The following is a 243793-nucleotide window of genomic DNA, read 5'->3' on the forward strand; positions in this document are numbered from 1 at the left end:
ACCCCACCCATGCATGAATTTCGTGCACCGGGCCTCTAGTATATGTAATAGAAAAATTGACTGTTTCAACCATTTTAAAATACACCATTCAGAGGCATAAATGCACTCACATTATTGTGCTACCATCATAACCATTAGAACTTTTTCATCTTCCCCAACTATACACATCAAATAGCTCTCAATGTCCCCCTTTACCTATCCCCTGGAAACCACAATTCTACTTTGTCTCTATGAATTTGACTACTCTAGTACCTCATATAAGCAGAATCATGCACTAGTTGTACTTTTGTAACTGACTTATTTCACTTGCCATAATGTCTTTATAATGCATAAGCATGATCTATATTCCAGTGGATAAGCATAATGGATAAGGTTTACCCATGTTTTAGTATGTATTAGAATATTATACATACTAAATAATATTTCTTCGTGTAATAAACAAAATATTATATTTTGTTTATCCACTCATCTGTTGATAAATACTTGGGTTTTCCACTTTTTTACTATTGTAAATAATGCCACAGTGAACATTGATGTACAAATACATATCTGTTTGAGCCCCTGCTTTCAGTTCTTCTGGGTATATACCCAGAAATGGAGTTGTTGCATCATATAGTAATTCTACCTTTAATTTTTGTTATTGATTTTTAGAGAGAGAAGAAGGAAGAGGGATAGAGAGATAGAAATACCAGTGAGAGAGAAACATCATTGATCAGCTGGCTGCCTCTTGCACAGCCCCTACTGAGGATCAAGCTCACAACCTGGGCATGTGCCCTGTCTGGGACTTGAACCTGTGACCTCTTTGTTCCTGGGTCAATGCTCAACCGTTTAGCCACACCAACCGGGCTATCTTTAATTTTTTGAAGATCCACCATACTAGTTTCCACAGTCCCACCAGCAATACACAAGGGATACCATGTTTTCACATCCTCACAAACCCTTGTTATTTTCTGTTTTGTTTTGTTTGATAATAGCACCCAGTGTGAATGGGTTTTATGGTTTTATTTGTGTTTCCCCAATTATTAGTGCTGTTGAGAATCTTTCCATCTGCTTGTTAGCCAACTATATATGTCCTTTCCCCATTGAATGATTTTGGCACCCTTTGATCATGTAAGTGTTCACTTCTGGACTCTCTATTTCATTCCACTGGTCTATATGACTGTCTTTATGCCAGTACCACATTGTTTTAATTACTGTAACTTTATAGTAAGTTTTGAAATCAGAAAGTATGAGAATCTAACTTTGCTCTTCTTTTTCAAGATTGTTTTGGCTATTTGGGATCCCTTGAGATTCCATATTAATTTTAGAATGGATTCTTCTATTTCTGGGGGGAAAAAAAAAAGGTTGTTTTTTTATAGGGATTTCCTTGAATGTGTAGATCACTTTGGGTATCACTGACATCTTTACAATATTAACTCTTCCAATCCAGGAAAACAGGATGTCTTACCTATTTGTGTTTCTTTTAATTTCTTTCAACAATGTTTTATAGTTTTCAGTGTACAGGACTTTCACCTGCTTAGTGAAGTTTATTCCTACATATTTTCTTTTTGATGCTGTTGGAAATAAAACTGTCTTCTAAATTGCCTTTTCAGAGTGCTCATTATTAGTGTATAGAAACACAACTGAATTTAAAATTTTTAATTTAATTTATTGGGGTGACATTGGTTAATAACATTATATAATTTTCAGGTATACAAATATTTAATACATCTATATTTGCATTGTAAACACAACTGATTTGGGGGGATGATTTTATATCCTGCAACTTTGCTGAATTCATTTATTACTTCTAACAGTTTTGTGTTGTTTTTTTTTGGCAGGGGGAGGGGGAAATCTGGGTTTATATTTATCTTTGATTCTTCTTCTTCTCTCTTGCTCTCTCATTCTTCTACATACAAATAGCCACCAACTCATTTCAGTTTGTTTTGATTTCACAATGTTTTTTATCTTTGACACTTCCAACGTGATTGAATGAAAATTTGTATCTGCAATGTCTATGGCAATGTATGATGAATTTGTTTTCTAAAATAGTTCTTTTATCTTGTTCTTTCATTCAACCTCTAGGACAGTGATGGGCAACGTTTTGAGCTTGGTGTGTCAAACTTCGCCAAAAAACTCAGCATAACTCGGGTAGTGTGTCACTTTGAGGAAAAAACTAACTCCAAGACTCTAGTCGCAAATGTTTCATCCTCAGGAGCAGCAAATGTTTTATCCTTGGCATGCGGCCGCGTGTCATCAGAAATGGCTACGCGTGTCAGTGCTGACACGCGTGTCATAGGTTCGCCATCACTGCTCTAAGAGCTTCATATAACATTACAGGTCCCAGCCGCCTCTCCCATCATCTCAGAGGCAGCACTAACAGTTAAAAGCTTATTTTGGGGTGTCAAGAGGACCTGAGGTGGAAGCAGATAGGCTGCTTACTAACTGTGTCACTAGGCATGTAATGTTGATCCTCTCAGTTTCATTTTTTTTTCCCAGCTGCAAACTGGTGAAAAATAATATCTACCTCATGGGGTTGTTGGGAGGTATCTTAACCCATCTGGGCTGCTGTGGCACAATACTGCAGACTGGATGCTCGAGAACAGAAATGTATTGCTCACACCTCTGGAGGCTGGGAAGCCCAAGATCAAGGCACCAGCATGATCTCATTCTGGTTAGTTCCCTCTTCCTGTTTCATAGCAGACACCTTCTCCTTGTGTCTTTACGTGGTAGAAGGGGCTTGGGGTCTCTTTTAGAAGAGCATTAACCCACTCATGAGGACTCTACACTCATGACTTAGTCACATCCCAAAGACCCCACCTTCTAACACTATCACATCGAACATTCAGACTATAGCAGGAGGCTTAAACAGCAGGATGAATATAAAGCACTTATTCATCCTCTCTTTCTCCAAACACAGATGGAACTGATCTCCTGACTCCTCTTATCTATATTACTCTTTCGGCACTTAACATCTATTGCCTTGTACTGTTTGTTTTCTTTTTATGTGTATTCATGTTATCTTTCCTACCAAATTATAAATTCTCCAACAGCTGAGAGCTTCCTTTTTCTTTTTTCCTTCTCTTGTGCTTGTGGTGTATTGTAATGCAATGCCTTATACAATGTTTAGTCAAAATAGCTTTTTGTTTTACACATGAACTCTTTCATTGCCTGATTTCCACTTATCTTATGTGTGTTTTTTTCAGTTGTTTCTCCCACTGATTTTAAAACAGTTGACATTGTAAAATAGCTAACAAAAAAGCAATGACAACATCAGTACTTCCTAGAAGACCATCTGAGTGTATTTCAACCTATGTCTCCATCAAAGTGGAAAAAACAAAGACAGGCCAGGCTGTCAGACAACATACTCAGTTTAATTTGAATGTCAGATAAACAGCAAACAATTTTTTAGCATAAGTATGCCCATGCGATATTTGTTGTTTATCTGATATTCAAATTTAATTACATGTCTTGTATTTTTATTTGCTAAATCTGACAACCCTACCATCAAAGCTTTAAGTCTGGAAAAAAAAATTTGTGAACAAGCATTATTCTATGTGGAAATCAGAATATTCCCATGTGCTTAAAACTAAGTGTCTTTATGCCAAAATAATACAGTTTGAGACATCATTATGAGACAAGCCTTCGCCACAACTGACCTCACCTGGAAAAGACATGTGATAAAAAAGCTAATGAAGGGTAACATTAAGTGAAATATCAACACACTTTGCTTCTGAATATAAATGAAAACAGTGATGTTTCTGTGAAATGCAATCAATCCTGTACTAAATGAAAGAATTGGTTGGCTTCAAAATCTTTTATAGTGGATGCATAAAATTATCATATTTGCATATCTAAGTCTTCCTGGAAGCACCATTGCTCTATATGTTGAAGACATGGCTTAGTACTTACAGGACAATGCTTGAGAAAAATGGAATTATCTGTGGTATGTCCTATTGTAACTGAGGAGAACATAAATAAGTTGTACCTCTCAGCTGCATTTATTCAAGATGTTAATTAGCATTTTTATGTGACTGAAGAACTTTTGAACATAGTCTTCATTTTGGCATCACATTAGAGTCTGACTTGTTTTTAAAGGTCATGAATAGTTTAATATATACAGACCAAAATGAGTAAGAGGAACACAGACTGTCGCTGGGGAGTCAACTCAGATTTATTACACAACCAAATAGTGCAGCCAATGATTTGTATCAATACAACATGTAGGCCAATTAATCATGTCCTCTACCATGAACCACTCAGTTTTACAACATGGAACTTGTCATGTAAATAGCAACTTATGCCCTAGCTGGTTTGGCTCAGTGGATAAAGTGTCAGCCTGCAGACTGAAAGGTCCCAGGTTTGATTCCGGTCAAGGGCACATGCCCAGGTTGTGAACTCAGTCCTCCGGAGGGGGCGTGCAGGAGGCAGCCGATCAATGATTCTCTCATCATTGATGTTTCTATCTCTCTCTCCCTCTCCTTTCCTCTCTGAAATCAATAAAAATACATATTTTTTAAAAATAGTAACTTACTTTGAGAGCTGGATACTCTCCTATGGCTTGAACTGGGGCAATTCTCCAGTTTACTTGATTGTTTTGTCATATGAATTTGATCTACAACACAGTATGTTACTTACTACCTTCAAAGAGGGAAGGTTTTTTCTTCATAAATTCATTTATGGAAAGACTAATATGGGCTAGGCACTCTTTGGAGGGATCAGAGTCCTGCTCTCCTGGAGCTTGCATTCTAGTGAACAAAGCCGTATAGTAACAAATAATGAATAAACAAGGAAAATAACTGAGAGTGGTAAGTTTTAGGCAGAGAATTGAATAGGGTGGTGATGTGAAAGAGAGCAACCGAGTTTCCTTTTAAGTTAGGGGATTAGGATAAGCCTACAGGGGTGGCAGGCCAACGGAGGGAAGAAAGCAGCCAGGCAAGGATCTGGAAGAGCACTGGAGCAAAGCTGACCGAAGGCCCTGAGACGGGGTGAGCTTGGTGTGCTCTGAGGGAAGACCAGTGTGGTGAGAGGGAGGGTGGTATGAGATGCAGCTGCAATTGAGCAGAGGCCAGATTGTGGCAGATTTTAAAGAATTGGAATTAATTCTAAGTGTGATGGGAAGCCATGGGACTTTTCCATCAAAAATTAAGTAAGTAGGAGAACCAAGATGGCGGCATAGGTAAACACTGGTACTCGCAGCCTAACACAACCACATCAAAATTACAACTAAAATACAGAACAGCCATCATTCAGAAATACCTGAAATCTTACTGAATGGAAGTCCTACAACCAGAGAAGTAAAGAAGAAAGCACATTGAGACTGGTAGGAGGGGTGGAGGCATGGAGCAGGCTGGTTCAACATCCACATGTGGCATTTTCTTAATCAGGAGGGATATTTCCATGGCCTCCCATGATAAGCAAGGGGTCTCATCCCCACAACAGGCCCTAGCCCAGGGTTCCAGAGCTGGAACGATTAAGTCCCCGTAACTTCGGACTGTAAAAACCAGCAAGGATTGTGGCTGAGTGACATGGAGGCTTGCTGGAGTCCCAGGTGTTCCTCTTAAATGGCCTGTGCACGAACTTACAAGGTCCTGCTTCCTCTGAGCTCCAGTGCCAGGTGGCAGCTTTGGGGGATTCAGAGACACACAGGGAGGAACTGGACTGTTTGGCATCAGGGCAGGAACCTAGGGGCAGCTTTCTGCCAGATGGGGGTGCTCACAGGGGTCATTGTTCCTGTGCTGGAACCTTTCCTGGCACAGAGCTGACTCACAGCCATATCTGAGTTTCCATCAGCCTGGCTCACACTACTCGCTCCACTCAGGTGATTCTGTGGGACCCACCCCATCCATTTTGCAGCCCTACCCAAGCTGTTTGCAGCAGCTTTTCCATATGAAAGGCCTCTCCTGGCTCAGGCTTCAGACTTTGCTGAAATCTCTTAAACAAGAAGCAGCTGGAGTCAGTGTGCCCCAAACCTATCAATAAAAGGCCCAAGACCCAGCATTAGCACCAGCCTGCCTTGCTTCACAGCTGGGCTTCAACTGGGCACTTCCTAGCCCAATACAAGTCGCAGCCATCTGCAGATATCTCTGTAGCTCCTACAGGGTGGCCCTAGGCAGTGGCTGACTTTGCACCTCCCACACGGCCCCAGAGCAAGTGCACCCAGAGGACAGCTTCAGACCATACCAGATTACAACTCTACACATCCGTAAGTGATGCACTCAAGGGGCAGACTCAGTGAGCACCAAAGCCCCACTGAAGCAAGTCCTGCTCCATATGGGTGTTTCCTACACAGCAGCTCTTCCACTGTAGTTGTAGTTGGTCCTCACAGCCAATTGGCTTGGAGCTCAATTCCTCCCAGTGATGCCAACAGCAATCAAGGCTCAACTACAAGACTATGCACTCAGCCCACACAAAGTGCCCAGCTTAGGTGACTAGGAAAGCTGAACCACTGGGTCCTACAGGACACATACTATGCAAGGCCAATCTACCAATTCCAGGAGGGATAACAGCTCTACCTAATACATGGATACAAACGCAGGGAAACAGGCAAAATGCAGAGACAAAGAAACATGTTACAAATGAAAGAAATGGAAGCAAGCAAACTACTGGATACAGAGTTCAAAACAAATGTTATAAGGTTACTCAAGAGTCTTAATGAGAGCTTCAATGGACTTAATGAAAGCTTCAAGGGACTTTTAAAGATCTTAGTTAGCATGTCAAACATATGAAAAAGGACCAGTCAGAAATTAAGCATACACTAACTGAAATAAAGAATAATTTACAGGGATTCAACAGTAGAGTAGAGGATTCTGAGAATCAAATCAACAATTTGGAATATAAGGAAGCACAAAACACTCAATCAGAAGAACAAAAAGAAAAAGGAATCCAAAAATATGAAGATAGTGTAAGGAGCCTCTGGGACAACTTTAAGCACACCAACATTCGCATCATGGGGATGCCAGAAGGAGAAGAGAGAGACCAAGATATTGAAAACCTATTTGAAGAAATAATGACAGAAAACTTCCCCTACCTGGTGAAAGAAATAGCCTTACAAGTCCAGGAAGCACAGAGAATCCCAAAGAGGACCACATCAATACATATCATAATTAAAATGCCAAGGGTTAAAGATGAAAGAGAGAATCTTAAAAGCAGCAAGAGAAAAGCAGTTAGTTACCTACAAGGGAGCACCCATATGACTGTCAGCTGATTTCTCAACAGAAACTATGCAGGCCAGACGGAGTGTCAAGAAATATCCAAAGTGGTAAGTAGCAAGGACCTACAACCAAGATTACTCTACCCAGCAAAGCTATCATTTAGAATTGAAGGTCAGATAAAGAGCTTCACAGATAAGAAAAAGCTAAAGGAATTCATCACCACCAAACCAGTGTTATATGAAATGTTGAATGGTATTCTTTAAGAAGAGGAGGAGGAAGGAAAAAGAAGAACGAGAAGGAGGAGAAGGATTTCAAAATATGAACTATAAAATGGCAATCCTATAAAGAGGCAATATGAAAATTGACCCTCATGTTCTCACAAGATGGCTGCCTACAACCAGGCCAGCAGGGGGGTTAGTGAGGGACAACCAAATGACTGAACAGCAGGCTGCGTGGGGCGACCCAGCCAGCGGGGCGGGGGATGGTTGTGGGTGACTAGGCCAGTAGGGAGGGCAGTTGGGGGTGACCAGGCTGGCGGGGGGGGGGGGGTGCAGTTGGGGGCGACCAGGCTGACAGGGGGGCAGTGAGGGGTGACTAGGCCAGCGGGGGGGAGGAGTTAGGGGTGAACAAGCTGGCAGGGGGGTGCAGTTGGAGGCGACCAGGCTGACAGGGGGGCAGTGAGGGGTGACTAGGCCAGCCAGGGGGGCAGTTGGGGGCGACCAGGCCAGCAGGGTGTGGCAGTTAGGGGCGATCAGGTGGGCAGGCAGTTGAGTGATTAGAAGCCCAGGATTGTGAGAGGGATGTCTGACTGCTGGTTTAGGCCTGATCCCCGGGATTGGGCCTAAACCGGCAGTTGGACATCCCCCAAGGGGTCCAGATTGGAGAGGGTGCAGGCTGGGCTGAGGGGACCCCCCCCCCCCCACCATGCATAAATTTCGTGCACTGGGCCTCTACATATTGTCAACAATTGAATCTAAAAATCAAAATAAATTAACAAGGAATTTGATGAGCAAAACTGATGAATAAAATAGAACCAGAGGCATGGAAACATGGAACAGACTGACACATCTCAGAGGGAAGTGGGGTGAGTGGTGCAGAAAGAGATTAACAAACAATCTTATATGCATATATGAATTACCTATGGACACAGACAATAAGGTAGAGAAGGCCTGGGGTGGGGCAGGAACTGGGTAGAGGAGGGCAATGGGGGGAAAAAGGGAGACATCTGTAATACTCTCAACATTAAAGATTAAAAAACAAAACAAAACATGGTTAATAGAAATCCTGGGTCAATGCAAAATGTTTTGTATAAATTTTCAATTAATAGATACAATGGAGATTTGAATAAAAACTCTAGGAACAAGTTTTTACTTTCAAAAAAATTAAATGAACATGCTTAATATATTTTTCAAAGTAAATATAGTGGGGTTTTGTGTGTTTTTTAAAATTGATTTTAGAAAGAGAGGAAGGAAGAGGGAGAGAGAGAAACTCAATGTGAGAGAGAAACATTGGTTGGTTGGAATTGAACCTTTTGGTGTCCAGGATGATGCTCCAATCAACTTAGGCACACTGCCCAGGGCATAATATTAGTGCTTTAACAAAGAGGGAAAAAAGTAAATATTTTGAAATAAGGTTAAAGAATGGATAAAATATTTTAATAAATTAACCTTAAAACTGACCTCTAATTATTGTATAATGAAGTATTTATTAAAACAAGATTTCCAAAAAAAAAAAAAAAAACCTGAAGAATATTATCACTATTTTTATTGAGAGAAATGTGATTAAAATGATGTGTTAATTTAGAAATCTGGTTAAATATTTTGTGGTAAAGTGATAATCTGATTCTAATTTCAATGTATATAGATGTTTAGTTTTAATGAATGTCATAGGAGAGAAAGATTCCTCACAAAGAGACATAAATCCCCATAGAAGTGTATGGTTGACTCTGCCACTATGTCATAGACTTGTTTTTCAGTCCCATTCAGCCATTGCCCAAAGGTTTTTGCTAAAATTTAGCTTAGTAATTTTCCATGCTCCCTGATGTCAAATAATTATTCTTTCCAACAAACTGAAAAGTTAATGTTTTATATTTTTAACAAGTAGATTTTAAATCCACTGAAAATCTTTATTTGGAAGATGTAAAACAAGTTTTTAAGAGTCCAGGCATGAAATGTCTATGCATAAACTAATGCCTTAGCTCTGCTATTTACAGAGGTAAATAACAATTTGCTCTGTTTCTTTGTGTTCCTATTTGGCATCACAAACAATATTAGGGGTCCATGGCCGAATGCCAAAACCAGCCTGTTGAGACTGAAAGAATAGATGATATAGAGGTCTGTTAAAATTATCCTTTGCAAACTAATTGGAGCCTTTGTATATGAGGAAAATACAATGCTTGCTGTGCTCAAGCTGAATTGAGAAGTTAGTATAAAATACTATCTTCCTTGGTTGATAAAAGGAGAAAAACTAATTTTCAAATTTTAAAAAGTGATTCAAGTGAGTTTATTGAAATATTAATAATCTTGGAATTGTGGCAGCTATTGGAAAAGAGAAATGTTTTTTTTTAATGTATTTTATTGATTTTTTACAGAGAGGAAGGGAGAGAGATAGAGAGTTAGAAACATCAATGAGAGAGAAACATCGATCAGCTGCCTCCTGCACACCCCCTACTGGGGATGTGCCCGCAACCAAGGTACATGCCCTTGACCGGAATCGAACCCAGAACCCTTCAGTCCACAGGCCGACGCTCTATCCACTGAGCCAAACCAGTTTCGGCAGAGAAATGTTTTTTGTTGCTAATCCTCACCTGAGGATATTTTTTCCATTGATTTTTATTTATTTTATTTTTTTATTATTTTTTTTTTTAGAGAGTGGCAGGGGATTTCTTAAAAGGAGGCAGCATTTTTAAGTAATACTGAGTGGGAGAGACAGAGAGAGAAGCTTGAGTGAGAGCAGCACATCGATTGGTTGCCTCCTGCAAATGCTCCTGCCAGGGTCAGCTATCAAACCTGTAACCCAGGATCAACTTGCAATCCAGGTTTGAGCTCTTGAACGGGAATTGAACATGCAACCTTTCTGCGGGCCAATTCTCTAACCACTAAGCAAGACTGGTCAGGGCTAGAAAAAAAGAAATTGTAACATGGATTCTATTTGGCAAATTAAAGACTGTGTATAGCGGAAAACATCTGTCTCTAAAAATACATTGTTATTTCAGAGTAAGACAATAACCAATGAGTCTTTAATGACTAAGTAATTGAATGTGAATATTTGCTCTTCCTTTTGTTCAGTTGGGTAACTCACTTTTAATTAGTTATTGTATAACTTTATGCCAAATTTAACAGAAAAATCATGAATAATATGTTTTGTGGAGTTGGAACAAAAACCGACTTTTAGAACCAGCCATTCTTTTGCAAAGACAATCATAGCTCCCACCATCTTGAACAAGCAAGTGACTGGATAAAGTGGGCAATTACAGCTGAAATTTAATAACATGTGACTTAGATACATGGTATTGTTTGTGACACAAAAATTTCAAATCTCTATGTAGCCCAGTTTATCTATTTTTTTTCTTTGTCACATGCATATCGTATTGTAGTTTAGGAACCATTGACTAATCCCAGGTAACTAAGATTTACTATTTTTCTCATAAGAGGTTTATAGTTTTAGAGCTTACATTTAAGTACATGATCTATTTTGAGTTAATTTTTTTTCAACTGTGGTTTTATGTCTTTCATTAGTTTTGTAAAATTATTGTCCATTATATCTTCAAATATCGTTTCTGCCTCATATTCTCTTTTTCTAGAACTCTAGTTACAAGTAAGCTATATTTATTCACTGTGTCCCACATGCCTTTTAAGCTCTGTTCTGTTTCTCCATTTTTACTCTCTTTGCTTCAATTTGTGTATTTTTCTTGCCCTATCCTCAAATTCACTAATCTTCTGTTCTGCTGTGTCCAATCTACTATTAAACCATAAGTTCCTGATTTCAGATATTATGTTTTTTCAATTTTAGATTTTTTATTTATTCTTTTTTATGTATTCAACCTGAGGCCTGGCGCACGAAACTTGTTCACAGGTACAGTCCCTAGGCCTGGCCTGTGATCAGGGCCATATTCCCCAGCTGCTGGCAGCCGGCCCAGCCCCCCACCGCCACCCTCCCCCAGTTCCCCGTTGGCCATTGGAGGATCAGAGTCTGCCGACCCTGGGGGAGGGGCCAGGAGGTGGTCAGTGCGCCTCATAGCGACCGGTCAAACGGTCATTCTGGTTGTTCGGCCATTCAGTCAATTTGCATATTACTCTTTTATATATAGAGATGTTCTCCAATCCTTCCACTTCCAGGGAAAGGGGCAAAGGAGGGTTGCTGAAAGTGATAAGGGAGGCAGCAGGGTGAACTTTTTTTGTGGGGGAGAGTTTCCTCCTGATGAGGGGCTTCAAAGGACAGCAACCTACTTCTGCTACCCTCTGTCTCCAGAGACACAATTTCTGATTGGCATCTGGCAGGACAGAACAGGTGCAGGTACAGGACTGGGAGCGCCTTTCTGCATGCAGCTCCCTGGAGAGTCTCTTCCGGCCAAGGAAAGCTTTGTTCCAACCATTTCTCCAAGAGCCAGGGCTGCTGGGTGGTCTGGGGCAGGAGGGCAGAATGGAGGTGGGGCAGGGCAGGAAGAAGTATGGGGCAGAAGACTGGGGGGTGAGGGAAAGAGAGGATGAAATCTGGGGGGGGGGGGGGGGGCGTTGGTGCAGAAGGAGAGTTGGGGTCAGCATAGGAAGGTTTGGAGGTACGGGGGGAGTATGAAGGACCAGCAGATGCCAGAACAGGGGAAAGGGTCTACAGAATCAGGTGGGGGTCCCCGAGGGTGAGTATAGACTAAGTCCCCTCCCCAGACCCTGCCATCCCAGGTGGCTAGTGGGAGGGGCCCGTAGCGAGGCGCGGAGCCCCCTACACTTTGTGTCTGAGGCTCCAGAACATGTGGCCAGCACGCCTGCCCCTGCCACCCTGCCGAAGTGCTGCCATTTGGAACGCATTCGCAGACACGTGGATTGTTTTTAAGTTAATGCTTTTCAATTCACTCTGTTTCCCACTTGTCCTTTTTCTTTGAAAAGGCGATTCTGCTGGTGTGTGTTCCTTTGCGGGGGCGGCAGGGGTGTTCTCCACGGGCAGAGATCGGATGAGAGACAGAGACAGAGGCCCAGAGAGACACGGGGAATGAGTAAATAGGATCAGAGAGCAAGGCACAGGGAGAGAGGCACAGGGCGAGACAGACACGTGACACAGGGCGCTGTGGACGGGGACAGAGCTTCCCGGCCGGTGAGCGGCTCATTCGGCGGAGCAGCGGCTCCGTGGGGGCGTTCACCGCAGGCGCAGCTCCAGGCCGGAGTCCTCCGCGAACGGAAAGCCCTGGATCATTAGAGCTAATTCCATGTGTGCAAACAGCCGTGGTGGAGGCTGCGGGCCGGCCACCCCTCCCGGGCCTGCCCCCTGCGATCCCGCCCCAGCAGAGGGGCTTTGCTGGACAGCTGGGGCTGAGCGGGGCCTGGCGGCATGGGCCCCAGCATTTGGGTCCTTAGGTTTCTGTTATCTCGGCCTCCTGAGCATTCCTGTCCCTGTGAAGACTGAGAAGGGGCTCTCCTTGTATCCTGCCTCGGGAGTGCCTGTCTGGAGCTGAGGCTGTGGGATGAGGAAGGGACAGAGTCTGGTGCTTGGCTTTTGGTGATGCGCCACAGGACCCAAAAGAGTGACTTTTCTGAGCTTCATTTGCACGTCCATTCTGTGCATGCCTCTTCTGAGTCGCAGAGTCCAAGGGGAAGGAGAAAGGTGCGAATTCCTCACGTGTGAATGAGGCTTTACACTTTGAACTGCTAGCCTGAATCAGTGATCTAATTTTGTGGTTTCAGGAGCCTTTGGTGGGTTGGGTTGAAGTGGTGGTGGGGTAGGGTTTCATATTTGTACAGAGGCCCGGTGCATGGGTGGGGACTGGCCTACCTGCCCTGATGGGGGCCCCGGATCAGGGTGGGGCTCCCCGTTGGGGGTTGGGGCTGGCTGGGGTGAGGGTCCGTGGTTGTCCTGGTCTCTGGTCGTTCTGCTGTTTGGGTCGCTGGGCTTTTATTATATAGGATTCTTTGTAAAACGTCTGCATCTTTTAATCTATTTGTCCACTTTTTCTTCTGTTTAGTTATCTGTCACTCTATTTTACAGTAGTCATCTTAAAGTTTTTATCTGGATTCAATATCTGGCTTATCTGTGGGTCTTCTATTACCTATTTTTTCTTGACTATTGATCAATTTTTCCTGTTCATCCGCCTCATAATTTTTTATCAGATGCCAGACTTTTATGTTAAAAACTCACAGAGGATATAGCTGCTGTTATTTTCCTCTAGAGATAAAAATAGAAAGCAGGGTGAGGGTCAGGGACTGAGCTGGGCTGGGATCGGGTTCTAGTTTCAGTTCATTTCTTATTTCTCTTTGGTCCTTGGTTGTGATTCCTCTGGTTTTTTTATTGAGAGCCAGGATGGTTTCTAACTCCTCAGCCCTGGAGTTCTGCCTTTGAGAGGTTTAAAGTCAGATCTTTAGCCTCTTAATCACACAACTTCAAAAATATTGCAAATGTATTGAGCGGATTGACTGCAAGAAGGATGACTCCTTCTAGGTAGAGATTGTTTTGTATGCACTGGCAGAATGTGGGGAGATTTTACTCTCCCTATCAGTCCCAGTCCTTCAGCCTCCTCTACCACTCCAGAATTCAGCAAAGGTCTGGTGGGAAAGCTGGCTGTATGTTTGGGGCTCCTCTACATTGCCAATCCATTACACAACTCACATGACTATTAAACATTTCACTGGTTTCTCTTTTCCTGTGTAAAGTCTCTCTGCCCAGACCAAGCTTGAACAGTCCATGCCCAGAATCAGTAAATGTCACCAGAGAAGAAAACAGCTGGTGAATGTCAGCTCTCTTAGTCCAGGCCTCAGCAAAAGAAGATTTATTCAATTGCATTGTCCTTTGCGGGACAATGACTGAATAAGTGAAGATGCCAAACTAAAATTCTACACACAAATATCACTGAGGTCTTTGCAGAGGCCTGGACCAGAACAAGCAAGAACATCATTTCAGAGTAGACAAGTGTCACTAGAACTGAGCAAGAGGAAGCTTCACGAGCAATACCTTATGTCAGTGAAAAGCAATAGCAGTACTATACTGAATAAGAATCCAGTTCTGTTTTAGCCTGGCCTTGAAAAGAGAACTGATTCACTTAATGGAGTAAGTGCCTGGGGTTCTTGAACAACATAAATGTACAGCTCAAGAGGAAAATAATAGACTGTCTGCTAAAAGATCAGGCAAGAATCCCAGATTTTTGGAAATATGCCACCAGTTTCAAATTTATATTACATTTAATTCAATGATATTAGGAGAAAAGATGAATGTTGGGATATTATGTAAAAACTAGAGGTCCCTCAACCCCGCCTGCACCCTCTCCAATCTGGGACCCCGCAGGGGCTGTCTGGCTGCCAGTTTAGGCCTGATCCTGGGAATTGGGCCTAAACTGGCAGTCGGACATCCCTCTCACAATCCGGGACTTCTGGCTCCTAACCACTCACCTGCCTGCCTGCCTGATTGCCCCTAACCACTCTGCATGCCAACATGATTGCCCCTTAACTGATTGACGCCTAACTGCTCCCCTGCCAGCCCAATCGCCCCCCAACTGCCCTCCCTGCCAGCCCGATCGCCTCCAACTGCCCTCGCCTGGAGGCCCGATCGCCCCCAACTGCCCTCCCCTGCAGGCCTGGTCGCCCCCAACTGCACTCCCCTGCCAGCCCGATCACCCCCAACTGCCCTCCCCTGCTGGCCATTTTGTGGCAGCCATCTTGTGATGACGTGGGGGCAGCCACCTTGTGACAACATGGGGGCGGCCATCTTGTGACAATGTGGGGACAGCCATATTGTGGCAGCCATCTTGTGATGACATGGGGGTGGTCATCTTGTGATGATGCGAGGACGTGAGGGCCACCTAGGCTTTTATTAGTATAGATAATGCTTATTACATTCATCTTTTTTTAAAAATATATTTTATTGATTTTTTTACAGAGAGGAAGGGAGAGAGATAGAGAGTTAGAAACATCAGTGAGAGAGAAACATTGATCAGCTGCCTCCTGCACACCCCCCACTGGGGATGTGCCCGCAACCAAGGTACATGCCCTTGACCAGAATCGAACCTGGGACCTTTCAGTCCGCAGGCCGATGCTCTATCCACTGAGCCAAACTGGTTTGGGCAACATTCATCTTATTTTGATGTTTTACTCATAAAGAGTAAGCTAATTTAGAGACTTGATAAAGATGCCTTTCACCTTAAGAAAACTGATATATCAGAAAGCAAGCTAAAAAAAAATAAATTGGAGTGGGAGATATGCACATTTAACTAATTGAAAGCTAGTGTGTGCTAAGCATTGTACTTGGCACTGGCTGTACACGGAAAAGGTGCTAATCCCTTGCTTTGGATTGAATGTTTGCATCTCTCCCCCAAATTCATATGTTGAAGCCCTAACCCCCAACGTGATGGTATTTGGAGGTGGGGCCTTTGTTGTTCCACTTATTTATTCATTCATTGGTTGACTCTTGTATGTGCCCTGACTGGGAATTGAAATTGAAATCTTGGTGCATGGGGATGATGCTCTAACCAACTGAGCTATCATGCCAGGGCTGGAGATGGGGCCTTTGAAAGATAATCAGGTTTAGATGAGGTCATGCCAGTGGAGCCCCCACTGTGGGATTAGTACCTTGATGAGAGAGAACACAAGATCTCGCTCCCTCTCACCCATACTCTCACATGTGAGGGTATAGCAAGAAGGCCATCTGCAACCTGGAAGATACTCTCACCAGAGCTTGACCATGCTGGTACCCTGATCTCAGACTTCCCAGCCTCCAGACTGGGAGAAATAAATATCTGTTGTTTAAGCCACCCAGCTTACAGTCTTTTTTTTTATAGCAACTCTAGCAAACAAAGACATCCTGCTCTTGTACCTTTGAAAAGTAAGCCTCGCCGAAACCGGTTTGGCTCAGTGGATAGAGCGTCAGCCTGCGAACTCAGGGGTCCCAGGTTTGATTCCGGTCAAGGGCATGTACCTTGGTTGCGGGCACATCCACGGTGGGGGGTGTGCAGGAGGCAGCTGGTCGATGTTTCTCTCTCATCGATGTTTCTGACTCTATCCCTCTCTCTTCCTCTCTGTAAAAAATCAATAAAATATATTTTTTAAAAAAAGAAAAAGAAAAGAAAAGTAAGCCTCATGATGAACTTAAAATGTGATTAAGTCAAGAATATATATATTTTAAGCATCATTTATGACTATTTAAAATATATTTTAAAACTCTGCAATAATAGGATTCCTCCAGTAAGATTTACTTCCTAGATACTGTTTTGCTAACCTTTATCAAAATAATATATCCTTACCATGAGAGCAAAAGTAGTTTTACCATTCCCCTACTGAGTTTAATTTAACTGTCCAGATCCAAATGGGAAAAACATACTATCAAATTTTCAAAACCGGGAAAGTACCATGAGTTCTACAAGCATTTGTTTTCCCTTCTACTCCTTCAACAAGAGTAGGGTGTCAGGGAGGAGAAATGCGAGAAGGCTAAGAAGAAAACAAAGTTCACCCAAGAGAAGCAATAGTGGTGGAGGAAAGAAATTTAAAAGGGACTGAACAGAAGCTATGTAAGACTAGGAAGTAAGACATGAGTGGGAAAGGAAAGAGGTTTTTAGTTTCTATTTCTTTTTTTAAAATATATTTTTATTTATTTCAGAGATGAAGGGAAAGAGATAGAAACATTAATGATGAGAGAGAATCACCAATTGGCTGCCTCCAGCATGCCCCCTACTGGGGGTGGAGCCCGCAACCCGAGCATGCGCCCTTGATGGGAATCGAACCCGAGACCCTTCAATCCACAGACCTGACACTCTATCCACTGAGCCAAACCGGCTAGGGCTTAGCTTCTATTTCTTTAAAAACAGGCCTCAATAGAGAAAGGAAGTGGGCTAAGGTGGATAAACCACACTTCCTCTAAGATCATGATTGAGTCGCCAATATTAATTCTGCCAGGCTGCCTACTTGATGGTATTATACCTATAAATCTTAATTCATAATTAGAAGTATATTTTTTTGCATTTCATTTGTTTCACCCTTTCATAAAACATACTTCAGACTGCTTCCTAGATTTGCCCCTTTAAGGCCATGGGTTCAATTTCTCCTATCGCTTTGCTGATGGAATAATGAAATGTATGGAACAGAGCCATAATTAATAAATCAGTTTTTATATATGCTTTTAGTTTTCTGTATCCGGGGAAGGGTAAGAGGGTAGCTGTTTCAGGGGAGATTTACACTTGCGATGTTCCAGGTCCATGCGCGAGGTCCGTCTCTTAATCTGTGAAAACACAAGTCACCTCCTCAGGGAGCATCAGCTGCAGAGAAGCTTCTTTCGGAGGCCCAGATCTGGGGCAACCAGCTTCCCTACTTCCGGCCCCGCCCCCTCCCCGGCGGTTGCTAGGAGACGTGATGTCACAGGAAGCGAGGCCTGGAATAGGTTAAAAAGAGGGGAAGCCCCTCCCCCTCAGCAACCTTAGCTCCCGGTGCTGGTGCTCCAGCTGTTCGTAGGCCTGGGGTGGAGGGTCTGGCCCGCGAGAGCCCCCCGCGACCCGGCCGCCGCCGCGTCCGCGGGCTCCCGCCCCCCCGCCCCGCCGCCGGGCCGCCGCCGGGCGGGAGACTCCAGGACGGCTGCCCGTGCTCCGGGCCGCGGCCACCGTTCCCACACCCCGCGCTGCCCGCCACGTCCCCGGTCTCGGCCAGCGGCGCAGCGTGACGGGTGACCTTTCCGAGCCCAGCGCGATGACGGTTCCCGGCTCCAGGCCGGCCCGGCCTCCTGGGCGCCACGAGCTGCGGCCCGTGCGGGTCTCGGCGCCGCTGCTGCTGCTGCTGCTGCTGCTGCTGCTGGCGGCCGCGGGGCCGGCGCGCGGCTGGGAGAGCGGGGACCTGGAGTTGTTTGACTTGGTGGAGGAGGTGCAGCTCAACTTCTACGAGTTCCTCGGGGTGCAGCAGGTAAGCGGGGCTCCTGCCCGCCCGGCGGCGGCGGCGGCTCCCGGGCAGAAAAACGTGCGGGTCACGGCGGAGAGGAGGGGCTGGGGCGGCTCTGACCCGGCTCCTCCGTGGGAGCCGGCGCTGCGGCCCAGGCTCGGCCGTCCCGGGCTCCACCGCCTCCTTCCCCGGCCCACCGGGGTGTCTCTGCCTCAGGAGGAATTGTTCTCAGGTCCTCGCCGCCCGGCTCCCCTTCTCAAGTTGCCGTCTCAGTTTAAGGCTGGACGGCGCCGCCAGCCGGGTGGTAATACCCTCCCTCTCCTCTGCCATCTGGGGGGGGGACCCTGTCACCCCGCAGTACAGGAAGAAGGAAGAGGGGTGTGTGGGAAGGAGCAGTCCTGTCTCACTGTGAAATTTCACCTTCCCCGTTGCACTTACTCTTGGGCTTATTTTAGCTGCCTCCGTTCCTCCGCCTTTCCGCGGGGGTAGGGATGCGTTTGGGTCGGCGCCTGCGTTGCAGAAGTTTTCCTTGCACTGCATGCACTTGGGACTCTGTTTAGCCTGGCGGATAGGGCTTGGAGCCCCAGGTTAGAAGTCTGGAGGAAGTTGAAGCTACCTTGGTCCTAGAACCCATACAAGGAAATATTAAGTTTTGGGGGGCAGGAGAGGCCCTTGAGCTGCTAAAGGAAGAGAGATGCCCAACCAGCAGCGCAGGATGATGTCTTTTTGTTTCCTTTTTTTATCTTGGGACTTTCACCTGTAAAGTCCATTTGTGGCCCTGTACTTCTTTCTACCTGTGAGTGGTCAGTGAGGGAAGACAGCTAGTCTTTATCTGAATCGTACTGCCAAGAAGGTGACATATGGGGTGAAAGACAGGATTTCACACGATCTGACTGAAACCGGTATAAGGTGCTTTGAATAATTATGGGGTAAAAAAAACATTAAGTTTTACCAGCAATTGTCATTCAAGGTACACTTCACGTGACTAGATATGCCCTATATATGTGAGCTATGGAGCTTAACACTAAATGGAAAATTACTTTTCACTTAAATATAATTTAACTGTTGCACTATGATTTCAACGAATTTTATTTTTTGTAAGAGTTACTAAAGTACAAGCATTCACACTCCAAATTCATAGGAGCAATCAATTATGTACTGTCTGTATTCATTATCTTCCCGCTCATAGACAAATATATCTCATTACAGAGTAAATGATGCAACATGTGCAAAAATCAGTGAAAATAACCAAAGGCTTTTAAGAATGCTTTTAATATTGATAATATTTGTTAGAATTTATCATGATTGATTAAATTCTGTAGCTCGAGTCTTATACATAACCTATCCAAAGATCTTGAAGATGCTTTCCAGTTATTCATGGAAAATTAAGCCCCTTTAAGAGAATACAAAAATATAGTAGCAGTAGTTTAAATTTTAGAGTATGTAATTTAGCTTGCATGTGAACTCTCATAGAATTTTTGTTTATAATTTCACGCAATTTAATTTGCGGAGTTAGGCAGTGTGGACCAACCAGAGCACTTAACTGTATGGGCAAAGATGGAAAATAAAGAAGCATAGATAATCAAGAACATTCTCTGTTTAAGTAGAATTTGAAAAGGATCCAGAAAATTGTTTTAATTTGTGTTTCTCTACCCAGCCATGCCAGAAGAAATTTTATTCTACCTAAGCAGAGAAACTGATGGGAACTAGTTCTCTACGTTACACTGAATCTTAACTTTCTTGGAAGACTTTCAGAGGACCAGAAATCTGTTAAAAGACAAATGCAGCCTGTCATTGGTCTCTTAAAGTGTCCTTTTCAGGCCAGAGCCAGCCAGTCTTTTGGTGACCTGCCAGATATGAGGGACCAAGACCAAGGAGGTTGGTCACTCAGCGTGGTGACCTGGCTCTATACACTCATCAGCTTTGTTGTCCGTTCAACAGAGATTTATTTGACACCTACTACATACATTTTAAGCAATGGGAGTTGGTTGGTGTATAAAATAAAACCTGTAGCCTTATGAAACTCACAATTTAGTAAGGGGAAACACATCCTATATAATAAAAGGTTAATAGGCAAATCGACCAAACAGTGGAACTACTGGTCGCTATGATGCGCACTGACCACCAGGGGCAGACGCTCAACGTAGGAGCTGCCCCCTGGTGGTCAGCGCGCTCCCCCTGGTGGTCTGCACTTCCCCCTGCTCAGTCAGAAGCCAGGCTCACAGCTGGCATGTGTAGCGGCAGTGGTGGGAGCTTCTCCCGCCTCCGCAGCAGTGCTAAGGATGGCCAACTGACATCCCTGGTGGCGGGCCTAAGCCGTCAGTCGGACATCCCCCAAGGGCTCCCGGACTGTGAGAGGGTGCAGGCCAGGCTGAGGGAACCCCCCCCACCCCATCTTGAGTTGCATGAGTTTCGTGCATTGGGCCTCTAGTAGTAACATAACCAAACAAGTAATTGTACATGTCAGATGGTCAGAGGAGGCCTCTAAAGGAAATAAGGGAGTGAGCCAGGTGGGTTAGTGGAAGAGCATTCAAGGAAGGCAGACAGTTGAGTGCCAAGACCTTGAGGCAAGAGCTTGGATAGAGTCTGAGGAACAGCAAGGCAGCCAGTGTGTCTGGAGCAGGGTGAAGGAGAACAGTAATAGGAGATGAGATCAGAGTCATGGGGTTAGGGGAAGATCTTACAGGGCTTTGTGAGACATTATAAGGACTTTGGCTATTAATTATAAGTAAGTTGGGATCTCATGGGGGGTGGGCGTCAAACAGAAGGAGGTACATGGTTTGACTTAAATTTAAAATAACACTTGTGTTGAGGGTCCTCTGTATGTATGTCATTAGTTATTTAGAAGATTAATTATGGTGTAGAATATAGATTTTACCTGGGTGGTGTAAAATAGTCATATTTTGAATTTAATTGGAAAATACAGCTGGCAGGATTTTATTGATTGAATGTGAGAAGTGAGAGAAAAAAGAATTGAGGATAATTCTAAAGCTTTTGATGTCAGTAATTGAATAAGTACTTGTGTAATTGCAGTTGCCACTTACTAAGATGGAAAAGCCTGGGATAGAAACAGATTTGGTTGGGGGTAAATCAGGAATTTGGTTTGGGGTCATGCTAAATTTGAGGCATCTATTCAACATTCAGATGGCTATTTAAGTCTGCAGTTATAAGGAGAAAGGTTTGGACTGTAGATAAAAATTTGGAATCCCTGGCATTAGACAGTAATTTTAAGTCAAACAACTGGGCAAGTTCACCAGGGGCGTGAGTGTAAAGAGAGAAAAGTGAGGTCTGGGAGCTAAGTATTGGAGATTCCAAACTGTTACAGTCAGGGGCATGGAGAGGAACCAGCAAAAGAGATGGAAAAGGAGCAGCCTGTGAAGTAGGAGGCAAATCAAGAAAATACTGCCACTTTCAAATCAAATAAAGAAGTATTTTATTTTATTTTTTATTTTTTTAAATATATTTTATTGATTTTTTACAGAGAGGAAGAGAGAGGGATAGAGAGTTAGAAACATCGATGAGAGAGTAACATTGATCAGCTGCCTCTTGCACACCCCCTACTGGGGATGTGCCCGCAACCAAGTTACATGCCCTTGACCGGAATCGAACCCGGGACCCTTGAGTCCGCAGGCCGACGCTCTATCCACTGAGCCAAATCGGCTTCGGCATAAAGAAGTATTTTAAAGAGGAGAAAGTGATCAGCTGGGTTAAATACTGATGATAATTCAAATAAGATTAATCCTGAGAATTGGCTGTTCAATCTAATAGTGTGGAGGTCATTGGCTACTTCAGCAAAAGCTGTTTCAGTGGAGTGGTGAGATCAGTGTCTGGGTTCAGGAGAGAAGGAAGGGGAAGAATTGGAGACAATTAATATAAAAATTTTTTTTGAGATGATTATACCCCAAACTAGAAGCCAGGGATAGTGAGTGAATGTGGCATTCATTATATCCCCTTTCTCCCAAGTTTAAGATAGTTAGCTTATTTATTCCATAAACTCTATAATTAGAATAATCAATTACTTTAAGAGCTTGGACCAGACCACTTTCTGATTCACAACCTTGGGCAAGTTAGTGGCCTCATTTTTAGAACATGTGGTACCTTCTTTAGGTAATGTTTTTTTACATGGCTTTTATAGCCCTCATACAGTGAAGGAATCTCTTTCCATGTGTTCCTAGATTTCAAATTCACAGGAAATTCCAATTTGGGTATTGCATCTTTTTTCTTTTTTTTAAATTCTCATCCGTATCCATTGATTTTTAGAGAGAGTCGAAGAAAGGGAAGGGCAGAGAGAAATATCGATGTGCGAGAAACACATGGATTGGTTGCCTCCTGCACGCTCCCAACCAGGGCCGGGGAGGAGCCTGCAACCTAGATGCGTGCCCTTGACGGGAATCGAACCCGAGACCCTTCACTCCACAGGCTGATGACGCTCTATCCACTAAGCCAAACCTGCTAGAGTGGATGTTGCATCTTTTCAGATGAGATAGGGTGAAAGATTAGGGGCATGTAGGAAAACGGATGTGTTACTGAAATATCTTTCATTTGTAACTTACATTCTAGGTCCCCACATAGTAGTTGTATTTCCTCTAACAGTTGTTCCTTGGACACCTGTATTTCTTGTGGGGTCAATGGCAATTCTGTGTTTTTTTCATTGTCTATTTGGGCCATGACTTTCTTTATACTTTGTGCAGTATTCTAGCCAATAGTATATCAGATTGATTTTTAAAAATTTTTGACTTGAAATTGTGACAAGCTAAGTTATTTGAAATGTTTCAGTGTTTACTTTCTGATGAAATCAGAGTATTCTTTGTGGTGCCAGTCAGCAATTACTGATTCCTACTAACAGAGCTAGAAAATGTGCTCCTTTCTCATAAAAATTTTTTAAGAATATATTTTATTGATTTTTTACAGAGAGGAAGGGAGAGGGAGAGAGAGTTAGAAACATCGAGAGAGAAACATCCATCAGCTGCCTCCTGCACACCCCCTGGTACATGCCGCTGACCAGAATCGAACCTGGGGCCCTTGAGTCCGCAGGCCAATGCTCTATCCACTGAGCCAAACTGGTTAGGGCTCTCATAAAAATTTTTATAACTGCATCCTTACATTTAAATGAATGCTGGAACTTAGTTTTAAAAGAAGAAAAGTTATTGCCATGTGCTTATAAAAATATTGGATTTTAATTTTTAATCAGAATGAATAAAGCTTTTATACTCTTTCAATCTGTATTTCAAATGTACAGACAAGCAGCCTGTTTAAAGGAGGGACAATTACTGCCCAGCCATCCCATAATCAGGTGGTGAGGGACTTCCCCGAAGAAACTGCTATCTCCTGACACATCTCTTCCATCTCTCCAAGGAGGAATGAGTGACTTTGTTGGAGGGTGATTGCCTTTGCTCTGTTTTTCTTGATTGGAGAGAGCTAATCAGTCAAAAACAGTCAAAAAGCTCTAAACCGTGGTAATCAGTCTCTTCTCTGCCCTAAGCCAGTACGGCAATTATCCTAGACAGACTTTCTCTCCAGTGTTTCAGATTGTTCATAGGAAATGCGTGCTGTCTCAAAGTCTGGCCTGGAGAGGCAAGGGCAGACATTGCTAGCGAGCCCATTCGGCCCCCATACCTCATCTAAATTCTTCTGATCGATGTAGCTTTTTAGCCATAAATGTGATATTTGATTTCTGTCTGCCTGATTTCTGATTTCTGTCTCAGTTTTTTTGGATGGGAAAAAAGCATGAAGTCATTAATGGGGCTTCTCAATCCCAGTCATAGTCCTTTTTAAACATAAAGATGAAGATCTCTTTCATAATTGGTGAACCTGTCCTGTGATTATCAGTTATCTACAATGATTCTTATTGTGGATTCCACTGAGCATGTGGTATTAGTTGAATACAGTCCAGTCTTCCTTCAGTGAGTCTGTTCCCTTATAAATCCATGTCGTGTAATAACAGCTTCCCCATTTTCATTGTGGAGTCCAAAATTATTTGTTAATTTCGAGTGAGGGAGAGATATAAAATCTGGAATGGTAGATAACTTTCCAGTCATTTATATTGCTGATGTTAGGCATATCATGTGTAGAGTTAGAGCTGAGTAAATACTTATTTAATTGTATATACCTTTTCATCAAATTGGGTAATCATAAAATTGATTTACTTTTCTGATGTCCACACTATTTAGTGGAGGCTGTCTGGGCATATTTTATGGAGCAAAGCAAAACTATTGTGAAAATTTTATGGGTAGAGCTGATGGAACAGAAGTCCTCTTCTGGTCCTGGGGATCTGTTTGTAAGTCAGGCATTATTGGGTCTATTTGGGCAGTAATGCCATTAGTTAATTTCACCCAGAATTGAAAACATTTCCAAAGCCTTTCTTGTATCTAGATGTGCAGTGAGAAGAGAAACCTCTGATTGGGTGAAGCAGGAAGCTATAGTCAAATATTTTCAAAAGTCTTTATTTCATCAAAACACTTAATTTTGGAAGCCTAATCCTATACTAATGAATATAAAAATATGATTGCTGTGTTTTAAGTTACATCTTAGTGTTTCATTTTAAGAGCTAAATATTTGGTTTTTATATTTACTGAAATTTGTGTGTAAGAGTGTCATTAGGATTTCATTAGAAATTTAATTGAGAATTTGTCTCATTCCCACCCTTCTTAATACTAAATTAAAGTTAGGAATAATTCACTTATTCAAGTGTTTCTGATTGCCATCATCCAGCAACTGGAATCTCATGTGTAATCACACATGTTGCCTGATTCCCTCATGTTAGAGTATGTGTGTAAAACAATATGCTTCATTAATAGACGGTTGCACATTATAGTACCAGTGAGTTGTAAGCATAAAACTCTGTGCAGCTGCACAGTTAGTTAATATAATTTGAATTCAATATTAAAGGTAAAAGTCTAAAATCACAAATTAAATAAAGGGCATGTCATAGTATAAGCAGCATTATTAAAATGCCACTAAGAACAAACACTAGGATTAAAAAAGGGAGTAATTTCCTCAGTTAAATTCTGTAATACAGGGTTGGGCAAAGGTGGGTTTACAGCTGTAATACAAATAATACAATACTTAATATATAATACAAGAATAAACTATTTTGCATACTTACAACTGTAAGCCTACTTTTGCCCACACCTGTAATACAACTTCTGATTATATAAAGTGTAAGAATTTTTGAAAAGCTACATGAGACCCTACGGCATGTGTTGTGAGCTGTAGTCAAAATGATTTAACACCAGATAGGTCATTTTTATCATTTACTGGAAATATGTGAACAGACCATAGAGAAATCCCAGGGTCCACTTACATGCCTGCTAAGGAAGGTAGAGACATCTCATTTCTAGCCAATACTTAAGGACTTTATACTATTAAAATGGATTAGGTTAAGGAAGCTATCCCAGAACAAATTGAATTTATACATAACCAAGAAGCCTCTGACATTTTGGATTTTTTATTTTATTTTATTATTATTATTATTTTAAATATATTTTATTGATTTTTTACAGAGAGGAAGGAGAGAGATAGAGAGTTAGAAACATCGATGAGAGAGAAACATCGATCAGCTGCCTCCTGCACACCCCCCACTGGGGATGTGCCCACAACCAAGGTACATGCCCTTGCCCGGAATCGAACCTGGGACCTTTCAGTCCGCAGGCCGACGCTCTATCCACTGAGCCAAACCGGTTTCGGTGACATTTTGGATTTTTAAATTGCGCATCTTATTAACAGTTATTTTCAATGACCGTACTTTTAGTTAACAGATAAAAGATTAGTAACTAGGTTCTTCTTTACTTTTAAGTTAGTGTTTTGGGGTTAATAGTTGGCGATTAAACTTGATTTAAGGAAGCTAATATGTATGTATAATGTAGGATCATTGGAAATTGTGATTTTACTTGGAGTTAAGTATATCATATCAGATATTGTTTTTATATGGATCTTTTTACCTGTGATAGGAAATAGACTTCCTGTGTTTAAATAAAGTGTTTTAGTTGAGACATTTTATAAAGTTCAAATAATTGCCATCCTATGTTGTCCTATAGTAAGTAGTTATACAGAATTAATGTGTGACATTTTGTATCACACCTTTGAAAGTATAATAAGGCTTAACTTAGAGTAAATTAGATTGATCTTGAAATTAATTATTGTGGAAAGCTTTATAGGTTTTCAACAATGCTGCCATCTCTCAAAACATCATTGAAACTTATTTTAAATTGCCTTCAAAGCATATTACCCTCAATAGTAAATCTTTTAAGATGGATTTGATATTTGTCTACAGCTAATAGTCATTTGGAACTAAATTTGGTGACTAAATGGGGTTAGCAAGCTTGGGTAACTACAATTTGAATTGATAAAGAGATCTAAATATAAATTTCACATAAGGCTCAGGAACTGGTTTGAGGACTACTCAAAGAAGAGGTCCAGAGAAGTTTAGAGGGATATCAACGTGAAGTAAATTTATAGCCTTACAAAGTAACTGAATATATTTCAGTAAATAACATTTGGAGTACTTATTACTTTGTGGGTAGCAACTTTTTATTACCTATAAGAGAAAAATATACAAATAATTATCTTAATTTTAGAGAAGTGAGAAAATATTGAGCTTGTATAGTGATTTTCAACCTTTTTCATCGCAGAGCACACATAAACTAATTACTAAAATTCTGTGGCACACCAAAAAAATACTGTATTTTTGCTGATCTGACAAAAATTGGTATAATTGTGATTCCTTCACACCAGATGGCTATTGTTGTGTTTGCTGTTACCACCTTTTTATTTGACAATCTAAGGGAAAAGAGGTCAGTTCCCTGACTAAATAGTCAGGTATTGTATGTTTTAAAAATTTTTGTGGCACACCAATGTGCCTGCTGTGGCACGCTGGTTGAAAATCGCGGAGCTAGAAGAAAATATTGTAATTATTTGCCTGCTTTTATTAAAAAACACATTTTTAAAAATATGTTTCTATGAGAGAGAGAGAGAGAGAGAGAGAGAGAGAGAGAGAGAGAGAGAGAGATATGCCTCCCCTACTAACCTCAACCAGGGACCGAGCTCGCAACCTGGGCATGTGCCCCAACCTGGAAACAAACCGTTGACCTTTCAGTGCATAGGATGATGCTCAACCAACCGAGCCACACCAGCCAGGGCTATCTGCCTGCTTTTAATATTAAAAACAGGTATCACAAAAGTATTCATTATATAATATTTCCACAATAAAGTTATTTAGAGCAGAGTGGCAGAGGAACCAGAATAAATGTTAGGGATAGAGTTGGTAGCTGAATATACAACTGAGGGAGAAAATAGGCAATTCACAGGGAGAGGGAAGTGTACATTAAAAAGGAAAAAAAAAAGCATAAATACAAATATAAATAGTAATGGAGTAATATCTCCATCTTGTGGCGTGCGTTGGATATTGTCATTAAAAACAGAGGGGTTGTATTTTTGCAACTGTAGGCATAAATAAGAATAAAATAATGAGTCAGATTTTTTGCAGTGTTTTGAAGGGACCTTTAAGACCAAGTTTCCCACCTGGTGTACTGCAAGCAACTGTGCTGATGTAGTGATGCCCTCCCTTGATGGCCTTAGCAGTTTACTCCAGTGTGTCTCACAATGATTTTTTTCCCCCAGGAAAAATTTTAAATACTAGTATATGTAAAATACTAGAGACCCGGTGCATGAAATTCATGCACTGGGTATGTGGGGGTGGGGGGCCCTCAACCTGGCCTGCGCCCTCTCATAGTCCGGGACCCCTTGAGGGATGTCCACCTGCCAGCTTAGGCCCGATTCCCTGGTCGCAGTCTGGGACCCCTCGCTCCTTACTGTCCACCTGCAGCGGAGGTGGGAGAGGCTCCCGCCACCGCTGCTGTGCTCGCCACCTGTGAGCCTGGCTTCTTGCTGAGTGGTGCGCCCCCTGTGGGAGCGCACTGACTACCAGGGGGCAGCTCCTGCGTTGAGCGTCTGCTCCCTGGTGGTCAGTGCACGTCATAGCGACTGGTTGTTCCACCGGTCATGCTGCTGCTTGGTCGATTTGCATATTAGGGTTTTATTATATAGGATGATTAGTCTTATGAAAATTTTTGCTATATTAAAGATCCTTATTAGCCCTCATAGAAGCAAAATAATCTGGATATAAAAGGAATGAAGATGTGGTTGATGAATTAGCATCCCTAAGTTACTTGATTACATACTCTGGATGGTGAATGACCATTAAACATTACCATAGTTTGCATAAAGGAATACTTAAATGATGTTTAACAATCCTCTGTGTAAAGATAATACAAATGACTTTGGAATACATATATATACAAATTCGGAGTCCCTAAAGTAATGTTTTTTTACATTAAGAGATAAGGTATTATGTAATTTCTAAATCATGACTGACATATTTCAGATTTTTAAAAATATATTTTTATTGATTTCAGGGAGGAAGGGAGAGGGAGAGAGAGAGAAACATCAGTGATGAGAATCATTGATCAGCTGCCTCCTGCACTCCCCCACTCCTGGGAATTGAGCCCACAACCCGGGCATGTGCCTTTGACCAGAATCGAACCTGGGACCCTTCAGTACGTAGGCTGATGCTCTATCCACTGAGCCAAACCGGGTAGGGCTATTTCAGATTTTTGACAGATGACAGATTTTTCAAGGCATTGGTCTCCCTAGAGCAGCATTGTGCAATAGATATGTAATACAAGCAACATACATAATTTTAAATTTTCTAAAAGCTGCATTTAAAAATGTAAAAAAAAAGAAACAGGTGAAGTTAATTTTAATATTTTATTGTATCAAAATATTATTTCAAGATGCAGTCACATTTTTATATATTATTGAGATATTTCACATTCTAGCTTTTTTACTAAGCCTTCAAAATTTGATATGTAGTTTGCATTTATACTTTTAGTACACTTTAATTTAGAGACCAAGTTTTGATTGGAAATACTTGATCTGTATTGATATTTTTATAGAATGTGTAGCTAATAAGTAGATTAATATATCCAAATTCTTCCAAGCTGAAGAATCAAACTCCATACTTTCCAGTAACTGAATCAAGTATTATTTTAAAATTTGAATATCAACTAATTAAATAAAATTAAACATTTGGTTTCTGCCTTGCCTTGCACATTTAGAGTACTCAAATATGGCTGTTGGCTACCACACTGAATAGCAGAGCCTTAGAGAATTAACATTCCTCTTTTGTATAGATATATAGATACTAGAGGCCCGGTGCATGAAATTTGTGCACAGGTAGGGTCCCTAGGTCTGGCCGGCGATCAGGGCCGATCGGGGCCTTCCTTCCCCCGGCTGCTGACTGCTGGCCGGGGTCTTCCTTTGTTCCGCGCTGCCCCCTGGTGGTCAGCGCACATCATAGTGAGTGGTCAAACTCCCAGTCAGTCGAACTCCCAGTCAGTCGAACTCCTGGGGGACAATTTGCGTATTAGCCTTTTATTATATAGAGAAGATATATCTAAATGTGTATATATATATATATATAAAGAGCCAAGGTCTGTAATGTCCAAAAAGACAGAAGGGACGACCAAACGCCAGGCTGTGCGCAGCAGGCTCAGGTGGGTGGGGACTGGCGAGTGGGCTGAACTACTTACCTCTCGGAGAGAGAGAGAGCGAGAGGCATGGCTGCTGGCAAAGCCTGGAGAGAGAGAGAGAGGCAAGAGCTGATCAGCAGCTGCCACGGAGGCTGTGGATCAGACCCCGCTTCTCTCTCCGGGCCTCTCCCGCAGCCACGCCTCTCTCTCTCTCTCTCTCTCTCTCTCTCTCTCTCTCTCTCTCTCTCGGCCTGCCAGCATCCTGGGGCAGCTGCTGATCAGCCCTGCCTCTCTGATCAGGTCCAGAGATAGGCCCGGAGATGCTGACTGGCATAGAAACTAACCAATCAGAACCAAATCTGGGTGAGCTGAGAGGAGCCAATGGCTGCCTAGGAGGCAGAGCTTTTGACTCTGACTGGCATAGAAACCGACCAATCAGAACCAAATCTGGATGAACTACGAGGAGTCAATGGCTGCTTAGGAGGCAGAGCTTTTGACGCTGACTGGCATAGAAACTGATTAGTCAGAACCAAATCTGGGTGAACTGCCAGGAGCCAATGGCTGCCTAGGAGGCAGAGCTTTTGACACTGGCATTGAAACTGACCAATCAGAACCTAATCTGGGTGAACTGCGAAGGCAGAACCTAAGGTGGGGGCTGAGGAGGGGTTTTAAGGGCAACAGCTATTTGGTGTAAGGTGTAAGGAAGCAGTTCAATTTCTTAACCTTTTGCACTTGGATGTCGAGTGTAACTTGACATGGTTAGCATTAGAATAAAGGAATCGAGAAAAAAGCAAGCAAGTGCAAAGGGTTAATGACCGGTTTGGCAGTATAGTGCATATAGCTGGCTCTCAGTCCAGATATAGGGATTATGTATTTTTGTCTGCCAAGAGCATCTCCTGCTGAAAAAGTCTCCCCCCCGCCCCCCATTTAAGCAATCCTATCCTATATAATCTATACTAATAAAAGGGTAATTTGCTAATTAGGCTGGGTCGACTAGCCATCTTCTGGATGTCCGACTTCCTTCCAGACAAAGCCATTGTGGTGGGGGCTGAGGCAGAGGCAGTTAGGGGCAATCAGACCAGCAAGGGAGGGCAGTTGGCGAGATCAGGCCAGCAGGGGAGGGCAGTTAGGGGCGATCAGGCAGGCAGGCAGAGGTAGTTAGGGGCGATCAAGCAGGCAGGCAGGCAGGCAGAGGCAGTTAAGGGCAATCAGGCAGGCAGGCAGGTGAGTGGTTAGGAGCCAGCCCAGATTGCGAGAGGGATGTCTGATTGGAGAGGGTGCAGGCTGGGCTGAGGGGACCCTTCCCCCCCCCCCCGCCCCCCCCCCCCCGCACGAATTTTGTGCACCTGGCCACTAGATTTTAAATAAAATCACTGATTATTGTTTCTATTTTGTTAGATATACTAGTAGTTTGTAGTCTTCTCCTCCTCCTCCTCCCCCTCCTCTTCCCCCTCCTCCTCTTCCATTTTAACCCAGTGTACTTTTTGTTGTTTTGTTTTAGATTGTTTTGATTGTGCTAGATACCATCTTTCTAGTTGGTTATCTGTACATTTTGTCCTTTTTTTTTTTTTTTTTTTAACCTGTAAAGGCTATTGGTATAGGTCATGCTGCTCTTCTAAGGACAATAGGTTCTGAATGTGTATAGAAGCCTGTCTGCAAAGGTTGTTTTCAGGCAAACAATTTAATTCAAATTGGTCATTTACTTTTGGTGATTTGCCTGTTGTATTTTATAACTCTTAAAATGTTATTAACTTAACATATTAGGTCTTCAAGGGTGCTTTGACCAAGAATTCACCAGAGTTCCTATTTTGTAATTTTAACTTTGAGGTTGCATGTTCTCCCTATTTAGTCTGAAACTCATCCATCAAATATATTGCTAGCTATAAATATTCACTGTATTCTCCACAGCCATCTACTTTTATTATTATAAATAATACCTTTAATTAAGTGATTTTAAAAAGAGATTCCCAAATGCAGTTCCATTTGTGTGCCATTCTTTGAACTCTTTATAATATCAATCAGGGATTCCAGCCATCCTTTTTTAATAACCACCTCTGCCACTTCTACATGCACTGCTTCCTAGTAAGTACTGCTTCCCTTTGGACTGAATAATTAATTGCCAAATTTTTTGCCTTTGCCTTTTGTAATTCATAAGCAACTGAGGGAAAAAAAGTAGATCTTAACAGTCATGGTTCTTATACCTAGCTACTGTTTTTTTAAATAGTCCTGGTATAAGAAAGAAATTGCACTGGGGTCAGAGGTGTTAAAAATTCAACCTGAGGGGGGAAACAACAAAAACAAAAGTTGAAGAACCTGAATAATAGAATCCTGAAGTTGGAGAGATTACCAGTATCTAACCTATTTACTCTTAATAGGAATGTCTTCTGTAATCCTCCCAGCTGATGGTCATTTTATTTATGTCTAATAATGGGGATTGGGAACTAACCTGTTAAGTATTTAGATAATAATACTCAGTAGAAATTTTGTTCTTATGTAAAGCCAAAATCATAATTCTCATCTACTTGCAACTTCATTTGCAGTCCTACTTGCAGTCCTCTTTTGAAAAACACCTGAATATATATTCCCTCTAAATTATTTTTCTGAAATGCCGTAAAATAAAATGCACAAGGGAAATAATTACTTGTTGATTCTCTGCACAACAGTGGAGTTATTTAAAAGTAATCATGGTTCCTTGTATAATGATTATACCTCAATAAAGTTTAAAAAAATACAAGCAACTGCCCATTATACAGTAGTCCTTTAATATTTGTTGAAAGAATGATAATATGTCTGTTGCATGGTTATTTTCTCCCCCACATCTTTGTGAATTTTATAAACAAGAGATTGATATGAAAAATAAAAAAATACAGGCAAGCTGAGGGGCCTTCTTGGTTTCATGGTCTTTAGATAAGTCCACCCTAGAATGACCCAGGCCACTCTGGTTATAGTTGTCTTGGAACTACACTAAACATGTTTCTAGGTTACTATAAATAATGTCCTGAGCTCATCAAAGGCAACCTCAGGAAATTTCTGGAAGTTGAAAACTTAAGATGACTTGGGGTATGCCAGCTTTTATAATATGGACCAAAGGATTAATTTAATTTAAATGTACCCAGAAATTATTATGGACTCTTAAGGCAGGACCTAAGTGTACAGTTTGCAGGGTGTGTCTGCTTCAAATCTATCATTGTGATATAAAAATGTTTTAGACTTTTAGATTATTATTGAAGAAACTATATATAGGTGGTTAAACTTGAAGGAAAGTATTTTTCTTTCATAATTAAGGCCTTATATTTCTTTAGGTAGAATTTTAGTTTTCAGGTTCATCTTTAGTGGAAATTTCTCTTTTCTTTTTATTCACCCCTCCCTAGGGGCTTTATTATGGCTTTTACTCCGTTCCCTGACAGACTAGACAAGAACTAGGTCTTCTATAGGCAGCTTAGGGCTCCCTCCTGAGGTTATATTGAGGCCATTGCAGATCCAGATACCAAGCCTGCAGATCCTCTGGCCTGTTCTCAGCTGTGAGACTTAAACCTTGGCCTCTTAACATCTCAGATCCATAATATTTTTGTAAGTTGTAGCCTCAGGCAGTGGCCTTCTCACTTTTTACACTTTTTTTTCCACAGGTGGTAGAGTCCCACTGCAACCATTGATTACAAGCCTAGAGCCTGGCTCTGAGCCCAGGCCTTTTGTAGGCTTCGTTTAGTCCTCATTACTTTGTGAGTCAAACTTCTCATTTCTTCTGCTGCCTGTAGGTCGGGGGCTCCATAGGCTTATAGCTTAAGCTCTATTTGTTTCCATTTGTTTTTGTCTACAGAGGTATTAACTACCTTTTCTATCATGGCTATATGTTTATAATTTTCTCTCTTTGACTTTTATCGTTAGTACGTGTTAGTACGTATTTGGAGTGGGGGTTTGGAGCAAGTCCCCCAAGTACTTGCAGTGCTGTTTACCCTGGAATAGTTATTAAAGCTGCATTTCTTTTGTAATAACTATTATTTTCTAATTCCTATTTTCCTATTATCTAAGAACCTTTTATCCAGAAGTATAGTCAGGCCTATTATTCACAGCTATAAGAGGCTGTTACTTAAGCATTGAAAGGGACAGTAAACCATTTAATTCAGTCCATGTCCATATTTGTCCACTATTCTGAGACTTATCCCAGTTTGGGTGCTAAAACAGGAGAGTAACATTTCTAAAATAATCAGATCTCACCAGGTTTTGATAATGGTAATAAGTAGATCCATGATCACAGAATGACATCTATGGCCCTGCTAGTGGAGATGCCCAGAGGAGTCCTGAACTCTGTCTTGAGCCTAGTTAGAAAAATATGCCAGGTGGGGAGATAGATAGTGAAACTCAGGTACATGTTAGAAAAACCATTCCTGGAGGAAATGAATGGTTCTAAAGTTAAATTATAGCAGGCAATTTCATGTTGACTCTGGAAGTAAACACCATTCAGAAACCTCTTAGAAAGACTTTCGCTTTCTGGGCTTAAATTATGTTCTCTTATATTCAGTCTTTAAAGATTCACAAAACAAGACATAGGACAGTGAGGGTTAACTGCCCTAAAAACCATTTCAATAGGCAATGTGATGGGCAATACTAGTATCATATAATTTTAGTGGATATTAGCTTCAATGAATTGAGTGAAAAAAGCTTCAAGCAGTTTATAGAGTCATATTTGGAATGTACTTTAAGTTATTTATTTTAAGGAAAAGTATCCAGTTCATATTTACTAGAAAAGATAAAGGGTCCTTACATTTTGAATTCACAGGTTTTAAATATAACCAGTTTACATTATATAGGAGGAACATATTTATTTTGTAATTATATATTTTTTTAATATTGCATTATTAATCTAAGGAAAGTCTTTAACGATACTAACCTGTACCATTGCAACAAAAAATTAAGATACTTAGGAATAAACTTAACCAAAGAGGTAAAAGACCTGTACTTGGAATACTACAGGACGCTGAAAAAAGAGATAGAAGAAAATATAAACAAGTGGAAGAATATACCGTGTTCATGGATTGGTAGGATTAGCATCATTAAAATGTCCATGCTACCCAAAGCAATCTATAGATTCAGTGCCATCCCTATTAAAATACCAATGACATATTTCACAGATCTAGAACAAATACTCCAAAAATTTATATGGAACCAAAAAAGACCCCGAATAGCCACAGCAATTTTGAGAAAGAACAAAGTTAGAGGGATCACAATACTGGATATCAAGGTATACTCCAAAGCCACCGTAATCAAAACAGCCTGGTACTGGCACAAGAACAGGTATATAGATCAGTGGAACAGAACAGAAACCCCAGAAATCGACCCAAGCCATTACACTCAGTATTTGACAAAGGAGGCAAGAGCATACAATGGAGTCAAGACAGTCTCTTCAGTAAATGGTGTTGGGAAAGTTGGACAGATACATGCAAAAAAAAAAGAAACTAGACCACCAACTTACACCATACACAAGAATAAACTCAAAATGGATAAAAGACTTAAATGTAAGTCATAAAACCGTAAAAATCCTAGAAGAAACCATAGGCAGCAAAATCTCAGACATCTCTCGTAGCAATATGTTTATAGATACATCTCCTAGGGCAAAGGAAATTAAGGAGAAAATAAACAAATGAGACTACATCAAAATAAACTTCTGCACAGCAAAAGAAACCATCAACAAAATGATAAGAGAGCCCACTGCATGGGAGAACATATTTGGCAAGATACATCTGATGGGTTAATTTCCAAAATATATAAGGAACTTACACAGCTTAATGAAAGGAAGACAAGCAATCCAATTAAAAAATGGACAAAGGACCTAAATAGACACTTCTCCAAAGTGGACATATAGATGGCCAAGAGACATATGAGAAAATGCTCAAAGTCACTAATCATCCAAGAGATGCAAATTATATCACTTCACACCTGTCAGTATGGCTACCATCAACAAATCAACAGATGACAAGTGCTGGCGAGGATGTGGAGAAAAGGGAACCCTCATACACTGCTGATGGGAATGCAGACTGTTGCAGCCACTATAGAAAATAGTATGGAGTTTCCTTTAAAAATTAAATATGGAACTGCTATTGGACCCAGTAATCCCACTTCTAGGAATAATATACTAAGAAATCTGATACACCAATCAGAAAGAATGTATGCACCCCTATGGTCATAGCAGTGTAATTTACAAAACCTAAGATCTGGAAACAGCCCAAGTGCCCATCAGTAGATGAGTGGATAAAATGCTGTGGTACATTTACACCATGGAACACTCTGCAGCAGTAAAAAAGAAGGATCTCTTACCCTTTGAGACAGCATGGAGGGACCTGGAGAGTATTATGCTAAGCGAAATAAGCTGGTCAGAGAACGATAAGTATCGCATGACCTCACTCATATGTGGAATCTAATGAACAAAATAAACTGTTGAACAAAATAGATCCAGAGACAAAGAAGCATGGAACAGACTGACAAATTTCAGAGGGAAGGCAGGGGTGGGGGGAGTGGTTAGAGATTAACCAAATAACTTATATGCATATATGCATAATCCATGGACACAGACAATAGTGTGGTGAAGGTCTTGGGAGGTGGGCAGGTGAGGGGTGGTGGAGGTCAATGAGGAAAAAAAGGGGGACATGTCTAATACTTTCAACAATAAAGATAAATAAATAAAAAATAAAGGTACTTACCTAGAAGATAACAGTGGTATAATGATCTTTGAAAAGATATTTCACTTACAATCATTGTTGCTTTTCTAACATGGATAACTCTATATCTGCAGCAGTTCTTGGCTGTAATGTTTCTAATCTTTGTTTTTGTGACAGAATAGAATATGCTCAGCTATCTAGATTATGCTATGAAGTTATGATAACTGTTTTTCATTATTTGTTAATCCATTAGTTCTTTTTACAACATTGCTAATAATAGTAAAAAAAAATGGAAGCAATTAAATTATAATAAACCTAGAGGCCCGGTGCACAAAATTTGTGCACGGGGGTGGGGAGTCCCCTCAGCCCAGCCTGCACCCTCTCCAATCCAGGACCCCTCGGGGAATGTCCAACTGCATCTGGACAGTTGGACATCCCTCTCACAATCCGGGACCACTGGCTCCTAACTGCTCACTTGCCTGCCTGCCTGATCGCCTCTAACTGCCCCACTTGCAGGCCTGGTCACCCCCAACTACCCCCCCTGCCGGCCTAGTTGCCCCCAACCCCCCCCCACCAGCCTGGTCGCCCCTAACTGCCCCCCCCCCCCCGCCAGCCTGGTCGCCCTAACTGCCCCCCTGCCGGCCTAGTTGCCCCCAACCCCCCCCCCCCACCAGCCTGGTCGCCCCTAACTGCCCCCCCCGCCGGCCTGGTCGCCCTAACTGCCCCCCTGCCAGCCTGGTTGCCCCTTATTGCCCCCACTACGGGCCTGGTTGCCCCCAACTGCCCCACCCCACTGGCCTGGTTGCCCCTCACTGCCCCCCCTGCTGGCCTGGTCGCCCCATGCAGCTTGCTGCTCAGTTGTTTGGTCACCCCTCACTAAGCCCCCTGCTGGCCTGGTCGCCCCATGCAGCCTGCTGCTCGGTCCTTTGGTCACCCCTCACTAACCACCCTGCCAGCCTGGTCGCCCCACACAGCCTGTTTGGTTGTCTGTTCGGTTGCGATGGTCGCTTAGGCATATATATATATGTATGTATGTATATATGTATGTATATATGTATATATGTGTATGTATATATATGTATATATATATGATATTTGAGTAAATTATAACATATTCTTGGTGTGTTATGTAATCATTAACAGTATTTGTGAAATGTACAAAGCTACACGGAAAAATACTTATAAGGAAAAACCAAATGTGAAATTTTAACTTAAATTACTTGTGATGTAAGTGAAAAGCCACATTGATTATAATTTTGTAGGAATAATAGTTTGAATTGTGGGATTGGTGTAATTTTATTTAGGGGTGACTGTTTCATTTAGAGTTCTGTTAACATTACTGATATATATCCATGTAAATTCTATTACTTTGAAAAGAAGAATGTTAATATAATAAAATCACAATTGGATAAATAAATTAACACATCTTTATATTTTTTAGATAAACTGTATGGATTTTTGTTGTTAATCCTCAGCCACGGATATTTTTCCATTGATTTTTTTGAGAGAGTGAAAGGGAGGGGAAGAAACATCAATTTGGTTGCCTCATGCACACTCCCTGACTGGAGACCTAGGGATCAAAACTGCAACTGAGGTATGTGCCCTTGACTGGAATCAAACCCGTGACCTTCAGTCTGTGAGCTGATGCTCTATCCACTGAGCCAAACCGGCCTGGGCTGTATGGATATTTTAAATTGCTTTTAACTCATAACCTATTTAAAATTCTTAGTGGGGAATTAAATAAGACAAAAACTTTAGATTAAAAACACCCATGTGTTTATTTTGTCATTTAAAAAATATTACTAAATAATTTCACATAATTATTTCAATGAATTTTAATAACTTGAAAAATAAATAGCCTGGGTCAAATGAAGTACCAGCTTTATGGTCTATGTTGAATAAAAGTGGTTGTGCTCTGGTCGGTGTGGCTCAGCTGGTTGGAGCGTTGTCCTGTGCACTGAAGGGTCATGAATTCAATTCCTAGTTGGGGCACATGCTCAGGTTGCAGGTTCAGGCCCTGGTTGGGTGCATCCGGGAGGCAACTGGTCGATGTTGCCTCTAGTATCTATATATCTATACAACATAGACCATAAAGCTGGTACTTAATTTGACCCAGTACTGTATCGAACAGGAGTGGTGAAAGTGGGCATCCCTTTCTTGTTCCCGTTCTTAGGGGAAATGAGTAATGTTTCTCTATTTTTCTAGAATAAGGTTAGTATTAAGCTGTAGTAGATATTGGTAAGTTAAGATACATATTGTAATTCTTAGAACAACCACTAAGAAAATAACTCAAAATTTTATATAGTAAAAATTCTAACGAAGTAAAATGGAACATTATGATATATCTATTTAACTAAAAGGGAGGCAGTAAAGGAGGAACAGAGCTGAAAAAGACATGAGATATATAGAAAACAAACAGCAATGGCAGATGTAAATCTGGTCATATCAGTAACTAAATTAAATATGACTGGATTAAACATTCCAATAAAAGGGCAGAGAATGTCAGGCTGGATTAAAAAACAAATAAGATACAACTATATGATTTCTATAAGAGACATACTTTAGATTTCAAGACACAAATAGATTGAATATAAAATTATGGAAAAGTATATAATACTATGCAGGCAGTACTCCCAAGAAAGCTGGAATGCCTGTACTCATATTAGGCAAAATAGACTTTAAGATTAAAAGTATTATAGACAATGAGGGACATTTTATTGTAATTAAAAAGGCTAATTCATCAAGTATATATAACAATTATAAGCATACACATCTAACAACAGGACTTTAAGATACATGAAGCAATATGGTTTCTCTTTAGATCGTTTAAATATTTTGCCTTTTGCTAAAGATTTCTGTGGAGAGGAACAACTCAGTGGTTACAAAATAGTCATGGGGATATAAAGTACAGCATAGGAAATACAGTCAATAATATTGTAATAATTGTATCTGGTGTCAGTTGGGTACTTGAAATATCAGGGGAACACTTTGTAGAGTATGTCTAACCACTGTGCGTAAACCTGAAACAAATCCTATATAATAAAACCCTAATATGCAAATTGACTGAACAGCGAAACACCTGGTCGCTATGATGTGCACTGACCTCCAGGGGGCAGACGCTCAATGCAGGAGCTGCCCCCTGGTGGTCAGTGCACTCCCACAGTGGGAGCGCCACTCAGCCAGAAGCCTGGCTCACAGCTTGGTGGCAGGAGCCTCTCCCACCTCCGCAGCAGCGCTAAGGACCCCTCGGGGGATGTCCGCCTGCTGGCTTAGGAAGATATGCTAAGGACCCCTCAGGGAGTGGGTCTAAGCCGGCAGGGGGACAGCCCCCAAGGGGTCCCAGACTGCGAGAGGGCACAGGCCGGGCTGAGGGTATCCCCCCCCACCCCCCAGTGCGTGAATGTCATGCACCAGGCCTCTAGTACAAAATAATATTGAATGTAAACTATATTTGAAAAATAAAATAAAGATACTTGAAGCACAAACTTACAGAATTGAAAGGAAAAATACTCAACAATAATAATTTAATACCCTACTGTCAATAATTGATAGAATACCTATACTGAAAATCAACAAGAATATAGAAGACCAGAACAAACTATCAATCTACTTGACTGGATTGACATCTATAGCACACACCACCAAACAACAAAAGAAGGCTTTTTTTTTTTTTAAAGGTCACACAGCACATTCTCAGGATAATTTATATGCTAGGCCATAAACCAAGCCTCTAAATTTAAAAGAATTAAAATCATACCAAGTATGTTTATGTTCTCTAACCACATGTAATTAGGAATCAACAACAAAAACAAATTTGGGAAAGTGCCAAATATTTGGTACTTAACACATTTCTGAAAAACCTTTGGGTCCAAAAAAAAAAAAAGATTACAAAATTAAGAAATATTTTGAACTCAATGAAAATGAAAACAGAACATATCACCATTATGAGGTACAATTAAAGCAGCACTTAGGTGGAATTTATACCTTAGAAACCTATATTTGCAAAGAAGAAAGATTTCAAATAAATAACCTTAAGCTTTGCCTTAAGACAGTAAGCGGGGGGGGGGGGGGGGGGGGGGGGCGGCGCTTGGGGAGGAGGGGGCAAAAGGAAAGAAATAAAGATTAGAGCAGAAATTAATGAAATGTAAAACAGAAAAACAATAGAAAAAGCAATGAAACCAAAAGTTTGCCCTTTGAAAAGATCAACAAATTTGATAAACTGTTATTTTGGCTGACCAAGAAAAAAAGAAGGAAGACATAAATTACCAACCTCAGGAATGAAAGAGGAAGTGTCCCTACCAACCCTACAGAAATTAAAAAGATTATGAAAGAATATTTTGATGAACTCCATGCCTGCATATGCAAATTAACCTGCCATCTTTGTTGGGTTAATTTGCATACTCACTCTGATTGGCTGTGAGCATAGCGGCGGTACGGTCAATTTACATGTTTTTCTATTATTAGATTATATATATATATATATATATATATATATATATATATATATATATATGTTCGTTCTTTGGTACTTCTTTAATATTTATTACCTATTAAAAAGAGTTAAGAAAAAGCCCACTCGTCATATATATTTGATGGAAGAAAAAAGAAAAAGATGGAACGATTTTTGAAGAATAGAAGAGCTTTTAAAAGAAAAATATTGAAGCTTATCTAAGTTACAAAATAAGCCAGGTGTTCCTAAATAGAAAGTAGACATCCTTATTTAAATTAAACAAAAACTTTTGCAGTTAAATATCATCTAAATGTTGATTTGATGTATAGAATATAGAAAAATAACTTGGGCATAGATTTTTTTCTCTTCTCACTTTGAAAAAATTTTTCTTCATTCATTTATTATTTTTCTGTAGAATTGTCAAAGAACTTTTATATTAAACAATATTATCAGCCTCCCAAAGATATAAGAGGCAAAATATCAACCCTAATTATCCAAATGGAGAAGAGGAGGTCCAGAGTGATGTAAAGATCACATGTAGGGTTCTTGGCGGTGAGAATGGCACCAGGTGTTACAATCCTTGGTTCAGCAACCTCGGTACTTGAGTTCTAGGTAAGAAAGAATTCAGAGCCAGCCGAATTAGTTAGAGCATCATGCCATACACCAAGGTTCCAGGTTCGATCCCAATCAGGACACATACAAGAGTCAACCCAGTAATACTTCAAAAAAAAAAAAAAAAAGAATCAAACCATTTTTTAATTGGATTGTTTGTTTTGTTTCAGATGTTGAGTTTTGTAAGTTCTTTATAAATTTTGGAGATTAACCCCTTATCAAATGTAAACAAACAATCCAATTTAAAAAATGGGTAAAGGACCCAAATAGACACTTCTCCAAAGAGGACATACAGATAGCCAATAGACATATGAAAAATGCTCAATGTCATTAGTCATCAGAGAAATGCAAATTAAAACCATAATGAGCTATCATCTCACACCTGTCAGAATGGCTATTATCAGTAATCAACAAACAACTCACTCATTTGTGGAATATAATCAACAACATAAACTGATGAACAAAAACAGATCCAGAGACAGAGAAGCATTGATCAGACCATCAAACCTCAGAGGGAAAGTAGGGGAGGGTGGGGGTAAAGGGGAAAGATCAACCAAAGGACTTGTATGCATGCATATAAGCATAACCAATGGACACAGACATCAGGGGGGTGAGGGCATGAGCAGGAGGGGGTGGGGGAGCAATGGGGGGATAAGGACACATATGTAATACCTTAATAAAGAAAAAATAAAATAAAATAACAAGTGTTAGCAAGGATGTGGAGAAAAGGGAACCAACCCTTGTGCACTTTGGTGGAATGCAGATTGATGCAGCCACTGTGGAAAGAAGTGTGGAGTTAAGTCAAAAAATTAAAAATGGGAACACCTTATGACCCAGGGATTCCACTTCTGGGAATTTATCCCAAGAAACCTGAAACACTAATTAAAAAGAATATGTGCACCCTTATATTCATTGCAGCATTATTTACAACTAGAGGCCCGGTGCATGAAATTTGTGCACGGGTGCGGTCCCTAGGCCTGGCCGACAATCGCGCAAGCGTCTGGCGTGGAAGGGCAGATCCCAACTGACCTCTGGGCCTTTAGGCAGCACCTGGGCCCCCGGGTCCCTGCGCGCCCCCTCTGCCTGAGTCACGGCACCCAAGTCCCCACGCAGAGATGCGGTGAGTGCAGCCAGACGCCACGGGCCAGGGCACAGCCTGGGCCTCTGGGCCGCCCAGCAGCGCTGCATGGAAGCTGGACAGACAGTGCGCTCTCTCCCGGCTGGCCTCGCAGACTGGCTCCTGCGCAAACCCATGGGTAGCCCGACTGTCCCCTGGGTCCTGGCGGCTGCGGCCCAGCTCATCCGGAAGAGGCTGCGAGGGTGCGGGATGGGCTCCTTGCGGGTGCCCGGCACCTGATGCAGGGGCTTCCCCGGCGTGCAAGCCCTGGCGTCCCGGGGGAGGGTAGCAGGCAGAGTGAGAGCGAGCTCAGCAGATACCCCGCATTCTCACCGCACCTCCGTCCCTGTCACTCCTGTCCCCAGGTAGCCGGCGAGAGGCTGCGGCCCCTCACCCAGGCGCCATGGGAGGTTGGTCGCCGTCCCCTGGTGTCACCACACGTCATAGCGAGAGGTTGAACTCCCGGTCTCCCGGTCCAATGACTTCCTGAGGGGACAATTTGCATATTAGGCTTTTATTATAGAGGATAGCCAAAATTTGGAAGCAGCTCAAGTATCCGTGAGTAGATGAATTAGATGAGTGGGTAAAACAGTTGTGGTACATTTGCACAATGGAATACTATTCGGCCCTAAAAAGGAAGAAATGTTATCCTTTGAGAGTGCATGGATGGACCTGGAGAGTATTTTGCAAAGTGATATAAGCCAGACGGAGAAAGACAGATACCATATGTTTTCACTCATATGTGGAATCTAATGAGCAAACTGAACTAACAAGCAAAATAGAGGCAGACTCATAGATAGAGAGCAGGCAGATAGATCTGGGAGGAGGAGAGTTGGGGTGGTGGTGAAAGGATTGAGCTAAAAAAGAGAGAGCTCATGGACATGGACAACAGTATGGTGACTGCAGGGGAAGGATGGGGAGATAGGGAGGGTAGGGGGTGGATGTGGAAGAGGGTATATGGGGGATAAATAGTGATGGAAAAATAATGATAAAATAAAGGGGGAAAATATATATGTAGAAATGTATTTTTTAAAATCATACTAAATTACATGTTTAAATGTGTAATACATAAAAATTAGCATCAGAGACATTAAAATAATTTATGCTACCGCTTATTTTTGTGCAGAACTTAGAGTAAAGCTACTTTTGCCTTCTTGTGCAGATAAGGTATCTTGCAAGATGAACTGTTAAAACTGCTAACATGCCAAAACCGGTTTGGCTCAGTGGATAGAGCGTCGGCCTGCGGACTGAAAGGTCCCAGGTTTGATTCCGGTCAAGGGCATGTACCTTGGTTGCGGGCACATCCCCGGTAGGGGGTGTGCAGGAGGCAGCTGGTCGATGTTTCTCTCTCATTGATGTTTCTGACTATCTCTCTCCCTTCCTCTCTGTAAAAAATCAATAAAATATATTTTTTTAAAAAAACTGCTAACATTTGCAACTATTTATCTGTGTAAGAACTTTTTTCAATACTGTACAGCCAAAATAAATAGTAAATAAATTGAATGTTAATGTAAGAATGTAGTTCCCTTAACCTTGATTTCAGATTTTTGTGTTTAACAGAAGAACCTTATTTTTCCTCATTAATTGATATGATATATAAATATAAGTATTTTACACTTACAAAATAAATTTATAGTATTAAAAGAAAAGAACCAACCAATGAATGTGTAAGTATTTCTGTCTCCCTCCCTTTCTCACTTTCTTTAAAATTAATTTTTAAAATGCAGATTCAGTGATAACATGGCCAGAAGATTTGACATGGAATTCAGCTTATAGGGGGGTAATATTGGTACCTTAAGAGCTGTGGGTAAGAGGGAAAACAGAATGTTAGGATAAAGGAATAAACATTTATGTGGCTTACTTTAATTTACTGTTGAACAATTGCATACTTTTATTATTAACCCTCCTACTTCATAGAAGCAAGACTTTCACATATACCAGCATTTCACAACATCGGTCATTTCCAAATATTTGAATGCCTAGAGTGTTACTTTCTAGGTTTTATAGAATGTATGGAAGATATATGATCCTTGCTTTCAAATATAGATAATGGAATCAGGAAGGTGAATAAAATGTCCAGCAATAAGCCTACTACTGTCTTTTCTAGAAATCTTATTAAATAGCCCTTCAAGATACAAACTTTCTCTTATAAGTAGTAAATTATCATTATAACTATAACTCCTTATTCAGCAGTTATATTTATCTTCATTGTATATTAGGATTTTTCTATTACAATTTTGCCCATTTAAATATGTTATTTTTCCCAATTTTTTCCTAATTTAGTATAAATTGAGGTGAATCTATATTTTGAAAAAAATTATTTAGGCCAAAAAATTTGAGTAGTAATCACTTCATAGTTTAATAAAAGACATGTGTAGTTTGAGTTTCTGGATAACCTCTCTCCCTTTGAAAGTGTTCCTTAATTAAAACCAGATGAGAGTAGAGAAGAAGGTATTCAGAACACTAAATAAAATGGATATGCTTCATGGAATTTGCAGAATTCATCAGTACATGTAACTGTGATTTATAATTGCACTTGGTCCTAACACATATCAGTGTAGATCTCACAGAGGTGCGGTAAGTAAGATAACTAGTATAAAACACTAAGGTGAAAGGGTTAATTGGTCTTGCATAGTTCAATTTGCCACTCTAGTGGCACTTTCTGTTCTCTGTGTAAACAGAGTTGCTAAGTACTTTCCCACTAAACTGCCACCCTTTTATTTATATAGTTTAACCACCAATGAGAAATGGATCAGTGCACCCACCACCACCACCACCCCGCACCTCCAGCTGTTGCTACATACATCCCTACTCCCTAATCTTTCCTTGGTCCTTAAAATTTTGGTCTTTCTTTTTTCTTCTTTTTTCCCCCCTCTTACTCACTGATTCAAGTGTATGGATATATACTCTTGGTTCTACTTATCTATACCTTATTCTTTCTCATCTCTATTCCCATTCATTCGTTCTGTTCTAATTCCTATCTCAAAACTTGCTGCAACTGTTCCAAATATTTGTCATGTAGCATTTAAATAGTCTTTAAAAATTAAAACACATGTAGCTAAAGCCCTCTCTAACCAGCCTTTGCCATTTGAATAACCCCTGGGCCCCACTGTGAGTATGTATGTGTGTGTATATATGTAATTACTTCTAGGTCACTTTTCATAATTTTACATATGTATACATATAATAATCAAATATGATATTGCTGGAAATCTGTATAAATGATATAATTCTGGAAATACTGTCCTACTTGCTTTTTTTCACTCTATATTTTTAAGATATATACATATCACAGATTTAACTTAAACCATTAACTGCTTCATATTACATTGTATTTTACATTTTAATTATCTCCCTATTGATGGACATATATTCAGTGTTTTCTCTATTTTAAACACTACCACAGTGAACAACTTGATAGGTGTTGCCTTGTACATATTGCTGTAGTTTTTTAGGGCAGAGTCTTTCAAACAACTGGTAATGAAATCAATTTAGTATTTTGGAATCTGCATTTTGAAAAAGAATAGAATGTAGTAGAGAGTGTCAGAATAAAGGGCACTTATTTTTTATGAAATATGAGTAACAACTCAAAACAATTATATAAAATATAAAATGTATTTCCTATTGCTGGTCTCAATAAAAAAGTTTATGGTATGATACAGAATATATTTTGTACTATGTTTCTAGTCCGTTTTGGGTTATGTTCCCCAGAGTGGATTAATTCAATCATAGGCTACAAAATATTTTGAATTTTGTTAGACATAGACAAATTACTTTCCATAGTGGCTACACTAGTTTACACTCCCTATATTCTAGTCAGTATTTGATATTTTAATCAGACTTTAAAATTTTCTATGTTATGAAGGCTGAAAAAAATCCATCTTATTTAAATTTTTATTTTAACTACTGAGGTTGAGCATAAATTGCCTACTTACTAAACAGAAAAATGTTAAGACCCATCTGGTTGGTAGATTGCTAATTTTATTTCTTTTTAAAAAAATATATTTTATTGATTTTTTACAGAGAGGAAGGGAGAGAGATAGAGAGTCAGAAACATCAATGAGAGAGAAACATCGATCAGCTGCCTCCTGCACACCCCCCACTGGGGATGTGCCCGCAACCAAGGCACATGCCCTTGACCAGAATCGAACCTGGGACCCTTCAGTCCGCAGGCCGACGCTCTATCCACTGAGCCAAACCGGTTTCGGTGCTAATTTTATTTCAAACTAAAGGAACTTTTATCTCTATAATCCATGCTAATACTTTCCTTTTTTTTTTTTAAAGTAGTGAATATAAAACTGCATGGCCTTAATAATTATTAAAAATAATTTTGTTAAGTAAACATGCCACATTATGTTATATTCAGACTTGTCTAAAATTTTAGAACATAATTTTCTTGCCCAATATGAGTAACCTTGGCTAAAACAGCATATTTGAGGACTACTGATACCCCCAGTGTCTGGATTTTGATTAATTTCAGCGAAATTCCATCTTTCATGCCTCTATTTTCTGTTGTAGAAGAGATGAGTTCTAGCCAAGTTCTAGGAAATATTTCATCCCTTTGTTAGGACCACTGTGGACTAATAGAATCTTAGTATTAAAGATTTGAACATTTGAAAATACTTTTGTTTAATTGTTGTGGCTGTCTACCTTCTGTTTTATTTTCTCTGGTAAGAGAGATATACTCACTTTATTCCTAGATAGTATTTTTCATTGTTAGTGTTGATTATTAAAATTTAACCCGATACCTGTTGTTTTTATTTACTGGTGCTAGATTTGTCTTCAGTAGTCACATATGAAAGGCTATACTTCTTTAATTATTACAGTTCAAGAATCAGAAGCAACAAGATTTGTGTTATGGGAATTTTGATTTTTAGAAAATGGACAAATTAGAGCACACATCCAATAACAGGTAGCCTTGTTCTTGAGAGAGAGGGAGAGAGAAGCTCAGTGCCCCACTATCATTTCTGGATTTATTAATAGTAAGGCTTATTGCATAAATTGCCAGCCTTTAATATTACTTTCTTGAGTTAAGTATGTCGTTTATAAAGCTGTAAAAATATAGGAAGCTCATTTGAAAGACGGTGTCATTTTGAAGAGCCTTTCAGGTTTCTATTTTTTTAAGCAAAGACTTTTTACTAGTTATTTATGCACTCTGATTCTGTTTCATGTTTTCAACCTGCAATTGCCTTATTTCTGTTTTCTCAATGTAGAACGTGAAGTATACCAGTAACTATTCTTATGTACTAAAGATAGGGTTATGTAGCAGAAGTAATTCTGGATTAAAACCAGTGGATGATCATCAGTCCATTTATGCTGTCCATGTCTGTAGCCTCTTTCCCACTCTTTGAAAGCAAGTAGTGTTTTTACTGGAGGAGTAGGAATTATTTATAGGACTACTTTGACAACCAATGTTATTCTTGAGGAAAAACAGACAGATCAGATTAAATTTGTAGTTTCTTTTATTTTCAAGACCCGCTTTTTTTTCTTTTAAACTAATTGCATGCTCAAATATCATTCAAATGTTGTACTTGCCTTCAACTTCAACTGTGATAATGCTGCTTTTTAATTTTAAGAAGAAAATCATATTCAGTGCATTTATTTTAGATTACAATATATACTCTTAAACAGCAAATTTATGGAATATTTAACACTTGAATAAAGTTTTAACTACTAATTTCTATTTAATATTGGTGTTACATTCTTTCTTGGTCTCTGATGTTTCTCTCTCTCTCCCTCTCCTCCCTCCCTCTCTGAAATCAATAAAAATATATATTTTTAAATACAGAAATTGAGAGTAAGCATTTAGAAAAATTTGTGGCAGTTTGACAGATATTATGCCTATTTAATAATAGCAAAATTTCAGGTTATGTTTTATATCCTGTTTTTTTAATTTATTTTTCAGTAATTCATTGATATTGTATTTTACAAAAGTTTCCTTGAAAATAAAACAAAGACTAACTATATCATACTTTGTATCGGTTAACAACTACAGCAGAGTACTTAATTTTATGTAGATGTGTGTAGAATAAATGAGATAAAGGAGAAAGAGGAGTTGATGGGCTTACATTGATGTGTATCATTTGCTCTTTAGTTTTAATGATTATTTACAACAGAAGTAATTTGAATTATGACTTCAAACTCCAAGATATTTTCCAAATAAGTTTTAGAAGAGTTACTGACATGGACAGAAATCAGTTATGACAAGTTATCAAAAATTTTTTCTTTATACCATATCATGTTTTATAAAGGAAGGAGCTTTTTAAAAATGTCTGTGTTGTTTTTCTTATATAAATTTTTTTAGGATAATGTGTCTTATTCAGAAGTTCAAATTCTTTTCCAAATGTCCTTTTTTTTTTATTTCTCATAGGCCTTCAATATGTCTCAAATAAATTGGTCATCATAAAAATATAGGAAAGAGAAGGACAAGATTTAACTCTTCGAAATGATTTTGACTTCTAAAGGTGAAATATATTGTCAAGATAAATCATTGTTTGACATAAAGAAAAAATATACAATAAATTAGTTCTTTCACTCCTAGTTATAACATTTATATTTTAATACCTATTGAGAAATGTGGATTTTTTTTGTTGGTTTTTTTCTACTGACCTTTAAATATTTTAGTATAAGAGGAGACTAATTAGATAATTTAGTTTCAGAGTAATAAAATTTGGAGGGCCACAAAAAAAGCGAATTTACCTAATTTGTAGTTTTTGTTGCATTTTTATTTGATAGTAAAAAATTAAATTAATATAACTTTGAATTATATATATATTTTTTACTTTGTGTTTGTAATAAATCTGCCCAATCAGGAAAACTTAGAAATACCAAAATGCTGAGTAGCAAGAAATGCTAGTAGAAATCAATGAAATTATTTAAAATATTCATGGTAACAGTGATAATTTAAGGAAGTAACTTAATTGCCTAAAATATTTTTAGTTCTTACTCCAAGTCTTGAAAATTATATATAGGTTAAGACATAAAGAAAATCAGGAACTGAGTAAATTGGAAACTCAGCAGAAAAAAAATTACATTTTATTATGAATGTGCAAAAATTGGGAAAGTGCCAATGCTATGATAGGGGTTAATTATGAGATTTTTGTCCAACATAATACAAAGATGGAGTTAAGGAAATGGAGTATGATTTCTTTGATGTCATATCTGCAGCCCAATATTACAGTGTCCTATAGTAAATTATATAACAAACACTGTTTTTGCTATCATAGCATTTTGCACCATTATTTTATATACTGCTTAAAAGAAAAACATACTGCCAAAGCTTTTTACTATTTACAATGTTTATATTTATCAAAATAACTATCAGAATTCCTAAGGCATAGGTTTTATTATTTATAACTTTTGCACATACCTGAAAAAGAAAATATATGTGAAATAAATTGGTTAAGGGATTGCTGAAGTTCTTTATATTCAGAATCCAGCTCTTTTGAATCATTTTTGACTCAGTTATGATGTTCAGTTTTTCCACATGGAGTTCTTCTCTGTGCAGCATTTCTATAAAGAATCAAGAATTTGCAATTATGTGGCACTAACCTATTTTTGATACCCACTTTGGATATGTTGCTAACTATGTCTGATTTCCCTCACCCTCACCTCTCTCACAAATTTTGATTTGTACAAGTTAAAAGAATGCTCCAGTATCACCTAGATTTTCTCCCAACTCAAATTCTGCAAGTTTTGGTGCTGGTGCTTTGGTTTGTGCTTGCACAGGAAGTGAGAGCTACCTCGTTACTGCCCTTAGTATTACTACAACTGTGATTGTAATATCCCAACAATTTAGGGTGCATCCTGAATTTAAAGAGCTTTGAGTGTGGGGAAGATGTTTATTTTATAGCATAGCCGCCAAGAGCTCAAAGCTGGGTTGCTCAAACACAGTTGCATGATTTTAGGTAAGTAGCATAAGCTCTCTAACCCTTAGTTTTCTTATCTGTGAGAGAAGCAGCCCCTTATAAGGAAGGTGGTCATGAGGTTTTATAAGAATGTACTTTTGCCTGGCTGGTTTGGCTCAGTGGTTGAGCATCGACCTAGGAACCAGAAGGTCACAGTTCGATTCCCGGTCAGGCTTGGTCCACAGTGGGTATAGGAGACAGCCGATTGATGATTCTCTCTCATCATTAATGTTTCTATTTCTCCCTTCCTCTCTGAAATCAATAAAAAAAATTTTTTTAAGAATGTACTTTTAATGCGTTCCTGGTATATTTCTTTTACAAGAAGTAGTAACTTGTAGAAAGGAAAAGACAATAATAAATTTAGCAAATGGCTGAGTGAAAATTCTGGAAAAACTTTCTGATTGAACTTTAGTTATTGGTACAATATAAAACTATTCCAATATTATGTATTTATAATTAAAGGATGATGTTGTATGTCATGGGTCATTTTGGAAACTTGAGGCTAAGTTATTTTTAACCTTTCAATTGTTTAGAACCTAATGATTTTAAATTGTAGATTTTGAAGTGATACATTTTGCAACCATTAGAATAAAACTTTAAAACTATTGTGTATTTAGTAACATTTTTGATCATTCAATAAGTTATCACCACTTTACACAGATATGGTTTATAGTGGGATAGAATGATCCGGAGTAATACCCTTGATTGAAACACTAAAATACTGAAGAAAATATGAAGAAAAAATTAAATGCATGGCTCAGCTGCCATAAAAATTAGCATTCCTCAGAGTGTCAATATATTCCAGCCTGGTGCTCCATAGAGACAAAAACATCTCCCCTGAGATTTTGTAACCATAAGTGAATCTTCATGAAAGTTTGTGGTCCTAAGTTATGTTACCCATATAGGACAAAACCTCAAGTGGGGAATTTAATTTGAACTGGTCTGTAATTGGCATAAGAGTCTCTTGTGCTAGTGATCTACCAAGATGTCCTAGGTTATAGAGGGATACAATGGTGTGTGGCTGCCAACCATACTTCTCCTAACTTCCCTTGAAGCCTGTGTTGCCTGTACTAATGTTGCGGCAGTGGATTATTAAGAGAAGTCATGTGTGGCACTTCTGTGGCTTGCCTTAAGAAGGAATGCCTATGTAGTTCCCCCTGACTGTGTCTTTCTTGTGTACTGTTAGTTGATGAAATAAACTGCACAAAGTCTAATTTAGACACAGATTGAAATATATGTTGAGTTGCCCCTCCAGCTATGCACTGCTTAATTCTAGACTATTGCATGAGAAGGAAACAATCTTGTCGTATTTAAGCCACTGCATTTAGGATCTCTTTGTTACAGGAGCTTAGCCTGTTTCCTAACTAATACCCTTTAAAGAATAACCAGACAGATGTGTACATCTATAAATGAAAAGGAAAATTGAAATAAAAACTCAAATGAGTAAATTAAAACTCCAGGGTTACCTGGAGAAATGGTTGAGTCCAGGGCTGGGGACACTGGCGCCAGAAAGTAATGAAATGCTTAAAATATGGTAAGGTCAGACAATTTTTTTAAAAAAGAGTGACTGATACATGGAACAACATGGATAAACCTCAAAATATTGTACTAAGTGAATGAAGCCAGACACATACAACTACATATTGAATGATTCTATTTATATGAAATTTCTAGAAAAGATCAAACTAAAGAGACACAAAGTAAATTGGTGCTTGCCTTGAGTTGGGGGTCAGAGTAGGGATTTACTGCAAATGAATGAAGGAACTTTTTTGGATGATAATCTTAAAACTGGATTGTGGTGATGGTTGCACAACTGGGTAAATTGATTGAATTTTACATTTAAAATAAGTGATATGTAAATTATACTTAAGAAAAGCTGTTAAAAATATCTGAGAGATACTGTAAAAAAATACTATGACAAAAGCTAAATTAAAAATAGCAAAAAATTTTTTAAAGTAATAAAGTAACAGGCTTTAATTGCACCCTAGATGGATGGAATAGACTTAAGAGTAAAATTAGAATCCTCTTCAATTGTGAGGAAGGTTTAAGAAGTGGCAAGTCTTGGTAACTGATCAATAGTCTTTTTTTTCTTTATTGATTAAGGTATTACATATGCGTCCTTTTTTGGTTATTTCATAGTGGTTATGTAGGTTGTTATAAGTTAAACTTGGTTACTAGCTTAAGATGTTCATTGTAATTCCTAAATTAACCAGTAAGGACTTTTGACCTGAGTGAAATGGAAAGCTGTTGGAGGCTTTTTACTGGATCTGTTTTTTGTTTAAGTCTGGCTGCTGTGCTGAAAACAGATTGTTGAGGGAAGTGGCCAGACAAGGGCTGAAGTGAGATGTGTTAGGAGATTTTGTAATAATCCAAGGAAAAAAGGATGATGGCTTTCACCATTGTGGTAATGGTGGAGGTGTTAGTGTTCAGATTCTGAGTATACTTTTGATAATGGAACCACAATCTATTTGCTAATGAATTGGATGTGGTCTGTGAGTGAAAGAGGAGTCAAGGGTGACACTACAAGTTTTTGGAAGATTGAATTATATTAGGAGATAGAATTCCAAATTTTAGAAGACCTGTATTAAATAAATTCCTCATCATTTTTTTAAAATGTATTTCACATTTAGGAAAAACTAAAACATCTCAAGGATGATATGTTCATATGTTGGATTTCTGTTTTGTTTTTCATTAAACTATCAGGTTTTGTAATGTAGAAAGTCAATTGTTATACCTTCCATGCATACTATATTGAAAAACTGGTCTGTTGAGAGTGATGATCAATATAAGAGTGAAAACTTGCAAAAGAAAAAAAAAAGAAGGAAGGAAAGAAAGGAGGAAAAGAAGAAAAATAGTTAAGATATATTCATACTATCATTACCAAATGAACAAAATATGTTAATATCTTTTAGAAAGAACTTCAACAGCAAAATCTTTATGCAAAAAAAAAAAATTGCTGCTAATTCTAACACTTAAGTTTATCAGAAAAACCTTATTTTTCCATTTATATGAAGTGTCCAGAAAAGGAAAATCTATAGAGATGGGTATGAGAGATTTTTCTGGGGTATTGAAAATATTTAAAAATTGAATTATGTAATGTTGCACAACTATAAATTTACTAAAAAGCCACTTACACTTAAAACAGGTGACTTTTGTAGTTTGTAAATTATATTTCATTAAAGCTATTATAAAATAAGTGTGCACCAGAGAGAAAATAAACCCTTATTTTTTTTAATCATTCTGATTAATGTTTTAATATTATGTGGATAATATTTTGGTTATACTTTTTAATACTATCGTTTCAGGTCCCTATTTTTTATCATTTATGCATTAAAATAGTGTTTTACAAATGGTATTTGCACTTGTTTCCCATACTAAGCCAAATTCTAGGGAAAATTAGTGTTAACTAGCATATCTTGCATGAAAATATTATAACAAAGCCCAGCAAAGAAATATGTGGATGTACAGAAGCAGGCATTTATTCAGAAGTCTTTATTTAATTCAAGGGATGTGTTTTGCTTAATGATGCTATAACACAGAGTGGAACATTTTTATATGTACACATATATGAATGTTAATGCATTTAAAAAACAATAATAAAATAAAAAAGGTCTAGAAGTATATGCACCACACCAAAAACAATACTTATTTCTGTTGGGGGAATAGGGCTTGGGGGGGAGGGTAGTTAAGGAGAATGTTTTATTTAACCTGTGTTATTTAACTTTTTATAAGATTTGTTTATGTGTTACTTATTTAGTTCATAGAAAGGAAAAATACAGAGACTAAACAATCGAAAAGAAAAAGAAAGATCAGACCCTAAATTAAGGCAGTGTAGATAGAGAAAGTAAAAAATGTAAACAATATTTAATTGCCAGCCCAGCTGGTGTGGTTCAGTGGTTGAGCATCAACCTTGGAACCTGGTGATCTCAGTTCGATTACCAGTCAGGGCACATGCCCCTGGTTGTGGACTCAATCCCCAGAAGGGGGTGTGCAAGAGGCAGCCGATTGATGATGTTTCTCTCTCATTGATGTTTCTTTCTATCCCTCTTTTTTCTCTCTCTAAAAATCAATAAAAAACATTTAAAAAATATATTTAATTACCAAGTTGATGCAGTACAAAATCATTACAAGAACCAACCGAGAATAAGTAGAACATTGAACATAAATATGCACAATACTTTATTAAATTTATGAAACAAAATGGGAAATTGTTACATATACTGACTAAAAGAAGCAGATACAATGTAATGTGTATAATTTAATTTGTAATAGTAAAAACAAGTAGGAAAATGGAGGAAAAGAAAGATGACAATGAGAGTATTTAAAGTTAAGTAAATAGAGTAGCCCTTATCACTCTGTGTTTTCTTTAAAGGATTCCTGAATAATCAGAAGTAACTGGAAAGAAACCTTGCTATAATTGGGGATTGGCAAAATGATGTTATTGCAAAAAATTCACAAAATAAGTAAGAATTGCTTGAAAAGAAAAATTTACACCCACTTTTATACACATCTTTAAGCAACACTCTTAAAAACATATATACCTCTAGTGTCTGCTTAATTATTATTCAGTTTACTAGCTTTCAAACCCATGGTTAACTATCTAATATTTTTGACTAATTGGGCACTTTTTTTTTTTTTTTTTTTCAGAGAGGAAGGGCGAGGAAGAGAGAGATTGAAACATCAGTGATGAGAGGAAATCATTGATTGGCTGCCTCCTGCACGTTGGACCGAGCCTGCAACCCAGGCATGTGCCCTTCCTTGACTGGAATCAAACCTGGGACCCTCCAGTCCGCAGGCCAACACCCAATTCATTGAGCCAAACCGGCTAGGGCACAATTATTTTTATGAATTTCATTATGAATTTGGTATATTTCCTACATTAGCATATATTATGGAAAATGTGGGGAAACCAGTGAAAACAGCTTACTTAATAAGTGAAACTGAAATGCTAATGTCACAAAGCAAAAGTTTTCTCTAAAATTTGGATTCTAAAAATCCAATATGTTGTTTGAAAAAATGAATACAATACATCCTTCCTATATAATAAAAGCCTAATATGCAAATTGTCCCCTCGGGTGGTCATTCAACTGGGAGTTCCACCAGGAGACCGGGAGTTCTACCGCTCACTATGACATGAACTGACCACCAGGGGGCTGTGGAACATGGTGGGCGTCGGCAACGCTGTGACTTCTCACTGGCTACTGGGGGGGCAGGGGTGACGGGGACGGAGGTGCATTGAGAATGTGGGGTGTCCGCCAAGCTCGCTCTCACTCCCCCTGCTACCCACCCCCAGGACACCAGGGCTCACTCGCCAGGGAAGCCCCCGTGCTCAAGTGCCGGATGCCCGCGAGGAGCCTGCCCCGCACTCACGTGGCCTCTGCTGGGTAAGCCAGGCCGCAGCCGCCAGGACCCCAGAGGCCAGTCGGGCTTCCCCGTGGGTTCGCGCAGGAGCTGGTCTGCGAGGCCTGCCGGGAGAGAGCGCGCTGCCCACCCAGCTACCGTGCGGCGTTGCTGGGGGGCCTAGGGACCCACCCTGCACCCCAGACCATGGCGTCTGGCCACACTCACCGCATCTCTGCATGGGGACTCAGGCACCATGACTCAGGCACAGGGGGGTGCACAGGGGCCTGGGGGCCCAGGTGCTGCCCAGGGCCCTGCGGTCAGCTGTGACCTGCCCGTCCACGCCAGTCACTCATGCTTTGATCGCCAGCCAGGCCTAGGGACTGCACCCATGCATGTATTTTGTGCACCGAGCCCCTAGTAAATACATAAAGTAAAAGGTGATATTCCCATTCTTTGTTTCTTAGTCCCATTTGCCAAAAGTAACTTGTATAAATTTGGATTAAATTTACATATCTCCTTTATCCTATATAATAGAGGTAATATGCAAATGGTCGATGCAAATGGTCATTACGCCATGACGCGTTAACGACTGATCAGCAGGAGGGCAGGTCAGCGAGCTATGAGTGGCCGTGGACGGGGCAGGCAGTTGAGGCAAGCGGCAGCGAGCTACTTGCACAGGGCCACTAGTATTTTCATATTTGCCTACACAAATCTTGCATTATGAAGTTTGCTCCTCATATTATGGTGTTAAATTATATAACATGTCATCCCCCTAAGTAGTAAGACTTAGAGTATTACAATCCTAAATCATTTGTAGAATTTTAAATTTCTGAATTGTGGTAAATAATTTAAAATTGAGGAAAACTAATTTCATATAAATTGGTCATCATTTGTTTCTCCAGTGTTGTAACAGATAAAATGGTTATCTTATATCAGTGATTCTCAACTGGGAGCAGTCCCCCTAACTCTCCCTCCCCCAGAAATTTGGCAACGTTTGGAAACATTTTTGGTTATAATGTGGGGTAGGTGTAGTGATGCTAATGGCATCTGATAATAAGAGTTAAGGGGTGCTGCTAAACATCCTATAATGCACCGAACAGCCCCACCCCATCTCCAATAAAGAATTATCAGGTCCAAATGTCATTAGTGCCAATGTTGAGAAAGCCTGTCTTATTTGAGAGTAGTTAAGAGGGAGGACTACCCAGGCAACTACTTAGGTTCATATGTCAGCCCTGCCACTTAATGTGTGACTGTGGGTGGTTATTTAACCTCTCTGTGCCGCAGTTTCCTTATCTATGTAATATTAATGTACCTGCCTTATAGGATTGTTGAGAGACTATGTAAACATTCTAAACAAATAGTGCCTGGCACCTAGGTAGGAACTTGGTAAGTGTTGGCAGTTATGGTTTTGTTGTTAATTTTTTTTTCTGCAAAAAGCTTTATTGTTTCATTTGGTCCAGTGCATGGGAGAGGGCTCCAGGGTGGTTAAAAGAATGGCTAGTAGTTTCAGGAAGAGGCTCAGGTAAAAGCCAGAGACACCAGGGGGATGCGGAGGGGCCTCAGAAAGCCCTCTGGGCTCCAAAGGCTCCTAGTCATGCTCGAGGGTGAGCCTTTTGAAGAGATACTCGCCCAGCCCAGCCTGAGGGCCAGCCAGCCTGCGGATGGTTAGTCAGGTGGTCACCCATCTTCTTGGTCAGTTTCACTTCCCCATCCAGGAAGTGGTTCTCCAGGAAGTCACAGAGATGAGGGTCTGCACGGGCCGAACCCAGGGCCTGCAGCTCCAAAAGGGCTGGTTCAGGTTCCTCTCCAAGGCCAGGGCGGCTTCCATGGCGTCCTGAGTTTTGCCCCACTCATCTTGGAAAGTTTCTGCACATCCTGTGGCCGCCACGCTTGTTTTGTAACTTTAAGAGATGCTCAGCGCTTCTTCTCCGCCCACACCCTCAAGAGCCACATCGTCACAGTCAAAATAGTAGCCCAGAGAGAGGTAGGTGTAGGAGGCCCGCAGGTGTGGGTTGGCCAGGCAATATACTGCAGTCTTCACCTGGGTGGGATAATTCTGACGAATTTGGGAGCTCTTGGTTGTTCAACAATAGGAGTTAAGGTAGGAAAAAACCCGTGTGTTGGTTGTCCCGGAGGTGGTTCTGAAGGTGGTGACGGGATGAGACGCAGGAGAGTGGTCGGAGGCTGGAAGAAGGGGCGTCCCTGGGTCTGTTGCGTCCAAACACTGTTGAAGCAAGAGACAGATCCGGGACCACCAGGGCACTTGTTAATTTAACATGGAATTCATACCTACAATTAAACTTACAGATTTTTCAATTTCTCTGATTTGTAAACAAGTAAATCAGTAAAAATTAAAAACTAATAAAAAAAATAAAATCAGAGCATTCTAAAATTCTTATTAGTCCCATAATTTGAGTTTCCCCCACATTATGTGATTTACTAAGTTAGCAAGATTATGAGACTTACTCTGTTAACTACACTCCGGTATACTATTTCACACATAAATTACTCTTTTAGAACACATTGTGAGGGATGATGCGTCTCGCAGAGCAGCATCCCTTGAACCTGAGACATTATTTCATTGGTCCTTTCCCCTAGGTTCTGTAGGTGCAGTTTTTCTTCTCTTGAAAGTCCTAGCTCCTATAACATAATTCAGGAAGTACGTGTTCATAAGAGAAAGAAAAGATATTAAATAATTTTTATTTGAATTGAATTCCAGACTTGTTTCTTCATGGTTAAACCTTTAGTTTTCCTCAACGTTAAAAATCCATTTCTGATCCTTCTCCATTCACAGGCTGATGAAGACATTTTGGGGAAGCATTGTAATGTGTTCAGTTTATTAAAACTGAGGTGATTTTCAGAGGTAATAGGAAATACTTCAGTCACATCTTGGTTTTGTTTCTTTTAATAACGTGCAATGTCCTACGAAATTCATTAATCTTAAGTAATTTTTTTGTTTCTCTCTGCTCTCCCTGGCAGTGAAGTAATTAATAAACTGTCCTTATATTAAAGTATTATTAAACTAAATAAAAACTTAATTCAAAGTATTTTTATATACCTTACAAATATAAAAATATCTAGGAAAAAATCAGATTTACAATGGATAGTGCTACTGTTTTTTAGAAACAGTTGGAAAATTTATTTTCTCTATAATATTAGTAACATAATAAATGGCACAGAAAAAAAAACTTTCTTGTACTAAGAAAGACTGTGTGTGAGTGGTATAGAGAACATCAATTTCTTTTTCTGTCTTTCATTGCTTGCTTTCTTCCTTTTTTTTTTTTTTTTTTTAAGTTCAGTTTTAGTTTTTTACCACTTGATGGCAGTGATGGAGCTGGAGCTATCCAAGAAGGTTAGGGGAAGGACTCGTTATGAATAACAAAAGGGTAGATACAAAAGAAATCTCTGACATTTTAATATTATTCACATTTCTAGGTGCTATTACTTTATTGCAAGTGACAGTAATAGGGGGAAAGCCTCTAGATGGAGCTTCAGTACTTTCTAAGGGAGAATATTTGCTATATCTTTCCAAATATGTGCTTTATATTGTTTTACATAGTATATTGATTTTTAAAAAATATTTAAGGATGAATTTATATCAGTTGTAATTAAGGAGATGAATTCACCAACTCCATCAGTAATTTGAGAAATGGTTATTAGTATCTTAAATTTCTATTTCATTGTCATCATTTATTGAAAGTATGTTAAAAGTGTTAGCCAAATGGTCCTAACTACAATTAGAATGAGCTTGCATATCTAACAGGTTAGTAAAAAAACATTTTATTAATAGGAAATCAGGTGCTTAAAAATCAATATTGTACCATAATTAAATGTGACTATCTATCTTGTTAATTGTTATGCCTATTATCATTTATGTTCTTCAGAGAACATAAATATTTTTCTAATTCTCCAATTTAAAAAAAATTAAAATTAATCAACATTTATGAAATTTTATGCCAAATATTCTCTTAAAGAACATACATGTTCTTTAGTAAATATTCTTACTCTCATCAGAAATGTTTTCCTTTTATAGTCAAATAGAGTCTATTATTACACTGTATCAAAGTGAGGTGGTTATTTTCATTAGAAAAAAGTGGATGTTAATGTTTTCAATATACAGTTGATCTTAATTTCTACTTCTTTTAGAATAACAAGAAAACTCAAAACAAGAAGTTTTCTTACCTTCCTACTAGTATACCATTACCTGAACTGTGATGTCTTATAAATTATTTCAGTAAGTGTGTGCTATTGTTTATAATTGGTATTTTTGGCACTCAAAATGTTAGAGGGAAACCATCAGTAGTATTTGGTTTGATATTGACATAAATGTTTTATGTTGAAGGAGAATGTCTAACTGGAGAATCATATAATCATATAAGAAGCATGAAAAATGATTTGTGGTGGTTTTACTTTTTTTTTAGTTTTAGTTTCTTGAATAAAATTCTTTTTCTCTATTGAGACATAAAGCTTCCTGAAACAGAGTAGTTGCCAGTAACTCTTTACAATTACATGTAATTATAGTGTTAGTTAACGGTTTATTTTATTTTTGGCTAAGCAAATTCATTTCAGGTTGTATAAGAATTGAGCTAAATTTGCAACATAATTTGATTGTTAATAACCTCAGTAGTAACAATCTCCCAGAAAGCCATGTCTTGCTTTATTTGTTTTTTACTTTACTAAGTTTTAGGACTCTGGTTTAAAGGGAACACATTTCAGCAACATTTCATAATTTTTCAAGTGTCTCCTTTTATTACTAAAACCTAAACCAAATAATTGCATTAAATTCACTTTCAATTTCGTAATGAAATGGATTTGAAAAGATAAGGTCTGTTTCTCCGGGATAAGCAATTTGCAAATCAAAACTTTATGCTTTTACGAATGTCTGTAAATGATAACCTTGTAATAGTAGTTACTATTTAAATAAATTCCTTTAAAATAATTATGGTTAAGTTTCAGCTCCAACTGTAACTTAAGGAAACTTCTCTTGACAAAGGAAAACGAAACCGTTCTCCATTTCTCAGAAGCATTTGTCCTGTGAAGAAATAGGTTATATATAAGTTAATTTTACATGTTAAAACTTTTTTTTAAGGATAAAGAATAAAGTATGCAGTTGTTATTAACTACATACAAACAAATCTAAAACTGGCATACATAACTTTGGTGGAGGAAAATTTCCTCTATTTTACCTTGAGGTTGCTGAGTTGCATTTTCTGCTTTTTATTCAGTTGGTGATAGGTAGTATCATCTTGAGTATTTAAAATTCATTTAGATTGCTTTTGCAGGTATTAGCACCAAAATCTGCAATAACGCATTTCTATTGACTTAACACTTACAGTTTTATTTAGAGTATCATACTCACTTGCAGCATTATACTATAAACTTCATTAACAGTAAAAGTCATTATCAATAAGACAAAAATAATTTAATCAAGTAGAAAAAAACAATAAAGTTCTTTCTTTTTGGAAGCTAGTTTTTAAAAATAAATTTTCCTGAAATGTAATCTACTTAACAGATTTTTATTAAACCATATGTTGAAAATAAAATAAGCCTAAGGAAATATGTAGGATTTATTATAGTGCTTAATAAAAACCTTTTAATTTGTCAAAATATTTTATGAATAGACAAGAAAAAGTACTGGCATTGCTGCTGCTATTAACACAGACTGAACAATACAGATTACGTCTGTCAATTATGTCTGTCAATCCCATTATGTGTGTTTGACTGTTGTATTTCCACTTGTGTTAAGTGTTTTTGTTTGTTTTTTAATATATTTTTATTGATTTTAGAGAGGAAAGAAGAGGGAGAGAGAGACAGAAACATCAGTGTTGAGAGAGAATCATTGATCTGCTGCACGCCCTACACTGGGGATCTAGGCCTCAATCTGGGCATGTGCCCTGATTGGGAATTGGACTGTCACCTCCTGGTTCATAGGTTGATGCTCAACCACTGAGCCACGCTGGCCAGGCTTGTGTTCAAGTTTTGATTTTACATTAATATTGGGTAGCTTTCATTACTATCTAAAATATGATTATATAGTAGCTAGAAAAACAAATTGGTTCTCTAGTTGTTACTTAAACCTTTCATTTATTACAGCATTAAAGAATTCATATTTTATTTTACTTTTAAAAAGAAATTATATATAGTAAAATAATTTGTGTTTCATTTTATATTATGTCATCAGGCTACCCAAGCTATTGAAATACTTTCCCCAGACACACAATTTTTTCAAAAAAGTCTTTTAATGAAGTTGTACTACGTAGTTGATTTCTTGGTGTTGTTCCCGATCCTGGATCCATTCCCTTTCCCCAAAAGTTTCATTATTAAGCAAGAAAAAAATATGATTACTTCTCTGATAACACCATGACTTTTTAAGCTAAAAGGCAAAAAATATCAATGAACAAACCCTCTGAAATAGTCTCCTGTATCCTTTAAATTTTTATGAAGATAAATCACACTAAGTGAAAGGCCATATTAGTGTAATTTTTATGGTAAAAGTATTTTAATTTTAAATATGAAATTTGTTAAGGCTTTTAAGTGACATAGCTCTGATTTATGAAGCAAATTTATTTGCATTCAAATATAAGTGTGATGGTCTACAAAAATTATAGTTGATTGAAAATACATATATACTTAAAAATTAGCTGATACCTAAAAAAGAAACATCTATGTGAATTAGTAGCTTATTAATCAAGGTTAACTAAATAATAAAGTCATGTAGTAAGGCAAAGTGTATATAAAGTCTGTAGAGTGAATTATATATTATGTGGATATCATCCTACATAATAAAATGGTAATATGTAAATTACCATCACTCCGCTACGCCCACGATTGGGCCAGCAGGAGGTGCAGGGGGCGGGACTCAGGGTGGCCGGGGTAGCTGATTGGGCCAGCAGGACACTGAGCCATGGCTGCGCCGGAGGCTTTCGAAAGGCCTGGTGCACCAGCGGATAGACAGCCAGCTCCCCCGCGATCAAAAGCCAAAGCGGGGGAGCTGGCTGGCTGTCTGCTCCGGCACAAGGCCTTTCGAAAGCCTCCGCCGCGCCGGAGGCTTTCGGAAGGCCTGGTGCACCAGCGGACAGCCAGCCAGCTGGTGCACCAGGTGCATGATTAAATCATGCACTGGGCCTCTAGTTATAATATACTAGAGGCCCAGTGCATGAAAATTTGTGCACTCGGCGGGGTCCCTAAGCCCAGCCTGTGCCCTCTCGCAGCCCGGGAGCCCTCGGGGGATGTCCGACTGATGGCCTGGAATGGGCCAAAGCCTCTAGTCGGACATCCTTGGTGCTGCCAAGGAGGTGGGAGAGGCTCCCACCACCACCGCTGTGCTCACAGCCGTTAACCTGGCTTGTGGCTGAGCGGAGCTGCCCCTGTGGGAGCGCACTGACCACCAGGGGGCAGCTCCTGCATTGAGCATCTGCCCCCTGTTGGTCAGTGTGTGTCATAGTGACTGGTCATTCTCAGTCGTTCCGCCGTTAGGGTCAATTTGCATATTACCCTTTTATATAGGATTATATAGGATGTCTGTAATATATATTTTATGACACATTGAAGAAGAAATAATTATTGAGTTATTAGTAAGAAGTAATGGCATTGTAAACATTAGGAAATATATAGAAAATTTTCAACAGTTCTATTCATCTATGCTATAAATATCAGTTAGATATTTTATTTTTTTAAAATATTTTAATATTTTAAAGAAAACTCTTGACTTAGCCTTCTTGCTAACACATTAATTAAATGTAGCATAAAAGTATAATTGATAGTTAAGTAAATTCATGTAGCTGAGTATGACCTGTGAACAGAAAACTTTAATAGGTACAATGACATATTTATATAATATGTATATATTATGAAAATACATGTATATGAATTAAACCCATGATTTCAGGTTATTTTAACCTATATTTTATGATTTATGTTCTCATCCCAGACCTGATACATAAGTTAGTTTAGTAAAACATTAAAGTTGAAATTTTTAAGTATTTAATTATTCATCTTAGATTTTGTTAGGTATGTAGACCCCTCAGGGGATGTCAGAGGTCCAGTGCATGGATTTGGCCTGATCCCCACAGGCCAGGCCAAGGGACTCCACCGGTGCATGAATCCCCTTCCCCCTACCTCCTTCCCTCTGAGAGTCATCAGTCTATTCCATGTTTCCATGCCTGTATGTTGAGTGCCTGCCCCCTGGTGGTCGGTGCGCATCATAGCTACTGGTCAAACAGTCGAACGGTCGGTCACTTAGGCTTGCATATATATATATATATGTATATGTATATATGTATATGTGTGTGTGTGTATGTGTGTATGTATGTGTGTATATATATATATATATATATATGTATATGTGTATATATATCCTATATAATAAAAGCCTGATATGCTAAGTGTCCCATCACCCGTTCAACCAATCAAAGCGTAATATGCTAAGGCCGCTCAACCACTCGCTATGATGTGCACTGACCACCAGGGGGCAGACGCTCCGACCGGTAGGTTAGCTTGCTGCTGGGGTCCAGCTGATCGGGACTGAGCGAGCAAGACGGGCCGGACATGCCCTGGAGCCCTCTCGCGGTCCTTCTCCAGCTGGCCAACCTTCTGCATCCCTCCCCGGCCCCTATTGTGCACTGGTGGGTCCCTTGGTCTGGCCTGTGCCCTCTTGCAATCTGGGACCCCTCGGGGAATGTCGGAGAGCTAGTTTAGGCCCGATGGCGGAACGACTGATCGCTATGACGCGCACTGACCACCAGGGGGCAGACGCTCAATGCAGGAGCTGCCCCCTGGTGGTCAATGCGCTCCCATAGCGGGAGTGCCGCTCAGCCAGAAGCCAGGCTCATGGCTGGCGAGCGCAGCGGCGGTGGCGGGAGCCTCTCCCGCCTCCATGGCAGTGCTAAGGACCCCTCAGGGGATGTCCAACGGCTTAGGCCTGCTCCCCAGCAGTCGGACATCCCCAGAGGGCTCCCAGACTGCGAGAGGATGCATGCCGGACTGAGGGGACCCCCCCACCCCCGCCAAGGTCACGAATTGCTCCAGGCCTTTAGTATATTATGTATATATACATATATATGTTATATATATGGTTTTTTTTTTTATTGATTTTTAGAGAGTTAGGGAGAGAGAGATAGAAACATCAGTGTGAAAGAGAAAATTGATGGGTTGCCTCCAGTACACCCACCACCACCACCACCACCCCATCCGGGATGGAACCTGCAGCCTAAGTTTGTGCCCTGACCAGGAATTAGCCACAACCTTTTGGTGTGTGGGACCACACTTCAACCAATTGAGCCACCCAGCAACGGTCATACACTGACTCTTAAATTGTTCATTTCAGTACCCTTTTTTTTACCTTGTCCGCCCCTCATAGGAACCATCATTACTAAAGTCTTCAATCTTATAGACACTCCTAGCATCCAGTTGATTTTACCTTGCTTCCCAGGTCACACCAGATTCCCAATTAAAGTCTTCTCTGTCTACCACTGAGGCACTTCCTCCTTGTCTTTCACAATCATTTTCTACTTTAACTATTGCCATAATTTCTCCAACCCATTCTGGCTATGTACTAATTCTTTGAAACATAGATGACATAGAATTTAATAACCTATATTTTCCTTGTTCCTTTTGTGATCTTTGCAAAGATGGACTTATAAATTGTTATATAATTTGATGAAAATTTGGTCAAATGTGACAAATATGATAAAGCAAAATTTTTCAGATATAAGAACTATCAAACACTTCCTAGAGCAATAATGATCATGAAATACTCTATAAGCAGCTATTACATAGTAAAATCCTTCTGAGGAAATGAGTATTCTAAAATTCTTGGCTTCAGGAGATGCTAAAATGCATTGAAAAGATATGCAGTGTCAAAGTATATACTCGGATATTGATTTTTCTTTTATTAATTGCTGATTTGCTTCTTAAAATCACAGAAATTAGAGATACTCTGCTACAGGAAAGTGAAATTATTGCAAATCTTCTCTCTGGTTATAGTCCTAAAACTAATCACATAGCAAATAAGAATAATAAAACATACAGTTTTATCTTTTGGATTGGTGGCTTGGACTAGGATATTAGGAATGTATGAGCTGTTGGCAAATTATGTAAGAAGGTTGAAGGGAAAATATATATATAATCGAGACTTACTGTTAGAGTTTTAGCTTAGATTACTGAGTAGATAGTGGTGCCATTTACCTAGAAGGAAAGACTAAGAAGGATCAAATTTGGGAAAGAATTGAGTGGGAACATACATTGAAAGAATTGGTTTCTGTTTACATTCCATCCTATGAATAATTTAGAAACTCACCCTGACAATCCTGGAAAATACAGGAAAACTGTAGTTGAATATTACGTATCTATTTATATGGAGATAAAGATTTCACCCTTAAAACGTGAGTTAATTTCAGAGAGGTAAAGAAAAGCATCCAATATCATTCCATTGAACTTCCTGATTTGCACTTTTATTTTGCAAATTGTCATTTTTTAAAATGCTATACGAATTTTTTGGTTAAAATTGGAGGATAATATGAGAAAACAAACCTTCTAGTTGGTAAATACAATAGGTTGGTTTTAATTCTTATTCCTTCCTTCTGGTGTGCTTTACTGCATGCACATAGTGTGGAAAAGCTAATAATTATGTTTAGTGGACTCACTTGCACTACAGAAAGTATTCTGGATATAATATATCTGGATATAATATATCTTTGGCCACTTTTTATAATATATTCTGGATATAACATATCTTTGGCCACTTTTTGAAGATGGAAATTAGATGGAGGCTGCTTTTTCTCTTTTTAGCTATGGGTACCTATCCACCCATTTATTTAGTTATATTATTATTATTTTTTAAATCATTCATTCATCTGTTCATTAATTAACCTAGGCATCTTCTTTGGTATTTTTTCAATTTATTTCAGAGAGAGGAAGGGAGAGGGAGAGAGAGGTAGAAACATAAATGATGAGAGAGAGTCATTGATCCGCTGCCTCCTGCATGCCCCCTACTGGGGATTGAGACTGCAACCCGGACATATGCCCTGACCAGGAATTGAACTGTGACCTCCTGGTTCATGGACTGATGCTCAACCACTGAACCACACTGGCCGGGCTCTCTATCCATTTTTTGTTTTTGTTTAGTGTAGCATGGATTTGAAACCAGCACTTTCATTGATTGTAGCCACCTTTCACAAGTTCCTTACTATGCAGGGTAGAAACATACCAGTGGGAAATTGGACTGAGCCATTTAACAATAACAGTCAGTTAACTGTCATCAAAGAGGTAGAGCTGTGGGCCTTTGGGACTATCCTCTGAGCTGACATTCAAGGCACCATTCCTGTCTTTATAAAACTGCCCAGGACAGGGCAGGAACGACAGTAGAAAACGCCCTGTAAGGGGAACTAGCTCTGGAATTCAGGACCAATATGTCTATGAAAGGGAATAAATGCAAAATTGCATTACAGTAAAATCTCAGTATAACAGGCTAATTCAGGGAAAGGGGTGTCCGTTAAAGCCAGAAGTCGTTGTATAATAAAGTAGGTTTTCTGAATGCGTATGTTAAAAAATTGACAGTTTAGTTCGTTTACCTCTTTTTACTCATGTAGACACATTGGTGTAATTAAAATTAAGTATGTATGAAGTTTAGTTTCACAAGAAAGTTTTCTACATGTATTTCAGTAATTTTAAATTTATACTGAATAGGTTTAGTAAATGTGTGCATTCACCCGTCACCAGGAGTAAACAAATACACACAGCTGGTGCGTGGCTTAGCACATGTTGTTGGAACCTTGGGCCAGCTGGAGTTAAAACTGCTGCAGAAAGTCAGGCCACTGGACAGCAGACCCATTACCATGTGTGATGCAGTGTGATCACTTGCTAATCATTCGCCAAACATTGTTTACAAGTGGTGACTCTGGGATTTAAATATGTACACTAGAGTTGTAGCTATGTAATATTTATTTACGTTGGAGAAATTACTACAGTTTTTTTCCTAACATATGTCCTATTCACTAAAATTTGTTAAAAATAACAGTGAATTAATAACAAAAATAACTTGTTAATTTAATTATAAGCAAATCTTAAGAGCATTTTAAAATTAACAGGGTGTTGATTTTCACATATGACATTCAATCTGGAAATTTTGTCTGTTAAATCTGAAATCCATTAAATCGAGGTCTGCAAAACCAAGAATTTACTGTAGGTGAACGACAGATTTTAAATGTTTCCTGTGTCATATATAGAACCTGTCTGAGCTCAGCTTTCAGATGAGATCATTTGGCTCTGCTATTGAAAAATGCAGTAGACAGAGGCAGAGGAAGGTAAAGTTGTTATGTGACCACATATACAAGAGTGGTCCCATCTATACATATAAAACCCTAATATGCAAATAGACTGAACGGTGGAACAACCGGTTGCTATGACATGTGCTAACCACCAGGGGGTGCGCGCGGAACATGGCGGGCATCAGCCGCAGTGGGATGGTGGAGCAGGTGAGCGGGGGCGCCAAACCAAGGCAGGGCACCGGTTGCTGTCATCAGGGCAAGCCTCTGGTGGTTACTGAAAATTCTTCCTCCTGCGCGTCGTGGTCCCACCTGGTGCTCGCACCTGCTGCCGGTGCTGGAGCTGCCGTTCGCACCCACTGCTGGCACCTGGCACCAGTCCCGATCGCTCAGCACCATCAGCAGATGTGAGCGGAGGCTGCTGGCTCCAGTTCACCCTGAGGGCTTCTCCACCTCCCCCTGCTCCTGAGGGGAGATCAGGGCAGCAGCTGCTGCTCGTACCTGCTGCTGGCGCTGGCCACAATCGCTCCACGCCGTCAGCATGTGGGAGCGGCAGCGGGAGTGGGGCTGCAGCAGGAGGGGCCGGGTGGGGGCATGGAGGATGGGCCGAGACCTGCTGCTGTGCCACTGCAGCCTCGCAGCCCACAGTTCCTTTCAAGGTGCACAAATTCTTGCACTGGGCCCCTAGTCTATAATAATCTATACTAATAAAAGCCTAGCGCACGGTGAGTGAGGCCTGGAGGTCCTGCGGCTCCGCTTGGCGAGGAGAAGGCTGGTCCCAGCGTCTCCACCGCCTTGCGCGGAGGAGGTGGGTCCTGGCAGAGGAAGCAGGTTGCAGCAGGGGAGGGCAATTGTGGGCAATCAGGCTGGCAGGAGGAGGGCAGTTGTGGGCGATCGGGTCCACAGGGAAGGTCAGTTGTGGGCAATCAGGTCGGCAGAGGAAGGCAGTTGGGGACGACCAGGCCGGCAGGGGAGCAGTTAGGCATCAATTAGGCCAGCAGGGGAGTGGTTGGGGGCAATCAGGCTGGCAGGCAGAAGTGGTTAGGGGCAGTTAGGCAGGCAGGCAAGCGGTTAGGAGCCAGCGGTCCCGGATTGTGAGAGGGATGTCCGACTGCCAGTTTCGGGATCGGGCCGAAACTGGCAGTCGGACATCCCCAGAGGGGTCCCAGATTGGAGAGGGTGCAGGCCAGGCTGAGGGACACCCCTCCTGTGCATGAATTTTGTGCTCCAGGCCTCTAGTAAAAGCATAATATGCTAATTAGACCAGATGTCCTTCCTTCTGGACAAAGTCGCAGCGGGCGGGGGCCACGGCAGAGGCCCCCGGCCCCAGCAGTGGCGGGCGGGGGCTGGGGCCAAGGCCCTTGCACAAATTTTGTGCATAAGGCCTTTAGTAAGGTATAATGGAGCTGGAAAATTCCTTTCACCTAGGGATGATATAGCTGTCATAATGTCATAGTGCAATCCATTACTCACATGTTTGTGGTGATGTTGATATAAACCTATTGGGCTACCAGTTGTATAAAAGCATAGAACATATAATTATTTGCAGTACATCATACTTGATAATGATTATAAATAACTATGTTACAGGTTTATGTATTTACTATACTTCTTGTTATTTTAGAGTGTACTCTTTCTATTTAATTTAAAAAAAGTTTGCTGTAAAACAGTGTATCATGTTATGCCAGCATAACAATCTCATCTCAATTGTATTATTTGCTCTTGTGCTTGATTTAATCTCATGTTTTTTGTACAGTAACATGCTGTACAGGCTTGTAGAGCAGCAACAGGTTATAACTTATAGCAGGCGTCCTCAAACTACGGCCCGCGGGCCACATGCGGGTGTTTTTGCCGTTTTGTTTTTTTACTTCAAAATAAGATATGTGCAGTGTGCATAGGAATTTGTTCATAGTTTTTTTTAAAACTATAGTCCGGCCCTCCAACGGTCTGAGGGACAGTGAACTGGCCCCCTGTTTAAAAAGTTTGAGGACCCCTGACTTATAACCTGGGTTTGTAGTAGGCTACATCATCTAGGTTTCTGTAAGTATATCCTATGATGTTTGCACAACAAAATTGCATAACAACAAAGTTCTCAGAATGTATTCCTGTCATTAAGTGGCATGTGATTGTATTAACTCTAATATCTAATACTTGTTCTGTGATGCTTTTTAATTTTCTATGTATAGGATCATGTCGTCTATGAATAGAATTAGTAGTAATTCTTCCATTCCAATTTGGTTTCCTTTTATTACTTTTTCTTGACTAATTGCTTAGGTTAGAACTTCCATTACAAGGTGTCATAAGCAGATATTCTTCTTATTACTTACCTTAAGGGAAAGCTTTTAGACTTTTACCATTTAATATGAGGTTAGCTATGGGTATTTCATAGATATACTTTATCAACTTAAGAAAGTTCCCTTCTAGTCTTTGTTTAGTGTTTTGTTATCAAACAGTGTTGGATTTTATCATTTTTTCCTGCATTAATTGAGATGGTTATGTGTATCTTTATTTAATCAATATGGTGTGTTATTATTTTCATTGATTTTCATACACTGTAACACCCTTGTATTCATGGGATAAATCTATTTCACTTGGTCATGGTCTATAATCCTTTTTTTATGCTGCTGTATTTGGTTTACTAGAAGTTTATAGAGGAATTTTGCATCTATATTCATAAGAGATATTCGTCTATAGCCGTGGTCGGCAAACTGCGGCTCGCGAGCCACATGCGGCTCTTTGGCCCCTTGAGTGTGGCTCTTCCACAAAATACCACGGCCTGGGTGAATCTATTTTGAAGAAGTGGCGTTAGAAGAAGTTTAAGTTTAAAAAATCTGGCTCTCAAAAGAAATTTCAATCGTTGCGCTGTTGATATTTGGCTCTGTTGACTAATGAGTTTGCTGACCACTGGTCTATAGTTTTCTTTTTTTGTGATGTTTGTCTGTCTGATATCAAAGTCCCATAGAATAAGTTAGAAAGCATTTCTTCCTCCTGTATTTTTTGGAAGATTTTGAAGAGGACTGTGATTTCTTTAAATGTTTCATAGAATTCACTAGGAAATCATCTGGTTTTAATGGTTGGGCTTTTCTTTGTTAGGCATTGGTGGGTGGGTGCTTTTTCCCTGTAGTTTTTTTGTGTGTGTTTTTAATTGATTAGTCACTTTACTTGTTATAGTTCTATTCAGTTTTTCTATTTCTTCATGAGTCAGTTTTTGTGTTTCCAGGAATTTGTCTATTTTATCTGGGTTTTCTAATTGTTTAGCATACAGTTAATTGTTTTTATTTTTGTAAGAGTGTTAATAATGTCCCCACTCGTACTCCTGAGTTTATTAATTTGACTCCTTTCTCTCACTGTAATGTAGTTTTGTCAATTTTGTTGACATTTTCAGAGAACCAATTTTTAGCTTTGTGGTTTCTCAGTTGTTTTTCTGTTCTCTATTTAATTTATCTCTGCTCCAGTCTTTTTTATTTCCTTTCTCCTACTTGCTGTGGGTTTAGTTTGCTATTATTTTTCTAGTCCACTAAGGCAGAAGATTAAGTTGAGATTTGTGTGTGTGTGTGTGTCATCATTTTATCTCTAAAATTCCTTTTGAGCACTGCTTTTTAAAAAATAAAGTTTTTTTATTTATTTCAGAGAGGAAGGGAGAGTGAGAGAGAATGAGATAGAAACATCAATGATGAGAGAGAATCATTGATCAGCTTCATCCTGCATGCCCCCTACTGGGGATTGAGCCCATAACCCAGGCATGTGCCCTGACTGGGAATGGAACCATGACCTATTGGTTCACAGGTCAGTGCTCAACCATTGAGCCATACCGGCTGGGCTATTATATCTTCTAGATGGATTGACCTTGTTGTCATTATATAATGTCTTTGTTTGTCTCTTAACAATTGTTTTAAAGCATATTATGCCTTTATATTATGTTAATATAGACATCCCACTCTTTTGGCTACTGTTTGCATTTAATATTTTTTCCATCCATTCATTTTCTATCTCTGGTTCTAAAATTTGTCTCTTGTAGATACCATGTTGTTGAATCATGTTTGTTTATAATCCATTCTAGTAATCTCTGCCTTTTAATTGCAGAGTTTAATCCATTTATATTTAAGTAATCACTAATAATATATATTTACTTTTGCCACTTTACTCTTTCTATATGTTTTATATCTTCTTTGTTTCTCAATTCCTTCTTTATTGCTTTCTTTTGTTTCAGATCTTATTTCCTAGTGTATCATTTGATTCACCTTTTATTTCTTTTACTATAGACTTTTTTTTTAGTGCTTGCCATGGGGATTATGATTAATATCTTAATTTACAGCAGTCTAATTTAAATTGATACCAATTGAGTTTCGATCATAAAAATTCCATATTCTATATAGCCCTATTCCCCTTCCTTCTATAGTTAATGCCACCCATTACATCTTTATACATAGACTTATATAATTATTTTACTTAGGACATGGATTCATAATTGCTGTTCTAATAATTACTGTCTTTTAAATCGTATGGAATAAAAATGGAGTTACTAAACAAAAGTACTTGAATATTAACTTTTATATTTATCTATGTAGTTATTTTTACCTGTGTCCTTTATTTTTTCATATGGATTTCAGTTACTTTCTAGTTTTTCCTTTCAGCCTGGAGGACTTCCTAGAGCAGTGGTTCTCAACCTTTCTAATGCCGCGACTCTTTAATACAGTTCCTCATGTTGTGGTGACCCCCAACCATAAAATTATTTTCGTTGCTACTTCATAACTGTAATTTTGCTACTGTTAATGAATCGTAATGTAAATATCTGTGTTTTCCGATGGTCTTAGGTGACCCTGCTAGCGGTTCTCAACCTGTGGGTCACGAGAACCACAGGTTGAGAACCGCTGCTGTAGAGCCTAAGGATTTTCTCTGTCTTTATCTTTTAACCATTTAGTTATCATATTCCTAGGTGTGGATCTCTTTGAGTTTATTTTACTTAGGATTTATTGAGACCCTGGATGTGTACTGTATATTCATGTCTTTCACCAAAGTTTGGAAATTTTTAGCCATTTTTTATTCAAAAAATTTTTTCTGTCCTCATCTTCTCACTCTTGGACACTCCTTATGTTCGTACTCTTGGTGGTAGCCTGCCAAGGCTCTTTTCATTTATTTATATTCTTTTTCGTGCTCCTCATATTGGTTAATCTCAATTTATCTATCTTCAATTTTATAGATTCTTTCTTCTGCCTGCTTAAATCTTTTTTTGAGCCTTCTATAGAAAAATTTTTATCTCAGTTATTGTATTTTTCAAGCCAGAATTTCTCTTTGGTTCCTTTTTAAAATTTCTGTCTCTTTATTGCTATTATAAATTTGGTGAAACATTATTCTCATACTTTCTTTAGTTCTTTGTACTTGCTCTTGAGCATATTAAAATAGTTTATTTATAACCTTTGTCTAGTAAGTCCAATGTTTGAACTTCCTTGGGGGCAATTTCTATTAATTTATTTTTCCCCATGTGTGAACCAGATTTTCTTGTTTCTTTGCATGCTTTATAATTTTTAATAAATACTGGACATTTTGAATATATAATGTGGTAATTAGACTCTTCCACCACACCAGGTTTTTTTTGTTTCTTTCTTTGGTTGACAGTGTTTGTTTAGTGACTTTTCTAAACTAAATTTGTCAAGTAGATATTTTTTGCCATGTGTGGCCAGTGATGTCTCCATTTCATTAGCTTAGTGGCCAGCTAATGATTCAGCAGAGATTTCCTTAAAGTTTTAGAAAAACCCATCCACAATCTTTGCTGGTGGGTTCCTATATGTTGTGGCATGCATTTAACCCTTAGCCAGGCAGTTTACAACTCTCAGTTTGCCTTCATTTTCTGCTTGAGTACAGCCTAACCATCAGACAGTAGTGGGAATTGAGGTTTTTTTCAGAAGACCTTAAATACCCTTTCTGAGTATGTACCCCACCTTGGGTATGCACATGGTCGTATGGTGTCTGAGGAATATGAGGGAGCTTTTCAAAAGCCTATATTTCCAAAGCATCTTACTCCCTAATCTTTTTTCTCAAGCTTTTTGATGTTTCTATGGTATATCCCAATTGCTATCCCTTGCCCTGATTGGCACCAGCTAACAAATTTGCCCTTAAATATTTTTGACAAATGTCCTGGATGGTTGCCTCTTTGCCCTGGAAGAGTTCTATATTTGATAAAATAAGGGTAGCCTTTTACACAATTTTTCAGGGAGCCAGTGACAGGCCAAACAAACAAACACAAATTTTGAGAACAAAGTCTGCTTTGATTCCTCCAGCACGGGGAACCCACACCAAGAATCCAGATTGGCATCTTCAAGACCCTAACTGATAATCAGCTGCCTTTTTCTTGATCAAGTGCTTGCTTGATTGCTGTAAGCCTTTGACTGATTTTCAGAGTGCAGATAAGAGTAATTTGGACAGTTTTTGCCAGATTATTTGTTGTTTCTGTGCAGGGACAGGCCCTTGGAGTTTCCTACCCTGCCATTTTAGCTGTTGTCCCATTGCATTGTTACAATTTTGACAAACATATTCCTTTCACAGTTGTTGTTTTTTTAAAGAATGACTATTTGTCTCTTCTTTACAGAGGTCATCTAAATATTAACATAATTCATGTCCAGCTTGCCAAAGAACCTTATCCAATTTTAGAAGGAAAAGAATTCTGGCAGTTGAACCCAGTAGATCTCCTGATGTCTACTGTGTCAAAGATGGTTAACCCACCCATAATCCTTTCAAAATTATTTCTCTGCAAGCCAGAGAGGTAAAAGATCTGTATAGGAGATGTATGTTCTAACATTCAGTTCTCTAGTAGAAATATGATGTAAAATGTGTTAGAAAACCTAGCATATCAGAGTCTTTACCCTTAAAAATGAAATTGACTGTATTCACATTGTAGTTATGTGGATGTTTTCCATATATTTTATCAGATTAATAAGAATGTTGTTCTCTTACCTTTTTTTTTATTTTAAAAAATTCCCCACAGTATTTGTTTCTAAATATTTGTGAACTCCAGAATTACTTGTTGGCTACTACTTAAAAATAGATGAAATAGCCATGGCCAGTTTGGCTCAGTGGATAGAGCGTCGGCCTGTGGACTGAGGGGTCCCCGGTTCGATTCTGGTCAGGGGCATGTACCTTGGTTGCAGGTACATCCCCAGTGGGGGGTGTGCAGGAGGCGGCTGATCAGTGTTTATCTCTTTTCGATGTTTCTGGCTCTCTATCCCTCTCCCTTCCTCTCTGTAAAAAATCAATAAAATATATTATTAAAAAATAGATGAATTAATGGGAAACACATTTTCAGAAAAACTCATGAACTTGATATGTCAAGTATACTGTGTATATAGTTATGCACCACATAATGACATTTTGGTCCATGATGAACTGCATATACAACAGCAATCGCATAAGATTATAATGGAGCTGAAAAATTCCCATTGTCTAGTGTTGTCATAGTTGTCCTAACATCATAGCACAATGCATTACTCACATTTTTGTGGTGATGCTGGTATAAACAAACCTACTGCTCTGCTGGTGGTATAAAAGTAGAGCACATATAATTGTGTACCATAAGTAATACTTGATAATGATAATAAACAACTATGTTACTGGTTTATGTATTTACTATATTTTTTTAAAAAAGAATGTTGTTCTCATTGCCTTCCCAAAGTTGTCACCCCTTGTGAAGTGACACAGCTCAGATCTACTAACTGAACCCAAAGAGCCAACAGAGCTCTGAATATGATGCAACATTTTCTGGGGTTTAATTCTGTTTTCCTCTATTTACTAGCAGGATGAACTTAAGCAAATTACTTTAACCTCTCTCTGCCTCACTTACCTCACCAGTAAAATGGGCCTGGTAACAACTATCCTAATGTCATAGCTTTGTTAAAAAGATAAAATAAGTTAATATTCACTAAGTAATTAACTAAAGTTAAATGCATAAGCTAGTTTGAGGTACTACTACTTGTTTAGAGCGTGTCTTTGTAAGAAAAACTCTGAGGTTTTTAGTTCTATCTACTTAGAAGTGGAGCTTATTGGTGAAATAACCCTACTAGGCAAATTTTTAAGAGGAAAATAGGCAGGCAATATTGGTGTGTAGCTGAGAGGCTCATTCCTTAGGAGAAAACTGTATCTACAGCTGGGTGCAAAACCAAAGGTCATTACACATTAGAAGAATGGTCTCCTAATGTAATGATCTGGGCGACTAGGAGGATGGGCCGGGGTAGTGGGAGATGAAGCTAAATTATTGGAAAAGACCATGATGAAGGCACTTGGGAGTTACTGAAAGGTTTAAAATAGAGCCGTCTGGTCACATTTACATTAAGATACATATTGTGGAAAACAAAGATTGGAGGATTGGGTTCAGCATGGCAAGACTGGGAGAAGGGAAATGCCTTAGTGACAGCCATTTTCATTTTTAAGTAAGTCATAGATGCTCCATAATAAGCATGTACTAATTTTGTAGCACAAGAAAATATCTAAACTCTTACTTTATAAGAAATCTACACTTTAGGAATTTCTCAGTGTGATATAGTCACAATTTAATACAATCTAAAATTAAAGTCCCAAATTATTATTCATTTGACACAACCTCTTTGCTCAACAAAATTTCTATCACAGATTTTCAGTAAATAATCATCCTTTTCTACAGTATGTCACCTATTATTTAGGTATAGGGAATACATCAATTTCATTTAACAAATTAGAGTGAAAATTATAACCAGACTATCCACAAAACTTACTTGATGCTAATTTTATAGCTCCTCAGCCCTCTAAAAGTTACAGAAATATTCACACCTCAGTTGAAACTTTTAAGTTGATTGATAGCCTGTAGCAATAAATTCCAGAATATTGGTAATGGTTTATAAAGAAAAGCTTAACAGACTAATTGTCTTACTTTGCCTCTTTTCAACTCTCTTTTAACAGCTGTTTAGTCCTAGATATACAGATTCTTGTTTTGGTTTGGTTTTTCCATCATTTGAACTTTTTTAGTAGTTTTAGGAATTAATTGGACAAATATTCAGCTATAAAATGAGGTAAAATTTAATAAGCAGTTTTATTATTTGTCCCACTCTGAACATGTTAGTCATTGGAATAACTTTTAAACTTCATGGAAATAAAATTTTAACCCCAACTTGACAGTGTTCTTTGTTATTTTATTTTATTATTATTTGTTATTGTATTTTGTAATTGCCATGTAAAGTGTTTACTTGTGAACGCAGGATTACATAAAATATAATTTTAACATCCACTTAATTCAAAGTACTCTTATTGAACTATCATGACCTTTCAAATATATTTAAACTATATTAGTAATACATAAATAGTGGGCAAATTTATTTCTGCAAACCAGATTCTAGAAACTTGACACCATTAAAAACACCCTCTAAAGTACTAAAAACAAAAGTGTTAAGTACAATATACATAACACTTTTAATTATAATTATTTTGGATAAATGCATATTTAACTGCCTTCAAATAGGCATACTTCTGACATGAATTGAGATTCCATATGTTGTTTTTTGATGGTAAATTCAATATAAATAACAATGAAGAAACCACATATAGTAGACCTTCAATTCAGAAACTGGCTTTAAGATTCTCAAATAAAGACCTTTGAAGGCATACAGATGTATTAATTTTTAATTTGTTTCTTCTTTATCTCTTAATTACTGAAAAAGATTTATTGGTTAATTTTAGGAAGGCAAGTGTTTGAAAAGTTTTGCCAAATACCGTCTTCTTTAAGTGACTGTATAGTAATGAAAAGTTAAGATGAGAGCCAAATTAGATTGAATAATTGTTCAGTCATGTGGGACAGGCCAGTTGCATAGCCTGACTGATTGCTCAGATTACATTGCCTGGGGTCCTGCTCTTGGTTGGCTGTCTTCTCAGATCTTAACAAGGTTCTGGGAATTTCTTTTTCTGACAAAGTTTGCTTTGTGTGTTTTTCACCTCCCCCACCACCTCCAGGATGCTTCATCTGCAGACATTAGAAAAGCATATCGTAAGCTTTCATTAACTTTGCATCCAGACAAGAATAAAGATGAAAATGCAGAAACTCAGTTTAGACAAGTAAGTGAAATATACTATTATGTTTTGTGACAAATTTATAAAGGTTTATGGTAGAAATAGTAACTTATATGTAGAATAATAATTCCATTTGAAAATGAGGATGTTGTTTAGAAATATAATGTATGTACATTTATTCAATTTTTATAAAATATGTTTTTACCAGTATTTTTTATTTTAGAATCTCTGAATTCTTGGAGTGTCATAATTTTCTTGTTTGCATTACAGTTTTTGCTTTTAAAAAGCACGTGTTAAGATAATTATTACTTTTGCATCTTTCACAAATATTTATTTTGGTATCAAGAATTGGTACTAGTAACCTTTTAAGGTTCTACTAAAAACAAAAAATGTTACTTATAATTAAGGTCTTACCTATTCATTTTACTTATGAGCACATAGGGTTTTCTGCATGTGCATTATGGCATGTTCACCTCCTTAAGTGATTTCTTATAGTTGAGAGTATTTTTATTTTAAAGTAATGCTTCTATTTTAGTTGGTGGCCATTTATGAAGTTTTAAAGGATGATGAACGAAGGCAGAGGTAAGTATTCGTTTCTGTTTTTGAATTAAGATTGTTGATGTCTCAGTTTATACAGGGAAAAATTGTCTCCTTAAGCAGTTTATTTATTATAAGTTAGTATTTTATTTTTGTTTTTTCCAAGGTATGCAATATTTTTTAAATGTATATTTAGAGTTACTTAATATGGAAATTTTTCACCAGGTTGATTCAATACTTATAGTCTTCAGGATCATGAGTAAGAATATTAGCAAGTTGTGGCTTCATTAGGTAAGATGTTTAACAAGTGTCTAGGCCCTGGGAAATACAAATACCACTTGACTTCAAACAAATGTCCATTCAGTTTTTATATGTCAGTAATAGCTCTTATCTGTGCCTGGTGGTCCTTTTTGTTCTTTTCTATTCCTTAAATGTTTTGGAATTGGACTGTTAAGTGATATATTCAAGTTATTACCATCTCGATGTTTCCTCACTCACAAAATAATAAACCCAATTTTGGGGTGAGAGAACAAACTTATATGAGTATGTACCTAGAAGATAGGAATGAAAGAAAAATATTTGCTTCTTTCTCCTTTTTGTCCCCTTCCCTTCCCTTCCCTTCCTCTGCTCCAGTGATTCTGCATTTAGGGTTAGTTCGTGGAGGCAGCCCCTCACTGGAGACTTCTCCGTGCCGCCTCCAGAGGAGTAGTAATATGTCCATACAGTGGTTCATGGTGCTAATGATTTAGGAGGAGTCTGCAGAGAGGCCCCTCTTCTCTGCTTCAGAATGTGTGGAATGTAGACAGTATTGCAATGGGCTTCAGCGTGTTTTCAGTCAAACCCACAGTAAGAAATACATTTTGCATCATGCCTCAGGTCAGACAGACAGACATAAGTGAAACACAAATTTCACAAAACACTTTTTTGTATGTGTGTGAAACAGACTGATGTTTTCTATTCTAGGTTAGGCTATTCTAGTCATTTTTCTTTTTAAAACAATGCTGGTTGTCACCCACTAAATTGATTTCATGAGTCACTAGTGGGCCACAATCTGCAGTTTGAAAATGCTGCTCTACACTAAAAGAGTATCTTTAAAGAAAAAAGTAGGTATTTGAGATTTTAGGCTAAGGCCAGCGAATATGGGTATTAATATATCTTAAAGATAACCTCCCAGAATGATGCTTTGTGGCATTCTGAATCTTTCTTCAAATATCTTATCTGGAATTATTCTATATCCTAAAATGTTAGCTACCACTCTTGGTCCTCATCCTAACTCTTTAATTTGGATACCTTAGTTTGTCAGATTGCAAAGCAAGGATTCAAGATATTCTCATGAAGTGCTCTTTGCTTTGTAACAAGGGCTGGCATTGGGCCAGACACCATAGCCAACATTCCGCTGGTTTGAGATAATCCATAGTGTTGAAAGAGTCCTAGAAGTATGTTGAAAGAAGTGTTGGTCATTCTGTGCATATTTCCTAGTTGGTTTCTCTCACTGAGCCCCAAGTTTTGTTTTACACATCAAGAATGTGTCTGTAAAGATAGCTTTATTTAGTCTCCCTACATCTTTGGCATCAGATTTTGGCTTTTTGTTTGTTGTTTTCTTAAAAGTTAGTAAACTTTGTAACAATTTCTTTTAATTGCTGAAATTATTTCTCTCTTTTCAGAACAAATCACTTCTTATTTATAAACTCATCTAACATTTTCTTTTTAGGATTAGTTTCCTTTGCATTTCTTTTAGAGTGTTAATGGAAACAATGGATCTGACAGTTATACCAACAACTGTAGTATTTATACCCCTTTAGGGACAAGTAGCTCTTGGGTAACTGTTTTTCCCTGAGGCAAAAGTCTTAACTAATCAAGCTAAAAATCACTCCTCTAAAGCTTGCGCCTCAGGCCAGGTGACCTATGAGTATTTAAACATATAGAAGAAATCACCTCTACAATTACCTAATGTTTATAATTCCTTTAGGGGGAAGAAAAAAGGAATAGTTTTATTTTCTAAAAGAAGATTGTCCTATACTGCTAAAAAAAAATGGTTTTTGGTATCCCAATTATTTATTATAAAAATATTCGTTAAATAAATGCTTTTAAATATGTAACTTCCAGGAATTTGCTATTTGGAAAATTGTCATATATATGTTTTCTTATTTATTTTCCTAATATAATTGTGTTTCACTGAAATCAGGCACATTATTTAAATTTTGGTAGAAAAGGGGATAGCAGTGAAATAAATAAAATAGCAAACTGGATAACCTTTTTACTTTTTTAAGGAAAATGCAAACTTTATTTTATTTTTTAAACAGCCTTTATTTAGATATAACTTGTGTACCATAAAAGTCACTTATATGAAGTATACAATTCAGTGATTTTTGTGAGTTTACACAGTTGTGCAAACCACCACAATCCAGTTTTAGAACATTTCTATTACTTCAAAACACTTCCTCTAGTTCATTTGCAAGCAATCCCCACTCTGACCCCTGCCCTAGGCAATCACTGATCTTTTTGTATCTATAAAGTTATCTTTTCTGGACATTTCATATTAATGAAATCGTGTACTATGTAGTCTTTTACACCTAGCTTCTTTCTGTTAGCATAATGTTCTTGAGATACATCCATATTGTAGCATATACCAGTAGTTCATTTCTTTTTTACTGCTGAATAGTATTCCCTCTACAACTTTTCTTTATCCATTCACCAACTGGTAGACATTTAGTTTGTTTCCACTTTTTGGCTATGATGCACAATGCTGCCATGAATATTCACATATAAGTCTTGCTGCGAACAGATTCCTAGAAATGCAATTGTGAATAAACTTATAAGCCTTTTTTTCTCTCAAAGGCATCAGCTATAGTGTGAAAATGACATGTTTTCCTGGTTAGTGTAAGGAAGCCTAACATAGTAGCCTTTTTTAAACTCCTTAGGTAATTTGCTTATTTGGGGAAATAACAGCTCAGCTTTGTTTGTTCATAAATTTCTATACAAGCCCTGAGTATTAGCTGAAATAAAGTACTGAGTAGATACCAATCATTTATTAAACATAAACACTAGAATGTGCTGTGGTAATATTAGCATATTTACTTTTGTTTAAAGTCTATTATAAATTTTTAACCAATATTCTTTTGCTAACCCAGTTGTACAACTTTAATATTTTTGTCTATTTTAAGGTACTATATTTGTAAAAGTTGAATGTTGTTTTTTAGTTTACTAAATAAAATCATATTTTATTTACAAATCCAATGATGAAAACTATAGTTATCTTAACCTTAATCTGCTAAACTTCTATAAATCCATTACCTAGTTATTGTAAATTTGGTTACAGGTGTGTTTGAATAAAAATAAACATTAACCTGCCGGTCGGCGTGGCTTAGTGGTTGAGCTTCGACCAATGAACCAGGAGGTCACGGTTTTATTCCCAGTCTGGACACATACCCAGGTTGTGGGCTCCATTCCCCGTGTAGGGTGTGCAGGAGGCAGCTGAATAATGATTCTCTCTCATCATTGATGTTCCTATCTCTTTCCCTCTTCCTTCCTCTCTGAAATCAATAAAAATATATTTTTAAAATTATAATAATAAAAAAATAAACATTAACATGAGATTAAGAAATTTTAATACTTTCCTCAGTTAGAAGACATAAGACATTTATTATAAACAATATATATATAAAGTGCTGTGTACCATGGTTTTGGGCATATATATATATATGTGTGTGTGTGTTTGTATATTTTTTTAATAAAGGAGAGTAAGGTGAATTAAATTAGATATGTTTCCTGTTTATGTTATGATCTTTGTACAATTGATTTTTACTCTAAGGTTCAAAATGTGATGTTGCTATATTGTTTGAAGCTAAAAATTTAGTATGATAGAAAATTCATACTTTAGGCAAATGATAGAATTATTTACATATTTGTTTTCATAATACACACATTTTCTATTTTAGTTTCATAGTTACTGTTTTATATTTCAAAATAAGCGGTTGTAAATTACATTAATTTTTTTATCTACTGATAATTTAAATATTTTTAGATTTACTTGCTTTCCAATGTTTATATTAGGCTAAATATATGAAGAATTGCAGAATGTAGAATGGAACTCACTAATGATTATGTAACCATTATTTTATGTCCATCATGTACATTTTAAGAACATCAAATAAGGTAAATGTATATTAGACCATATGTTGGATGTATGGAATTGATCAATTAATGTTTTAATTTCCAAGATAATGCCTTTATAGTTCCATATGGTTTTTTACATTAATTATATTTTCATCATAGAGATTTATTTTTCTGGGTTTTTTTAGAACACATCAATGCATGTATACATTCTTAATCTGCTTTTAACAAATGTTAATAGTAGTTTGTATGAGCTGGGTTATAGAACATTTTAACAGTGTTATGTGTTAAATAGAGAAAAGCATACCATAGTGATATTTTAAATGTTACGTGTCAACACATTTTTTCTTAAATAACATATGAATATAGTGTTTGTATATTTTTTAAAATGTATTTGTTTTCAGTATTTCAGAAAAGCAGTGATTTATCTTTTAACAGCATATATTCTAAAAAACAGACTATAATAGAAACTGTCTTCCCTTAAAATGGCCAGGCATGTGGGCCATAATGTTCATTGATAGTAAAATCAATAGAGCATTGATTCTAAGCTTAATACTTGGAGACTGTTGTTTAGAGGGGCAGAGAAGCCTAGTAAATATCCAGTTCTGTTAAATGTGTTCTGTGCATGAGGTTTTGCTGTCTTAAATTGAGCGGTACACTGAGTACAGTTTATCTGTGGGCTAGAAAATAGTCGCTGCTAAGAGAGACATAGTATTTCATCATTGGTGGTGATAAAATATTTGATATAAAATTCATAACTGTGAGTCCTGCTGTGTTTTCTTTCAGTACAGATCAAATTTAATACTTAGTAATGCTCTTAGGTAATGGTTGCTACTTTCTTAGGTGTTCTTTATTAATAACCACACTTTTTACATGAAGTTATTTCATAGGAGAGGTTAGTTGAAAATAATGATTTTTATAGTCACCTTTTGTTCCCCTCAACAAATCTGAAGTGCATTATAGATTTAGAATAATTCAAGACTTAACATTCATTGGATTTCATTCAATTGTTGTCATCTTGCATTATAGCACTTGAAATCTTTTTACCAATCCATTTGTAATTTAAAATGAGTCCATTTTTACAAAGATAGATTTAAATATAAATTTTTGAGGAAAGGAATGATAGCTTTTGATGAACTCATATTATTATGTTTTTCTATTCGTGTTCAAGAATTGCTATAATATTGAAAAAAGAATATTTAAATATCGAAATTTTTCTGGTCCAGCCACTACACAACATTTTAATTTGTAGACTCTTGTACACAATTTGTCTTTTAAGAGTTCAGTACTAATTAATGTCCTTTGCTCTAAACATTAGTTATTATGATGTCTATTGTTATAAATAATTTAAGTTGATCTAAGTCAAGTTTTCTAGATTTGCTAATAAAATATATTTTGAATTTATAATCACTTTTTCTGCTGAAAAAAAGAAGTTGCCTGTAATAACTCCTCTGCTTTATTTTTTTAAGCATATTTCCAAGGTATCAATTTAATAACTATAAAAGTAGCTACTGCAGTTGTTGCATTTAAATTGATTTACATGAAAAGACTGGCAGTTTAGCAGCTGCGCTATTATTCTTAGATCGGTCAATTTACTTGAGAAAAACCTACTACTGAGTGCTACTGACCTGCCTGACAATATAGGCCCTATTTCTATTCCTGTAATTAGGCCTGGGACTAACTCAGAATATTTTTAATTAAAATATTTTGGTCAATGTGTTGCACCAAATTAGGCCTTTCAGTGAAGATTTAATTCTGGAAATAGTGTGATTAGAATATTTAATGAGTTGTGTTCCACTAAGATTAACAGGTTGTGTGAACATACAGTGTTTGTGTCCATTTTGAGATTTACAATCATAAATGCTACTCCTGATTTTTAACCTTAAAAAACATTTGCCACAATAACTGGCTGACAGGTATATTTAAATTTAATTGAAGTTTTATTCTAAAGAAAGCTGATTTAAATGCGTTTTTAGGCAAGCTTTTATTTATGGTCTCCCCTTCCAGCAAAGCCAAAAGTGAGAAAATTGCCACTTAAATGTTTGCAAATAAACAGTTTTATTTAGAAATCTGACATAAGCATAGGTTTACACATCTCTAATTTGGCATTTTTTAAATTCTCTTACATAATGTGAGCAATACAAAATTAAAAGAGGCTCATTTTATAGGCTTTTACATTATTAAGTTTTGATAAAATAATATATATATTTCAACCTTGAACTATGGTACAGAGGTGGGGGGGGGAAAGCATTGACTAGAAAATTTACCCTGAATTTGATTCAATTAATGTATAATTCATGGTAACAAATAGAGCTCTTATCTTGATTGTTTTTTCCCCCATCGAGATCCTTCCTTTTGTTGCTGACTTCATGGTTGGGCCTTTATAGCAGACTGTGATAGAGATAGACTCTATGGCACCTTTAGTTTAGATGGCATTCCCGAAGTCGCATCATTGGGGTCTCCTGAAAACACAAGATCTGGTATCCACAGTATATTACTATGTACCCTTTTGAAGGTTGTCTGTGACTAGACCTACATACAGTGTTTTCAATTTATAGGCCATCGTAATGCTGATAATTTACATAAATGTTACCTATTTTGGAGGAATTTTTTTCTCTTTTTAAATATGGATATAAATAAAGTTTTTCATTTTTATTTCAAACTTTCCTTGAAAAACTTGTATTTGCTACTGTAGGTATGATGATATTCTGATCAATGGACTTCCAGATTGGCGACAGCCTGTATTCTACTACAGGCGGGTGAGAAAAATGAGCAATGCTGAGCTGGCATTACTTTTGTTCATTATCCTCACAGTGGGTCATTATGCTGTGGTGTGGTCAATCTACCTGGAAAAACAACTGGTAAGTATTGGTAATAAATCAAATGATCCTAGCCTCCTTAATTTTATATGGAATTTCAAACATTTATTTTTCAACTGATGAAAAGTTCAATGTTTTTATAAATACTTCTCATTTTAATAGTTTTGTGCTCAGTAGTTAGTGTTTGATATGTTTCTAAGTCAAGAAGAGCCCAGGTTATAAGAAGAAAATATCCTTCTTCTTAAAAATAACTTTGAGTTTGTTTTAAAATTTTGTGAATATTCCACTATCTAACTGAAAATTAGAAGGTAGAAACTAGAGCTATGTTTTCTTAATTATCAGCTTCCAAATAGAAATATTTTTCATGTAAAAATGATTTTAGAAATTTTTGTGTCACAGGCTCTTATATAAACAATGTTTACTTTAAAAGTTTTTAACTAAGACTTGAAATTAGTATAATTTTATGATTTCATAGATCAGTTGGTTAAAAGGTTATTACATTTTACTTAGTCTAATAAACTCTACTACATAGTTTATTCTGCTGTGGATATCTATATGCTAAAAATAAACATCAGAATTAGCATCTATTTACTCATTCTTTTTGAAGTAACATCACTAAAGTTGGGTGAACGAGAAAAAGTTGAATGCTTTCTCTGCTTAGAAAACTTTGATTGCTATGGAGATAGACATGACTGACAGTGCTAAACTTCATGTGTGTTTAAGGACTGGATACTATGACAACAGTTATTGTTAAAGATTGATGATTTTACTTAATCATGTTGGACCCTACATACATTTGCATAAATGTTCCTTTATAATGTTTACCCTTCACAGTAGACTCTTGATAACATTTGAAGAGTACATGTTAATGATAACCTGTAACTATAATTCTTTCCACATTAAGGATGAACTGCTTAGTAGAAAAAAAAGAGAAAAGAAAAAAAAGGCAGGTGGCAAGAGTGTGGATTTATCAAAACTTGGTGCTTCAGAAAAAAATGAAAGGTAGGACCATATAAAAATATTTTATAATTTGAAACTGTTTTAAAATATTTCCTTAATGTAATCCAGTTTCATATGTATATATCCATTTCAGACATTCTAACATTTACATCTGTAGTAAGTTTTTTTATAAGACTAATAATGCACCATATTAGTTTATGAGACAAATTCTGATCTTAAGCAGAAGTGCTACAAGTTTTTTCCCTTATGCTGTGTTAATATATATTTAAGTAATTAAACCCCCAAATTTTTGTAGTTTAAAATTTGTAGACTGAACTTTAGAAACAGTATTACTAGATGAATCTATCATTTAGTGTTTAGTTCAGGAGTGACAATATGTATAGAGGCAGTGATATGCAGTACACTCTGAAAGATACTACCATTTCTTCTATCGAAAGAAAGAAAGGGTTTAAATAGTTCACACAGCAGGACAGAACTGGATCAATGTGAGATGGAGATCAGAGACTATTCTGCATGTCTTCTGTTCTGATGACATCAGTGAGTAATGCTTCAGTGAACTGCAAATGACATTAATTTTTATGTATTAGTTTGTTTATGCTACAGTCTTCATATCTGCTTGTCAGCACTGAGGAACACTCTGATGATGTTTAGTCTTTTATAGCTGAAGTAATCATAAGGTTTGAGAATTCATTTTGCAGAACTGATGAAAGTCTAGGTTGGAAAGGGATCTTTTGTTTCTTTATCTTTATAACTTGATTAGGATTCTCCTTTTCCAAAATCTTAGCTTTCTCTTACTTGCTATACATACTGCATTTATTGTAACTACTGTATTTCATGATAGAATAAGTCAGAATAAATGATAACCAACATAAATATTTCATTGAAAATTTCTTTTTTGTTGAAAGTCATTCAAAACAAATTATGATCTTTATAAAAATATTTTGTCTCCCAACTTTCTGTCAATATTTTTGCTTCTTTGCTTTTTTTCCCCCCTTTAGATTACTGATGAAACCACAATGGCATGATTTGCTTCCATGCAAGCTGGGGATTTGGTTTTGCCTTACACTAAAAGCATTGCCTCATCTAATCCAGGTAAAATGTACTTCTTTCATATAATATTAGATGCTTTCATTTTAATTATTCATGAAATAATTTATGCTCGTGTTTGCTCGCTGAATGCTGATGTGCAGTGGATGCTTCTAATGTTGATTGAATTGAATAGTATTTTTGTAAACCTAATTTAGAATGGTTCTAAAATAATTTAGTTATCTACTCTTATAACTCTTACATTGCTTTTAGGACACCTTAGAATTCCAAGACACTGGAAAAATAGGGGGGAAATGCTATCTATAGAACAGACACAAAAGCAATAAAAATTTAATCTGCTGTTATCATTTAAGGCATATTCAGTAAAAAAGAACAGGGCTCAAATAGCTTGTCACACGTTACTTTAATAGCACTTAAATATATAGTATAAGAAAAAAGTTTACATGAGCATCTAATTATGCAAAAATGTAGTTTTCCATTTTATTTGCAACTTTAAGTGGAGTGAAGATTTTCTATCTTTAGTGAAGATAATCAAAGTTTCTGTGCTGGTCTTGATCAATCATTGAATGTGGGTACATGTTATATTTATATGCCAATTTTTTATTTTTTATTTTTTGTTAGCATACCAAAGCATATTTTGTTAAATTATTGCTTTGCTAAGTACAGTTATTGCATCTGGTTAGAAGATTCTCAAAACATAAATATAATATTTGAAAGTATGTATAATAATTTTGGTGTACAAAGTTTGAGGGTGTAATTTTTAAAAGGAAATTTTTCATTTCAGAAAATAAATATTTAGATAAACCTAGAGGGCCAGATTTACCCACATTATTTTTCATATATCAGAACTGCTTTTCCTAATTGTTTAAGGCAATGAATGACTCCACCTCCTGCATTTTATTCTCCTTTATCCTCTCATAACAAAAATTTTGTATTTGAAGGGAAATGAACTAAAGATCACTAATATGTTTGTTCCTAGCCTTTAAGAAATTATTTACCAGTTTTCTATCAAAATAGTTTACCTTAATACTTATTGCTATTGAAGCATATATTTTGGTTACAGTTAATAGAGGAAATTGAAGTATTTTGGTAAATGTAAAAGCTTTTATTTTTAAGTTGTTTAGCATATTATGTTGTTTATTTTAATAAAATTCACAATCCTTGTATGGCATATATATATAAGACTTAATAAGAGGGAAGGTATATTTGTCATACTGGGTTGTTTTTTTTATGAGAAGATGTGACAGAAAAATATTTTAAGACATATTTTCTTATGTTGGAGGTTTTTTTGAGTGATTATTTTTTGCCAGCTTTAGAATCTGTGCAATAGGCAAACCAAAGTGTTGATGAATTTAAAAGTATAGTCAAGTGACATTATAAATAGAATATCACATAAAATGTCGATCTGAAACACTTCTTTATAATTCTCATTTAAGTCATTTGAAACAAAGTTTATTTTGTAAAATTAACGTATTTCTTGGTTAACACTTAGGGCAGTGATGGTGAACCTATGACACGCGTGTCAGCACTGACACGTGTAGCCATTTCTGATGACACGCGGCCGCTGAGGCGGCCGCATGCCGAGGATGAAACATTTGCTGCTCCTGAGGATGAAACATTTGCTAAATAATGTTTTTTCCTCAAAGTGACACACTACCCGAGTTATGCTCAGTTTTTTGGCGAAGTTTGACACACCAAACTCAAAAGGTTGCCCATCACTGACTTACGGTCATTTGCAAAAATAGAACCAATATGTTAAGATGACTTAGATTTACAAATTGTTATTTTAAATTACCTGTCTGTGGTATCTAGATCTGACAGATTAAGTATTTTGCCCCATCATAAATTTGTAGGAAACTTACAAGAAATAAGGAATTTTACAAAAATGCTTTCGTTTCTTTAGAAACTCTATTTTCTTAAACTGTTAGATTTGACTTTTACAGTTTTCACTTGGTAATACCTGTTGGCTTTCAGTTTTGAGATGCAAAGCAATTGGTTTTCAAAACCTTTGTACCTAATTTTTATAATTTTGGTCTAATTATTTCTTCCTTGTAAATGCATTCCAAGAAGAAAAGATGAGACAATTTTTCTTTGTGTAAGCAAATACTAGATATTTTATTTCTGCTTTGAGAGCATAAGATTAGTTTTTCTCATGTTCACTAGCAATGTAATATAGTAGACTCTGATATAAATTGTAATCGTGAAAATATTTTAGATACAGAAACATAGCTTATGTTTTCATAAGCATTAGCAAAGCAATACTGAATAGTTGCTGTTAGGATTAGATTTTTTGTCTGATTTTTTTCCCCGGTCTGCTGTGACCTTTGTATTAATTTCTCATGCATAAAATTGTGCAATGTGAATACATGTGCCTTATCTACAACATTGAAGTTTTTATGTGACACTTCTATGAGATCTTCTTAAATAAGTTATATGAAATTTAAAAGAAACCCTCTTTACCCGAAGCAGTTTGGGTTGCTAAATGGTACATTGTCAAAAGAGAGCCCTGCTAGAGCCCTAGGTATAAAAAATGATACACACAACTTTAAACATTGTAAGCTTGTACTTTAAATTTATTAATCACTCCTGTGATATAGGGCCATTATTTTATCTATATAATAAAAACCCAGTGATTGTAACGCTGTAACAACCAAAGACTGGTCACCAGGAGGTGACTTGACGCTGCATCTTACGCCATCAGCGGACTTGACTCTGGGTCCTGCGCGATTTCGCGCGCTGGGCTCCTAGTTTTTAAATAAGAGTCCTCTTTCTTGCATAAGTCATACCTATAATCTTGGCTTCTTTAAGGACAAATTTTCACTTGATACCTTTAAAAAAGAATTAAAGTAGACACTTGTGAGCAATGTACCATAGTTGTATAATCCTTAGGGATTTTTATGACTTCCCCCAGTTTTTCCTAATTGATTTACATATAGTTAACAGCATTTTTAGCAACTCTTTTTTTTTTTTAATGTTTTTATTGATTTTTAGGGAGAGATAGAAACATCAATGAGAAACATAGATTAGCTGCCTCCTGCATGCCCCTCACTGGGGATTGAGCCTGCAACCCTGGCATGTGCCCTGATGGGGATTCAAACCAGCGACCTCTTGGTTCATGGGTTGATACTCAACCACTGAACCACACTGGCCTGGTTTTAGAAAACTTTTCTGTGAAATTAAACTTTTCATACACACTTAATTTTAATTACACAAAATCCTATATAATAAAAGGCTAAAATGCAAATAGACCGAACGGTGGAACGACTGGTCGCTATGATGCGCACTGACCACCAGGGGGCAGATGCTCAATGCAGGAGCTGCTCCCTGGTGGTCAGTGCACTCCCACAGGGGAAGCACTACTCAGCCAGAAGCCAGGCTCACAGCTGGCAAGCGCAGTGGTGGTGGCGGCAGTGCTAAGGACCCCTTGGGGGATGTCCACCTGCCGGCTTAGGCCCACTCCCCCAGGCCTAAGCCAGCAGGTGGACATCCTCCAAGAGGTCCCCGACTGCAAGAGGGCACAGGCCAGGCTGAGGGGCCCCCCAGTGCATGAATGTCATGCACCAGGCCTCTAGTGTCTACATAAGTAAAAACAGGTAAACTAATTTGTCAGTTTTTTAACATATGCATTCGGAAAACCTACTTTATTGTATAACGGACTTTCAGCTTTAATGGACACCCCCTTGCTCGAATTAGTCCATTATATCAAGGATTTACTGTGTTACTGCGGAAAGAGACCTAAGGAAGATATTATACAGTTCCTTTAAAGAAAAGAAGAAGGTATCACACAGCCAGTTACTGTCATCTAAGACTACATCTTAGGTCTTCAGCCATTTAGGAATTTATGCTCTGATAGCTAAATGTGATATGACAAATCTGTAAAGGACAGTTAGACATAATGAAGTTTATTGGTAAGACAGCAAATTTTTTCCATCATACACATCTGTCAAAGACATGTATATATTGTTGGGAGTAGAAGAGTTAGAGTACATAGTGGGTATACTTTTATTCAAAGGGGTTCTGTGATCACTCTGGGTAGAGGTAAAAGTATACCTTTGATAGTCCCTGCTTTTTGAGAAAGTTATTACCTCCAGCACTGGGTTTTGTTCCTTTCCTTTGCTCTGAAAAAGATATTGGAAAAATAATAAGAATCAGTAGATTAGAAGAATGAGGCCAAAGAAATAAAAACTATTATATATGATACATGTAAAATATTTGATAATGTTAAATTAATATCAAACATTTCCCAGATTGGAACACATCCAAGGAAAAGATGTATGAATGATATTATATAGCAAAATATGTGCCCCATATCATTCATGTACCCACATATGTAGAAAAGTCAAATGAGAAACCAAAGAAAAAGAATGGGGAAAGTGTTTATAAATTAATGAATAGATGGAAAGTTAGTGTGTGCACATGGGGATGAGAGGGCATTACAGAGGAGTAAACAGCATGAATTCATGCAGAGTAGTGGGGAAACTTCAAGAACTGTGTTTAGATAGCTAAGAAAGCCAGTGGAATGATCAACAGAAAACAAGAAATACAAATTAGAATATAACAAGGAACTTGGACTATGTAAAGAGAGGCCTTGTATGCTTTGGGGCTATGATTTAATTTCAACATTAAAAGGATAGCCCTGTGCCCAGACTGGTTTGGCTTAGTGGATAGAGCGTCGGCCTGCGGACTGAAGGGTCCCGGGTTCGATTCCGGTCAGGAGCACATGCCTGGATTGTAGGCTCGATCCCCAGTGGGAGGCAGCCAATCGGTGACTCTCTCTCTCATCATTAATGTTTCTATCTCTCCCTCTCCTTTCCTCTCTGAAATCAATAAAAATATATTAATAATTTTAAAAAAAGGATGGCTCTAATGGCATTTCCATATTTTACCAATCTGTTTCTGTTTTCATTTGAAGGGAGTACACGTTCTCTTGGAATCTGACTAAACCAGTCTTTGTATTGGCTGTATTCAACCTATAACCAAAGAAATTTTTCTAACTTCTAAACTGTCTTTCTTGGGCATTTCAAAATTGACTATATATGTTCTGAAACATTCATAGCCATGAAAGTAGCAAACAGTGATGAAATATAACCAATGCTATGTGCCTATATTCAATTTAACTCAAAACTTACTTTTTGTTTTTTTTAATTCCCTATTTGAGTTGGAGCCTCATGTATTTGGGCCCATAATAATTTAGATTGTTAATACCATCAATTTCTCTTACAAGTACCAAATATCCCAAGTAATTACCAATCTAAATCATAGTTTATTCATAGTTCTCTCCATTTTCTGAGATGAAACATGTCTTAAATAGTCAGAATTTATTTGCATGGTAGTTTGTTTCTCTGGGAATTCACCATTCAAGTTTCTCTCTGTCTGCTGTTAACATTTCTCAGATTATAAAATATAAAATTTATAAAATATAAAACTCTTTTAGGTGTGTATTACCTAAACTTGTAAATTTTTCCATTGTTAAGTCCCAGTCCCATCTTTTTTCACTACCAAGCTAATCTTACGTGAACATATTAACTAAAAATTATTGCAGGAAATTTCCAGCATGCGAGCCCCACCCCCAGCAGGATGTGTAGGTTACCTAGGAGCTGTGTCTGAGAAAATAGAGGAATCTTCTCTGTAGTGCCATGGCTTTTACATTAAAAAATAAAGGTTGCCTAAGAGTAAAGGGAATAAATACTGTATTTAAGAAGCATCCTCCCTCCCCTGACGCTTCTGCCATGGAAACATGTGGAGAAGCCTGGAGGTCACCCTGTGTACAGTGAGGGCCTTTCCTTTCTAGTCCCTTTGCTGCTGCTTGCTGGGACTCAGTAGGAAACCAAATAAACAAAACATTCACAGCTAATTAGCAGGGGAAAGGGCTTCTAAGAGGCCTGGAGGCATTGGTAGCAAGCTGAGTTGCCTGTGCTTCCACGCAGAATTAAACACATATTTTCCAAGGGATGAGGACGCTTACCTTTAGTACTCTAAGAACTTTTTAAAAACTCTGCAGAGAAGTTTCCTCAATTTCTCAGACATTTGTTTGTTTTCTCTGTCGCAGAAGATGTATCTGTAAACATTGCTACGGGAGATGTCTGAGATTTTGCAGCCTATGGTTTCTTCTAGGATTTTTATGGTTTCACAACTTACACTTAAGTCTTTTATCCATTCTGAGTTTATTCTTGTGTATGGTGTAAGTTGGTGGTCTATTTTCATTTGTTTGCATGTATCTGTCCAATTTTCCCAGCACCATTTATTGAAGAGACTGTCTTGACTCTCAGGTATATTCTTGACTCCTTGTCAAATATTAATTGAGCATAATGGTTTGGAACAATTTCTGGGTTTCTGTTCTGTTCCATTGATCTATATGCCTGTTCTTGTGCAAGTACTAGGCTGTTTTGATTACAGTGGCTTTGTAGTATAACTTGATACCTGGTATTGTGATCCCTCCAACTTTGTTCTTCTTTCTCAAGATTGCTGCCCCTCTTTGGGGTCTTTTTTGGTTCCATATAATATTTTGGAGTATTTTTTCTATATCTGTGAAATATGTTGTTAGTATTTTAATAGGGATTTCATTGAATCTGTAGATTAACATTTTAATGATGTTAATTCTATCAATCCATGAACATGGTATATTCTTCCACTTGTTTATATCTTCCTCTATCTCTTTTTTCAATGTTCTGCAGTTTTCTCAGTGCAAGTCTTTTACCTCCTTGGTTAAGTTTATTCCTAAGTATCCTAATTTTTTTTGTTGTCATGGTAAATGGGATTGTTTGTTTAGTTTCTCTTTCTGAGAACTCATTATCTATCTAATAATAGAGTAATATGCAAATTAGCCATCACTCCGCGACAAAAATGGCGGCGCCCATGGCCACAAGATGGCGGCGCCCAGTCCTCTTAGCTCCGAGCCCCAGCACGCGATCCCAGGCAAAGTGGCCGCGGGCTTGGGGGCCTCAGACCCGCCAACAGCGCCCCGCCCCCGAGGCCCGGCGCAAAGTGCGCGATCCGGGGCAAAACGGCCACGGGCTGGGGGGCCGGGGTCTCAGGCCAGCCAACAGCGCCCCGCCCCCGAGGCCCGGTGCACGATGCGGGGCAAAACGGCCGTGGGCTCGGGGCTGGGGGTCTCAGGCCAGCCGACAGCGCCCCGCCCCCCAGCCCCGGCGCAAAGTGTGCGATCTGAGGCAACGTGGCCGTGGGCTCGGGGCTAGAGGTCTCAGGCCGGCCGACAGCGCCCCGCCCCGAGGCCCGGTGCGCAATCGGGGCAAAGTGGCCTAGGGCTTGGGGGCCAGGGGTCTCAGGCCAGCAGGGCAGTGCAACCCCAATGCGTGATCTTCAGGCCAGGGAAGGCAACCTGGGCTGGAGCTGCGCACCCCCACTGGGCTACCCCCACTGGGCTATCCCCAGCCAGACTGAGATGGAAGCCTGGGCAGGGGTCTCAGCCTGGCTGGGCTGAGATGGCATTCTGGGCTGGCGTCTCAGCCTGGCCAGGACCCGAACCCCTTCCAGCGGTGGCAGCCTGGGGTCTCAACCATTGAGTCACACCAGCCAGGCAGATATGAAGGAATCTTAAATGTTTCTTTTTTTATAATATATATTTTATTGATTTTTTACAGAGAGGAAGGGAAAGGGATAGAGAGCTAGAAACATCTATGAGAGAGAAACATCGATCAGCTGCCTCCTGCACACTCCCCACTGGGTATGTGCCCCCAACCAAGGTACATGCCCTTGACCAGAATCGACCCTGGGACCCTTGATTCTGCAGGCCAATGCTCCATCCACTGAGCCAAACCAGTTAGGATTGTCCAATATGCTAAAGGAAAAAACCCTATCTAATAAAGAGGGGATATGCAAGGGAGGGCATTTGGGGGTGACCAGGGTGTCAGGGGAGGGCAGTTAGGCGTCAATCAGGCTGGCAGGGGAGTGGTTAGGGGGTGATCAGGCTGGCAGGCAGAGCAGTTAGGGGCAATCAGGAAGGCAGGCAGGCGAGTAGTTGGGAACCAGCAGTCCTAGATTGTGAAAGGGATGTCCGACTGCCTGTTTAGGCCCGATCCATTGGATAGGGCCTAAACAGGCAGTCAGACATCCCCCAAGGGGTCCCAGATTGGAGAGGGTGCAGGTTGGGCTGAGAGACACCCCTCTCCCCATGCACGAATTTCGTGCACCGGGCCTCTAGTCAGTATATAAAAATGCCATCCATTTCTGGGTGTTAATTTTGTATCCTGCTACATTGCTAAAATCATTCATTAAATCTAATTGTTGGTGAAGTCTTAAGGGTTTTCTATGTACAATATCATGTCTTCTGTGAATAATGATAGTTCTATTATTTCCAATTTGGATGCCTTTTATGTTTTCTTCTTGTCTGATCAGTGTGGCTAGGACTTCCAGTACTATCTATACATATAAAGAGGTAATATGCTAATTGTCCGTTATGGTGTCCCAGTAATGACCAATTTGCATATTGACAGACCAGCAGGAGGCTGTGCGCGCAGCAGGGGGTGGGCGGCTGGAGCCAAGTTTCCGGGGGTCTGAGGAGAGCGCCTGACAGGAGCCCAAACTGCAAAGAAGGAAGAGGAAGCGGGCATGGGGAGCTCTTCCAATCCCCCTGCACCGACACCCTACCCCAGCCCCCGCACCCCCGGGGGGACAGGGAGGCTGACTGGACGGGGAGAAGACCCAGCCTCAAGAGTAGCTGCAGCCTGCACCTCCAACTCCTGATCTCTTCCAAGGCACCCAGGGCCCGGGGCCCGCTGCTGCCGGGCCCCCTTCCTGGGGCCGGGGACGCCTCTCCTCCCTACAACTCCAGACCGGGGTGGAGGCAGGCCTGAGCGGCCCCCCAGGGTCAGACCCTTCCCCCCGACAGCAGCAGCGCCGTCTCTGCAGCGGAAGTGCACTGAACCTCGCTGGGGCAATGCTAAACCCGCCCTCCTAGCCCACCGGACTCCACCCTGGCCCGGCCCCCACCCCGCTCCAGGAGATTGGAGCCCCGCCCTGAGCAGGTAGAGCTGTGAAACAGCCACGTACAATTTAAAGAATGGCGCCAAGCGGGAAGGTTTGACAGTTACTCCCCCTTCGGCCTCGCCGCACCCCTAGTACCCCCCTAATGCCCTGACCCTACCAGCGCCTCCAGGAACGACCACCATGATAGGGCTGCTGGCCAGAGCCTGCCCCTCCGAGGCCTGCAGAACCCTCTGCAAAGCTTCCATAGCTACAGTCCCAGGAAACAATCATGCCCTCCTCCCCTAATCAGCACCTGCTACCTGTGAGGGTGGGTACCTGTGGACTTAAAAATAACAATCCCTTCCCATTTAGACATCACTTACTTAATCACACATTTCTAGGTTTATTAGCTCAGAACTTCCTCATGACAACCTAGTGAGGTAGGCAGAGAAGAGATTACAATTCCCATGGTATATGCGTATGTATTCAGAAATGAAGCTCAGAGAGGAAAAGTGTGAAGCCCAGTGGTTCCCAAGGTGCAGCACATGCCCCAGAGGGGGGCAATTTGATTTTAAGTGGGGGCAATTCGAGAATGAGTGAACAGTGAATATTTTGCATTTCTTATGGTTCTAGGGGGCCTCATCTACAGCGTATCCTACATAATAAAGGCTAATATGCATATGACCTAATGGTGGAATGACTGGTCACTATGATGCGTTCTGACCACCAGGGGGGCAGACACTCAACTCAAGAGCTGCCCCCTGGTGGTCAGTGTGCTCCCACAGGAGGAGCGTCGCTCAGCCAGAAGCCAGGCTCACAGCTGGCGAGCACAGCAGCAGTGGTGGGAGCCTCTTCCGCTTCCATGGCAATGCTAAGAATGTCTGACTGACGGCTTAGACCCACTAAGCCGTCAGTCGGACATCCCCCCAGGGCTCCCGGACTGCAAGAGGGCTCAGGCCAGGCTGAGGAACCCCCCCAAGTGCATGAATTTCGTGCACCTGGCCTCTAGTGTTAAATAAGAGTGGTAAAAGTGGACATCCCTGTCTTGTTCCTGTTCTTAGGGGAAATGGTTTTAGTTTTTGCCCGTTGAGTAGGATGTTGGCTGTAGGTTTGTCATATATGGCCTTTATTATGTTGAGATATGATCCCTCCATTCCCACTTTGCTGAGAATTTTCATCAAAAATGGGTGTTGGATTTTGTCAGATGTTTTTTGTGCATCTATCGATTTGATCATATGATTTTTGTCTTTCGTTTATATGATGTATCATGTTTATTGATTTGAGAAAATTGTACCAGCCTTGTATACCTGGAATAAATGTCACTGATAATGGTGTATGATATTTTTTTTAATATGTTGCTGGATTTGATTTGCTAATCTTTTGTTGAGGATTTTAGCATCTATGTTCATCAAGAATATTGGCCTGTGATTTTCATATATATATATATATATATATATTTTATTGATTTCAGAGAGGAAAGGAGAGAGAGAGAGAGAAACATCAATGATGAGAGAGAATCACTGATCGGCTGCCTCCTGCAGGCCTCCTACTGGGGATGGAGCCTGCAACCCAGGCATGTGCCCTTGACCGGAATCGAACCTGGGACCCTTCAGTCCGCAGGCCAATGCTCTATCCACTGAGCCAAACCAGCTAGGGGTGGCCTGTGATTTTCTTTGCAGTGTCTGTATATCTGGTTTTGGAATTAGCATAATGCTGGCCTCATAAAAAGAGCTTTTGAAGTGTTCCTTCTTCTTAGATTTTTGGGAATAGTTTGAGAAAGATAGGTGTTAGTTGTTCTTTGAAAGTTTGGTAAAACTCCTCTGTGATGCCATCCAGACCAGGGCTTTTGTTTGGTGGGAGTTTATTGATTACTGCTTCTATTTCATAATTTGTTATTGGCCTCTTTAGGTTTTCTGATTCATCCTGGATCAGTTTTGGAAGATTGTATTTTTTTAGGAATTTGTCTGTTTCATTCACCCAGACAGTATGTTGGCATATAGTTGTTCATAGTATTCTCTTACAATCCTTTGTATTTCTGTGGTGACAGTTTTTACTTCACCACTTTCATTCATGATTTTATTTGGGATCTCTCTCTTTGTTTCTTAATGAGTCTGGCTAACGGTTCATCAATCTTACTTATTTTCAAAGAACCAGCTCTTGGTTTCATTGAGTTTTATATACATACATACATACATGTATGTATATATATATGTATGTATATGTATGTATGTATGTGTGTGTGTGTATGTGTATGTATGTATGTGTGTGTGTATGTGTATGTGTGTGTATATATATATATATATATATATATATATATATATATATATATATTGGCTTCTATGTAATTTATTTCTGCCCTAATCTTTACTACTTGCTTTCTTCTACTTACTTGGCACTTGTTGTTCTCTTTCTAATTCTTTAAGTTGTAATGTTAGGTAACTTATTACCAGTTTTTCTTGTTTGTTTGTTTTTTAGGTAGGCCTGTAGTGCTATGAACTTCCCTCTCAGGACTGCTTTCACCGTGTCCCAGAGATTTTGGGTTGTGTGTTCATTGCATTTGTTTCCAGAAAGTTTTTTATTTCTGGATCTCATTGGTAACCCATTAATTGTTTAATATCATGCTATTTAGCCTCCCAGAGTTTAAATGTTTTTAAGTGTTTTTACTGTAGTTGATTTCTGATTTCATTCCACTGTGACCTGAGAAGATACTTGATATAATTTGTCTTCTTTAAGTTGTAGAGACATGTTTTTCATTCTTACATGTGTCTATCTTTGAGAATGGCCCATGTCCGTGGTTGGCAAACTCATTAGTCAACAGAGCCAAATATCAACAGTACAACGATTGAAATTTCTTTTGAGAGCCAATTTTTTTAAACTTAAATTTCTTCTAACGCCACTTCTTCAAAATAGACTCGCCCAGGCCGTGGTATTTTGTGGAAGAGCCACACTCAAGGGGCCAAAGAGCCGCATGTGACTCGCGAGCCACAGTTTGCCGACCACGGGTCCATGTGCACTGAGAAGAATGTATATTCTGCAGCTTTGGGGTGAAATGTGCTATAAATGTCAATTAAATCCATCTGATCAGTGTGTCATTTAGAGTCTCTGTTTCCTTATTAATTTTTTGTCTAGAAGATGTATCCAGTGATGTCAGTGGGATGTTAAAGTCCCCTACTATGACTGTATTGCTGATGATGTCTCCCTTAAAGACCTCTAAAAGTTTTTTTTTATATATTTAATTGTTTCTATATTGGGTGCATATATATTTACCAGGGTTATATCCTATTGTTGGATCGATCCCTTAGGCATTATACAGTGACTTTTATTGTCTCTTGTTATATCCTTCATTTTGAAGTCTATTTTGTCAGATGAGTATTGCTACTCTAGCTTTTTTTTTTCCATTTGCATGAAAACTTTTTTCCATCCCTTCACTCTCATCCTGTGTGAGTCTTTTGTTCTAAGGTGGGTCTCTTGTAGACAGCATATAATTGGGTCATGTTTTCATATCCGTTCAGCTACCCTATGTCTTTTGACTGGACCATTTAATCCATTTACATTTAAAGTTATTATTGTTAAGTACTTATTTATTGCCATTTTCATTCTTTATGCATATGTTTCTCTCTCTCTCTCTCTCTCTCTCTCTCTCTCTATATATATATATATATATATATATATATATATATATATATATACTGGAGGCACGGTGCACGAAATTCATGCACAAGTGGGGTCCCTAGGCCTGGCTGGCAATCAAGGCCGATCAGGTTCCCTGCCTCCTCCTTCCCTCGCTGCCCGCGCACTGCCACTGCACAGTTCCCCGTCTCCCCACCTCCCCCCTCCTTCCCTCTCCACCTGCCCACCGCCACCACACGGTTCCCCGCCTCCCTGCTTCCCCCTTCCCTCACTGCCCGCATCCGCCACCACCCACCCCCAGTTCCCCATCCCAGCTCGGGGCCCGGCTCCCAATCGGGCAATTGGGACCTGCCGGCCAGTGGGAGGTACCGGGAGGTTGGCTGGCAGGGGGGAGGGGACAACTGCCACCGCGGTGGGTGGGAAGCGGGCCAATCGAGGCCTACCTGACAGGGGGAGGGATGGAGGGAGGGACCCGGGAGGTTGGCCACCGGCTCCAAGGAGGGAGCCGACCCTCGGCGCCCCTGGAAAAGGGGCCACATCTGCCACCACCCAACCCCGGTTCCCTATTTCAGCCCGGGGACCTACCTGATGGGGGGAGGGACAGGGAGGTTGGCCAGCAGGCCCCTTCAGTGATTGGGGCCTGCAGGCTGGGAGCAGCTCCTGCATTGAGCATTTGCCCCCTGGTGGTCAGTGTGCATCATAACAACCAGTCGTTTCATTGTAACAGTTTCTTAGGCTTTTCTATATATAGATTTCTTCTTCTCATTACAGCAGTCCCTTTAGCATTTCTTGTAGTGCTGGTTTGGTGGTGATAAACTCCTTAGGCCTCCTTTTGTCTGGGAAGCTCTTTATTTCACCATCTATTTTGAATGATATCCTTCCTGGATATAGTAATCTTGGTTCAGATCCTAGCTTTTCAATATGTCATGCTAGTCCCTTCTGGCTTGTCCCTTTTGAATACGTCATGCTAGTCCCTTCTGGCTTGTCGAGTTTCTGATGAGAAATCAGCTGACAGCATTATGAGAGCTCCTTTGTAGGTAATAAGTTGCTTTTCTTTTGCTGTCTTTAAGATTCTCTCTTTGTGTTTAATTTTTGGCATTTTGATTATGATGTGTCTGGGCATGGGCCTGTTTGTGGTCTTCTTATTTGGGACTGTCTGTGCCTCCTGAACTTGTGCGACTTTGGTTAGGGAAATGTTCTATCGTTATTCAAACACGTTCTCTAGCCCTTGCTCATTTTCTTCCCCTTCTGGTACTCCTATTATGTGTATACTAGAGGCCCAGTGCATGATTGAATCATGCACGTGTAGGGTCCCCTACACGCTTTCGCTTTCGATCACGGGGGAGCTGGGTGCCTGTCTGCTGGTGCACCAGGCCTTTCGGAAGCCTCAGGCGCGGCGGAGGCTTCTGAAAGGCCTGGTGCCGGAGGGGACAGGCACCCAGCTCCCACGCTTTCGCTTTCAATCGCAGGGGAGCTGGGTGCCTGTCCGCTGGTGCGGGAGCAGACAGGCACCCAGCTCCCACGCTTTTGATGGTCCGCGGCGGGACGTGAGCTCACTGCCCCAGAGGCCCCTTCTGTTCCGCAGCACAGCCATGGTGCAGACGCTGAGCTTGCGCCGCCACTGGCCCAATCGGCTACCCGGCCACCCCGAGTCCCGCCCCCTGCGCCTCCCTCTGGCCCAATCGTGGGCGTAGCAGAGTGATGGTAATTTACATATTACCATTTTATTAGGTAGGATTGTTATGTTTCATGGTGTCCCATAGCTCCCATAAGCTGTCCTCTTGTTTTAATTGGTTTTTTTCTTTTGGCTTATCTGATTGAGTATGTTTTTTTCCCCTGCACTGTCTTCGAATTCACTGATCCAATCCTCAGCTTCCCCTAATGAGTTGTATAAGTTCTTTGCAAATTTTGGATATTAACCCCTTATCAGATATATCATTGGCAAATATATTCTTCTATTGAGTGGGCTGTCTTTTCATTTTGTTGATGTTTTCTTTTGCTGTGCAAAAACTTTAGTTTGATATATTCCCACTTGTTTTTCTTTTGTTTCTCTTGTACAGGTTGATATATCAGAAAAAATACTGCTATGAGAAATGTATGAGATTTTACTGTCTATGTTTTCCTCTATGATTTTTATGCTTTCGAGTCTGACATTTAAGTCTTTAATCCATTTTTTGCATCTTAATAAAACACACATTTATTATGGCACATTTTTCTTTAATCCATTTTTATTTTATTCTTGTGTGTGGTGTAAGAAAGGGTCTAGTTTCATTTTTCTTTTGCATGTATCTGTCCAATTTTCTCAACACCATTTGTTGAATAGGCCAGCGATTCCAATCTTTCAAACCTCATGGAACACCAGTGGTCCGCGGACCACCAATTGGCGACTGCTGCTCCAAAGGTTTCCTTAAACCAGCGGTTGCCAACCTTTCAGACCTCACAACCACCTGTGGTCTGCAGACCACCAGTTGGTGACTGCTGGGATAGACTATCTTTACCTGATTGTATGTTTTTGCCTCCTCTGTAGAATATGAATTGCCCACAACGTTGTGGGCTTATTTTGGGGCTCTCTATTCTGTTCCTTGATCTACATCTGTTTTTATCCCAGTACCATGCTGTTTTAATTACTATAGCCTTGTAGTATAGTTTGATATCAAGTTGTATGATTCCTCCAACTTTGTTCTTTGTTCTCAAGATTGCTGTGGCTATTTGGGGTGTTCTGTGGTACCATACAAAATTTTGGAATATTTGTGTTAGTTCTTTGTAATACGCCATTGCTTTCTTAATAGGATTTGCTAAATCTATTGATTGCTTTGGGTAGTATGGATTTTTTTTTCTTTTTATAATGTGTTTTTATTGATTTCAGAGAGGAAAGGAGAGGGAGAGAGATATATAATCATCAATGATGAGAGAGTATCGAGCCTGCAACCCAGGCATGTTCCCTATCCCTGACTGGGAATTGAACTGTGACTTCATCATTCCTGTGTCGATGCTCAACCACTAAGCCACACTGGCCAGGCTAGTATGGACATTTTAATTATGTTAATTTTTCCTATCCATGAACACAGAATATGGTTCCACTTATTTGTATATTCTCTTTAATTTCTTTCTTCAGCACCTCATAAATATCTGAGTACAGGTCTTTTACCTATTTGGTTAAATTTATTCCTAGTAAGTTTTTAAATTTTATTTTGAGAGTGTGTCTATTAAAGCTGGGCAGAGGGAAACAAGGAAGGGCTTAGGATAGAAGAAGCAGCAGGAGAGTGGTGCTGCTTTGGCTCTGTAGAAACTTTATGGAAAAGAAATGAGCCTAGGCGGGCTGCTGTCAGCCCACTGGAGAGTCAGAGAGAAGGAGGCCTAGAGGACAGGTTCAAGGTGTTAGACATGAACTGTTGCTGCCCATTGCTCCCCCGTTTGCAAGTCTTGTGGGGTCTCTTAGATTTTAGGAGCTGCACGCCTGTGGGGGAAGAAGAGGAGGAAAGGCAGGGCATAGGCATGCTCCTGGAAGGGGGAGTGTACCTATATATATTTTTATGCAATTGTAAATGGGATTCTTTTCTTAGCTTCTCTTTCTCATAGTTAATTATTGGTGTATAAAAATGCTACTGATTTCTGAATATTTATTTTGTATCCTGCTACTTTACTGAATTCATTTATCAGTTCTAGTAGTTTTTTGGTGGAATTTTTAGGGTTCTCTATATACAGTACCATGTCATCTGCAAATAATGGAAATTTTACTAGTACTTCCTCTATTCTAATGTGGATGCCTTTTATTTCTTCTTGTCTGGTTGCTGTGGCTAGGACTTTCAGTAAGTACTATGTTGAATAAGAGTGGTGAAAACAGACATCCCTATCTTGTTCTCCATCTTAAAGGAAATACTTGTAATTTTTGCCCATTGAGTATGATGTTGGCTGTGGGTTTGTGATATATGGCTCTTATTACATTGAAGTATGTTCCCTCTATTCCCACTTTGCTGAGAGTTTTTATCATAAACGGGTACCAGATTTTATCCGATATTTTTTCTACATCTAATGATATGATTATGTGGTTTCTATTCATATTTTTATGTGATATGTGATGTTGATTAAATTGCAGATATTATACCAACTTCATATCCCCATAATAAATCCCACTTGATCATGGTGTATGACCTTTTTAATGTATTGTTAAATCTGGTTTGCTAATATATTGTTAAGGATATTAGCATCTATGTTCATCAGAGATATTGGCCTATACTTTTCTTTCTTTGTAGTGTCTTTATCTGGTTTGAAATTAGGATAATGCTAGCCTTGTAAAATGAGCTTGGGAGTCCTTCTTCTCTTGAATTTTTTTTGGAATAGTTTGAGAAGGATAGATGTTAGTTCCTTTTTGCATATTTGGTAAAATTCACCTGTGAAGCCATCTAGTCTAGGACTTTTGTTTGTTGGGAGGTGTTTTCTTTTGTTTTTGTTTTTTTTTTCTCCTTCAATTTCACTAATTTTAGTTTATCTGTCCAGATTCTGATTCTTCCTGATTCAGTTTTGGAAGATTGTATATTTCTTCCAGATTGATCAATTTCTTGGCATATAATTGTTCGGAATATTTTCTTACAATCCTTTGTATTTCTTTGGTGTCAGTTGTTACTTCTCTTCTTTAATTTTTCATTTTGTTTATTAGGGATCTTTTGTGAGAATGAGGCACCAGTCATGTTTACAAGAAAATGGGACAAATGACTCCCAGCCCAATGCCCCACAACTTGATCACTGACATTTCCTGAGTCTGCCCATACCACTACACCGTGGCCCAGGCAGCTGATTCCTCCAGTGTGTGCAAGTTCCACCAGGTGGTGCCAGAGGTAGTCCAGAGGGTGGGACTATTCCATATCCCCAGGCTGATGCAGTATGGAGAGGAATGCTCCACTCAAGACTGATTGTGTTTCAGATGTGGGAAATTAACTCAGCACAGTGATCTTCATGGCCCTCCCTTCAGCTCTGCCTAGAGCTACAAACCCAAGTCTCTCCTCACATAACTCTAATCCGCCTCCCTCCCTCCATGGGAGCCAAGGATGAGTGGCTACAAACGAGATTTTGTGTTTGGCCCTTTAAGAGAGTGTTTGTGTCTCTAGTGGATTCCTATCTCTCCCTGGGGAAAAGAATCTCCTCAGATTTTCACAGCCAGGTGCTATATGGACACCTCTTCCTGGCTCTGGTGCTCTGGGCGGGGGACACTGCTTGGGCTGAGACCCTATACTTCTCAGTGGGAACCTTTGCTGCAGATACATCCTTCTGGAATCTCAGCCACCACCCCTTGGACCAGGCCAGCCCTTTTCACATCTCTGCCCTTCTGCCAGTCTCGATGTGGCTTCTTCTGTAAATCCTTGGTTATAAAACTCCTGTTCAGCTAGTCTTCGGTTGGTTATTTAGGATGATTGATCTATAAGTTAGTTGTAATTCCAGTTTGGTTCCAGAAGGAGATAAGTGTAGCTTCCACCTACTCCACTGCCGTTTGGGATCATCTAAAACAGATCTTAATCCTAATAATCTGGCTTCAAAATCTGTCCTCTTAATCACTATAGTGTCTTTCACATTTCATAAATAACTTATCTGTGCCTTCTTTTCTTGTGTGGTGTTACATTTTCTCTTACCCTAAAGGAGCCAATATCTTCCTGACCTTTTCTTTCCTTACTATTAAACCTACTCTCAGCCCTAGCCAGTTTTGCTCAGTGGATAGAGCATCGGCCTGTGGACTGAAGGGTCCAGGGTTCGATTTTGGCCAAGGGCACATGCCCAGATTGTAGGCTCGATTGCCAGGAGGCATGCAGGAGGTAGCCGATCAATGATTCTCTCTTATCATTGATGTTTCTATATCTCTCTCTCCCTCTCCCTTCCTCTCTGAAATCAATAAAAATATATTTAAAAACAAAACCTACTCTCAGGAAATACATATACATATGCTCATTCATTCATTTACATCATGGAATAAATGACTGATATGGTTTAATATAAAATAATTCTACTTCAGGGTTGAGTTTTCTTAGGGACACGGGGAATGTTAAGGGGCCATAAAACCTAACCAAAAACCTTGTTGAAATTTAAAGTATATATGGACACGGGAGAACAAGTTAATTGGATGCATGGCATTCTGTGCCCTCAAATTATACCATTATTTAGTTGGCCCAAGCCTTGTGGGAATTCTCCTAGTAGAAATGAGGAACATAAATGTGGAATGGAAAGAATAAGAGATACATCTTTATTATATTGATTAAATTATTTTAGAAATATCCTATTATTCCCCTAATTCAATATCAAGTAGAGAGTTCTGATATAACCCCAAGAGACATAGACCCCAGGGGAAAGCTTTAACTTGGACAGTCACAGATAAAGAGAGATAATCCCATCCTAGGGTCTAAGTGTTTATGCATTTACACATGAATCAAGGTAGAGCCAAGGATTGATCTTTGTTCCTAAGAAATAAAACCCTCTCATGTGGGTGTATGATTATTTGCTCTAGGCATCTTAAACCTAGGACTGTTACCCTAGTGCAGTGATTTTCAACCTTTTCATCTCATGGCCACAAACTACTAAACATCTGCAGCACATCAAAAAATACATTTTTTGCCTATCTGACCAAAAAAATGTGATTTTTATTCATTCACACCAGACAGCTATTGTGGTGGTGGCTGTTGTCATTTTTTTATTTGACAATCTAAGGCAGTGGTTCGACCCTGCTAGTGGTTCTCAACCTCTGGGTCGCGACCCACAGGTTGAGAACCGCTGCTGTAGAGCCTAAGACCATCGGAAAACACAGATATTTACATTACGATTCATTAACAGTAGCAAAATTACAGTTATGAAGTAGCAACAAAAATAATTTTATGGTTGGGGGTCACCACAACATGAGGAACTGTATTAAAGGGTCGCGGCATTAAAAAGGTTGAGAACCACTGATCTAAGGGAAAAGAGGTCAATGCCCCTGACTAAATAGTCAGATATTGCATGTTTTGAAAAATTCTTGTGGCACACCAGTTGGAAGAATCACTGCGCTAGAGTTATTTTTTATACCTCTCCTTATTATTCCACATCAGTCAGTCATCATTTCTTACTATCTAGTTTCTCATGTATTTCTATCTAGTTTAGTTCAGTGAACACTATTGAATGCCTGCTTTATGCCAGACACTGTGCTCTGGGCATGTAAGTACTCCTATCTTAAATTTCTAATTTTCTAGGAGAGACTATAGCATGATTCAAGCAATCATAGAAGTGTGTTTCAATACAGTAGCAGTATACAAGAGGAATTACTTTGTTAGGGAAGGCACCTTGAAAGACTTGCAAAGGATATGATGCTTGAATAGGGTTTTTAAGAATAGATAGGAGTTCTTCAGAATAATGGTAGAGTAGCAACACATTCTAGTTAGAGGGCAAAGCATACACAAAGACATGGAAGCATAGCACAGTGTGACCTGGCAGCTGCAGGTAACAGCACTATAGAATAGATGAAGTTTGAGTCAAAGGGTGGTGAAAATAATGATTTTGGTTTTTTTTATTGTCAAGAGCTTTATATGCCTCTAGTATCAACTTGTTTTTCTCCATGTCTGTGATTATTGAAGGCTTAGTCTTTTTTCAGTACTCTGCTAAGTCATGCATATGTACCGGTCCTTTACACTTTAGCCACTGTTATCTTGACACCTAAGCATTTGGCAGGGGTCCTCAAACTTTTTAAACAGGGGCTAGTTCACTGTCCCTCAGACCGTTGGAGGGCCGGACTATAGTTTAAAAAAACTATGAACAAATTCCTATGCACACTGCACATATCTTATTTTGAAGTAAAAAAACAAAACGGCAAAAACACCTGCATGTGGCCCGCGGGCTGTAGTTTGAGGACGCCTGGTCTACAGCATGTGTTCTCAATCTTCAACCCTCCACAATAGGAACTGATATCTTAGTATAGTAGAAGGAGTAATGACAACTTTCACTTGTATCTACATGGTCATATAAGTTTCATAATCAGATTTGCATATAATAACTTGGAAAAAATTTTAGAGTTAAAGGACTAATATGAAAATAATGTTAGTACAATAATACAATTTAGCCCTCACCGGTTTGGCTCAGTGGATAGAGCGTCAGCCTGCGGACTTAAGGGTCCCAGGTTCGATTCCGGTCAAGGGCATGTACCTTGGTTGCGGGCACATACCCAGTAGGGGATGTGCAAGAGGCAGCTGATTGATGTTTCTCTCTCATCGATGTTTCTGACTCTCTCTCCCTCTCCCTTCCTCTCTGTAAAAAATCAATAAAAAATATATTTTAAAAAATAATACAATTTACTATACAAAATAATTTAATTCCATTAAACAAGTGTCTTTTTTCTGCTCTCTAGTCATGTGATAGCACTATATTGAAAAAAATGCACAATGGAAGAAAACAGGAAGAGGATACTTCCCTTCCATATCTGAGAGAAAATACTTAAATGTATACTCATGCAATGTCTGGCTTTAATCACCTCTCTAAGACAGTAAAATTATAGAAAAGTGTTCATTTCGTTTCTTCTGTTCACCATAAAATTTGAAAGCATAAACACAAAGGAAGACTAGTTGTTAAAGAATATACTGTTTTAGCCCCAGCCAGTATGACTCAGTGGTTAAAACATCGGCCTGCACACTGAAGGGCCATGGGTTTGATTCCCAGTCAAGGGCATGTACCTGGGTTGCAGGTTCGATCCCAGGCCCCACTTGGGGCTTGTGGAGGCAATCAATTGATATGTCTCTCTCACGTCGATATCTCTCTCTTTTTCTCTCTCTTCCACTCTCTCAAAAAAAAAAAAATCAATGGAAAAAATATCCTTTGGTGAGAACTAACAAAACAAAAAAGAATATACTGCTTTAAAATAAAGTTATGTGGAAAATAATATCAAAGCAAACTGATTCTTATGTTAATTTGTAACTTTTTTAAGGATGCTGGACAGTTTTATGCTAAATATAAAGAAACAAGATTGAAGGAAAAGGAAGATGCATTGACTAGAGCTGAACTTGAAACACTTCAAAGTGAGTTTTAAACATTGTCTTACTGTGTTAACAAAATCATATAAAACTGATTATTTAAGTTTGAATTTTCCCTTAAATTCAGTAGTAATTAAATTTTCTATGTCTTCTGTGCCACCCTATATATAAAGTTAGTTGTTCTTAATCTATCATATGTGGAAAATACTGTATTAGAAATTACTGAGGCATCCACAGTTTAATATCAGAAAGAGAGAGAAAATTAACATGGATCATATAGTTCCTCAAGTCTAGGAGGCATCCAGAATCTGGAAATCCTAAAATACTCCAGTGCTGTAATTATCATTGATATAATATTATGTGTCAAGTCTATCCAGTTATCACCTAACTTGCTGTATTATAGTAGTAAGTGGGAAACCTGGAAAATCAATGGCTTTTGTTTTGAAAGTTTTGCTTCATTTGTATTAGTGTTATATAATATGAAAAACCTTGACTACATTATCAGTATGTTGAAGTCTTTTATTGAACACTAAAGACAGTTATTGCTGATTTTAGGAGAAGTGGAACATAAAAGGCATTTTCCCCATTTTCTTTTTTGTCTGATTGTTGAAATAGTTTCAATTAAATTGAATAAAACTAAATGTAATTTTTATTAAGTAAAGTGTACTAATAAAAGGGTAATATGCTAATTAGACCGGGTTAGGGGCGATCGGGCCAGCAGGAAAGCAAGCAGTTAGCAGCAATCAGGCCTGTGGGGGAGCAAGCAATTAGGGGCGAGATCAGGCCGGCGCAGGGGAGCAAGCAGTTAGGGGTGAGATCAGGCCGGCAGGGAAGGGCAGTTAGGGGGTGATCAGGCCTGCAGGAGAGGGCAGTTGGGGGCAACCAGGCTGGCAGGAGAGGGCAGTTGGGGGCGACCAGGCTGGCAGGGGAGGGCAGTTGGAGGCAATCAGGCCAACAGGGGAGGGCACTTGGGGGTGATCAGGCTGGCAGGCAGAGGCGGTTAGGGGCGATCAGGCAGCCAGGCAGAGGCAGTTAGGGGCAATCAGGCCAGCAGGCAGAGGCGGTTAGGGGTGATCAGGCAGGCAGGCAGAAGTGGTTAGGGGCGATCAGGCAGGCAGGCAGGCAAGCGGTTAAGAGCCAGCAGTCCCGGATTGTGAGAGGGATGTCTGACTGCCAGTTTAGGGATCGGGCCTAAACCGGCAGTTGGACATCCCCTGAGGGGTCCCAGATTGGAGAGGGTGCAGGCCAGGCTGAGGGACCCCTCCTCCCCCCGCCCCCCAATGCACGAATTTCATGCACCGGGCCTCTAGTGTTTACATAAAAGTTTTCTAAATCTTTTAAGACTAGTCAAAATGTGCCTTTACATTTCTTTATTTTTGTTAAGAGCATTTAACAATATTTAGCATTACTTTATTTATTACTGTTGTTTATCATCTGATTCCCCCAATAAAATATAAGTTTCAGGTCTATTGTTTCTATCAAAGTACCTTAAAGAGTCCCTGGGACACAGTAGGTGCTCGATAAGTACTTGACTGAATTCATGGAGGTGAAATTTCTTATTTTAAAAATTCCAATGTATTTTTGATTCAGACTTCATTTCCTTCATGGATCTGGATTCCTAGAAAAGTGCATGGTGTACCCAGTACCAATCTGGGCACAGAAGACAATGCAAAGATCACTTTGCACCTATAAATGAATGTATATGATAGCATGCATAGTTTTGTAAAATAATTTGTGTACTTTTGAGGATATGCAGTAAAAGTTTTTCTGCAGCATATAGTAGTAATTTAGCCAAATCAACCTAGAGATGAGCAACTGTGGTATTAGTACGTAATATCACACATTTAATATACAGAAAAGTGGTGTTACCTATTTCCCTTCATATACTGAAGGTCCTAGCTTTCTGCCTTCACCCCGACATCAAACCATGGTTTAAGAACAGATAAGAATTATGTTCTCTTCACACCCAGAAGTGCCTTGCCACTACCTAAATGTGTGCCTTTGAGGATTTTAGTTTTCTGATCTGTCAAAAAACAAAACAAAAAACATGTTGGACTAGATTACCCCAGTGTTAGTTTTCTATTGCTACTCTAACAAATGTCCACAAATTAAATGGCTTAAACACAAATTTATTATCTTAGAGTTGTGTGGGTCAGAAGTCTGACATGGATCTCACTTGCCTAAAATCAAGGTTTATCAAGCAGCGGTGCATTCCTTTTCCAGCTTCTAGAGACCTCCCACATTCCTTGGATCCTGGCCCCCTTCCTCCATCTTCAAAGGCAGCAATGGTTCATCTCTTACTGTTCTTCTAGTGTCACATCTCTGTCTGAATATAACTGGGAAATGTTCTCTGCTTTTAAGGACCCAGGTGATTAGATTAGGTCACTTTGGAGAATTCAGGATAATCTCCCTTCTCAAGGTGTTCAGTCATAATCACATCCGCAAAGTCCCGTTTCCCTTGTGAAGTAAAATATTCCCAGCTTCCGGGGATTAGAATATGGTCATATTTAGGGGACTATTTATTTATTTATTTATTTTTTGCCTATCAGAATTCTTCAAATGTCTGGGAAGCTTTAGCACAGGGGCTAGTTTTTTGCTTTGGGGGTTTTTTTGTCTGCAGAATTGAGTACAGTGTCCTGGCACATAGTGAATGTTTAGCAAATGGATGAGTAAATGAATATATGAATTAATGTAATGCCATGAATATCAATGAGTGTCATGTGAGCCCCTATTCTATACAGAACTCAGATTCAGGAGCATGTAATTTAATTCAAAAGTTTCAACAAGTACAAACTAATATTCAAATCAACTATATAAGTATATAAGTCAGATTTCCATTAAGAGGAAAATTTTCAGGATGAGAGAGGATTACATATTAAGATTGACTGATGTGTGTGTTGGGGGAGTAAGGGTGGACAAATGATTATTAGTGCCATATTAAACCTAAGATTGGAATAGAAGCTGATGTTATAGCAGTTGTTGAAATAGTTTCAGTTAAATTGAATAAATCAATGAATAAATGAAACCAAATGTAATTTTTAAATAATTGTTATTAAATAAAACTAGAAGCCCAGTGCATGATTTAATCATGCACGTGTAAGCTGTCTGTCCGCTGGTCGGCAGCTCCGAAGTCCCTGGGCCCCTAGGGCGAGGCGGGGCGGGGGCGTGGTCCTCCTGCGGCCGGAGCCCAGGCCAGGGTCTTGCCTTTGCCTCCCACCCAGGAAGGCTGGGGCCGCAGCCACGTGCTCCTGCGGCCCAACTGCCGCCAGACTCCTCCCTGGGGAGCCGCTCCACCCGCCCACCGCCCGCCGCCTCCAAATCTCCAAAACGCCGGCTCGGCTCGCTGCCCCAGAGGCCCGTCTGTGCCGCAGCACAGCCATGGCGCAGACGCTGAGCTCGCGTCACCGCTGGCAACGCGAGCTCAGCGTCCTGCCGGCCCAATCACCACCCCAGCCACCCCGAGTCCCGCCCCCTGTGTCACCCGCTGGCCCAATCATGGGTGTAGCGGAGTGATGGTAATTTAAATATTACCTTTTTATTATGTAAGATTGTTACATAAAATTTTCTAAGCCTTTTAAAACTAGTCAAAAGGAGGGGGGAAATCACATTTTCTATAAGAAAAGAGAAAAATATTAAACTAACTCTTTGATATGTAAATGGCATATAACATTAGTTTTCTGTGTACCATATAATGATTCAATATACTGTATGTATATATTGCAAAGTGATCACAACAGTAAGTCTAATTAATAACCATCATATTGTAATTTGTAATTACAAATGTTTTTTGTTGTGATGAGAACTTTTAAGATTTATTCTCTTAGCAACTTTTAAGTATATAATACAGTATTATTAACGATAGTCATCATGCTGTCCATTCTATCCCCAGAACTTATTTATTTTATAACACAGATTATTTTTATGTAGTTTTTGTAACAAGCCACATGTTTTGGCTGTATATGAATTCTCTCATAATAATGGATTAAATATGTACACTAAAATTCTTTGAAAATAGGGTTTAAACATAAAGTATTTATCATAATACAGAAACTTCCTTTTGAAGTTTATGACCATTTTTCCAAATTTATTCAAATATTTTTGTTCTATTTGGTAGCAATTCTCAGATTTAATAATTATCTCTTATTTTTTTATTATTTAATAAAAAAGATTATGTACAGAAACACAAATTTTAAAATCTGAATATACACTGTGTACCAGTAAAAATGTGTAATAGTTTACTAAAAAGTTTGAAAATTCACTAGCTTATTTCTTGAAACTAAAAATGGAAAAACTAAATACTAAAAAGCATTTTGAAGACAAAACTCATGCTAGGCCCTGAGTAATAAGACTTCTGTCACACACATGTTTTGATATCAGTATATTTAGAAAAGGTGATGGTATCAACATTAAGAATGTTAAAGTACAGTCACATTATTAATGTCAGAAACTGTCATGCATTTTTAATATAGTCTCTAATGGTTACATGCAAAGGATCTTTTAATTAATTTTGTTAACTTCATTACAGTGTTCTGCATTGTATCCTTTAGAATTATTACATAAAGGCCCCAAGTCCCCCAATGTGCATTTCATTTGCCCCTATCCTTCTTCATTTTAAAGAGCATCATTGGAATACAGAGTTCATAACAACATTTCTATCTGCTTAATTGAGTAAATGCATCTCATGCAGATTAGGAATAGCTATTTTATGCTGCCTGTTTTTCATGACCTAATTGCTAATTTGCCCTCAAGTCTATCTGCTTTACTGCTAAGATTGTGCAGTATCCTCTGAGGGCTATCCTAGAACTGCATTGAGGAGGAGGGTGTGGTGCTCTTAAGAAAATGATATTTTAGAGGGGGATATATAGAAAAGGGTAATTTCTTTAAAAATAAATATTCTTTTAGGAAGTTTCCATGCAAAAAGTGTGATATCTATTTGGAAAATTTTTGGCATTTAGTTCTTTACTAGAGGCCCAGTGCATGGAAATTCATGCACTGGAGTGGGGGGTGGTCGCTCAGCCCGGCCTGCCCCTTCTCACAATCTAGGAGCCCTCAAGGGCGGGAGGCAACCCGGCCATCAGGGGAAGGTGATACCCCATCACACCTCTGCTGCTGCCACTGCCGGCAGCGCAAGCCTCGGCCGGTCCTGGTTACCTGAGACTCAGGCGACCCTGGGCGGCTGGGCAGCCACCATCTGAGCCTTGCCTGCGCCTCGGGCCAGCCCTGGGCAGCTGGGGGCTGAGGGGACTGGGGAACTCAGGAGGCAGGTGCGCGGCAAGGCCGGCCGCCCCGGCGGGGCTGAGGGGACTGGGCACCACATCTTGTGGCTGTGGGCGCCACCATCTTTGAGGGCAGGGCAGTCAGTTAGCATATTCCCTCCTTATTGGCTGTGGGCGCCACCATCTTTTCGATGGCATGAGGGCCAATTAGCATATTCCCTCTTTATTAGATAGGATTATAAACTTTTAATCAATTTTATGTTTTAGGTTTAAACAAGTTGGACATTTATAAATATAAGACTTTTTCAGTGTTAATAATACTTTTATATATTTTCTATTTATATGAGTTTATTCTAAACCAAAAATTGTGAAATCAAAGTCCTGTCATGAAACACTCCATATCATGAATAGGAAATAATGCATTTGAGTTATTTTATAAAGAAACTAGAGGCCCAGTGAACGAGGGTCCCCCTGCCTGGCTAGTGATAGAGGCCAATTGGGGCTGCGGGAGGTTGGCCAGGGGGAGGGGCCGTAGGAGGTTGGCCAGCAGGGGGAGGGGCCACAGGCGGGAGGTTGGACGCTGACCCTGCTCCCAATCGGGCCGATTCGCTGGCCACACTGGGCGTCATAGTGACTGGTCGTTACGGCATTTTGGTTGCTGGCTTTCGCTGGCTTTTTATATATATACTAGAGGCCCGGTGCATAATATTCGTGCACAGGGGGCGGGGTCCCCTCAGCCCAGCCTCCACCCTCTCCAATCCGTGACCCCTTGGGGGATGTCCGACTGCTGGACATCCCTCTCACAATCTGAGACCACTGGCTCCTAACTGCTCACCTGCCTGCCTGCCTGATCGCCCCTAACTGGCCCCCCTGCCGGCCTGATTACCTCTAACTGCCTCTGCCTGCCGGCCTGATTGCCCCTCACTGCCCCCCCTGCCGGCCTGGTTGCCCCACAGAGCCTGCTGTTCAGTTGCTTGGTTTCCCCTCACTGCCCCCCCCCCCCCCGTGGTCCCACGCAGCCTGCTGTTCAGTCGTTTGGTCGTCCCTCACTAACCCCCCTGCTGGCCTGGTCACCCCACGCAGCCTGCTTGTTCAGCTGTTTGGTCGTCCCTCACTAACCCCCCTGCCGGACTGGTTGCCCCATGTAGCCTGCTGTTTGGTTGTTACTGTGAGGGCTTTGTGACCAATTTGCATATTACCCTTTTATTAGTATAGATAGATGATTTACAGAAGAAGCCAATTGAGCCTGGTAGGATGGGTGGACACAATAAGGGCTAACTTTGTTCGCACAGGCTACGGCTGAGGTTCCAGAGGGGTATCTCAGCTGCAGGGGTTTCCTCTGAGATGTGCGGGGCCTAAATCCCAAGCTGGGCTCCCCAGCCCTGAGCACCAGAACCAGGAAGAGGAGCCCACATAACATCTGACTGTGAAAGCAGCATAGTTTCTGTCTGCCAGGAAAACATGGGAATCTGCTTGAGAAACAGGCACTCTCTGCACAGAACTTCATTTGCAGCCACTCACCCTAGCCTCTGGCGGAGGGAGGATGGGGTGGACTAAAATCCTGTGAGGAGAGTAGGGGTCAAGCCACCAGGATCTCTGTGCTAAGTTACTCTACCACACTGCAGACATCATCTTTCTTGGGTGGAGCCCTCCCCTCTGTGTGGCATCAGCCTGGGAGAAATCAGTTGCCCCACCCTCTAAACTTCTTGCCCCAAACTGAGGAGTCAGCTGCCTTGGCCAGGGTGTAGAGGTCTGGACACACTCAAGGGGTGTCAGTGGCTGAGTGTGGGGCTTTGGGGTGGGAGCCAATCCAAACAATTTTCTGTGAATCTGATTGGCACTTCCTCCTCACAAGGTATCTGACAGAACCACCCTCTTGGCTTCCCATAGACCCACTCTCTGGTCTTTGAAGGCCCCACCCACTTGACTCCTAGTGGTTCTGCCCTGCTGAGCTCTGGGCAAAATCTAAGACAGACTGAGTCATGTGGCTCTTAGGCAGGGGCCACACCCACTACCTTCCCTGAAGCCTAACCAGCACCTCCCCCTTGTGGGAGATGCACTAGCCCCATTCTCCCAACTCTGACAGAAGCTCTTTCAGTGACTGAGCCTAACAAGCAGTCTGTAGGCGGAGGTAGCTAGAGGTGGAAATGGGGGTGCCTTGGGAATTTGCTGACTTGCCTCTGGGTCTGATTCTGGTCAAAGCCAGTCTTGGTGTGCCTCTTGGCCCTTTCAACGTGCACTCAAGCCCAGCAGAGAGAGCAACAAACTGTGGATCACTTGTAGCTCCAAACAGGTTGCCAAGGGCAAGGCACAGACAGTGTCTGAGATAAGCCTGCACCAGAATCCCTGCCAACAGTCCCAGAACCAACACACCCAGTAGCCAGGCTCAAATAATGCCAGAGCAGAATCCAATAACTTCACAGTCGGCACATCCAAAGGCAGATCTCAGCAGGAACCAAATTCTGCTGGGGCAAATATCTCTTTGTATAGTCAGTACCTGCACAGGAGCTTGCACACTATGGTTGGGGTTGAGTTTCACAGCCAGCCTGAGGGTTGATCCCATCCATGCATGAACAGGCTAATAGTAAACAAAACTGGATTACAACAGGAGGGCTCATATAACACACGAGGACATTCCTTGAGCACCCAGCTCAGGTGATGAAGGAGACTGCGCCATTGAGTTCCACAGGACACCTACTTAATAAGGTCACCCCACAAAGACTGGGAGTCATAGCAGGTCTATTTAATACACAGAAACAAGAGAAATACAGTTATGTACAAAGGAGCTCCTAGAAGACTGTCAGTTCATTTCTCAACAAAAACATCAAGCCATTAGAGATTGGCATGAAATATTCAAAAGAGGCTTCCAAATGGGATGACAAAGAAACAGGCCCCAAATGAAAGAACTCTCCAGAAAAAGGAACTAAATTAATGCAAGCAAGCATTTTATCAGATATAGAGTTCAATGTACTGGTTAAAAGGATGCTCAAGGAACTTAGTGAAAACTAAAACAGCATGAAAAAAAAAATAGAAAACATAAAAAAACGACCACTCAGGAATGAAGGATACTCTTAAGAGAAATAAACAGTAGGTTGGATGAAGTAGAGGTTTGAATCAACGATTTGGAAAAGAAGGTAGCAGAAAACACCCAAACAGGATTGGCATAAAATATTTAAAGTAATGAAAAATAAGGGCCTACAATCAAGATTACTCTACCCAGCAAGGCTAGCATTTAAAATTGAAGAAGAAATAAAGAGCTTCCCAGACTACAAAAAGCAAAAGGAGTTCGTTGTCACTAAGCCAGTAGTTCAGGAAATGTTAAACCAGTAATTCCTCTTCTTTAAGAAGAAAAAGAAGAGGAGAAACAAAACAAGAGAAACAGAGGAACATAGTTTTAAAAGAATAAAATGCCAGTAAGTATGTACCTATCAATAATCACCTTACATGTAAATGGCTTAAATACTCCACTAAAAAAAATTATAGGGTAGCTGAATGGATAAGAAAACAAGACCTGTTGGCTGTCTACAAGAGACCCACCTCACATTGAAAGATACACAGACTAAAGGTAAGGGGATGGGAAAAGCTATTTTATGGAAATAGAAAAAAAAATGACATAGCAATACTTATATCTGACAAAATAGACTTTAGAAAGGGCTATAGTAAGAGACAAAGAAGGACACTACATAATGAAAAAGGGAGCAATCTAATAAGCGGATATAACCCTTGTAAATATTTATGCTTCCAACATAGGGGCACCTAAATAATAAAGCAAATCATGATGGACATAAGGGAGAGATCAATAGTAGTACAGTCTTAGTAGAGGATTATAACATGGCATTGATATCTATGGATAGACCTTCCAGACAGAAAATCAAGAAGGAATCAGCTAACTTAAATGACACACTAGATCAGATGGATTTAATTGGTATCTTCAGAGCATTTTACCCCAAGCAGCAGAATATACATTCTTTTCAAGTGCATATAAAACCTTTTCTAGGATAGACCACATGTTAGGACACAAAACAAGTTAAAAAGACTGAAATTATATCAAGCATGTTCTCAGACCATAATGGTATGAAACTAGAAATCAAACACAAGAAAAAAACACAAACATAGGGAGGCTAAAGAACATGTTACTCAACAATGAATAGCGGTTAACAAGGAGATCTAAGAAGAAATAAAAAGATACCTTGAAACAAATGAAAATGAGAACACTACAACCCAAACTCTAGGGTACACAGTGAAAGTAAACCTAAGCGAGAGATTTAATGTATTATAGGCTTACCTAAGAAACAAGAAAAATCTCAAATAAACAATTTAACTTTATAATCGAAGGAACTAGAAAAAGAGCAAACAAAGCCCAAAGTGAGTAGAATAAAGGAAATAAATAAATAAATAACAGTACAAAAGATTAGTGAGACCAAGAGCTGGTTCTTTGAAAAGATAAAGAAGATTAACAAACCTTTAACCAGACTCATCAAGAAAAAAAGAAAGAGTACCCAAATAAGTAAAATCAGAAATGAAAGAGAAGTAACACCAAAGAAATATAAAAGATTGTTAGAAAATATTACAAATAATTATATACCAAGAAATTGGACAATCTGGAAGAAATGAATAAATTCTTAGAAACATGCAATCTCCCAAAACTGAATCAGGAAGAATCAGAGAATGTGAATAGACAGATTACAACTAGTGAAATTGAAGCAGTAATTAAAACACTTCCAACAAACAAAAGTCTTGGAGCAGATGGCTTTACAGGTGAATTTTACCAAACATTCAAAGAAGAACTAACACCTATTCTTCTCAGACTATTCCAAAATATTCAAGAGGAGAAAGGACTTCTAGCTCACTTAGGAGACCAGCATTGTCCTAATTCCAAAACAAGATAAAGACACTACAAAGAAAGAAAATTGGCCAATATCTCTAATGAACATAGATGCTAATATCCTCAACAAAACCGATCCAGCAATACATTAAAAAGATCTTATACCATGGGATAAAATGGGATTTATTTTGTGGATGCAAGATTGGTACAATATCTATATCAATAGACGTAGTACACCACATAAACATGAATGAATGGTAAAAAACACATAACCATATCAATAGATGCAGAAAAAGCATTTGATGAAATTCAGAACCCATTTATGATAAAAACTCCCAGCCAAGTTGCAACAGAGGAAACATACCTCAATGTAATAAAGGTCATATTTGACAACCCACAGCCAACATCATACTTAATGGGCAAAAAGTACAAGCATTTCTCTTAAGATTGAGAACAAGACAGGGATGCCCATTTTTACCACTCTTATTCAACACTAGGGGCCCAGTGCACAAATTCGTGCACCTTGAAAGGAACTGTGGACCACAAGGCTACTTTGGGCACTGGGGCGGGTCTTGGCTCATCCTCCACACCCCCGCCCTGCCTCTCCTGCTGCGGTCCCCGGTCCCAAGTCTGCTGGCAGCCTCGCTCCCGCTGCTGCCGCTCCTACGCGCTGCCAGCCCTGCTCGCACCCGCTGACAACTTGGAGTGATTGGGGCCGGCACCAGCAGCAGATGTGAGTGGGGCCAGCATCATTAGTGGGTGAGAGTGGCAGCTGCTGCCCCAATCGCTCCTCAGGAGCAGGGGTAGGTGGAGAAGCCCTTGGGTGATCAGGGCCGACAGTTGCCACTTGCACCTGCTGAAGGTGCCAAACTGAGCCGTGCCAGCACAGCCAAGGGTTCGGCGAGCCTGAGGGAGGGCTGGTGAAGGATGAAGAAAAAGACAGACAAGAGAATAAGCTGAGTCTAGGTGGATCTTCTGTGCCTGGCTGAGGCCACAGAATAGATCCAGACTGCAAAGCTGATGCTTTATTTATAGCCAGGGGCAAACAAGGTAATTTACAATGTTCTAGTAAGTTTCACTTGTTTTGGCAGCACTTGATGCCCCTCCCACAGCCCATTAGCTACCCAGGAAAGATCTAGGGAGCAGTGACAAGATCAAGCCTAATTATGCTTAGAGGGCTGTGCCCACCAAGCTGGGACTTGTTTGCGACTTTGCCAGCAGGTCAGTCCGAGGCTTAACCTTTTGCACTCGGATGTCGAGTGTGACTCGACACGGTTAGCATTGGTAGCAGCTCTTTTTATACTCTTTGAATGTATCAATAATTTGAAATATAAAAAAATCCAAATAAATAAGTTTGTATGAAAAGAAACTCCAGTTTTTTATTCTACTGCCACACTTTGTAAAATCTGGGGTATTTAAAAAATTAAATCCCGAATAGAATTAAGGAATCGAGAAAAAAGCAAGCGAGTGCAAAGGGTTAACCCTATAACTGCTCCCTAGACCGAGCGATCAGGACTGGCACCAGGCGCTGGCAGTGGCTGTGAGCGTTGGCTCCACCGCCAGCCGCAGGTGCAAGCGGGGCCGGTGCCAGCAGCAGGTGTGAGTGCTGGGCAGGACTGCAGAGTGCGGGAGCAAAAAATTTTCAGTAACCACCATAGGCTCGTCCCGATGACAGCAACCGGTGCCTTGCCTTGGTCTGGTGCCCCCACTCACCTACTCCACTATTCCGCCACAGCCGATGCCCACCATGTTACGCGCTCTGCCCCCTGTTGCTGACACCTGCCATGTTCCACGCGTGCCCCCTGGTGGTCAGCACACATCATAGCGACCGGTTTTTCAGTTGTTTCACTGTTCGGTCTACTTGCATATTAGGGTTTTATATATATAGTAATGGAAGTTCTAGCCACAGCAATCAGAAAAGAAGAAGAAATAAAGGCACTCAAATTAGAAACAGAGAAGTAAACCTGTCATTATTTGCTGATGACATGATACTATATGTTATAGAACCCTAAATATTTTACCAAAAAACTACTGGAATTGACAAATAAATTAAGTAAAGTAGCAAGATACAAAATAAGTATCTGTATATCAGTTGCATTTTTATACATTTTAATGAACTATGAGAAAGGGAAACTAAGGAAACAATTCCATTCACAATTGCTTCCAAAAGAATAAAATACCTAGGAATAAACTAAACCAAAGATATAAAAGACATGTACTGAGAATATCCTAATATATAAAAACCCTGAGTCTGTCACAACCAGAGGCTCGACCAACTGGAAGTCAGTCCTGCAGTCAGTGCTGGGTTGCCATGGCAACCCAGCACTGACTGCTGCGGCTGCAGGCGTGGTGACCCAGCACTGACTGCTGAGGGGGCTGCGAATCAGTCCCAGAGAGAGGCCTGAAGAGAGAAGCAGGGTCTTATCCGTAGCCTGTGTAGCAGTTGTTGATCAGCACTTGCCTCTCTCTTTCTTTCCGGGCTGGGCCAACAGCTGCACCTCCATTTCTTCTCCAGGCCTCCACTGGGTCTGCTGATCAGCCCCACCTTTCTGATCAGGCCCCATTGATAGGCCCAGAGACACTGACTGGCATAGAAACCAACCAATCAGAACCAAATCTGGGTGAAGTGTGAGGAGCCAATGGCTGCCTAGGAGGTGGAGCTTTTGACGCTGACCAGCATAGAAACTGACCAATCAGAACCAAATCTGGGTCAACTGTGAGGAGCCAGTGGCTGCCTAGGAGGCGGAACTTTTGACGCTGACTGGCATAGAAACTGACCAATCAGAACCAAGTCTGGGTCAACTGTGAGGAGCCAATGACTGCCTAGGAGGTGGAGCTTTTGACACTGACTGGCATAGGAACTGACCAATCAGAACCAAATTGGCCTGCAGGGGAGGGCAATTGGGGGTGAGATCAGGCCAGCAGGGGAGGGCAGTTTGGGGCAATCAGGCAGGCAGGCAGGTGAGCGGTTAGGAGCCAGCGGTCCCAGATTGTGAGAGGGATGTCCAACTGCTGGTTTAGGCCCGATCCCTGAGGCCGGCAATCGGACATCCCCCAAGGGGTCCCCAATTGGAGAGGGTGCAGTCTGGGCTGAGGGAACTCCCCCTCCATGCACGAATTTCATGCACCAGGGCACTAGTTATAAGATACTAAAGAAAGAAATTGAAGAAGATTCAAATAAGTGGAAGAATATATCATGTTAATGGATAGTAAGAATTAACATCAATAAAATGACCTTACTAACCAAAGCATTCTATACATTCAATACAATTTCTATCAAGATACCAATGGTGCATTTCACAGAACTAGAACAAATATTCAAAAATTTATAAGGAGCCACAAAAGACTTTGAATAGCCACAGCAATTATAAGAAAGAAGACCAAAGTTGGAGGAATCCAACTACGTTATATCAAACTATACTACAAGACCATATTGATAAAACCAGCATGGTACTGGCATAAAAACAGACATATAGATCAATGGAACAGAAATAAGCCCAGAAGTAAGGCCACACCTTTATAGTCAATATTTGACAAAAGAAAAAATGTACTGTGGAGTATGGATAGCTATTCAGTAAATGATATTGGGAAAATTGGACAGATAAATATATGCAAAAAAAAAATGAAACTAGACCACCTTCTTATACTACACACAAAAAAACTCAAAATGGATTAAAGACTTAAATGTTTCTCTTGAAACCATAAAAATCCTAGAATAACATAGGGTATAAAATCTCACACATTTCTCATAACATTATTTTTTTCTGATATATCACCTTGTGCAAGGGAAACAAAAGAAAAACAAATGTGACTACATCAAACTAAAACATTTTTGCACTAAATAAAAAGCTGTACAGCAAAAGAAACCATCAACAAAACAACAAGAAAGCCCACTGCATGGGAGAACATAATTGCCAATGTTATCACCAATAAGGGTGTAATCTCCAACATTTACAGGGAACTCACACAACTTAACAAAAGGAAGATAAACAAAAAGTGGGCAAAGGACCTAAATAGATAATTTTCTAAAGAGGACATAAGGAAGGCCAAGAGACGAATGAAAACATGCTCAAAGTCACTAATCATCTGAGAGATGCAAATCAAAACGACAGTGAGATACCATCTCACACCTGTCAGAATGGCTATCATCAACAAATCAACAAATGACAAGTGTTGGCGAGGATGCGGAGAAAAAGGAACCCTAGTACACTGCTGGTGGGAATGCAGACTGGTGCAGCCACTGTGGAGAACAGTATGGAGTTTCCTCAAAAAACTGAAAATGGAACTCCCATTTGACCCAGTAATCCCACTCCTGGGAATATATCCAAAGAAACTAGAAACACCAATCAGAAAGGATATATGCACCCCTATGTTCATAGCAGCACAATTTACAATAGCTAAGATTTGGAAACAGCCTAAGTGCCCATCAGCAGATGAGTGAATTAAAAAACTGTGGTACATCTACACAATGGAATACTACAGTGCGTAAAAAAAAGAAGGAATTCTTACCATTTGCAACAGCATGGATGGAACTGGAGAGCATTATGCTAAGCAAAATAAGCCAGTCAGAGAAAGATAAATATCACATGATCTCACTCATTTATGGAATATAATAACAACATAAACTGATTAACAAAAACAGATCTAGAGACAGAGAGGCATCGATCAGACCATCAAACCTCAGAGGGAAGGTAGGAGAGAGGGGAGGTAAGGGGGAGAGATCAACCAAAGGACTTGTATGCACGCATATAAGCCTAACCAATGGACACAGACAGTAGGGGGGTGAGGGCATGAGTGGGGGATAGGGGGGCAATGGGGAGATAAAGACACATATGTAATACCTTAATCATTAAATTAAAAAAAATGAAAAATAAAATAATAAAGTAAACATTTTTGCACAGCAAAGGAAACCAACAAAATGACAAGACAACCACTCAATGGGAGAACGTATTCATCAATAATACATCTCATAAGGGGTTAATTTCTAAAATTTATAAAGAACATATACATTTCAACTCAAAAAAAAAAAACACCAAAAAAAAACCCAGCAGCAATCCAAATAAAAAATGGGCAAAGGTCCTGAATAGAGGACATAATAGATGGCCAATGGACATATGAAAAAGATACTCAATGTCACTAATTATCAGACAGATGCAAATTACAACCACAGTGAGATGTCACCTCACACCTGTCAGGATGGCTATCATCAACAAACAATTGTTGGCAAGACTGTGGAGAGATAGGAACCCTTATGCACTGTTGGTGGGAATACAGATAGGTGCAGGCACTGTGGAAAGCAGTATGGAGTTACCTCAAAAAATTAAAAATGGAACTGCCTTATGACCCAGCAATTCCACTTCTGGGAATATATCCAAAGAAGCATAAAATACTAATTCTGAAGCATATATGAACCCCTATTTCATTGCAGCATTATTTACAATAACCAAGATTTGGAAACAGCCCAAGTGTCCATCAGTAGCTGTGGTACATTTACACAATGGAATACAACTCGGCCATAAAAAATAAAGAAATCTTACTTTTTGCAAAAGCATGCATGGACCTGGAGAATATTATGTTAAGTGAAATAAGTCAGACAAAGACAAATCACATATGTGGGATCTCATGAACAAAATAAACTAACAAACAAAATAGAAAAGACACTTAGAGAACAGACTGACAGCTGTAGAGGGAAAAAGGTTGGAGTCTAGGTGGAAAAGGTGAAGGGTATCCTGGCCGTGTGGCTCAGTTGGTTGGAGCTTCATCCCATACACCAAAAGGTTGCGTGCTCATTTTCCAGTCAGGACACATACCTATGTTGTGGGTTGGATCCTGTCGGGCGCATTTGGGAGGCAACAGATTGATAATTTTCTCTCCTATCAATGTTTCTCATTCTCTCTCCCTTTTATATCCATAAAACATATCCTTGGATGAGGATTTAAAAAAAGGAAGAAAGAAAAAGGTGAAGGGATTAAGCAATGGGAAAAAAACCTCAGATACAGACAACAGTGTGGTGATTACAAGAGGGAAAGTAGGTAGGGGGAGTTAGAAGCAAGTAAAGGAGGAATAAATGGTGATGGAAGAAGAGTTGACTTGGTTTGGTGAACGTACAATACAATATACAGATATAGAATATATAGGATTTTATATCTGAAACCTATATAATTTTATTAACCAGGGTCACCCCAATAAACTCAATAAAAATAAATTTAAATAAATGAATTGATTGTAAAGGTTAAAATTTTAATAGACAAAAGGGGGTAGGAAGGATAGAAGTAAAACTTGGTATTTCCTTTACCTTTTTCTTTGTGCTATATATGATTTCAGAACAAAATCAAATAATCAAAACCTACTGCCAAATACTTCTTTTATATCTGCAGAGATTATAATTTAAAACATGAATTAAGTTTTCTTTTTGTTCTGTGGTCCCATTGCATGCCTAATGATGGATCTAAGTAGGGGTGCCAAGGGACCCCAGCAGTCTTCCTGTCAGCCACCATCCCTGCTGGTTTTTATAGCCCAAAGTTATGGGGACTTCTTCCTGACACTGGAACCTTGGGCTGGGGCCTGGTGTGGAGCTGGGACCCCTTGCTCCTCACAGGAGGCCTCCTCAGCCAAGATATCCTCCCGACCCTGATTAAAAACATACCACACATGAGTGTCTAACCAGCCAGTTCCATGCCACCGCCCCTCCTACCAGTCTTAATGTGCTTTCTTCTTTACTTCTATAGTTGTAGGACTTCCGTTCAGCCAGATTTCAGGAGGTTCTGAATGATGGTGGTTCTGAATTTTAGTTGTAATTTTGATGTGGTTGTGGGAGGGTGCAAGTACTGGTGTTTACCTTTGCCACCATCTTGGTTCCTCTATCTCAATCTTTAATATTGAACCAGACTTGCATCCCTGTAGTAAATACCACGTGGTCATTGTGTATGGGTGGTTTTTTGTGTGTTTTTTTTAATATATATTGCTCAATTCCACTTGCTAATATTTTGGAGATTTTTGCTTCTATATTCATGGGAGATATTGATCTATAGTTTCCTCTTTTTGTATGGTCTTTGTATTATTTTAGTATCAAGGTAATACTAGCATCATATAATGAATTGGGAAATATCCCCTCTTTTCTGAGAGAAACTGTAGAATTACTGTTAATTCTTTAAACATTTCACTAGCAAACTAAGCCTGGATATTCATTTTCTTAGTTTGTAAATTACACATTGAATTACCTTTATAGGGCTTTTTAAATATCTACTTCATGTATTTGTTTCATGGATGAGTTGGGGTAGTTACTATATTTCAAGCAATTGGTTGATTTCTTCTAAATTGTCAAATTTATGTATAGGGTTTTTCCTAATGTTCAGTTATTGTCCTTTTGATATCTGCCTGTCTTATAGCAATTTTTCCTATTTCACTGCTGATATTGGTAACTTTTGTTTTCTCCCCTTTTCCTTTGTCAGTTTTGCAAAATGTTTATCAGTTTTATTGAGCTTTTCAAAGAAACATTTCCTTGTATCATTTATTTTTCTCTATTGCTTTTGTTTTCCATTGCATTAATTTTTGTTCTTATTTTCATTATTTTGTTCCTTCTGCTTGTTTTGATCTTTTGATTTTTTTCTTTTTTAAAAAAATATTTTTATTAATTTCAGAGAGGAAGGGAAGAGAGAGATATAGAAACAGCAATGATGAGAGAGAATCATTGATTGGCTGCCTCCTGCATACCCCCTACTGGGGATCTCCTGGGGTTCTTTTCCCAGCCTTACAAAGGGTTCAGCAATCTGGAGAAAGGGGCTGATGCATAGATTCTAGAAGGAGTCCATAGACGAAAGATAATTTTGAAAGGCATTGGGGGTCAGAGGACCTTCAGCTAAAGGAGCTAGAAGACTTACCCTTGTCTAAGGACCCCATGGTATTTATTAACACAATTTGTCCTAAGGCAAGGTGGAGATAATACACTTCAAAGGGTAGGGTATCAAAGGGTATTGTCAGTTTGGGGAATAGCCTACAGCTGTTCAGGTGTTTGGCCAACAGGAGGCAATAATATGCAGATTTAAGATGCTCTGAGCTGTCTGGCAGCAAGCGATTATCCTATTCAGGTTTGGGAGAGATGCTGTTTAGCTGTTCCAACAGGTAATTACAGTTGTGGCTCACCCTTGTTGAGCCGCCCAAGCTTCACCAACCTTTTGGTGAAACTCTTGTAATTATGACATGTTGGAATTGGTTCCCGGCAGGGATCAAGCTTACAGCCCAGGCATCCAACTTTGATCTCCTGGTTCATAGGCTGATGCTCAACCACTGAGCAACACCAGCCGGGCTGTTTGTTTCTTGATGTGGAAGCTTAGATTATTGACTTGAGGTTTTTCATCTTTTTTTAATGTAAGCTTTTAGCACTATAAATTTCACTTGTAGCACTATTTCGGTATGTCTCACATGTTTTTATAAATTATATTATCATTTAATTCAGTTTGTCTTTTTTTATCTTGAAACTTCCTCTTTGATACATGAATTATTTAGAAATATGTAGTTTAATTTCCAAGTCTTTGAGGATTTTCCAGTTATTTTTCTGTTATTGATTTCTAGCTTGGTTCTGTTTTCATCAGAAAGCCCACCCTGTATGATTTCAGTTCATTTAAATTTGTTGAGGTGTGTTTTAGTATATATTTCATAAGCATTTGAAATGTGTATTCTGCTGTTGTTGAATAGAGTATTATATAAATACAAATTATATCTAGTTGGATGATGGTATAGTTGACTTATTCTAAATACTTGTGGATTTCTGTTTAGATATCCTATCAATTGTTGAGAGAGGGATGTTGAAGTCTTTGAAAGTAATTGTGATTTTTTTTCTATTTTTTCATTTCCATCATTTTCGCATCATGTATTTGGCAGCTCTGTTGTTTGTTGCATACATACACTTAGGATTGCTATGTCTTCTTGATGGCTTGACATTTTTTAAAATCATTATATAATGTTTTTACCTTTGGTTCGTAGTCTGCTTACCTGATATTAATACAGCTACTACTACTGCTTTCTTTTAGTTAGTATTTGTATAGTGTGTCTTTCTCAATCTTTTTACTTTCAAACACCCATATTGTTATATGTGAAGTAAGTTTCTTGTAGATAGTATATACATAGGTCACAATATTTTATCCACTGTATCAATCTCTGTTTTAATTGGACTATGTAGACCATTTGCATGTAATGTAATTATTGATATGTTAAGGCTTAAGTCTGCCATTTTAATTTTTGTTTTCTCTTTGTTCTCTCTCTTTTTTCATTTCCCTGTTTTCTTTTTCCTGATTCTTTGTGGGTTACTTGAATATTTTTTTAGAATTCTATTTGGATTTATTTATAGTTTGTGTAGTGTATTACTTTGTATAACTTTTTTAGTGGGTGCTCTAGGTATATGTTAAATATACATAACTTATACATCTACTGTTGTCCACAGTTTACCATTTCAAGTGATATGTAGAAACATTTCCTCCCTTTACCTTTCCCACTTATAATTGTCTTATGTATTTTCTTTACATATATTGAATGTTATTGTAATTCAGCTGTCAAGCATAACTTAGAAAACTGAAGAAGAGGAGGAAAACTCTATTGTGTTAACCCATATTTTTATATTTCTCTTATTTTTTCTTTCTTCCTATTTTTAAAAATTTTTTTTATTACTTCCTTTCTTTTTGGAGAATTTCCTTTAGCCATTATCAGACAGGTCTCCTGGTAACAAATTTTCTTAGTTTTCCTTCATCTACAGTTATCTTGGTTTTCCCTTTGTTCCTGAAGGATATTTTCACTAGACACAGAATTTTTTTTTTAACTAAAACCTCTTTATTTAATGTATTTTTAAATTGCTTTTTAGAGACAGAAAGGGAGAGAGAAACATCAATAATGAGAGAGAAACATCAACCAGCTGCCTTCTACACTCCCCCTACAGGGGATTGAGCGTGCAACCTGGGCTTATGCCCGGACCCGAAATCAAACCAGTGACCTCTTGGTTCCTGAGTCTATACTCAACCACTGAACCACACTGACTGGGCTCACTAGATACAGAATTTTTTTAAAATATATTTGTATTGATTTCAGAGAAGAAGGGAGAGGGAGAGAGAAATAGAAACATCAATGATGAGAGAGAATCATTGATCGGCTGCCTCCTGCATGTCCCCTACTGAGGATTGAGCCTGCAACCCGGGCATGTGCCCTTGACCAGAATCAAACACGGGACTCTACAGTCTGCAGGCTGATGCTCTATCCAGTGAGCCAAACCAGCTAGGCTAGATACAAAAGTTTAAGTTAACAGTTCTTTACTTTCAGCACTTGAAAATGTTGTGCCACTTCACTCTGGCTACCTGTGTTTGGATACAAATTCTATTGTCATTTGAATTGCTTTTCCTCCACAGGTTAAGATTTCATTTCTCTCTTACTACTTTTAAGATATTTTTCTTTTCGGTTTTTTGTTTTTGTTTTTTGTTTTTTGCTGTTGACTTTTTATTTATTTATTTTAAGAGTGTTTCTTATTGCTTGTCAAAACATTTTTATATGGCTGCTTTAAAATCCTAGTCAGATCATTTGTGTATCTTTTCATCTTGTTGGCATCTGTTGATTTTCTTTTCATTCAAATTGAGATATTCTTGATTCTTGATATGATGAGTATTTTTTATTAAAACTTGTACATTTGGGGCATTATAAGACTCTGGATCTTATTTAAACATTTTCTTTTTCCTGATGTTCTCTGACAAAGCTCTAGTGGAAGAAGGACAAGGTTGCTGCCCTGTTATGGTCAGGTAGGGGTGGGAGTCCAGGTTCCCTTCATGGCCTGTATTACAGCTGAGGGAGAGTACTTGTGAATCCTCTCAGGGTGGGAGGGTATGGGCGTTCCTGCTTGTCAGTAGGCCTCCACTGATAACACCCTGGCTGGGATAGGCAAGAATGTCTACTTACTGCTCCCCACCTGGCTTCTGAAATGGGGTGGGGGAAAGAATGGGGGTTGCCTCATTGCTGCCGGGCAGCTGTGAAAGCCCTGCGTGTCCTCTCTGCTTCCTCTGCGACCATCCTGGAAGGGCAGGGTAGGGCACCTCATTATCCTTGGATGGACATGGAAATCCAGGCTACCCACTCGTTCTCTACTGACTCTGCAGGGAAAGGTGGTCCTCATTACCTCTCAGCAGGGATGAATGTCTGGCTTCCTACGACTTCTCCTACCTCACCCTGGTGTGGAGACTGTGGTTCCTTGTTACCACCTCACAGTGGCAGGAGTCTGGGCTTCCCATTAGCCTTGCTGGCATGGGAAGGGTTTTGTCAGTTCTTCTTACCTGAAGTAGATTGGCTGTTATCTAAAAGTTCTGTTTTGGTTGTTTTTTTCTTGTCTTAATTTCCCTTTTTTTATTTTTATTTTTTGGTCTGGGATGTATGAGGCAAAAAACAAACAACTCACCACCTTGGTGTTCATTGAGTCCTGCCATACCTAGCTGGTCTATCTTCTCTCCAATATTCAGAATCATGTTGTGTTTGTTTCATACAAAAAATTTAGGACTAAAAAAAAATTAAGACTTTTAGCTTTTCTTAGTGGGATGACTGTGGAAAAGTATTTCTCCATTTTTCCAGAACTAGAAGTTTTGTACTACTTTTTTAAAGTGATTTTTAAATGCTTATTTAAAAAGACATCGAACACTTGTAATGGTGATGAAACACCTCAGAAATAAATACAAACAACCAGATTTATTTACTTTTTTTTTATAAGTGGTTCTCTATAAACAGACAAAATTAGTTCTCATGAGATGGTTTCTTGTTTATGTGGGCTGTCCCTTAGCAGTACTTTGTTCAAAATAAAACAAAAAATTGAGAGAAGCTGAGTAATGTGACAGGCTTCTTCATGTGGAGTCAATTTTATGGCTTCTTCTTTTCTAAAAACGTTTTCAAAAACAAAAACCTAGCCCTGGCCAGTTTGGCTCAATGAATAGAGCATCGGCCTGTGGACTGAAGGGTCCCAGGTTCGATTCCAGTCAAGGGCACATACCTGGCTTGTGGGCTCAATCCCCAGTAGGGGCCATGCAGGAGGCAGCCGATCACTGATTCTCTCTCATCATCATTGATGTTTCCCTCTCTCTCCCTCTCCCTTCCTCTTTGAAATAATAAAAATATATATTTTTTTAAAAAACTGCCTTCTATTTGGGCTTGTATGGTACTCTGGTGATACTGTATGTGATTGTTGATACGTTTGTACCAAATTCACATGTCATTCAAGTTACTAATTTCCTGTTACGGTGTCAGGGTTTGTTGTGGGGGTTTTTTAAGCCATCAACTCAAAAGCCTGCAAATATTAAGGTATTGAAGCAATATAAAATAAAATGTAATAGTAGATTCCACATAATTTCTAATTAAGGTAATATTCTTTCTAAACAGAACTGTTTCCCACGGCACTATATTCTTAACTAGTGGCCTGGTGCACGAAATTCATGCATGGAGGGGGGTTCCCTCAGCCCAGCCTTCACCCTTTCCAATTGGGGACCCCTAGGGAGATGTCCGACTGCCAGTTTAGGCCCAATCCCACAGGGTTCAGGCCTAAACCAGCAGTCGGACACTCTCTCGCAATCCGGGACCGCTGGCTCCTAGCTGATCACCCCTAACTGCCCTCCCCTGCCAGCCTGATCTCGCTCCCAACTGCCCTCTCCTGTAGGCCTGATCTCACCCACAACTGCCCTCCCCTGCTGGCCAATTTGGTTCTGATTGGTCAGTTTCTATGCCAGTCAGCGTCAAAAGCTCCGCCTTTTAGGCAGCCATTGGCTCCTCACAGTTGACCCAGATTTGGTTCTGATTGGTCAGTTTCTATGCCAGTCAACGTCTTCGGGCCTATCTCCAGGCCTGATCAGAGAGGCGGGGCTGATCAGCAGCCCCTGTGGAGGCCCGGAGAGAAACAGAGGCGTGGCTGCTGGTGAAGCCCGAAGAGAGAGAGGCAACGGCTGATCAACAGCTGCCACGGAGTCTGCAGATCAGACCCTGCCTCTCTCTCCAGGCCTCTTTCTGGGCATGATCCACAGCCCCCTCGGCAGTCAGTGCTGGGTCGCTGCGCCCGCACTGGCAGCAGTCAGTGCTGGGTTGCTGTGCAGGACTGACTTCTGGTGTTCGGTCGAGCTTTCAGTTGGTCGTTACGGACCCTGGGTTTTTATATATTGGGATGTACATTATTTTTGGCCTTTTTTTTCGTTGGGCTGTTTATCCCCTTGTTACTTTATAGTCTATTTGTCAATCTTTTGTTTGTACTTTGACATGTAGAAGTTCTTTACAAATCTCTTATTTCTCTCTTGATTTGTTATTCTATCTTTTATCTTTTTTATCGCAATTGGGTTTCTAGTTAAAATTTTCTTTCTTTAAATAGTACAGGTAGTTTTTTAGATTTCTCATTGCAAGATTTTTATTGTTTTGGTATTAAATCGCCTATCCACCTGGGATTTATTTTTGTATGTGTCTCAGTTGTTATTTTTTCAAATTGATATTCAGTTGTGCCAGCATCATTTATTAAATCCTTTTCCCACTGTATTGAAATATTTATAGGTTCTCTATTCTCATCCAGGATTTTGTCTATTCCTATGCCCATAAATTTTATTAAGTTATAGTACATGCAAACACACTCACACACACAGGATGGTAAAGATATGGTTATAAGGCTGTGTGGTTTTGACAATAGTAATTAAGAATGGAGTTGCTTCTCAATGTTAACTCTCTAATCAAAATGGGATTTAATGAAGAAGCCAGTTGATAACTAGCTATTGATAACTACCCCTGATGCTGCCAGATTAATTTTGCCTTTGTAAATATTGAAAAGATAAATGTATACCATTTTGTGCCAGGTACTTTGATAGGGGGTATATAATTTTTTTTCACATTAGATTTAGCTTTCTTTTACAGATCAGAAAATGACACTTGATCAAATAGTTAAGTTACTTGCCCAATATTTAACTATTAGGTGGTAAAGATAGGATTAAAACACTAATGACCAGGCTTTTTCAATTGTGTCAGAAATGAGATGTTTCATGTAAAGTACTTTTTTCACAGTTTTTAAAATTTTTATTTTTAAGTTACATTCAATGTTATTTTGTATTAGTTTCTGGTGTACATCATAGCAGTTATATAATAATATACTTCACAAAATGTTCCCCCAATATTTCAAGTACCCACCTGGCATGCATAGTTATTACAGCATTGTTGACTATATTCCCTATGCTTTACTTTATGTCCCTAGCATAACTACCAATTAGTACTTCTTAATCCCTTCACCTTTTTCACCCAGCCCTCTAATGGCCCTCCCTTCTGGCATTCATCAGTCTGTTCTCTGTATCTATAAGTCTGTTTCTATTTTGTTTGTTCATTTATTTTATTCTTCAGATTCCACATATAACTGAAATCATATTGAAAGTACTTTAAAAACTAAAGATGTATACAAATTGCTATGATGATTATGTCATCATCATCATCTCATCATTAGCATCTCTGAGTATTTTTTGTTTTGATTTTTATTTATTGATTTGAGAGAGAGAAACATCAATTTGTTGTTTCACTTATTTATGCATTCATTGGTTGCTTTTTGTTTGTGCCTGACTGGGAATCGAACCCACAACCTCGGTGTATCAGGATGATGCTCTAACCAACTTAGCTACCTAACCAGGGCCTCTAAGTTTATTTTAAAACAATGCATGCAGTGGGAAATGCACACTAAAACCTATAGCTAAATAGTTTGATGGAAAATAGGTGTTCTTACAAGATACGGTCTATGAATAAAATATTAAAAATTATTTTTGTTCTTTTAAACATTTTTTAGAGCCGAAGAAAGTTAAAGTAAAAAAACCAAAACCAGAATTTCCTGTATATACACCTTTGGAAAGTGCATATATTCAATCATATGATCATGGAACTTCTATAGAAGAAATTGAGGAACAAATGGATGATTGGCTGGAAAACAGGAACAGAACACAGAAAAAACAGGTAAATAAGCTTTTCAAAATTTATTTTGTGTCAAATACATGCAGACAAGTACATTAAATATAGATATACAGCTACATATCTCAGTGAGCTCAGTGATCTATCACTAGAGAACCAAGTTAACCATTGCCAAGATCAAGAAATAGAACATTGCTATTATTCACAGTGGTCAAGACATAGAAACAAACAAAGTGTCTTTTGATTGATGATTGAATAAAGAAGATGTGGTACATATATGCAATAGAATACTACTCAGCCATAAGAAAAAAATGAAATACTGCCATTTGCCACAACGTGGATGGATCTTGAGAATATTATGCTAAGCATGCTAAGCAAAATAAGTCAGACAGAACGACTCAAGAATCATGATTTCACTCATAAAACTGAAGGGAACAAATGAACAAACAAGACATATAAAACCTCATAGATACAGACATCAGTAAAGTAGTTACCAAAGGGAGGGGGGCTGGTGGGGAGGGGTGTTGTAAATTGTAAGTAGGGTCAAATATATGGTGATGGAAGGAGATTTGAATTTCAGTGGTAAACACACAATGCCATATACAGATGATGTGTCATAGAATTCTACACTGCAAACCTATATAATTTTATTAACCAACTAGAGGCCCAGTGCACGAATTTGTGCAACAGTTGGGTCCCTCGTCCTGGCCTGCGGGATCGGGACCAAACCAGCTCTCCAATATCCCCCAAGGGATCCCAGATTGTGAGAGGGTGCAGGCCAGGCCGAGGGACCCCACCGGTGCACGATCAGGGCCGGGGAGGGACGCGGGAGGTTGGCCAACCAGTGAGGGACCATGGGAAGGCTCCAGGGCATGTCCGGTCCATCTCACTCAGTCCCGATCGGCTGGACCCCAGCAAATCTGGTCGGAGCATCTACCCCCTGGTGGTCAGTGAACATCATAGTGACTGGTCTACCAGTTGACTGTCTGCCCCCTGGTGGTCAGTGCATGTCATAGTGAGCAGTTGAGTGGCCTTAGCATATCGTTAGCATATTACGCTTTGATTGGTTGAACGGACAACTGGACAACCGAACACTTAGGATATTAGACTTTTATTATATAGGATGTCACCCCAATTAAAAAAGAAAGAGAGAGAGAGAGGGATGGAGGGAGGGAACATTTCCAGTACACAGAAGCCTTACTCATGCTTCCTCCTTTGGCCCATGAGCCAGGAGGTCACAGTTTGATGCACTACTTTCCTTTTCTCCCAGCTAGATATCTATTATCCTGACTTCTAACATCATAGATTAATCTTTCCTGTTGCTTGAAGTTTATAAATGAAAACATTCTTCGTCAATTCAGGCTGCTATAACAAAAATATAATAGATTGGGTAGCTTAAAGAACAAACATTTATTTCTCATAGTTCTGAATATTGAAAAGTCCAAGATCAAGGCATCAGCAGATTTGGTGTCTGGAGAAGGTGCTCTTCCTAATTAATAGACAGTAATCTTCTTGCTCTGTCCTTATATGGCAGAGGAGGTGAGAGAACTCTCTGAGGTCTCTTTTGTAAGGTCATTTACTTCACTTATGAGGGCATATCACAATGGGAGTTATGATTTGAGGGGAACACAAACATTCCATTCAGAACACATGCCATATGTAATCTTCCATCTACTCTCCTCTATTCAATATAATATTTGTGAGACTCATTCATTATTGTGTATAGCAGTGGGTTATTCATTTATATTGCTATATAGCAGACCATTTAGAAATATATACAGCACAAATTATTTTTTTGTTGGAGATTTGCATTGTTTCTAGTTTTGTGCCACAAAATAATTTCCTGTGAATATTATTATACTTTTAATACATTTTATAAAAAATGTAAATTTTTATTTTTGGAGTTATGTTGCAGGGTCAACTTCAGTAAATACTTCTAAACAAGTTTTTTTTAAATGCTTGTATCAATTTCTACTTAAGCAGCATGATATGAAATTTCTAGTTACTCTGCATCCTTGCCAATAATTGGTCAAGTCTTTTATATTTTAGCCATTATGGTAAGTTATGTAGAGATATCTAATTATGTTTCAATTGGCATATCCTTTGATTAATAAGATTGAGTTTATTAAACACTGATATCCTCCTATACACAGAGCCTTTTCAAGTCTTTTTGTACTGGGTTGCCTGCGTTTTTTCATACTGATTTGTAAAGAGTTCTTTTTATATTTCAGAAATGAATCTTGCATATATTTCCTCCTTCTGGCTTGCTTTTTTACTCTCTTAATGGTATCTTTTGATGATCAGAATTACTAATTTTAATAATCAATCTTTTCCTTTTCTTTATTTGGTGTTTTTTGTGTTGTGTTTAAGAAATATTTTCCTATCTCAAAATAAAGATATTTTCATCCTAGCTTGTTTGGCTCAGTGGATAGAGCGTCAGTCTGTGGATTGAAGGGTCTGGGTTTGATTCCAGTCAAGGGCACATGCCCAGGTGGCAGGCTCCCTCCCCAGTAAGAGGCATGTAGGAGGAAGCCAGTCAATGATTCTATCTCATCATTGATGTTTCTATCGCTCTCCCCTCTCCCTTCCTCTCTGAAATCAATAAAAATATATTTAAAGATAAATAAATAAAGATACTTTCAGATCCTTCTAGAAGCTTTAATATTCTACTTTTTACATTTAAGATCAGTTATCCCTGGAGTTGATTTTTGTGTTGGGGGTAAAGTAATGATCAAGTTTAATTTTTCCCCAAAAGTCTTTTATACCAATTTACCCAATACCAATTAATAAAAAGACTGCATCCTACAGCTCTACAAATATGTCCGTTTTTTCATAAAAGTGTCCATTACCATATGTTTCTATTTCCAGACTTTTCATTTTATTCCACTAATCTACTTGTCCATTCTTGTGCTGTTACCATACAGTTTTCACTACTGTGCCTTCATAATAAATATCTGGTACAGTAATTTTCCAGCTTTGTTTTCCTTCTATAAGATTGCCACTTTATATTTTTGTATAAATTTTTAAAGTAACATCATTTTCCACAAATTATTCAGGTGCCATGTTCACTTTGAATTACATTGAGCATATAGATCAATTTTGAAAGAATTGGCATTCATACAGCATTGACTCTACAACCCATGAGTAAATCCATTTATTTAAATCTTTTTAAAAAATTAACACGTTGCAGCTTATTATCCATATATATTTAATAAATAAATATATATGGATAATAAGGGGCCATCACGAACAAAACAAACAGACGGACGACCGAACAGGCTGCATGGGGCGACCAGGCCGGCAGGGGGGGTTAGTGAGGGACTACCAAATGACTGAACAACAGGCTACATGGGGCAACCAGGCCGGCAGGGGGGTTAGTGAGGGATGACCAAACAACTGAACAGCAGGCTGCATGGGGTGACCAAGCCAGCAGTGGGGGGCAGTTAGGGTGAACCAAGCCAGCAGCGGGGGCAGTAAGGGGCGACCAGGCTGGCGGGAGGAGCAGTTCGGGCGATCAGGCCGGTTAGATATCAGGGCAGAGGCGGTTAGGGGTGATCAGGTTGGTAGTGGGGGCAGTTAGGGATGATCAGGCAGGCAGGCAGGCAGGTGAGCGGTTAGGAGCCAGCAGTCCTGGATTGTGAGGAGGATGTCCGACTGCCGGTTTAGGCCCGATCCCCAGGATCAGGCCTAAACCAGCAGTCGGACATCCCCCAAGGGGTCCTGGATTGGAGAGGGTGCAGGCTGGGCTGAGGGGACCCTCCCTCCACCCCCATGCACGAATTTCATACACCAGGCCTCTAGTGTGTACATATTACACATTTTTTTCTTGGATTTATTTCTGGGTATTTAGTGTTTTTAGATGGCTTTGTGTATGATATTCTTACTTAAATTTCACTTTTTTTTTTTATTGATTTTTTACAGAGAGGAAGAGAGAGGGATAGAGAGCCAGAAACATCGATCAGCTGCCTCCTGCACACCCCCCACTGGGGATGTGCCCGCAACCAAGGCACATGCCCTTGACCGGAATCGAACCTGGGACCCTTGAGTCCGCAGGCCGACGCTCTATCCACTGAGCCAAACCGGTTTCGGCTTAAATTTCTCTTTCTACTATGCTTGGTATATAGAAATACAGTTGATTTTTGTATCTAACAATCTTGCTAAATTTTTAAAATTCTAATAGTTTGTCTGAATATTATGTGTTTTTTTCTCTTTTGTGCTAAGAATCTCCAATACATGTAGACTAGGAGTGATGATAGGCATCCTTGTTTCTTTATCCATCTCAAAAAAAAGCTTCATCTATAAATTTTTTATAATATTTTAAAATACATTTTTATTCATTTTAGAGAGAATAAGGGAGAGGGCTAGATAGATAGAAAGATCAATGAGAGAAATATCAATTGACTGCCTCCTGCATGCCCCCTACTGGAGATCGAGCCTGCAACCGAGGCATGTGCCCTGACGGAGAATTAAACTGTGACCTCCTGGTTCATGGGCCAGTGCTCAAGTACTGAGCCACACCGGCCAAGCCATCTATAAATTTTTTCTGGTTAATCATTAAAATTACTTATTGAACTTTTTTCACCACAATAAGTCTAGCTGACATACATAGTCACCATACATAGTTACAAAAAATGTGTGTGTAATAAGAACCTTTAAGATTTACTTTGCTAGCAACTTTTAACTATGCCATACAGTATTAGTAACTTGTTACCATGCTGTACATTACATTGCCATGACTTGTGTATTTTATAACTGTTAAGTTTTTTCCTTTTGATCCCCTTCAGTCAGTTCACCCTCCCCCAGACCCCATCTCTGATTAGCAGCAATATGTTTGCTTTATCTGTGAGCTTAGACTTTTTTTTTTTTAGATTCCACTAAAAATGTGAGGTCATTTGGGAGATCATATAATATTTGTCTTTCTCTAGTTTATTCTACTTAGCATAATACCCGTTAGGACCATCCATGTTGTGGCAGATGATAAATTTCATTCTTTCAAAAAAGGCCAAGTAATATTCCACTGTGTGTGTGTATGTATGTATGTATGTATGTATGTGTGTATATATGTGTGTGTGTGTATATATATACCACAATTTCTTTGTCCATTCATCCATTGATGTACATTTAGGTTGTTTCCTAAACTTAAGTGCTGTAGATAATGCTGCAGTGAACATGGGGGTGCATGTATCTTTTCCAGTTGTATTTTTGTTTTCTTCAAATAAATGCCCAGTAGTGGGATTGCTGGGTCATATGATAGTTCTATTTTTAATTTCAGCCAGTTTTCCATAATGGCTGCACAATTTGCAATCCCACCAAAGTACCAGAGGATTCCCTTTCTCCACATCGTTGTCAACATTTGTTTGTTGATTTATTGATGATAGCCATTCTTGTAGGTGTGAGGTAATATCTCATTATAGTTTTATATTATATTTCCCTTATGATTAGTGATACTGAGCATTTTCTTTTATGTCTGTTGGACTCTACAGAAATATCTGTTTGGGTCCTCTGCCCATTTTTTAATCAGATTGTGTTTTTGGTGTTAAGTTTTATGAGTTCTTTTTATATTTTTAATATCCCTTAATGGGTATCATTGGTGAATATCTTCTTCCATTCAGTAGGTTGTCTTTTTGTTTTGTTGATGGTTTCATTTTCTGCGCAAAAACTTTTAAATTCAATTTAGTCCCATTTGTTTATTTTTTCTTTGTTTCTCTTGTTCAGGGAGACATATCCAAAAACATATTGCTAAATACTATGTCACAGAGTTTTAAAGAGATAGTCTTTACCTCATTGTATATTCTTGCATCCTTTTTCATAGATTAGATTAGGTGTGGGTTTATTTCTGGGCTGTCTGTTCTCTTTCATTGGTCTCTGTGTCTGTTTTGATGCCAGTACCATGCTGTTTTGATTACTATAGCCTTGTAGTTTGATATTAGGTAGTGTGATACCTCAAACTTTGTTCTTTTTTGTCAAGATTACTTTGGCTATTAGCAGTCTTTTGTAGGGTTTGTTTGTTTGTTTGATTTTTAGAAATTTTATAATTATTTGTTCATTGTTATTTTAATAGGAATTGCTCTGAATCTGTAGATTGTTTTGGGTAGTGTGAACATTTAACAATGTTAATTCTTCGTATCTGAATAAAGCATATTATTTATTTGTAACGTCACAGGTCTTTTACCTCCTTGGTTAAATTTTTTCCTAGGTATTTTTTAAAATATATTTTTATTGATTTCAGAGAGAGGAAGGGAGAGATAGAAACATCAATGATGAGAGAGAATCATTCATTGGCTGCCTCCTGTATACTCCCTACTGGGGATCAAGCCCACAACCCAGGCTTGTGTTCTGACCAGAAATCGAACCATGAGCTCCTGATTCATAGGTTGGTGCTCAACCATTGAGCCACACCATCCAGGCTAGGTATTTTTTTATGCAGTTGTAAATGGGATTGTTTTTAATTTCTCTTTTAGTAGTTTGTTATCCTATATAATAAAAGGCTAATATGCAAATTGTCCCCCCTGGAGTTCGACCAACTGGGAGTTCAACCACTCGCTCTGACATGTGCTGACCACCAGGGAGTGGCGCGGAATGAAGGAAGGCCCCAGCCAGCAGCCAGATGGCCCCAATCAGCCCTGATCACTGGCCAGGCCTAGGGACTCTACCCATGCACAAGTTTTGTGCACCGGGCCTCTAGTTGATGTGTAAAGATGCAACCAATTTCTGAATATTCATTTTGTATTCTTCTACTTTACTGAATTTGTTTATTAGTTCTAATATTTTTTTATGGAACCTTTAGGGTTTTCTATATTATGTCATCTGCAAAAAAATACAGTTTTACTTCTTCCTTCCCAATTAGGATGCCTTTTTCTAGTTTTCTTGTTTGATTGCTCTGGCTAGGATTTCCAATATTATGTTGATTGGAAGTGGTGAAAGTGGACATCTTGTCTTACTCCTGATTTTAAAGAAAAGCTTTCAGCTTTTCACTGTTGAGCATATTGTTAGTCATATAGGGCCTTTATGTTGTTGAGGTATGTTCCCTCTATCCCTACTTTGTTGAGAGTTTTTAGAAACAATGGATGATGGATTTTGTCAAAAGCTGCTTCTGCATTTTTTGATATGATCATGTGACTTTTAGCCTTTATTTTATGTGGTGTGTCACGTTAATTGACTTACAGATATTGAATCAATGTTACCTCAGAAATAAATCTCATTTATCATGGTGTATGATCTTTTTAATGTGTTGCTGAATTCATATTGCTAATATTTTGTTGAGTATTTTTACATCTGTATTCATCAGAGATAATGGCCTATAATTTTCTTTTGTGTAGTGTCTTTGTCTGGTTTTGGTATCAGGGTAATGCTGGCTTTGTAAAATGAGTTTGGGAGCCTTCCCTCTTCAATTTTGAGAATAGTTTAAGAAGCATAGGTATTAATTCTTCTTTTAATGTTTGTTAAAATTTACCTAGGAAGCCATCTGGTCCAAGACTTTTATATGTTGAGAGTTATTTTTTATTATTGACTAGCATCTGTCTGCACCTGTAGTCTAGATGGAATAAAAGTTCAGCAATGGAATGCCTGCCAGCACTTCCATTTCCGGAAATAGTTGCCTCAACCCTTGCCCCTCCAGGCCTTGCCCAGAGGTTAGTCAGTTTACTAGTAGTCCCATCCCATATGCCCCTAGTGCTTTTTATGTTGCCCATGTGCTGGAGCTTTGAGCAAGTGAGTTTGAGAGTGAATGAGTCTGTGTGCGGTCTCTTTAAGTCCTGCAGTACCTTGGTCTCCCATAGCCCTTATTTCTCTGGGACACAATCCTTACCAGTTTTCACAGCCTGATGTTATGTGGAATCCTCTTCCCAGAACCGATGCCCCACTTTGGGGAGCCTCGTGTGGGGCTGCGACCCCTCTCTCCTTAAGAGGGAACTCCACCACACTGAGTGGGGGACTCTTCTGTATTGGATATCCACCCCTCCTACCAGTCTCATTGTGGCTTCTTCTTTATATCCTCAGTTATAGGAATCCTCTTCAGCCAGTCTTTGGGTGGTTCTCCATGATGGTTGTTCTATAATTTAGTTTTAATTTTGATGTGGCCATGGGAAGAGGGGAGCCACATCAAAACTCTCCCAGTCAAGATGGGAGAGTTTATCTACTCTCCCATCTTGACTGGAAGCCATCTATTCCCTGTTTGTGTTATTGAGTTTAAAGTTCTTTATGTATTTTAGATGCAAGTTCTTTGTCACCTATGTTTTGTAAATATGTTCTCCCAGTTATGACTTGCTTTTTATTAAGTGATAGTGTTCATTGAAGTGCAAAGGTTTCAAATTTCAATTTTCATTTTATGAAGGTTTTTCTTTTTAAAAAATATATTTTATTGATTTTTTACAGAGAGGAAGGGAGAGGGAGAGAGAGTTAGAAACATTGATGAGAGAGAAACATCAATCAGCTGCCTCCTGCACACCCCCACTGGGGATGTGCCCGCAACCAAGGTACCTGCCCTTGACCAGAATCGAACCTGGGACCCTTGAGTCCACAGGCTGACGCTCTATCCACTGAGCCAAACCGGATAGTGCTGAAGTTTTTTCTTTTATGCTAAGTTCTTTTTATGGCCTAATTAAGAATCTTAGCCAAATCCAAAGTCCCTAAGAGTTTCTCCAAAGTTTTTACCTAGAAGTTTTTATAGTTTTTGCTCATATATTTAGATCTGTGATTGAGTTCAAGCTAATTTTGTATATAGTGTGAAGTAAGGTTTATATATATATATTAACATCCAATGTTCCATCACTATTTTTTTAAAGGTTATCCTTTACCCATTGCATGGCCTGGTTCCTTGATTGAAAATTAATTGACCGTATATGTATTGGTTTATTACTGGGTTCTCTATTCTGTTCTATTAATCAATATGTCTCTATTTACACTAATATAAATTGTCTTGCTAATAAGCTATAAATAAGCCTTGAAATCAGATCATGTAAATCCTCCAACTTTGTTCTTCTTTTCAAAATTTTATTGACTACTCTACTTTCTTTATATTTATATATAAAATTTACAATCAACTCAATCTTTACAAAATATTCTGCTGGAATTTTTATGGGAATTGAATTGAATCTGTAAATAAATTTTAGGAGAATTGACATTTTTTAAATTTTGAGTCTTTTTATCCATGAATATAGTATAGCTTTCATTTTATTTAAGTACTCACTAATTTTTCTTAATAACATCTTTTGTCAAATTTATACATAAGTAGTTAGTATTTTTGCTAATATTCTGAATTATATTTTTAATTTCAGTTTCCTATGGTTCTTTATGAGTATGTGGCAATACAATTGATTTTTGTATTGATTTTATTTTACCCTGCAACTTTACTAAACTCACTTATTAGCCCTAGTAGCTTTTTAAATTTTATTTATTTTATTGTTGTATAGACGCCTTCGGATTTTATACAGGGATGACTATATTGCCTGCAAATAAAGACAGTTTTATTTCTTTCTGTCCAATTTGGAAACCTGATATGTCTTTTTGTTGCCTTTTGATTGGACACAACCTCAAATCCAGTGTTTATTTTAATGATTAGAGAAGACTTCTTTATCCCCTTCTTGATCTTGGAAAGTATTCAATCTTTACCACTAAAAATGATGTTAGCCCAACCCTTTTAGTAGGTGCTCTTCATCAAGATAAGAAAAGTCCCTTCTGTATCTAGTTTTAGGAGAATATTTTTATGAATGGATGTTGAATTTAGTCTATTTTTTCCTGCCTCTAAAAGGGTGATAATATGGTCTTTTTTCTTTTATCTGTTAATATAGTGAATTTAATGGATTGATTTTAAAATGCTAAACTGGCCTTGCATTCCAGAGATAAACCCCAGTTAGTCATTAGGTATTATCATTTTTATATGTTGTGAATTTGGTGTACATATTTTCTTTAAAATTATCTCTATGCTTATGAAGGATAGGTGTATAATTTGGTGTTTTTTAAATATTTTTTCTGTTTTTTTCCATCAGATGATGGTGACCTCACAAAATGCATTGGAAAGTGTTTCCTACTCTTTTTTTTTCTTTTTTTTTTTTCCTACAAGCATTTGTGTAGAATTTCACCTATGTTTTCTTAAGGTAGCATTGGTCATTTATATCTTTGAAGAGGTTTGAGTATATTTCACCTAAGTTGTTGAATGGCTTAAGTTGTTTATAATATTCCTTTCATTTTTAATATTGGCAATTTGTGTCTCCTGTTTTATTTCTGGTCAGTATCAATAGAAGTACTCCATTTAACTCATTTAAGTATCAGCTTTTGGTTTTATTGACTTACTGTATTGTTTTTCAATTTTATATCTTACTGATTTATTAATTTTTTCTTGTCATCTGCTTATTAAGGATTTAATTTGCTCTTCATTTTCTAGTTTTATAAGGTGGAAGTTTAGGACATTGATTTAAAAGCTTCCTTCTTTTCTAAGTGATAATGCTGTAAATTTTCTCTGAATCTAGAGTTTTATATGCTTATGTTTATATTATATTTTAGATGTTTCCACAATATTTTCTTTCAGTTCAGAACAGTCTAATTTCCCTTGTGAGTTTTTTTCTTTGACTCATCTTCAGTTTCCTAATAGAAAGGTATTTTCAAGATATCTTTCTGTTATTGCCTTCTGTTTGTATATAGTAGATTTTATTCTTTTGGGGGGGTATTTTTTTTTTTTTAATTTTCTTTTATTGTTTGAAGTATTACAAATAGTAGTACATATGTCTCCTTTTTTTCCCCATTGACTTTCCCCCGGCCTCCCCTACCACCCTGGGACATGCCCTCACTGCCCCCCCGCAACCCCCCGCCCAGTGTCTTGTATCCATTGGTTATGCTTATATGCATGCGTACAAGTCCTACAGTTGATCTCTTACTGCCCCTCCCCAACCTCCCCAGATTTCCCAATGTAGTTTGACAGTCTGTTCGATGCTTCTTTGCCTCTGTATCTATTTTTGTTCATCAGTTTATAATGTTCTTTATATTCTATAAATGAGTGAGATCATATGATATTTTTCTTTCACTGACTGGCTTATTTCACTTAGCATAATGATCTCCAGTTCCATCCATGCTGCTGCAAATGGCAAGAATTTCTTCTTTTTTACCGCAACATAGTATTCCATTGTGTAGATGTACCACATTTTTCTAATCCACTCATCTGCTGATGGGCATTTAGGCTCTTTCCAAATCTTTGCTATTGTAAATTGTGCTGCTATGAACATAGGGGTGCATATATCCTTTCTGATTGGTGTTTCTAGTTTCTTGGGATATATTCCTAGAAGTTGGATTACTGGGTCAAATAGCAGTTCCATTTTTAGTTTTTTGAGGAAACGCCATACTGTTTTCCACAATGGCTGCATCAATCTGCATTCCCACCAGCAGTGAAGGAGGGTTCTTTTTTTCTGCATCCTCTCCAGCACTTGTCATTTATTGATTTGTTGATGATACCCATTCTGACAGGTGTTAGATGGTACCTCATTGTTGTTTTGATTTGCATCTCTCAGATGATTAGTGTCTTTGAACATGTTTTCATATGTGTCTTGGCTTTCTGTATGTCCTCTTTCAAAAAGTGTCTATTTAGGTCTTTGCCCATTTTTTGATTGGATTGTTTATCTTCCTTTTGGTAAGTTGTATGAGTTCCCTGTAAATGTTGGAGATTAAACCCTTATCGGAAATAACATTGGCAAATATGTTCTCCCATACAGTGGACTTTCTTGTTGTTTTGCTGATGGTTTCTTTTGCTGTGCAGAAGCTTTTTATTTTGATGAAGTCCCATTTGTTTATTTTCTCCTTAGTTTCCATTGCCCTAGGAGCAGTACCGGTAAAGATATTGCTACGACAAATGTCTGCTATTTTGGTGCCTATGGCTTCTTCTAAGATGTTTATGGTTTCCCATCTTACGTTTAAGTCCTTTATCCATTTTGAGTTTATTTTTGTGTAGGGTGTAAGTTGGTGGTCTAGTTGCATGTATCTGTCCAATTTTCCCAAAACCATTTATTGAAGAGACTGTCTTGACTCCATTGTATGCTCTTGCCTCCTTTGTCAAATATTAATTGAGCATAATGGTTTGGGTTGATTTCTGGGTTCTCTGTTCTGTTCCACTGGTCTGTATGTCTGTTCTTATGCCAGTACCAGGCAATTTTTGAGAACAGTGGCTTTGTAGTATAGCTTAATATCTGGTATTATGACCCCTCCAACATTTTTCTTCTTTCTCAAGATTACTGCAGCTATTCGGGGTCTTTTTTTATTCCAGATGAATTTTTGTAGAGTTTGTTCTAGGTCAGTGATGGGCAACCTTTTGAGCTTGGTGTGTCAAACTTCGCCAAAAAACTGAGCATAACTCGGGTAGTGTGTCACTTTGAGGAAAAAACATTATTTCGCAAATGTTTCATCCTCAGGAGCAGCAAATGTTTCATCAGAAATGGCTACGCGTGTCAGTGCTGACACGCATGTCATAGGTTCGCCATCACTGTTCTAGGTCTTTGAAGTATGCCGTTGGTATTTTAATGGGGATTGCATTGAATTTATAGATTGCTTTGGGTAGTATGGACATTTTAATGATAATTATTCTACCAATCCATGAACATGGTACATTCTTCCATTTGTTCATGTCTTCTTCTATCTTTTTTTTCAGCGCCCTGAAATTTTCTGAGTACAGTCCTTTATCTCCTTGGTTAAATTTATTCCTTGGTATCTGAATGTTTTTGTTGCAATAGTAAATGGGCTTTGCTTTTTAGTTTCTCTTTCTGTGAGTTTATTATTGGTGTATAGAAAAGCCATAGACTTCTGGTTGTTAATTTTGTATCAAGCTACATTGCCGAATTCATTTATTAAGTCTAGTAGTTTTTTGATGGAATCTTTGAGGTTTTCTATGTACAACATCATGTCATCTGCTAATAAGGCCTGTTTTACTTCTTTTCCAATTTGGATGCCTTTTATTTCTTCTTCTTGTCTGATCACCATAGCTAGTACTTTTAGTACTATGTCGACCAGGAATGTGAGAGTGGGCATACTTGTCTTGTTCCTGTTCTTAGGGGAAATGGTTTTGGTTTTTGCCCATTGAGTATGATGTTGGCTGTGGGTTTGTCAAATATGGCTTTTATTATGTTGAGGTATGATACTTCTATTCCCACCTTGCTGAGAGTTTTTATCAAGAAAGCGTGTTGGATTTTGTCAAATGCTTTTTCTGCATCAAGGATATGATTATATGGTTTTTATCTCTCAATTTGTTTATGTGATGTATCACATTTATCGATTTGCAGATATTGTACCATCCTTACATCTCCAGAATAAATCCCACTTAGTCATGGAGTATGATCTTTCCAATGTATTGCTGGATTCGGTTTGCTAGAATTTTGTTGAAAATTTTGGCATCTATGTTCATGAGGGATATTGGCCTGTAATTCTCTTTCTTTTAATTGTCTTTATCTGGTTTTGGTATTAGGGTGATGCTGGCTTCATAGAAAGAGCTTGGAAGTGCTCCTTCCTCTTGAATTTTTTGGAATAGTCTGAGGAGGATAGGTTTTATTTCTTCTTTGAATGTTTGATCAACTCCCCTGTAAAGCCATCTGGTCCAGGGCTTTTGTTTGTTGGAAGTTTTTTTATTACTGCTTCAATTTCTTCCTTAAATATTAGCCTATTCAAATTTTTTGATTCCTCCTGGTTGAGTTTTGGAAGGTTGTATTTTTCTAGGAATATGTCCATTTCTTCTAGGTTGACCTATTTGTTGGAATAGAGTTGCTCATAGTATTTTTTTACAATTCTTTGTATTTCTGTGGGGTCTGTTGTTATTTCACCTCTTTCGTTTCTGATTTTGTTTATTTGGGTCCTCTCTCTTTGCTTCTTGGTGAGCCTGGCTAGAGGTTCATCAGTCTTTATCCTTTCAAAGAACCAGCTCTTGGTTTCATTGATCTTTTGTATTGTGTTTTGTTTTTGTTTTCGTCTCTATGCCATTTATTTCCACTCTGATCTTTATTATTTCCTTTCTTCTGCTCACTCTGGGCTTTCCTTGTTGCTCTCTCTCTAATTCTTCAAGTTGCAGCTTTAGTTGGTTTATTACCAGTTTTTGTTGTTTTTTGAGGTAGGCCTGTAATACTATGAACTTCCCTCTCAGGACTGCTTTCACTGTGTTCCAAAGATTTTGGATTGTTGTGTTTTCATTGTCGTTTGTTTCCAGGATGGTTTTTATTTCTTCTTTGATCTCTTTGGTAACCCACTCATCCTATATAATAAAGAGGCAATATGCAAATTGACCGTCACACCCTCACACAAGATGGCCAGCATAGGAGGGCAGTTGGGGGCGACCAAGCCGGCAGGGGAGGGCAGTTAGGGGAGACCAGGCCATCAGGGGAGGGCATTTGGGGGTGACTGATCCTGTACGGGAGGGAGGGCAGTTGGGGGGGACCAGGCCTGCAGGGGAGGGCAGTTAGGGGCAACCAGGCTGGTAGGGGAGGGAAGTTAGGGGTGACCAGGCCAGCAGGGGAGGGCAGTTGGGGGGACCAGGCTGACAGGGGAAGGCAGTTGGGGGCGATCGGGCCGGCAGGGGAGGGCAGTTTGGGGGACCAGGCTGACAGGGGAAGGCAGTTGGGGGCGATCGGGCCGGCAGGGGAGCAGTTAGGCGCCGATCAGGTTGTCAGGGGAGTGGTTAGGGGGTGATCAGGCTAGCAGGCAGAAGCGGTTAGGGGCAATCAGGCAGGCAGGCAGGCGAGCGGTTGGGAGCCAGTAGTCCTGAATTGTGAGAGGGATATCCAACTGCCGGTTTGGGCCCAATCCCTGTGGGCAGTCGGACATCCCCCAAGGGGTCCCAGATTGGAGAGGGTGCAGGCTGGGCTGAGGGACACCCCCCCCTCCCCCAGTGCATGAATTTCATGCACCGAGCCTGTAGTCCTATTTATAAAAGGGTAATATGCAAATAGACCGAAGGGCAGAACAACTGAACAACCAAAGTGTAATATGCTAATGATATGCTAAGGCTGCTCAACTGCTCGCTATGACGTGCACTGACCACCAGGGTGCAAATGCTACAACCATAGGTTAGCTTGCTCCTGGGGTCTGGCTGATCAGGACTGAGCGAGATGGGCCAGACATGCCCTGGAGCCCTCCCGAGGTCCCACCCCGGCCCAATCGTGCACTGGTGGGGTCCATCAGCCTGGCCTGCACCCTCTTGCTATCTGGGACCCCTTGGGGGATGTCGGAGATTCAGTTTCAGCCCGATCCTGCAGGCCACTCCCCTTGGGAGGGCACCAGACATAGAGCTCTTGGCTGGCGAGCGCTGATGAGGCAGCGCGAGCCTCTTCTGACTAGGACTGATTGGGTGCAAGCCCGTGGCAGGCACAGTGGGGTGGGGATGAGTGGGAGTGGCAGGTAGGAGCTGCAGGGGGCATTGGACTGCGGGTTTCAGCCCAATCCCTGTGGGCCACCCAGAGGGACCCCACCCATGCACAAATTCGTGTACTGGGTCTCTAGTCTCTAATAATAAAAGTGTAATATGCGAATTAGACCGGACATCCTTCCAGATGACCTTCCGGACAAAGCTAGGGCTGCAAGGGAACCCTGGGTCCCAGGTGCCTGTCAGTGGCCAAAGAGAAGCCTGGGTCCCGGGTGTCAGAGGGAAGCCGGTGCCGGCAGCTGGGGGAAGGAAGGCCTACTCTTGCACAAATTTCGTGCATCAGGCCTCTAGTAACAAACTCTTTTAAAATAAAATAGTTTCTCCTCCCCTCCCCTCCCCCCCCCCCACTCCCTGAGGCTGCAATGAATAAAATAAGAAATAAAATCACTATCCTGCATCCTTAGTGCCATGGGCTGTACCCTTGTATGATTTCATAAGCTAAGCTAGATGGGCCTGGGTAGTACTGGGATGGAAGACCTCAAAAAAAACAAGGTCTGTGTAACACACATCTTCTATGCAGCCAGTGTTTCATCTTCTCTGAACCCTTCTCTTAGAGTCATTTTTGCACTTTCCTCTTTATTATTTGATTGATTTACTTGCTCTAGGGGGGAAAAAACAGTCCTTAAAAGTAAATGCATTTCTAGTCATTTAAGTCAGTGCATTTATTTTACCTTTTCAAATTGGAAAAACTAGTCTGAAAGTTGCTTGGCTATATTCTTGAAGAGACTATTCCAACTAGCAATGTCTTTTATTGTCTAAAAATTTACTTTCTCATGGACTTCTCATTATATTTATCTCTATAGAGTGTTTTCTGTTTCAGTTTGTTTTGAGAGATAGTGTTCTTGTTTTACAAAAGATATACAACACATGAAATTATTTTTAAAACACATAAAATATAATCGTGGGAAGATTCAAAACTTAGAATTCTTTTCTTGTTCCTTTTAAAACCTAGATTCTCTACATACTTTAATTTTAATTTAAAAGTCTCAAATACCAATAATTTTAATTATATATATATATATATATATATATATATATATATATATATATATATAACACGATGTAAGTAATTCAGTTACAAATGCACTAATGTTTTAACCATGAATAGACACAATCTACTTACAACTGTTCTTCCCTAAACTCACACAAACACACCTTTCATAATTACAGATGGCACATATGCATGCTTGCACACATACATCACTATGTTCTTTAATAGACTAGTTTGTTCTCTTTCTCTCCTGCTCCTTCTCTTTCCCTCCCTATAAAAGAATGCTTTTTTTTTTTCTTAATGAAATTTGACATAGAACCTCAATATATGCAAGACAGGTTTTATTTTGTTTTGTTTTTCTTAAAGCTGAGCTTCACTGATTAAGGTCAAAATGAGGGAGACTAGAGTCCTATCTATTTGGTCTCTTCCTCCATGAGGCAAAACACCTTGGAAAAATCCTAAAGTTCTAAAAAACATGTCTATCCCTCCTCAGTTTCACATACATCCATATACAAAAAATTCTGAAAGAGTAATGGTTAGTAAAGAAAAGTGAATTTTTAAAAAATACATTAAGAGCATAAACAAAATTGGTTATTGTGAGAAAACAGGTATTGAATAGAAATAAGTGTGTAACTCTAAAAGAATGAACATTATTTAAATTAAAAAGAAGTGCATATATCTTATCAGGAAAGCAATGTTCATAATGCTGTTCTGTTTTAAAATGGTGATGATAACACTTTGAACTATGAGCATGGACCTGAAAAGTGTTCGGTAATGACTCTCGGTGGTTTCTTATTCTACTCCTACTCCAAATCCCCTTCATTTCTGATTACCCCCAAACCAAAATTAAACCCCAGAGTCATAGCAGCCAGTTAAAGATGGATGGTATGTCCTTCTTTATGAAATAAAAATGGTCATTTATTTATATTGTGGAGTATCCCAGACCTGATCTTATTTATAACTTAGTTCCATTTAAGGTAATATTCCCTATATGACATCAATGTTTCTTTCAGGGACTAATTCTTCAAGTTACTCATTTTAAACTCATCATAAAGCCCTCTTTATCAAAATTTTAGAATACACAATGGGAGTGGTGTGTTGGTAAATTTTTAAAAATTGATTCTTTGGTGGAGGGAAAAGGCCTCAATTTGTTGTATTTGCCAATTTCAGTGGCAGTTACACCCATCATGGCTGCTGATTTGAAATTATGAACATGAATTCATTGAAAGTGGAGTTGGGAAAAGTTGTTTAGTAGTAAAATACCATTATATTTGTGCACCATGTAGATACAATAAATGTGAATATACCCAAAGGCATACATAATAAAATGTAGTAAAATAATTAGGAAGTGATGAGCTTTGAGTATTACCTTTTTGTCATAATTATAAGTTTATAAAACTTAATTTTTAATGATGGGTATGTTTAACCACGGACTCACAACATTTCTGAAAGTTTAGCTATTGGCTCTCATGAGCAGGTATTAATGGACTCCAGCACACCACTGTTTTGAGGACAATTCAGTTCCTTTACCTTTTACCAAAACTGTGATTCAACTAGCCTTCCTCTGTCTCCACGGTTCACTGTAGTATACAGATTATTTTGCTCTTGGTATTTAGGGAATTAGCGGATATAAGTACCAGCCTGCTTCCTGCTTCTTTTTATCAGTTTGTCTATGTTATTAAGTCATCTATTATGTTATTTCATAGTCATTTAATATCTTACCTTCTTGTGACATGTTTAGCAAGATGACTTTAAATCAATCAAATTATTCCTTTCCATGTTTAACAACAGAACCAAAAGAGATGAGCCATGGGTGCATTGGAGTACCGGTAAGACATTTTTGTTGGCAGATCTTTAATTCCCTACAGCTGCCTAGATTGATCTGTTTTATTGTTAAGAACAAGGTTTCCTTTTACAAAGCTTTTTAATGTAGTTAGTTGATAACAGCTGAAGTCTCCAGTGAGAGGTCACGATCTGTTACCCAGCAATTAACTATTCAGCTTGCCACTGAATATTTTATCATTCTTTAGCTTACCCTTAAGTCAAATTGTTTTACATATTCTTTCTGAAACATTTTTATATTTCCATAAATAATTTTACTATGATAATATTAGATTTCGAATATCTGCTGTTTTCAGAAGGTAAATTAAAACTTTGCCTATTAGAAAATCATGTATTTTGCTGAGTTAACCTTTTGTATTAAATATTTTTATCACATAAGTGAAGCTTCAGGGATAAAAGGAAAACTTTCTAAACATTGCTTCTGAATGGATAGCAGAGAAGTCACCCTGGTTAATGAATTTTTATCTGATGCTATTTGGTCATCATGACAAAAAGGACCAGTGATTTAAGAGCTCAAAAATTTAAGATATTTGTTCACTATTAGTTTGGTATTCTTGCTTTATTAAAGTCCTATTTTAAGTCTATTAAAATCAATTTTTACAAATGTTAAGCTATATTTTTGTGAGATTCTTTTAGAGATAAGGTATAACCTGTATGATATCATTCATGTACAAAAAATAGCAAATCTCTTAATTTTTTCAAACAAATTTCTGACATTAAGCCCTTCTCTGCAGGGTCTGTGAGAAGTCTATTGTTAGTCATTCTTTGGGGCATGGTCCTTTCCCAATGATCTCTTCAAAAGGACACTGTCTGGAGTTGCTGCTTTGCTGATTTTCTGAGTGCCCTCTAATTCCTGTGGAAGCGAGTCTCACTTGCTTGTCTTCCTGCTCTCAGGCCAGTGTGGTGTCTGCAGACTGACATAGCAAGACACGCACTGGCAACTGCCTTCCTCTTGCTGCCACTCTCAAGCTTGCCTCCAAGAACAAATATGGAATCATTTCTTTCCAAAGCCCTTATACCTCCATTTGTGCTGCACCAAGCACAGAACATCCACAAACCTATCTACTCTTCCCAATTTAAGGAACTCTCTCCCCTCAAAACTATTTTGGTTTTTAGTTCATCTCTTCCCTTTACACTTAGATTTTCTTTTTCCACCCTTTTCTCTTCACACTCAAAAGGTATTTACTGGCTTCAATAAGCACTGGATTGTTTTGAATTAGGACACATTTCTTTTAAGCTGTAAAATGTAAACAATATAGGCAGTTTTCGTATCCTGCTGTATTAAATTCTTAGTAACCTCCAGTGTTATAGAAGTTTCTCTGAGTGGGAAAAGAAAATAATCACAGTCTCGACTCAGATTTACAAACTAAGAGAAAGAGAAAGAACAAAATCAGAAGCTGTACCTTTGTGTGGACTAAAATATGTACATGAGATTATATATGTTTGCATATATTCAAGAATATATATATAAATAGACAAAGAATACCATGAGAATTAAATAAAATAAAGCGAGAGACACATCATAGCCCTTCAATAAATATTAGTTTAATTTTAATTAGATAATTTTCTGAAAGAATTTTTTAATGGTTAATTGGCAAGTTTTATTTTATTGACTAATATTTTCTAACTCCATCTTTCGTTTCATAATGTCTTTCAATGAATATTTTATAGATAGCTTGAGAAAATATTTTTACAACCATTTATCTTGTAATGGCTATTTAACTTTTTAGTTTTAAATTTGTTTTCTTTATAGAAACTTCCTACAAAGAAAACAGTTCACAATTAATTGAAAGAATGCCAAGATAATATTAATGATTAAGTCTCTAAAGTGGGTTTTTTGTTAAGCCTGGGCATCAATTAATTAAAACTGCTACCACACCACCTGCTCTCTTTTGCCTTGAATCTTATCACATCAATGTTGTTTTGAAATCTGAGAATGCTTTCCACTTCCTGACAACTAATATGTTACTTGTTCTAGTCAGACATCATATTGCTGATTAGCTGAATACTATTTCCTGTTTCTTTTTCCTGTATCTCTCAATGAACCACTTCTGTCTTAGTAGGATTATGATGTTATATAAAACAGATAATTAAATAAATTAGATTTTATTTTGCAAAGAGAAGGTCATCATGGAAAAGATGAATCATAGTGTACTAAATGCTTTCCCAAAGTAAAATTTTGATATTTTAAATCTAACTAGGTATACCTATGGAGAGAGTATTTTTTTAAATCTACATTTGTTTCTGATCTTCCTTTTATAGTGTAAGAGTTTTTCTGTATTCTGTAGTGTAGGATTTTTGTGTTTTGTATTATTTTCCTTGTATTTGGTCTTTTTAATAATATTAAAAATATTTTTAGAAAAAAAACTGAAATAGCCCTAGCTGGTTTGGCTTAGTGAATAGAGCATTGGCCTGCGGACTGAAGGGTCCTGGGTTTGATTTCAGTCAAGGGCACATACCTCGGTTGCAGGCTCCACCCTGGCCCAAGCCCTGGCCGGGGCTCGTGCAGGAGGCAACCAATCGATGTGTTTCTCTCACATGGATATTTCTCTCTGTCTTTCCTTCTCTCTAAAAGATCAATGGAGCCCTAGCCGTTTGGCTCAGTGGATAGAGTGTCGGCCTGCGTTCTGAGGGGGCCCGGGTTCTTCCAGTCAAGGGCACATGCCCGGGTTGCGGGCTCAATCCCCAGTAGGGGGCGTGCAGGAGGCAGCTGATCAGTGATTCTCTCTCATCATTGATATTTCTATCTCTTTCTCCCTCTCCCTTCCTCTCTGAAATCACCCGAGGATTTTTTAAAAAAGGAAAAAAACTGAAATATATATAATTCTCATATTGTAATTACTGGTCACTTATACGTATGGCTCCTGTACTCCATTATAAACCACCTGATGGTTGAGTTCACATCTCTTTTATCTTTATATCCACTGCAGTGTCTATCTATAGGGTAAATGTTAATTGAACTCGGTTGTTGAATTAAACTGATCCCACTAATTTACTTCTCTCCATCACTCAATGCCCATTACATGTTCTTATCCTTTATGTGTTTATTTTTCAAAGGACAATCTTATTTTCATCATATTAAAGTTTCTGGAGAATTTCACCATATTCTCAACTAGAAATCACAGGGGCAAGGCTAATTTATTTTAATAATGGATTAGATTCAAGTTACTGGACCAGAAAAGTCTGGTCCAGTAACTTGTTTTCTAATGATTTCTTATGATTTCTTATGTTTTCTAAAGTTTTCTAATGATTTCTTAAAGTCTTTTAAAAAAAGATGTTCTGATACAACAATACAGTTATTATTGAGAAAATAACTTCCTCTACCTAAATAAAATGCCCATGAGGCCAAAGTGTGTTCCTGATTGCCAATTTATTACTTTGTCATGTAGATCAGACTATTCTCATAAATGTGATCAGTTTATTCTGTCCCCTGCTTAATCTATATATTAAGTTAAATTACATGTAGAAGACCCTTTATCAATATACCATGAAAAATGACTTTCTCATGACCTAAACATATTCAGAGTGAATTCTTGAAAGAAAGACATGTTGAGCAAAGACACAAAATAAGACATTTCAAAAGCATGTTCAAGATATTATGGTAGGCCACTGTGTCTAGAACATGGTGATAGTATAACATGAAAGACAGGTAAATAAAATGTAGAAACTTTTTAATGTCAGGCTAAGAAATTTAGATTTTATATTACATGTCATGGGGAATCTTTGGAGTGATGGTGCTCTGTTTTATGAAGGTGACTTTAGCATCAATACACTGCAACTGTAGAGTGAGAGTAGAAAAGAAAGAAATTGTAGAACTGATACTTGCCTTAATTATAGTTAACTAGTAAATTGTGGAGCCAGGACTCAAATGGTCTATCTGACTCTAAAACCAATACACTATCCACCCCTACAATATAAATATATTAAAAGTTATATGTCTATTTACTAAAAGAGAGAACCATGTCTTTTCATTTTTACATCCCAATGTGTTAGCACACTGTCTACAAAAATAGTGGGTACTTCATTAGTTCAATCAATAAACATTTATTGAGCACATACTAGGCATTGTGCTAGCATATGCATATGGTTCAGTTGGAATAGATATTATCAGTTTTCCCAAGTAATTATAGTCAATTTACACATCCATCACCAGTTTGCAAGTTCCTGTTGCTCCATATCCTTATGCACACTTGGTATTATCTTTTTTCATTTTATCTTTTCTAGTGTTATCCCAATTATTTTTAAAGTAATTTTTTAAAATTGAGGTGAAATTCATGTAACATAAAATTAACCTTTAAAAGTGAACAATTCAGCCTGGCTGGTGGTAGCTCAGTAGTTAAGCATTGACCCATGAATCAGGAGGTCAGGGTTCAATTCCGGGTGAGGGCACACGCCCAGGTTTCGGGCTCTATCCACAGTAGGGTGCGTGCAGGAGGCAGCCAATCGATGACTCTCGCTGTTGATGTTTCTATCTCTCCCTTCCTCACTCTGAAATCAATAAAAACATTTTTTAAGTGAACAATTTAGTACATTCATGGGTAGTGTTATACAACCATCACCTCTGTGTAGCTCCGAAAAATTTCATCACCCAAAAGGAAACTCTGTACCTTTCAAGTAGTTGCTCCCCATTCCCCGTCCCTGTCCCCATCAGCCCGTAGCATCCATCCATCTTCATTTTGTCTTTGTGGATTTACCTATTTTGGTTATTTCTTTTAAATGAAATTATACAATATACTAGAAGCCCAGTGCACGAAATTCGTGCACGGGGGGGGGGGTTGTCCCTCAGCCCAACCTGTACCCTCTCCAATCTGGGACTCCTGGAAGGATGTCCGACTGCCCGTTTAGGCCCGATCCTGGTGGGATCGGGCCTAAACGGGCAGTCGGACATCCCTCTCACAATCCAGGACTGCTGGCTCCCAACTGCTTGCCTGCCTGCCTTCCTGATTGCCCCTAACCGCTTCTGCCTGCCAGCCTGATCACCCCCTAACCACTCCGCTGCCAGCCTGGTTGATGCTTAACTGCTCCCCTGCCAGCCTGTTTGCCCCCAACTTCCCTCCTCTGCCAGCCTGGTCACCCGTAACTGCCCTCTCCTGCAGGGTTGATCACCTCCAACTGCCCTCCCTTGCAAGCCTGGTCCCTCTCAACTGCCCTCCCTTGTAGGCCGGGTGCCTCCCAACTGCCCTCTCCTGCTGGCCATCTTGTAGTGGCCATCTTGTGCCCACATGGGGACAGGATCTTTGACCACATGGGGGCAGCTATATTGTGTGTTGCAGTGATGATCAATCTGTATATTACTCTCTTACTAGATAGGATAGAGGCCTGGTACACAGGTGGAGGCCAGCTGGTTTGCCCTGAAGGGTGTCACAGATAAGGGTGGGGGTTCCCTTGGAGTGTGGGGCGGCCTGAGCAAGGGACCTGTGGTGGTTTGCAGGCCGGCCACGCCCCCTGGCAACCCAAGGGGAGGCCCTGGTATCTGGAATTTATTTTCCTTCTACAATTGAAACTTTGTAGCCTGGGGCGGCAGCCATTTCTGTGGCAGTTAATTCACCTTCTACAATTGAAACTTTGTAGCCTTAAGTGGGTGAGCCCGGCCAGGGTGTGCGGAAAGCTTTGCTTCCCCTGTTGCCGCCGGCAACCCTGGCCTGCTCTCTCAAGCTCCATTCTGCCGCCATTTGTTTGAATTTGTTTACCTTGTATAATTGAAACTTTGTAGCTTGAGTGGAAGCTTAGGCCTGCAACGGCTATGGAAAGCCTGGCTTCCTCTGTTACCTGGGAAACCTTGCTCTCTGGCTGTAGCCATCTTGGATTGGGGTTAATTTGCATACTCGCCCTGATTGGCTGGTGGGCATGGCTTGGCTGGTGGGCGTGGCTTATGTAGCGAAGTGATGGTTAATTTGCTTATTACCATTTTATTAGAGAGGATGACCTCTTGTTTCTGACTTTTCACTTAGCATGTTTTAATGTTTATCCACATTGAAACATTATATTTATGCCACATTATAGCATGTATCAGTCTTTTTTATGGCTGAAAAATGTAACATTCTATGTATATACAAAAATTTGTTTATCCATTCTTCAGTTGATAGATATTTGTGCTGTTTCTTCCTTTTGGATACGGTGAATAGTGCTATAATGAACATGTATGTACATGTATTTGTAGAGAACCTGTTTTAAGTTCCTTTGAGTATTTACCCAAGTAGAATTGCTAGGACATATGGTAATTCTATGTTTAGTTTTTTGACAAACTCCCAATCTGTTACCATAGCAGCTGAACCATTGTAATATATCCTCACCAACACTTGTTATTTCTGTTGTTGTTATTGTTGTTGCCATCCTAGGTTGTGCAGTGGTATCTCATTGTGGTTTTGATTTGCATTCCCATCATGACTGATAATGTGCATCTTTTCATGTTTGCCATTTGTGTACCTTCGGAGAAATGCCCTTTTTGTTTGCTTGTTGTTTTTATTTTAATCGTTATTTTTGAAAGTATTGCATGGATCCTCCTTTTTCATGCAATTACCTCTTCCAGTCCTCTCCCGTCCTCCCACCTCCAGGCCTTCCCCACCCCATTGTCTGTGTCCACAGGTTATACATATATGCATACAAGTTCATTGGTTGATCTCTTGCCACCCACCCTCTCCTGCTTCCCTCTGAGGTTCAACAGTCTGTTCATGCTTCTGTGACTCTGGGTCTATTTTTGATCATCAGTTTATTTGGTTCATTAGATTCCACATGAGTAAGGTCATGTGACACTTACCTTTCTCTGACTGGAAATGCCCTTTTTGAATTGGGTTGTCATTTTGTTATTAAGTTCATTATATATTCTGGATACTAGACCTTTATCATATAACTGATTCACAAATATTTTCTCCCATTCTGTGGGATTTCTTTTCACTTTCTTAAAATGTTCTCTTTTTTTTTCATGCTTTTATTGATTTTTAAAGAGAGGAAAGGAGAGGGCTAGAGTAACAGAAAAATTGATGAAAGAGATGCACACTGGCTGAGCTAAAAATTTAGTTCTTTTATACACATTATTTTTTAATTTTGATGAAGTCCCAATTTTTATACTTTTGCATTTGTGGCTCTTGGTACCATTTCTATGAATCCATTGTCCAATCCAAGGTCTATATATACATATGTCTTTATGCCAGTACCATACTGTTTTGATTACTGTAGCTTTGTAGTAAATTTTGAAATCAGGAAGTATGACTTCTCTAGCTTCTTCTTTTTCAAGATTGTTTATGCTGTTTGGATTCCCTTAAATTTCCAAATGAATTATAGGATGATTTTTCTATTTGCACAAAATATCATTGGGATTTTGTAGAACAACCAATCTGGTGGCATTGGTAAACACCTGTACTTGCTGCCTCTCACAACCACATCAAAACTCCAACTAAAAGACAAAACAAATATCATCCAGAACCATGGGAAAGCTGTTTGAGTGGAAGTTCTACAACTAGAAGGAAAGAAAAAAGTGCATTGAGACTGGTAGGAGGTGCGGAGGTATGGAGGTGTGCGCGAAACGGGCTGGCAACTGGGTGTGCTGTTGTTGTTTTTCAGTCGGGAGGGAGATACAAGCTCCCTATTGCTCTGAACTCCAGTTCCGGGCAAGACTCTGGGGACCCAGACTCATATGGGGAGAAACTGGACTGTCTGGCAACTCCACCCAAGCTGTGCACAGTGGCTTTTGCATATGAATGGCCTGTCCTCTTGCAACCTAAAACCTAACAAACTGCAGCTGGGTCAGAGAGCTCCAAAGCTTCCAAAAGAAGGCCTAAGGCCCTGCAGCAGCAGCCGGCATTGCTTCACAGCTGGGCTTCATCTGGGTACTTCCAAACTCCATACAAAGAGGAGGAATCTGCAGATCTCTCTGTAGCTTCTGCTGGGTGGCCTCAGGCAGTGGCTGACTTTGCACCTCCTTGGAGATCCAAGAGCCAGTGTACCCAGTGGTCAGTGTGAGACCATACCAGATTACAACTCTTCACATCCATAAGAGACATACTCAGGGGGCAGACTCAGTGAGTGCCAAAGCCCCAATGAAGCAAGTCCTTCCCCATAAGGGTGTCTCCAGCACAGCAGTTCTCCCATTGTAGTCACAACTGGTCCTCACAGCCAATTGGCCTGAAGGTCAATTCCTCCCGGTGATACCAACAGCAATCAAGGCTTAACTACAACAAGACTGTGCACACAGCCCACAAAGGGGTGCACCAAGAGTGTCCACCTCAGGTAATTGGGGAGGCTGAGCCACTGGGCTGTATAGGACACCTAGCACACAAGGCCATTCTATCAACAAAGGGAAGAAGCCAAAATGCGGAGACAAAGAAACAGGTCACAAATGAAAGAAATGGAGGAAAGCAAACTACTGGATATAGAGTTCAAAACCACGGTTATAGGGTTACTCAAGAATCTTCTAGAAACCTCCGAGAAATTTAGTGAGACCCTCAAGGATATGAAAAAGGACCAATCAGAAATTAAGCATACACTGACTGAAATAAAGAATAATATACAGAGATCCAATAGCAGACTAGAGGATCCCAAGAATCAAGTCAAAGATTTGAAATACGAAGAAGCAAAAACCCAACCGGAAAAGAAAAAAGAATCCAAAAATATGAAGATAGTGTAAGGAGCCTCTGGGACAACATCAAGCATACCAACATCCGAATTATGGGGGTGCCAGAAGAAGAGAGAGAGAAAGATATTGTAAACCTATTTGAAGAAATAATGACAGAAAACTTCCCCTATAGAAAGAAATAGACTTACAAGTTCAGGAAGCGCAGAGAACCCCAAACAAGAGGAATCCAAAGAGGACCACACCAAGACACATCATAATTAAAATGCCAAAGGCAAAAGACAAAGAGAGAATCTTAAAAGCAGCCAGAGAAAAACAGTTAGTTACCTACAAGGGAGCACCCATACAACTGTCAGCGGATTTCTCAACAGAAATGATGCAGGCCAGAAGGGAGTGGCAAGAAATATTCAAAGTGATGAATAGCAAGAACCTACAACCAAGATTACTCTACCCAGCAAAGCTATCATTTAGAATTAAAGGTCACGCCGAAACCAGTTTGGCTCAGTGGATAGAGCGTCGGCCTGCGGACTGAAGGGTCCCAGGTTCGATTCCGGTCAAGGGCATGTACCTTGGTTGCGGGCACATCCCCGGTGGGGGGTGTGCAGGAGGCAGCTGGTCGATGTTTCTCTCTCATCGATGTTTCTAACTCTCTATCCCTCTCCCTTCCTCTCTGTAAAAAATCAATAAAATATATATATAAAAAATAATAATAAAAAATAAATAAATAAAGGTCAGATAAAGAGCTTCACAGATAAGAAAAAGCTAAAGGAGTTCATCACCACCAAACCAGTATTATATGAAATGCTGACAGGTATTCTTTAAGAAGAGGAAGAAGAAAAAGGTAAAGATAAAAATTATGAACAACAAAGTGACAACAAATACATGTCTATCAACAAGTGAATCTAAAAATCAAGTGAATAAAAAAATCTGATGAACACAATAAACTGGTGAATATAATAGAATCAGGGGCATAGAAAGGAAGTGGACGGACAATTCTCAGGAGGAAGGGGGTCTGGGGAGTGCGGGAAGAGATTGGACAAAAATCTTACACCTATGGACAAGGACGGGGGGCGGGGGGAGGGTAAGGACATGGGGTGGAGTGGGAACCCAGTGGAGAGGAGCTATGGGAGGAAAAAAGAGGAACAACTGTAATAATCTGAACAATAAAGATTTATTTAAAAAATATATTTGGGATTTTGATGAAGATTGCATTAAATCTATAGATCACTTAAGAATATTAAGTCTTCTAATCCACAAACATGGGGTATCTTTCCATTTATTTATGTCTTCTCTAATTTCTTTCAATAATGTTTTATAGTTTTCATTGTACAGATATTTCCACCTCTTTGGTTATGTTAATTCCTAAGAATTTTTTCTTTTTTATGTTATTATAGAAAAAATTATTTTCATAGATTCCTTTTCATATTATCAATTATTAGTGTATACAAATGCAACAGTGTGTGTGTTGATTTTATATACTTCAACAATGCTGAATTCATTTTTAGTTCTAACAGAAGCTAATTCTAGTATTAGGCAAGAATTTCTAGTACTAGGTTGAATAGAAGTGCCTAAAGTGGGCATCCTTGTCGTCTTTTTTATCTCAGAGGGAAAGCTTTTGGACTTTTACATAGAGTGTGATGCCAGCTGTGATGTTTTCCTTGTCTAACATTTATTATGTTCCTTCTATGTGCCTAGTTTAAATGGTTTTAACATGAAAAATTGTTGAATTCGTGGAATGCTTTTTCTGCATCAATTAAAATGATCATGTGGTTTCTTTCCCCCTTAATTCTATTAGTGATTCTATCATTGAGTGATTTTCTTGTATAGAACAATCCTTGCATTCTTGGCATAGATCCCACTTCATCATGATACATATTTGTTTTAATGTACTTTTGGAATTGATTTGCTAGGATTTCATTGAAGATTTCGCCATCAGTATTCAAAACGTGTATTGGTCTGTAGTTTTCTTATGGTGTGTTTGTCTGGCTTTGGAATCAGGGTAATATGGACCTCATAGAATGTGTTAGTGCAACCGAAAAATGCAGGTTTTGCTACCTGCCACAGGAAAGTAAAACCTATGAGACAGGTGCTGGTGCAAAAGGAAAGACCTGGGACAACAGTGAATTCCCATCTCAAAGACCCATCCCCCTTTCCTGCTCATTATTCTAATTACCCATACATTTCCCTCTGAGTACTATTTTGGCTATACCAATATATTTTTATAGTGTTCTATTAATCTTTTTCTCTAAATAGCCATAATTCTACATTTTTATTTTTTGAGTTACTTTGGAGAGTTTTATAAAATTTCAAAATGGTTCATTCTATTCTTTTTGGCTCTTCTTTTGTTGTGAATACCCTTTTCACTGCTGTGATAGCAATATAAAACAGTGTGCCATAAGACTTTTCAAAACATGCTATACCTGACTATTTTTTTAACTGTTTGCCTAATAAGTTTATTGTCTCTGGAAAATCTTCATAGAAAATTGTGATTTGGTTTATTAGCTCTCAGCAGCCCATTCCTGAGCTCTGAGGAAGCTTGCTTTCTTCTGAGCTACCTGATCTTTCTTCTGGGCAAGAGACATTTTGGACGGTTCCACCTCTTCTTTTTAACTTCTTTCTTAGGCTTCTTCTCATAGACTGGATTCTCTCGTATAGCAGCATGAGCTTTCTTATACATCTCCTCCATCATATCTGGAGTTACGTTGTTCTTTATATATTGAGAGAACTGTTTCTTGTAAGCATCTTCATCTTCTTCCATTAGATAACGCATATAATCTGCAACATTCTGACCCATGATGTGCTTCCTATGTACTTCTGCATTGAATTCCTTGCTTTCTGAATCATAACCAGGGAATCGTTTGGTACTGTGAGGAATAGATAGGCCTCCATCCACAGCTCCCTTCAGGGCCCCAAAAACTTTATTTCCAGTAGTAGTTCTGGCAAGCCCTGCATCCAAATAGCAGGTGAAGGCACCAGGTTGACCATCAATGCTTTCTATGTTGTATTCATCTCCAGTCACCTCCTGGCCTTCATAGATCTTGTCCATGCCAAACCTACTGAGAAGCCTGCGGGCCAGCAACAGGCCAGTACAATATGCTGCAGCATAATTTGTCAGGCCAACCTTCACACCATACTTTGGGAGTTCATGAGCATAAGCTGCACAAACTATCATATCTCCTTCTATACGGGCATAAGCAATCTGACAGATGATACTCTGTTCGTTACGCGAACTATCATCCTGTATTTAGGTGTGTTGTACTTGTTTTTATCCTGAATTACCAAGCGTTTCCGGGCATAGTAATCACTTTTACCCTCTCGCTGTCTTCTGAATTTCACTTGGTATCACTTGAAGTAGGCCTTATTCTTGACAACTTTCACAAACCCCATCTGGCAGAAGTGAGACCCACGACCGCGGCTTGCCACAGACCTGCTGCTATACCAGACTATTTGGTCACGGCTATTGACCCCTTTTCCAGACTGTTGAATAAAAACATGACAACAGCCAACACAACAAGAGCCATCCACTGTGAATAAATCAAAAGTATACCTTTTTGAGGGGTCGGTATATTTTTTGGTGGACCACAGAATTTTAATAATTAGTTTATGTGTGTCATGAGATGTAAAAAATTGAAAAGCACTGCTATATAATCATAAATGGTCTTCGAATATTTCTGTGTCTTAGAATATTATCAAGATTTCCTCTTTGTGACCTTATACATAATCAATTTTGATAAATATTTCATATTTAATTTAAGTACTTTTATTATAGCCAAGTACATAGCACCATTGTATCTTTTAAAAATCACAATTAATTGTTCTTCCTTATCACCTTACCTCTAAGGGTTGAAGTGCCCAGAGCATTCTGCACTCACTTCCAGAGTGATCTCATCTAATCTCATGGATTGAAATCCCACCTTTATACTGATGACTTCCAAATTTATATCTCTACATGGGACTTCTTCCTGAACTTCAAACCTATTTATTCAACTGCTGCTTATTTCCACTTTTGTATCTAATAGGCATCTCCAATTTAATTTGCTTCTTTTTCTCTACTTTTTTTCTTGCTTTTTGACTGTTTTCTTATTCCAGTTTCCCCTTTTAATAGTTTTTAGGTTACATATTCTATTTCTGCTCTTTTAGTGGTTACTATAGAGATTGCAATATTTATTATTAGCTTTTACTCTTTTTCTGGAAAATATGAAGACCTTAAAATACTATAACACTTTTTATTCCTCCTTTTTGATTGTTATATTATTAATGTATTTTAAAAAATTGTTTAAACTGATTATTAGAGAGGAAGGGAGAGAGAAACATCAATGTCAGAGTGAAACATCCATTGGCTGCTCCCCACCCCCCACTGGGGATTAATCCTGCAACTCAGGCATGTGCCCCAACCAGGAATCAAACCAGCAACCCTTCAGTGCAAAGAACAGTGCCCAACCAACTGAACTAAAGTACCTTTTTAACACTTTAAGGCATCGTTATTATGTACAGGGTGTCCCCAAAAAAATGTATACATAGAATATCTGTAGATTCTATTACATTTTGAAAATAAAATGCAATTTACTAAACACTGCCTTTATAATTTTTCAAAGTGTGTATACATTTTCAGGGGACACCCTGTATATTTAATTTATTTTTTCTTTTCCTTTTTAAAATATGTTTTTACTGATTTCAGAGCAAGGAAGGGGAGAGGGATAGAAACTTCAATGATGAGTGAGGATCATTCATTGATTGGCTGCCTCCTGCACGCCCCCTACAGGAAATCGAGCCCACAATCTCTTCATGTGCCATGACCTTGAATTGAACTGTAACTTCCTGGTTCATGGGTTGACACTCAACCACTGAGCCACATCAGCTGGGCTATGCTTTTTTTGTCTTTTTATTTCTCATACTTCCTTTTGGGAATCATTTTATTTTTTCCTGAAGTTCATCCTATAGACTTCACTTTAGTTAGGGAATATCTGTGGGAAAACTCTTAGTTTTTGTTTCTTAAAACATATTTTTGCTGAGTAACTCTGAGTTTACAATTTTCTTCTAGCATGTTGATTTCAGTGTTTTTTTAACTTCTACTCTTACTGTCAACTGTTGGTCTAAGTTTTGCTTCTTTGAAAATAATGTCTTCTTTTGCCTCCTACTTATTTTTAAAAGAACTTTGTCTTCAGTGTTCTCCATTTTCACCATTACATTCTAGGTGCGAATGTCTTCAGTCACCCTGCTTGGAATTTGTTCGGATTTTTGAATAGGGGATTGATGCCTTTTTCAGTTGTAGAAAAACCTTAGTTATCATCTCTTTATATAATTTCCATGTCCTATTTCTGCCTAATCCCAAGGCACTAATTACATATTCGTTAGACTTTCTCACTCTTTCCAAATTTCATAACCTCTATCATATTTTTTATACCTTTGTCTCCTTGGGCCTCATTCTAGATTACTTTTTATTTTATTTCCTACTTCTCTATTACAAATTCTCTTTACAGCTGTATCTAATCTGCTATTTGACCTATCCAGAGTTTTATATTTCTTTTTTTTTTTAATTTTATTGTTTAAAGTATTACAAACAGTAGTACATATGTCTCCTTTTTTTTTCCTATTGACCTTCCCCTATCCTCCCCTAAACCCCAGCACATGCCTTCACCCAACCCCCTCAGTGTCTTGCGTTCATTGGTTATGCTTATATGCATGCATACAAGTCCTACAGTTGATCTCTTAACTCCTCCCCTCCCAACCCTCCCCAGCCTTCCCACTGTAATTTGACAGTCTGTTTGATGCTTCTCTGCCTCTGTATCTATCTTTTTGTTCATCAGGTTATAATGTTCTTTATTATCCATAAATGTGTGAGATCATGTAGTAGTTTTCTTTCACTGACTGGCTTATTCCACTTAGCATAATGCTCTCCAGTTCCATGCATGCTGCTGCAAATGGCAAGAATTCCTTCTTTTTTACCGCAGCATAGTATTCCATTGTGTAGATATACCACAGTTTTCTAATCCACTCATCTGCTGATGGGCATTTAGGCTCTTTCCAAATCTTAGCTATGGTGAATTGTGCTGCTATGAACATAGGGGTGCATATATCCTTTCTGATTGGTGTTTCTAGTTTCTTGGGATATATTCCTAGAAGTGGTATTACTAGGTCAAATGGCAGTTCCATTTTTAAATTTTTGAAGAAATGCCATACTGTTTTCCACAGTGGCTGCACCAGTCTGCATTCCCACCAGCAGTGAAGAAGGGTTCCTTTTTTTCCACTTCCTCTCCAGCACTTGTCATTTGTTGATTTGTTAATGATAGCCATTCTGACAGGTGTGAGGTGATACCTCATGGTCATTTTGATTTGCATCTCTCAGATGATTATTGACTTTGAGCATGTTTTCATATGTCTCTTGGCTTTCTGAATGTCCTCTTTCAAAAAGTGTCTATTTAGGTCCTTTGCCCATTTTTTTTATTGGATTGTTTATCTTCCTTTTGTTAAGTTGTATGAGTTCCCTGTAAATGTTGGAGATTGAACCCTTATCGGAGATAACATTGGCAAATATGTTCTCCCATGCAGTGGGCTTTCTTGTTCTTTTGTTGATGGTTTCTTTTGCTGTGCAGAAGCTTTTTATTTTGATGTAGTCTCATTTGTTTATTTTCTCCTTAGTCTCTCTTGCCCTAGGATCTGTGTCTGCAAAGATATGCTACAACATATGTCTGCAATTTTGCTGCCTATGGACTCTTGTAGGATTTTTATGGTTTCCCGTCTTACATTCAAGTCCTTTATCCATTTTGAGTTTATTTTTGTGTATGGTGTAAGTTGGTGATCTAGTTTCATTTTTTTGCTTGTATCTGACCAAATTTCCCAGCACCATTTATTAAAGAGACTGTTCGATTCCACTGTATGTTCTTGCCTCCTTTGTCAAATATTAATTTAGTATAATGGCTTGGGTCAATTTCTGGATTCTCTATTCTATTCCATTGGTCTGCATTTCTGTTCTTGTGCCGGTACCAGGCAGTTTTGAGAACCGTGGTTTGATAATATATTATGATCCCTCCAACTTCGTTCTTCTTTCTCAGAATAGCTTTTTTTTATTCCAGATGAATTTTTGGAGATTTTGTTCTAGATCTGAAATATGCCATTGGTATTTTAACAGGTATTGCATTGAATCTATAGATTGGTTTAGGTAGTATGGACATTTTAATGATGTTGATTCTACCAATCCAGGAACATGGTATGTTCTTCGATTTGTTTATGTCTTCCTCTATCTCTTTTTTCAATGGCCTGTAGTTTCCCGAGTACAGGTATTTTACGTCCTTAGTTAAGTTTATTCCTAGATATCTTAATTTTTTGGTACAATGGTACATGGGATTGCTTTTTCTTTTCTCTTTCTGTGAGTTCATTATTGGTGTATAAGAAGGCCATAGATTTCTGGGTGTTAATTTTGTATCCTGCTACATTGCCACATTCATTTATTAGATCTAATAGTTTTTTTATGGAGTCTTTGGGGTTTTCTATGTATAGTATCATGTCATCTGTGAATAAGGACCGTTACTTCTTTTCCAATTTGGATGCCTTTTATTTCTTCTTCTTGTCTGATCACTATGGCTGGTACTTCTAGTACTATGTTGAACAGGAGTGGGGAAAGTGGGCATCCCTGTCTTGTTCCTGTTCTTTGGTGAAATGGTTTTAGTTTTTGCCCATTGAGTATGATGTTGGCTGTAGGTTTGTCATATAGGGCTTTTATTATGTTGAGGTATGATCCCTCTATTTCCACTTTGCTGAGAATTTTTATCAAAAAAGGGTGTTGGATTTGTCAAATGCTTATTCTGCATCAATTGATATGATTATGTGATTTTTGTCTCTCAGTTTGTTTATGCAATGTATCACATTTATTGATTTGCAGATATTGTACCATCCTTGCATCCCCAGAATAAATCCCACTTGGTCATGGTGTATAATCTTTCTAATGTATTGCTGAATCCTATTAGCTGGAATTTTGTTGAGGATTTTAGCATCTATGTTTCTCAAGTATATTGGCCTTTAGTTCTCTTTTTTTGTGGTGTCTTTATCTGGTTTTGGGATTAGGGTAACCCTGGCTTCATAGAAAGAGCTTGGAAGTGTGCCTTCCTCTTGAATTTTTTGGAATAGTCTGAGGAGGATAGGTTTTAGTTCTTCTTTGAATGCTTGGTAGAACTCCCCTGTAAAGCCATCCGGACCAGGGCTTTTGTTTGCTGGAAGATTTTTGATTGCTGTTTCAATTTCTTTGGTAGTATCGGCCTATTCAGGTTTTTTTATTCTTGGTTGAGTTTTGAGAGCTTGTATTTTTCTAAGAATATATCCATTTCATCTACCGAATTTTCCGGCGTATAAGACAACTTTTTAACCCAGGAAAATCTAAAAAGTCGGGGGTCTTATACGCCGGAAAATATGGTATTTGGGTTTTAAGCAATCTGATATACATTGTCAGAGATTTTTCTAACCTACCGTATTTTCTGGCGTATAAGACCCCGACTTTTGAGAAGATTTTCCTGGGTTAAAAAGTCGTCTTATACGCCAGAAAGTACGGTAGGTTGTCCATTTTGTTGGAATAGAGTTGTTCATAGTATTTTTTCATAATCGTTTCTATTTTTGTAGGATCGGTTGTTACTTCACCTCTTTCATTTCTGATTTTGTTTATTTGGGTCCTCTATCTTTGTTTCTTGGTGAGCCTGGCTAGAGGTTCATCAATCTTTATCCTTTCAAAGAACCAGTTTTTGGTTTTCTTGATCTTTTGTATTGTGGTTTTTTGGGGGTTTTTTTGGTTTGGTTTTTTGTTTTGTTTTGTTTTTTGTTTGTTTGTTTTTTGTCTCTATGTCATTTATCTCCTTCCTTCTGCTTATGCTGGGCTATCCTTGTTGCTCTCTTTCTAACTCTTTGAATTGTAGGGTTAGATAATTTATCATTGTTTCTTGTTTTTTGAGGTAGGCCTGTAGAACTATGAACTTCCCTCTCAAGACTTTCACTGTGTCCCATAGATTTTGGATTGTTGTGTTTTCATTGTTGTTTATTTCCATGATGCTTTTTATTTCTTCTTTGATCTCTTTGGTAACCCAGTCACTGTTTAATAGCATGCTATTTAGCCTCCAGGTGTTTGCTTTTTTTTAATTGTTTTTATTGTAGTTGATTTCTAGTTTTATGACATTGTGATCTGAGAAGATGCTTGATATTATTTCTATCTTCTTGAATTTGAAGAGACTTTGCCTGTGTCCCAATATATGGTCTATCTTTGAAAATGACCCATGTGCAGTTGAGAAGAATGTATATTTTGTGGCTTAGGGGTGAAATGTTCCGAAGATGTCATTTAATTCCATCTGATCTAATGAGTCATTTAGAATTGATGTTTCTTTTCTGATTTTTTGTTTAGACGATTTGTCCATTGGTGTTAGTGGGGTATTAAAGTCCCCTACTATGACTGTATTGCTGTCAATCTCTCCCTTGATAACCTCCAGAAGTTTTTTTTAATGTATTTGGGTGCTCCTGTATTGGGTGCATATATGTTTACCAGAGTTATATCTTCTTGTTGAATTGAATTGCTCCCTTTAGTATTATGAAGTGGCCTTCCTTATCTCTTGTTATGGCCTTCACTTTGAGGTCTAATTTGTCAGATATAAGTATTGCTACCCCAGCTTTTTTTTTTTTTTTTTTTTTTCCAATCGCCTGAAACCCTTTTTCCATCCCTTCAGCTTCCCTATGTCTTTTGATTGGGGCATTTAATCCATTTACATTTAAAGTTATTATTGATAGGTACTTTTTTGTCACCATTTTTATTCTTTATGCCTGTGTTCCTTCTTCACTTCCTATTTCTTCTTTTTGTAGCAGACCCTTTAGCATTTCTTGCATTGCTGGTTTGGTGGTAATAAACTCCCTTAGTTCTTTCTTGTCTGTGAAGCTCCTGATTTTCCCCCTCAACTTTGATTGATAGCCTTACTGGGTACAGTATTCTTTGATTCAGACCCTTCATTTGTATATTTCATTCCATTCCCTTCTGGCCAGATGTGTTTCTGTTGAGAAATCAGTCGCTAGTCTGATGGGGGATCCTTTGTAGGTAACTTTCTGTCTCTTTCTGGCCGCTTTTAAGATTCTTACTTCGGCGTTGGTGTTTGCCAATTTAATTATTATGTGCCTTGGCATCGGTCTTTTGGGGTTCATTTTGTTTGGAACTCTGTGAGCTTCTTGGACTTGTGTGAGTTTTTTCTTTCCTATATCAGGGAAGTTTTCTGTCATTATTTCTTCGAACAGGTTTTCTATTCCTTGCTCAGTTTCCTCTCTTCTGGAACCCCTATTATGCGGATGTTGTTTTGTTTCCTGTTGTCCCAAAGTTCCCTTAGGCCAGTGATGGCGAACCTATGACATGTGTGTCAGCACTGACACATGTAGCCATTTCTGATGACATGCGGCCCCTGAGGCAGCCGCATGCCGAAGATGAAACATTTGCTGCTCCTGAGGATGAAACATTTGCGACTAGATTCTAACTCCAAGACTCTAGTCGCAAATGTTTCATCCTCCCCTATTAGACACCCTATGCCGGAGGTCTGTAGGCCAAAACAACAGAAGTCCGGCACAGAGCGTCTAGTTCTGGGACTTCCGGTTAAGCCGGGATCTTTGCCCTCACTTCCGCCGGCAGAGCAGGGAGCAGCGGAACGCAGCGGGGGACGCATCTCTGGGGGCCCTGCCATTACCAGTAACCAAATAACAGTTAACTACAGCAACCATTATCTACTGTTCTGGGATGTCATGGATTTCTAATCCATCATTACTGAGATAAGTGAGGGGGAGGCTGGGAGAGGCGAGGGTTTGTGGCGTGCTATGGGTGCCGTTTCCCACCATTAGAAATAGCGGCAGCCATTTTAATTCACATAAGGAACACCATCTTGCTCCATAGTGCAGACTCCATTTCACCACTATTACTGTTGTGCATCCTTATTAACCCCTATTTCTGCTTATTAACCCTGCCCTTTCCTAAAAGACAGTTATATGCACTATTTTGTGGTTAGTTAGGCTAGTTAACCCCTAATTGCCTGCAGGCCTAACAAGCTATTTATAATTCTATCTTCTGTCACTGCCCTCCTGATGGAGAACCCAAAAAATAAAAAAACTAAAGTTAAGTAAAGGAAGTGGTAGTAGCAGTGGCCGACCCTTTCAAGAGACATGGTCCAAGATGTATGGCTTTATAGAAAAAAATGGCAGGTCATTTTGCGTTCTATGTGCTGAAACAGTAGTAAGCAGAATGTCGAATATAAATAGACATTTTGAAACTAATCATTCCCAGCTCTTGGAAAAAAGTGAGGATGAAAGGAAGGAATACATTTCCAGGCAGCTACACCTTTATAAGAGCCAATCTAATTCCATCCTTAAATTTATGAAAGGCTCTACAAATTTAACATCTGCAAGTTTGAGCATTGTTCACTCTATAGCTCAGCATGGAAAAGCGCTCAGTGAGGGAGAATTTATTAAAGAAACTCTCCTAAGATGTGCACCAGTTCTATTTCACGATATGCAGAATAAAGATGCAATTATTAAGAGAATATCTGAGTTACCACTCAGTAGAAATATCATAAAAGACTGAATAATGAGACAACACAAACGTACAACATCAATTAAAGAGAGACATAAGGAAGTGTAAATATTTTTCGATCTCTCGATGAAACTACTGATGTCACATCACATGCTCAGTTGGCCATTATTGGTCAATATTCTGATGGTCTCACAATGAGAGAAGAGTTGATAAAGTTAGTATCAGTGTCAACAAGTAAATCAGGAAGCGAAATATGTAAGGTTGTTATACAAACATTTCGTGACCTAAGCATTGATATCTCTAAAGTTGTGTCAGTGACGACAGATGGGGCACCAAATATGGTGGGGAAAAAAGTTGGATTTGTCAAATTGTTTACAGAAGGTATTGGACATCCGATTCTGCCTTTTTATTGTATTATCCATCAGGAGGCTTTATGTGCCAAGGCAGGATTCACCGACTTAAACGACTTATGTCAGTTGTTAGAAAAATAGTTAATTTAATAGCTGCTCACCCCCTTCACAAGCAAGAATTTTCGGCACTTTTACTGGAGGTTGATTCCACCTACAGTGGACTGCTGATGTACAATAATGTAAGATGGCTGAGCCGAGGCAAAGTTCTTGAGCGCTTTATGGAGTGCTTTGAAGAAATTAAGGTATTTCTTGACGATAAGGATCTGGGAAACTTTCCTCAGCTTAATGATGATAAGTGGGTCAACACCCTGATGTTTTTTACAGATCTCTCTGTTCATATTAATGAACTGAACTTAAAGTTACAAGGTTTTGGCAAAAGTATTGACGTTATGTTTGGATACATAAAAGCTTTTGAAAGTAAAGTTAAAATTTTCAAGCGAGATGTAGAAACTAAAACTTATAAGTATTTTCCTCGAGTAACAAAGTATTTTGAGAAGGCCAGTGCAGCTGTACAAAATGAAATGGAACTCTTGCATATGAAGTACCAGCATGTTTTAGACTCGTTACTTGACCAGTTTAGTGATAGATTTAGTCAATTTAGAAGTCTAGAACAGACCATGAAAATAATTAAGTATCCTGATGTAGTAGTCTGCAGTAGTTTGGAATTAAATGGTTTCCAATGGATGCAAATTGATAATTTGGAGATGCAACTTGCAGAATTTCAAGACAGTATCTGGGCTCAGGTGTTTGTCGACTTGAGGTCAAAGCTTGAGAATCTGGAAAGGTGCCGCTTGGAGAATCAAGAGGAGTGCCACTACGAACAGGAAATTTGGAGTGCCTGGAACCGACTACCAGACACTTTTAGCACCCTGAAAAATATAGCAATGGCTTTACTCACAATTTTTCCCTCTACATACTTTTGTGAGGCCTTATTCTCAGCATTAAATAATATCAAAACCAACAAAAGAAACAGATTGACAGATGAAGTTAGTAGCGCTTGCTTGGGCCTGAAGTGTACAAAATACCAACCTTCAATTGAAGATTTAGCCAATGAAATTCAACAACAAAAAAGTCACTAATAGGCAGGTTAGTTAAAGAATTCCCCCTCCCTCTCACTTATCTTAGTTCACGGCACCCCACACAAGCTAAATAATATCAAGACCAAAAGAAACCGACTGACGGATGAACAAAGAAGTCACTAAGCAGGTAAGTTAAATATTTAGTTTTGGGCTTATTAAATACAATTATATATAACAATTATACATTTATGTTATTTAAACTATAAATATCGCGAAATAATGTTTTTTCCTCAAAGTGACACACTACCCGAGTTATGCTCAGTTTTTTGGCGAAGTTTGACACACCAAGCTCAAAAGGTTGCCCATCACTGCTCTAGGTAATATCTGACCTTTCCGAGAGAAGGTGCAGGGATCATCCGCATTCGCGTATTCACGCTGCTTGAGACCCAGAGTTTTATATTTCAATTCAAAAATTTTTAAGTACTAGAAATTTTACTTGGTACTTTTTCAAATCTTTGTGATAAATATTTATAGTTTGATAATTCCTGTATTTTCACCCTGGTTTTTTGCTGCTTTAAACATTCTAAAAATAGTTTTATAGTCTTTGTATTACAATTCTAATATTTAATTTTTTGTGGGTCTCTTTCTCCTATTTGTTTTTTCTGCGAATTCTCATTCATGTGCCTAGTAATTTATTTTTCATTATTGTTATTATGGGAGCTGATCTTTCTTTAGAAAATTATTCAACTATTTTATGCCTTTGATTAATGTACTTTTTTCAAGGCACCTGGTGACCATGACATTACTAGTGTAGTACTACTTTAGACAGAATCCAGGGCTTGGAGCTTTCTTTGATTACCCATGTAATATAAATTTGGGCTATAAATCCCATTGAGAGCCAGCTCATGGTTACAAATTCTCAGGAAATTTTATCCCTCTGAGGGTTTCAGCCCCTAGAGAATACCATTCTCTTTAGTCCCATGTAGACGGGAGGTATGTGGTAGATGTTCTTCTCAGTGCCTTAAATTGAGAATCTAGTCCTTAATAGAAATCCCAGAGTTATTTTTGGGGGGAATTGGGAGAGATTCTATTAGATGTTTCACCTTATATAAACTCTGGAGTTTATTTCTGTTTCCTGAAATTCCAGGCTCTGTGAGGCTAGGTTTTAAATTAGAAGGGCCTTAATATTTTGTGAGTTCTTCAGCGATTATATATATATATATATATATATATATATATATATATATATATGTATATGTATATGTATATTTATATGTATATACATACACACACATACACATACATATATAGTTGTTAGTTATCAGCCACAAGATTATCCAGATACCTCGTCAGCCATATTAAGGAAATTTTAAATCTTTAAGTTCATTTTTCATACTCAGTTATTATTTTTCAGAACCTACAATTATATTCCTTTTAAAATTAAATTTATTGGGGCAACATTAGTTAATACCAGTATATGTTTCAGGTGGTGTATAATTCTATAATACATCATCTCTATATTATATTATATGCTTACCATTCAAAGTCTAGTCCCCTTTCATCACTTATATTTGACCTTCCTTACCTTCTTCATCCTTCCTCCAACCCACCTTCCCCTCTGGTACCCATCATACTATTGCTATGTCTATGAGTTTGTTTGTTTTGTTTGTTCACTTGTTGCTTTCTGTTTTATAACCCACACTAGAGGCCTGGTGCATGAAATTCGTGCACAGGGGGGTGGAGAGTCCTCTCAGCCCAGCCTGCACCCACTCCAATCTGGGACCCCTCAGGGGTCGGACATCCCTCTCACAATCCTGGCCTGCTGGCTCCTAACAGCTCACCTGCCTGCCAGCCTGATCACCCCTAACTGCCCCCCCCCACCAGCCTGATTACCCCTAACTGCCTCTGCCTGCCAGCCTGATTGCCCCCAACTGCCCCCCCCCCTGCTGTCCTGGTTGCCCCCAACTGCCCCCTCTGCCAACCTGGTCACCCCATGCAGCCTGCTACCCGGTTGTTTGGTCACCCCTTACTAACCCCCTGCCAGCCTGATCGCCCCACACAGCCTGTTCGGTAGTCCGTTCGGTTGCAATGGTTGCTTAGGCTTTTATATAGATAGATATAGTGAAATCATATTGTTCTTGTTCTTTTCCATCTGACTTATTTCACTTAGCATGATATTCTCAAAAACCATCCAGGTTGTCTCAAATGGCAATATTTCATAATTTTTTATGACTGAGTAGTATTCCACTGTATATATGGACCACATCTATATCTAATTAGCCATTGGAGGATACTTAGGTTGTTTACAGGTCTTGGTTATTATTAATAATGCTGCAATGAACATAGGGTTACACATATCTTTATGAATAAACTAGCAGCCCAGTGCACAAAATTTGTGTCCCTCAGCCCGGCCTGCACCCTCTCCAATCTGGGATCCCTCTCGCAATCCAGGACCGCTGGCTCCTAACCACTCACCTGCCTGCCTGCCTGATCGCCCCTAACTGCCCCCCCTGCTGGCCTGATCACCCCCAACTGCGCCCCCCCACTGGCCTGCTCGCCCCCAACTGGCCCCCCTGCTGGCTTGCTCTCCCCCAACTGCTCCCCTGCCAACCTGATCACCTCCAACTGCCCTCCCCTCCTGGCCTGATCGCCCTTAACCATCTCTGCCTCGGTCCCACCATCATGGCTTTGTCCAGAAGTATGTCTGGAAAGTCTCCCGGTCTAATTAGCATATTACCCTTTTATTAGTGTAAATGGTACTGGAAGTTTTAGAGCATTCAGGTAAGAGAAATAAATTAAAGGCATCAAAATTGGGAATGAAGGCCTTGGCCAGGTAGCTCAGTTGGTTAGAGTATTGTCCTGCTATGCCAAGGTTGCAGATTTGATCCCCGGCACATATAAGAATCAACCAGTGAATGCATAAATAAGTGGCACAACAAAACTGATGTTTCTCTCTCTTTCAAGATCAATCAATTAAAAAAACAAACAAATTGGAAATGAAGAAGTAAAACTGTCACTAATTGCAAAAAAACATGATTCTGTATATAGAAAACCCTAAAGACTTCACCACCAAAAAACTATTAGAAACCATAAACAAATACAGTTTATGCAGGATATAGCATCAATGTACAAAATCTGTTTTGTTCCTATATATCAATGAAACATCAGAAAAGAAAATGAAGAAAACGATCACAGGGGGTGAGCAGGTATCAATAGATGCAGAAATTCTTTTTCTGCATCTATTGATACCATATGATTTTTATCTTTTATTTTGTTAATTGGTGTATCACATTGAATAATTTGCATAACTTGAACCATCCTAGCGTTACTGGAATGAACCCCAGTTGACTGTGATGTGTATCGTTGTATTTGACTCTGTAGTATTTTGTTTAGGATGTTTGCATCTATGTTCATCAGAAATACTGGCCTGTAGTTTTCATTCTTTTGTGTTTTCCTTGTCAGGTTTTGGTATCAGAGTAATGTTGGCCTCAGAAAATGAGTTAGGAAGTATTCCCTTTTCTTCACTTTTTTGGAAGAGTTTAAAAGGATGGCTATTAAATCTTTTTTGAATGTTTGATGGAATTCACTAGTGAAGCCATCTGCTCCTGGACTTTGGTTTTTTGGGGAAGATTTTTTATTACTGTTTCAATATTATTTCTGTTGATTGGTCTATTTTCGTTTTCCAATTCTTGGTTCAGTCTAGCAAAGATATATTTCTAAGATTTTGTCCATTTCTTCTGGGTTATCAAATTTGGTGGCATATAGACTTTCATAGTATTCTTAATAATCCCTTGTATTTCTGGGGTGTCTGTTGTAACTTCTCCTCATTTCTGATTTTCTTTATTTGAATCTTTTCTTTCCTTAGTGAGGTTTGTCAACTTTATCTTTTCAAAGAAGCATTTATGTTGCATTTATTTATATGTTGTCTTTTTGCTATTTTGTTTAATTTTGCTCTAAAACGTTATTACTTCCTTCTGCTGGCTTTGGGCTTTGTTTGTTCTTTTCCTAGTTTTTTAAAGTGAAATATTAGGGTTTTTGTGACTTTTCTTGTTTCTTGAGGTAAGCCTGTAATGCTTTCTTTGCTGCATCTCAAAAGTTTTGGTATGTTGTATTATCGTTGTCATTTGTCTCTATGTATTTTTTATCTCTTTTCTTTGAACCAGTAGTTGTTTAGTACCATGTTATTTCATCTCCACATATTTGTGGGTTTTCCAGCTTTTTGTTGTTGTTGTTGTTGTTTTTCTTCTTGCATTTAATTTCCAGTTTCAAACCTTTGTGTTTCGAGATTATGATTTCAGTTTTCTTATATTTGTTGAGACAATTTTAATGCCCAACATATGGTCTATCTTTGGCACTGTTCCACATGCACTAGAGAAGAATATATATTCTGATATTCTGGGATGAAAGTTTTGTAAATATTGATTATGTCTATTTGATATAATGTGCCATTTAAGGCTGATATTTCCTTACTGATTTTCTGAGTAATCTATCCATTGCTGTCAGTGGAGTATTTAGATTTCCTACCATAATTCTATTTTTATCAGTTTCTCCTTTTAGTTCTCCCAGGTTGGGTGCATATATTTTGATAAATGTTATACCTTCTTTTTTTTTTTTAAATATATTTTATTGATTTTTTACAGAGAGGAAGGGAGAGGGATAGAGAGCTAGAAACATTGATGAGAGAGAAACATCGACCAGCTGCCTCTTGCACACCCCCTACTGGGGATGTGCCCGCAACCAAGGTACATGCCCTTGACCGGAATCGAACCTGGGACCCCTCAGTCCGCAGACCAACGCTCTATCCACTGAGCCAAACCAGTTTCGGCATGTTATACCTTCTTAATATATTGTCCACTTTATCATTATATGTCCATCCTTATCTCTTTTTACCTTTTTTTTTTCTTCAATCCTCACCTTAGAATATGTATATTGATTTGAGAGAGAGAGAAAGGGAGAGAGAGAAACGTTGATGTGAGAGAAAAGCATCCACTGGTTACTTCCCATACATGCCCTGACCAGGGATCAAACCCACAGCCTAGGTTTGTGCCCTGAGTGGGAATTGAACCCGCAACCTTTTTGGTGTGCAGGATAATGCTTCAACCAACTGAGCCACTGGCTGTGGCATCTCTTATTACCATTTTTTATCTTGAAGTCTGTTTAGTTTGATGTAAGTACAGCTATACCGGCTTTTCTCTGGATGCCAGTAGCTTGGATTATCATCTTCCACCCCTTCACTTTGAGTCTTTGTAGCTGAGAAGTGTTTTCAGAAGGCAGTATAAGGTTGGATCTTGTTTTTTAATATATCCTCCTACTCTGTGCCTTTTAATTGGTAAGTTCAGTCCATTTACATTTCGGGAGATTATTGATATATGAGGATTTCCTGTAGCCATTTTAACTTTTATTTTCTGGTAGCTCTGTGTCTCTACTGTTTCTTTTTCCCTTGTGTTCCTGTTGGATATTTTAGTTTGGTGGTATTCTCTGATTTTTTTTTTCCCCATCCATTTCTTCCCTTTTTATGTAATGTGTCTCAATTCTAGAGTTTTGTTTTGTGATTTACCACTAGGTATTTGCAAAACAAAAAAGTTTCATATGTACAATATGATTTTTTTTCTGAATGTATCCTATCTCCATTCACCTGTGCAAATTCTGTCCTTTCCCCCTCCCCCTTGATGCTTTTGTTGTCACAAATTATCCCTTTTTATGATGTACATTGATTCCCAAATTGCTGTAGCCATTGTCTTTTTTTTTAATGCTCTTACCCCCTTTGCCTTTATATTATAATAGAGGCCCGGCACACGAAATTTGTACATGGGTAGGGTCCCTAGGCCTGCAAGCAGGGCCAATCTTCCCCGGCTGCTGGCACCCACCTGCGTCCACTGCCACCCACCTCTGGTTTTGGAGCCTGCCGGCCAGGGGGAGGGACCAAGAGGTTGGCCCAATCGGGGCCTGTGACCTGGGGGCAGATCCTGCGTTGAGTGTCTGCCCCCTGGTGGTCAGTGCACATCATAGTGAACGGTCGTTTCACCGTCAGGTCGATTTGCATATTACACTTTTAGATAGATAGATAGATAGATAGATAGATAGATAGATAGATAGATAGATGTTTAATATCCTATTCTGAACAAGGTTGCATTTCCTATTTATGACTGCATGTCATCTTACTTAGTTCCATGTGCTTTTGTCTTTTTATTTTAGGGAGAAGAGCTCCTTTTAGTGTTTCTAGTAATGCAGGTCTTACGGTGATAAATTCCCTCAGTTGCTCTTTGTCTGGAAAAGCCTTTACTTTTTACTTCATATCTAAAGGATAATTTTGCAGGATATTTTATTCTTGGCTTTTGCTTTCTCTCTTCAGTATTTTTAATATTTGATTCCGCTCTGTCTTAGCTTAAAGGGCTTCTGCTGAAAAATATGATAATCTAATGGGATTTCCTTTATGCATTACCATCTTATTTTCCCAGGCTGCCTTGATAATTCTTTCTTTGTCATTAAGTTTTGAGAGTTTTAATATCATGTGCCTTGGAGAAGCTTTTTTTGCATTGATAAAATTAGGTGTTCTGCTAGCTTCTTGGAGTCAAGGGTCCAGCTTTTTCCATAGTTTTGTAAAGTTCTCATCAATTATTTCTTTGAATAGGCTCTCGGTTCCTTACTCCCTCTCTTCTCCTTCTGGTATATCTATTACTCTTCTATACTTGTTCAAATGGAGTCAGTATTCTTCCCTTAAGTTCATTGAGCATCCTTATAACCAGTGTTTTGAACTCTGCATCTGGTACATTGCTTGTCTCCTTTCGTTTAATTCTTGTTTTTTCATTTGGGACATGTTCCTTTGTCTCTTCATTTTGGCTGACACCCTTTGTTAGTTTCTGTGTATTAGATAGAGCTGCTACATCGCTCAGTCTTGACAGAGTAACATTATGTAGTAGGTGTCCTGTGAAGCCTATTGGCACAGTCTCCCTGGTCACCTGAGCCACGTACTTATGAGGGTTGTGTGTACCCTCCTTTTGTAATTGAGCCTTTATTGTTATTGTCACATCAGTGGGTGGGGTTAACTTTTACAGTGTTTACCTACTCCACCATCTTGACTGGAAGTCCAGATTAGATCTTTTAAAATACCATTACATTGGGAGTCACTCTTTGCTAAAGTATTGTCAAGATCTTTCCTTTATCTGATTTTATAGCACTACTTCATTTATTCTTATACTTGGGTACATAATGTCTTACTTGTATTATCTAGTCTTCTGTTGGTTGTAAGACTTTTTTCAATTAAAAAAAAAACTTGCCAATTGCCTGCTATATGGAAAATAGTGTTACTGGGTGATACAATTGTAAATAAGACATACCCAATTTTGTCCTTAATATTTGCTGACATTTATTAAGTGGCTATTATGTGTCTGGTACTGTTCTGTGCACTTTGTATATAACTCATTTAATCCTCACAGCAGCCTTGTGTTATACAGTATTATTTTCCTCATTTTACACAGGAGAAAACTGAAGTACAGAGAGGTAAAATAACTTTTTCCAAATTAGTTAGCTAATAAATGACATAGCCATGATTCATATCTACTTCACTAGCTTCAGAATCCATGCTCTTAGCCACTACCACTATATCATCTAGCTGAAAGGTAAGACAGAGACCTACATAAGCATATTTTGAAATATACTGTAAGAGCTTTGTGAGAGGTTTAAAGTACTTTTGCAATTCAGCAGATGGCAAGATTACTTCCACCTAGGAAACACAACAAAAGCTTTATGAAGTATTTGGAAGTGGGGTGGGGAGAAACATTCCAGAAAGAGGAACTTGCATTGTATAAAGTACTCTTGAGACAAGACTATTCAGAGCATATTACTAAAACAGTGAGTAGTGTCGTTAGCTGGGACAAATGATACTTGAAATGGTAAAGCAAAATAAGTAAAAGTAGATTGCAGAAAAATCATAGATTTAGAATATGACATTAAGGTATTTAAATCATATTTTATAGGTAGTACAGTGATATTATTAAGTCTGCATTTTAGAAATGTTTAGCTGCCTTGATGTATAAGGTCAAAAGGTTGAGAAGGTCCAATTAGAAAGAGTTTGCAATAGTTTGAGTGAGAGATATGGAATCCCTGAGTTAGGAAAGTAGAAACCAGAGGAGAGACTGTATGAATCTTCAAGATTTGTCAACTGATTGGCTATACAACAAGAGTGCAAGTGGGGGACTAGAAATGGCTACCAGATGATTGGAAGAGGCTAGTACCATTAATAAAGGGAGCACGGTGAGGAAGTGATAGTTTGGGAGAAAGGAATATATAATCTGTTTGAGACATGCCAAGTTTATGATGCCAGTGGAAGGAAATATTCAGCAGATAATTAGTAATGTAGAATTTAAAAAATCAGAATTAGAAACTTTGGTGTGGCCCTAACCGGTTTGGATCAGTGGATAGAGCGTCGGCCTTCGGACTCAAGGGTCCCAGGTTCAATTCCCGTCAGGGGCATGTACCTTGGTTGTGGGTGCATCCCCGGGGGGGGGGGGGGGTGTGCAGGAGGCAGCTGATTGACATTTCTCTCATCGATGTTTCTGGCTCTCTATCCTTCTCCCTTCCTCTCTGTAAAAAATCAATAATTTTTTTTTTTTTTTAAAGAAACTTTGGTGTGCTTGGTGTGCATTTGGAAGCATGTAGAGGAAAAACATTTAGGGGACAGATGGAGGAATCAGAACCACCAAAGGAATATTCCCAAAGTAAGGAGAACCTGAAGGATTAAAATAGGAAGAGAGAGACTAGAATATTGCAGAGAGATAAAACAAATGTGGCAAATTTAACAGCCACATTTATGAAATCTAGGTTGTGAGAACATGAGTATTTATGCTTATACTATTAGATATATGTCTTATATATGCCATATTATTCCTTCCCTTAGATTATTTTTCTTTGCTTCCTGTCATTGACTGTTCTACTTCAAATTATTTTGTATTCCTTATATCATAAATCAAATCTAGATTTTTTTCATAGCACCTGGAAATAACAGATTAACTAGGGTATGTTATGTAGATAAGGATAAAGTAAATATTACATGGTACACATAAGAGTGAACATGGATTAGTCCTTGAGAAGTCTCCATTATGAGATTTATAGCACATAAAAACAAGGCTAATATGAATGAGGCCTGCCCTTCCAATGTAAGATTAAGTTTTAAGAAAAACTTAAAACTTGTATCCATATGTTATTGATTTTTAGAGAGAGAGGAAGGAAGAGTGATAGATAGAAACATTGATAAGAGAGAAGCATCATCGGTTGGCTGCCTCCTGCATGTCCACTGCTTGGGGATCAATCCCACAACCCAGGCACATGTGCCCTGACTGGGAATCAAACCAGTGACCTCTTGGTTCATGGGTCGATGTTCAACCATTGAGCCATACTGGTCAGGCTGTATTCATAGTCTTGATTAAAAAGGGAAATTTAGTTTTGTTTTAGTGCCTATAATGACTGCTCAAAGCCATAGTCAGAAGCAGGAACTGACCCTGCAAAATGTGGAAGCCTTGGTGCTGGGAGTTTTACTGCCTACTTGAGGCAAAAATTGTGCCTTTGGGTCCAGAGGAAACTGGAATTGAATCTCTTGCAAAAAGCTTAGTTTCAAAGGGCTACTGCTCTATGAAAGGAGAATGAGAAAAATTCAGTAGTCCAGGATCATTAAAACCACCAGGGCCCTGAGAGGAGCCAATGCAAAACCCGTTCTCTGCCACAAAACTTAGGGCTTTTGGAACTCCTGTTGAAAAAAAAAAAAAAAAAAAGTGAAGATGTACTCACAATAAAAATAAGCACCGCAAAGAAGAAAATTGTCATTCTAAGAAAAGGAGGTAAGAAAACAACCCTGACAGAGACCATAAAATTAATTATCCTATATAATAAAAGCTTAATATGCTAAGTGTCCTGTCGTCCATTCAACCACTCAAAGCGGAATATGCTAATGATGCTAAGGTCTCTCAACCGCTCGCTATGACATGCACTGACCACCAGGGGGCAGACAGTCGACCACTTGCTATGACGTGCACTGACCACCAGGGGGGCAGACGCTCCGACCAGTAGGTTAGCTTGCTGTTGGGGTCTGGCCGATGGGGACTGAGCAAGACAGGCCGGACACACCCTGGAGCCCTCCCGTGGTCCTCCCCAGCTGGCCAACCTCCCACATCCCTTCCCGGCCCCGATCGTGCACTGGTGGGGTCCCTCGGCCTGGCCTGCGCCCTCTTGCAATCCAGGACCCCTCAGGTGATGTCGGAGAGCCAGTTTCGGCCCCATCCCGCAGGCCAGGCTGAGGGACCCCACTGGTGCATGAATTCATACACCGGGCCTCTAGTCCACTAATAAAAAATGAGGATATAACTTTCAAACCAACAGATGGTGGAAAAAAGAGTAAGAAAACTTGATCAATGGAATGTAGGAAAAGAGAAAGAATAAAAGAAAACACATGGTAAATAAAAAGCATAAATTAAGATAAAGAACAAATCCAAATATTTCAGTAATTATAATAAATGAAAATAGACCTTTCAAAATAAAAAGCTAATATAAAATGTAGCCAACTGTTATAAGTGAGATATCTAAAACACAAAGTCACTGTAAGATTGAAAGTAAAGGCATAGAAAAAATAAGAATCCTGACCCTAATATTTATGCATCTAACAATATAACCAAATTTTACAAATGGCAAAAAATATATGTATTACAATAATCACACCTTCAAGGACCAGACAACCTCTATCTTCCATATATTATTCTAATATATTTAGAGAGGAAAACTCAAATTTTATGATGCTAATATAAATCTTAATTTTAAAATTAAATGTGTATTATGGAAAATGAAAAGTACAGGTCAGTGATGCATATGAACATAGATATAACAATCTTGTCAAAAACATTAGATACTGAATTATCAAAAGTTGTTTTCTAAAATCTTAGATATAGATTCAAATAATATATGAGAGGGGAAGTGGATGGTAAATCCATGAAACAAGGTTGATCATGTATTCTTGAAGCTGAGTGATGGGTACATGAGGATTTATTATATTAGTTCCACCTCTATTGATATGTTTCAATTTCTTAATCTTAGCTCTTTTTTAATTACATCATAATCAATATCTATTATACCCAACTGCTGATATGCCAAACCCCTGTATACTTATTAGTAAAATACTTGAAGCATTCCTTTAAAAATCATGAACGTGAAAATAATCCTCACTTCCCTTCATTCAACATTATCTGGAGACCTTGTTCATAAATACTCATTTGCTCTGAGAACTTAAGAAAGTTAGTACTTTCTTTTTTTGGCCTTAATTTTCTGGTCTGAGTAAATGAGTATGATTATGATACCTACCTAGGAACACAGAATATAGGCAATTCAGCTGAACTACCCCAGCCAAGCTCAGCATAAATCAGCCATCTCTGAGTGTCACACAGACTCATGCCATAAATAAATGCCTGTTGTTTTGTATATGCTTATATTTGCAGTTGTTTGTTTGGCAATAATAATAAACTAATACATCTAACAAAGCTAAACTTTAGATATTGACAACTATGTAGAGGAAAAATAGGAACTCCCCATTGCAGTTGATGGGAAAGTAATTTAATGCAATTACTTTGGAGAACAATTTGGTGATATTCAATTGTAAAGTTGAAGATACCCATATCTTCTTATCAGGAATTCCACTTCTACATATATACACTATAGAAAGACGTACACATATAGGTAAAGAGTCATTTAAAAGATGTTCATTAGAGCATTGTAATAGTGCAGTGGTTCTCAACCTTTCTAATGCCGCGACCCTTTAATACAGTTCCTCATGTTGTGGTGACCCCCAACCATAAAATTATTTTCATTGCTACTTCATAACTGTAATGTTGCTACTGTTAATGAATCGTAACGTAAATATCTGTGTTTTCCGATGGTCTTAGGCGACCCTGCTAGCGGTTCTCAACCTGTGGGTCGCGACCCACAGGTTGAGAACCGCTGCTGTAGAACCTAAGACCATCGGAAAACACAGATATTTACATTACGATTCATTAACAGTAGCAACATTACAGTTATGAAGTAGCAATGAAAATAATTTTATGGTTGTGGGTCACCACAACATGAGGAACTGTATTAAAGGGTCGCGGCATTAGAAAGGTTGAGAACCACTGGCTTAATGCAAAGGAAGTATATAGCATGCTAAAGTTTAACCCCAGGGGAGACAAGAGGATAGGGAAGAGACTGTGACCTCCAGTAAGCAAGTGGTACTAAGTAGACAAAGTGACTTTGAGCTTCATTATAAAAATGAATGAGGTACACTAAGAACTATAAATCATTGCTGAAATAAATTAAAGAAGACATAAATATATGGAAAAGCATCTCATATTCATGGGTTGGACGATTTTATAGTGTTAGATGTGAATACTACCCAAGTCTACAAATTCAGGGCATCAAAAACCCTCCGGTCTTAAGTTGGGTCTGACACTTACTGCCCAGTGAACCTGAAGAAGCTTTTTCTTTTTCTGTAGGGTTCAGTTTCTTCTATCATAAAAGAAGAGTGTTGGAGTAAATTATCTCTGTGATCCCTTGTAATTCTAAAATCTTATTTAATATCATTGCTTAAAAGTAAACTATTGAAATGAGGTTGTTCCAAGAGAATATAATTACTAAATATGTTGCCTTTCATACTTGATGAAAGCTAATTAGATTCCAGTGTACATATATGATACTAGTTACTAAACTAAGAATTAAGTGTCATCTGTTGAATAATATGACCTTTGGCTAATACTGGGGGCATGGTTGAATAGAATGGAAATAATAATTGCAAATTTCTAATTTGGCCCATATGATTTTTTTTTTTAATTCCTTCAATTTCTTAAGGTTTCAGTCATTTTTCCTCAAGTATGATAATACAGTAAATTTTCTCCCTGAAGATAGAATATTTGTTTCCTTGAGGTCACATATAACTTTAAGAGCTATCTATAATAATAAAAGCATAATATGCAAATCAACTGAACAGCTGAATGACCGAACAGCGGAACAACCATCCAGACAACCATGCTATGACACCCATTGGTCGGGGTCCCGGCCATTGCCCCATGATCGCCCTGCAGAGGGAGGCCCAGGCCACTGACTGGCAGGCTACAGCAGGTGGGCAGGGCCTCCTTCTGCTGGCGGGGGGGGGGGGGGGGGGGGGTGTTGATCCATCGCAGAGCAGGTGGGCAAGGGCCTACCTTTTTGGGGCGATTGATCGCAGGGCTCATGGACTGTGAGAAGGGCGCAGGCCGGGCTGAGGGACCCTGCCCCCCAGTGCACGAATTATGTGTACCAGGCCTCTAGTAAGTCTATAAATAAAAATGTACATTGAGACGTGAAAATGTCTCTTTGGTAGACATCTAACTTTACTCAGTAAGGGATCTACATTTTGAGCATCACCAACCCTGGGAGATCTCTCTGAAAGAATGAAAGCAGCTAAGACCCACTTCCAAAACCTCAGAAACCTTTTATTGTCATTTCCAAATAGACTTGAGGTTGGCAAGATAGACTACAGAAAAGGCTGAGTGGTGTAGTCCTGCTATTTAGTCTGCAACCTCCTCTAGAGTTCATCCTCATTAATAGGCAATAAAAGGAAGGGCCATTTACTACCTAATTGATTATATAATTTGGCCAATATGTTCACCACAGGTTCACGTGGACTTCCCTCTAATCCCTGTAAGCCCTCGTCCTTCCTCTTTCAGAAAGTCATATTCCTGTCAGAATTCCATTCTTGTCAAAAGCTATAAAGAGTTGGAGATTTTACTTGAAAGCAAATAAGTTAGCCTGCCACATTTTATGGATGCTGTTAGAAGACACAAGACTCCAAGATCAGAGACAAAGGACATTTTATTACTCTAGCAATTGCAGTAGCATTTTTATTTTGGGTCCCTTGTCCAATTCCCACAGAACAATACAAAGAGGGTCAGTTGACCTATATAATCAATGAGTTATGTCCCAGAAGGAGGAATGCTGAGCTTAGCACATTCAAGTCTTTTATAACAGGCTAGTAAGCATGGCTGCCCTTTCCGCCAGAGGGAGGCATTATCTTCACTTACTAGACAGTAAGAATGACCCTTAACTTGAGGGAGACACTATCCTTACTATCACTGCTTATCTGCTGGGATCCTTGAATGCCCTCACAACTTGACAGTTGGCTTTCTCCAGAGGAACGTAAACCAAAAGAGAGCAAGGCAAACTGATCCTTGGATGTCACACTGTTGTTCCACAATATCCTGTAGATTAAACAGGTCAACTCTAGCCACTGTGGGAGGGGACTGCACAAGGGTGTTAATACTAGGAAATGGGAATCATGGGGGACCATCTTGGAGGCTTGAGCATATGGTCATTAAGATATATCATAAAGGCCGCAACGTAAGTCTTAATAAATTTAAAAAGATTCAAATAATATCAACCACCTTTTCATACCACAATAATATGAAACTAAAAGCCATTTACAATAAGAAAACTGGAAAATTGATTGCAAATCATATATCTGATAAGGGGATAATATCTAAAAGAACTCATAAAACTCAACAGGAAAAAAAAATCTCATTTAAAAATGGACAGAAGGCCCTGGCTGAGTAGCTCAGTGTCATCCCAATACACCAAGATTGCCAAGGTTGCAGGTTTGATCACAGGTCAGGGCACATACAAGAATCAACCAATGAATACATAAGTAGAACAACAAATGCTTCTCTCTCTCCCACCCCCCTTCCTTCCTCTCTCTAAAATTTTTTTTTTTTTTAATTTTAATGGCCAGAAGGACAGGCAACCATATTTCCCTCACACGCCTGACTGGTGCAGAGCCCTCCCTTCATGCAGCCAAATCTTGGTTCCCTTTAGCCTGATAACCTATTCTTGCTTCCCCCTGACAACTCCTGAGACCCCACCCAAACACAAAGGTCTGTGGGCAATCAGTGGGGGCAGCTGGAGTTGGTGTACCTGGGCCATTGGCTGAGTGGCCTCAGACCCAGCACTGGCATTAGGTTTGAACCTGTATCAATCCGGCAAGCACCGCTCACCCCTACCTGGTGACTCACTGCAAACCTGCCTCCTACAAATCAGGTACTGCCAAAGGCTCTTTCCGTGACTGAGCCTGACAGGCGGCCAGCAGGCAGAGGCAGATCTCAGGGTGCCTTGGGACTTTGCTAACCTGCCCCTAGGCCTGGTGCTGGTAAAAGCTGGCCTTGGTGCGTAGCTTGGTCCTTCTCGTGCACACCCAGGTGCAGCAGAGGCAGCCACAAGCTGTGGGTCACTTTACAACTCCAGACAGGTTGCCAGTGCCATTCACAGCAGGATCTGACATTGGCCTGCACCAGAGTCCCTGCCAAGAGGCTCCAGAACCAATACACATAGTGGTCAGCTTCAGGCATCAGAGCAGGATCTAGTAGCTTCACAAGTGTCATATCCAAAGGGAGATCTTGGCAGAAACCAGATCCTGCTGAGGCGAATTCTGCTTCATGTGGTCAGCAACTGCACAGCAGCTCATACATTGTGGTCGAGGTCAGCCAGCCTGAGGGTCGACCCAACACACAAATGGGCCAATGGCAATCAAGAGTCAATTACAACAGGAGAGTCCACATAACCTACGCAAGGGACACCCCTGGAACACCACTATCAGGTGATCAAGGAGATTGTGCACTGGCTCTCACAGGACACCTACTATGTAAGGCCACCCTGCCAAGACTGGGAGTCATAGCAAATGTGCGTAACACCTGGAAACATAAAGAAGCCACCAAAATTGGGAGACAAACATGACCCAAATAGAAAAAAAAAAAACACAGAGAACTCCAGCAATTCCACCAGGAGATATTTATCCAAAAGAAATTAAAACATGATCACTAAGACAGTTATAAACAGATGCCTGTAGCAGCTGTATTTATATACATTAGAACCGAGAGCTGGCAGCTACCCACATGCCCATCAATAGGAGAATGGATAAACAGATTGTGATACGAATCACTTTTCTGATGTGCATTGTGAGTATGTGCTCCCAGTGTGTGGCTTTCCCTTTCATTTTTAAAAGTTTCCTTAAAATTTAATTTTAGCGAAGAGCAAATACATATTTGTAGTTTTACTATTTTAAAATCATTATTTATACACAACTGGTATTTTGACACTGAGAGAAAGTTGTCATGACCATTACAGTGAAGGAGTCTTTGGCAGGGGGCGGGGGGGGGGGTTGTTTTCTGTTTTGGTTTGGGGTTGTTTTTTTGTTGTTTTTGTTTTGTTTGTTTGTTTTGTTTTGCAATGTGGACGGATTCTAGAGGCTTTTGTTAGAAGGGGCCCATTCCAGGAGAAGTAGTTTGCAAGTAAGAGCATAAAATATAGATTTAAGTACAATTTATAAATGAAAAATATGTTCCTTCTAGAACCCAAAAATAACCTAAAAGAAGTTGTAGGTGTTGAGAGACATAGTAGCTGTTTCTTGACAGTGTCATAGGTAGAACGGCCTTCAGTTTACCACCTAATTTTCAGGACTTCAACCAAGGTGATAGGTAGCGCCTTACACTATGTTGAAGCAGTGGTGCGTGCTCTTTTCATGAGCTCCGTTGTATTTGTATAGCCTGAACAAGTATCAAATGAATCTCCTCAGGGGAAGGTGTCATTATGTCATATCATACCAATGTTCCTGAAGAAAGCAGGATGTAGTTAAGATCTTGTTCTTGCCCTGGCCCAGTAGCTCAGTTGGTTATACTATTGTCCTGATGTGCCAAGGTTGCAGGTGTGATCCCCAGTCAGGGAACATATAAGAACCAATCAATGAATGTATAAAATAAGTGGAACAACAAATCAATGTTTCTCTTTTCTCTGTCTCTTAAGTCAATAAATGAAATTTTTTTAAAAACGTAAATACAGCAAATCATAGCCCAGCTAGTGGAATTCAGTGGTTGAGCATCCACCTATGAACCAGGAGGTCATGGTTTGATTCCTGGTCAGGGACATGCCCCAGTTGTGGGCTTGACCCCCAGTGGGGGTGTGTAGGAAGGCAGCTGATCAATGATTCTCTCTCATCATTGATGTTTCTATCTCTTTCTCCCTCTCTTTTCCTCTCTGAAATCAACAAAAATATTTGTTAAAAAGCGAGATAAAAAGGTTAAAAAAAGCAAATCATATTTTAAAAAAATAATAAAAGATCTTACACTAAAAAATTGTATGTGATGACAGGTTGTTGAGGTACCCCAGGGTAGCTGGGTAAAAGTTTATCGTGTCTCTTTGGAGGAGAGGGCAGATTGCAGTCAAGAGGTTGTTGAAATGGGCACTGAACAAAAGATATTTACCAAATATATAATTGCAAAATATTCTCCAGTTGGTGATTGGATGAAGTCAGTAATTGTAACAATATTGGCCAGGGAGCCCTTAATGAGGCCCACAGTGTGAAGGTTGAGATAATCTACTATGAGACACTATTCATTCTTCCCAAGTTTAAGAGTAGGCCAAATTGTTAAATGGCAAACCAGTGGGGATAAACGCCCCTTCTCTAAATATGATTTGTATAATGGATTTCAATCATTAAAGATTCTGCTTAATTTATATTGAGCCATATTAACTATTTTAAAAGGGAGGAGGAAGTCCCGGAGGTTTCATTTTACCACAGTTCGATTCCTGGTCAGGGCACATGCCTGGGTTGTGGGCTCGATCCCCAGCAGCTGATCAGTGATTCTCTTTCATCCTTGATGTTTCCATCTCTCTCTCCCTAAAATCAATTAAAATTTTTAAAGAGAGAGAGAGAGACCTGTACATGCGCTGCAACAAGAGATGCATTTCACATTGAAAAACAAACACAGTCTGAAAGTAAAAGGATGGGAAAAGATGTTACATGTGATTGGAGACAAAAAGAAGTTAGGTTAGCAATACTTATATCAGCCAAAATAGATTCTTGTTACTTTTGTAGCAAGAGACAAAGAAGGGCATCGTAATTATAAAGGGACCAATCCAACAAGAGGACATAAAGCTCATAAACATCTACACACCCAAACATAGGAACACCTACGTATATGAAGCAAATATTGATGGACATAATGCAGTCATAGTAGGGTACTTTAACACCCTATTGACATCAGTGGATAGATTATCCAGACAGAAAATCGGTAAGGAGACAGTAGCCTTAAATGACACATTTGACCAGATGGATTTGATTTCTTTTAAATATATTTTATTGACTTTTTACAGAGAGGAAGGGAGCGGGATAGAGTTATAAACATCGATAAGAGAGAAATATCGATTCAGCTGCCTCCTGCACACTCCCCACTGGGGATGTGCCCGCAACCAAGGTACATGCCCTTGACCGGAATCGAACCTGGGACCCTTTAGTCCACAGGCCGACGCTCTCTCCACTAAGCCAAACCAGTTAGGGCTGGATTTAATATTTTTTTAGGACATTTTACCCAAAAGCATACATTTTTCTCAAGTATATATGGAACATGATCCAGAATAGACCACAAAGCAAGTCTCAGTAAGTTTAAGAAGGATGAAATCATATTTAGCCTCTCCTTCAGTCAAAATGATATGAAAGTAGAAATCAATTACAAGAAGAAAACTGAAAACCACACAAATACATGGAGGCTAAATAACATGCTACTAAACATCAAAAAAGAAATCAAAAGATGCCATGAGACAACTGGTAATGAAAACACAATAGCCCAAAAATCTATGGTACACAGCCAGAGCAGTTTTAAAAGGAAAATTTATAGCAATACAGGACTACTTCAAGAAACAAGAAAAATCTCAAGTAAACAATCTAAACTTTCATCTAAAGGAACTAGAAAAAGGACAAACAAGTAGAAAGAGGAAATAAAGATTACAGCAGAAAGAAACAAAATAGTCTACTAAAATAGAAAAGATGAATGAAATTAAGAGCTGGTACTTTGAAAAGATAAACAAAATTGATAAACCTTTAGCCAGACTCATCAAGAAAAAAAGAGAGGGTGCCCAAATATAATAAATAAGAAATGAAAGAGAAGTGACATTTGATATCACAGAATTACAAAGAAATATAAGAAAATACTACGAATAATTATACGCCAGCAAATTGGACATCCTAGAAGAAAAGGCTGAATTCCTAGAAATATACAATGTTCCAAGACTGAATCAGGAAGGAATAGAAAATCTGAATAGATCAAAAACTGCTAACTAAATCAAATCAGTGATGAAAAAACTTCCACAAACAAAAGTCCTAAACCAGATAGCTTCACAGGTAAATTTACCAAACATTAGAGAGAGTTAATATCTATTCTTCACAAACTATTCTAAAATATTGAACAGGGAGTAAGGCTCCCAAATTCATTTTATGAGGCCAGCATTACCTTGATACCAAAACCAGACAGACAAACAAAAAAACTAAAGGCCAATATCCCTAGTGAGCACAGATGCAAAATTTTTCAATAAAATATTAGCAACTGAATTCAGCAATACATTAAAAAGATCATACACCATGGTCAAGTGGGATTTATCCCCGCTGCAAAGGTGATTCAATATCCACAAATCAATTAATGTGATATATAACATAAACAAAATGAAGGATCAAATCATATGATCATATAAATAGATACAGAACAGCATTTAACAAAAAACATCCATTTATGATGTAAAAAGAAAATTTCTTGGCAAATTAGGAATACAGAGAACATACTCAACATAATAAAGGCCATATATGACAAACCCACAGCTGACACCATAATGGTGAAAAGTTGAAAGCTTTTTTTCTTTAAGATCAGGAACAACACAAGATGTCCATACCACTTTCATTCAACATAGTATTGGAAACCCTAACCACAACCATCAGACAAGAAAAAGAAATAAAAGCCATCCAAATTGGGAAGAAAAAAATAAAACTCATTATTTTTAGATGACATGATACAATATAGAGAGAATCCTAAAGAATCCACAAAGAAACTATTAGAACTAATAAGTGAATTCAGTAAAGTAGCAGGATACAAAATTAATATTTAGAATTCAGTTGCATTTTTAAACACCAACACTGAACTATCAGAAAGGGAAACTAGGAAAACGATCCCATTTACAATTGTATCAAAAATAAAATAACTAGGAATAAATTTAACCAAGGAGGTAAAAGACCTGTACTCAGAAAATTATAAGACACTGGAGAAAGAAATAGAAGAAGATACAAATAAATAGAAGCAAATACCATACTCATGGATAAGAAAAATTAACATCATTAAAACCCCATACTACCCATCGTGATCTATAGATTCAGTGCAATTCCTATCAAAATACCAATCACAATGTTCACAGGACTAGAACAAATAATTCAAAATTTTATATGAAACCACAAAAGACCCCAAATACCCATAGCTATCTTGACAAAAAAGTAGAAAGAGATACTACATTACCTGATATCAAACTATACTACAAAGCTATAGCAATCAGACCAGCATGGTACTAACATAAAAACAGACATAGACCAATGGAAGAGAATAGAGAGCCCAGAAATAAATCCACACTTACATGGTAAATTAATATAAGACAAGTACATACATTGGAGTAAATAGTCTATTCAATAAATGGTGGGGAAATTGGACAATGAGTGCAAAAAAATGAAACCTAGACCACGTTCTTACACCATATACAAGAATTAGCTCAAAATGGATCTAAAACTTCTAGAAGATAACATAGGCAGTAAAATCTCTTAACATTTCTCTTAGCAATATTTTTCTGACATGTCTCCTTGAGCAAGGCAAACAAAAGAAAAAATAAGCCAATGAGACTACCTCAAACAAAAAAGTTTTGCAGGGCAAAGGAAACAATCAACTAAATGAAAAGCCAACCTACTGAATGGGAAAAGATATTCAGCAATGATACATCTAATAAGGGCTTAATATCTAAAATTTATAAAGAATTCATACAACTCAACACCAACAAAACAAACAATCCAATTAAAAATGGGCAAAGGACCCGAATAGCTACTTCTCCAAAGAGGACGTACATTACAGATGTCCAAAAGACATAGGAAAAGATGTTCAGTGTCACTATTCATCAGAGAAATACAAATTAAAGCTACAATTGGTTCCACTGGTTGGAACATCATTCCCAAAAGGGTGCAGTTCAATTCTGGTCAGGACACACACCTTGGTTGTGGGTTCGATCTCCAGTTGACAGTACAGGAGGCAACCAATCATGTTTTTCTCTCTCTCAAATCAATAAACAAATCCGCGGTTGAGCTATCAACTCACACCTGTCAGAATGGCTATCATCAATCAACAAACAAGTGTTGACGAGGATGTGGAGAAAAGGGAACCTTCATGAACTATTGGTGAGAATGAAGATTGGTGCAGCTACTATGGAAAAACAGTATGGAGGTTCCTCAAAAAATTCAAAATGGAACTACCTTATGACCCAGCAATTCCACTTCTGGGTATATATCTGAAGAAACCCAAAACACCAATTCAAAAGAATATATGTTCATTGCAGTGTTATTTACAATAGTCAATATATGAAAGCAACCCAAGTGCCTATCAGTAGATAAGTGAATAAAGAAGTGGTACATAATATACAATGGAATATTACTTGTCCATAATAAAGAATGAAACCTTACCTTTTGCACCAGCATGGATGGACTTACAGGTCAAACTCAGTGAAATAAGTCAGACAGAAAGATAAATACCATATGATTTCACTTATATGTGAAATCTAAAGAAAAAAAATCAATGAAACAAAATAGAAACAGACTCAGAGATTAGACTGATGTTTGCCAGAGGGGAAGGGGTTTGGGGGATGGGTGAAAAGGTGGAGGAATTAAGAAGTACAAATTGGTAGTTACAAAACAGAGGGATGTAGTCAATAATATTCTAATAACTATGTGTGGTGTCTGATGGGTATTAGACTTTGTAAGTTATACACATGTCTAATCACTATACTGACACTTGAAACTAATATATATTGTGTCAACTTATTGAAAAAAAAATGTTAAGCCTTAGCCAGTTTTGCTCAGTGGATAGAGTGTCAGCCTGTAGACTAAAAGGCCCGGGGTTCGATTCCAGTCAAGGGCACCCACCTCAGTTGCAGGCGCTCCTCCCCAGCCCCGGCCCTGGTCGGGGCACATGCAGGAGGCAACCAATCAATGTGTTTCTCTCACATCGATATTTCTGTCTTTCCCTTTCTCTTCCACTCTTTCTAAAAATCAATGGAAAAATATCCTCGGGTGAGGATTAAAAAAAATTTTTTTTAAGAAAATGGTGCATACACATACACACAGAGGAATATTATTGTATTATTCAGGCATTAGAAAAAGAAATTCTGCCACTTGTAACAACATTCATGGACCTTGAGGGCAGGATGCTTTGTGAAATAAGTCAGAAAAGGAGAAATACCATGTGTTCTCACTTATCTGTGGAACCTTTACAAAAGCAAGTCCATAGATACAGAGCACAGATTGATGGTTGCTAGAGGTTGCAGGAGTGGTGTGCAGGGGGTGAGGTGGGTGTCAAATGGATGAAGGGTGTCGACAGGTACAAACTTCCAGTTATAAAATAAGTCATGGAAATGTAATGTACAGTACGGTGACTGTAGTTAATAATACTTATAATTCATATTTGAAAGTTGGCAAGAGTAAATCTTTAAAGTTCTCTTAACAAGAAAAAAATATTCTGTAACTAAGTATGATGACAGATGTTAACTAGACTTATTGTTATAAGACAAGATTGATGTTCACTTATTGTGATGATCATTTCACAATATATACAAATATCAAATCATTATGATGTACAACTTCAACTAATATGTTGTCTGTCAATGATAACTTAATGAAAAATAAAATCAATTCTATAGCTTTGTATGTCATGCAGAGTCAATGAGCCTTAGGGTGGCCTTTACGCCCTTTGATTTTTACTTCCTCACCTCTCTGTCCTCATCTTCGCCCCCCCGCCCCCCACCCCTGCCCCCCCTTCCCTATTTGCCTGCTGCGCCAGCCTCGCAGGTCATCTTGCTGTTCCTTAGACATCCCAGACATGCGCCCCCCTCCAGGCCTCTGCAACCTGCTGTTCCCTGTGCCTGCACTGATCTTCCTGTATCAGTTACCTCTTACAGGGTGGCAAAGCACTATGACCCTTAGTAAATAGTTTTTTGTTCACTTCTCAAGGAGGGTATTTATTCTTGCTCCCAAAAAAGGAGTTATAAAGGAATTCTATCTGTTTGCATTGTCTTGAACCAGTGTTTCTCAAACTCTGTAGTAAAAGACCAGGCTTTAAAATTTTTTTATTTTCATTTGGTTTCTGACCAATCTGAAGACCTGATGTGCCTAATAAAAATGCAGCTCGCTCTTCATGTCGTTCCCCTATTCTAGTTTAACAACATTCCAACTGACTTATATTCTGTTTAAAAGAAGAATTGAACCCAGCTGGTGTGGCTCAGTTGGTTGGGCATCATCCCATGCACCAAAAGTTTGCTGGTTCTGTTAGGTTTGATGGAACAATTGAATCAATACCGCTTCCCCTGGGTACTGACCCCACTACCACTTCACAATGGACATTCCACTTGCCTAGACCACAATCCACTTGCTAAGACCATTCTCTCTCCCCTCCGGACTTCCAGAATCTGGACCTGCCCAGAGAATTCTCCGCCTGGAAAAAGCCCGCCAAAAGTCCTTTAAAAACTGCTGACTCCCATCACTGGGGTGTTGGAGCCATTTGGGGCTCAGCCACCTGGTGTGCGGATGATCGAATAAATTTGTAATCCCTCACCATTCTGGCCTCGTGTGTTCCTCCTTCGGTGACCTAACAGTTCAATTCCTGGTTAGGGCACATGGCGAGGCTGATCCCTGGTAGGGGGCATGCAAGAGGCAGCTGATTGATGTTCAGCTCTCACATGGATGTTTCTCTCAAGATCTCTCTCTTTCTCTTCCTCTCTCTCTCTCTCTCTCTCTCTCTCTCTCTCTCTCTCTCAAAAATCAATTAAAGTATTTTTAAATAAATAACAGAAGAGTTGACTGATCACATACTTGGTTATTGTGGCAGTATAAAATCCCTATTTCTAACCTTTATTGTATGTTTCTAAACTTGGTTACAGATGGGTAATAATTTTCAGGGTGGTGCTGTTATCAGTGGGGTGTACTCGTATGATGGTGGAAGTGGAGATCTTGGGGGGCCGCAGGAAGGAGAATTTCCCAAGGGATGATGAGGCATTGTGGAAAGCTTTATTGATGAAGTAACATTAAGGGAGTTCCCCCTCCAAGATGCCATCTCACTCAGTCCTGCCATGGAAAATGTCCCATTTTGTCTTTAGCAGGGCTAGGATTAAAACCACTGCCCAGAGTCTTTGCTCCATATTAAAGTTCAGTCCAGTCCAGCATCAGGCTAGCTTAGCTTGTGTTTCCAGCTGCAGTCCATTGCTTCCAGGATCACAAGCAAGCTGGCCTGAGTCACAGAACGAGTAAGTGCCAGGAAGCAGGAGTGAAGCAAAAGGAACAAAAGAGCAAAAGTTTCTTTGGGGATTTTAACTAGAAGCTTAACCAATGAATCTTTCAGTATTTCACACGCTTGCAGTGGCTCCATCCCTCTAACCAGTCCATGGTTCCCCAGGCTAGACTGACAGGCAAGCATCTTCCCCATGTCACCCTGACTTCACTGCACATGTGCCATCTTCCCCTTCGTTGGGATCCTTTCCCCAGTGACCTGCAAGGAGTGGACCAGGGGTTTTCTGGGAAGCATGAAGTTCCTGCTTCCTGCTGAAGTTGCCCAGATGATCATGCCCTTTGCTTTCTTCCTGTCTATATATATAAAAGCCTAAGCGACCATCGCAACCTGACGGACAACTGAACAGGTTGTGTGGGGCGACTAGGCCGGCAGGGGGGTTAGTGAGGGGCGACCAAACGACCGAGCAGCAGGCTGTGTGGAGCGACCAGGCCGGCAGAGGGGGACAGTGAGAAGTGACCTGGCTGGTGGGGGGGGGGGGGGGGAGTTGGGGGTGACCAGGCCAGCAGGGGGGGCAGTTAGGGGCAATCAGGCAGGCAGGCAGGTGAGCTGTTAGGAGCCAGTGGTCCCGGATTGTGAGAGGGATGTCCCAGATTGGAGAGGGTGCAGGCTGGACTAAGGGGACCCCCCCACCCCGCCGGTGCACAAATTTCATGCACCGAGCCTCTAGTTATTAACTAGCTAGTTAAGATGGTAGCAGTGCCACCCCAAAGAACACACTTTACAATCACTGGTCCAGGTGGGATCTCTTTTATGGCAAGGCAGCTAATCGTAGATGACGAGACCTTGTGGACACACATGAAATACTGAGTGTGCTAAAAGATCACAACAGTAGAAGGATAGTTTGGGATGAGTTGCAAACTTTCTTCAAAGAGTTTCTCTTCCTAAGAGTGAAAAGATATTTAAAGTGATTTGTTTTTAATTCTGTTGTTTGCTTTTTTTTTACATACCATTTCTCTACATATATAGTGAAATTGGAAAGGAAAATGTGTAGCCAATAGCCAAATTGACATTTTAAAACACAAAGTCAGTGTAGGACATAGAATTAGAGGGTAGCATATTGTTCAATTATTAGATATATCAACCACATCATTAGATATACATCTGATATTTTAACTGGATGATGTTATATAAGGATATTATTTCTTAGGTAACATATCTGGGAAGTGTCAACGTAAGAAATGTCCAAACCTGTACATTATGAGTTTATTTACACCAAACTGATGACAATTGCCAGAAAGCAAAATCTCAGCAGATTGAGAAAATACACCTTATTTTATACATTGAAAGCAACGTGGGGAGGGGGGAAGTATCTCTGGGATTGGATAAAAGGTAAAACATTTGTGAGTATAGGATAGTTAACAGTCAATAATTAGCATGATAATAATAACAATGAGGGCATTTATGGTCTCTGCTCTGGCTTGGTGGTTGTGCTTTGAGGGGTCCAGAAAAAAGGAAATTGCTTTGATATTCCAAACAGGGTCAGTTAAAGTAAAGATTGACCTTTGTTAGGGAAAAATACCCACCTAGGACATGACTACCAGCTATGAACTGGTTTTAGTTAGAAAGTTTCACTTTCAGACCATTCTGTGTCCTTACTTTAGGTCTGGAGTTTGTAAGACCATCATTAAGGCCTCCCTTGAGTTTGTCAGGTTTATTATGTGGCCCCTTTTTCATCCACAGAAGTTATGAGTTGAACTGAATCCATTAAAAATTACTGGGTCCAAAATTGCAACTTCTTTAATTATATAAATAATTATTATTAACAGGTCATTACAATAGAAACATTGTTCATTAGGGAGTTTCAGTATCTACTTATTAGATAGAAATGAACCTTTTGTCATTCAAGTATGAAAGTAAATAATAATTACATTTAAATTTTTATTTTAATTTGGCCATAAATTTTCAGTGTCAAATAAATTGCATGATCCTTTTTTTAATTAACATTTTATGTTCTAAAGCTGTGAGGGGGAAAGTGTGTTTAGATTACTTTAAACATATAACGTGTGTTTTGCTACAGCCTCTTAACTCCTATACCCCAAGCATAGTAAGGATTTTCAAGGGCACCAAATCTTTGACATAGCTGGATTTCTGACAAAAATCTATTCCAAAGGGACTTTATTTGGGAATACAATTTAAAATTTCATATCAGCTCTTACTTTTGGGTCATTACATAAAAATATTGAATAATTTGAAAACTTACTTTTTATGTTGTATTCAGTATGGAGATTTATCCCCAGAGTGGGGCTTTTCTGATGCAAAATTGGAATGCTCGTGTAGTCACAACAGCTGTCCCCACACCATGTGGTATCTTCCATTACTTTACTAAAGAGATGAATTTTTGGCCCAGTGTCTTGGTAATAATGGACACACATGGTTTTACGTGGCAAAGCCGTATGCTTATGCATTCATTTGACTTTCACAGCTCCAGTTGGCTCCAGATTAGAACAAGGAGAATACATTCACACCCTGGCCACCCTCATAGCGGCCTCAGTGGCTGGGGCACAGGAGGCTCTGTTGCTCCTAAAGACACAGTAACTATTGCTGAGGAATGGCATGGGCGCCAGAGTGCCTTACAGCTGAAGGAGGGAGCATAATGACCTGCTGAAGGTATTCTCTCAAAGGTTTCAGATTGTGGTCCTGGTTACTATTGATCTCTCTCAAAATTAGTAAAAATCATGGCCATGGAATAACTCCGAAACTAAAAAGAAAGATTGTTCTCGCAGTTGATAATTTTTCAGGATATCAGTCCAAATATCTGGTTTAATTCTTTGCCTTCCCAGAAAAAGTGGAACTATACTTTTAGACTCATCTTATTAACAGGGAATTTAATAAAATTTTTAAAGCCCATTGCTCATATATGCAGCATATTTGGAAAACCATTCTCATAAAAATAGAAATTATTTGAACAAATTAGTTTACTATGTGAAACAATACCTATATATTATTGACATTTTAGACAATTTTGTTTGCTCCAAAAATATTTGTTATAATTAGTCAGAAGTAAACATAAGATGATTTTATTTAATGTGAAATTGCATTGATATACTATATAGTTTGAATACTATATCTCTGCAGTGTCAACCTAATGCTCTTTTTGGTATGACTTTATACTATCAGTTATATTTAAATTCTTAACTCCTTAGCATTTCTGAAATCAACTGGTACAGTTATTTAAAAGTTTCAATTTTATAGCAATAAAAATATACTTTTCCCCCCTAAACAAAGTAAAAGCAAGCAGAAAGAAAGAAAGAAAACCTTCGGTGTAAAATTTTAATTGCCTGATATGGAAAATTAGATTTCTGATATCATTAAATATCAGAGAAATTTCAACCATATCCAATGTAGGCTACTTTTTTATGTGAATTTATGCATGGATCTTAAGGGTTGTACTGATGAATATGTTCAAGGCTTTCAGCTTTTAGTGGATACAAAATAGAATGATTGATAAAATCCTCCCTACTATTGGCTATTATTTACTGACTCTTAAGTGGCAGGTTGTATTTATGCCAATTTATCTGCTTCAGGGAACATTCTTGATAGCAGAACAAAGTGAATAAAAGTAGTTTGCTTTGCAAATGAATGCAAATGGGAGAGCCTTTGGGAAAGCCCTTTAACAGGGCAGTGCACTTTGATTATGAGTGAAGCTGCCATTTGGACTTGGTGAAAAGAGCACGCTGGAACCATTGATTGGGGGAGACAGTAAAAAGTCAGGAAGGCCCGTTAAGCTTGCAGGGAGGCAGGCGGATGTCAGTGTGGTAGGAACACAGTGGGAGAATGACAGGGAGGATTAGTGTCAGGGAGAAGCTTTGCTGTAGCTGTGGAGATAGTCCCTGGGGTCACTCACCTCTGACTGTGGTTCTGTGCTGATGGTTCTGTAATGCAAACGCCCTGATGTATGCCTGTTCATTATCGGAAATGGTGATTAGAAAAGGTATTTGTCTCAAAGGTTTCCTTCTTTCGTTACTTCTTCCTTTTTAATTAAAGAAAAATAAAGCGGGCTTCCTCCATCTCTCTGCTGACTCCTAGAGAATTGTTTAATACCAGAGCGGTTACTGCCCCTGGTAGGGAATAGTTTAATGCTAAAATGTAACGTAAAATAATTGTAACATGTTTGTTTAGTATATGATAATAGTTTGGGTTTTTTCTGCTTTGCTCAGCTTTGGGTTTGACCAAGTGGTCGTGCTGAATAAAATGCAGAGAATGTGCCTTGAATGTTTGCTTTTGCAAAAAAAAAAAAAAAAAAAAAAAAAATTCTGTAATATTTCAAGGTATTTTATTATTCAAATAATAATTTGATTGACTTTTAGGAGCTGATTACCTTCTCAAAAATGAAATGTTGCTTTGCACAGACTTGATGGTTTAACTGTTGGTCCCATGAGTTTCTAATTTTATTTCTGTTCCCAAATTTTATAAAATGGTAACATTTGATAAGTTAAACTGTTTGAAAATACATGATTTTTAGAATGTTGTTACTTAGAATGAACAAAGTAGATCTTTGTCTCAATTGTGATTCTTGATCTCTACATTTACTTGTTGACATTTTCATTTATGCTTATATTTTAAAGAAAGCAATAAAAACCTTATTTTTTAAAAAACTTTTAAGTGTAGTGACTGTATGAGGCATTTGTAAGCAGCGGTGACACAATGCATTTCGTAGGCTTTGGGAATGGTTTCTCACTAATGCAGAACTAACCTGTCTTTTTTTCAAAATTCTTCAAAAGCCTGACTTCACAATATTTCTGCTTTTATATTTGGTATACATAGGAAAATGTAAAAGGCTACTGGAGCTTTGCATTCTAATGTTAAACATGCAACCCAAACCTCTATCTGAACTATTAGATACATTGTAATATTATTGTTTTTGCAGAAAGCATATTGCCAATAGTTTGTTTCACAGGTTTATTAAATGTATTAGCAAACATTCTTTAAATTGTCTTTTTTTTTATTCCTTAATGTTTTGCAGGCACCTGAATGGACAGAAGAGGACCTCAGCCAGCTGACAAGAAGTATGGTTAAGTTCCCAGGAGGGACCCCAGGTCGATGGGAAAAGATTGCTCACGAATTGGGTCGATCGGTGACAGATGTGAGTTCACTCAGATTTGCATTGTATGGAGAGTGAAAATCCAGAAAAGCCAGCTATGTAGAAGGTAGACATAAATGCCTCCACCATTATCTTTGGAGAAAGGCTACAACCCTTTTAGGACCTGGAAGTGAACCATTAACGAAATAAGCAAGAAGCAGATTTCAGCCAGTCCCATGATCCACACTTAACAGCTGTTTAAGGAATTCTAGTGTTTAGAAACTTAAGCTAGTTTTGTATTTAGAGTGACTCCTTCAGCTTTGGTGGAAAAGGTAGTTCTCAGACTGATTAGAATTAGGAAAGTTATATTTCATAAAAAGGGGGGAAAATAAAAAGAAGTTATATTTCATCTGGATCTTGTTAACGTTGGAATTATACAGATTCCTTGGTGTAGGTATTTAGATAGGTGGTTTGCATTAATTAAATCAACAGTATCCCTATAATGTTTGTTTTTATCTTAAGGATGATGCCTACCATCTATTTTGACAAGTTGTTTAAAATCCTTAAAACGCCCCCCCCCCAAAAAAAAAAATACACACACATACACACACAAATGTAATATGACAAGCCATACCTGGCATTTTAAAAAACAAAGTGTTTACCTGGACAGTGTTAGATTTATCACTTTGGGTACTTTTATTGAGGAAATTTAAGTCAGAGAATCTTATTAAAATATCTACCACAGCGCCTGACAAGTACTACTACTCAGTAAATATTTACTTGATATTAAGAAATTTTTATTTTCATCAATATGATCTTTGTTTTTACAAATAATAGTAGTCTTTACTAAACAAGCTCTTTACTGAATTTATTTAAATTATTTATTTTAAATAAATCCTGTAGATCTAAAATATTTATAGGGTTACTGAAAGCAAAGATTCAAATGTCCTCCTCAATTCCATTAGTAAATGTTGGACCTTTTCTGATAATGAACAGTTTAAAACCCTGAAAAATGATTAATAAGCACAACCACCAAACAGAAAAGCTTGTTACATAAAATGCTGTTACCTTTTTGTAGTAAATTACAATCTTTTACTTTAAAAACAAACTTATAGAACATATTACTGTCAATTTTTTAAATAGTTCTTTAAGAGTTTTAATTTATATATAGGAATGTTTTTTAATTATATATAGGAATGCCATATAGATCTTTTTAAAATCACTCTTAAAATACTACTATTTGGATTTTATGAAATGTTTTTTATTATTTTGGTTTCAGAGTTAAAGTCTGATCATGTGGGAAAATAGCGCTTATATCTTGTAACTTTCTTCTTTTTGCTATGTTTCATGAGGAGACCAGTTATCTTAGGTGACTGGGAAAAGAACCATAAGGATACATTTTAAGTACTATGACCCTCTAATTATACAACTATGTACTGTTAATATAATGATTAACAAAAATTACTAAAACAATTTTCAAAAGGTTATCAAACCATTATTGGCTTAATAGGGCTCAAATTTTTAGTTAATTGACTAATGAGAAATAATAGTTCACTAATTCATTGTCTCTTTTGAAGACAGCTTTTAACTTTTTAAATAATATTTCTTTTAGGGCTTACTGTTAATAATGCCAAAGGCAGATAGGATAATGAATAGAGAAGTTTTTTACATTAATTTGTCATTATCATCTGCTTAAATTTTTAATCTATATTTTTAAGAGGAGAGAAATGAAAGTTTACTGGTAAATGCTAAGAATATACATGATGTAACCAACAGAGCCTTGATATGGCTTGTCAGTATCATAGATCTAGAAAATCTAAACATAATTTAAAATGTTGTTTTAGTGCAACAGTCCCCGGATAAGCAAAGACACCTTTTCAAACTTTTGCAAATTCATTCCATGTGTTTCAAATTTTTTTCTTCCTAGAAAACTGCCATAGTTTTCTCTTTGCCAAAACTGAAGGGAGACTAATCCCTTGTCTGTAATAGATATTCCTGCTCTTATTGTAGAAGTAGCAAATGTGACTTTTTGAGATTTTTTTCCTCCAAGTATTAGTTCTATTTTCATAATACTAACAGTACCTTATAGATCAGTATATAGTATATCAATATTTAGTATACCAAAATGCCATTGTAACTTTTCTTCTATGTCAGCTATATAGAGATTCACTGTATTTTCATTCTATGAGCATCATCTCCATAGTTGGCATGTACATTTCATTTCACTAACTACACACACACCTGTAAATTACTCTTTAAAAGAGAACAGGTGTCTGAAGACTCATTCATTTTAGTGAACACGCAGTAAATTCCATTGAAACAGCTGAAATGGGTTTGGGTAATACGGGTTCCTTTCCTAGAATGTTAACTAAAAGTTAACCACACATTACAAGATCACTTTTTGGCCTACGATGTTAATTAGATTTGTTTTCATTAAGTGTTTGATTATGAAAAAGAAGGCAAGTTCAGTTTGCTGTCCTTGAAACCTCTGCATACTGACCTGATCACCTGGGCCAGTTCTCCCCTGCTCTGCACATCTGGTTTTTGACCTGTTTTCCTTGCTAAATTTGTAGCTTCAGGGTTTGTTCTCTTTCCTTTCAGAAACAATTGACCTTTTTCAGCGAGGGGTGAGAGTGTAGCCCTGGTGGGATCTTTATAGTCTTGATTTAGGTTGACAGATTACAATGAAAAACGCATTTAATTCCTCAATTAAGAAAGGAGTTTTCAGTGTATTAATTGTCATAATTAATGACAATTGCTAAATTCTGCTCCAGATAAATACAAGCAATGTTATTAGCTTTGTAAAACATGAATGCAAAGTATATTTTAACTCAGATATACCTAAACTGTAAGACCTATTTTATTATATATCAAATTTTTTAAATGTTAATATATGCCTTTCAGCAAATAACTCTGATAACCACAAAGGACACTCCAATTGTAAAAACAACAGGAAACAAAAGCTGTCTGGCATGTAAAGCCAACTTTAATGTGATTATTAACTGCAGGTTTTCTAAGTTAAGGTCAGGGAGCCTCAGATTTCTTGCCTGTGAGGTGGTATCATTCTCTAGCCTGAAAGGATGTAAACTGATTCTGCTTCTCTCCGTGGTCACTAATCTCTTACATTCTGGTTGTGATAACAGACTGATTGGAGATTTTCTGCCTGCTTGGAAAAGACCCAGTTAGGCAGCAAAACAAAAGACAGGTGGGTAGATTTAAACAGACTTTTATAATTACCTTAGTACCACAGTGAGAGGTAAGAGGTGTGTAGTATGGGACACTTATCTGTGTCCCATATGAGAGGGAAGAAGATAAAATTGAGAATTTTATTATTTATCACTATAACAGAGAGGTAAAGGAGATACCTATTGGGGGGAATTTATGTGCCATGGCAGTTGTTTCAAAAATATATCTGGATTATTCAATAGAAAATAAACTGTATGGTTTATCAGTGAACTAAATATGTAGTAATTATTTTGGCAAATATATTGCTACAACTTCTTAGAGTCAGACTAGTCCTACACAAGGTGTAAAGATGACAAGGATGGTCTTTTTAATTGTCTGTCTTCATTCACCCTTGCTGTCTTCTTAACCAGGCTTCTTGCTCTAGTAGATCTCCGGATCTCAGCCTGCTCACACATTCCTCTCCTTCCCTTCTTCCCTCACACTCTCAACCCCAGGACCTTAAAGATATTTAAATTTTAGAAAGGAATGGGTTCTTTATTCCATCTTTGCTAGATAAGTCACTAATGGATCTAATAACCAATTTTCAATATGATATTAATAGAAAATAATTTACTGTATTACCAAATACACACACATACACATGGATTTTAATAGAAGCCTTTTTTTTTAAGTTAGATTACAAGTGATACTTTTGTGTGTGTGTGTGTGTGTGTGTGTGTGTGTGTGTGTGTGTGTGTGTGTTGAATTTAGAGGGAGAGAAAGGGGGAGGGAGAGAGAGAAAGAAAGAGAAACATTGATTGGTTGCCTCCTGTATGCACCCTGACCTCACTCGGACACAGGGACTGAACCCACAATCTGGGTATGTGCCCTGACCAGGAATCAAACCAGCAAACCTTTCCATGCACAGGATGACACTCAACCAACTGAGCAACACCGGCCAGGGCAAGCCTTCAGTTTCTTATCCCAAGTATATGAATGATGGGTGTGAGAATTTCAGGCAATTTGACTGCCTGTTTGAAGAAAAGAGAAGGCAGAGCATTATTTTGAGGAAAATAGGACCTTTTTGGTGTCCATGGGGAAAACTACATAATTAATTGCTTAATTTGTTCATTGGCCTCATTAGAATTTTGCTATTATATGATTTCTGGGCCAGAGGTTTATAGATTTGCATTCCATGTCACCATTTCTGACTCAGCATTGAGCAAAATCATAGGACAAGGATTATAAAAGGTATTCACTACGTGAGCATAACACTGCAAGAGTCAGTTAAAAGGTCAAACCAACATTTTCCTTTTTTAACTTTTTTTTTATTTTTAGAAAGAGGGGGAGGGAGATGTGAGATGGCCTGCCTCCTTCATGCCCCTAGAGCCCCAACCCTGGCGTGGCCCTGACCTGTCCAACGACGCTTCGGTGCACTGGACAACACCCAGCCAACGGGGCCGCTCGGCAGGGCAGAAGAACATTTTTATATTTAACTACTCTTAAGTGATAATATTGATTATTGCATCTTCTATTTTCATAGTATTTTACATTTTTCAAGACATTTTACTTGATCTTCACAACAGCATTGTGAGGTAGATTAGGCAACCATTTTACAGTTGAGTAAACTGCTCCTAAGATATTTGTTCAAGGTGACACAACAATCAGTGTTGGGACACCAGATATTTTGATTCCTCCTCTAATATGTTCTTAGCACTACTTAATGCTGTTTTATTGCTGTGGATATGAAAAACACTTTAAATGTGTCTAGAGACTTTTTTTAGAATTTTTTTTTTTGTAAAACTGTGTTTATAGAAAAAAAAGGAACTTTAAAAAGTACACTGAAGTAAAAAAAAAAGTTATAATCAATCACAATAAAAAATGACTCCTGTAAACATTTTATTATATACCATTTTAGACTCGAGTTCTCCTATGGGCATATGACTAGACAATTTCCACCGTGTCAGTCTGTATCCTGCCCTTTGCATGTTGCTGTGAAACTGGAGCTCCTTCCTGTGAAAGAGCCTCAGCATTTTTCTGAACCCTTACATAATGCGCCATGTTGTCTGGATGTAAGTAAGGAGCATCCTACTGATTGTCATTTAAATTGCTTCCTTTTTTTGCTGTTTTCCTGAGAGGTCTGTTTTGTGGGGTATTTTTTTCATTCATCTTTCCACTTCTACCCATTTTCTTACCTTGTATCCTAGAATTGGAGCTGCTTGGTTCAAGAATATGGACGTTTTCAGAACCTTTGATGTCTCTAAAACTGGCCCCCAGGGAGGTAGTAATAATATACTGTGGTGCCACTTTAGCACATGAGAGGCCCCTTCCTCAGTGTCCCATCAACACTGAACATCCTTTTTTGTTTTTCATCATTGCTTGTCAAATAAGTGAAAAGTGCTATGGACTGATTTTGTAACTTGCCTCCTTACTTACTGGTCTTATTTCAAAAACAGTTTGTGTTAATTCATTAGAATTTTAGGATAGTTCTATTGTCTACAAATAATTTGCCATTTTCTTTATATTTTATTTGACTGCATTAGCTAGCAATTCCAGAGAAATGTTGTATTACAGTAATAGTAGTTAGTGTAGACATTTTTGCTCAACATCTTAAGAAAACCTAATGTTTGGCCAGTAAATTTAATATTATTCATTGATATCAGTGTTATATTATTATACCAGGGATATTTCCCCTTTAATTTTTCCAATTCTAATTTATTATAGTTGTATTCAGAAATAGAGGTGAAATTTAATAAAGTTTTTTTTTTTTTTTTTACATATATTTTTATTGATTTTAGGAAGGGAGAGGGAGAGATAGAAACATCAATGATGAGAGCGAATCATCTATCAGCAGCCTCCTGCATGCCCCTTACCGGGGATCGAGCCAGAAACCCAGGCATGTGCCCTGACTAGGAATCGAACCATGACCTCCTGGTTCATATGTCCACTACGGTCAATCACTGAGCCACGCTGGCCAGGCTAACAAAAGTTTTTTTAAAACATCTCTTGACATGTTCATATAATTTTTCTCAGATGAACAAGTGAGAATAAATATATTGCCAAGGTCCCTTTGTATTTCCGAGATAAACTTTACTTGGTCATATAATATTATTCTTTGAATAAATAACTGGTTTTGATTTGTTAATTTACTAGGGTTTTTGCATTTGTATATTTAAGAATATTATAGAGGTTTTGCTATTTTATTAATTGGATATATTTATCCTGTCTTATGTGATTTTGTTCAATGCTGAGATAGAAATGATGACATGGAATGCAAATCTATAAACCTCTGACACAGAAATCATATAATATATAGCAAAACTCTATCCAGGCCAATGGACAGGTTAGCAATTAATTATGTACTTTCCCCTGATGGGCACCATTCCTACTAAAATGAAGTAGAATGACTGAAAGTTATAATGAAAATCTCCTAGAGAGCCAAATAAAAAGACAAGTAATTTTAAAATATTATAGAAACGATAAGAATCAGTTCAAGAGGTCTGAATCTGATTAAGAGTTTCAGTGAGACAGACAGGGAAAACAGACACAAGAAAATTATTCAGGAAATAATATAATAGCCCTGGCCAGTATGGTTCAGTTGGATATCGACCTGTGCACCAAAAGGATGCCAGGTTGATTACCAACCAGTCAAGGCACATGCCAGATTGCAGGTTCCATCACAATATGGGGTGCGCAGGAGGCAGTTGATCATTATTTCACTCTCACATCACTGTTTTTCTCTCCCTCTCCCTTCCTCTCTCTAAAATCAATAAAAAATATTTTTTAAAATAAATTCAATAAATAATACAGTGAAGATTTTGAGGCAGGAACACCTGAAAACAAATTTTAAGAACCTTCCAAGTCAAGTAGGATACATGGAAAAGGTGCTTGGAAAATGTATCAACACTGAGACTATGTAGATCTTTAAAGCTTCTAGAGAGAAGAAACCTCCAAAGGAAGGCAAATCATAGTGACATCAGATTGCTCAGCAACAAGGAGAAAGGAATAATGTCTTCATAGTTCTGAAGGAAAATGGTTCTGAATCTAGAACAGACCAAGTGTGATGGTAAATACATGGGACAAAGACTCATAGTCTTTCTTAAAACGTCTCCTGAGATTAAAGTGCAGCAAAAGAGAGAAATGTTAAAAAGAAAAGGAAAAATACATAGATACCAAGGAGTCTATGCCCAATAAACAGAAACTCCAAGACTCCACAGTAATATAGCCAACCACTAGCCCAGTAAGTCCATGGTGAAATACAAGAATGAAGGACTGTGTGAGAGCAACCCTGGGAGACACGAAGATTTCATATCCTAGATAATATGGCTGAGAACTTGCAAAATGTTTTATATATGAAAAAAGCCAACTAGAAACTACATAAACAACAGAAAACCATACACACACAAAAAAAGGCGTAGTGCAAATTTAAGTACACTAAAAAGTAGAGCAAAAAAACTTGATAGCGAGAACATTCTCTTTTGAACAACACAAGAAATGTGATCACAGCATAGTACTTGTCTCTAAGGTGAGTAATGTTGATCAGATCATAATTATATAAGACCTTACATTATGACTTTTATTTCAAATATTTTATGTTTTCAGAAGATTTTTCAATTTTTAAAAAACTGTGTAAGACTAAAACAAGTAGTTCACCAAAATATGTTCTTTCCTTGTCTAGTACTAGATTTGTAGTCAAGCACATATTGCCCAGCAACACTGCACTTGCAAGCACTGCCCTCACTCCCAAGCTCTGTTGTGGCCAGAGGAGCATGATTGAAGTGATGTGTGTTCACAGGAGCTCTTATTTACTTTTCCCTGCCTCTAAGGTGGAATACCAGTTTGCCTGCAACTAAGCTGCAATCATGCGGCCAAAAACAGTTGCCCTAAAGGATGGTGGAGAAGCATGATGGGGAGAACCTAAATGCATGGAGTAGAAGAAAAACTTTAGAATACTGACAAGTGCTATGAAGAAAAATAAAGCAGAATATGAGGTTAGAAACTAAAGGGAGTTGCGATTTTTAAAAGTGTTCTAAAAGGAGTCCTCTCTAAGAGGGAATACAAAGTAAGTAAGAGAGCAAGTTTGAGAAAGAGCATTACAAGTAGAGGAAACAGCCCTTACTCTGGCTTTGAGGTAAGAGCATGCTTGGGATGTGCACAGTCCAGCAAAGCGGTCAACGTGACTGATAAGGAGTGCGTAGGAGGGGATTACAGATGAGACCAATGGTAGTGGAGGACCAGACCAAATAGGACCTCATTGGCCAAGATAAACATGCTGGATTTTATTCTGAGTGAGATGGAACGCATTGGAAGATGTGGAGCAAAGGAGAATCACTCGCCGGGTCATGGGCACTTCTGAGGCTGAGACCCTGAGGCTATAGGTGGGGGGGGGGGATCACTCCATGGGGGCATAGGCGCTTTCAGGGCTGAGACCCCAGGCTGCCGCTGGGAGGGGATCGCTCCGTGGGGGTGCGGGCGCCTCCCAGACTGAGACCCCAAGCTGCCGCTGGGAGGGGATTGCTCCATGGGTGTGCAGGCGTCTCCAAGGCTGACCTCAGGCTGCCGCTGGGAGGGGATTGCTCCATGGGTGTGCAGGCGTCTCCAAGGCTGACCTCAGGCTGCCGCTGGGAGGGGATCACTCCATGGGGGTATGGGCGCTTCCAAGGCTAAGACCCGAGGCTGCAGGTGTGTGTGTGTGGGATCACTCCGTGGGGAGTGAATTTGTTTTTGTTTTTTATGAAGTGTCAGGAGGGCCTCTGGGCAGCATTCCTCCAGGCCGCTTACGCTGCCGGCTCTCAGCGGCAGCCCTCCCTGGGACTGGGGGACTCCGGCAGGGCCATCTTGTGGCTATGGGTGCCGCCATTTTGTCATGGAGTGATGGTTAATTTGCATATTACTATTTTATTAGATGGTATGAAGGTTCCAGTTTATCTGTATCCTCCCTCACTAACACTTGATTTTTTCTTGTTACGGTCAAGTTCATTTTTTATTTTTTGCATATGGATATCCAGTTGTCTTAAAACCACCTGTTAATAGGCTATTCTTTCTACCATCAAATTGTCTTGGTACTTTTCACAAAAAAGTCAATTGGCCATAATGTAAAGATTTATTTATGTACTCTCAATTCTATTCAATTGATCTGTATGCCTATCCTGAAAACACCACACTGTCCAGATTACTATAGCCTTATGGTAAATGTTTAAATTGGACAGTACAAGTCTTTCCAAATTTTTTCTTTAACAAAATAATTTGGCTGTCTTTATCAGTTTCTATGAAAGATCTCTTTAATGGGGATTGCATTAAATACATAGATCAGTTGGGGAGGGAGAGGATTGCCATCTCAACAATTTTGAGTGTCTAAATCCATGAACATGAAATGTCTCTCCTTTTATTTAGAGCTTCTTTAATTTTTATGTTTGTTGTTTTTAGTATAAGTCTGGAACTTCCTAAACTTCTTAGTATCAGTCTTTTTGAGGCTATTGTGAAGGAACCCTTTTCTTAATTACACATTCAGATTGTCCATTGCTAATATGTGGAAATACAACAGATTTTTGCATTAGTCTTGTATCCTGTGACTTTGCTAAATGATAATAGTTTAATAGTTCTGTGGGTATAGGACTCCTTAGATCTGTAATTTTCAGGAGACTCATACGTGGAAAATCTAGAGGCATACAAATGTTAGATGATGCCCTAACCGGTTTGGCTCAGTGGATAGAGCGTTGGCCTGCAGACTCAAGGGTCCCAGGTTTGATTCTGGTCAAGGGCATGTACCTTGGTTGTGGGCACATACCCAGTAGGGAGTGTGCAGGAGGCAGCTGATCGATGTTTCTCTCTCATCGATGTTTCTAACTATCCCTCTCCCTTCCTCTCTGTTAAAAATCAATATAATAAATTTTAAAAATGTTAGATGATGTGCGTGAATTTACATAGTGAGCCACTTACATTACATTCTAGAACTGCTGTTTCCCCTTATCCTTGTCATATTGTTGTAACCCAGATTTTAAAAGGACCCTCCTTGCCTCTCAGAGAACTAAGATTAACTGTCCAAGACCACCAACAATTCCACTTGGTGTGAAAGTCTGAACGTCTTCCCAGGGCTTATATTCACTCTTCTTCCCCCAGATACCTGCATCCTAGTGCTCCCTCTTTGTACAGTACTACACTGAGTTTCTCAGAAAGAATCCACTCATACAGAAGCATTAATGAAGCAATCCAAAACAACTCCCTAGATCAGATGGACTTAATCGACATCTTCAGAATATTTCACCCCAAAACTACAGAATATACATTCTTCTCAAGTGCACATGAGGCATTTTTGAAGATAGACCATATATTGGGACATAGGCAAAGTCTCTTCAAGTTCAAGAATCATTGAATCATATCAAGCATCTTCTCAGATCACAATGGCATAATATTAGAAATAAACTACAATAAAAATTCAAACACTTGGAGGTTAAATAGCATGTTACTAAACAAAGATTGCGTTACCAAAGAGATCAAAGAAGAAATAAAAAACATCCTGGAAACAAATGACTATGAAAACACAACAATCCAAAATCTATGGGACACAATGAAAGCAGTCCTGAGAGGGAAGTTCATAGCATTACCGGCCTATCTCAAAAAGTAAATAAATAAGGAAAGAAAAAAGAAAAACTGGTAATAAATTATCTAACTCTACAATTTAACGAATTAGAAAGAGCAACAAGAAAAGCCCAGAGTGAGCGGAAAGAAGAAAATAATAAAGATCAGAGTGGAAATAAATGATATAGAGACCAAAAAATAATAATAATATAAAAGGTAAATAAAACCAAGAACTGGTTATTTGAAAGGATACACAAGATTGATGAACCTCTAACCAGGCTCACCACTAAGCAAAGAGAGAGGACACAAATAAAATCAGAAATGAAAAAGGCAAAATAACAACAGACCCCACGGAAATACAAAGGATTGTAAAAAAAAAAAAAAAATACTGTGGGACAACTCTATTTCAACAAACTGGTCAACTAGAAAAAATGGACATATTCCTACAAAAATACAACCTTCCAAAACTCAATCAGGAAAAAATAAAAAAATCTCAATAGGCTGATAACTATAGAGGAAATCGAAGCAGTCATCAGAAAACTTCTAGCAAACAAAAGCACTGGGCCAGACGGCTTCACAGGGATTTTACCAAACATTCAAGGAAGAACTAAAACCTATCCTCCTCAGACTATTCCAGAAAATTCAAGAGGAAGGAGCACTTCCAATCTCTTTCTATGATGCCAGCATTACCTTATCCCAAAACCAAATAAAGACACTACAAAGAAAGGGAATTACAGGCCAATATTTCTGGTGAACATAGATGCTAAAATCCTAGCAAATAGGATCCAGCATTACATTACAAAGATCATACACCATGACCAAATGGGATTTATTCTGGGCATGCAAGGATGATACAATATCCGCAAATCAATAAATGTGATATATCACATAAACAAATTGAGAGACAAAAATCACATAATCATATCAATTGATGCAGAAAAAGCTATGACAAAATCCAACATCCTTTCTTGATAAAAACTCAGCAAAGTGGGACTAGAAGGATCATGCCTTACACTGAGTGGCCAGATTATTATGTCCACCCCATCAGTACTTCGTTGGGCCACCTTTTGCCTTCAATACCATGGCAATTCTTGGCATTGACTCCACGAGATGTTGAAAGGTGATGCAAGGAATCTTACACCATGCCTGATGAATAGCACTGTCCAGTTCTGTGAGATTTGATGCTTGTGGAACCAGCTGCCTGATGGCTCTTTTAACTTCATCCCACAAATGCTCAATTGCATTGAGATCTGGTGATGGTGGGGGCCAACTAAGCAAGATAAAGTCTCCCTCAGGTTCTTGAAACCACTACTGCACAATACGAACACCGTGGCATGGCGCATTGTCTTGTTGGAAGAAGCCATCTCCATTGGGTTACGCCATCAACATGCTAGGATGAACTTGATCAGCAACAATACTTAGGTATGTTTTGTTATTCAGACGTTGTTCCACACGAATTAAAGGGCCCAAATCGTGCCAGGAAAACATGCCCTAAGTCATAACACTGCCCCCACCAGCTTGAAGGGTTGTACTCATGCATGTGGGGTGCATGCTTTCATGCTGTTTCCGTCAAATTCTCACTCTGCCATCTGCATGATGCAACTGGAAACGTGATTCATCAGACCACATGACTTTTTTCCAATGCTCGACTGTCCAATCCTTGTGTTCCTGTGCGAATTGGAGACGTTTTATCTTGGTAACTGCAGACAGCAAAGGTGTTTTAACAGGCCTTCGGCTTCCATATACCATACGATGCAGTGTATGGCTAATTTGCCTACAAATGTCAGGTGGTCATAATAATCTGGCCACTCAGTGTATATGACAAACCTACAGCTAACATCATACTCAATGGGCAAAAACTAAAACCATTTCCCCTAAGAACTGGAACAAGACAGGATGCCCACTCTCACCACTCCTGTTTGACATAGTACTGGAAGTGCTAACCAAAGCAATAAGATATATAAGAAGAAATAAAACTGTCATTATTCATAGATGACATGACATTGTACGTAGAAAACCCTAAAGACTCCATCAAAAAACTACTAGATTTAATAAATGAATTTGGCAATGTAGCAGGATACAAAATACCCAGAAATCTGTGGCCTTTCTATACACCAAAAATGAACTCACAGAAAGAGAAACAATGAAAACAATCCCATGTACCATTGCACCAAAAAAATTAAGATACCTAGGAATAAACTTAAGTAAGGAGGTAAAAGACCTGTACTCAGAAAACTACAGGACATTGAAAAAAAGCAATGGAGGAAGACATAAACAAATGGAAGAATATATGGTGTTCATGGATTGGTAGAATCAACATCATTAAAATGTCCATACTACCCAAAGCAATCTATAGATTCAATGAAATCCCCATTAAAATACCAATGGCATATTTCAAAGGTCTAGAACAAACTCTCCAAAAATTCATATGGAATTAAAAAAGACCTTGAATAGCTGCAGCAATCTTGAGAAATAAGAACAAAGTTGGAGCGGTCACAATACCAGGTACCAAGCTTATTACAAAGCCACTGTTCTCAAAATGCCTGGTACTGGCATAAGAACAGACATATAGACCAATGGAACAGAACAGAGAACACAGAAATCGACCCAAGCCATTATGCTCAATTAATATTTGACAAAGGAGGCAAGAGCATACAGTGGAATCAAGACAGTCTCTTCAATAAATGGTGTTGGGAAAATTGGACAGATACATGCAAAAAAAAAATGAAACTAGACCACCAACTGACACCATACACAAAAATAAACTCAAAATGGATAAAGGACTTAAACATAAGACGGGAAACCATAAAAATCTTTTGAAGATAGACATATCTCATAGCAATGTCTTTACCAATACATCCCTAGGACAATGGAAACTAAGAAAAAAATAAACAAATGGGACTACGTCAAAATAAAAAGCTTCTGCACAGCAAAAGAAACCCATTAACAAAACAAGAAGAAAGCCCACTGCATGGGAGAACATATTTGCCAACGTTATATCCAATAAGGGCCTAATCTCCAAAATTTATAGGGAACTCAAACATCTTAACAAAAGGAAGATAAACAATCCAATAAAAAAAAAATAGGCAAAGGACACTTTTTTAAAAGTAGACATATAGAAGGTCAAGAGACATATGAAGACATGCTCAAAGTTGCTAATCATCTGAGAGATGCAAATCAAAACAACAACGAGATACCATTTCACACCTGTCAGAATGGCTATCATCAACAAACAACAAGTGCTGGCGAGGATGTGGAGAAAAAGGAACCCTCCTGCACTGCTGGTGGGAATGCAGACTGGTGCAACCACTGTGGAAGACAGTATGGAGTTTCCTCAACAAATTAAAAATGGAACTCCCATTTGACCCAGTAAACCCACTTCTAGGAATATATCCCAAGAAATCAGTAATACCAATCAGAACGGCCATATGCACCCCTATGTTCATAGCAGTGCAATAGCTAAGATTAGGAAACAGCCAAAGTGCCCATCAGCAGATGAGTGGATTAAAAAATCCTGGTACTTCTACACAATGGAATACTACACTGCTGTAAAAAAGAAAAAACCTCTTACCATTTGCAACAACATGGATGGACCTGGAGAGCATTATGCTAAGCGAAATAAGCCAGTCAGAGGAAGATAAATATCATATAATCTCACTCATTTGTGGAATATGATGTATAACAAACTGATGAACAAAAATAGAACCAGAGAAATAAACGCATCAAATAGACCGTCAAACTTCAGAGAGAAGGTAGGGAGGGTAAGAGATCAACGAAAGGACTTGTATACATGCATATAAGCATAACCAATGGACATAGACACTAGGGGGGTGAGGGCATGTGCTGGGAGGTGGGGTGGCCAGGGAGAGGTCAATGGGGGGAAAAGGAGACATAATACTATCTACATATATAAAACCCTAACATTCAAATAGACCAAACGACAGAATGACTGAACGGCGGAACAACCGAACAACCGGTCATTATGATGTGTGCTGACCACCAGGGGGCGCGCGGAACATGGTAGGCGTTGGCAGCAGGCGGCAGAGCGCAGAACATGGTGGGCATCAGCTGTGGCAGGATGGTGGAGCAGGTGAGCGGGGGCGCCAGTCGCTGTCATCAGGGCGAGCCTCAGGTGGTTACTGAAAATTCTTTGCTCCTCCGCGCCGCGGTCCCACCTGGCACTCGCACCTGCTGCTGGCGCCGGAGCCCCTGCTCCCACCCGCTGCCAGTGCCTGGTGCCAGCCCTGTTCACTTGGCGCTGTCAGCAAGTGCGACCAGCAGCTGCCGGGTCCTGATGGCCCCTCAGGGCTTCTCCACCTCCCCCTGCGCCTGTGACAGCCCCACTCGCACCCACTGCCAGCACCAAAGCCACCGTTTGCACCCAGTCCCGGCCCCACTCGCACCCGTAGGTGGCACCCAGTGCCAGTCCTGATCTCTCGGCGCTGTCAGCGGGTGCGAGTGGCAGCTGCTGGCCCCAATCACCCCTGAGGGCTTCTCCACCTCCCCCTGCTCCTGAGGGGCAATCAGGGCAGCAGCTGCCGCTTGCACCCACTGAAGGCACCGGCCCCACTCACACCCACTGCTGGGGCCGGCCCCAATTGCTCTGCGACGTCAGTGGGAGCAGCAGGAGCAGGGCTGCCGGCAGAGAGGGGACTGGGGGATGCAGCTGTAAGGGCCAGGCAGGGATGTGGAGGTTGAGCTGAGACCCGCCCCTGTGCCCACTGCAGCCTTGTGGCCCACAGTTCCTTTCAAGGTGCACAAATTCAGGCACTGGGCCCTTAATGTGTAATACTTTAGACAATAAAGATTTTTTTAAAAACATTAACGGGCAGGGGTGGATCTACATTAAATGGAACCTGAAGCTCACACTATGAACAACATTCCTAGTGGGTATTTTCTAGGGGGAAGGGAGGAACACCCTCTAACAAGAAACCTAAAAATCCATACCAGCCTTTACTGTTGCACAGTGCCCTCTTGGTCATGCCATTTCCACTTGCTTTTCTCCTTTATCCTTATCTCCTTTATGGCTTTGTTCCTCCTCTTCTGTCTTCCATTTACCCTCACTCTCTCTTTCAGATAACCCTCAACCTATGCTCCAAATTCTTTTATTTGTACTGCAGAGCAGCTTGCTCCTTCCTCTGAAGTCTAGGTGGCAGCTGGCACCTCGGTCCAGGAGGGCATTGGGAGTATTGAACCTCTACTTGAAACACTTGCCAGACTTGTCTCTTCAACAAAGACAGCTTTATTTCTCAGAGGGATTCTAGAGCCATCTATTCATGTTTTTCCTGCCTAAAGCCCCCTGTCTCAGGCCCTTGTCCTCCTCATGTCTGGTTCAGTTGTCTTCTTCCTCAGAGGGCACAGCTTAAGGAGGAGCAAACAGTAGTGGAGAGAGAGGAGCATGGTACCCACCTACCCTGCTGGATTCTTGGAATCCTTGCACATCATTAGGGTGACATAGCACAGAGATCTATCCAGCACACATTGGAGAAACTGAAGTACAGAAGGTTTTCAGAGGTGCTGGCCGAAGGGGGATAAATTTGAAGTCAGGTATTGAATGTCCCAGGACTCTGCCAGTAAAGTGGCTGTCTTCCTGAGCAGCTTTGTAAGCAGTTTCTCTCCCCTATGGCCTTTGAATATTTGAACCACAGAAACATTCAAGGTCTGATTAAACTCTTTATTGAACATTTGTTCATCTTCAGTGACTCACTCAAGGAAAACATACTTGGCAGGTTACATGAAAACTTTTCTTTATATCTCCCATTTAACATTCTTTTTTTTTTTTTTTTTCTGGACCCCACTTAGTGTCATGTATTGCTAAGATACTGAGTTTGTATTTTATACTCATTCATCAGAACCCTGTAGCTTTCCCCAAGAAGAGACTATCTACTTTAAGGTTAGATCTAATTTATTAGTTACAATAATGTGCACTTTGAATACTAAGAATGATTTTATTTGTGAGGGAACTGGTTTAACTCAAAGTATCATCTATAGTCTGGTAATAGCATCATACTTTATAGTTAGGACTTCCGTAACTCCTTTTTATGTATAGCTTAGAGATGTAGCAAGTCAATAGACTGGTAACTCTTGAACAGATGCTAATAATTGTCAGTGTAATTTAAAATTGCTTCTTTGTGCTAAAAAATTTGGTAAACCATTTTTTAAAAAGGAAGATGGGTGAATACATTATGTTGGACTGTTAAGATATCTCCCTGATGGACTAACAATATCTGCAGAACTACACTATTATCTGCTAGCAAAAATTATTTTCTCCTAATAAATGGCCATTTAAATCACTGATAAGAGGTAATCAGGAAGTTAGTGGAAGTCCCTCTTTTTTAATGGTTAGGATGAACACTATTGTTATTTCTTGTATTTTTTCTATCCAGACAGAGAATCCAGAGAAATTTTTAAAGACATTGAAGAAATAATAAAAATGAACAAAAATGCTTTCTAGCAGTTGGAAACGCTTTTCAGCTGGTTTATTAATGTTCAGGTAACAGAGTGCCATGTTCTTGTTACTCCAGTTTTTGGTTATATGAGTGTTAAATTCAAACAGAAAGTTGGCCAAAATTAAATACAAATGAGTGAAAATAATGAACTTAACAGTTACGTAATTTTTATTTTAAGAGAAACACTTATGATATCAAATCAGTCCGAACTTGAAAAATATGAGTTGAGGTCATTACTAGTAGTCAACATTTATTTTCTGAGTTATCTGAGGATGCCAGGTATTTGAGCATACATTTTATATAGATCACAAATGGGAAAATTCTTCCATATATTAAGTGGAAATGTGCCACCATGTAACTAGTCACTGCTCCTAACTCGACTCTATGGAATATAACTTTCATTTTTCTAATTTAACCCTTTGCACTCGCTTGCTTTTTTCTCGATTCCTTTATTCTACTCGGGATTTAATTTTTTAAATACCCCAGATTTTACAAAGCGCGGCAGTAGAATAAAAAACTGGAGTTTCTTTTCATACAAACTTATTTATTTGGATTTTTTTTATTTCAAATTATTGATACATTCAAAGAGTATAAAAAGAGCTGCTACCGATGCTAACCGTGTCAAGTCACACACTACATCCGAGTGCAAAAGGTTAATATTCTGTAAGGAACAAAACTCATTTTAGATTTCTTTTCATTCACTCAACCCTAACCCATATTCCTAGATGAAATCATAGGGTCCCTATGAGTTTTAAAGATAAGATTAGGTATAATTGTATTAAGAAGGAGGATTATAAAGTACTAGAGGCCTGGTGCATGGCATTTGTGCACAACGGGGGGTGGGGGGGGTGTCCCCTTTCACAGTCTGGAAATGTCCAACTGATGGCTTAAGCTATCATTCGGACATTCTTAGCGCTGCCGTGGAGGCGGGCCGCTATGCTCGCCAGCCATCAGCCTGGCTTGTGGCTGAGTGGCACCCCCCTGTGGGAGCTCACCGACCACCAGGGGGCAGCTCCTGCATTGAGCATCTGTCCCCTGGTGTTTATTGCGCATCATAGCGCCCGGTCATTCCACCATTTGGTCGATTTGCATATTACCCTTCTATTATATAGGATTTATTATATAGGATTTTCTGCTTTGACTAAGAACATGAAACAAATTTCCCCACAATTCCACAATCCATGTGAGTGTTAATACACATGTAGATCCAATGCTATCCAAAACCTATCCAAGCTGGTAGCCCATAATAACTTTCTTTTACTTTGCATTTTTAATAATATGCTGCTGCTGCTGCTATTTCTTGATTTTTAAGTTTTAGACATTTTATCTTTGGATTCTTAGTTGAAGATGACAAATGATCTTTTTCAGCACCCACAAACACTTCCCATTCCTTTACAATATAGACATAGTACCAATTTTAGCTTTAAAAGTTTAGTACTTACATTTTTATGACTATATAAATATTATTCACAGCCAAGCCACAAGGTATATTATTATAACATTTTCTTTCTTATACAATCTTTTGTTTTTCTTGGTATAATTATCTCTTTCTTGGTTTGCTTGGAGTTTCTAAGAATTAATCACTACTTCTTTTCCTTTTTTTTCTTTTCTTTTTTTTGGGGGGCGGAGTGGGGGGTCATGGGTAATCCTCACCCCAGGATATTTTTCCAATGATTTTTTTAGAGAGAGTAGAAGAGAGAGGGAAAGACAGAGAGAAACATCAATGCGTGAGAAACACATTGATTGGTTGCCTCCTGCCTGAGCCCCGACCAGGGCCCAGGCCAGGGAGGAGCCTGAAACCAAGGTACGTGCCCTTGACCAGAATTGAACCCGGGACCCTTCAGTCAGCTCTATCCACTGAGCAAAACCAGCCAGGGCAATCACTACTTCTTCAACTGAAGTATTAATTTCTAATTCTCCAACTAAACATAATTTCACACAACAGTTTGATCAGTTCTGCTTTTTTTGTTTTTGTTTTTTTAATTTTCTTGCAGACATTCCTTATGGAGCTTACTGTCCTGCTGCTCCAGTCTGAACTGGAGCTTTCTAGCTCTCCTGCACAAATGGCTGTCCTGGGACTCCTTCATTAGCATCCTAAGGATTCTCTTTCCCTTTCTCGTGTGCTGGATCCCTTGTTTCTTTATCCCATAAGTTCATCTTCTTAGATTCATTCTCATTTCTTATTTTTCTTCTTTTTTTTTTTTCCTTTTTAGAGAGAGGAAGGAAGAGGGAGGGAGAGAAACATACATCAGCTGCCTCCAGCACGCCCCTACACTGGGGATCAAGCCTGCAAACTCTGCATGTGCCCCAACTGGGAATTGAACCAGCAACCTTTTGGTGCATGGGAGGATGCTCAACCAACTGAGTCACACTGGCCAGGGCTCATTCTCATGTCTTGATGAAACACATCCAGTAGTTTCATGAGAAAAGCTATATGGAAGTTAAAATATAAGCTCTTGCCCATTTAAAAATCCATATTCTACTTTTATAGTTGATTGATGGCCTGGTTTGGTACAGAATTCTGAAAAACATTGCTCTGTTGTGTTTAGCTTCTAGTGTTGCTGTTGAGAAGACTTATGACACTCTAGTTCCTCTGTTCTCTGTTTCTGGAAGTTGGTTGTTTTGTCTTGGCTCCTGGTTATCATCTTAGAGACTTCTCTCAAATGTCTGGTGATCCTTGAATATATCCATTCCTACTTAGAAGGAGTACAAAAAAGCTGATTATCTGAATGGATGGAAGTTGTTGACATTGAGTTTCATTGTAGAATAAACAGGTTATGATCTGGTCTTTCACTGTAGAACTCGTAAATGTCACACATTTGTAGGGACTTTTTCTGGGGCTACTTCGGTTTCTCCAGAAAATATTCCAGGCTTGTGCCTCAGGGGTACCCATTTGGCATTTGGCAGCAAGCATTCTGAGTGCGCCATTTTTGCCCCCAGTTTGGAAGCATCTCCAGGAGGCCCGTAAGAATGATACCATGTTGTGAGGGGTGGCTTAGATGAAGCTGAATCCCCGAAAATAGAATGTGAGTTTCCTGACACACACTGTTAAAATATTCAGTGAAGAATCTGGCAATGCCATATTGGCTAATATCTTCCTTATTTTCTAGCAGCTGCACACTGCATCCTCCATGTACATGAGGACAGATCACTGAGCCATATACTCATATCAGGATTCAGTAACCTTTAACCAAGGTAGCTTCCAAACTTTATAGTTCTCAGGCTTCTGAAACCCAGGTCAACCGTTCTCTCCCTTGCCATGGCACCTACCAGCAGGAGGAGAGGTAGGAGGCAGAGAACTAGCCCATAATATTATTTGTCCAGACACTGAAGAAGAAAAGCCTGAACTCTGAGAGACCTGTGTAGGAATACATGCCTTGTCCCAAGAGAAAACTAGGATAAAAGTCCTAAATATAGCTTATCATGAAGTTACATTAAATCAAAGACCGTATCTTCTGCAATCACACATGATATAAAAACAGATTGACTAGCTCTAGCCAGTTTGCTCAGTGGATAGAGCGTCGGCCAGTGGACTCAGGGGTTCCAAGTTTGATTCCAGTCAAGGGAACATGCCCGGGTTGCGAGCTTGGTACCCAGTAGGGGGCATGCAGGAGGCAGCCGATCAATGATTCCCTCTCATCATTGATGTTTCTAGCTCTCTCTTCCTTTCCCTTCCTCTCTGAAATCAATAAAAATATATTTTTTAAAAAACAAAAGAGCTGAAACCGGTTTGGCTCAGTGGATAGAGCGTCGGTGTGCGGACTGAAAGGTCCCAGGTTCGATTCCGGTCAAGGGCATGTACATTGGTTGCGGGCACATCCCCGGTGGGGGTGTGCAGGAGGGCAGCTCGTCGATGTTTCTCTCTCATTGATGTTTCTAGCTCTCTATTCCTCTCCCTTCCTCTCTGTAAAAAAAAAAATCAATAAAATATTTTTTTTAAGTTATCTTAAAAAAACAAACAAACAAGAATGAGTAGATGAAAAATTCATTATGGAACATCTGAGAAAAATAACACTAAACATTTCAAAAGTAAATTGGCACCCATGGAATCAAAGTCATCTACATGTATAGGAGAGACCTAGATTTGGTGATGACCATGCTCACTGAAAGCTCATTTTCCTTCCTGAAGCAGCATGCTGTTATACTCAGAGACTCCCTGGCCATTGAGCTTTATATAAACTATCACTTATTTGGAAACTTCTTAAACTGCTCAGAATCTTAAATGATGTGCTAAAGATCCCAAACTTGCCCCCAAGAGAAATATGTTGCCATCATCGCCATATACATGTCTTCTCCTGAGACAGAAACTAGCAAAAAGAAGAAAAATTCTCAAGAAAAAAGGATCACTTGCCATTATCATTGTTATACCACCATATTATAGAACCAGGAGATGTGTACTTGGCAGTCACGCTAGAATGTTAAAGTAATTGTTGGACCACATAGAAGTGGAAAGTTGACCAATTTCTAATAAGTTGTAAGTTCCTTTGAAGTGGAAGAAAAGTATGGCTCAAGGATTAGTGTAGTGGCATCCCATTAAGTTTCAGTGTTTGACTCTGAGGATCTGAAGGATTCACATTATAGCGTCTATACCAGGGGACTTTTTAAACGGGGCCAGTTCACTGTCCCTCAGATCATTGGAGGGCCGGACTATAGTTTAAAAAAAACTATGAACAAATTCCTATGCACACTGCACATATCTTATTTTGAAGTAAAAAAACAAAACGGCAAAAGCACCCGCATGTGGCCCGCAGGCCGTAGTTTGAGGACGCCTGGTCTATACATTGTGTAGTAGACAGGCCAGATTGTGATACATACTATTCAGAATGTTCTATCAGTTCACATAATCACCAACCAGGTATTCTCAAAACAACTCAGGAGGAGCCCCTGTAGAATAAGAACAGATATCAAACACTGACCTCAGAAACTATTTCTTTAAAAGAACCACAATTTGATTGGATAAGTTTATAGAGCAATTTATGGTCCAAGATATTTTATAAATAATAGTATATCAACCCCAACCGTGTAGCTCAGCTGGTTGAGCATAGACCTATGAGCCATTCAATTGAGGTCATGGTTCAATTCCCAGTCAGGGCACGTGCCTGGATTGGGGGCTTGATCCCCAATGTGGGGTGTACAGGAGGCAGCCGATCATCATTGATATTTCTATCTCTTTCTCCCTCTCCCTCCCTGTCTGAAATCAATAAAAAATCTATATTTAGAAAAAAAAACTACAATGAGATACTACCTTACATCTGTTAGAGTGGCCATTATTAACAAGACAAGCAATAACAAGTGTTGGAGAGGTTGTGGAAAAAAGTGAACCCTCATTCACAGCTGGTGGGAATGTAGAATGGTACAACCACTATGGAAAGCAGTCTGGCAATTCCTCAAAAAATTAAGACTAGAGCTACCATACAACCCAACAATCCCACTTCTGGGTATATACCCCCAAAACTCAAAATCACATATTTGCAAAGATATCTGCACCCCTATGTTCATTGCAACATTATTCATGGTGACCAAAAAATGGAAACAACCAAAGTGTCCTGTGATAGAGGATTGGAAAAGAAGATGTGGTACATGTACACAATCAAATACTATCAGCCATAAGAAAGGATGAAATACTGCCATTTGCAACAACATGGATGGACCTTGAAAATACTATGCCAAATGAAATAAGTCAGAAAAAGCTAAGAACATATGATTTCACTCATATGTGGAATATAAAACTGAAACTCATGATCACAAAGAGCAGTGTGATGGTTGCCTGAGGAAACGAAGTCCTAATATATGGTGATGGGATAAGATTTGACTTTGGGTAGTGGGCACACAGTACAATATACAGATCTTGTAACATAGAAACTCACACCTCAAACGTATTGATCATATTAACCAATGTCACCCCAATAAATTATTAAAAAAGAAAAAAAAATAAGATACCTTGGAATGAACTTAACCAAGGAGGTAAAAGACCTATTCTCGGAAACTGTAGGACATTGAAAAAGGAAACAGGAAGATACAAGTGGAAGCATATACCACATTTATGGATTGGAAGAATTTACATCATTAAAATGTCCTTACTGCCCAAAGCAATCTATAGATTCAATGCAATTCCTATTAAAATACCAGCAGCATACTTCACAGATCTAGAACAAATGCTCCAAAATTTTATATGGCACCAAAAAGACCCTGAATAGCTGCAGCAATCTTGAGAAAAAAGAACAAAGTTGGAGGGATCACAGTACCCTATATCAGTTATATTACATGCCCTTGTAATCAAAACAGCCTGGTACTGTCACAAGAACAGGCATATAGATCAATGGAACAGAACAGAAATCAAACCATATCAATATGGTCAATTAATATTTGACAAAATAGGCAAGAACATACAACAGAGTAAAGACAGTGTATTCAATAACTGATGCTAGGAAAATTAGACAGGTACATGCAAAATAATGAAACTAGACCACCACCTTACACCATACACAAGAATAAACTCAAAAGATTTAAATGTAAGTCACAAAACCATGAAAACCTTAGAAGAAGTCATAGACAGCAAAATCTCAGACATCTCATGTAGCAGAATTTTCACAATACATCTCTGAGGGCAAAAGAAACAAAGGAAAAATAAACAAATGGGACTATATCGAACTAAAAGCCTCTGCACAGCAAAGGAACCCATCATCAAAAGGAAAGGGAACCCACTGTATTGGAGAACATATTTGCCAATGACACATCTGATAAGGGGTTAATTTCCAAAATATATAAAGAACTCACACAACTCAACAAAAGGAAGGCAAATAACCCCATTTAATGGAATGGGATGCTGTCCAATTCACAGGACCTGAAAAAGCACTTTTCCAAAGAGAACATACAAAAAAAATGCTCAAAGTCACTGAACATCAGAGAGATGCAAATTAAAATAACAATGAGATATCACCTCATACCTGCCAGAATGGCTACCATCAATCAATCAACAAACTACAAGTACTGGCAAGGATGAGAAAAGGGAACCCTACCTAGTACACTGATGGTGAGAATGCAGATTAGTGCAGCCACTGTGGCAAACACTGTGGAACTTAAGCAAAAAATTAAAAATTGAGCTATTTGATCCAATGATCCCACTACCAAGAATAGATCCTAAGAAGCCCAAATCACCAGTCAGAAAGAATATATGCATACTTATGCATAGTAGCATTATTTACAATAGCTAATATCTGGAAACAGCCCAAATGCCCATCAGTAGATGAGTCAATAAAAAAGTAATGGTACATTTATACAATGGAATACTATGCAGCTTTAAAAAAGAAAGATTTCTTACCCTTTGCAACAGCATGGATGGATATGGAGAGTATTATGCTGAGTGAAATAAGCCAGTCAGAGGAAGACAAATATCACATGGTCTCACTTATATGTGGAATCTAATGAACATAATGAACTGACAAACAGGATAGGTCCAGAGGCATGGAACAGAATGACATAGCTCGGATGATAGAGGAGGCGGGAAGATGAGAAGAGATTAACCAAAGAACTTTATATACATACTAGAGGCCCGGTACACAAAATTCATGCACGGGGGGGGGTGTGTCCCTCAGCCCAGCCTTCACCCTCTCCAATCTGGGACTCCTCTCACAATCCAGGACTGCTGGCTCCCAACTGCTCACCAGCCTGCCTTCCTAATTGCCCCTAACTGCTTCTGCCTGCCAGCCTGATCACCCCCTAACCCAGTGATGGTGAACCTATGACACACGTGTCAGCACTGACACGCGTAGCCATTTCTGATGACACGTGGCCGCTGAGGCGGCCGCATGCCGAGGATGAAACATTTGCGAAATAATGTTTTTTCCTCAAAGTGACACACTACCTGAGTTATGCTCAGTTTTTTGGCGAAGTTTGACACACCAAGCTCAAAAGGTTGCCCATCACTGCCCTAACCACTCCCCTGCAGGCCTGATTGATGCCTAAGTGCTCCCCTGCTGGCCTGATCACCCCCAACTGCCCTCCCTTGCAGGCCTGGTCCCTCCCAACTGTCCTCCCCTGCTGGCCATCTTGTGTCCACATGGGGGCAGCCATATTGTGTGACAGTCAATTTGCATATTACTCTTTTATTAGATAGGATAGAGGCCTGATGCATGGGTGGGGGCCAGCTGGTTTGCCCTGAAAGGTGTCCTGGATCAGGGTGGGGGTTCCCTTTGGACATGGGGCAGCCTGGGCGAGGAGCCTGTGGTCGTTTGCAGGCCGGCCACGCCCCCCAGTGACCCAAGCAGAGGCCCTGGTATCTGGGATTTATTTATCTTCTACAATTGAAACTTTGTAGCCTTGAGCGGAGGCCAGGGCCGGCCAGAGTGGGTGGGAAGCTTGGCTTCCTCCATTGCTGGGGAAACCCAAGCCTCCTGCTCGCTCTGTGGCTGCAGCCATCTTGGTTGTGTTAATTTGCATACTCGCTCCTGATTGGTTGGTGGGCGTGGCTTGTGGGCGTGGCAGAGGTATGGTCAGTTTGCATGTTTCTCTTTTATTAGTGTAGGCTAGAGGCCCAGTGCACAAAATTTGTGCATGGGGGGAGATCCCTCAGCCCGGCCTGCACCCTCTCCAATCTGGGACCCCTTGGGGGATGTCCGACTGCCGGTTTAGGCCCCATCCTCTTGCAGTCCGGGACCACTGGCTCCTAACCACTTGCCTGCCTGGTTATCCCTAACCACTCTACCTGCCTCCCTGATCGCCCCTAACTGCCTCTGCTTGCCTGCCTGATCGCCCCCTAACTGCCCCCCTGCCAGCTTGATCACCCCCTAACTTCTCCCCTGCTGTCCTGGCCATGCCCTAACTGCCCCCCTGCTGACCTGGTCACCCCCTAACTGGTCCCCTGCTGGTCTGGTCGCCCCCTAACTGGTCCCCTGCTGGCCTGGTCGCCCCCTAACTGTCCGGAAGGAAGTCAGACATCTGGAAGATATCCAGTCTACCCAGTCTAATTAGCATATTACCCTTTTATTAGTATAGATATGCATAGTCCATGGACACAGACAATAGTGTGTTGAAGGCCTGAGGTGGTGGAGAATTGGGGAACATCTGTAATACTGTCAACAATAAAATAAATAAAAATAAAGAAATTGAAGAAAATCAAAAGAAATGGGAAAATATTACCTATTCGTGGTTCAGAAGAATTAATATTGTCAAGTGACAGTATTCTCCTAAATATAAGAGTTAAACAACTATAAAACCCTGATAAGAAAACAGAAGGGCATATCCTCATGATCTTGGATTTGGCAAATGATTCTTGCATATGACACCAAAGTACAAGCAACAAAAAAAAAGGGTCCCGGGTTCAATTCCCATCAAGGGTACATACCTTGGTTGCAGGCTCAATCCCCAGGTCTACAATCAGTGTGTCTCTCATGTCAATTTTTCCCTCTCTTTGTCTCTTCCCCCTTCCTTCACTCTCTCTCTAAAAATCAATGGAAAAATATCCTTGGGGGTGGATTAACAAACAAAAAAAGAAGGTAAAAAGAGAATACACCCTTCTAGTTGCGAGAGGGGATACTTCCAATTCATGAAAATTAGATATTAAAAAAAAAAAACAAACCCACAGAATGGGATAAAATATTTGTAAATCATTTATATGATAAAGGACTTGTATCCAGAATATGTAAAGGACTTTTACAATTCAATAATAAAGACAAAAATCACCCAAATAAAAAATGGACAAAGGGTCTGAATAGACATTTCTCTATATCTATACAAATGTCCAGTAAACACATGAAAAAAATGCTCAATATCATTAGTCATTAGGGAAGTGAAATTCAAAACTACCAGTTAGCACTTCACACCACTAGGCTTGCTAGAATTAAAAAGTTGGATAATTAAAAGTGTTAGCAAAAATGTGGAGAAATCAGCCCAGCCGGCGGCTCAGTGGTTGAGTGTCAACCTATGAACCAGGAGGTCACAGTTTGATTCCAAGTCAGGGCACTTGCCAAGGTTGTGGGCTCAATCCCCAGTGTGGGGTCTGCAGGAGGCAGCCAATCAATGATTCTCTCTTGCCCTAGCTTGTTTGGCTCAGTAGATAAGAGTGTCAGCCTGTGAACTGAAGGGTCCTGGGTCTGACTCCGGACAAGGGCTTGGTCCCCAGTTGGGGGCATGCAGGAGGCAGACAGTCAATGATTCTCATCATTTATGTTTCTTTTTCTCTCTCCCTTTTCCTCCCCCTCTCCCTTCCTCTCTGAGGTCAATAAAAATAACATGTTTTTAAATGTGGGAAATCAGAAGCTTCATATGTTCGTTGCTGGTGTGAATATAAAATGATGCGTTTACATTGGAAAATAGTATGGCAGTTCCTCAAAATGTTAAACATACATGATTTAGCAATTTTACTACTGGGTATATACCCAAGATAAAAGAGAACAAATGCCACACACACACACACACACACACACACACACACACACACAAAATGTACACAAATGCTTATAGCAGCATTATTCATAGTAGCCAAAGATGAAAATAACACAAATGTTTATCAAATGATGGATAAACAAAATGTGGTCTTGCACACAATGGAATATTATTTGGCAATAAAAAAGAATGAAGTACTGTCTGGCTGGTGTAGCTCAGTGGTTGAGCACTGAGCCAGGAACCAAGAGGCCACTGGTTTGATTTCCAGTCAGGACACATGCCTGGGTTGTGGGCTTAATCCTCTGTTGGGGGGGGGGGGGGGTCATGTAGGAGGCAGTTGATTGATGATGTTTCTCTCATCGATGTTTATATATCTCTATTCAACTCCCCCTCTCTCTCTCTCTCTAAAAAAATAATAATAATAAATATTTTAAAAAATATATTTTATTGATTTTTTTTACAGAGAGGAAGGGAGAGGGATAGAGTTAGAAACATCGATGAGAGAGAAACATCGATCAGCTGCCTCCTGCACACCCCCTACTGGGGATGTGCTCTCAACCAAGATACATGTCCTTGACTGGAATCAAACCTGGGACCTTTCAGTCCGCAGGCCAATGCTCTATCCACTGAGCCAAACGGGTCAGGGCAATAAATATTTTTTTAAAATAAAAAAAATGAAGTACTGATACATACTACCACTTGAATGAACCTGGAAAATATTACCCTAAATGAAAGAAGCCAAAAATACCTATTGGCATATTTTACAGGTCTAGAACAAACTCTCCAAAAATTCAATTGGAATAAAAAAAGATCCCAAATGGCCGCAGCAATCCTGAGAAAGAAGCACAAAGTTGGAGCAATCACAATACCAGGTATCAAGCTATATTACAAAGCCACTGTTCTCAGAACTGCCTGTACTGGCACAAGATCAGACATATAAACCAATGGAATAGAACAGAGAACCCAGAAATCAACCCAAGCCATTATGCTCAATTAATATTTGACAAAGGAGGCAAGAGCATACAGTGGAATCAATACAGTCTCTTTAATAAATGGTGCTGGGAAATTTGAACAGATACATGCAAAAAAATGAAACTAGATCACCAACTTACACCATACACAAAACAAACTCAAAATGGATAAAGGACTTGAATGTAAGTCGGGAAACCATAAAAATCCTACAAGAGTCCATAGGCAGCAAAATAGCAGACATATGTCGCAGCAATATCTTTACAGATACAGCTTCTAGGGCAGTGGAGACTAAGGAGAAAATAAACAAATGGGACTACATTAAAAGAAAAAGCTTCTGCACAGCAAAAGAAACCATCAACAAAACAACAAGAAAGCCTACTGCATGGGAGAACATATTTGTCAATGATATTTCTGATAAGGGCTAATCTCCAGAATTTTCAGAGAACTCATACAACTTAACAAAAGGAAGATAAACTATCCAATCAAAAAATGGTCAAAGGATATAGACACTTTTCGAAAGAGGACATACAGAAGGCCGAGAGACATATGAAAACATGCTCAAAGTCACTAATCATTGGAGAGATGCAAATCAAAACGACAATGAGATACCATGTCACACCTGTCAGAATGGCTATCATCAACAAATCAACAAACGACAAGTGTTGGCGAGGATGCGGAGAAAAAGGAACCCTCGTGCACTGCTGGTGGGAATGCAGACTGGTGCAGCCACTGTGGAGAACAGTATGGAGTTTCCTGAAAAAACTAAAAATGGAACTCCCATTTGACCCAGTAATCCCACTTCTAGGAATATATCCCAAGAAACCAGAAACACCAGTCAGAAAGGATATATGCACCCCTATGTTCATAGCAGCACAATTTACAATAGCTGAGATTTGGAAACAGCCAAAGTGCCCATCAGCAGATGAGTAGATTAAAAAATGGTGGTACAATCTACACAATGGAATACTATGCTGCTATAAAAAAGAAAGAACTCTTACCATTTGCAACAGCATGGATGGAACTGGAGAGCATTATGCTAAGCGAAATAAGCCAGTCAGGGTAAGATAAGTATTACATGATCTCACTTATTTGTGGAAGATAATGAACAACATAAATTGATGAACAAAAATAGAGACAGAGACATATTGTACAGACCGTCAAACCTCAGAGGAAAGGTAGGGAAGGGTGGGGGTAAGGGGGCGAGATCAACCAAAGGACTTGTATGCATGCATATAAGCATAACCAATGGACACAGACACTAGGGCGGTGAGGGCATGTGCTGAGGGGTGGGAGCAGGCTGGGGGTGGTCAATGGGGGGGAAAGGAGACATGTAACACTTTCAACAATGAAGGAGGGAGGGAGGAAAGAAGGAAGGAGCCACAGAAGTCCACATCTACACTAATAAAAGAGAAACATGCAAATTAACCATCACTCCACTACACCCACCAGCCAAACAGGAGCGAATATGCAAATTATCCCAACAAAGATGGTGGCAGCCACAGAGCTGGAGCAAGCAGGAGGCTTGGGTTGCCCCCGGCGGTGGAGGAAGCCAAGCTTCCCGCCCGCCCTGGCCGGCCCTGGCCTCCGATCAAGGCTACAAAGTTTCTATTATAAAAGTCTAGAGGCCCGGTGCACGAAATTCATGCACTGGGGAGGGTGTCCCTCAGCCCAGCTTGCACCCTCTCTAACATGGGACCCCTCGGGGGATGTCCAATTGCAGGTTTAGGCCCAATCCCTGTGGAATCGGGCCTAAACCTGCAGTTGGACATCCCTCTCACAATCCGGTACCGCTGGCTCCTAACCGCTCACCTACCTGCCTGATTGCCCCCTAACTGCTCCCTTGCTGGCCTGATTGCCCCCTAACTGCTCCTCTGCGGGCCTGATTGCCCCCAAATACCCTCCCCTGCTGGCCTGATCACCCCCAAGGCTTTTATTAGTATAGATATGACCCTGCACAGAAAATTTTACTAACCCTGCTTTACAATAAGGGCTTGACAATAGAATCATTAGTACCAGACACCAAGATTTCCTTTCTTTGAATAGTGGAGGGAATACTTATCTTGTCTTTAAGTTGCCCGGAAATTAAAATGAGATAATGACTTAGAAAAGTATAAAAGCACCATATAAAGACAACTGTCTTTTTAATGAAGTGGCAAAATGAAAAACACTTTTTATTCTCCCCTTCCTTCCTTTACAGCTTTTATTTAAACTTTGAAATTTATAAAAATTTCACTCCAATTTTCATTTCTTTACATTCAACATTATTTTGTATTGGTTTCAGGTTTTATATTAGTTACAGAATAGTGGTTAGACAATCATATACTTTACAAAGTGTTCCCCGATATTTCTAGTACCCACCTGGCATCATACCATTTAAGTGACAATGGGTTTACAGGTTCCTTTCAGTCTTTCTTTTGTGTTGCTTGTCCTTCCTTTTCTTTCTCACTTCTTCCCTCATTTTCTTTATATAGTATCTCAATTGGCCATCAAAGCTCAGTGAAGGCACTGGGACACGCTTAATCCATTTTACAGACCAGGAAACTGAGGCCAATTCCAGTTGGCTGTGGAACTTGACTCAGCACACAGGAAGCCCTCAGAGCCATGCTCTTTGCACTTCCTAAGGGGCAGCGGCCCAGCAAACAGAACAAACCTTCCAGTCAGGCTTCCGAGCCTCTTTCTCAAGCACCTCTTCATTGCGGATGCTCCACATTCTTTCCTCTCCCCCCATTCTTTACTGCCCCCCCTTCTCCAAAGCAGGTGGAAGGCTTCCCACTCACTGCCTAGGCATGCTCTGCCATGGGGCAGGGTGTAGCAAGCTTGCTTTTGGGTCAAGGCAGGAGCAGGAGTCACTGCCTCTGAAGTGTGAAGGCTGCCTGAGCGAGGCCCATTAGCACTGGGAGCTTCTCTGAATCACATCAGTCAGTCCAGTACCCTGCAGTGCAGCACCCCTCCACTGAGGTGGCACCACCCCTCAACCCCCGCCTCAGGGATGAGGGTCCTGGCCCTCTGCCAGGAGTCCTTCCATGCCCCTTTATCCCTGGCTGGGCCCACCCACGTCTTGGGGGCACTGCAGAACCTCTGTCTCTCTGCAGATGAGACAGATCCCTGCCCTAGGTCTCCGCAAAGCTATGAATCTGTGGCCAGAGGCCTGGTCTGGGTCTCAGCAACCACATGCCTGCAATGTTCCCAGGGACCCTGATCCGGGACACCCTTCAGGGCAAACCAGCCAGCCCCCACCCATGCACCATGCCTCTATCTATACTAATAAAAGGGCAATATACTAATTAGATTGGGAGACCTTCCAGGAGACCTTCCAGATGTTCTTCTGGACAAAGCCATGGTGGCGGGGCCGAGGTAGAGGCGGTAAGGAGCCAAGAGGGGAGGGCAGTTGTGGATGATCAGGCCAGGATGGGACGGCAGTTGTGGGTGATCAGGCCAGGATGGGACAGCAGTTGTGGGTGAACAGGCCGGTGGGAGGGGGTGCCGTTGAGGGTGATCAGACCGGCAGGGGGTGCAGTTGGGAGTGAGCAGACCAGCAGGGGGGCCAGTTGGGGGCGAGCAGGCCATCAATGGGGGTCAGTTGGGGGTGATCAGGACAGTGGGGGGAGGGGCAATTTGGAGTGAGCAGGCCAGCAGGGGGGCAGTTGGGGGTGAGCACACTGGCACAGGGGGCAGTTGGGGTGATCAGGCTGGCGGGGGGGCATTTGGGGGTGAGCAGGCTGGCAGCGGGGGGCAATTGGGGGTGAGGAGGCCAGCAGGCAGGCAGGTGAGTGGTTAGGAGCCAGCAGTCCCGGATTGCAAGAGGGATTTCTGACTGCCGGTTCAGGCCAGATCCCTGTAAACCAGCAGTAGGACATCCTTCGAGGGGTCCCAGATTGGAGAGAGTGCAGGCCGGGCTGAGGGACACACACACACACTCCCCATGCACAAATTTCGTGCACCGGACCTCTAGTATTATTATATGCTTCTGCTCATATGAAAGCCCAGTATAGGAACCTCTAAAGAGACAGAGCTAGATTAGTGATTGATTAGTTGGGAGTGAGGGGAGGATGAGCTATGATAGCTAAAACATCAACATGATAAAAATGTTCTAAAATTGGCTATGGTGATGGGTGCACATATTCAAATATACTAAAGCTGAGAAGTTGGGTGTAGTCAGGGGTTTGTTTAGTTTGTGGAGCTAGAAGACCTCCAAGTAAGATTAGTGGCAGTTAAAGGGGAGCCTTGTAGTGTATCACAAGGTGCACTTGACTTGTTTCCTCATCTGTATGAGATTTGGATTTGAAAGGCAGTATTTACAGGGATTGAGAGCAAAGATTTTGGAGCACGACTTGCCTGATTTCAGCTATTCACTAGCCTTTTAATCTTGGACATATTATTTATTCTCTGAGCTTCAGATTACATAGAATGGGGATAATAATTACATACCTCCCTAATACAACTGCTATAAAATGGAAGTCCTTTTCAGATCTATTATGTTCCATGGTCATTTTCTGCCAGCCTGGCATTCCAAAGTAGAGATCTGAACCAGAGATGTAGGCTTATCATTTCCTGTCTAAAGTGTTAGTTACTGAAAACATGGTATGAGATACCCAAGAAGAAAATGGAAAGAACATATGAATAGCAAGGACAAGTGTTGAGGAATATTATATTTGGGAACAAGAGGCAGGAGTATATAGAAGGGGCCAATAAAGGGACATTCAGAGATAGAGATGGAAAAGTAGGAGACACTGTCATGAAAGCCAAGTGAAACAGAAAGAAGCTCGAGGGAAGGTAGCCTTTTAGAGTAGAGGCCGCTTGAGCTGAGTGTGGAGGTTTGTGGGACATAGCTGATAGGGAGAAGTTCAACATGAAAGCAAAGGAAATTAATTGATGAAGCAGTTTTGCGATGATTCAAGAAGAAGGAAGATAATTTCTTTGAGTTGGAATAAAAGAAGGGAAAGCTATATTTTAGTACAATCAAATTGGAGTTGGGAAAGTTGGAAGTTGGGGAAGCTCATGTTGGATAACTTCAATTTTTCCCCCATAAACTAGGAAGCAAGGCCATCTGGAGAGAGAGGAAAGAACCATGTTTCTGAGCAAGCTTTAAATATTCTCCCTAATTCTGCCTTTTGTGTGAATGAAAAACAAATGATCCATGTCAGTTATAATGGGTGATATTTACTGAGCCGTTAATATCTTACTAAGAGCTTTTTTCAAACTTAAAACACCCCTAACAGGCAAATGGTATCAGTATCATATCTACGTATTATAGGAGGTATTACATGAGACAGAAAGCACTGGAAATTGCTCAAGGTTATCTAGCTAGTAAGAGGTATAACCAAGATCTTATATGAAATACATCATTGACCTATCTCGTAGGAATGTGGAAAGTCATCTTTGCTTTGCTTTTCTATTTTGTAACAGGTGACCACCAAAGCCAAACAACTGAAGGATTCAGTCACCTGCTCCCCAGGTGAGTTAGCATCCACTTCACCCCATTCATCTAAAGCAGTTTCTTCAGAATAAGCCCCTTTTATAACATCTTTGAATCCGGTGGGGTAATAGCTTTGACCAATGAACTCTGTTGGCCAAACCTCTAAAAGGTGTCAAATTATAGGAACCAACTAGCCAGTTCAGCCATAAACATATAGTGGGTGCTAAGATGTATGTGGTAAGTTTAAAGAATTATAAAAAACCTCGTTCTCCTCTAGTTCGGGGTCAGGAACGAAGGGGACTCTGTGCAGTGTCCCTGCACTGCCCCACCCCACACACCCACACACTGCCCTCAGAAGAGACAACAAGCAGTTTTCCCAAGAATCTATGTTTCTGCAAATGTTTCCTCCAAGACTAACTGGAATTCTGTTATTGTCTCTGTGCTGTTTGCCTAGAACCAGGAAGTAAGAAAATGCCTCCCAAACCTTCCAACTTAACCTAAATACAGGTCCCAGGGAGAGTAGTCAGGTGAGCAAACCCGGAGGCGCCCGAAGTCACCCCCAGGAAGGGCTCAGCGTGGGTCTGTGGGCTTTAGGAAAGGGCATTTCCAGATTCCTTTCCTACCAGTAAGGTTACTGTCTGGGCATGGAGGCAGAAATCGGCAGTGAGGTGTTATGTGAAAGAGGCCACCTCCACGACATTCTCCACAAATGTGTTCTGGAAAGGCAGTGTGGTGCAGGCCAGTGAACAGGCAGATGGGTCCTACCAGGGCACTGGCGGGGGTGGGAAATGTGCAGTTGGATATTTCAGGGCATCTCTGAGGTGACGCCTGTGGCTGGGAGGCTGGGTCAGTTTGCCCACTTTCTGCCGGGCGCTGGAATGAGCAGGTGTCGATCGCGGTGGCACCGGAAGTGGCTTTGAGTCAAGAGCAGACCCACAGGTGGTGGTCACCTGCAGATGGTGGTGCGGCGTGGGCTTGGACAGGCCTGCTTTAGCTGTGCTAATGGAATGAAGGACAGCTCTGGATAGGGAAGAACCGCCTTCCTGACCTCAAAAGGAGGCCTGTGCCCTCTGATCAGTGGGTCCGGGTACCCCCACTGTTCCTCAGAGTCAGGTCCCACCCACCTCTGCTGCCTCCTGCGGCTGACTTTCCTCGTCGGTAAAATTAGGACGCGGATACCTGTCCTCCTAGAGCCATGGTTCTCCACCTTCCTAATGCCGTGACCCTTTAATACAGTTCCTCATGTTGTGGTGACCCCCAACCATAACATTATTGTCGTTGCTACTTCATAACTGTAATTTTGCTACTGTTATGAATCGTAATGTAAATATCTGTGTTTTCCGATGGTCTTAGGTGACCCGGTCACGACCCACAGGTTGAGAACCGCTAGCAGGGTCGCCTAAGACCATGGGAAAACACAGATATTTACATTACGATTCATAACAGCAGCAAAATTACAGTTATGAAGTAGCAATGAAATAATTTTATGGTTGGGGGTCACCACAACAGGAGGAACTGTATTGAAGGGCCGCGGCATTAGGAAGGTTGAGAACCGCTGTCCTAGAGCAAAGTGAACGCGAAGTGAGGTGACATGTGAAATGCCCAGGCCAGCGTCTGCCGTGTGCGGGCCCCTCCCGGCTCCTGACTCCACCCTTTCACCTGTGAGTGCCTCCCCACAGGGACTGTGAGGCTCTCCGAGCTCAAGGCAACAGCTCAGCACCCCAGGCCCGGCAAGGCCGCCGTGGCCCTGCCCGACGACATCATCACGCAGCGGGACAGCGAGCAGGAGCCGGAGGAGCCCGAGGCCGCGGTCCCCGAAGGCCAGCCAAGGAGACGCAAGCCAGCCAGGCTGCCCGAGGCGGCGGCGAAGGCGGAGCCAGAGGAGAAGTTCCGCGGAAAGAGGCAGAAGGACTTCGACATATCAGAACACAACGCATCGAGCGATGAGGAGAGCCAGAGGAAGGAGAGAAGCCGCACTGCCGAGGAGCCATGGACTCAGAATCAGCAGAAACTTCTGGAATTGGCGTTACAGCAATACCCAAAGGGAGCCTCTGACCGCTGGGACAAAATCGCCAAATGCGTCCCGTCGAAGAGTAAGGTGGGTGAGGCGGGGGAGGAGGAGGCCTCTTCGCTGGTGTGACCGCCCCGGAGTGGCTGCCGCCGGCTCTGCCCGCCGGTCCTTCCTCTCGGTCACAGCCCTGTCCGGTCACAGCCCCTGTCCGGTCACAGCCCCCGTCCGGTCACAGCCCCGTCCGGTCACAGCCCCTGTCCGGTCACAGCCCCTGTCCGGTCACAGCCCCTGTCCGGTCACAGCCCCGTCCGGTCACAGCCCCGTCCGGTCACAGCCCCCGTCCGGTCACAGCCCCCGTCCGGTCACAGCCCCCGTCCGGTCACAGCCCCCGCCCGGTCACAGCCCCCGTCCGGTCACAGCCCCCGCCCGGTCACAGCCCCTGCCCGGTCACAGCCCCGTCCGGTCACAGCCCCCGTCCGGTCACAGCCCCTGTCCGGTCACAGCCTCCGTCCGGTCACAGCCTCCGTCCGGTCACAGCCTCCGTCCGGTCACAGCCCCCGTCAGGTCACAGCCCCCGTCAGGTCACAGCCCCGTCCGGTCACAGCCTCTGCCCGGTCACTGCCCCTGTCCGGTCACAGCCCCCGTCCGGTCACAGCCCCCGTCCGGTCACAGCCCCCGCCCGGTCACAGCCCCCGCCCGGTCACAGCCCCCGCCCGGTCACAGCCCCCGCCCGGTCACAGCCCCGTCCGGTCACAGCCCCTGCCCGGTCACAGCCCCGTCCGGTCACAGCCCCTGCCCGGTCACAGCCCCGTCCGGTCACAGCCCCCGTCCGGTCACAGCCCCCGCCCGGTCACAGCCCCGTCCGGTCACAGCCTCTGTCCGGTCACAGCCCCGTCCGGTCACAGCCCCTGCCCGGTCACAGCCCCGTCCGGTCACAGCCCCTGCCCGGTCACAGCCCCGTCCGGTCACAGCCCCCGTCCGGTCACAGCCCCCGCCCGGTCACAGCCCCGTCCGGTCACAGCCCCCGTCCGGTCACAGCCCCTGTCCGGTCACAGCCCCCGCCCGGTCACAGCCCCGTCCGGTCACAGCCCCTGCCCGGTCACAGCCCCGTCCGGTCACAGCCCCCGTCCGGTCACAGCCCCTGCCCGGTCACAGCCCCGTCCGGTCACAGCCCCCGTCCGGTCACAGCCCCTGTCCGGTCACAGCCCCCGTCCGGTCACAGCCCCCGCCCGGTCACAGCCCCGTCCGGTCACAGCCTCTGTCCGGTCACAGCCCCGTCCGGTCACAGCCCCTGTCCGTGGCTGTCCTGGGGGCGCGGGCCTCCCAGCTCTCCCCGGGGGCCTGTGCACGCAGCTGATTGGGGAGCGTGAGCGGGGGTCCGCAGTCCAAGTTGGATCATTATACAGACCAGGCAGTTTTTCTGAGAACATTCCAGGCCTGGAACATAAATGTCACCCTCGGCCTCCCTGCCAGCCCCTGGAGCGGGTGCTCTCCCCGGTGGCAGCTCCCTCTAAGCAGAGTGAGGAGGTTTCTCAAAACCACGGCCCCCGGAGCTCCATGACGAGCCTTTAGCCAAGGGCGTGTGTGGCCCCAGCTCTGCACATGGCTCTGGACTCGGCAGGAGCAGCAGCTGACCGGACACCCTGGCGGCACGTTTGCATGTGGGGTCCCTGTGAGAATGACGTTTAGGGTTCGGCTTACCCTCTGTAGCCTTGACTTTTATAATAGACTTTCCTCCCCATTTAGTATCTGCTTCAGCACATCTGCAGATAGTCCTCAGATAAAAACTCAGACAGGCGGGAAGATGGTGTTCCTGGGGAACGCCAGCCCCCCCCCCCCCCCCCCCCCCCCCCCCCCCCCGCCTTTGCCCTCTGCTCAGCCGGCTGGGGGAGTTCCTCTCCGTGTGGTCTTTCCTACTCGGCCTCCAGGGTTCTCTCCTTGTGGCCAAGCTCTTCTGTCTGCGGCACCAGGAACACTGAGAAATCAAAAGAACCCATCTCACTGCCTTCTGTGCCTTTTCCTCAGTAGCCTCTGGGCACATTGATGTTCATTTACATTCGTATTTTTTTAATTGAAATTCTATGTTGGACAATCTAGCTTGTGGCCATGAATGTCCCCATGTGTACTGGTCTAGTTATCTATCACCTACTTTAAAATGAGGAGTCAAGATTTCCAGGGAGAAAAATAAAACCATTATCAGTTGATCTATTTGAGAAACACAGACTCCCCCGCCTCTCCAACGGCTTTGCCAGAAGTAATTATTTTCCCTAAATTTCTCCATCATCTGTCAGGACGCAGGCATTTGCATGTGTGATGAACTGACATTGGTGTAAAAGGAAGGAGAGGGAACTGGATTCCTTAGGACACTCAGAACCTCACCGCCTTGGGGTTGGGAAACCTTCCTGTCCCAACCAGAAAGAGCAGCGCTTTCCTGTCCTGCAGAAGTTAGAGCCGGGTCCGGAAAGGCTGCGGGGCTCACCTGCTGTGCAGTGCCCCCTGAGGGGCCGGAGCGGGAGGTCCCCGCAGCCTCTGGGGAGAGGCAGGCCCGAAGAATATCCTGGGTGCCTGGCCTCACGTTTTTTGGTTTGTCTGAAGTGACGTGTTGTGATGAAATAGTGACATGTTAAACATGATGGTTATAGTTAGCAAAGTGAAAGTCATGGTCGCAATGACTGTAGGCCTCACAGACAGCTGCCACTGGCCCCTCTCCTAGCGATTCGCACCACGCCCTGAGCCGGACGTTCAGCTGGCCGCCTCCCTGCACCTGTCTAACCGTACCTTCCTGTGACCAGCTGGACTCACCTGGCAAATTCTAGGCAGGTCCTGTGCAAAGTGAATGGACGTGAGACTGTCTCATTATCACTGGGCACAGCCGACAAGCAGGCTTACCCAGGAAGCAATTGTTTCACCTCTCTGGTTTGTGGAAGTAATTGTTTCACCTCTCTTTTTCTTCCTACAGGAAGACTGTATCGCTAGATACAAGTTGCTGGTTGAACTGGTCCAAAAGAAAAAACAAGCTAAAAGTTGAATATTCTGGAAGATGATGTTCACCTTCATTTTCCAAAATGAGTATTTTAAAACTCTTATGCAGAAATTTGCATTTTGTACCTCAGCATTCTATGAATCATGTGCCTTAATAAAAAAATAATAATAAGTTTAAAATAAATCTTGTGCTCTACTGTTTCAACAAATTCTGAGTTAAAGGAGAAAAAGAATTGGGGTATTTTACCGCTTATTCTCTCATTACTACCAACCTTACTTTAATGGGGAGCAAACTGAATAGTGCCTTCCAGCAATCAGACAAATAGATGATTTTGAAGGAACAGATGAGTAGACCAGCGATTTTCAACATTTTTCATCTCATAGCACATAAACATTACTAAAACTCTGCAGCAAACCAAAATATATATATTACATTATTTGCCGATCTGACAAAAAAAAAAAAAGGTATTGTGTTGGCTGTTGCCATTTTTTTACTTGACAGTCTAAGGCAGTGATGGGCAACCTTTTGAGCTTGGTGTTTCAAACTTCGCCAAAAAACTGAGCATAACTTGGGTAGTGTGTCCCTTTGAGGAAAAAACATTACTTCGCGATATTTATAGTTTAAATAACATAAATGTTTCATCCTCGGCATGCGGCTGCCTCAGTGGCCGCGTGTCATCAGAAATGGCACTGACACGCGTGTCAGAGGTTCGCCATCACTGGTCTAAGGGAAAAGAGGTCAGTGCCCCTGACTAAATAGCCAGGTGTTGCCCTAGCCGGTTTGGCTCAGTGGATAGAGCGTCAGCCTGCGGACTGAAGGGTCCCGGGTTCAGTTCCAGTCAAGGGCACATGCCCGGGTTGTGGGCTCGATCCCCAGCAAGGGGTATGCAGGAGGCAGCCTATCAATGATTCTCTCTCATCATTGATGTTTCTAATGTTTCTATCTCTCTCCCTCTCCCTTCCTCTCTGAAATCAATAAAAATATATTTTAGAAATCACTATTTTGTCCTATTAATTTTTAAAAAATATGTATTGATTTTTAGATAGAGAGGAAGGGAGAGGGAGAGAGAGATAGAAACATTGATGAGAAAGACACATCTATTGGCTACCTCCTACACACCCCGTACTGGGGATCGAATCCGTAACCCGGATATGTGCCCTGACCAGGAATCGAACCCAGGACCTCAATCCACTGAGCCATACCAGCCGGGCTGTCCTGTTAATTTTGATTGAACTTTTCCTTACTGTTTGTGTTTAAACTATCACCATCAAGCTGGAGTGTTGCTGTTTATATTTTCTATCGTTTGCTCAAGGCTTGGAAACACTTTGCTAAGTGCAAACTGCCTAAACTTAAACCATTCAGATCACCAAAACACATTTAAGGAAAGGGATTTGATAAAGAATCTACAAAGATGCCGTATTTCTGTAAGGATGGAAACCAGGTTACAGTTTCCTCCTTTTCCAGTTCCTCCACTGGAAAACCTGGAATGCTGGTGGCATTCTATGTCCCCCTGCCAGCTGAGCCCCCCGCTCCCAGGGCGGCCTAGCTCCTGCATGGACTCGGGGGTCTGGGAAC

At 39.6% G+C, this 243793-nt stretch overlaps 1 protein-coding gene and 2 pseudogenes across 4 annotated transcripts; 1 reads left to right on the plus strand and 2 right to left on the minus strand.

The window, feature by feature from the left end:
- The first annotated feature begins 17721 nt into the window (after positions 1-17721).
- On the plus strand, positions 17722-242608 carry DNAJC1 (DnaJ heat shock protein family (Hsp40) member C1). 2 transcript variants are annotated; one of them, XM_079770626.1, is made up of 12 exons: positions 17722-18211; positions 78030-78131; positions 78622-78668; positions 85432-85597; positions 86460-86557; positions 87514-87607; positions 109044-109134; positions 133937-134100; positions 203205-203324; positions 237215-237263; positions 238904-239322; positions 242195-242608. In XM_079770626.1, the coding sequence occupies exons 1-12, from the start codon at positions 18002-18004 to the stop codon at positions 242261-242263; spliced, it is 1629 nt and encodes a 542-aa protein (XP_079626752.1). In that variant the 5' UTR covers positions 17722-18001; the 3' UTR covers positions 242264-242608. The 2 variants fall into 2 exon arrangements, with proteins under 2 accessions (XP_079626752.1, XP_079626753.1); XM_079770627.1 differs by lacking the exons at positions 237215-237263; positions 238904-239322; positions 242195-242608 and adding exons at positions 206405-206466; positions 208345-210113.
- LOC307102113 (ferritin light chain-like) lies at positions 53963-61198 on the minus strand (annotated as a pseudogene). The gene is made up of 2 exons: positions 61157-61198; positions 53963-57871 (listed from the first exon to the last, which is right to left on the minus strand). The product of its transcript is annotated as a ferritin light chain-like (transcript).
- Positions 161971-166815, minus strand: LOC307103053 (large ribosomal subunit protein uL18-like; annotated as a pseudogene). The gene has a single exon. The product of its transcript is annotated as a large ribosomal subunit protein uL18-like (transcript).
- Positions 242609-243793: the final 1185 nt, after the last annotated feature.

Source organism: Cnephaeus nilssonii (genome assembly GCF_951640355.1).
Source record: "Cnephaeus nilssonii genome assembly, chromosome: 1".
Lineage (NCBI taxonomy): Eukaryota > Metazoa > Chordata > Mammalia > Chiroptera > Vespertilionidae > Cnephaeus > Cnephaeus nilssonii.

What these genes read in the sequence shown, in the direction of transcription:
- DNAJC1 (XM_079770626.1), top strand. Translation starts at nt 18,002, where the DNA reads ATGACGGTTCCCGGCTCCAGGCCGGCCCGGCCTCCTGGGCGCCACGAG. An exon ending in GATGATGAACGAAGGCAGAG is followed by an intron (nt 78,669 to 85,431) that starts GTAAGTATTCGT and finishes TTGCTACTGTAG; the next exon opens with GTATGATGATATTCTGATCA. An exon ending in TGAACTTGAAACACTTCAAA is followed by an intron (nt 109,135 to 133,936) that starts GTGAGTTTTAAA and finishes AACATTTTTTAG; the next exon opens with AGCCGAAGAAAGTTAAAGTA.